The sequence below is a fragment of the Phocoena sinus genome, chromosome 19 (assembly GCF_008692025.1).
Source record: "Phocoena sinus isolate mPhoSin1 chromosome 19, mPhoSin1.pri, whole genome shotgun sequence".
In the NCBI taxonomy this organism is placed as follows: Eukaryota; Metazoa; Chordata; class Mammalia; order Artiodactyla; family Phocoenidae; genus Phocoena; species Phocoena sinus.
This window is the reverse complement of record NC_045781.1, coordinates 7,836,799-8,091,528: the sequence shown is the minus strand read 5'-3', so window position 1 is coordinate 8,091,528 and position 254,730 is coordinate 7,836,799. Positions and strand designations below refer to the sequence as shown.

The 254,730-nt window shown below is 51.2% G+C and overlaps 6 protein-coding genes and 1 non-coding gene across 16 annotated transcripts; 5 read left to right on the top strand and 2 right to left on the bottom strand.

Moving 5' to 3' along the window:
• Positions 1-1,985: 1,985 nt before the first annotated feature.
• On the bottom strand, positions 1,986-28,155 carry NAPA (NSF attachment protein alpha). Its single transcript, XM_032613595.1, has 11 exons — positions 27,896-28,155; positions 17,107-17,186; positions 13,995-14,111; positions 8,598-8,644; positions 7,050-7,127; positions 6,800-6,855; positions 6,628-6,712; positions 5,681-5,785; positions 4,410-4,478; positions 3,922-3,972; positions 1,986-2,747 (listed from the first exon to the last, which is right to left on the bottom strand). Exons 1-11 carry the CDS (start codon positions 27,991-27,993, stop codon positions 2,646-2,648), a joined length of 888 nt encoding a protein of 295 aa, XP_032469486.1. The 5' UTR covers positions 27,994-28,155; the 3' UTR covers positions 1,986-2,645.
• A 5,737-nt stretch (positions 28,156-33,892) lies between these two features.
• On the bottom strand, positions 33,893-59,100 carry ZNF541 (zinc finger protein 541). The gene is made up of 15 exons (XM_032613392.1): positions 58,794-59,100; positions 54,009-54,252; positions 50,488-52,348; positions 48,687-48,745; positions 48,321-48,480; positions 47,990-48,163; positions 46,799-47,123; positions 41,146-41,209; positions 40,388-40,530; positions 39,881-39,984; positions 38,571-38,646; positions 37,929-38,017; positions 34,537-34,677; positions 34,173-34,354; positions 33,893-34,055 (listed from the first exon to the last, which is right to left on the bottom strand). The coding sequence occupies exons 1-15, from the start codon at positions 59,098-59,100 to the stop codon at positions 33,893-33,895; spliced, it is 4,092 nt and encodes a 1,363-aa protein (XP_032469283.1).
• A 35,504-nt stretch (positions 59,101-94,604) lies between these two features.
• On the top strand, positions 94,605-171,116 carry BICRA (BRD4 interacting chromatin remodeling complex associated protein). 7 transcript variants are annotated; one of them, XM_032613836.1, is made up of 16 exons: positions 94,605-94,993; positions 121,106-121,214; positions 147,142-147,242; positions 149,320-149,365; positions 149,467-149,509; positions 151,504-151,569; positions 154,176-156,137; positions 156,692-156,868; positions 164,240-164,845; positions 165,005-165,185; positions 165,499-165,608; positions 166,564-166,625; positions 167,812-167,960; positions 168,149-168,243; positions 168,438-168,540; positions 169,089-171,116. In XM_032613836.1, exons 4-16 carry the CDS (start codon positions 149,325-149,327, stop codon positions 170,195-170,197), a joined length of 4,704 nt encoding a protein of 1,567 aa, XP_032469727.1. In that variant the 5' UTR covers positions 94,605-94,993; positions 121,106-121,214; positions 147,142-147,242; positions 149,320-149,324; the 3' UTR covers positions 170,198-171,116. The 7 variants fall into 7 exon arrangements, with proteins under 7 accessions (XP_032469727.1, XP_032469732.1, XP_032469733.1 ...); XM_032613837.1 differs by lacking the exon at positions 94,605-94,993 and adding an exon at positions 95,702-95,866; XM_032613838.1 differs by lacking the exon at positions 94,605-94,993 and adding an exon at positions 119,720-119,738.
• Positions 171,117-175,816: 4,700 nt separating this feature from the next.
• EHD2 (EH domain containing 2) lies at positions 175,817-193,588 on the top strand. 2 transcript variants are annotated; one of them, XM_032612443.1, is made up of 6 exons: positions 175,817-175,955; positions 177,981-178,441; positions 178,799-178,896; positions 182,753-183,165; positions 188,974-189,138; positions 191,793-193,588. In XM_032612443.1, exons 2-6 carry the CDS (start codon positions 178,038-178,040, stop codon positions 192,342-192,344), a joined length of 1,632 nt encoding a protein of 543 aa, XP_032468334.1. In that variant the 5' UTR covers positions 175,817-175,955; positions 177,981-178,037; the 3' UTR covers positions 192,345-193,588. The 2 variants fall into 2 exon arrangements, with proteins under 2 accessions (XP_032468334.1, XP_032468336.1); XM_032612445.1 differs by lacking the exon at positions 177,981-178,441 and having other exon boundaries at positions 175,828-175,955.
• Positions 193,589-195,170: 1,582 nt separating this feature from the next.
• On the top strand, positions 195,171-206,148 carry NOP53 (NOP53 ribosome biogenesis factor). 3 transcript variants are annotated; one of them, XM_032612440.1, is made up of 14 exons: positions 195,177-195,415; positions 195,872-195,936; positions 197,757-197,865; positions 198,490-198,689; positions 199,041-199,111; positions 200,270-200,365; positions 201,660-201,764; positions 201,838-202,041; positions 202,792-202,967; positions 203,209-203,275; positions 204,041-204,117; positions 204,225-204,281; positions 204,666-204,792; positions 206,017-206,148. In XM_032612440.1, the coding sequence occupies exons 1-14, from the start codon at positions 195,192-195,194 to the stop codon at positions 206,131-206,133; spliced, it is 1,695 nt and encodes a 564-aa protein (XP_032468331.1). In that variant the 5' UTR covers positions 195,177-195,191; the 3' UTR covers positions 206,134-206,148. The 3 variants fall into 3 exon arrangements, with proteins under 3 accessions (XP_032468333.1, XP_032468331.1, XP_032468332.1); XM_032612441.1 differs by lacking the exon at positions 206,017-206,148 and adding an exon at positions 205,384-205,428; XM_032612442.1 differs by lacking the exons at positions 204,666-204,792; positions 206,017-206,148 and adding an exon at positions 204,544-204,604 and having other exon boundaries at positions 195,171-195,415.
• Positions 203,322-203,432, top strand: LOC116744835. Its single transcript, XR_004347165.1, has one exon. It is a non-coding gene; the product is annotated as a small nucleolar RNA SNORD23 (small nucleolar RNA).
• A 21,421-nt stretch (positions 206,149-227,569) lies between the features above and the next one.
• Positions 227,570-231,337, top strand: SELENOW (selenoprotein W). The gene is made up of 6 exons (XM_032614360.1): positions 227,570-227,708; positions 229,181-229,205; positions 229,310-229,363; positions 229,543-229,617; positions 229,724-229,822; positions 230,933-231,337. The coding sequence occupies exons 1-5, from the start codon at positions 227,680-227,682 to the stop codon at positions 229,802-229,804; spliced, it is 264 nt and encodes an 87-aa protein (XP_032470251.1). The 5' UTR covers positions 227,570-227,679; the 3' UTR covers positions 229,805-229,822; positions 230,933-231,337.
• Positions 231,338-254,730: the final 23,393 nt, after the last annotated feature.

The following is a 254,730-nucleotide window of genomic DNA, read 5'->3' as shown; positions in this document are numbered from 1 at the left end:
TCAGCATTTATTGACCACTGTATGAATTTATCTCCATAAACTGTTGCAACAACTTTGGAAAGAGGTTTATTATCCCAGTTTCTGGAGAATGAAACTGAGGCTCGGGGAGAATAAGTCCCTTGACTGATAGGATAGTAAGTGGTGGAGACAGGATGAGGTCTTCTGGGATTCCTGTATATACTTTTTTGTCTCCTGAAGGGCATCAAGGGTTTGGGGACTCTATGTATACCTGTATGTTATTTCCAGAAGACATGAGTTGGCCAGCTGTCCTGGCTACCTTGAGTAATCTTCTGTCACCCCCTTCCATGCAGAAAGAAAACACACACACACACTGCAAGATCTGTGAAGGTGGTGACTGGATCTCCCTTGGTCACAGTCAAATCCCCGACGCCTGGCCCACAAGGCCTGACATGGAACGAGCATTTAGTAAATATGTTAAGAACCCAAAACTATGTACCAGGCCCTTTGCCAAGCACCTGGGACACTGTTGCATAAAAGCCCTGAGAGGAGAGTTCTCAAAGGCAGACTGGATCTGGAGGGTGGTGAAAAGAAAGGAGTTTGTGTCCACTCCAGATCTGGTTATGCTATTTAGTGCTGTAATCCCAGGGTTTGAGCCAGGGCACGGCACACAGTAGGTGCTGAGTAGATACTTGCTGAGTAAATGGGGGTGGGGTCTGGTTCTGCTGCTTCCGAACAATGTTTTCTTCAGGCTTCTTCTACCTCCCTTGGTAACCGCGAAACCACATTCCCTTCATATTTGAGTGAATGAATCAACAAACGGGTTGGAAAGGAAAGAACTGTCCTGTTCAGTGGTTTCCAACCCTAAGTACACATTTGGATCACCTATGGAAAAAAACTCTCCAAAACCAAAAGGGTGGGGAACCTCAATCAAATCACAATTTATCAGAGTGCAACCTAAGCTTGAGCACTTTTAATATGATTTTAAAGCACAGCCAGGGTTGAGAATCACTATTTAGGTCATGGGTGGCACAAACAGATTCTCACACTACTTACTCTTCAGCCTGTGCCAAGGCAGACACTGGTAATCAATCTGAGATCTCAGGAGTCTTAACTGAGCTCTAGGCAGCCATTATCAATCGATTAGAGCTGTGGGAAAAGCTGAAGGGGACAGAGGGGCAGGACAGGGTGTCATATAGAGGCCACTCTTGACACACACTGAGCCTGAACCTTTCCTGAATTCCTTCCAGGCTCTAGGCTGCAGCAGTTCTCAGAGGAGCTTGCCCTGGTTTCCCTGGCAGCACCTCCTCTGCAGCCCCTGTTCACTTCCTGACGTCATGCCACATACTATGACACTGAGTCTGCAACTGGGCACTGACCCTCCTCCAGCTGTTCCCCTACTCCAAAGTGGGGAGCGCCCAGCCCAGCCCAGTGCCGGGTGGAAGCACAGGCACATCAGACTGTCCACCTGACAGGCAGGCCCACGTGCTGGAGTGTGGAGGAGGTGGCTGATTCTTGCCCTCCTTTCCTGGGCAAAGGGCTCCTGCTGTTTCCTCTCCCACTCACCATACCCGCTCGGTCCTCCTTGTACTCTGCCCGCCAAAGCCGCTCCCTCCCCCCACTTCAACAGATGGAACAGTGCCACTGGGGCTTTCAGCCCTCCCTGCAGGGAAATATGGACGTGGGGTGTGAGGCTGGAAGACTTGGTGGGCCTCCTCCAACCCTTCTTATCACCGGTGATGCATCCATCCTCCCGCCAGCTCTGGGGGAGGGGCACTGGCACCCATCATCCCAGCTGAGGAAACGAAGGACCAGAAAGCCCAGAGCTCAAAGATCCCAAGCCCATGGCTCCCAAACCCACCAGCCCTGGGCCTCCCTTCTCTAGGCTTTGACCCAGCCCATCCTCCTGGTTAAGCCTGCCCTCTTCTTTCCCAGGAAGCACACCCAGAGCCCACGGTGGGAGGGCCAGGGAGAGGGGACACAGGCCCTGAAGGGTGAGGAGGGAGCAGAGGTGAGGAGGAAGAGACTCATGCACAAGTGTTGTCTTTTATTTCCTTCCTCAGGCAGCTGCAGCTTCCCACCAACACCTCGAAGCGCAGGGTGGAGATGGAGGGGTGGGCATGGGGATGACCCTCGGAGCTCCAGGGCCTGGGACTACCCTGAGAGGTGAGGGCTGCAGGAGGCTGGGAGGCTCCCGTGCTGGGTGGGGGAGGAGCCCACCCCCAGCAGTGACAGCAAATCACGGTGGCTACGTGGGCTCAGAGCTCGGCTGGGGGACAAAGGTGGAGAGACAGACACCAACCTCACGACTCAGCTGGTTGGGAGATGGGGGGCCAGATGCTGACCCTGACCCCTGGCAGCACCCACAGCAAATAGGTCTGCATCAATGATTCTGCGTGTCGGGGGGGAGAAGGGTACCTCCGGGGGCTTAAATAAAGGGGCAGGGGGCAAGGGATGCGGCGGGAACAGAGTATGACCGTCTGGCCAGCGGGCCTAGCCTCAAGGGCCCCCGAAGCAGTGCGGAGCCTGCGCTGTGGCTTGCGAGACTCCTTGGTGGGGAGGAGGGAAGGTCTCACAGCCAACGTCTCAGGTCCCACCTCTCTGGGCTCTTCGCGATCCTCACTGGAGGGCCAGGCTGGGGGAGAGCGGACAGGGCAGGGAGATGGGTGCCAGGGGGCCAGGCGGGCCTAGCGCAGGTCCTCCTCGTCGCCCTGGATCGTCTTCTTGATGCGCAGCAGCATGGTGGTGAGCCACTGGTCCAGCCGGGAGATGGCGTCGTACTCCTTCACCTGTGTGCGCCGGGGGGCCGCTGTCAGGAGGGGCGGCCCACCCCGCGCCTGGCCTCGGCTCCCGCCCTGTCACCAATCCTAGCCCACGGTCTCTGTTCCCAAGAGCCTCCAGCCATGTCCCTGTCAGCCTCAGTCCCTGAGGAGGAGCAAGGGGAGGCATGGGCCCCGACCCAAGCCGGGGCGGCTCCCTTCTGTGTCTTTACTGGCCTGGGCGTGAGGCTTCCCTTGGGGGGAAGAAAGATTTTATGGCTGAAAAAAAAAAGTCCAGTTTTCTTGTTTTATGGATGGGAAATTGAGGCCTGGAGACATGACGAAGCGGCGGGATGGACCTGATGAGTTTCGTCTCTGTCATCATTCAGAGGCCTACGATTGGTGATGGGCACCCAGGGAGAGACATGCTTGACAGATACAGTCTGGAGAACCTAATGTGGGCCTAAGCTGGATGTAACTGAGTTCCAGAAAGCTCAGAACAGGGTAAGGAAAGGGAGGAACATCTCCATGGGGCGGTTCTATCGGGAAAGCTGCCGGAAAGGGGGACCCTCCCAATGCTGCCTCTCCAGCACCCTTTGCTCCTCCTCCCTCCTGCTGTCGGGGAGGGGAGAGGGAATGATGCGACTCATTCCCTCCCTCCTTGCACATCCAGGACCACCCGAAGTGCCCGATGTGAGACAGCCTCAACTGCTCACCCAGGGGGACTCTGAGTGGTGCAAAGACCTTGGCCTTCAGGAGCATACAGATACGGGCTCCAACCCCAGCTCTGGCCCCGAGAGGCCTCAGTGCCATCATCTCTAAAAAGGGGAGAACACTCCCCGCACCTCTTGGAGCTACTTGTGAGGATTCTGCAGCGACTGGAGAAAGGAGTTCATGGCCAGGCGCTGGGACTGGAGATAAAAACGGGTGAAATTGGGCTTCCCTGGTGGCGCAGTGGTTGAGAGTCCACCTGCCGATGCTAGGGGACACGGGTTCGTACCCCGGTCCGGGAAGATCCCACATGCCGCGGAGCGGCTGGGCCCGTGAGCCATGGCCACTGAGCCTGCTATCTGGAGCCTGTGCTCCGCAACGGGAGAGGCCACAACAGTGAGAGGCCCGCGTACGGCAAAAAAAAAAAAAAAAAAAAGTGTGAAATTCATGGGACCACATCTGACAAGGGCAGCCACCCCTGCCAGCCACTCACCGCCTCGGTGTAGCTGTCCACGTTCTGTTCCTCGTGGGCGTCTAACAATTTCTGCAAGAGAACGGCAGGCGGGGCTCAGGGGCCCAGGCTGGCCTGAGGCCTGACCTGGATGAGATTCACACACACACTATCTGGGTGAGTGAAAGTCGGGGGGACTCCCATGCTGACAGGAAGGAAGGGGCTGTGTTTCAGCCCTGCCCTCCGCATCACTAACACAGAACATCACGTGTGCACGCGTGCCCGTGTGCGTGTGAGATCCCACAGCCTCCCAGCTCTGCCCCCAGCTCCATCGTTGACTGAATCTTACTTGTCTCATCCAGAAACTGGTGACCCAAATGGCAGACGAGAGGGAAACAAAAGACCCTTGAAAAGTACTGTACAAATCTCGGTGATCGTGCTAACCAGAGCCAAGCCTCCAGACTCCCATCCACACGCCCTGCTCCAAGCGCAGATGCAGGAAAGCGGTGGCCTGAGCCCCTGGCACTCACTTTCATCAGCTTGCACTCCCGGGAGTCGGAGAACGCAGGGAATAGCTCCTCATACTTCTGGACAGCGAGCTGAGTGTCGGCGAGGGTGGAGGGGAGGTCGAAGGGGACAAGTTAATAAAGAAGGGCCCTCGGAGCAGCTGGCCCGGCAGCCGAGGGGATCAGGGGCCGCTCTGGCCCCGAGTCAGCTGTCTGCGCCACCCCCCAGCCTCCAGTGACCCTGGGCTCTGTGCTTGGTGGCAGCTTCACGGAGCTGAGCTCAGTGCAAGGCTGGCTGCAGAGACAGCTGCAGGGGACGGGGGGGTGGGGGACGGGGGGCGGCGGGGGCCTGAGGGAGGGAGGAGGGTTCCCCAGGCCCGTGCTCAGTGCCTCTCCTGCACCCGATCCACCCAGGGTAGGGGCAATGGCAACAACTGCCTGGTACTGCCTCGTAACAGCACGTCCTATGTGTCGGGCCTGACGCCGGGCACTTCTCACGTTTAACCCTCACGAGGACCCGGGGAGGGTCAAACGATGGTGACCCTATTTTGAAAGTAGAAAACAGATCCAGAGACGGTAGTGACCTGCTCAGGGCACAGGGGACGTGTTGGGGATCTGAACTGGCCTGACCCCAAAGCCCAAGCTCTCACCTGCCCTGCCGGATGCCGGCAAAGGGAACAAGGGTGGGGCTCAGACACACCATGTGGCTTGAGGATGGGGCAGCTGGAGACGCCAAGAAATCCCAGACGCCAGGAGAACCCAGCTCCTCTCCCTGGCCATTCTCCAACCCCTCACCCAGCCCGGACCCCTCTCTTGCTAAGAAGCCCTGAGAACAAGCGCATCTGGCATTTAGGCTCTGGTTCAAATCATGACACTGGGAGTCAGAAAGATCTGGAATCCTGGGGCTGCAGTTTACTAGCCATGTGCTTTGAACAAGGGACTCTGGTTTCAGCCTCAGTGTCTTCAGCTGTAAAATGGGGCGACCATGGTATCAACCTCATGGGGTGCGGTAAGGACTCAAAAAGTGCTCCCACAAAAGAAAAAGCCTGGCACTGAGCAAGTCGGGAGTTGGAAACTCAAAGGCTACAGGGACTGAGCGAGTAAAATCAGGGATAGAAACAAGCATTTCCTGCTCAAAGGCCGAATGCCAGGGGCCAGACGTGAGTGAGGGGCTTACCCTCCGAAGGGGTTAAGAGGTGACTTGGCCTAGTGACAGACACTGTGTTCCAAGGGCAGTCACCCTGTGTGTGTGGGGGTGGGGCAAGCTCTGGGTGGGCCCCTGGGCCTGGGCTCACCTTGGCGTTGAGCATGTCGATGCAGAAGTGGCAGAGAGCCGCCTTGAAGAAGTAGTCCTTGGCGCTGTACTTGAGCAGCGGGCTGTCCATGGCATTTGTCCCCACCTGCAGGTACGAGGAGGCGGGCAGCCAGAGGGCCAGGGTCACTGCCAGGCACTTGGGGGCCAGCTGGGAAGTGGGTTTGTTCCCCAGTGGGGCCCTGTTAACCCAGGACCCCGAGGGCAGGGAGAAGAGAGACCAGCCCTGGGGAAGTCAGCAACCGGTCTGTGAGTGACCGAGGACCAGGGCATGATGGGGAGTGGGGGTGTGGCCACAGGGCTGAGGCCAGGTGTCCGTGGGCTTCCCAAGACACCCGTGATGGTGGAGGGAGAGGCGGCCCTGCTGTCAGGCCCGACAGGAGGCTGGCACATCGGTGGGCAGAGGGGTGGCAGGCTGCGGGAACATGAGAGGCGGCGCCCGCCCCGCTCTCCTCCGAGGCCAGCTGCCTGCCTTTCTCCTGGCCAGGCTGAGCCCACCAGGGCGGTCGGGCCCCCCCCACCCCAGCCCTCCCCGCCCAGCAGAGGGGAGCCTGCATACCCAGGGGACACCCCCTCGCAGGCCCCTTCTAGCAGGCTCCTCAGCTGCCTCTGGCTACCCCGGGCCTCGCAATTCTTCCCACCCTCTCCCTGACTCTGGTTCTTCAGAGTTGGCCTCACTCTGGGGCCGCCTGGGAAGCGCCCTGTGAGGAGTGTGGGAAGGGCCCGTCTAGGAAGAGGGCGGTGACACCGCATGGGGTCGTGGGTGGAGAGAGTGTTCAGCCAGGCAGAGCACAGGGTGAGGGCGTGGGGATGACCAAGGGAAGTGCAGAGAATGCGGGGGGGAGGGCAGGGCACTGGAGAGGATGAGAGACAGGACGAGGGGCACTGGCAGGCAGGATGGGGCGCCATGCCCGCCCCGCCTGCCCCCACCTGTTCGTAGATGTCAATGGCCTTCTGATACTGCTCCAGCTGCGCCGCGTAACCAGCCACCTTCAGCAGACACTTGTTGGCAGAGCTGAATGGGGCAGAGAGAGGGGAGGGAGGTCGGTGGTAGCAGGGTCTGGGGCCCTCACCGAGGGGCTGGGGCGGGCAGGAGGGGTACCTGTTGGACTCCTCGCCTTTGTAGTAGTCTGCAGACTGCTCATAGTGGGCGATGGCCTGGGGAGACACAGGCGGTGGGGGGAGGGCGAGGGGCCAATGCAGCCTTCATCACCTTTGGGCGCAATATGGCCTGGGACTCACCGGAGCCCTTTACCCAGGCTCTGCCGGTGCCCCATGCTCCTGTCCTGGTCTCAGAGGACTGGCCTAGGCAGCCCTCCCCGGCCACTGGCCTGGCCCCACCTGCCACTGACCTTCTCGATGTCCACCAGCTCCGTCTCATAGATCTCAGCGATGGAGATGTGGTGCTTGGCCGCGATGGTGAACCGGCCCTGGGTGAGACGTGGGAAGGAGCCCTCAGGACGAAGGGCATCCTGAGTGCCCCGTCCCAGCTCAACCACACCCCTCCGGGTCCCCGAAGCTGGATCCTCAGCCCTCAGCCGCCCCTGGGAGGGGAGGTGTGCAGAAGAAGGTCCCAAGAGACAGAGGGGCACGGGGCTTAAAAGGGAGGCTCTAGCATGAGCGGTCTGGGTCCGAGTGCTGCCCTGACTGGGTGACAGTGGGCATGTCCCTCCACATCCAGTCTCCATGGGGACACAGGCAGATGGAGCAACACCGAGGTAACGTTTGCACAGGGACTTGCCAGAAGCTCTGGCCCAAGGAGGCATGTGACAGATGGTCCAGAGAGGCGGAAGGACCAACCCAGAGCCACCTGGTACAGGCTCCCCGCTGCCTAAGAGACAGCCTCCCTCCCAGCCTCCCTGTCCCGTGTGGCCACACAGCCCTTCTCACAGGTCAACCCCTGCTCCAGCTTCCCCTGCAGGCACCCAGGGCTTTCCCCAAGGATGCCTTCCAGCTCCCAGAGGGGCTGAGCACCTCCTACCTGCCTCGACCCGGTGGGGGTCCAGATGCCTGGCCCGCCACTCACACACGAGCCTGGTCCATGGCTACCTCCTTGCTGAGGGCAGCAGGAAGGGGCAAGGCCCTGGGCTCAGCCAGGACTAGTTTTGGGTCTCAGCGACTCCTGCTGGTAGGTGTGGGGCCCTGAGCGAGTCACGTCTCTTGTCTGGGACCCTCTTTCCTGACTGTCAAACGGGATGACAACAGTGCCCACCTCACGGGGCTGCTGTAGGGGAGACTAAACCACCCAGCTCAGAGCATCTGCTTCAATACATGGCAGCTGCTACCACTGCTATAACGACACTACTACAGCACGGCCCTGGACCCGGCAGGAGGCAGGGCCCACGCTCCTGCCCAAGGGAGGGGTCTGACAAAGGTAGAGTGCGAAGGGGCAAAAAGTGGAGTTGACAGGAGCCAGGGCCTGGCTTTGGTCCACTGTCCTGGCTCCCTGGCCTCAGGCCAGCAGCCGCCTCTCTGGACCTCATCTGTCGATGGGGATGCTCCCTGGGGCAGGGCAGGGGCTGAGCTGACTCTGGGCCCTGCCTACCCTCCCCAAATCAAATGGGACGCTGGCGGTGGGTGTCTGGGTAAAGGGAAACGCACCGGATACGCGAGGACCCCAACAGCAGTGACGTCTACGAGTGAGGACAACGACGGCCTGTGGGGGGCCAGAGGCAGGACCTGGGGAGGGGCCGCCAGCCCCTGTGACGTGCTGGGAGCTGCCACCAGGAGCCAGGCTGGTGAGGAGCTGCGTGAGGACCCAGCCAGCCCAGCCCGGCTCCGGTGACATCCCTCACCCTGCCAGTCTCCCGCCTGCTCTCAGGGCCGGAGGAGGAGAGGGGAAGCTGGGGCAATATGGTAGGACTTGGAATGGGGTGGACAGGACACGCAGTGACCCTTACCATGTCTGTGTATATCTCAATTGCTCTCATCAAGCAGTTAATGGCCTCTGGGGAGAGAAAAAGGAAGGCAGGGAGGAGAAATGAGAAGGTGAAGTCATTTCAGCAGAGGCCGAGGAGAGGAGGAAGGTGCAGGGCTGCACTGGGAGAGGCCAGGGCTACGCACCTGAGCAGGGAGGGAAGGTGAGGGGATCCCCGAGATGCAGGAAACCTGGTCAGGCTAATTTATTCTGCTGTGACTTGCCGGGCACATGCTTCCAGGGGAGCCCTGCTGATACAGCTGCCCTCTCCCTCGGGCCAACATGACGCCACCACCTTCCCAGCAACCCCTGGGACAGGGCATAGCCAGCTGGTGGCCAGACTCCCATGGGTGTTTTGGGCCAGACCTGCCAAGGCCCTGCCCTTGAGGATGAGCTGCCGGCAGAGGCGGCAAAGGCTGACATCGGAGGAACGGCCAGGTCCCGCCTGGGCTCTGCCACCCTTTCACGGTGGGACCCTGAACCAGCTGCATCCCCTGGCCTCCGTCTGCGGCAGGAGGCGGCTGGGTGCTGTGATGCTGAGGCCCCTGCGGTTGGGGTCTCCACTATCCTGCCCACATCCCAGCCTGCAGCAGAGCCCTCTGCACCCTTCTCCGCCTGGCACTGCTGCCTGCTGGCTCCTCAAGCCACAGGTTTCACCGACAAAACACACACACTGGGGTGGCACCTGGGAGGAAGAATTGGGGTACCTTTGTTGTACCACCTTTTGCAAGTTTTTAAATTTGGGAAAGGCATTTTTTTTTTTTGACAAGTTATTTGGAGGATAGAGAGAAGCATGAGTGGGTGGCATTTTCTAGCAGATAGAGATGAGCTCTCGGGTGGATTTTTTTTTAACACCGTTTTAATGCATCTCAGGAGGAAAGGGTGTTGGGGGAGATGGAGGGAGACGGACAGAGAACCTGGACAGACCACAGCAGGTGGGCTCTGAGCTGGGGCAAGGTTGAAAATTCACCCCACAGTCCAGCATTTGTAAGCCCCCTGGTCTGCCGCTGGGGTCTCCAAAGTCAGCAGGGCCCACTGGGCTGAGATGCTGCAAAGAAATTGCAGGCCCAGTGTCTGCTCTCAAGGGGCTAATGGTCTCATCACGCAGGGAGACATGTGAACAGAGGCTCTTAGGCCCAGACCTGTGGCTGGCCCTTCAGGGAGTCCACAAGCGCCCTCCCCAAATTTACAGCCCACAAGGGGGTGTCTGTGAGCACTACTCTGGGGGAGGGAGGATTGGTAGGTCGGGTCCAATTCTGAGAGCCCCCTCGGGACCCCTAAAATATTCAGAGAGCGTACACCACTGGGTCAAGGTTCTGAGGCTGATGGGGGAAGCCTGAGGCAGCAGGGAAGAGAGAAAGAAAGCAAAAAGGGGCAGAGAAGGAGAAAAGGGAGAGAACACCACAAACAAATACAGCCTGAAGCAGTGTTACTTTAAAACACACACACAGATTTTGTGACAGAGCATTTCTGGAAGTAACTGACGAGCTGGCAACCCAGTGGTAAGGAGGATAAAGAACCAGGGGTAGGGCTACAATGCGTGAGCTGTGCACACCCCACCCTGCTCCATTCTCCACCCAGGGGGGCGGATACGCCCAGCAGGTCCCCCCTGCAAGCGACTCACAGGATCCCTCTCCTGGAACGATGGGACGCACAAGCGGGCACCTACGGGCAGAGTGGCAAAGGTTGCCCGGGTGAGGTTAGCAGCCCTGGCGGGGGAGGCCGGAAGCTCCCCTGGCAGGACAGGCTCCCCTGCAACGGCCGCCCCGGGCCTGCTGGCACTGGCCTGGAGTGTCGTCAGCAAGACGGCCCTTGCGGTAGCAGTAGGGGAAGAAGGCTTACCCGCAGGCAGCAGCATGGATTCACAAGGTTGAGTCCCCTCGCTCCAGGACAGCTGTCTCTGAAAGCAGCAGGCTGCCAGCTGCCACCCCAGCCAGAGCACTAGCGGATTACCTGCTAACATACTGGCTAAACCAGCTTATCTCCGGTCACCAGGACCCCGGGGGCGAACAGCCCGCGCACCCCGGCACACCTGCCCCCGACCAGCCACCTGCAGAAACCAGGAGCCAGAAAGGGGCTCTGGGAATGATCCAGCCCCAGAAGGTGGGCAGGGAGGGCTGAGGCCCAGAGAGGGGAAGGTGCTGGCTTAGGGAGACAGGTCTCCTCAGTACAAGGGGGCAAATCGCAGAACCCCAAGAAGAAGTGGAATGGGTAGAAGGAAGACGCCACGTGTCTGGTACACAGCAGGTACCCAGTGAGGCTGGCAGTGAGGTTGGGGGAGCACATGGGGGAGGGCAAGTGGGGGTCTGGCCACTGCCCTGCCCTGGGTGCACGTGTGCGCACACACGCACCCCTGGGCCCAGCTATCAGGCGGGCAGGGTAAGAGGCCTCCCTGGCCTGAGTCTACCCATAGCAGCCGGCAGTGGCTGAGAACCAATGACAGCTGTGGTCATCACCTCCCCCCTCTGCCCTCAGCCACCAAGGAGGCAGCAGGCCATCCTCGGCCCACACTCAGGGCAGACTCGCAGAGGGAGAGCGGTGACAGGCGCCTAATCGCTTCCTTCCACCCTGGCAGTCCCAGGCACAGGCTCAGCTGCCTGTCGGTGGTGGGGAGGGGGGCGTTTCCAGGACTCCTGTACGAAGTGCTGACACAGGGCGAGGCCTCTGAGGCAGGTGAGGCAAGCAGCGAGGCCCCAGGGAGCTGGCCACCTGCCTGGGGAAACAGGGCAGTGATCCACATGGGCCCTCTGGCTCTGCTTCACACGGCAAGCGGCCAGGGGTGGAGGCAGGGGGTGTCCAGGCCAGGCTCCCATCTGATGGGAGCCGAGGGCTGCCCCTTACTGGATGTTTATCACACGCAAGGGGCTGTGCTGGGCACGTCTGTGCTTTATCTCACATGTGGTCTCTGCTTTACCAGACCAGGAAATGGAGACTCAAAAGATTAGGTGTCTCCCCGAGGTCACAGGGGAGCAGGCTCCCCCGGCCCTCAGAGACCACAGTGAGCCCCACCCTCCTTGACTGGGGTGGGCAGTTGAGATGCAGTGGTGCGGGGATGCTGCTGCTCCAACACCGCTCCCGGCTCAGCACCAAGAAGCTGGAGCTCCAGACGGCACCGCTCCGGGCTTTGCCCACACTAGGCTCTCCCCTGTGCCACAGTGCCTCCTGTTCCCTGAGAGCCACCGCCAGTACCAAATCCACCCCTTCCCACCCTCAGCATCCAGGGCAGAGAACCAGGCTTGCTGATCTGATCCCTAGAGAAACCAAGTTGGCCTCTGAGCCCCAAGATGGGCACGTCACCACACCTAACCACTGCTGCCTTCCCACCGACGCCTCAGCCACTCTCCACGCTTCCAGAGGCTAGGCACCGGGCCACACCCCAGACCCGGGCCCTAGCACCCCCCCCACACACCCTGCAGAGCATCGCTGCTAGCTGAAAAGGCTCAGGTCAAAAGCTGGGGAAGGACGCGACATCACGGTGCCAGGTGGGGCCTGTCCCCCGGAAGCACCGGGGCTTGTTTGAAGAGCAAGTGGCGCTGTGCACATGCCACGAAGCCTGGCCTCAGCTCCCGCCCCAGACATCAGTCCTTCCAGTCACTCTGGAGCAGCAGCTGAACGTCACAGATGCTAGGGCAGCATCTGCAGGTCGACCAGTTTCCCAGAGAGAAGGCAGGCTGGAGGTGGGGGCCCTCTGCAGGGGACGCACAGACTTCCCTGGGTGATTTGAGCTGAAAACAAACCCAAGGTCACCCTGGGTCATCATCACATCACCACATGGCCTGCTGTGGCCCAGCGCTGCCAGCCAGGTGCACTTAGCTTTGTGCAGAGCGACGACGGCCCACCCAGTCACAAGGCCTCCCCTTGGTGCTTGCTGAGCCTGAGCTCACACGTGTGAGACACCCGGCTACACAGGAACCACCCGTCAAGTCTGGGAACAGAGAACAGCTACTTGGTCCACACAGACGTCAAATCCTCCACTGGGAACTAGATGTCCCGATGGCGATAACGAATCCACCACCAATTCCCCAGTGCTGGTGTGTGAACCAGTGCTCACAGATCCTTGGAGAGACCCCCGGGCACTGGTGACAACTGCCCTCTCTTGGGAAGGATAGGCCTTTATCCCAAGGTGATGCATCTCCTTTCTTTTAAAAAAATTAATATTCATATATTTCCCATTCTCTTATGAGTGAATAGTGATAGTAGATGGTCATTTAAAAAAATGAGATTGTTGGGCTTCCCTGGTGGTGCAGTGGTTGAGAGTCCACCTGCCGATGCAGAGGATACGGGTTCGTGCCCCGGTCCGGGAAGATCCCACGTGCCGCGGAGCGGCTGGGCCTGTGAGCCACGGCCGCTGAGCCTGCGTGTCCGGAGCCTGTGCTCCGCAACGGGAGAGGCCACAGCAGTGAGAGGCCCATGTACCGCAAAAAAAAAAAAAAATGAGCTTGTTGAAATTAAAAGTTGGCAACCGATGTCTGGCACCATGATTAAAAAATAAAATTCCGGGGAGACGCAAGCGGGAAATAAATAAATAAATAAAAATAAAATAAAATTCCGGGCTTCCCTGGTGGCACAGTGGTTGAGAGTCCGCCTGCCGATGCAGGGGACACAGGTTCATGCCCCGGTCTGGGAAGATCCCACATGCCGTGGAGCGGCTGGGCCCGTGAGCCATGGCCGCTGAGCCTGTGTGTCTGGAGCCTGTGCTCCGCAACGGGAGAGGCCACAACACTGAAAGGCCCGCGTACCACAAAAAAAATAAATAAAATTCCAGCTCCACGAAATCCAGAAGTCTGGTACCCACTGGGTTGCGCTTCTACTTAAAAATGAGCCCGGGGGACAAAAATGGTTTCCTCACAGTGAGTCAGTCCCAAACTGGGCTTCTGTCCCCAGCACGCTCTCATTTTAAGGAACTTATTCTCTGCAGCTACATCTCGGATCGGTTCTCTCTGACCCCATCCCCACCCCCCAGGGGGTAGGGAAGCCAGGTTAGGATAATTTCCGCTCCTTTTTCGGCAGCAACTCCTACCTGGCTGGTCTCTGAACCCCCTCCCACCCCCTCTCGCATGTTAATTCTGACAACAGAACAGACTTTCCTCTCTCCTTGGCATGCGGTGGGTCTGAAATGTAACTCCCACTCCCAAATGCTCCCAGGCTCCAGGAGGGGAGGGGAGCGATCAGCTGCAGGCACAGAGCAGAAGGGGAGGCGGAGGCTTGGAGCGCGATGCCAACGCCAGCCGGAAGGGAGCCAATTCTGAAGTTAGAGCGCCAGCGCCTCCAGGCCAGCCTATTGCCTACTATCTTGGGTCGGAAACCTGAGGCCTCCTCTGGGTTGGGGCTCAGCTGGCGCTCTGGGCTGCCAGCTCCAGCAGCCCACAGAGGCCCTCACCTTGGGGGTCGGCTTTCTTGAACGCGTTGCCGGCGTCCACAAAGCAGGTGGCCGCGTCGTGCTTGCTCTGGAGCTGCAGGTGCAGCTGGGCTGCCTGGCAGAAGGCGTTTCCGGCAGCTGGAACAGAAAAAGGGGATCCCCGTCTTAGGGGGGGCTCCACGCTTTAGGTTGCTCTGACAGGGCCCGGAGAGGTGGTCGAGCTCTCCAGGGGCAGACAGAGTCCCCGAGAGAGGAAGAGCCTGGTCGGGGTGAGCTGAGGTGCAGGCCTAGACCTCGGGCCTCCTGACCCCAGAGCTGCTGCCCGCACCCCCGGCCCAGGGGAGCCTGGAAACAGCATCCCAGGCAGAGTGCCGGCTGAACCGTGGGATGGGGCTGCTCGGGGGTGCTGGGGAAGAGAGTGGCAATCAGGATACAGCTACCCCAGACCCCCCACTGCCTCTCCCCTTCCAAGACTGACTTCTCCCCGCACGGCCCCCAGCCCTTTCAATCTAACTCCCCAGCTCCCCTGCCTCTGTCCACATGCCAGTCCCTCGTCCAGAGTCGCGGCAGGTTGAGTGGCAAGGAGGCCTCACGATGTCCACTCCCCCAGGGGCTTCACGTCCAGAAAGGGAAACAGGACGGAGATGCCACGAACTTGAGAGCATGGGGACCAATGCCCATGGGTGCAGGGAGGCGGAGACCACACCTGAAGCCCAGGCTGTCCTGTACTCAGCTGCGAACTGCCACCTTCCAGGCGCCCCAAGCCATCCTGTTCCCACGTCTCCGGCTCCTAACCTATCTGACTTGTGGGAGACAGCGGGACCCCTCCTCCTCAAGGGTTAGGGGCTGTGCTAACTGGGAGCTCCAATGGCCAATGCCAGCTCAGTCCTGAGGCCCCTGCCTTTCGTCCTCCTCCAGCTGAGTCCGAATCACAGAATTCCTGAGCTGGAAGAGGACAAGAGGGCCTGGCCCCCATCCTGTACCTATAGAGCAGGAAGCTAGACAAAGCCACCCAGGTTTTCACTATGCATGATTTCTTTCTTGTTTTTAAGGGTTCCAAACTTGAGTGCAGAATTTCCAGAGAAGTAGTATCATTGGGGGAAAAGTTAAAAATAAAAAAAAGGCCTAAGACTTTTGTTTGAACATTTGGGGGAAGGAGGGAGGTGACAAATTTTAGGAGAGAAGCACCATCTATGCGAGTGAAAAAGAAATATTCTTTCTCTAATGGTATTGTTACCTTAGGAGCATATAAAAATACACATAGGATCTGGCTCTAGGCATAATACATGCTATGAAAGCTTAGGAAAAAGCTCTTCTAATTTTCAGGACACCAAAAATATTCTCAGAAAACGACAGTCCATTCTGCCCTGTGCCTCCACACCCCGCCTTCACAGCCCCATCCCAGGTTTCGTTTCCTTTGTATTCGGAAAGTTCCTCCCTGGGTTTCAACACTGTCTTTGCTTGATATTCTTGATCCAATCTTGCTGATGTCTGAAGCCATGTTATGAAGTCAGCCCCCAAAGGGCTCGAGCGCTGGCTTTTTGAACCTCTCTTCCAGGCCTGCAGGTAGCTCCCAAACAGATCTTTGGCCCCTTGGACCTCCAGGAGCTCCTCCTTGGACTTTCCTGGCGGTCCAGTGGTTAAGACTCTGAGCTTCCACTGCAGGGGGCACAGGTTCAATCCCTGGTCTGGGAACTGAGATCCCGCATACCGCACCGAGCAGCCAAAAGATTAAAAAAAGAGCCCCTCCCTGCCCACCCACCTCTCCTTGGCGGACGCCGCCCAAGCTCCAGCCTTGCCAGGGTCTGACCATACCCCTCCTGGCCAAGTCAGAAGGGCCACTCCGCCCACCGACACAGCCTGTGAGAGTCTCAGGAGGCACGTGACCTGGGATGCCCTCTTCCGGGAAGAGGCCCTTCCAGTATACTATGATACTGTCTGTGTGTGTGTGTCTTGCCCCAACTGGAGTGAGAGCACACAGATGGCTGGGGACCTTGTAAGTGCTCCTGAAGTCTGCCAGTCTGTTGACTGGAGTCCTCTAAGGGCTTCCCCTCCCACTCTAGAGGGAGGGGTGCTGCTAATAGGAGTGGGAAATGGAGCTCGCAGCTGCCACCGTGCTGGGCTGACTGCTCTGCGTGGGGACGACTGATCTCAATGAACCCACATGACAGCCCCGCAGGGTCAGGACCGTTCCTCTCCCTGTTGCCGTGCTAAGGAGGAAACAGTTTTGGAGAGGCCAGGTAACCTCCCTGGGGTCACGTGGCCAGCCTGAGCTGTGACACAGATCCAAGTCACTCTGGCTCCAAAGGTCAGGAAGCCACATGGGGCAGGTTAAGCCCTCCAGCTCCAGAGTCAGAGTTCTGGTTTCTGAATTCTGCTTCAGTCACTCACTAGTCGTGGCGTGTTGGGCAAAGGGCTGGGCCAAGCCTCAGTTTCCAAATCCGTGAAATGGGGATGTTAATGGTACTGACGCTCATGGTGTTGCTGTGATGATTCGGTTAAATAATGCAAGCTTGGTGCTTAGGCGAGTACTCAATAAATGCAGCCATGATTAATGTTATTACTGGAACCACCTCAGTGATCCCCAGCCCAGAATTCAGACTCTGATGGAAGTATTAGGGAACTGCTTCCACAGAAACCTGAGATTCTTTCTTTCTTTTTTTTTAGTAGAAGTATAGGTGATTTACAATATTGTGTTAGTTTCAGGTGTACAGCACAGTGATTCAATTTTACATATATATCTATTCTTTTTTCCGATTCTTTTCCATTATAGGTTATTACAAGATATTGAATACAGTTCCCTGTGCTATATAGTAGGTCCTTGTTGGAAACCTGAAATTCTGAATTTAAGGAAAAACCCCTCAAAGAGCTCATAATCTACATGGGTCTACCTGAATTCAATAATCTATTTAGCCTTATCCTCTAAGTTCTCATTCCAAGGCCCTGTGACCCAAGTTGTAAAATAACCCAGTGGGCTCGGAATGACCAGATGGCAGGCCAGCGGGTTTGTAAAGCTGGAGATGGCGTTGGTGGGGGAACTGCAAGGCTGAGGCCTCAGCCAGGCCTCTGGGACTGGAAGCTGAGGGGAACGAGGAGAAAGAGCCATGGAGGCGCTCTAGCAGGGATCACATACCACTCCAGTTTTTGGCCATCTTGAACATGTTTGCTGCTCTGGCGTAGATTTCACATGCTTCCTCTATTTTGGACGAGCCTCTGGGAAAAGGGAAAGGAAAAACAGGTAAGAGAAAGATCTAATCTGGTATCAAAGAGAAAGCAAGCCAGGACTTCCCTGGGGGTCTGGCAGTTCACTAAGACTGAGCTTCCAATACAGGGGGCACTGGTTTGATCCCTGGTCAGGGAACTAAGATCCCACATGCTGCCCAGTGAGGCCCCCCCAAAAAAGGAAAAAGCAAGCCTTCTGCCCCAGCGACAGTGGAGATGTGTCCTTACATTGCCCGCTGGATGGTGGCCCCAGCCCCAGCATGTCCCCGTGAAGCCAGCTTCCCAAGTCCAGCTACAGCTCAGGCCTCTGCCCGGGCTCAAGGGAGATGGAGCTGGTGGCCCCCAGCCCCCACGCAAAGGCTGGCTAGGCCCTCGTTGGGCAGGTCTGGGCTGGACCCCTCATTGTGTGTGTGGGGGCCCTTCCCAACCACCCCAGGAGCCCTGCCTCTGACAGTCTCCTCCACTTCCTGCTCAGATGCTCGGTGCTGACCACTGGATCCCAGGCTCTCTGCAAATCCCTTTTCCCCACGAGACTGCAAAGCATTCCGGGGAAGAGGTCCATCCTTGGACACCTTGTCCTTTCCTCAATGCCCTAACCCTGTCCCTTGCACACTGCAGCTGTCCAACGAAGACGTCTCAACCCTAAAAGCGTGTTGCTGCCAATTCATGACTAGGCAGCTATATAATGATACAGACATATGAAGAAATACTGTTTTTAAATATGTACACCGAAAGTTCCCATTTGTGTTAAAACAAAACAGAAAAAGAGGGTGAGAACAGAAACATACATGTAAACATAGAAGATTTCTGGAAAAATACACACACAAAAAATAGTTAAGAGTATTCTTCTCTAAGGTGGGGTCTGTAGGACTGGGTGCCAGGTGTGGGAGACAGACTCATATCCCTCGTTAGGACTGTCTGGATTTTAAAATCGTCTGCATATTTCCTATTCGAGAAAAAAAATATGTATATATTTTAAATATTAGCATTTACATTGGGTTCTGTGATCCAGCAATGAATTACATTCCTAGCAATTTATCCTAAGAAACTAAGCAGAGGGACTTCCCTGGTGGCGCAGTAGTTAAGAATCCGCCTGCCAATGCAGGGGACACAGGTTCGAGCCCTGGTCCGGGAAGATCCCACATGCCGTGGAGCAACTAAGCCCGTGCGCCACAACTACTGAGCCTGCACACCTAGAGCCTGTGCTCTGCAACAAAGAGAAGCCCACGCGCAGCAACGAAGACCCAACGCGGCCAAAAATAAAAATATATAAATAAACTAAAAGAAGAAAAAAAGAAGGAAAGAAAAAACAAAGAAACTAAGCAGAGAAGCTACAAGGATGTTCAGCACAAGATTATTTTAAATGGCAAAATAATGGGAATTCCCTGGTGGTCCAGTGGTTAGGACTCGGCGCTTTCACTGCCGGGGCCCAGGTTCAACCCAGGTTGGGGAACTAAGATCCCGCAAGCTGTGAGGCTGCCCACCGGCCACCGCCCCCCCACAAAAAAAAATAAAGCCACACAAATAAATCATCTTCACTGTCCTAGCCCTCAGCCCTGTGTCAACCGGCCCTGGAACCTTGCCGACACCAGCCACAGAGGGTGAGGGCCTCCGACATAATTCTGGACGCAGTATGGGAAGCACCCCTGCCCTCTGCACTGCTGGTGAGGTAGGGCCAGCGTGCCCACGCTTTGGATGCACATCAGATGTTTGTTATAATAATCAAACCAGAGCCCCGGAGCCACCCTCCCTGGAGATCTCACTTGGCGGGTCTGGGTGGGGCCTGCAATCAAGATTGGTAACAATGGCCTCAGATGATTCGGATGATCAGGCGAGTCTGGGAGGGAAAAAGCTGACCTAGACTGACCTCTTGGGAAGCAGCCACCAGTGACTTGTCCCATGTCAGGTAACATCGGAAGGCAATACCCCAGGGCGGGCTGGCAGGGTGGCTGGGACCTGGAATCCTGGCTTCCTGAATCCAAATCGCAGCAGGTAAGCTGCTTTAGATGAAAAGTCTCCCCTCTGCCTTCTGGGGCTGTGCTGACACTGCACCCACCCTCTGCTGTCCCCGGAAAGCAGTCCTGAGGGATGTGGTGACACACACCTCCCACACTCCACCCTGCTGGGTTCCCCCATCTTCCCACCACAGCTGCACAAGACGCCTTGGGCCTGGGGCCCCTGTTTGGAGTGAACCACTCCCGGCCCTGGAGAGGTGAGGAACTTCCACAAGTTTTGGGCAGAAGAGATTTCAGAAGGGTCCCTGGGGGCCAGGCTACAAAACCCCCTGGGGGATCTTCTCTGGAAGGAGTCAGGTGCACTCACAGGCCGAACCACAGATCTGCCCACCCCATGGATCCCCTAGCGCATCCTTCCCTTCCTTGTGGGTGCAATTAAACCCTCTCCAGACCCAGACATTCTCTGAAAAAGCTCAGGTTCCCGGAGGAGCAGAAATGGCCCGTCCCACCACGGAGAGGCCCAAAGCCCGGTGATAACAATGAGCAGAGTCAGCCTCAGCTGGCTTGTCAGACTCAGAACACAAGGCCTGTCAGCTGCTGGGCTGAAATTCTATGATCCCAGACTAAGCTGGGCCAACCCCGTGCTGGCTCACTGATTCTAACTGCGGGTGGAAAAGCCAGAGGGATTAACATCTGCTCAGGCCTCCAGGCCTGCCTTCTCCTTCCCCTCAAAGCTTGGGTCCTGGCCACTCCCATGACCAGGCGACGACAGGAGAATCTCTGGAGCTCCAGCCTCTTGCTTTAGAGACGGAAGTGGAGTCATCAAAGGGGAAAGTAATATGGCTCGGGTCCCTGGCAAATCCTGAAGGAGAAACCATTCACATAGCCATTTATTCAATTGGGGAGCAAATATCTGAGCATTTATTATGTGCCAGGCACTGCAGGTAACAGTAGCAAACAAAGGAGAAGGGCCTGACCCTCAGTGAACAGGACATCAGCAAGACAACTGCAGAGGGACCGGGGGACGAGGGGCTTCTCTGAATGGGCAGGTCAGGGCAAGCTGCTGTGACTATGTGAGATTTAAGCTTAGTCCCCAGAGATGACGAAGGAGCCATCCATGTGAAGCGGGAAGCACATTCTAGGCAGCAGTCACAGCACGTGCAAAGGCCCTGAGGCAGAAACAAACTTGGCCAGTTCAAGGAAGAGAAGGGGACCAGGATGGCTATGGTCCAGGGAGTGGCAGGCATTGAGGCTGGAGAGGTGGACGGGGGACCCCATGCTGGAAACAAGGACAAGGGTTTAGGCCCTATAATAAGGAGCGTTCTGCAAGGAAAGAATGGGCAGAAGGAAGAAGAGCCCAGTTACTCTGCTTTTCCAAGCTGTCTCTGCATGTGATAAACCTGCATTGTTTACTACAGGATTTCTCTCCTTGGTCAGGTCACTTCAGGTCACTTATCTAAGAGTGGCCTCCCCAACAAAACCCACAAACTCGCTGAGGGAAAGAAACCAGGCCTCCCTCGGACCCCTGCACAAGGGCCAGAGGGGCTAGCTGGCCCTGCATCTTCTGAAGAGCCCAGGTGGCAGCGCCTGTGACAGCTGACTGTCCCTCCCCCCACCGATCCCCCCAAGCTGCCTGGCTCCGTCCTTCCCATCACACAGCTCCGAGCCACACTGGGAATAGAGGGAACTGGTTTGGGCCAGGCTGGTGCAGGGCTGTCTATAATTACCCCACTCAGCTTTGCTTTCTCCCCTCCACAAGGCGGAGGAAGCAGTCTCAGGTCTCCCAGGCACAGCCACCATCCTCCAGCGGCTGCCATATGGAGGGAAGGGTGCGGTGCCAGGCATGCACAGATAGCCCGCTGGGACCCGGGCCAGGGGGTCCGCAGGGCAGAGTCTCAGCCTCCCTCCTTCCTTTCTCCATCCCCTGGGCACTTCCCGGCTCCCAGAAACAAGCCACCCACCCAACCTGCAGTCTCCTGAGGGCCTCAGAAGGCAAGGCAGGTGGAGTAACTCCCATGTTAGGTCCCCGACACTCCCTGTCCTTCTGCGGCGCCCTCTGAGGGCAACCTGCCCTCAGCCCCCTCCTCGGCCTGAAGGCCCCCGGGAAGAATGGACCCAAGGGCCGGTCCGGCCCCAACCTCCTCTCCTTTGCTGTGCATCCTCACGACTCATTACAGTGTTCTGCCAGGTGCCACCTGAAGCAGCACAGACGACCTCACAGTCACCCTCTAGGTATGACCCTGGCTTACAGAGGAGGAAGCTGGGGCTCACAGTGGCGAAGGGGCTGGCCCACGCCGATGCTGCCGGGAAGCGGCAGGGCCGGGGAACCTGCCCTGCCTCTTGCTCACCCTGTGATCCAGGAAGCTTCCTTCCCTGTGTCCGAGAGTCTTCTGTAAAAGGAGGGGGCGCACAAGCTCCCTGCCTGCTCCAGCCTCTCCTGTCGATTAAACAGCCAGCGCTGCTCAGGTTTCCCTCATCTGAGGAGTAAATGCTGCTCTCAGCTGGAGCCAGCCTGAGCAGCCTCGAGGCCCCGAGGGTGTCATTAAGCCAGCTCCCCGCTGAGCCCTACCCCACCTCACGGAGTGGCAGGCTGAAGGTACATCAGAAAACAGAGAGGCCCCTGGCACCGGGAGCAGCGGCCCCCCCAGCCTCGCCCCTCTGCCGACTGCACCGGGGCTGGCAGAGCCAGAGCCGCGGGGTCTCTGGGCATCTCTCGGCCTCTCCTCCTACATCGCCCACGAGCGCTAAGCCCCTTGCTGCCCCTCTGGCTCTGCGGTGCATCGAGCTCCCGTAGGGCCCCAGGAACGACAGAAGAATCCAGTATTACACACTAACTGCCCAGCTCTGAAATGCCTGGACGGGCAATGGGGAGAGAGAGAATGCACTTGGGGGCCGAGAGACCTGGGCTGAGGTCAGCCTTGGGCACTTTGCTAGCTGTGTGGCCTTGGGCTAGTGATCCCTGAGCCTTGGTTTCTTTATCTGTAACACAGAGACAATGAGCCTGACCTGGGAGGCGTCTCGTGAGGACGAGAAGGCGCAGTACCTGGCACACAGCACAGTGAGGCCCGGAGCAGGCGCTCAAACAGCTGCTATTATATGAAGGAGGAGAAGTACACCCCAAGGGCTGCCGGCCACCCAGCAATGGGAATTCTAGAGTCACTTGGGGTAGGTGGAAAAATCGAGGACCACAGTCAGGCAGGCCTGGACTCCGGTGCTGGCTCGTGGTGCCCCAGCCTCTGCTTCCTCAGCTGTAAGTGGGGATAAGACACCACAGCCGGCAGGCCTGCTGGAGGCACAAGGAACACCCCCTGCCCCCGCAGGCAGCAGCCCGGAGAGCGCCTGCCACACAGCAGGTGCTCAGCCAACGAGAGCATCACTCGCATCAGGCTGGCGGAGAGAGCAGGTTCTGGAAATGTTCTCCTTTCGCATCGCAGTGTGGGCTTCATCGCCTTACCTCCAGATTAGCTAAGTGGCGCCCCTTCCCTGGCTTCCAGAGCCGGGGGCCTCCCACCTACCCCACCCACTGAACACCACACTGATGGGGCTGGTTCCCGGGCCACCACCCTCCTGCCCGTGAGCTCAGAGGCAGCGGCCACGCCTCCCACACGGCCCAGCAGGCCTTCCCATGGTTCTTATACGGATGCCCTCTGCAACCCGACAGGATTCCTTCATCCCAGCCGGAGGGCCCAATGGTGCCTATTCTTAAAAGATGTTTTGGAAAGACCCTTGCCTCTCAGTAGCCCCACTCCAAACAGGAGTGTCGAAACCTGTGTGAGCAGACAGCAGGGTCCCATCCATCAAGAGAGGTAGAACCCTCAGACTGCAGGGAAATGACAGCCGGCTTCCCTGGAAGCCTTGTGTCCCCTCAGGAAAGCCTCCACTCTGAGCCCGGGCAGGAGAGGCTGAGTTTGAAGTTGTGGATCTAGGCAGCTGGCAGGGGACAGCGAGTCACCTCAGTGCCCAGCTCACCGGCACCCCGGGGTCCTGTGTGCTCTGCAGGTGGAGGGTGGTCTGGAAGCCGGCACTCCTCAGCCAAGGGCCCAGGGGGGTCCTGGATGGGGGACACCTACCCGGAGGACCTTGGCCACAATCTCTGCCTCAGGAAAGCCAGCCTCCGGGCTCCCAGGGGTTGCTGGTGCCCAAGAGCGGTTCAAGCAGGAACTGTGTCAACATTTGATCTGCAGGCTGCTGTTTGTGCACAGAAAGCACCCCGTTATCTCTAGTTCTCCAGCGCCTTGGGCTCAACTTCCAATCACAATACACAATACTAATACTGTTGATAATAGTAAGCACTTAATAAGCACTCACCAGGGTCAGGCACCATGCTCCCAGCGCTTCACATGCATAACCTCATTCTCTCCTTAGGACAATCCTACGAAGTAGGTATTACTATGATCTTCAGTTCAAAGAAGAAGAAACTTAGCTAAACACACTGGTATCTGAGTGGAAAGAAGTTTTTATTTTGGATTTGGGGGAAGGGGTCACGGGGAGATGTCAGGGACGAGAAAAAGCACCGGGAACAGAACCACTGTTTGGAATCTGCGCAATCCCGAAGGGGTACAGCAAGAAGTCTGGATCCCTCGGGAGACAGGCAGCAGGAAGGAAGAAAAAGCGCATCTTGCATCTCCCCTCTCCTTTTCCACAACTGCATCGTCTTTGGGAAATCGCCACCTTTCTGCTTCCAGAGCAGAAGTCTGGGCTGCTCTCCCATCTCCTGAGCCCTGGCTGGGGAGCTGAGGAGGGGAGGGAAGGTACAGAAGCAGCTTAGATCTGTGAGCCGGCTGGTACAGCCTCCCTCCCAGGCTGCTGGTGCACCAAAGCCCCCTAGTGTCTGGCAGCCCAGAAACAACGAAGAGCAAAGAAGGCCTTAACAGCCAAGGTGACGGGGCTGCCCTCCTTGGCCCTTTTGACATGAGCAGAGACCTCTCAGTTTGGGCTGCTGTCATCGCTGAGGTTCCTGAAAGGGGAAGGAGGAGCAAGAGGGACAAGCTGAGCCCCAACACTCCCCGCTCCAGTCCTCGGAAGCCACAGCGGGTTGTGAAACGCTGAACCCCAGCAACCCCAGCTCCAGAGGGAAGGTGTCAGGAGTGGTTCCCGCCCATGAGGCAAGTCCTCTCGGGCTGGCCCCTCCGGCAGACAGGCTCTGGTCAGGCGGGTCTCGGTCTCCGTCTGCATCCCTGTCCTGTGCGCTAGCCTTGCACCATGGCAACCGCTCTTGGAGTTGAAGGGTCTGGGATGAATACACCTGCTCTTTCTTTCAGATGTTTGGAGAAAACTGCCACGTGAGTGGGGAAGATGGGGGAATCAGAGGAAGGAAAGCTCCCTAAGACGCCTAGTTAGCCAACATCCTCCCTAAACGGAGTGCCCAGAAATGGGCCCGAGCATCAAGGACAAACTTCGTGTGGCAGCAAGAGGGCTTTGGGATCAGACAGGACAGTGTGTTAACGTGATCTCCCACTCACCAGAGGACTGGGCAAATATACCAATATCTCTAAGCCCCCATTTGTCCACCTCCACGGGGACGTTGTGAGGACTACATGTGAGGACGCAGGTAAAGCACCTGGCCCAGGCCGGACTCAGACTCAGAGTGAGCACTTAATAAACGTTATCAGCTATTATTACTGTCACTGTCTTCACTCTCCCCAACACCAGCTGCTGCAGTCCTTTCTACAAGGCAAATGCGAACCCTCCAGCACTGGCCCTACTATGGATTGAATGCTTGGGTCCCCCACCAAAATTCATGTGTTGAAACCTTAACCTCCAAGGTGATGGTATGAGGAGATGGGGCCTTTGTGAGGAGATTAGGTCATGAGGGTGGAGCCCTCATGATTGGGATTAGTGCCCTTATTAAAGAGACCCCAGAGAACTAGTTCACCCTTTCCACCGCCCTTTCCACAATGTGAGAACACAGTGAAACAATAGCTGTCTATGAGGAAGCAGGTCTTCATCAGACACCAAATCTGTCAGCACCAAAATCTTGAACTTCTCAGCCTCCAGAACCGTGAGAAATAAATTTCTGTTGGTTATCAGCCACCAAGCCTATGGTATTTTGTTACAGCAGCCTGAACAGGCTAAGACAGGCCCCCATTAAAATCCTCAATACTCTCCAACACCTCCTCAAATCCAAGCCCTTTGTCAGAAGACCCTCCAGGACTGGGCCTGGTTCTTGTTCAGTCTCACCCCCTTCTGCCCATTCTACCTTTATGGGCTAACACGGAAGCCCCTGCATTAAACCTTCATCTGGGCCTTGCTCAAACTGTATCCTTTGCCTGAAGCAGTGCTCCCCCGCCAGAGGGTACCCCTGGAACTCCTGTTCATCCTCCCAGATGGAGGTCTCTCCTCTGGGGAGCCATCCCTGTTCCCTTTAGATTTTGGTTCCCCATCATTTCGGGCAGAACCTCCCTTCACACTAGACCTCTGTTCACACAATTCCCTCTGCCTAGAACACCTTCCCCAGGCCCCACTCCCTTAGCATGACCTAGGGTTCCTTGGGGCCCAGCTCACACCTCACGAGAACCTTCCTTCAGCTCATGCAGCTTCCTCTCAGGTCAGGAACCTCCCACAGCTCATGCAGCTTCCTCTCAGGTCAGGAACCTCCCACAAACGACAGAATCTAGCCCTTAGTCACATTTGACAATTTTGCTTTACTAGTGTTTTAGCAAGCGTTCATCTTGCCTTCCCAACCAGGTGGCAGGTGTTTCAGGGTCTCACTCAGCTGCTCCCTCCAAGCACGGCCCAACAGTACACTAACCCCCAGTCCAAAGGGACCAGACACCAAAAGCCACCCAGGAAAACCATTACCGAAAACTGAGCTCTTAGCCCCACCCCAGAACACTGCACTTGAATTTCTCCCCTTGTGAAGGAAGCAGAAACACACATACCCTCTCCCCACTCTTAGCCTCCAAAATAAAACATTTCTCACCTAATCAATACAGGCCATCAGCCCCGGATGTTTCTCCACACCAGGCAATTCTCAGCCAGGTTACTCAAGTTCTTTCACTAAACATAAACCACCCTCAAATAACAACGAGCGGCTCCCATCTCCTTTCCTGGAAAGAACCCTCCCCCACTTCATTTCTTACCAACCTCCTAACACCATCTCTCCCAATCCCTGGTCCTCCCCGCAAGCCCCTTCCCCAGCCTTCTGGATGACTCTCCCAGCCTCACAGCCCTCCCCAACCTCTGCCTGTCTCTGCTGCCAGGCTCCATGAGGCCCCCTCCTCACAGTTCCTCCTAACTCACTACAAACTCACCCGGCCTACTGCAGCTCTCCTCCCAGGCCGATGAGCAACACAACCCTCCTCAGTCCTCCGCGGCCTTCTTCTCCCTCCACCCGGGGCCTCAAGCCCCCCCCCTCACCCTATTAAGTCTCCACGGCCCGGAGTTCTGTTCCCAACCTCTTTCATCTCCTCTCTCATTACACCGTTTCTCCCTGCTCTGACCCTCCCATCCCCACTTCTCCCATCAGACCCCTACCTTGATCCCCACCAGCCCTGTACAGGCTCCACACCTGTTTCCTTCCTGGAAGTAACACTAATGGTAGCTAGCACTCCCAGAGTGATAACCACATCCCAGGCTCAATTCTAAGCACTTTACTTGCATTCTTATTCTATACTAGTAACAAACCTGAGATAGATTTCACTAAGCTCCCCTGTAACAGGGAAATTAAAACAGCTTACCCAAGATCAGGAAATGGCAGATACCACTTCAAACCACGGCTTTTGACACTCCTAAGCCGCTAAAATTCCTCAAAGGATGGCCAGCCAAACAACTTTTACGAGCCAACGTGAACTTTATGTGAAATGTCTGCCGCGCTGCAGGTGTTGGTTCTGTCTCCCAGACCCCTTCAGCGGTATCCTGGGCACGCCACTCTCATCCTACTCACAATGCCCACCCAATCCTTACTCAAGGATCACACAGCAGGCCTTCGGCCCCTTTTGGTTTTCTCATCTCCCTCATCTCTCCCTTTTAACCCTCCAGTTCCTAAATCAAGCCTCACCCCACCTTAGTCTCCAGCCTCCCAGTCCAGGCTTCTTCAGAAGCCGTAACTCCATCACCCCAGGGGTTCCTCTGCTCAGATCTCAGGGTGTCAGGTCCCCTTACACTCAGCCGTGACCAAGGCCATACCCATCCCAGACACCTCACACATCTCAGACTTGGGCTCATCATCCCAGGATCACCTTAGCCCTGAGCCCTGAGCCTGCGTTCACACAAATCCACCGCCCCAGGCCTTGGAAAGGTGAAGCCCTCGGGCAGGGGTCCTCAGTCCCAGGAACCCAAGACGCTCGTCTGGGATCCTTCAAATAGGTTCTCCTAGAGCTCCAAAAGGCTTCTTAACCTGGTTGCCCTCCCAGGTTCCCTCAGTCCCGGCAGGCCAGGTCCCCTTCAAGGCCTGAGACCATACTCCCTCGGCCCAGGTTCTCCACCAGCCCCTTGGCCCATCTTCAACCTGGGTCCCCTTCCTGCCTCCAGATGGTGTCGCCTCGGCCTGGGTGTCCTCAGCCCAGGGCCCTTCTACCATCTGGGACAGACTCTCCTCAAACTATTCTGCCAATGCCACAACCCGGGCACCCTGGCCCTCGGCCGGTGTCACCTCTGCTGCCTTAGACCATGTCACGTAACCCCGCAAGCCGCCCCCACCCCGTCCTCTAGGTTCGAGCCCTTCGTCTCTATCGCCGCCCCAGTCTATGACTCCTCTGTCCTCTCAGTCTAGGTCCCGGCCGGACCCCTCGGCGCGGTTCTTACCCAAAGAGGCCCGAGAAGAAGGACTGTGAGTTCTTCACTTTGCGCTCCGCCTCGGCCAGCAGCGCCATCGCCTCCGCTTCCTTCCCGGAGTTGTCCATGGCGGCCGCAAAGGTACTAATCAAACCGCCCGACCCGGGCCCTCGGAGGACTCAGCTGCGGCCGGGCGGCGGTACACAGGTCAGGAGAGCTTAGCAGTCTGCGTTGACGTCGCACCGGCGCGCGCCTCAATGCGGCCCAGAACCACGTGATTCGCACTGGCCAACCAGCGGCGTCGTAGCGCGGCGCGCGCCCCGTCGGCCACGCCCTCGCCAGCCGCCGCGCACCGCCCCGTGACTCACGGCCTCCAATTGGCGACCCGATGCTTTAACGCATGCGTATGCGTCCGCGTACGGCACCCTACTCTCTTCCTGGTGCTACCAGAACAGACCACGTGACTCTGCGTAAGCCAATCGTAGTCCTCACCGCCAAGGACCCGCCTTGAGGTGCTACCTTTCTGGATCCTCCTCCACCAATCAACATCAGCTCTTGGCTCCGTCTGCACTTCCCGGCGGAATTTGGACCGTAGTCAGCTGACCATTGATCCTCACGTGACAGCTCCATGCCGGAAGACACGGCCAATCCACGCCTGGGTTTGACAGTTCCCTTGCGCAGAGTTTAGTCCCCGCCTTCGCTCTTTACCTCCTGACGTTCTCCTTCACTTGGAAAGGCGTGAGTGGTAAGACGGAAAATGGTATCCCTTTTCCTGCGCCCTCTGTCGACCTACGCTGAAATTGGTTTGGGAAGGCCAGTGAAGTAGGCGAACCTCATTTTATCGTGCTTTGCTTTCTTGCCTTTCGCAGAAATTACGGTTTTCACAAATTGAAGGTTTGTGGCAACCTTGTGTTGAGCAAGTCTGTCCAAGCTGCGCCATTTCCCAAACAGCGTCGGCTCACTTAATGTCTCACTGTCACGTTTTGGTAATTCTTGCAATACTTTAAAGTTTTTTATTACTATATTTGTTAGGGTGACCTGTGATCGGTGATCTTTGATGTTACTGTTACGACTGGCTAAAGGATCAGATGATGGTTAGCATTTTTTAGCAGTTTTTATAATTTCATTTTTGATTTTTTTCTTTGACCCATGAGTTATTTAGAAGAGTGTTATTTAGTTTCCAAATACTTGGCGACTTTTTTCTCTTATTTCTTTTATTTATTTGTTTTTGGCTGCATTGGGTCTTCATTGCTGCGTGGGCTTTCTCTAGTTGTGGCGAGTGGGGCCTACTCTTTGTTGCGGTGCGTGGGCTTCTCATTGCAGTGGCTTCTCTTATTGCGGAGCATGGGCTCTAGGCTCGCGGGCTTCAGTACTTGTGGCATGCGGGCTCAGTACTTGTGGCTTGCGGGCTCTAGAGCGCAGGCTCAGTAGTTGGGGTGCATGAGCTTAGTTGCTCTGTGGCATGTGGGAGCTTCCTGGACCAGGGCTCGAACCTGTGTCCCCCGCATTGATAGGCGGATTCTTAATCACTGCGCCACCAGGGAAGTCTGCAATAAAGTATTATTAAATTAAGATATGTACTTTTTTTTTTTACACATAATGCTACCCCACACTGAATAGACTATAGTATAGTGTAAACATAACTTATGTGCGCTGGGAAAGAAACAAACAAAACTCCTATGACTGGCCTTATTGTGGTGATCTGGAACCGGACCTGCAGTACCTTTGAGGTATGCTGATACTTGAGCGACGGGAGTCAAAACTGAGAGCAGAGGTTCTCTAACTCTGGTTTCAATAAGAAATAGCTGGTGAGACTGTGTTAAAAATTCAGGTTCAAACACACCTAGTGCCCAGATCTTAGTTTTTAATACTGTTCTCCAATAAAAGTAACCAGGGCTCCTTGGATAAATGGCTGGTTCTAGGACTGGGCAGGAAATTATACAGGATGTGCTTAGAGCATCTTGTAGTTCCAGAACAGAAGTCTCTCAGCCTCCATCTCGTTGTCTCTCTCTCTCTCTCTCTGTCTCTCTCTCTGTCTCTCTCTCTTTCTCTCATACACACACACACACACACACACACGCGCGCGCGCGCGCGCCCACACACACACAAATGGGGTATGTCAGAGAGACACAAGAGCCAACTGAAAGAGCTCCCAATAGTCAAAGCTGGAACAATTTGAGCAACAAAGTAGCACTGGATAATAACCCAGTCTATAAAATCTCCATGAGCCCATGCTGATGTAAATGAATGACTGAACAAGTAAATAAATGGCCGTGCATAATTCCAAATAATTTATGTGGCTATTCTGCCCTCAAGAAGTTGAAGCATGACTCTTCACACCTTACGCATGAACTGTGCACAGTGACTTCCTTCCACAGATGAGAGTATTGTGGGTGGGGACTAAGTTTACAGTGTAGAAACATGACAAACATTGTCAGCCAGGTGGTGGAGTTTAACATCAACAGTGATAAGTCACACTGATACTGTGTACCCTTAATAACATGTGATGACAGTGGCACTTCACTTCTGCGGTCTTCCTCACCCTCTGATCATGAGAAACATAAGACAAACCCCAGTTGAGGCACATTCTCTAAAATACCTGACCACGACTTCTCATAACTGTCATCAAAAACAAGGAAAGTCTGAGAAACTGTCACAGCCATGAGGAGCCTAAGGAGATGTGACAACTAAATGTAATGTGGTGTCCTGGGAGGATCCTGGCACAGAAGAGGGACATGAGGTAAAAATTAATGAAATCTGAATGAAGGATGGACTTTAGTTAATAATAATATGGCAATATTGGTTCATTAATTGTAACAAATGTACCATACTAATGTAAGATAATAATAGGGGAAACTGAGTGTGGGGTATATGGAAATTCTCTATACCATCTTCCCAACTTTTATGCATATCTATAAACTATTCTTCTAAGAAAGTTTCTGTAAAAAAATTTAAGTTCCAGGGCCCTACCTCCAATAATTCAGATTAGGAAAGTCTGTGGTGGGGTACAGGAATTTGCATTTTTTACAGGACCCCTACATGATTACGACGCAGATAATTTGGGGTTGAGAAAACACTGTTTTCTGGGGGTGGAGTTTGGCTGGGGGGAGGCAATTCACGAGAAACCTTTGCCCAACTCTCTTCTTACCTTCAGAGAGTCTTCTGGACCACCCACTTGTGGTTGCCACTGTATTCTGACCGCAGATAAGATGGGGGTGAGTTTGGATAACCACGAACAGTTTGGGTTCCCTGCCCCTCTAAGCAGCACTATTGTAAAAGTTTCCATTTGTTTAAAGCTGTTAAGTTTCAGCTTAATTTGTTACGCAGCAATAGATAACTAATATACCACCCGACCATGAAGCCAGAGACTTTCATTTCCAGTGTCTCGGGCTTCACTTGTTATGGAGGGCGGGACCCACACGGTGACAGCAACAGCATGAGTGCTTGTTAAGTGGCTCAACAGCATGAGTGCTCAGGTCATACGGGGCACCTGCCAATATCCGATTTACATTTTTCTCATCAACAGATATATGGGGGGGGCTTCCCTGGTGGCGCAGTGGTTGAGAATCTGCCTGCCAATGCAGGGGACATGGGTTCGAGCCCTGGTCTGGGAAGATCCCACACGCCACGGAGCAACTGGGCCCCCGTGAGCCACAACTACTGAGCCTGCGCATCTGGAGCTTGTGCTCCGCAACAAGAGAGGCCGCGACAGTGAGAGGCCCGCACACCGTAATGAAGAGCAGTCCCCGCTCGCCGCAACTGGAGAAAGCCCTCGCACAGAAATGAAGACCCAACACAGCAAAAATTAAAAAAATAAAAAAAGTTAAAGGCATTAAAAAAACAAAACAAAACAGATATATGGGGGTAGGCGTTTTCCATCCCAGTTACAGGATGAGAAAACTGAGACTCAAACAGGGAAAATGACTTGCCCAAGGTGGCAAAGAAGGAAGAGCCAGGCCGTAAATTCTGGTTCATCTGATGCCAGAGTCCTTTCCCCAACCACAATGCCCGCACCACTTCAAACTCAACTTCCTCCTCTGCTCCTCCCTCCCCATCTTTTCAGATTTACTGAGCTGAAAGCTGGCCCTTCTGTGAAGCCTCCTGACACCACCGTTTACCCTGCTCCCCTAGCCAGTCCCTCCAAAGGCAGCACACAGCTATAGACACAATCACGCCTTTAAGCCATCAATCCTCTGATGTGTCCCTCTTCCTCATCTCAGTCAATAGCATCTACTCAGTTGCTCAAATCCCAACCTGCCATGCCAACCTCGATCTGTCCTTTTCCTTACCAGCTCTCCCTGTGACGTGTGACCCATCAGCAAGTCTGAATCTACTTCTAACGTGATCCCTAATCCTTGCGCTTCTGGCCTCTTCACTGCTACTCCAGCCCCGGCCACCGTCTCCGCTGAGAGCCTTCCACCTACTCTCCAGGCTTCCCGTCTCGCCGCCCACGGCCCCCACACAGCAGCTAGAGCTTTGAACAGCCTCCCCTGGTTCCCGTGGCAGAGTCTGCGCTTTGCCACACCGTGGCCTGGAAGCGGGTCTCAGCCTCAGCAGCCTCCTCAGTGTGGCTTCCCACCCCCGCGCCATCCACCTACCAGCGTCTGCCACTCCCTGTCACTCCCTCGAACTTGGCCCCCCTGCTGTACTTTCCTCATGTCGCTTTGTGGTGGACACAAGGTCTGACTCCCCAGTGGCTATTTCTGCTTCCTCTTCTTTTCCTGGCAAATGGGATTCCAGTTTTGATCGGGTGACAACAAATTTCAGGGAACACACTGGTTCTCCCCAGTCCTGGAACTGGGGAGAACCAGGGGGGAACACAACTTGTGCTTTTGTCCTGGAGACAAATCTTGAAGGTCCGGGATAACGGTGGCCACTTCCCTTTCCACTGCCAGGGATCAGTTTAGAAAGAGCACGGGCTACAGTTCTGGCCGAGGAGACGTGAGGGGCGTTCTGTTGGGCACTGCTACAAGCTTTCCTCACTCTTAAAAAGGGGAACAAGGAAGGGAGGGAGCTGCTCTCTGCCCTGCACCCTCTGAAGGTTTGGGTGCTCGGCGTAGAAGAGGGGATTCTTGCTGCTGCTGCAGCCAACTTGCTGACGCTGGCCACTGCTGGCAGGCCTTGACTTCACCGTGGAGCCACTGGCACCACCACGTGTCCTGAGAGCTTAAACCTACACTGACGACTCTGTTATTACGGCCAAAAGCACACACACTATAGACATCTAAACTCGCCTTTTTGCTGATTTATCACTGCTACCTTCCTGCTCCTAAAATGTAAGCTCTGTGAGGGGAGGGGCCTTGTCCCTCCATCACTATGTCCCCATCACGCGGACTGGGCGTTGTCTGGCACAGCTGCAGTAGGTGCTTGATAAATGCTGGCTGCATTAATGTATGAGGCTCCTCCAGGGCAGGGACTCAGTTTACTCGTCACTGTGGCTTCTGGGAGGGGCAGGGGCTCAAAAGCCTTTGCTGGATCAACAGGCAGGGAAGCCATAAGACAGCTGCTTAAGAACCCAATTTAATAAGATTTACAAGTCGACAGTACAAAAAAAACAATGTACAAGTCATGGCAAGACTAGGGACAGAATTCGAAGGCACAGAAACCCCCGGTAAGGGGCCCCAACACGGTGAAGATCTGAAGGTATTTCCCACTGATTCTCTACATCTTGGCCTTATCTAACAAATGTAACCAAAGCCTGAAACTGAGGCTAAGATTGAAGAACTACCCAGATCTAACCTTTCCCTCCCCAAGCCTCTCTGCTCTGGAAGGAGTGGAACTGAAAGAAGGTGAGAGACTATTAACCTAAAGAGAACAGAGCCTCTGGCACAGCTGACAGGGCCTTCACAGCGGTCAGATGACTGTGCGTCCCCTGCCTGCTCGTGGCCTAATGGCTTTCATGTCTGCAAGCTGGGCTGCCCGGTGGGGACAGTGACGGGGCCAGGGAGGCAGAGGGGTGCCTTGGAGTGGCTGAAGGAGACGTGACAGGGCTGGAGGTGCCCGTCCCAACTGGCTGCCCGCGCAGAATCACCGCTGCAGAGGGCTGATGCCAGCCCCTAGCTCGCCCTCCTCCCCCTCCTCCAGCTGGAAGGGCTCCACGGGCCACTTTGCCCTGACGATGGGCTCCACGTGGTCCTGAAGCCGGTGCCGCTTCATGTGGGCATTTCGACTCTTGATCTTGTCAAACACCCTGAGGAGGCACCAGAGGACACAGGGGTCAGAGCAGGGGGAGGCGGGTAGCCCTGAGGGGGGGACCCCAGCGGGCTGAGGGCAGGCAGCGTGGGAGCATCTAGGGAAAGGGCGGTACCTCTCACACTCCCGGCAGGGAAAGAAGCCTTGGCCCTCCCTGCTCCCCGGCAGCTCAGGGGTCCGTTTCGAGCTGGCATTTGGGCTGGAGTTGAGGGTGGACTCCCTCCTGCAACTCTCAGTCTTTGTCTTTAATTCGGGGATTGGACGGTGGCGGGGTCTATCCCGAGGGCTACGAGTGACCTGCAGAGGGGGCAGACATGATGAAAGGGTGCTGACCGCCCTGCCGCCCTTCTAAGGGAGAAGCAGGTGTCCAGAGCACAAACGTCGTGGGGTGCAACCCCCCCACCCCCGCCCATCTTGGATGGGCACTGGGCATCCAGATCCGCACTGAACTCCAGAAGCCCTACCCCGAGACCCTCTACCTTCGCTTCGGTCCTGTCTGCTTCATCCGGCTCTCTCTTGGCCCTCTTTTCCGGCACTGGGGCTCGGCCGCAGTCAGACTTCATCATTTTTTTCCAGATGTAGTAATATTCAACACACTGGGCTACAGTTTTTGTCTGGACCTAGTGGAGGAAGACAGAAGCCGGCTAAGGACAGTGCCTCAGGAGCAGCAGTGAGTATGGCCTTGACGCCCTAAATCCCCTCCCCATGGGGCCAGCTGCCACGTTTTGAAAGCCCTCCTGAAACATCTCTCCCCTACGGCTTGGTATGCTCCTCTGCTACAGGGGACAGAGAATCACAAAGTCCTCCCGGGGATGAAGGAGTTCAGAGAGAAGCCACCAGAGTCAACACCACCTAAGCTCTGCACGCTCTGAGCAACAAGGCTGGCCCAGGAGCGCTTCTCTCCAGGAACACGCACACAGAGGTCCACGCGAGGACGCCCACTGTGACATCATGTGGAGCCACATGTCTGCCGACTGGGACTAATTAAAGCAGAGTGTCCTTACGTGGTGGATACCTCATAGCCTTACGCGACAGCTGGGCAGAGCCCTCCAAAAAACTGAAGAGGAAGGAATACTTCGCAACTCATTCCTTAAGTTCAGCATTTCTCTGACACCAAAGCCAGACAAAGATATTACAAGGAAAGAAAGCTACAGACCAATGTCCCTCATGAACATAGATGAAAAATTTTAAACAAAACTTTAGCGAATAGAATCCAACTCTCTCTCTCTATATATAAAGGACAATATACCATGACTAAGTGGAGCTCATCCCAGAAATGTGAGGTTGGTTTAACAATCTAAAATCAATGTAATTCATCATATTAAACTTAAAAAAGAGAAATCATATGAGCATCTTGACAGGTGCAGAAAAAGCATTTGATACAATCCAATGTCCATTGCTGATGTAAAATCTCAGCAAAATAGGAATAGAAGGAACTTCTCTTCAACCTGATAAATGATACCTACAAAATCCCTACAGCTAACGGTGGAGTGGTTTTCCCTCAAATATCATGAACAAGACAAGGATTTCCACTCTTACCACTTCTACTCAATACTGTACTGGTGGTTCTAGAGTGCAACAAGGCAAGAAAAAAAGTAAAGGCATCCAGGTTGGAAAGGAAGAAATAAAAGTGTCTTTATTTGCAGATGATATGACTGTCTCTGTAGAAAATCCAGTGGAATCCACAAAAAAGTTACCAAAACTAGTAAGTTAGCTTGGCAACACTTCAGAACACAAGATCCATATAAAAATCAATTTTATTTCTATACATACTAGCAACAAACCATTGGAAACTGAAATAAAAAAGAACTCTTTATAACATCATAAAAAACAGAAGTACTTAGGAATAAATCTGACAAAAAATATGCAACAACTGTACACTATAAACTTTAAAACATTGCTGAAAAATTAAAGATTTAGATAGAGAGATATACCGTGTCCACGAGTCAGAAGACTCAATATTGTTAAGATATCAACTCTCCCCAGTTGACCTATAGAGTCAAAAACAGTACCAATCAAGTTCCTGGCAGGAATTTTAATTTTGAAATTGACAAGTTATTTCTAAAATTCATAGGGAAATAAAAAGGATCTAGAGTACAAAAAATAACTTTGAAAAAGAATAACAAAGTGGAAGGACTAACATTTTCTGATTTCAAGACTTAGAATAAAGCTACAGTAATAAAGACAGTATGGGAAGAACTTAATAAAAGACAAACAGATCAATGGAACAGAATACAGAGCCCAGAAGTAGATGCATATATATGTGGCCAACTGATATTTAACAAAGGTACAAAAGCAACTGAGTGGAGAAAGTATGATCTTTCCAACAAAAGGTATTGGAACAATAAATATCCATATGCAAAAAATGAACTCACCTCGTACCCCATACAAAAATAAACTTAAAATGGATCATAAATCTAGAAATAAAACCTAAAACTATAAAACCTCCAGAAGAAAACATAGGGGAAAATCTTTGTGACTTTGGGTTAGGCAAAGATTTCTTAGATACAACACGAGAAGCACAGTCTATAAAAGAGAAACTAATAAGTTATCCTTAATCAAAATTAAAAACTTTTCTTCAAAAGACACTGTTAGGAGACTGACAAATTGCATATTGGGAGAAAATATTTCCAAAGCATATATCTGGATAAAGGACTGGTGTTCAGAACAAAATAAGAACTCCTACAACTCAATAAAAACAGTCACTCCAATAAAAACATAGGCAAAAGATATGAACACACAGCTCACCAGAGAAGGTGCACATATAGCAAAAAAACACAAAGATGCTCAGCATCATTAGTCATTAGAAAAATGGGAGTCAGATGCTACTGTACACTCATTAGAATGGCTAAAATTAAAGAGACTGAGCATACCAAGTGTTGACGAGGGTGTGGAGCAACTGAACCTTTCACAACCTGCTGGTGGGAATGGGAAGTGGTATAGCCACTTTGGAAAACAGTTTGGCAGTTTCTTAAAAAGTTAAACATACATCTACTATAAGTTACCCTCATTACCCTCCTAGGTATTTATAATCCCACCCTCATCCCCGCAAAAAAAAAAAGAACCCAGTACATGTCTGTACAAAGACTTGTACGTGAATGTTCAGAGCAACTTTATGTGTAGTCATCAGTAACTGGAAACCGCCAACAGGTGGATGGTTAAATGAACGGTGGTCCGTCCATACAATGGTATACTCCTCAGCAATAAAGGGATGAACTATGGGTACACACGACAACATGGATGAATCTCAAAATCATTATGTTGAGTGTAAGAAGCCAGACAAAGAAGATCACATGCTGTATGATTATTGCATTTATATAAACCTCTAGAAAATGCAAACTAATTTATAGTGACAGAAAGTAGACAAGAGTTGACTAGGGACCCGGGTGGCAGGAAGGAAGGGTTGCAAAGGGGCAGGAGGGAACTTTTGGGGGTGACAGATATTTTCATTATCTTGATCATGGTGATGGTCTTACAAGTGTATAAATATGTCAAAAACATTAAATCTTACACTTTATGTGCAATTTTGCGTACATCAAGTTAAAAAAAAGAGCAAAATAATCGGCAGGATATTAAATATATGATCTCATCCTTTTTTGAGAAAGTGCATACAGGTGTGTAAAATCCATATGGGCAGTAAATGCCTGTCAGGTTATCAATCAGAAGTAGGATTGTGGGGAGGGGCCTGGAGGGCTTTATTTTGAACATGGGATTCATTTCTGTACTGTTTGGGGTTGTTCAAAGCAATGGCATTTTAGTTGTCAACTGTTTACAGCATGAGCAGAGTATCGCCCCTGACAGGCCCTGCAGTTTTAGCGCCTCGGCCGTGTGAGGGAGCCTTGTCTACACCAGCCTGCCATGTTCGCCTTACCGTCTTGTGTATCAAGTAGAAGTCCTTCTTGTGGGCACAGAACGCCTTCTTAAAGAGCCTCTTCTCTGTGGAGGTCCAGATGTCCGAACCTATTGGAGAAACAGCCAAGAGGAGGAAGGATGTTTCTCCTTCTGGGACCGCAGCCACGGCTGAAGTGCAGACTCCCCTCCTTTTTCAGGCCACCGAGCGCCAATTATATGCCAAGATTTCTGCTAAGCCCCTTACTTGCTTTACCTCACACAATCCTCACAAAAACCGTAGCAGGTAGGGGCTATGACCTTCCCCACTTGACGGGTGCAGCAACTTGAGGCTTCCGCTGGTTAAGAGACTTGCCAAGTGCAGGCGTGGGCCCCAGATTGCCTGACTCCAGGGCTGGCGTGCTCAGCTGCGGAACCTGAGCCGCCCCAACCTGGCACCCCCCTTCTGGCCAGGCAGAGCTCATGAGGGAACCAGTGGAAAGGGGAAGGTTGGATCCAACTAGAGAACAGCACCCACCGAGTCCCCCAGAGAGGATGGGCCCTTCTGGGAGGGCAGGTGCAGGCCCCAAGAGAACTCCTGGAGGCAGAGCTTGCCATGGAAACTGACTGGCTCGCAGGGGCCTCAGCCAGGCCAAAACCACGCGGGCAGCCACGCTCCAGTTACCTGTGTAGTGATAGTCGGCGAGAGGGTGAGTCGGTGGCTTCTGGGGTCCTTTCAGTAAGAGGGTCTCCAGGGCAACCTGGAACGAGAGGAGTGGCGGGCAACTCTCTGAGGGAGGGAAGGTGAGGTAGATGCCCGCCTTCATTCTTTCATTCATTCAGAAAATATGTGCAGCTCTCCCCAAAGCCACCCCTACCCCAGGGCGACTCAAAGTGTGGTCGGTCTGTGGACTGGCCACCAGCTGTGAACCACTTGGGACACATTGCCTACAGCACTAAGCGTACTGTTGTGTGCAGCGGACGTTACCTTTTTCATAGCAAGATTTACTTGAAGGAAACAGTGTGTGGACTTATTCTGGCACAAGCTCCTTATTTCTTCAAGGAGCAGCATTTGGAGTGGCACTGCCCCTGCCCTACCCCATTTTATGGTCCTCATAGCACTAAGCATTATCTATCACTTTTAAAAAATGTATTTCATGTGTTCACTCTCCTAAAATGTAAGCCCTGCAAAGAGAGGGCATCTGTCTTGCTCAACAGCATAACCCCGGTCAGGACCAGCTATGCAATTTGCAGCACCCAGCGCGAAGTGGAGACACGGGGCCCTGTGTTCAAAAACGATTAAGAATTTCAAGATGGAGGCAGCAGAGCATTACACGCAGAACGGGCCCCTGAGCTGGCCCCAGCCTGATACCATGACACCACCAGGTATCAGGAGGACCCAGTAAATATGTGCTGATTGCTCTGCTGAGCACCCACCACGTGCCAGCCACTGCATCTCAGCTTGAGAAAAAGCACCATAGAGCCCTGACTCTTGGGTCTCCAACTCGGGTGACGTGACTTCTTCTCCCACTACACAGAGTTGGACTTCTTTCTTTGCTAAACTTCAGGATCGTGAGGAGGGTCCTTGGAGGAGGCAGAGGCATTTCTGTTGCATCAGAGGTTTTCATACACCATTTTTAATCAAAAAGTTAAAGTTCAGTAAATAAACCAGATTAATGCAGGCCCTGAGTTGCTTCTGCTAGGCACCCCGTCCCCAGTGCCGCTGAGATGAGCTAACGCTGGAGGAACCCTGGTGCTCTGCTGTCACCCCAGATAAACAACTGATTGAGCCCGTGTGTGTGCATTTCCCCTACATTCACAAGGACACCACCAGTCCCAAAGCGACCAGGGAGAAGGGTGGGTGGCCAGCCTTTGGTTCTCGTGAGCTGCAAAGCCCCAAGTAGAAGGCACGTGTCTTGCGCCTAGAGCCCCTGGCCCTAAGAGAGCAGGGAGCTTCCCACAGCTCCTCTGAGCCCACCCTCGCCTACACCTCACCTGGATGTTGCCCTGGGCTTCATGCAGGCAGTGCAGAGCGAGCTCCAGGTTGGTGCCCCCGCCCGGCATCACGCTGGAGCAGGCCACGTTGCAGAGCTCGGTCACTGTTTCCAGCAGGCAGCCCGGCAGCGGGAAGGACAGGAGACACAGAGGGTCAGCAAGTGCCAGAGAGGAAACCTCCCCGACAGCACAGAGGGCGCGGGGGGCCCTGTCACCATCTCCCTCACCTCTCTGTTAAAAGCAGGCTGAGGGAAGGAGGGACAAGGAGGACGGGCAGAAACCCTGCTCCTGGCACCTGCTCTCGATGGCCTGGCCAGCTACTGGGTGAGAGGAGAGGTGGCGCAAGGGACTGCAGCACAGCAAAGCAGTACTGCACCGAAGGCCAGCTCTGCCCACCCCACCGCCGCCCGGGGGTCACTGCTTCTTGGTCAAGGTGAGAACTGGGAGGAGAAACCCCTTGGAGATGGAGGAGGGCCCTTGGGAACCTGGCCTGGAAGTCTCAGCCACCTCTATCCTGCGTTTCTGGGTTGGTCATCACATCTCCCCATGGCTTCCAGACCAGAGAAGCTACATGCTCGTCACTTGCAGCCAATGATCTGTCCTGGAGCTCTGGGATCTCAGCCTGAAACCGGCTTCCAATGTTGATGTGTCTGAAATGAGGCCACACACACGGACATACAAGACATATGTGTGTGACCAAGATGGGAAATAAAAGAGAGATGTGCGGTGAGCCCTGCTCTCAGGCCACAGCCCTGCTCTGTGGAACGCTTCGGCCATCTCTCAGACACCGGGAGTGCCCATCACCCCAATAGACGCGCACAGGTATTCCACAGACCTCTTGCGGGATACTCTCTTCCTTCCTCCAGTTCGCTTCATTGCCAGATTTCTGGCCTCAGGCGTTTGGGGTAGGACAGAGGAGGTATGTGCTGATACCTGGTCTGCTTCTACATCCAAGGTAACATCCATCTAGCCACAGTACATGGCTATAAAAGAGTATCTCATTGTGACATCACCAATGCTACCTAGAACCCCAGGGTGCTGGGCATTCTGTCCACAGAGATCCAACTATGGTATGTCTGGACAGAAGGAATATTGGAGAAACACCTGGAAAAATCCACCACTTCTCTCCTAGAGAGGCTCTGGATGTAGACCTGACTTTCCCGTGATGAAGGCTCCCTTGGGAAAAACCGACGCTGGAATGCAAGGAGGGTAAAAGCATCCCCACTTTGGAAGGACCCTCAGGTTCTAAGTCTGTTCCAACTCACGGTTCAGTGCTGATCTTGGTGTTGTCCTTCACCACACAGATGCCAAAAGAGCCGTCCACGTGATCTGGAAAACACCCAAAGAAGAGCCTCAAGAGGACTGGCTAGAACTGCCCCACGAGGCCCTTTCTGCCTGCCTTTCCAGAGCAGCTAAAAGCAGGCTCTTCAAGATTGCATGGTATACACATACTACTGTATATAGAATAGATCATCAACAAGGACCTACTGTATAGCACAGGGAACTCTACTCAATGCTCTGTAAGAACCTATATGGGAAAAGAATCTAAAAAAGAATAGATATGTGACTATGTATAACGAAATCACTTTGCTGTATACCTGAAACTAACACAACATTGTAAATCAACTATACTCCAATATAAAATTAAAAATTAGGAAAAAATAGATTGCATGGTATGGAGTTTCCTCAAAAGTTAAAAGTAGAACCAGCATATCCTGCAGCAAACCCACTTCTGGGTATTCATCCAAGAGAACCACAGTCAAGACCTCAGAAGGATATCTGCACTCCCATGTTCACTCCAGCACTATTCACAATAGCCAAGATGTGGAGACAACCTAAATGTCCATTGACAGATGAGCACGTAAAGGAAATGTGACATAAACATACAATGAAATACCAATTAGCCTTAAAAAAAGGAAATTCTGCAATATGCAACAACATGGATGACCACTGAGGACATTATACTAAGGGAAACAAGCCAGTCACAGAAAGAGAAATACTGCGTGACTCCACTTATATAACGTATCTAAAGTAGTTGAATTCACATCGATATAATCAAAGAGTGGAATAGGGGTAACCAGGGGTTGGGGGAGTGGGAAATGGGAGGTTACTCATCAATGGGCATAAAGTTTCAATTAAGCAAGCTCTAGAAATCTGCTGTATAACATTGTACCTATAGTCAACAATACTGTACTGCACACTTAAATATTTGTTAAAAGGGTAGATCTCAGGTTAACTGTTCACATCACAATAAAATAAAATAAAAAGATTGCATGGAAGGGGGATAAGACTTCTGAAAAAGTAGAGTAAGGAACTCGGCAAGACAACAAATTTACTGATGAAAATCATTAAAAAAAAAAAAAAAAGAACAGTAAGCTAAAGTCTCTGCAAGTTGTCCTAAAGGCATACAGCATTTTAAGAAATACTCATTCAGGAAAATCTACTAAACCTTGGTAAGATCAGTGAGAGTCTGTGTCACTGGAGCCATGGCCCACTCCCTCACCCACCTAGCCCCCAGCTCTTTGTAATGGAAGTTCTACCCAGGTAGGTGCAGCCAAGGAGATGGGGGCTTCTTCTTCCCCCGGCTCCCATGCTTAAAGAATTAAAGTAAGATAAAATAAAAATTTCTCATCAAAGAGAAAATGCCATTAAGAGATGGAAATTATTTTTTAAAAAGAAACAAACGTGGACTTCCCTGGCGGTCCAGTGGTTAAGACTCCACGCTTCCACGGCAGGGGGCACGGGTTCGATCCCTAGTCGAGGAACTAAGATCCTGAATGCTGTGCGATGCAGCCAAAAAAAAAAAAAGAACCAAATGGAAATAATTCTGGGATTAAAAAAGTACAATAACCAAAATAAGGCTCAAGAGTAGATCTGAGCTGGCAGAAGAAACGAACAGCAAACCTGAAGCTAGAACAATGGAGACTATGAAATCTGAAGAACAGAGAGAAAAAAATGTAGGAAAGTGAAGAGAGCCTCAGAGAAATGTGAGATGTCATTAAATGCAACAATATATATGTAGTGGGAGTACCAGAAAGAGGGGAGAAAGGGACAGAATATTTAAAGTATTAATGGCTGAAAATTTCCCAAATTTGATGAAAAACAGTATGTATATCCAGCAAACTCTATAAACTCCAAGAAAGATTAAACACAAAGAGCTCTACATCCAGACATAACATAGGCAAAATGTTGAAAGCAAAAATAAAGACAAGATCTTGAAAGTAAAAAGGGAAAAACAATTTGTTACATACAAGGGCACTACAGTAAGATTAACAGCTAACTTCTTAACAGAAACGATGTAGGTCACAAGGCAATGGGATAATATATTCAAATTACTGAAAGTAAAAAAGGGTCAACCAAGTATCTTATATTCAGCAAATTATCTTTCAAAAATGAAGGTAAAATAAAGACAGTCCCAGATAAATAAAAACTGAGAATATCTGTTGCCGGCAGACCTGTCTTACAAGAAATATTAAAGGTGAAATATTATTCAGCCGCAAAAAGGAACAAAGTACTGATACATACTGCAACATGGATGAAACCTAAAAACATCATGCTAACTAAAAGGAGGCATTCATAAAGGACCACATACTGTATGATTCCACTCATATGAAATATGCAAAATAGCCAAATCGATAGAGACAAAGTAGATTAGTCGTTACCCACGGCTGGGGGTGAGGAGGATGGAAAGGAGGGACTGCTAATAAGTACAGGGCTTCTTTTGGGGATGATGAAAATTTCTGAAAACTGATGGTAGTGATGGTTGCACAGCTCTGTGAATATACTAAAAACCATTAAATTATATACTTTAAAGGGATGAATTGTATGGTATGTGAATTATATATCCCTAATAAAAATAAATACTAAAGAAAGTTCTTCAGATTGAAAGCAAATGACATCAGATGGTAACTTGAATTCAAACCAAAAAAAAAAAAAAGCGAAGCGCTAGTAAATCTGGGTAACTATAAAAATCAGTATGATTGCATATTTCTTTTCTTAAGTGCCTTAAAAAACAACTGCATAAAACAATATGTATTGTGGGCCTGTAACATATAGAAATATAATATATGTGACAGTAACTGCACAAGGAGCACAGCTGCATTGGAGTAAAGGAATATCACCTCAGACAGTAACTCCACAAGAATAAATGAAGAGATCAGAAATGGTAAATAAGAAGGTTAATATAACAACCTCTATAAATCATGCTTGCTTTCCTTTATTCTCTCAGGTTTTTACACGAAATAAAATTATATAAAGTAGTAAACATGACCAGTAAGGTATTACTGGGTCTCTCACATATATAATAGCAAAAGAGTTAGAAGGAATAGAGCTAGATAGGAGCAGTGTTTCTATATTTCATTGTTAATGAGTTATTACACATCCTAACAGATTCTGATAAGACATATATTTTAAGTCCTAGAGCAACCACTAAGAAATGACTAAGAAAAAGTGAAAAATTAAGGAATTAAAATATTACACTAGAAAATACTCACTTAATACCAAAGAAAGCAGGAAAGGAGGAACAGAGGGAGAAAAAGACATGTAACATATAGAAAATAAAAAGCAAAATGGCAGATGTAAATCCAACCATATCAATATAACATTAAACAAGAATGGATTAAACAAACCAATCAAAACGCAGAGTTTGTAAGACTGGATAAAAAAAACACATGATCCAACTAATGGTGTCTATAGGTAACATGCTTTATTTTCAAAGACACAGATAGGCTGAAAGTAAAAGAAGAGAAAAATATATACCAAGCAAACAACAACCATAAAAGAGAATGGAATGGCTATACTAATGTCAGGCACACTAGACTTTAAAACAAAAAATATTACTAGAGATAATGATAAAATTATTGTAATAATGTCAAATGATATCACAATCACATCATAATAATAAAAGGTAAAGCCATAAGGAAGATGTGACAATTACAAACATATACACACCTAAAAACAGAGCCCCAAAATACACGAAGCAACAAACGACAGAACTGAAGGATGAAATAAACCATTAAAAAATAATAGTTGGAGATTTCAATACTTTCAACAGTGGATAGGGCAACTAGGCAGAAGATGAACAAGGAAATTGAAACTAACTAGACAAAACAGACAAAATACAGCATTCCACCAAACATCAGTAGAATACATTCTTCTCAAATTCACATGGAACATTCTTCAAGACAGACCGTATTCTAGCCCATATAACATGCCTCAATAAATTTTAGATTTTAAAATAAATTTAAGGGAATTCCCTGGCGGTCCAGTCGTTAGGACTCCATGCTTCCACTGCAGGGGGCATGGGTTTGGTCCCTGGTGGGGGAACGGAAATCCTGCAAACCGCACAGCACAGCCAAAAAAATAAAAATAAATTGAATAAATTAAATTTAAAAAGAAACAAAGTATGTTCTCTGACCACAAGAGAATTAGATTACAAATCAATAAAAGGCAGCAATTTGGAAAATTCACAAATATGTGAAAATTAAGCAATACATTCCTTAATAATCAGTGTATTAAACAAGAAGTGGAATGATAAATTAGAAAAGACTTTAGCTGAATGAATATAAAAACACAACATACTAAAACTTACAAAATGTAGCTAAAGCAATGTTCAGAAGGAAATCTATAGCTGTAAAATGTCTGTATTAAAAAAGAAGAAAAATCTCAAATCATTTATGGTCAACTGATTTTCCATAAAGGTACCAAGACAGGGTTTCCCTGGTGGTGCAGTGGTTGAGAGTCTGCCTGCCGATGTAGGGGACGCGGGTTCGTGCCCTGGTCCGGGAAGATCCCACATGCCGCGGAGCGGCTGCGCCCGTGAGCCATGGCCGCTGAGCCTGCGCCTCTGGAGCCTGTGCTCCGCAACGGGAGAGGCCACAACAGTGAGAGGCCCGCGTACCGCAAAACAAACAAACAAACAAAATAAAACCCCACAATGAGCTACCACTTTACACCCACTAGGATGGTTATAATAAAAAAGACAGATAAGAAGTGTTAGCAAGGATGTGGAGAAACTGGAACTTTCATACAATGCTGGTGGAAATTTAAAATGACCCGGCCATTTTGGAAAACAGTCTGGCAGTTCCTTAAACGGTTAAACATAGTTACCCTTTGACCCAGCAATTCCACTCTGAGGTATATACCCAAGAGAAATGAGGACTTATGTCCAACAAAAACTTATACATAAATGTTCTTGACAGCACTATTTGCAATAGCCAAGGGACGAAAACAACCCAAATGCTCGTCAACTGATGAATGGATAAATAAAATGTCGTCTATCCAGAGAATGGAATATCATTCATCCATGAAAAGAAATGAAGCACTGATGCATACTACAACATGGATGAACCTTGAAAACATTATTCTAAGTGAACAAACTAGACACAGAATATCACATATTGTACGATTCCAATTATATGAAATGTCCAGAATAGGGAGACCCATAGAAAAAGTAGGTTGGTAGACTGGTGGTTGCCCAGGGCTGAGGAGTTGGGGGCTACAGGGCCTGTGTGTAACCGTTCGTGGATATAATCTTCTGGGGTGATGAAAATGCTCTAGAATTAGGTTGTGGGATGGGTGTACAATCCTAAGAATACACTAAAAAAAAACACTGTACACTTTAAATGGGTGATTCATATCGCGTGTGAATTATATCTCAATAAAGCTGTTTAAAAAATTACTCGAAAGGGCAGGCAGAAGGGTGGTTAGGCTAAATGGCGTCTATTTTCTTTCTGGCTACAAAATTATAAGCACCTAGAAGGCTGCTGGTCCCAGATGGTCCTGGGATAGTTCCGAACAGCAACGGGACCCCCAGACCAGACCCAGGCGTAGGCCAGAAAGAATGGCTGGACCAAATTCTACAGGGGGCGGGGGTCTGGCCCCCCGCAGGCCCGTCGTGGGGCGATCAACCTCACTCACCAAGCATGGCGCTGATGAGCCTGTCGGGACGGGCCTGAGCAGATGTGGAACAGAGAGTGTTGAAATACAGCCCAGAGCCCTCCCGGATGGGGCTGAGCATTGGGGGCGGCGTGTAGGGAGGGCACTGGGACAGTCCCTTCAGGAGGCGGTCCACCAGGAACACGGGTGAGCGCAGGCAGCTCTGGTGGCATCCTCCCGGGCCCGGCTCCCCAGACGTGGAGGGCGGAGGAGGGATAAGCAGTGCCTTGGGCCGGGGGAGCTTCTTCCGCTTCCTGTGTTGCCTGCTCTCCTTGCTGTCTCTCTCTTCCCCGTCCTTCTCCTGTCCCTGGAGAAGAAGAAACTTCAGAACCACAGGGGTCACCTGAGGCCACCGGCCCCAGAGCTCAGTCCTCAAGATGGCCTGAGAGTGGGAAAGGGTACTGACCAGCCAGACGCACACCCAGCATGGCCGTGCCCAGAGTCCTCAGCGCAGGAAGCCGGGCAGGGCCACCACGCCTGAGCCAGACTCCAGACCCTAAGCCGGGCGACATCTGACGCTGGAGCCTTCTCAGGCACCCACACCCCCCAAGGAGAGGCCCTCACTCAGACCATTTTGGAAACTCATGTCCGTTGTTAAAAGTGACTGGCACTTAAAGTGTGGGGGCCAGACGGATGCAACAGCATGACAAAAGGAAAACCTGTTCTCCTGAAAATGACAGCAGCTCCTGCGAGACAAACAGTGGGCTCCATGCACCCCGTCCCCGAGTCCAGCATGAACTTCTCCAGGTGGGGTCTTCCAGCACAGGCTGAAGAGACGATGGCTTGAGCTTGCTACACTCTCTCTTACCTCCACGCAATCTCCCCTCCTCTCTGCCCATCTTACCCCTCCTCATCCTCCAGCTCTCAGCTGCAACACCCGCTTCCTCAGGCAGGGTCTCTGGTGCCCCCGGGGCTCCCAAAGCTCCCTCTCCCAGCCCAGCCCGTTCTGGGTCGTCAGTGTCCGGGGATGGGTCTCTCTACTCCGCTGGGCTGGGAGCCCCAGGAGACGGGGGCAAGCCTGTTGTGGTCACTGCAGTGTCCCCAGCCCTGCCCAGCACAGGGCCAGACACAAAGGAAGTTCACTGGAGGTTGAATGGATGAATGAACACGCAAACCAAGCTCTTCTGGAGTCAGGATTTGGGGGCTTTTCTCACAACAGCTGGAAGGAAGTGCACCCACCTTGCTCCCCGGGGGATGGTTCGCTGGAGCCACAGGCACCGACACAGGGACCACCAAAGGGGCTGCGGTCATGTTGTCCAAGGACTTCCTGGCTCCCGGGGGACTCTGCCTGTCCCCCTCCGGCCTCAGCACCTGTCTTGGTGGCTTGCAAAACTCCATGCCACACACCTACACACAGAGAAGAGCCAGCCCTTTAAGAGACACAATAGGTAGGGAGCAAGGGGCCCCTCCAGAGCAGCAGAGCCCTGACTCCTGGCCCCCAGCCAGGCTCCCCGCAGGAGGACGGCTCCATCCTGAGATGAATGGCAGCTTCGCGCCCCTTTACCTGTGGCTCCTGCTTCCCTCGAGGTGACGGCCACTGGTCGCTGTGAAAACACATGTGGCTGCTCAGCCCTTTCTCTGTATAAAACATCTGGCTGCAATTCTTGCAGACGTAAGTGCTCCTTGGCTCTGCCCAGTCTGTGGGACCGCCATTGTGCTGGTTACTGTGGGGAAAAAAGGGAGAATGGGACTCCGTCCCCAAACACTGATCCTCTGACAGCTCTGGACGAACCCTAAGAAATGGAGATGATGCTCCCGATTCTCCGTGGCCTGGTGCTCGCCCCTTCAGGAGTGAAGCATCCAGAGCTCGCTCCCCCAGAGCCAGCACATCAAAGCCACCAGAGGACTCCCGAGGGGCTTCTGAACTTACCAGCCACCTGCCATGTTCTCCTCCTTCATCGGGTCGGGGAGCCGGTAGATATTTCCACCCTGAAGATGAAAATATATCTGAGCCAACATATCAGAAATGAGATGCAAGAGTGAAAACTATAAGACTTGGAAGAAAACACAGGTGTAATTCTTGGTGACCCTGGAGTAGGCAGTGGTTTCTTGGATGACTCCAAAACCAAACAAAAGACAGAACGTATTGGACTTCATCAAAACTTACAACTTCTGTGCTTCAAAGGACATCATCAAGAAGTGAAAAGACAGAATAAGAGAAAAAAGTTGCAAATCATGTATCTGATAAGGGATTATGTATATTTATGTATCTATAATACGTAATGAACTCTCACAGCTCAATAATAAAAACACAACCCAATTTAAAAATGGGCAAAGACTCTGAATAGACACTTATCCAAAGAGGATATACAAATGGCCAATAAACAAATTAAAAGATGCTCAGGATTATTAGCCATCGGGGAAATGCAAATTAAACCATAATAAGATTATCATTTCCCTCCCACTAAGGTGGCTGTAATAAAAAGAACCAACTGGACAATAACAAGTGTTGGTGAGGATGCAGAGAAACTGGAGGCCTCATACACTCTGGGTAGGAATATAAAACAGCACAGCTTTTTGAAAAGTCTGGCACTTCCTCAAATAGAATTACCCTATAGCCCAGCAATTCCCCTCCTCGGTATTTCCCAAGAGAAATGAAAACATATGTCTAAACAATAATCTTATCACAATGGACAAGAAGTGAAAACAACCCAAATATCTATCAGCTGATGAATGGATAAATAAAATATGGTGTATCCATACAATGGACAAATTACTTAGCAATAAAAAGGAATGAAGTTCTGATCCATGCTTCAACACAGATGAACTTTGAGACCATCCTGTTAAGTGAAAGAAGCAAAAGACACAAAAGGCCATGTAGCGTTATGATTCCAATCACGTGAAGGGTCCAGAATAGGCAAATCCATGGAGACAGAAGGTAGATTCATGCTTGCCAGGGGCTGGGAGGGATGGAGAGATTGCGGGTGACAACCAAGGGTGTGGGGTTTCTTTTTGCGGTGATGAAAGCGTTTTGGCAAAGAGTGGCGATGGGTGCATGGCCTTGTAAACATACTAAAAACCATTGGATGGTACACTTCAAAATGGTGAATTAGATGGTACGTGAATATTAAAGCTGTTAAAAAAAAAAAAAAAGAGGAGGAGGTAGCTGTGGTGTGACAGGAAGGATGCTGGACCTCGGAACATCACGAAGAGAAGTGGCCGAGCTCTCTGTGCCCAGGACCTCATGGGCACGATGTGGGAGGACCCAAGCTGCTCCACAAGGGCAGACTGGCGCCAGGCCTGCAGCAGGGGCCAAGTCGGACTTGTGGACCTGTGATTCACAACCAGAAAAGACACAGCATTTCACGTATGAATATCAAGGGCAAAGGAGCTCTGCCTTTACATTCTCAGAAGAAGTGAAGGAGGCAAATCCAAAAGGAAGCGAAAGGCAGAAAGAAAGCAAATAGAAAAAGTTTAGTGAAGAAACATGACACAAAGTGTCTCTGACAACTCTAAAGCCCTGTTCTGTTTTGTGTGTGTATGTTGCAGGGCGGAGGGTGATGGGAGGAACCATCACTTCTCTGGACCTTCATTCCCCCCTCTGTAAACAAACTGCATCTGAGGATTTTCTGAGGTCAAATACAGTGCCTGGACAAGTTAGAAACGCGGAAACAGGTAAGGACGAGACTCTGCCTCCTGCATGGTCAGGTCCCGTGAGAGGGCCCTGGTACCTGGATCCTGTTGAATATCGTCAGCTTGGACTTGGAGTCCCAGGGGGGATCCGTTGGAGGCCCGGCCGACGACGAGAAGGAAGCCATGGCTACCTGGCTTGGAGAAGCCGCACAGCGCATATCCATTTTCACCTTCTCCTTCCGGAAGCCTGAAAACCGCTGGGCCCTGGAGTTGCCAGAGGAGAGCCTGTAGCCTCCGCCCCGCGAGCAGGCTGGGCCCTTTTCACCTTTCGTGGCCCCGGAAGCCATGCCACTCTCAGCCTGGGCCTGCTTCCCTGGGAGGCGGGCTCTGGATGGCTCCTCCCCTCCTAACTGGGTCTGACGCAGGCCCCCGGGGGAGAAGATGTCCCCCAGGTCCAAGGTCCCTTTCGAGGATCTCAACTGCTTGGCCAGAGAGGAGATGTCTGGGTCCCCAGGGGGGTCCAGGGACGACGCTGTGAGGGCAGGTGGAGCGGCAGCCACTTTTGGTCTTCCCTTTGTATCCTGGCTCACGCTGCTGGGGGAGGCCTCTGTGGGGAAAGCGGGTGTGGATTTTCTCCTGCAGGCTAGGGATCCCTCTGGCTCAGGGTTCACGGGGCCAGCATGGAGAGAGTCAACAGTGGGCGCCATAGGTGGGGGCTGCTGTGGCCATGGCCCCTGCAGTGACTTCAGGGCAACTTGCTTGCCGTCGGGCGTGGGAAGCTGGGAGGAGGCGGCGGTCACCTGGGTGTGGGAGAAGATCCGCTGGGACTTGGTGATCATCTGGAACACCTGCATCTGCTCGTGGCTCACCAGAGACTCCTGAGACTTCAGGAACAGCTGCCGCAAGAGCGGTGTGGCATCCGACGGGAGGCCGCTGGACTTCGGGCCGTCCTGGGGGCCAGACTCACCAGGGTTCTGCCACGAGAAGGAGTTGCAGTCAAACTTGCTCTTCTTGGAAGCCGAGGAGTCGTCTTCCCCGCTGGTGCTGGCATATCTGGGGTCACCCGAGGCTTCCTCCGGTGCCTTCAGGAGCGTGTGAGGGAAGGGTGGCGTGTCCTCCGGACTGGGTGAGGGTTCCCCCGCAGGGGAGTCACTGCTGAGCCTGGGGCCAGGCTCGGAGCCCTCCTGGGACAGCACTGCAGAGGGCTTGTGGACAACAAACATACTGTTTCCTTTGCTCTTAGGGCAGCCCGACAGGTTTCGGAGCCACTGGAAACTGTGGCTTAATGGCTGGGAACTGGTGGGGACAGTCTGGCCACGGAACAGAGGCAGGCAGGTGGGCAGGGGAGCGCCCTCGGGCCAGCCCTCCAGGGATGATGGGGGCTCGAGCAGCGGCAGCTCCGGCTCGGCTGGGTCAGGGCCGCTGTTCTCCGCTGCCCGCGAGTGGACGGCTGTTAACACGTCCGTCGCAGGCTCCTTCCGTGGGGGCCGGGGCTCCTCGGGAACCTCAGTGCCCAGGGCTCCTGGGGCCGCCGGGGTGCTGGCTGGGCCGCAGAAGGAGGACCCTGACGAGGGCAGGCAGGAACAGGCCGCGTTCCTCCCTTCGCCGCTGTCTGCAGGCCCTCCCGGGGCTGGCCCGGAAGGAGGGATCTTCTGCTGGACGATGCTGCTCATGATACAGCGCAGGAGGTCTCGGTTGGGCAACAGGGAGCTGGCGGATGGGGCTTCCGGGGGCACCAGGGACCACAGGCTTGCGGGTGCGGGCTGGCTGGCCACCTCGTGCGCGTGGGGTGAGTTCCTGCAGGCCTCCTCCTCCGGGGGGGCCTCCTTGAGGATGCACAGGCCGTGCTGGACCTCGTAGTGCCGGCGCAGGGAGCGGTAGTCGCAGTAGCTCTTGCTGCAGCCCTGCTCAGTGCACACAAAGGGCTTGGTCTTCTGGTGGGTGAGCATGTGCCCCGTCCTGGAATCACATGAGGAGGAAGTTAGCGGGTGTCTCGGCGTGGGTCACCCACTGCAGGAACCCAGGCGTGTCCCCAGGGGGCAGCAGCATCGCAACTCAGAAACTGTGCTCAGACCCCATGAGGAAAGACCCCTGCTACAGTCAAAGCCATCTGGAAGGGGGAGCTCTTTACCTCACCCTTAAGCAAACCCCTAATCTGAGATTTAAAAAAATCAGTGGGAGCCAAGTCAGAGTTCCCCAAAGTGGGTTCCTAAGGAACACTAGTCTCCAGAGTTGCTCCCTGAGGACTTGGGCTCAGCTGGCAAATAAGTTTTGAAAAAACACTGTTTACTTCTTGTAGGTTCATAGTAGCAAACTGAAAAGCCACAGAGTAGATAAAGAGATATCTGTTTAAATTTCCATGTCTCTCAAACTTATTTGCCCACAAAACCATCTTTTTAAATAGCCCCTTTTAGCATCCCCAAGAACCAGAGAACCAGAGTTCTGAGAACGCACTTGAGGAAATGCTAACTTGGGGATGATCCTTCCTTGAACAAAGGAGTCTTTGCCTTCCCATAGGATTCCTCTAGACAGCTACCTGGGAGCCCCACAGCAAAAAAAAAAAAAAAAAAAAAAAGCCAAATTTGCCTATAATTTCTGCAAATATAAAAGAATGCAAGTATGTTATTATATTTACATCATACTTATATCTACATTAATATATTATAAATATAAACAAATGGGTAAGTCACCCTCTGGGTTCCCAACAATCCTACTCCGGATGGTTCTAATCAACATGGCCCAATAAATAATAAAACCCTTTCCCAAATGTGGACCGTTGGCCTCCACCTGAGGGAAGCAGCAGAGAGGGGATCCGGAGACCCACTTCCTAGCCCCAACTGTTACCAGCTTGTGACAGGAGTAAATCATTTCCCATCCTTAATGGGGAGAGGGGAGAGGATAAAATGAAAGCAGGATTCATCGAAGCCCTCAGTAAAGGCTGAGCGACCTGTAAAAATGCAAGGGATCGTCCTCTCCCACTTACAAGTCTCTTGGTTTGAAAGTCTGTCTCTCTTCCCTCAGCAGCAAGGAAAGCTTATCATTTTTAAGACATGAAGAACAAACAGAATTCTGCTCCTAACTCTTATACTGAGCTTGCTTTTTAAAGTCAAGTTAAAAAAAAAAATCGAGTTAAAAAAAGGGGGAATTAAAAAAGGAAAAGAAAGAGTGAACACTCCATTGCCATGTTCTAGAAACAGGCATTTCAGAACCCCTCATGCCCTGGTGTTCTCCCAACATATATTCCTCATGGAGTGCATATCTGTCCTGCTCAGACACCTACCAGGGACTCTGAAAATTTCTCTACAGAGTTAGCCCAACTCCCTCCGTGACAAAATTGCCTCTGGAGTGTGTTTTTAAAGCACAAGAGTCCTGTCTGCAAATCGCAGCAGCGCTCTCCTCACTGGAGTGAATTTGGAGGCTGGGGAGGGCGGGCTGTCCGGGGCGGTGTAGGCCCTGCCCCCCCAAACACTGGCCGTGGGAGGAGCACAGGTCGCACACACCTGGGACACCCGACGGTGGGGGGCGGTGCAGGTGGATGGGAGGGGATGCAAAAGAACCAGGAACACGCCCAGCCCCCAGCAGCCCCCTAAAGAGACGTCCTGACCAGACTCCTACATACAGGTGGTCCTGACGCTTAAAGGCCTTGCTGCAGATTTTGCACACGTGTCTCCTTTCCTGGCTGTGCGTCAGGTAGTGCTTGCTGAGAGAACTGGCACTGCTGAACACCTTCCCACAGAGGCTGCATTCCAGGAGTGGGTTCTGAGGGGAACTGTGCTGCCGCTTTCCTTTCCTTGTGCTCCCAGACGTGGCCCTGCCTCCTTTGTCAGCCTCTTTGGGCACCTTGAGCACGCCTAGCCCCAGGTCTAGACAGAGGGAGAAAGCACAGGTTATGACATCCGGGGACATCGGAGTCCGGGTGGAAGCACTCTACCACCCTCGGACCAACTTCAGAAGCTGAGTCCAACTCAGGGAATTGGCCAAGAACCCCAACTTCAGCAGCTTCACTCGCAGAGACGACCAGGTTTAGCACCAGGTATGGGGGAGAAGGGACCCTGGTCAGGCCACCCCTCCAGGGCAGCACCCAATCTTGAAGCCACACTTGGGGCTAAGGGAAGGGACAGCAACAGTCTGAGCGCTTCCAGGACAGAGTGACACGACGGGCAGGGCTTCATGACGGTAACATCAACAGCACACTTGCAAGTGCAATCCAGAAATGTACAATGCAAAATCTTAGAAAAGTTTAAGTCTTTTTTCCCAGCCAATTCCACTCTGGGTTTTTTAATTAAGGAAATTAACGCAGATCTGTACAAATTAACGGAGATCTTGCAGTTAACTGCAAGTGAGTTAACTGCAGCATTGTTTTTCCTGGTGAAATGTGAGAAACCACCTAATAACTGACAGAAGGGCAGGTGGGTGACTGCATTCTGGTCTCAATGGTCTATGGCGCAGGCATTTAAGATAAAACTGTAGGAAAATATCCAATGACGTGAAAGGATGTTCACGCTGTACCACTAAGTGCTGTGCCACTAACAAGAGGACTGTTGAAAAACAGAATGATCTAGTCTTTAAAAGGGAAAAATAAATTTGAATAGAAACAAACAGAATGGGATTGATTGGTAGGATCATGGATCAACTTAATTTTCCTTTTCCTGTATATCTGAATTTTCCATGTTTCTGTACTCCTTGGGTAAATGATAAAAGGTATTTCCACGAATCACGTCATCAGAGGAACAGGTGAAGGGGCTGGGAATGTCCATGTGGGAGAGGGAGATGTCTTCAAGTAGCTGAAGGGCCAGGATGTGGAGGAGGGAGCAGATTGCTTCTGTCTTGCTACAAGGGGCAGAGCTAGATTTGATGAATAAAAGGTAAAGGGAGGGACTTCCCTGGTGGCGCAGTGATTAAGAGTCCGCCTGCCAATGCAAGGGACATGGGTTCGAGCCCTGGTCCAGGAAGATCCCAACGTGCCGCGGAGCAACTAAGCCCATGCGCCACAAGTACTGAGCCCGCGTGCCGCATCTACTGAAGCCAACGCGCCCAGAGCCCGTGCTCCGCAACAAGAGAAGCCACCTCAATGAGAAGTCCATGAACCGGAACGAAGAGTAGTCCCCGCTTGCTGCAACTAGAGAAAGCCCACATGCAGCAACGAAGACCAAACGCAGCCAAAAATAAATAAATTTATATTAAAAAGATGTACAAAAAGAAAAGTATAGGGAAGCTGATTTTAAATCACTAGAAACGTAAGGACAGTGGATACAAGAACTAAGAACTCTGCAGGCTTGCTGCTGTGTTCCCAGCTCCTGGGATTCCCATTCTTGTACTCGTAGGCACGCAGTAACTGTTGGATGGATGAATCATGGAAGATTTTTCTACCCCTTAAGATGGATTAGACTGCCTCACGCGATAGCAAGTTTAGAAACTGCCCTTCATCTAGGATGCAGCAGAGGCTGGACCCAAGAATCCAACAGGTCAGGGCGTGGATATTGCACCAAAGGACCCCAAATGCTAATTCTCTGTGGCTGAGATGTAGCTTGAGAGACACAGCAGAAAGGAACTTCGACTCTCATCCCAACTCTGTCTCTGGCCATTTGTCACTTAACCTGCCTGGTCTACATCTTCTTCATATGAAAAACTGCTGGGTCGAGGGGTCGAACGATTCTAACAATTTAAATGAGGGAAAATAGGACTCCCATGTGGGAAAGTCCTTGCCTTGCTAACTTACTTTTAAAATGCTCATTAGAGGACTTCCCTGGTGGCACAGTGGATAAGACTCCGCGCTCCCAATGCAGGGGGCCCGGGTTCGATCCCTGGTCAGGGAACTAGATCCCATATGCATGTGGCAACTAAGAGTTCGCATGCCACAACTAAGGAGCCCGCCTGCCGCAACTAACACCCAGTGCAACTAAATAAATAATTAATTCTTAAAAAAAAAAAAAGATGAGTATTTAAAATAAATTAAAAAAATAAAATAAAATGCTCATTAGGACTTCCCTGGTGGCGCAGTGGTTAAGAATCCGCCTGCCAATGCAGGGGACACGGGTTCGAGCCCTGGTCTGGGAAGATCCCACATGCCGTGAAGCAACTAAGCCCGTGCGCCACAACTACTGAGCCTGCGCTCTAGAGCCTGCGAGCCACAACTACTGAGCCTGTGTGCCACAACTACTGAAGCCCGTGCGCCTAGAGCCTGTGCTCTGCAACGAGAAGCCACCGCGATGAAGAGCCCGCGCACCGCAACAAAGAGTAGCCCCCGCTCGCCACAAATAGAGAAAGCCCGTGTGCAGCAGCGAAGACCCAATGCAGCCTAATAAATAAACAGAAGTTTTTCTCTAAAAATAAATAAATAAATAAAATGCTCATTAAAGCAACTGTTAAACTAGAGAACAAAATGTGGCTTCAAAAAAATTGGCAGGGGGCTTCCCTGGTGGCACAGTGGTTGGGAGTCCGCCTGCCCATGCAGGGGATGCGGGTTCGTGCCCCGGTCCGGGAAGATCCCACATGCCGCGGAGCGGCTGGGCCCGTGAGCCATGGCCGCTGAGCCTGCGCGTCCGGAGCCTGTGCTCCGCAGCGGGAGAGGCCACAACAGTGAGACGCCCGCGTACCGCAAAAAAAGGAAAAAAAAAAAATTGGCAGGGACACTGAAAAACAGGCACACTGAGTCACTGGCCCGGGAAGCCACTTGCTCTTCCCAGAAAGCGTGTGCACAAGCTCTAAAACTGTGTGAGTTCTCCGACCAGCAAGCCTACAGGGAGGAATATGTGCGAAGAACTCATCCAAGAGAAAACTTAATGGAAAAGTTATTCACAGATCCACTATAACAGTCTATCAGGCAAGAATATGGTCCGACAATACAATGGAATAACCATTACAATGACAACCGAATAGTCTACCTTCATATAAGAAAGCAGACACACTAAGTTTTAGAAACTTCAAATGAATTAGACACTTAATACATCTCTGCAAAACCATGTGTACCCTAGTGGCTTCACCTACGTTTTTTAAAAATCCACGTGTGGGAGCCATGGTGGGGATTTTTCTTGTTATCACTTTTCTTTATTTTCTAAGTTTTCTATATAAATATGTATTACTTTTCTAATTAAAAAATATATGCATATCCATTTGTATGAATCTGAATTTAAGTTAGAGAAGTGTAAAGAGTTAAAATTTAACGTTCAGTGGATTTTTTAAAATAAGGTAACCAAAAAAAAAAAATCCTCAAGTTTAAAACAAATTAGGAAAAATTGAACTAGATTAATGTTTTGTAACATTCGCTGGGGGGCACAGACCCATATGAAAATCTGGTGAAAAATCACACTTTCTCTGCCCAGCAAAACGCACACGTACTCACCCTAGCAGCATTTTTAGGTAATTTCTGTGGTTCAGGTTGAGAACCTTAATTACTGTAGCCAGGCCTCGCCCAGCATCTGCGATACCAAGGATGTCCTTGGTTTCTAGGATTTCACAGTTAGCCATGGTTCCAACACGGGGACAAGGCTAATGGCTTGTCTACATTGTGTGGAGTGCGGGCGTCAGTAGTTTTTCATTCTAGCGAGTATGCAGGACATTTCTTGAGCTGCTGATCCCAATTAACATTGACATTTGTTCTGCAGGGCTGTTCCGGATGTGGCCTTCCAAGCATGTGGTGTGATTATAAATATTAAAAAGCTCTTAGTCAACTCGTCTAAGCAACTTACCCAAGAACCCATGAAGTGGGTTAAAAACAAAAATCAAATTTATCCTATGGCGGAAGTCTTAAGGTAAACCAAAAGGTGATTTAACCAAGGTCTTTGAGTATTTCATTAGTTCTCCCTTTGCTCCTCCGCTGTGGAAGAGAAAGACTTAGAACTGCATCAATGGACTGTCGGAAGGTATTCTAACAGTGTTGGTAAAAACCACTACCATCTGTCCAGTGCTTCACAGCCTGCAAAGTGCTTTTACTTTCATTTCTTCTTTTGCTTCTTACTGCTGTCACTCTGGGGGGGAAGCAGAGTGGGTATTATTGTCCCCCACTTTACAGATGGAGACAGTGAGGCTTAGGTAGGTTAGACAACCAAGGAGCAGGTGGACAGGATACTGGGTCATCCTGGACATCTCAGAGGCGAAAGGAGCCTCTGAGATGTGGTGATGGATGGGAAAGTGTCCCATCAACTCAAAGGTCTGCCCACACCACACACGAGATTAGGATACCCCCAAACATCCAAGTTTCTCAACGTTATTCCCCAGGATCAGTGTTCAGTTTCCTTGACTAGGAAGTTGGGAACAATTTCCAAGTAGGAAAAAAGTGACTGTTCCCTATTCGCCCGTGGAAGAGAAAAATGTTCTTAACCATTCCGGGTACACGCAACCCCTCACCAGCCACAGGAACTCTCAAACAGCCCGCCAGGCCAGGGACCCGGGTGGACAGCCTCACCTTGTAGGGAAGTCTGCGATTCTGGATCTGCATACTCCTGCAGCAGCTTCGTGGAGTCACTGTCCTTCCCTGAATACACGGACGCGGCACCCAAGTTGTCCTCCAGCATCTCGCTGGGCGCGTCGGGCATCGGGAGGCTGGGGTCTAGGTCCAAGCAGCTCAGGCCGTCGTACAGCAGGTCTCGTGAGCCGGGCCCCAGATCCTGGTTGAGGGTGTCACTGCATTTGAGCGCCTGGCCCTCGGGAAACAAAGGGAGGTGCATCTCAGATGGAAGGGTGCCCTTGTCCCCCAGGCTGCACGGGTCCATGGCTCTCTGCTACCAGGTCTCGGCCAAGAGCTACTCTCTAGACAAGCAAGGCCGTGTAAGGAGTCAAGGAGGAGAGAGCTCTTGGTGGTGTTTAATTCCTGAGAATGAACAAGGAGAAATCACAATTATGAGATGGCAACATGCATGGTGGATAGAGCGTGGACTTGGAATTCAAACACACCTGTATGGGGGTTTGTTCTCGGCCACTTAATAGCCACATGACCTTGGGCAAGTCACTTAAGCTCCATGAGCCCTAGTTTCCTCATCTGTAAATTGAGCGTAAGAGTACCTCCATCATAAGATTGTTGTAAGGAAAAAGCAACCTAAATGTCCATCAACGGAGGAATGGATAAAGAAGATGTGGTACATATATACAATGGAATATTACTCAGCAATAAAAAAGAACAAAATAATGCCATTTGCAGCAACATGGATGGACCTAGAGATTGTCATACTGAGTGAAGTAAGTCAGAAACAGAAAGACAAATATCATATGCTATCACTTATATGTGGAATCTAAAAAAAAGGGGGGGTACAAATGAACTTATTTATAAAATGGAAGTAGAATCATGGATGTAGAAAACAAATTTATGGTTACCAGGGGATGGTGTGGGGGAAGGATAAATTGTGAGATTGGGATTGACATACACACTACTATATATAAAACAGATAACTAATAAGAACCTACTGTATGGCACAGGGGACTCTACTCAATAGTCTGTAATGGCCTATATGAGAAAAGAATCTCAAAAAAGAGTTGATATATGTATATGTATAACTGATTCACTTTGCTGTACACCCGAAACTAACACAACCTTGTAAATCAACTATACTCCAATACAAATTTTAAAAAAAAGAAGAAAAAAATAGATTGTTGTAAGGAATAAATGAAAGGATTTTGGCAACATGGTGGACTAAATTGACCTCTTTCTCCAACTATAAACACACAGAGATATGAGAAAAGACCATTTTTAATACAGAGTCAAGCTCAAGAGACAGGTAAGACCCCAAGTGCCAGCAACAATGAGGAAACTCAAAGCCACAGGTGCGAGCACAAGTTGGCCCAAGGGGAAAGTCAGACTCCAATACAGGGCCTGGAACTGTCATCCAATATGGCGGCCACCAGTCACATGTGGCGATGACACACTTGAAATGTGGCCCCAAATTGAGACCTGCTGTGAGTGTCAAATACGCTGGATTTGGAAGACTTAGTACCCCAAGTAATTCATTTTCATATTGATTACATGTTTAAGTGATAATATTTTGGATCTACTGGCTTAAATGTAATACATTATTAAAATTAATTTCATCTACCTCTTTATTTTTTAATGTGGCTATTTGCAAATTTTAAATTATATACATGGCTCATATTATATTTCTCTTAAAGAGCACTACCCTGGAGGCTGGGACCTGAGGTTGTAACAAACACTTGGAAAAGGAAACAGGGACTTGAGTTCACAGGAAAGGGAGACCTGGGACCCTGGAAGAGCCAAGCCATCCACAGGAAAACTAAATAAATGAAAGAAAAACACTGCACACAAGCCTTGAAAAGCATCACAAGAACTAGTTAAAAATAGGATGAGAGAAAACAAAACCTAGCAGAGAAAAGAAGAGGACACAAGGGGCAAGGACATGTTTTAAAAGAAACAAATGAAACTTCTAGAAATGAAAGCCTTTTAAATTTAAAACTCACTGGGAGGGTTAAACAGCAGATTAAACAGTGCTGAAGAGACAAATAATGAACGGGCAGAGCAATCTGAAGATAATTCCCCCCCGCCCCAGAATTCAGTGCAGAGAGAGAAACAAATGGAAAATACAAATGAAGAAGCAAATGCAAAAGTCCAACATATGCCTAAAAGGGGTCCTGAAAGGGAAGAGGAGAGGATGCCATTTGCAGCAACATGGATGGACTTTGAAGTAGACATGGTATCTTAGAGAGAATGGTGGAGGGATTTCCAGAACTGCGGAAACACAGGACTCCAGACTTAAAGATATGATTCTTGAAGGTATATGGTTAATCATGAACAAGCACTGCAAGGCCAGAGCAGGACAAATAAAAATGAATTCACTCCTCGACACACAAGCAGAACTGCAGAACCCTAAAGACCAAGAGAAAACCCTAAAGACTACCAGGAAGACGAGGCAGGTCATTTACAACTTCTCAACAGAAGCGAGGCTAGAAGACAAGGTCTACCACCACCTGCAGACTGAGGAAAGGCAGGAGTCAGCGCAGAACTCAACGTGCAGGAAAAGCAGTATTCAAGAGTCCACACAGACTTTTCCAGACAAGCCATAAGACTGTACCTTGTAGACTTTGGCTCAAAGACTACCACAGGTTTTGAATCATTTAGTAAAAACAAAAAGAAAGATGAAGATTAACTTCATACTTTAAGTATTCACACTAAAAGAATCTAACCGTAACCGCAAGAGAAGAGGAATAAACTATGTAACATGTAAACTAGTAGAATTTATCCTAAAAAGAAAAAGAGAGAAAAGATTCAAAATATTAAAATCAGAAATTAAAGAAGGGACATCACTCATGATCTTACAAAATTAAAAGGATTGTAAAGGAATACTATAAACAACTGCATGCCAACAAATTAGGCAACTCAGAGAAAAACGGACAGATTTCTAGAAAGATATAAATTACCAAAACTGACTCGAGGAAACAGACTACCTGAAAAGACCTATAAGGGTAAAAAGCTTGAATTACTAATTTAAAAACTTCCCATCCATGCCAGCATAGAAACAGTGAAAAAAATCTACCTTGCCTGAACTGTGGAAAATAGTAAGGTTTACAGCAACCAAGCAAACACTTATCAAGAGAAAGGTGAAGGAACCACCCCCCACCACTTCCCCACTCCAGCTCAGCAGTGATTCTGAAGACAGCACCCACCTTCTCTTGTGGGTTCCTGGTGTGGGAGGGAGCAGACAGGACCTTGTTCTCAAAGAACTGAGGCTGTCTGTCCTGACCTGTCAAATAGCTTCTGAAGGTCTAATGAAAAGGTGTTGCCTTTGTGAGTTGCCTTCTGAGTTGTGTCTAACTCAGAACTTGCTCAGAGCAGAGAGTGGCCATGGGGAAGGCATTTGTCAAAAACATTCAAGGCAGTCAACCAGTCACTGCAGCCTGGGGCAAAGGATATTAATTGAGGCTGACAACAGACAGCACTGAAAGCCAGGGAGAAAAGCTGGAGAGTGAGATGCTTTGGGGAACAAGGGCTCTGAAAGGGCTCCACATTGGCACTTTCTTACAAAGCTAAACATAAACAGGGCCTTACCATACTATCCAGCCATCGCACTTCTACGTATCCACCCCAATGAGCTGAAAACTTATGTCCATACAAATGTTTATAGCAGCTTTATTCATAACTGCCAAAAACTGGAAGCAACCAAGATGCTTCTCAATTGAAGAATGGATAAACAAACTGCAGTACATCATACAATGGGATATTATCCAGCAATAAAAAGCAAAGAGCTATTGGACTTCCCTGGTGGCGCAGTGGTTAGGAGTCCGCCTGCGAATGCAGGGGACACGGGTTCGATCCCTGGTCCGGGAAGATCTCACATGTCGCGGAGCCACTAAGCCCGTGCGCCACAACTACTGAGCCCGCGTGCCACAACTACTGAAGCCCGCGTGCCTGGAGCCCACACTCTGCAACAAGAGAAGCCACCGCAATGAGAAGCCCGTGCACCGCAACGAAGGGTAGCCCCCGCTCGCCGCAACTAGAGAAAGCCTGTGCACAGCAGTGAAGACCCAACGTAAGCTGTAAGCTGCCTGCTGAATGTTGAATGCCTGTCCCAACACTCACCCAGATCTCAACTGCAGAGACTGTGAGTTGTTTGACGTGGGGTTGGTTTGTTTGTTTTGCTTTGGACATTTAAGGAAATCTCTGTCAAATGTCTCTTTGGACACTTAAGGAAATCTCTGTCAAATCTCAGAAGAGAGACTTCACTGACCACGCATGACAAAAAATACAATCTTTATAAAAATAGCCTAGAGAAGTCACTAAACGAACAAACAATTACAACCCACAGTGGACAACAGCAAAGCCTGGGGTGGAGATGCAGGGGAGAATCTGATTCCCAGAGTTACCATATTATAATATTCAAAATGTCCAGTTTTTCAACAAAAAATTATGACGTATGCAAGGTATGGAGAGGGCCATCCATTTCATATAAATGGCATCAAACAATATGCAGCCTTTTCTGTCTCGCTGCTTTCACTAAGCATAGCATTTTCGAGTTTGATCCCCCCCTTGGGGCACATACCATCACTTTATTCCCTTTTATGGGTGAACACTATTCCACTGTGTGGATAGAACACATTTTCTTCATCCATTCATCTGCTGATGAGTATCTGGGTTGTTTCCATTCTGGGCTATCACGCGTAATTCTGTCCATAGCTAGACATTTAATAAACGCTTGACGACTCACTGATAAATCGAGTGGATCCTAGAATAACTGGAGTTTGGGCTAGTTTCCTAGGCCATAGGTTTCGATTGTTTTTAAACCTTTCATGTTGCAATGTAACAGACTAGCTGCAAGCGCAATGTCTGAGGGTCACATCATGTGTCCACCTGTGTGTCTGTGTAAGTAGCCTACCGAGGGCGCTCAAATTAAAGTTCAGTGCAGGTCTGAAATCCTGTACCAGAACTCCGGGACCCAAGGGAGTTTCAGAATTCAGAATCTGAGGGATTCAGAAAGGTAAATCAATGCATACGCCACACGGTAAGTAACCGGCAGTGGGTCCAGGGCAGCACCTGGTGACCAAATCATTCTTTCTGCATCGAAACCCTGACAACTCAGAGTAAACAGAATAAATAAAGACAGTAAAGCGCAATATGTGAGTTCAGGTGTGAAGGTAAATCATTTGTCCAGAGTCACACACCTAACGGGTAGTTGAACCAGATCTTAAACCCAGATATTTTGACTTTAGAGCTTGTGTTCTTACCCACTGCACAATACTGATTCCCTATAAATTAATCTGTAGATTGGACTGCACCAATCATACTAGAAAACACAAAAGGTGCCAGTGGGGGCGGGGTGGGAGACAGGGTTACGTCTCGGGATTTCCCCAATGCCGAATCGCCTTCCTTCCAACATACTCCTACAGTCCATAGAACAAACCGGTCCAGTTACAACCTCAGGCAGGCACGCCAAAAGTCCAAAGGCTGGGCTTTCATATTTACATCCTTTTCCAGATAGTAAAGCAACCCCCCCACCACCCCCGCTCAACCAATATTGAACTTGCTCTTGTTCTGTCAACAGATAAATTCAATTCAACAAGTTTTAGCAACTTTTATGCACAGAGCTCCCCGCCAGTCTCTGTAGGGCAGGGTTTCTGGTCCCCCGGAGACATTCCCAAGCGTCCAACTACTCTTGACGAGAATTTTGTAATGTTGTGCTTTCATTTTGAGAACAATCTAAAACAAGAAAATCTGTATATCTGGATTATTGGCTTACCACTTTATAACCCAGTAATACTACCATTTGGTTTCAATGCCCGGGGTTTGTTTATAATTGCTCTAACGCCACTAACGCTGACTAGGGCTACTTTAATTGCTGCAGGCTAATGAGAAGAGGATAGAGGTGGATTTAGCTCATGATAATGCTTTTGGGCTCAACTAAAGCCAGCGGACAATCATGGTACAAGTGGAGGTTTTGCTGCAGTTCAAACTGAAAAAAGGGATGAGAGATCTGAGACACCGCAGAGCCTGCTAAACCCAAAAGGGCCCGGTGTGGCAGTCTGCAAAGTATTTGTTTCAAGGAAGCAGTTAAATTCCAGTAAAATAGCATCCCTCCCATTAAATTAATGTTTGTAATTTGAGTTACATTAGTTTGGTTGCTTTGTTTCTACTCGATTGGCAAATTGACTTTGGCTTTATGGTGGCACGAGAGCTGTAAGCTTTAGGAACTTGTGCCTCATTTTATCATCATTTAGGCCTTGTTTAATAGTTTAAAAAACAATTTAAGTCGACACTGGGGATCCAAAGCAATTTTAATTTTTTTTTCTTTTAAAAAAGGCCTATCGGGGATTCCCTGGTGGCGCAGTGGTTGAGAGTCCGCCTGCCGATGCAGGGGACATGGGTTCGTGCCCTGGTCCGGGAGGATCCCACATGCTGCGGAGCGGCTGGGCCCGTGAGCCATGGCCGCTGAGCCTGCGCGTCTGGAGCCTGTGCTCCACAACGGGAGAGGCCACAGCAGTGAGAGGCCCACGTACTGCAAAAGAAACAAAAAATAAAAATAAAAAATTAAAAATACAAATAAAAAAGGCCTATCATTCCACGACTGGTGGGGTAGGAGGAGAAACAGATTCTCCTGCGAAATGCTACAACCTCTTGGGAAAGTAACCCACCATAGATTCTAGACCACAGCCATAAATCCACAATTAGGTAAATAATATTTACTGAGGCCTTGTTTGGAGGGAAGGGAGAGAACAATTTCAATATCTACCTGTTCTATAAAAATGTTTTACTCAGCCTGCGGTAAATTTCAATATTTTTCAATTAGTTATCAAGTTGAAAAGTCTGTCAGAGTTTTTTTGGACAGAGTATCACTGTCCAAAAGAACTTTCTGCGCTGCTGGAAATGTTCTAAATCTGCATTGTCCAATGATAGCCACTCAGCACATGCAGTTAATGAGCAGCTAGAAATGCAGCTAGTGCAACTGACACAGTAAGTTCTTTATTTTATTTAATTGTAATTAAGTTAGCTACAAGTGGCTTGTGGCTACCACCTGGGACACTGCATTGAAAATAAGGTTGTCCAACTTCTATTTAAAAACCTGGGGGAAAATATCTGATGCCCTGTCAACACTGAGTCCACAAAGCAACAACTGGCTGGAGCTGAGAAGCCACAGCTGCCTTTAGACACAGCATGCACGCTCCAGTTTGCCACAGTCCTCACCACTCCCTAACCTCTCACACCTGCCCATCCCACTCATCTATATGCCCTGCCCAAGACGTCCGAATTTATGACACTGATTTGTGCCGTTTCCCTTGACCACCTTCTCTTTACTCGGCTTTACCAAATGAAACGCTTCCAAATCAGACCGAAACGCCCCCTCTACTGCAGAGAATACTCCCAACATAACTAAGTCCGAGATTATTTCCCCCTCCTCTGAACTCTGATAAGCACTTGTCTGACAATCCACGTAACACTCATCCTGAATGGCTTCAAAATTTAATTATCTTTCAGGTTCTTCTATTTTCCCCCGGACTATAAGCTCTAGGATGACTTTGACTCTGCCTTATGTGTCTATACTTCTTATAGCATCTTGCTGGTCACAGAACTCTGATAAAAGAAGGCTCTCTGCATCTCTTTCCTTATGAGTGACAGGATTCCATTGGGCAACCTCTCTTCCTCTTTGAGCAGCCCTAACCTGTTGGTGTGTCAGCTTTTTTTTTTTTTTTTTTTTTTGGTGTGTCAGCTTTGCCACCTCTCCCTCCCCACCTAGAGCCACCTTCTCTTCCTCTCTCTGCATCAGTGTTACCAGGGAGACAGTGATCATGTCTCAGTAACAGCAGGTTGTTGGGAGCTGGGAGGTAGGAGAGACTTGCAGCTTTTACCCCGCCGACGCCAATTCTTTCCTTATTTTCCCACTCCAAACATTGTTGTAAACTACAGGCTTGTTTTGTTTAACCTACAGTGTTTTTAAAAACTGGATCAAAAAAAAGAAAAAAAAATTGGATCAGATTTCCTGAATACCCAAAAAAAAAAAAAAAACTGGATCAGTCACCAACATTTTTTTTAATGGGGAGATTACACCTAGAGATATGAATTTCTGGCTTCTCTTGAAAATGATTAGATTTGATATTCCCGGAATAGGATAGAGTGAGGGACAACGGCCATCCCTGGATGGGGCAATGGCCTCCAGGTCCCACAGTCCCCACTTACTTCCAGCCTGGCCCCCATAATAACCACCATCATAATACTAAGAATAGCAGCAAACATTTACCAAAGGTTTATCATGTTCCAAGCATTACTGCAATCACTTATGTATCACTTCATTTAATTCCCACAACATCCCTTTGAGGCATAAACTATATTATTAACCCTATTTTATGGATGAGGTGAATAAAGTCCACAGAAGTTAAGTAACTTGTCCCAAATCAAGGTTAGCATTCAACCCTGGGAAGTCTGACTTCAAAGCCCTCACCCTTAACCACTCACTGTGCTGTGATTCCACGCTTGACGCTGGGATTCCTGCCCTATACTCTGCACTTACATCCTTCAGTTGAACAACCCAGGAAAACTCCTCCTCTAGCCATGTAACCAATATATAATTTTAACCATAAGTTTAACTCATTTCCTCTGATCGCTCATTTAAAAAGCAGCTATAAAGCTTATGCTGGAAAACAGAACGACATAGAGGAATCAGAAGGCTATGATTGCACTTGCCAGAGAGACTTCTTACATAGAATTAACTAAACGAGGAAAAGAGACATCAAAGTTTCTCACTCCACAAGCTCTTCCTACCAGAAAATGCAGATAATCGTTAAAATCTAGAATAGACATTTTCATAGTGAGGACAATGAGAGGACCCCTGGGGTCCTCGAGAGTCTTTCAGGGAGTGTGTGAGGTCAAAATTATTTTCATAACAATATTCAGATGTTATCTGCCCTTCCTATTCAGTGAAACTTTCCAGGGGCTACAGGACTTATCTCAAAAGGCTGAATGCAGAAGCAGATATAAGACTCCAGATGACTCTAAAAATGTAAAACGGGACTTCCCTGGTGGTTCAGTGGTTAAGAATCCGCCTAACAACGCAGGGGACATGGGTTCGAGCCCTGGTCGGGGATGATCCCACATGCCGCAGAGCAATTAAACCCATGAGCCGCAACTACTGAAGCCCATGTGCCTAGAGCCCGTGTTCTGCAACAAGAGAAGCCACTGCAATGAGAAGCCTGTTCATTGCAATGAAGAGTAGCCCCCGCTCACCGTAACTAGAGAAAAGCCCGCGTACAGCAGCAAAGACCCAACGCAGCCCCCCACAAAAGTAAGACGATGCCACTATTCTTGCTAAATTTTTACCTTCTGAAATATAGTTTTTTAATAAAAATGTCAATTATGTTAATATATAATGGGTTTACTATTGCTATTTTTAAATGAATTAATTTTTAAAAATTTGTTTAAACTTTTAATACAGCAAATATCAGTAGATACAGTTCACAAGCACAAAAATACCCTGAGGTCTTCAATAAGTTTTAAGCGTAAAGAGGTCCCAAGATAAAAAAGTCTGAGAACTGCTGCTCTGAAGAGAAAAAGTCCAGCATGTATGCATGGGTCCAAATAGGTGTGTATATGTGTCTAACCTAAACCCCAAATTCCAAACTGGTGGCCAGTAACACGTTTTGCAAGGTCCCACACCCTGGTGTGGTCTTTAAATACTTTAATAATTTAAATTTTAAATATTTAATTTAAAAATTAAATATTTAATTAAAATTTAAATATTTACTATTTTTAATAAATATATTAAATACTTATATTTAAATAAAGGTCTTTAAATACCTATTAAATTGGTTGTCAACATTTAAAGATCAAAAAGCTTCACATAAAGACAGTGTTCTGGTTTCTTCTGGAAAAAAAAAAAAAAGAAAGTAAAAGTTCTGGCAACACTGCCCTGACATTTCCACTTGGCCATTTCCACTGGCTGGCATCACTCAGATGGGGAACACAATCTTAGGTTCGCCACAGTCTGGGCCTTTACCTGCCCATCCCCTGTAGGTATCTAAGTTTCTGAGCTAGAGGGGAAAAAAAGGGTTTCTTTGCAATAAATGATAAAACATACACCAATCTAATAAATGTCTGCATTCCTACAGAGCAGTCAACATGTACACTAAATAACCCTTTTCCTCATCTGACCTCCCAAAGCAGCAACCTCTAATGGTTTCACCATTGGTACAGAGACCCTTGGATTGACGAGAAACCCTTCTGAGAAAGAAAGGAATCCATCTGACAAAGTGGATGTCCTCGGACAAGTGCAAAGGGAGGAAACTCACCAGGAGAAGTGCGAGTGAATGAAAGAATCTCGAGGGAACAGGAGGGCCCAGTTTAGGTCCCACAGGGAAGGGGGTTCAGGTGACAGACCATTAGATATTTCCTCCTGGAATGCTGGATAATAAATTTGGGACACTCATCCAACTTCTTTTGCCCTGAAAGCAGGTGGTGGAAAGGCAGGTGCAGTCAGAACTTGGGTCCCCAAAGAAGCAAGGGCACAGGTGTGAAATTGAGGGAGATTGGCAATTTTTGGAAGAAAGAAGAAAGCAATACTGAACTGGGGAGATCTAGGTAGGAAAAGGGATTTTGTTGTTAAAGGAGTTATTTTTTTCTTTCTTTCCTTATTTGTCCTCCCTTGGAAAGGAACCTGGAGAGCTTTGCTGGGAGAAGCCTAATTGGGGTGGAACTGGTGATGAAAAGGGGTTTTCGATGGTGAGTTGGGGAAGAGGGTTGGAAAAATAAATATTATACGAGAGAGAAAAATGGAAGGACTGAGTTGGTTTGTTATCAGTGGAAAGATTTTCCAAACAGGGGGACTCTTGGTGGGAAGAAAGAATTTTTGCTGGAAAGTGATCCTCAATGGAGGAGAAATCTGGGAAAGAAAAAATAATTTTTTTGCTAGAGGAAGCTCCTAAAAGGAGGGGGAGGGGCGTAATCAAGGAGTCTGGGAGGGCTTTTTGGTTTTGCTGGAAGATCCTAAAAGGAAACAAATCTGGGTCCCCTAAAGGCGGGGGGGGGGGGGGTCTCTTCAGGAGGAAAGGAGATTTTAGCACCAGGGGCCTAGAAAGCCGAGGGCGAATGCAAAGTGCGAAGGTCGGGTAGGGCCCGAGGCGCGAGCTGGGGAGCTGTGAGGGGGCAGTTGGGGCCTGGGGGGACGGGGTAGGAAAGAAAAGTCGGCCAGGGGCCTCTGAAGAGAGTCTTCTCCAAGGGGGAAGGGGCTGCGGGGATGCAGAAGATGCGTGCGTGACGCGGTGCGAGGGGCACCCGCCGCGCCTGCTGCGCCCCTCGAAAGGGAGATTGGGCCCCCCTGAAGAAGAAATATAAACGAATTAAATTTTAAAAGGGGGGAGGGGTTGAAGAATGAGGAAGGGGAGGGAAAGGACGGGGTAGGAAGGAAGGGGAGCGGGGCAAGGGCAGCAGCAACCGGGTTTTACCCGCCCCCGGGGGCTCGCGCGCCGGGCCTCGCGCCTTGCGGGCCTCCCAGCGGCCCCCGCCTCCCCCGCGCAGCCAGCTGGCCGGCTGGGCGCGCACGCGCAGCCGGGCCCGCTCCCGGGGCGCCCCGCATCCGCAGCGCGGGCGTGCGTGGCCGCGGGCCGCCTCGCACCGCCCGGGCTTCCGGCGCGTGCCGCCCGGCCGCGCATTCTCTGAGGCTATTAGGCCGCCGCCGAAGGGCGGGGCCACATGAGGGGGCGGGGCTTGGGTGGTCAGGTGACCAGTGGCGGGCGGGAAAGGAGGCGGTTGGTCGCCATTTTGGGAGGAGGGCGGTTGAAGGCGGGAGAGTGTGAAGGCGCAGCAGGAAAGGAGCTGCGGGGGGAGGGGCCGGCCCCCCACGACCCACACACCGAGGCCGAGAGTCGGGCAGCTCCGGCCATTGTTCCTTGAGAGCGTCGTTCTGACGCAGCATGGGGAGCTCCGGCTCCCCGGGGGCCGCTCTGAGCTGCAGCCTCCCGCGATGGGGCGGGGGGGGGGGGGGGGGGGGGGTTTGAGAGCAGGGGCCGCCCTCGCAACATCGTGGGGCCCAGCGAGGCAGTCCCCCGTGCTCCCGAGGGGCCACCGAGGCCTGCCTGGCAGTGGGTTGGGAAGATGTGGGGCTGCAGAAGCACGAAGCGTGACGCGATCTGCTCTGCCTTTCTTTAAGCAAACCCTGAACCATCTGTGGATCAGGCTATGTCCTGAGCTGTGCTGCCGGACAGAAGGAAACCGGGAGGAGCAATGGCCAGGGGTGGAAGGGGGTGGGGGTTAGGCCAAGAAGTCTGAACTGTGGAACGACTTAGAAGGGGAATTCATTCCTTAGAAATTGCGCACTGAAAACCTGTGGAGACAGCAGATTCGTGGTTGCCTGGGGGCGGGAATGGGTATCGACTAGTAAACAAACTCGAGGGGAACTGATTGGGGTGATGGAAATATTCTGAAAGTGGGTTGTAGCAATGGCTGCACAACGTGGTGACTTTACTAAAAATCGTTGTATTTTACACTTAAAATGGGTGACTTTCATGTAAATTATATCCCAATAAAGTTTTGTGGGTTTGTTTGTTTGTTTTTGCGGTATGTGGGCCTCTCACGGTTGTGGCCTCTCCCGTTGCGGAGCACAGGCTCCGGACGCTCAGGCTCAACGGGCATGGCTCATGGGCCCAGCTGCCCTGCGGCATGTGGGATCTTCCCGGACTGGGGCACGAACCCGTGACCCCTGCATTGGAGGGCGGACTCTCAACCACTGCGCCACCAGGGAAGACCCCCAATAAAGTTTTGATGTTTTAAAATATTGATCCCTGGGGTAGGTAGAGCAGAGAGGAGAGGCAAAGGACTGGCATAACACTTTTGGATTCCTTCATTCAACAAATATTGTTTATTGAGTTTCCGTTTTGTTCTGAAATACCGCAGTATATGAGTCAAACATCCCTGCTCTGGTTTATGTTCTAGAGCAACACTCTCTGGTAGAAATATAATACAAGTCCCAAGTGCCAGTCACATAATTTTATATTTCCTAGTAGGCATATTTTTTAAAGGTTAAAAAAAAAAAGGTGAAATTAACTTTAATAATACAATTTAACCCTAAATGTCATTTCAACAGGTAATCAATACAAAATTTTTTAATGAGATAATTTACTTTGGGGGAGACTTTAAAATTTGGTGTATATTTTACATTTACAGTACATCTCAGTTCAGACCAGCCACATTTCAAAGGCTTCATAGCCCAATGCAGCTAACGGCTTTGGTACTGAACAGCAAGCAGACCTTTAGTGGGGGACAGGCAAATACATTTAGAATGCAATGTGGTTATCCTTTTTGAAAATTGTAAGGAAAGAAGGTAGAGACTGTCAGAGGATGCTACTTTATATAGATCAATAAAAGCCTCTCTGGCAAAGTTACACTGAGCAGAGACTGGAAGGCCATGAGGAAGGGAGCTATAAAAATATCTGGGGGAGGAGCAAGTGCAAAGGCCCTGAGGCAGGAAGATGTGGGATCCATTTGAACAGCAGTGACCAGTGTGGTTAGAACGACGTGAGTAAAGGAAAGCGTAAACTAGGGGCAGATTATGTAGGGCCTTGTAGGTTATGCAAAGACAGGGATTAAAAACCTGCCTTCGTTTTAGGAGGGATTCTTTATATAGCAAACACTAAAAGATACTGAGTTTCAGCAGTGTGATCTCTTGGGTGGAAGAAATGAGGACCCTGGCCAATGGGTAGATGAGAGTTTAAAGAACAGGACTTAAGCTCCTGAAGGAAACTGACATTTTCCTGTCCTTTGACAAACATTGATCACTTTATGGACAGAGACAAGATCCTTGCAACACATAACACAAAGAAGTAGCATTCAGAAATTATTTTAGAAGACTACAAGTTAATGCGACAGCCCAATAAACAAATAAAAGATATGAAGAGGCACTTCATACAAGAGGAAACATAGGAAAAGGGGCCTAATTATAGCAAGATTTTAATGCAAATTAAAACCACATATATTAGGTCACACCCACCAGTTTGGCAAATTTTTACAGTTTTTTCTATCACGCAGAGCAAGGGGAACTCACAGTACTGGTCATGGGTAAACTTGGTACAATCACAGTGGACTACAAGTTGAAGATATTGAATAAAATTAAAGATGTGATGTGTCCCATGCCCCAGCAATCCAGGGATTGACGGTAGAGAAACTTGCTCATATGCACTAGGAGATGTGCACAAGAATAGTCATAAGCAGCAAGGTTTGTAATAAAAACAAACAAAAACACCAACTTGGATGATTCTGGAACAGAAAAAGGACATTAGTGGAAAAACTAGTGAAATCTTAAAGACTGAAATTCAATGCAGGGGACACAGGTTTGAGCCCTGGCCTGGGAGGATCCCACATGCCGCGGAGCAACTAAGCCCATGTGCCACAACTACTGAGCCTGCGCTCTAGAGCCCGCGAGCCACAACTACTGAGCCCACGCGCCACAACTACTGAAGCCCATGCACCTAGAGACTGTGCTCCGCAACAAGAGAAGCCACCGCAATGAGAAGCCTGTGCGCCGCAACCAAGAGTAGTCCCCGCTCGCTACAACTAGAGAAGAGTCCGCGTGCAGCAACGAAGATTCAACGCAGCCAAAAAAAAAAAAAAAAAAATTAAATTCTTGATGAAAGTTAAATTAAAATTCAGTAGTCACATCAAACTTAAATGTTAGTGATTCGATTATACTTTTTTACTAAATTTTGATTAAAAGGTAGTAAATAAAAGTAAACAGTGAATTTAAATTATTCAATTACATTTTCTGCAGATGATGTTCTACAATTTTAATTCTACAATGAAAGGAATTCATGCAACATGTGTGTGAAGGTACCAAACGCAGGGCCTGGTGCATGGGAGATGCTCTGATGGGTGAGTTTCAACGTAGGATGTGAGCTCAGGCTTAGAAGCTGGGGACGCTAACCTCTTGCCAGAGACCACATGCCGTAGTGGAAGGAGCATGAGCTCTGGAATCAAATATTTATCAGCAGCAGTGGCATCCCTGCCATGTGCCAGGCACTGTTTGAAGCCTTTTACATATATGAACTCACTTGAATCCTTAAAAGCACCCTATGAGGCAGATACTATTCTTATCCCCATTTTCCAGATCAGTAAACTGAGGCACAGAGACACTCACCGAATCAATGGAGGAGTCAGGATCCAAAGACCTGGATTTGAACCCAGCCTAACCCACAAACTATATGGCCTCAGTCGAACCTCAGTTTCTGACCCACAGATTGAGGACAGTGACCCACTGCGTGGGAGGTCACAAAGAGAAAATGGGAATACTTGGAAGAAAGCCCTCACTGAATCATAACGTATGCTGAACATATGTGAATGATTAAAAAGCCAGGAGGGAGGCTGGCAGTCCTGGCAGGGAAAAAGGCAGGTGCAAAGGTACTGAGGCCTCACCTTGAAGGCCGGGCCAGTATGGCTGTGCTGGAAGTTGCTATAGGAGATGGGGAGTGAGGTGTGTTTGTGCCTGAATCCTGGATGCCTCCTGGAGCAGCCTTTTTCCTTCTGGTGCTTAGTGAATGTGCCACTTGGTGGCCACAGGGCAAGGCACTCTTCTGGTAATGCTGGTTCCCATGGGCGGGGGCAGTGTGACTCTGAGGGGGTCAGCTCCTTGGGTCAGGGCCTCCCACCCTGAAGACATGTCCCATTATCTCCGGTGGAGTCTCAGAATTCCCCCCAAACCCCCAGAGAAAACTCACCTCAATTTAGGAAAATGAAATAGGTTGTAGAACTGGAAAGGACCAGAGATGTCATCTGGTCCAACCCTTTCAATATACGCAGATCAGGAGATTGAGGCCCAGAGAGGGCAAGCGACTTGCCTAAAGTTACACAGCAAGTCAGTGGCAGAAACAGGGCCAGATGCAGCTATCTTGACTCCTGGACCTGTGCTTTTTCCTCTCCCACAGGTTTGTATATGGGATTATCTGGGTATTCACATGAATTGAACAGATGAGAGCAGGGGAGGGGAGCTGCCAGCCATATTGCACTAAAGGAGAATTGGGTGGTGCTTGCCTTGACAATGAACAACAACCACCATGCTATTAAATTTTTTTTAAGTTTGACATTCAGCCATTTTACTGAATAAATGATTCAACCAAGTATTTCCTAAGTCTCTACTATATCTCCAGTAAGATAAGCACCAAAGGAGATTATAGACAAAGACCCAAGAAATTGTCCCACCTCGTTAGGTCTTAATGTTTGTGTCCCCCTAAATTCATATGCTGAAACCTAAACCCCAGTGTGATGGTATTAGGAGGTGGGCCTTTGAGATTTGATTAGATCATGGGGGTAGAGCCCTCATGAATGGGATTAGTGCCCTTTTCATTTATTTTCTATTAAAAAATTGTTTTATTGAAGTATAGTTGATTTACAATGTTGTGTTAGTTTCAGGTGTACAACAAAATGATTCATATATATATATTTTTTTTTTCTTCTTCCGATTCTTTTCCCTTGTAGGTTATTACAAAATATTGAGTATAGCTCCCTGTGCTATACAGTAGGTCCTTTTTCATTATCTATTTTATATATAGTAGTGTGTATACGTTAATCCCAAACTCCTGATTTATCCCTCTCCTTTCCCCTCTGGTAACCATAAGTTTGTTTTCTATGTCTGTGGGTCTCTTTCTGTTTTGTATATAAGTTCATTTGTATCTTTTTTTGTTTTTTTTGATTCCACATATAAGCAGTATCGTATATTTGTCTTTCCCTGTCTGGCTTACTTCACTTAGTATGATAATCTCTAGGCTCATCCATGTTTGGATGCGATTAGATCATGGGGGTGGAGCCCTCATGAATGGGATTAGTGCCCTTTTAAGAGACCCTAGAGAGCTCCCTCACCTCTTCCGCCATGCGATGTTATAGCAAAAAAAAACCCCAGCTGTCTATGAGGAAGCAATATCACCAGACATTGAATCTGCCGGCACCATGATCTTGGACTTTCCAGCCTCTAGAACAATGAGAAATACATGTTTATTGTTTATAAGCCACCAGTTTATTGTATATTTGCTATAGCAGCCTGAATGGACTAAGACACACCCTTACCAACTTCACAATTGTCGTCAGATAAGGTTGGAGAAGTAAAAAGAGACACATAAAATAATAAAGAACAATAATCAAGGTTAGGATTGGCCATGATTAAAAATAACCCTAGGCAAGGCTTTGCTGTACTCTGCCACACCTCCATCATCTTATAGGTGCATTTTCCCTTCAGTATCTTCTAGATGGACACCATCTCTCTTTATCTTTGAGTCTCCTGCAGTCAAACATTTAACAAATATTGAACACCTGCTCTGTGCCAGAATACCGCAGTAAACAAGCAGACAATCTTCCTGGTCTCATGGAATTTACGTTCTTGTGCAGAAGACAAGCAATAAACAAGGAAAGAGATAACAAGTTAACTCCAAAATGAGATGAGAGTTATGAAAGAAATGAACACGACAGTGTGATAGAAAGGGTCTGGGTGCTTTAGAACCTGGCTATTCAAAGCATGGTACCCAGACCAGCAGCGTCAACAGCTTGTTAGAAATGCAGAAGCTCAGGCCCTATCCCAGACCTCCTAAGGCAGGAGATCTTGCATTTTAGCAAAATTCCCATGGGATTCATGTGTACCTTGAATTTTGAGAAGAACCGCCTTAGACGCATGATCCACGAAGACTTTTCGGAGGAGGTGGCATTTGAATTGAGACTTGAAGGTTAAGAGTCAGGTTGTCAAGCAGAGGTCTGGAGCAAGAATTCCAGGCAAAGGGAACTTCAAGTACAAAGGTCATGATACCAAGTAGAGGTCTGAGGAGCTCAAAGAGGACCCGTGTGGCTATGGCAAGCGAGTTGGGGATACTGATGAGGTTAAAGAAGTGGATGAGGGCCAACCAAAGCCTGGTGGGCCCTGGGAAGGAGTTTGGATAGCATGTGAAATCAACAGAATCCATTGAAGAGCTATATGGAAGAGAGACACCATCTGATGGGCATTTACAACAATGTCCCTCTGGGCCTGAGGGACTTCATACTGTGACAACTTAGCTAAGCTGGAACCACATTTCTCAGAATTCCCTTCCATATATGGTCTGGGTTAGGCTTGGCCAGAGGAGAAATCCACACAACATTAAGATTCATTCAGTGATCTTTATCTAATGTTAATCCATATTCAGATTTCCCAATCATCATCCAAATATCTCACCTTAATAATATTAATAGGAATAATATTCCAGGTGACGATTAGAGCTGTCCTAAGGTTGATCATACATAATGGCAAAAAAAATAAAATCTGTAAGGGGTGGCAAACAGCATCTTCCAATAGTTTCTCCCCTTGGAGTGACCAAATTTTACACAACCAGCGCTAAACGGAAAGGTGTGATGGGAAATGCACGTCTCACGCCTGGAGATTGTGAATGAATTGACGAGCCCGTGACCAGGGCATTGTTTGGTTTGAAAGCTTCCCCAGGTGATCACAGTGTGCAAACTGGTTTGGGAATCACTGCTGTGGCTGCAGGAAAACCTGCCTGTCTCAGAAGTCAAATCCTCACCGTGCTCTCCCTGGGATGCTGGTGGATAAAGCTGCTGCCGTTGTCCTCTCCGCCTCCCACCACTGCCTGACCTGCATGCAGACCACCTGCTCTTTTCAACAGGTCATGACAGTGCTTCTGATACTGGGATCAGGAAGGTTATCTGGTCACTGAAACTTTGGAAGGCGTGAGAATGCTTAGGAAGCCCAGGCAGAAAGGGAGAGTCAAGGGGTGGGGGGTGGGGGGGTGGAGAGGGTGGCGTGCCCAGATTTGCACTCGGAAAAGTGCAGGCATTTGAGGAGAAGTCAATCGGTGAGGACACTGAAAAAGAAGAACCAGAGAAGTGGAAGGAAAACCATGAAGAATTAAGCCCCGGTGAAGCGAAGGAAAAAGTTGCTCTCCAGAAGGAGTGAGGGGTCCACCCTGGCCACCGGTTTCTCCTCTCCACCCCACTTTCCTGTCCTCACATTCATCCCTTGAATCACTTCCTTCAAGCATCCTCAAAGCCCATGCCCCTCACAATCTGCAGTGGGCACGTGGCCAAACTCTGCCATCTGCCTCTCCAAGCCAGCTGAACGCAGCGAGAGGAAACCACCCAGCCAGCCTGGCATGTTTTACCTGACTCACAGAAATCACAGACCTCAGGGGGGCACAGGGCACTCTCTCTGTGTCTCTGGGGAGCTTGCTTTCGCTCCATCACAATAGGACTGTTTCCTTCCAGGCCTCCCACCCACCCACCCCTGCCATCCACCTGATGGCCATGTCCCATGCTTCTCTGTGCAAACTGAAGCCGTCAGTCGGGAACCCCCTCATTGCCTAGCCCGAGCCCCCTCATTTTCCCATTGGTTACCAGTCCCCCAACCCTTGGGTTCCAGCCTGTTTCTCAAGGACTGAGGTTGTTTCCTTTCTTCTTTCTTTTTCACCTTCTTTCCTTCCTTCCCCATTTTCCCCCAACCCTTGGGTTCCAGCCTGTTTCTCAAGGACTGAGGTTATTTCTTTTTCACCTTCTTTCCTTCCTTCCCCATTTCCTCTTCTGCTGCTGCTTCTACTTCTCCTCCTTCTAATTATCCTCCTCCTCCCTGCTTCCTGTACAATCTGGCCCCATACCAGCTGCTGCAATCCTTTCTAAAAGGCAGATGGGGACCCTCCACCTCTTGGTGAGAAGGGTCATAGTACTGCAGACAGATTTAGCTGCTACTGTCTTGTCTAAAGGTGTTTAGGTGGTAACTGTTAGCTCCCTCCGTAGTAAAGGAAACTCTTCTCCTCTGTGAACAGCAATCTGAGACGTGATGCTTTGAGACCGTGTGAGCATCCTGCACCCCACCAACCTTTCCCCAGGGATGTTGGCACCTGGTTCTGCCCTTCGCCTGGAACAACGTTTCCCAGCAGTTGACAATGTCAGAGATGATAGCAGCCTGAACTCAAGTAGTTGGAATGGAGATGATCAAAGATGATGACTCTGGGTTTAATTGTAATGAAATCAATCCCTCACTGTGTAACTAATGACTAAGTACGCGTCTACTTTGCTCGTTCCGTGAGGATGGGGGCAATGCAGGTCTTGGTCACTGTGTCTCCAGTACCTAAGAGGACCTTCCAGTAACAATAATATAAAAGCACCAGATAGTGTTCTAGCACTTCACATCCACTCCCTCATTGAGCAAGGAGGGTTGCTGCTATGCCCATTGTACAGATGAGGAAACTAAGGCACAGAGAGGAGACTAACTTGCTCAAGGCACAGAGCCAGTAGGTGGCAGAGCTGGGATATGAACCTGGAGACCTCATTCCAGAGCCTGTACTCTTCAATATCATACTCTCTGGCTTCAGAATGAAGCTGCAGGGCTTCCCTGGTGGCACAGTGGTTAGGAATCTGCCTGCTAATGCAGAGGACACGGGTTCGAGCCCTGGTCTGGGAAGATCCCACATACTGCGGAGCAACTAAGCCTGTGCGCCACAACTGCGGGGCCTGTGCTCTACCGCCCATGAGCCACAACTACTGAAGACCACATGCTTAGAGCCCGTGCTCTGCAACAAGAGAAGCCACCACAGTGAGAAACCTGTGCACCGCAACGAGGAGTAGCCCCTGCTCGCTGCAACTAGAGAAAACCCGCGCACAGCAACAAAGACCCAAAGCAGCCAAAAAAATATAAATAAAATAAATAAATTCAAAAAGAAAGAAAGAAAGAAGCTGCAGTGCCACTATGGAAAACAGTATGGAGGTTCCTCAAAAAACTAAAAATAGAATTGCCATATATTCCTGCAATCTCTTTCCTGGGCATATATTTGGAGAAAACCATAATTGAGAAGATACATGCACCCCAATGTTCATAGCAGCACTATTTACAATAGCCAAGACGTGGAAGCAACCTAAATGTCCATCCACAGATGAATGGATAAAGAAGAGGTGGTATCAATACATATACATGATGGAATACTACTCAGCCATAAAAAGAATAGAATGAAATAATGCCATTTGCAGCAACATGGATGGACCTAAAGGTTATCATACCAAATGAAGTCAGACAGAGAAAGGCAAATACCATAAGATATCACTTATATGTGGAATCTAAAATATGACACAAATGAACCTATCAACAAAACAGAAACAGATGCACAGACATAGAGAACAGACTTGTGGTCACCAAGGGGGAAGGGGGGTGGGGGACGGAAGGATTGGGAGTTTGGAATTAGCAGATGCAAACTATTATATATGGGATGGATAAACAACAAGGCCCTACTGTAGAGCACAGGGAGCTATAGTCAATATCCTGTGATAAACCATAAGAGTTTATCACAAAAGAATATGAAAAAGAATGTATATATGACTGAATCACTTTGCTGTACAGCAGAAATTAACACAATGTTGTAAATCAACTATACTTCAATTTAAAAAAGAAATCCTTTGAGACTATAAGAATAAAGATATTCTCCTTAAACAAAACAAAACAGAAGAAGCTGAAGGAAAAATTTATTGAATGAGTTAACACTGCAGGGTGTGGAGAGGATGGGGGGTGGGGAGTTTGGGAAATGTGTTCCAGGTCATTTCGGCTCCCTCTACTTAAAATCCTTTTAAGGGGGATTTTTGTCTTGTTTGGTGGTTTTTTTTCAATGATGGGAAATGTCCAGCCTTCACAGAATGCATTTTCTGAGCACGAGTCGTACTGGGCCAGCCTGGCAGATGGGTCCCTGCTCTGCCATGCCAGGTCCTTTAGGGCACAAGGCTCCAAGATTCCAAAGTGCAGCTCCTTCCATGAAGAAAAAAAATTCAAGTGTGTCCTACGTCTGAAGCCACCCAGGATATTCATTTTCCTAACAGAAAAATCCAGATTCACAGGTACTGTCCCTTCCTTGCCAAAGTCGTTGAAGTTTCCCTGTGTGGGGTCCAGAAAAGAAGAAAGGGTGTGACAAAGGCAATTTGGCCAAAGTCATCTTTGCGCAGGTGACGTGGGTGGCTGAGGAACTGTGCTTCTCTCCCTTCCACTAGTACCTCTCACCTTATTTCCTGAGATTCAGCAAGATCATCAACTGCTCTGAAATTAAGACCATTGTTCCTTGATTTCAATGATAATAATAGCTCTCAGATAACACATGGTCCAAGTTTCAAAGCTGTTATTCTTTGGCCATGCCGTTCTCTCTTTCTTGAAATGTTAATTCAGCATCCCTGGAAGAGGCATATTTTGTATTATTAGCAGCAAGCTACAAGCTGAATATAGGAATAAGAGTTTCAAGAGGAAGTTGTTGAGGGAAAGGTGAGAGATAATTTTGGATTTCTTTTGTCATTCAATAAATACTAAAATACTGGGTATTGGGGATGCCCACACGTTTATCCTAGCGCTTAGCCTCTCCTTTGTATCAGTTAGCTACAGCTGTGTAAGAAACCATCTTGAAATTTAGTAGCTTAAAACAACAACTTTTTCTTTTTTTCTCATGTGTATTTGGGTCGTCTAGACAGTTCTGCTAATCTGGGCCAGGCTTGGCTGACCTTGGCTGGTTTCACTCGTGAATCTGCCACCATCCTCTGGCAGGTTAACTAGAGGCTGGCTGGTTTTGAATTACTTCAGCTGGGATGACTCAATTCTTCTTTACCTCTCCCTCACATCCCTCCAGCAAGCTAGCCCAGGCAGGTTCTCATGGCAAAGGTGGAGAAGAAGAGAGAGAAGTGAAATACTCTGAGTCTCTTAAGGCTTAGCCTTGGAATTTGTACACTCCTGCTGTATTCTAGTGGCTAAAGCAAGTTGTAAATTTCAGTTCAGGGGGTGGGAAAAGAGACTCCATCTCTCTTTTTTTTAATTTTTAAAAAATATTTATTTATTTATTTTGGCCCTGCTGGGTCTTAATTGCGGCATGCAGGATCTTTGCTGCAGCATGCAGGATCTTTAGTTGTGGCATGCATTTGGGATCTAGTTCCCCCATCAGGGATCGGACCCGGGCCCCCTGCATTGGGAACACGAAGCCCTACCCACTGAACCTCAAGGGAAGTCCCAAGAGACTCCATGTCTTGATGGGAGGAGCTGTGAAAGCACACCGCAAAGCGCCCGGATAAAGGGAGGGGTGGAGAAGGGCAGCCTCAAGGCAGGGAAGAGAGGTCTTTCTTATTTCTGCTTCTCCCATGAGCCAACGAAAGTCTGATTCCCATTGTCCACAGTTGCACAGTCCTGTCTTCTGACTTTAACCTTCACTTCTTTCTGTGAGTCCCTTAGGTCTCTTTTGGGGCAGCTCTATCCCATTCCTTACTCTCCAAGCCCCCAACCCCACCTCCACCCATCATTGGAGGCTGATGAATCCCCCTCCTACTTCAGGATAAGGCTGATTCCAGCTTCCCTGCCTTTTGTTTATTTCTTCCATCTCCTGTGAGGAAGTGTTTGTTCTCGAATGCTCATGAGGGAAGGGTTCAACCTGGACTCCTCCCACTTTCTCAGGTCCACCCCCACCCCCACCCCGAGTTAGTCACCCTTCTACCTCCCTCTGCGTCAGTCCTCTTGTTTCCATCCCCACATTTCCACCCCAGTCCAGGCCCCACCATTATTTCTTGCCCTAGACTAACAACCACCATACACACAGGCATGGTGGGGGATGGTGTCTGGTTTTTAATCCTGGCTCTGCTGTTGATCAGCTGGGTGACCTCAGGGAACTGACTTTGCCTCTCTGTGCTTCAGTTTCCTCCTGCTGTAGACTGAATGTATATTTCCCCCCAGCCCTCAAACTCTATATGTTGAAACCTAATCCCCAATGTGATGGTATTTGTAGATGGGGCCTTTAAGAGATGATTAGGTCATGAGGGTGGCGTTCTCATGTATGAGATTAGCTCCCTTAGAAGAGAGACCCCAGAGGGCTCCCTCACCCTTTCTGCCATGCAAGGACGTGCAAGAAGATGGCTGTCTGTGAAGCAGGAAGCATCTTGATCTTGGACTTCCCAGCCTCTAGAACAGTAAGAAATAAATTTCTGTTGTTTATAAGCCACCCAGCCTACGGTATTGTGTTCCAGCAGCCTGAACAGACTAAAATACCTCTTCTATAAGACACCTCACTTCTATAGATTAGTGATGATAATAGTATAGTGATGATAATAGTATCTGCTTATAAGGTTGTTTGCTGTAAGGATCCGAAAGGCAACCTCATCTGAAGCACTTGGGACTGTTCTGGTCCTGGAAATTGACAGGGATAAATGGCGATGATAGGATGGGGGTGGGGGGATTGATTCCATCCGATGTGCTAGGTCTGTGCTCAGTATGTCACTGGTCCTTCCAGTGAGCCTAGGGGTTAATTCCATTTTCCCGATGAGACAACTGAGGCTCAAAGAGCCTCAAGGTCACGGTTGCCCAAGGTCACGGTTACTGAATAATTGGGCCACGATTTGAATTGAGATCCATCTGATTCCTAAGTTTCTCTTTCTGACTGTGAGCACCGGCTTCTCCCTTGTCTCCCCGCTTCCCCTCTGACCCCCCCAGTCTCTGCTCCTCAGTCAGCCAAAGGGAGGCAAGGAAGGGGTAAAGCTAATCAAGTCTGCTGAAGGTTTTTCAGCAACATGAATCAGTCCAATGCATGATCCAAGACTGGATCCTATACTGGCGAAAACATGGCTATAAAGGACATTACTGAAGGGAAGTGAGAGATTTGAAGTTGTGGATTAAACAACAGTATTACTGTATCAGTGTTACATTTCCTGATTTTGATAACTGTCCTGGGGTTTTTGAAGAGAATGTCTTTGTTCTGTAGCTCCATGCTGAAGTATTTATAGGGATCAAGGGACAGGATGTCTGCCGCTGCCTCTCAAATGTTCAGAAAAGAGTGAGATAAAACACATGTGGTTAAATATTATTGGCTGATGAACCTAGGAGAATGGAGTTCTTTTTACTCTTCTTGTTTGAGAAGAGTAAACTGTAAAAGAGTTTTCTGCAGTTTGATCTTATTTCAGGTGAAAAACAAATCAGCAAAAACACACTCTTCATTCTGCTTCTCAGTAGGTGCCATGAGAAAGGAAAATCTATGTCCACGCAGACACTTGTACACGAAGGTTCAAAGCAGCAGTATTCATAGCAACCAAAAAGCAGAAACAACCCAAATGTCTGTCAACTGATGAATGGATAAACCCAATGTGGTGTATCCCAACAGTAGAAATATTTTTTTATGGAAGTATAGTTGATTTACAATGTTGTGTCAGTTCCAGGTGCACAGCAAAGTGATTCAGTTATCTACCTATCTATCTATCTATCTCCTTTTCCATCATAGGTTATTACAAGATATTGAATATAGTTCCCTGTGCTATACAGTAGGACCTTGTTATTTATCTATTTTATGTTTAAAAAATTTTTTATTGCAGTATAGTTGATTTACAATATTATGTTACTTTCTGCTGGACAGCAAAGTGAATCAGTTATACATATACATACATCCACTCTTTTTAAGATTCTTTTCCCATATAGGTCATTACAGAGTACTGAGTAGAGTCCCCTGTGCTATACAGTAGGCCTTTATTGGTTATCTATTTTATATATAGTAGTGTGTATATATCAATCCCAATCTCCCGATTTATCCCTCCCCCCTTGTAACCATAAGATTGTTTTCTACATCTGCGACCCTATTTGTGTTTCGTGAATAAGTTCATTTGTACCAGTTTTTTAGATTCCACATATAAGCAATATCATATGATATTTGTCCTTCTCTGTCTGACCTAATTCACTCAGTATGACAATCTCTAGGTCCATCCATGTTGCTGCAAATGGCGTTATTTCATTCTTTTTTTATGGCTGAGTAATATTCCATTGTATATATGTACCACATCTTCTTTATCCATTGCTCTGTCAATGGACATTTACGTTGCTTCCATGTCCTGGCTATTGTAAACAGTGCTGCGATGAACATTGTGGTGTATGTATCTTTTCGAATTACAGTTTTCTCTGGACATATGCCCAGGAGTGGGATTGCTGGATCATATGGTAGCTCTATTTTTAGTTTTTTATGGAACTGCCATACTGTTCTCCATAGTGGTTGTACCAATTTACATTTCCACCAAGAGGGTAGAAGGATTCCCTTTTCTCCACACCCTCTCCAACATTTATTATTTGTAGACTTTTTAATGTCAGCCATTCTGACCAGTGTGAAGTGATACCTCATTGTAGTTGTTTTTTTTCTATTTTTGGCTGCACCATGCGGCATGTAAGATCTTAATTCCCCAACCAGGGATCGAAACTACGCCCCCTGCATTGGAAGTGTGGAGTCTTAACCACTGGACTGCCAGGAAAGTCCCCTACCTCACTGTAGTTATGATTTGTATTTCGCTAATAACAAGCAATGTAGAGCATCATTTCATGTGCCTCTTGGCCATATGTATGTCTTCTTTGGAGAAATGTCTATTTAGGCCTTCTGTCCATTTTTTGATTGGGTTGTTTGTTTTTTTGGTTATCAAGCTGTGTGAGCTATTTGTATATTTTGGAAATTAAATCCTTGTCAGTTGCATCATTTACAAATATTTTCTCCCGACCCATAGCTTGTCTTTTTGTTTTGTTTATCGTTTCCTTTGCTGTGCAAAAGCTCATAAGTGTGATTAGGTTCCATTTGTTTATTTTTGCTTTTATTTCTATTGCCTTGGGAGACCCAACAGTGGAATATTATTCAGCCATAAAAAGGAATGAAGTTCTGATTCATGCTACAGCATGGGTGAACTTTGAAAACATTATGCTGGGAATTCCCTGGCAATCCAATAGTTAGGACTCTGCGCTCTCACTGCCAAGGGCCTGGGATCAATCCCTGGTTGGGGAACTAAGATCCCACAAGCCATGAGGGGTGGCCAAAAAGAAAACATTATGCTAAGTGAAAGAAGCCAGACACAGAGGCCGTGTATTGTAGGATTCCATTTATATGAAATGTCCGGAATAGACAAATCCATAGAGATAGGGTCGGTGGGGAGGGAGAAATAGGAAGGACTGCTAATGGCACAGGGTTTCTTGTTGGGGTAATGAAAATGTTCTGGAACTAGATAGTGGTGATGGTTGCACAGCCTTGCGAATATACATTAAACCGTGGAATGGTCCACCTTACATGAACAAGTTTTATGGTATGTGAACTGCATAGCAATTAAAAGTAATAACGACAGTGACAATAAAACCTTCAATGACTGTGTATGGCTTTTGGGATCAAACCCCAAATCCCTGGTGTAAGGTCACCCAGTCCCTAAGCCTCTCTCAGCCAAGCTCTCAAGACTCCAGCAGCCCAACCTGCCTTCCTTCCCTGCCGCTGCCACCTCTGGGGCTTTGCACCTGCCCTTCCCCTCCACCCTTGTCTGACTAACTCGATTTATCTTGCAAGTCTTAGCTTACAATTGACTTCCTTCAGGAAGGTGTCCCTTAATCCCCAGAGTCTGAGTCACCGGGTTCCCAAAGTAGCATTTGGGATGATTTCCAGGTGACATTTTAATTGTTATGCATTTATTTTAAAGCACGTTGGGGGAAAAAGGAACTGGCCCTTCACACCTGTGATTTCATGACTATTGCTCCTTGGGATCAGCCTAAGGTAGCCCCAGGGGGACCCATCAAAGAAAGAAAAAGAGTTGGTTGAAAGAACAAATTTTATTTTATTTTATTGAAGTATAGTTGATTTACAATGTTGTGTTGATTTCTACTGTACAGCAAAGTGATTTGGTGATACATATATATTTTTTCATATTCTTTTCCATTATGGTTTATCACAGGATACTGAATATAGCTCCCTGTGCTATACAGGAGGACCTTGTTGTTTATGAGAGAACACATTTTCAAGGTACAGACAATAGAGGCAGTACTCGGCAAAAGTTGTGAAATAGACTTTTAGGAATAATAGAAGTGGGGAAACCCCAGGGGGCTGAGTTAACTCCACCTGACCTCCCATAGCAGCCGTCAGGCTAATATCTGTCACACTGCGAAATGATTTGTTTTATGTCTGTCTCCCGCACTAGGGTGTGAGTCCCAAGAAGGCAGGGTTGGGCCTGGCTCTTCCCCACTGTGTCCCCAGCACTGCCCATGCAGGGCGGGGCACAGAACAGGTGCTCAGAGAGGGTGTGCTGAATAAACTGAGGCCAAGCTGTTCTGGACTGTGGACTACCCGCAAGGGCACTAGGGAGCCTTAGGAGGGCTTCAATCAGGGGAGTGTCAAGGTTGATCTGTGCTTTAGAAATTCCAGGCTCCCTTTCTACTTTGGACCCGGAAAATCCACATTCCTCCCCGTCTGACCTTTCCTATCAGACTCCTCTTTACCCTTCTCCTCCTCCAGGAAGCCTTCCTGAACTGCAGGCTGGGTCAGGTGCCTGCTCTGGGCTTCCACAACCCCCCACTTCCCCCATCCCAGCCCTGTCTACCCTGGGGGTGGGTCTGTATCCTCCAGAGACTTGTGAGATCTCCACACGTTCTGCCCTAGGCTCTCAGGAACCACTCCAGAGTAGGTGCGTTGACTGGACCTCTCTCCACTGCCATCTCCCCAGATCTCGCTCCATTCCTTTCCTCCACCAGCCCCTCCCTAGCTGTTTTCGGATCCTCTCCTCATATACACGCCATGTGTATTATTTTTAAACTCGTGTGCTTAACACCACTGCTTTCTCACCATTTAAAATTAAAAAACAATTTTTGTGTCATGAAATTGACTGTTGTCACCATTTAAAATGTACAATTCAGTGGCATTAAGTACATTCACAGTGTTGTACCACCATCACCACTATCTAATTCTCGAAATTTCCCATCACCCCCAAAGGAAACCCTATGCCCATATAGCAGTCACTAGCCATTCCCCCCTCCCCCCAGGCCCTGGCCACCTCTGCTTTCTGTCTCTATGGATTTGCCTTTTCTGGACAGTTCGTATAATGGACTCGCCCAATATGTGGCCTTTTGGATCTAGCTTCTTACACTTAGCATCATGTTTTCAAGGTTCCATGTCATAGCATGGATCCGTTCCTTTTTGTGGCTGAATAATATTCCATTGTGTGGATAGACCGCATTTTGTTGATTCATTCATCTGCCGGTGGACATTTGGGTTGTTTCCACCTTCTGGCTATTGTGAATAATGCTGCTGGGAACATTCATGTACACGTTATTGTTTGAACACCTGTTTTCAACTATTCTGGGTATACACATAGGTGTGGCCATGTAGTAATTCCAGGTGCAACTTATGGAGGAAACAGCGAACTGTTGTCCATATTGGTGGCCCCTTTACCCACCAGCAGTGTGTGAGGATTCTGATTTCCCCACATCCTTCCTAACACTTGGTATTGTCCCTTTTTTGGATTATGGCCATTCTAGCGAGGGCGAAGTGGCCTCTCATGGTTTTGACTTGCATTTCCCTAATGACTAATAACCTTGAACATCTTTTTATGTGCTTCTTGGTCATTTTCTCACTACCTTTTGCAAACTGACCTCAGCTCCTACCACCTTGCTAAAGCCATTTTCCCCATATTCACCAGTCCACTGGCTTCCCTTTTTAAAAATTTTTTAAAAATTTGTTTTATTGAAGAATAGTTGATTTACAATGTTGTATTAATTTCTGCTGTACAGCAAGGTGATAAAGTGATTCAGTTATATATATATATATATATATATATATATATATATATATATACACTCTTTTTCATATTTGTTTCCATTATGGTTTATTACAGAATATTGAATATAGTTCCTTCAGCTATACAGTAGGACCTTGTTGTTTATCCACTGGTTTATCTTAATTCCCATTTTTTCCTGTCTCTCAGCAACTCTGGATGCCTTCCTCTCTCTCCCACCATGACCTACCCATTCTTGGTCTTCCTCTTCTTTTTCTGGAGAGAGATGTGGGACCTTGGGCCAGTTATTTAACTTCTCTGTGCCTCGGTTTTTTCATCTGTGAAATGAGACCGTTAACTATTTCGACTTCTTGGTTGTTGTAACAATTCAATGAGCTTAGAACTGTGCCTGATGATTACACAGTAATGATCAGGGAAGTATCAAATGGTGAGAGGAGTCGGAGGGCTGAGGGCAGAACATTTCCTCGTGAAAGGTACTTTAAAAAATTTAAAAGCTGGAGGGTGAAAAAATAAAATAAAATTTAAAAGCTTGCCCTGATACAGAATTTTAGGAAAAACCATCAGAAATTCTTTTATTAAAAAAAAAAAACCCACAAGATTACTCAGCCATAAAAAAGAATGAAATAATGCCATTTGCAGCAACATGGATGGACCTGGAGATTATCATACTAAGTGAAGTAAGTCAGACAAAGACAAATACCATATGATATCGCTTATATGTGGAATCTAAAAAGAAAAAAAGAAATACAAATGAACTTATTTACAAAACAGAAAGAGATTCATGGACATAGAAAACAAACTTATGGTTACCAAAGGAGAAAGGGGAAGAGGGTAGGGATAAATTAGGAGTCTGGGATTAACATATACATCTACTATATATAAGATAGATAACCAACAAGGACCTACTGTATAGCACAGGGAGCTATACTCAATATTTTGTAATAGCCTACAAGGGAAAAGAATCTGAAAAAGAATATATATATATATATAATATATATATATATATGGACTGGATCACTTTGCTGTACACCTGAAACTAACATGACATTGCAAGTCAACTATACTTCAATTTAAAAAAGTAAAAAAAAAACCCACAAAACTCCTCTACGACAGAAAGCATACAAAATAGTTCACCTTCATTAAGAATCTGCATTAAGAAATAGAGACACAGATGTAGAGAACAAACGTATGGACACCAAGGGGGGAAAGAGGCTCGGGGCGGGGGCGGTGATGAACTGGGAGATTGGGATTGACATATATACACTAATATGTATAAGATAGATAACTAATAACCTGCTGTATAAAATATAAATAAAATTCAAAGATTCAAAAAAAATCTGCATTAAGCTTCTTATAGCTTTTAAAACAATGCATCAAAAGACAAAAACGTTTTTAGGGGCAAGTGTAATATGGTGGTTACAAGTATGAATTTTGGAGAAGGGCTGCCTGGGTCCGAATCCCTGTGACGCCTGATGTGGGCAATTCTATAACTCTCTGTGACTCAGTTTCCACATGCGTAAAACGGGATGCTGTTAGAACCTGCTAGGATCTTTAAGGGCATTCACCGAGTTTATCTATGTACTTGGGCCGGCAGCGCCAGCTCTGGCAGGCGTTAACTTAGAACTACATCATCTCGTAGCCGGTCAAGTTTTCACTCCAGGCCTGGGTGACTTTCCCAGCCATCTAAACAATGTTTCACAAACCCTGTTGCGAACTTATACAGAGGAAGTCTTGACAAGTAAGATCCATAACAGGTCAAATCTCAGCTGCAGGAAGTCGTTCTCATTCTCTGCTCCAGATCTCCCGGAACAGAGAGTTATAATAAAAGTCAAAACCCGGACAACTCTCCCTTCTGCAGGTCAATTCCGCCAGCGTCGTTTTCCGGAGGAGGCAGGCTTCCGTTCTTAAAGGGGCCTCTCCTAGTTTTGACTTTCTCTTCTCTCTCCTAAGAGGGCCTGGCTGGTTTCTCCTTCTCATCCCCCACTTAGCATCTCTCAGGAAGCGGCCCCTCCCTCTCCGTTGGGATGTTAAATCCTGCAGTGATTACTATTAAATAAAGCCACTCTTCATTGAATCTGGATTTCTGTTGGTCCTGGGTACGTGAAGCAGCTCAATTCCCCAAATACCACTGTGGGTTGTAGGGGGCGCAGGTCGGGGGTCCATGGCCTCTATAGCCAAGTCAAGAAGTTTCCTAGGGGCCGTTGCTTCGAGGTACGTGGATGAAAAGGGAGAGTTCTCAGAACTTAATATTTGTTTACAAGCTTCTAACTTTACAAAATTCCAAATAGATCTACCCTCCACGCACCCCGGTCTCCCTCTCCACAGACGCTGCAGTTACCAGTTTGTTTCTGCTTTCGAAGATATTCTGTGCATTTAACAAGCAGAAGCTTATATTTTCTCACCTCCCCCTTAAATTATTATACTCTTCTTCCTTCATTGCCTTTCCCCCTTAACTGAATTCATAGCTTATTCCGCGTCGGTTCATGTATTACTTCCTCATTTTACGGTTATTTCATGTCCCCCTGTGGGCCAGACCACAGCTTATTTAATGAGTCCCCTATCCATGGACAGCTAGGTTGTTTGCGGGTTTGTTTATCCTTACTACTTTTTATGAAAACAAAAACAATGTTCCCTACTCCCTTGGTTAGCATTTATCAAGAAACCTGCAGAAGCCTCAACCTGCCCGCTCCCGCTGCCAGTCTCCACTTACAGTATCCCCACCTCCAGGGTTGCCAGTGCTTTGGCGGCTCATCTTATGTGGGTTGCCTAGCTGAAGCTGTCAGGCGCAGGCCGGGGACCTCTGGCGCCCCGCCCCGCGGCCGGCCCGCAGTCGGGCCGATTCAAATCCAGCCAATGGCAGCGTGTAAACAAACCCAGGCCCCGCCCCACGATGAATAATTCCCCGGGCCGGCGCGAAGCCTATTTAACTAGGCGGGGGATGGGGGGCGGGACGGAGATGTGGCCCCGCCCCCAAACTTGGGCCAATGGGCGACTAGGCCCCGCCCCCCGCACTTGCCGCTCTGAGGACCCAAGGTCGGGGTGGGCTTGTAGCTGCCTGATTTGCCGCCGCTCGCTGGCGCTTCAAGCGAGCCAGCGTAGCTGCGTGCTGGGGTAGCACTGGCCCGCTGTACGAGCCATATTTAAAGGGCGCGGTCAGAGGGCGCAGGTCGCTCCGGAGTCAGTTCCCTCCTAGTCCTCTTATTTTTCCCCTCCTGGCGGCTAGAATTCGGATCCTGGAGAGGTCTTTGATGAAAACTTTCCCCTGAAGTCGGATTGAACGAGAAGTGGAGGGACTGCAGGGGTGTTTTGGGCAAAGTTTTTTCTTGCTTTGTTCCTTCTTGTTATTGAAGTGTTACATGCCTCCAGAAAAGTGCACGGATCCTAAGCGTGCTGCTCAACTGAAAACGAAAAACACCCGTGGAAACATCTTGCCAGATCAAGAAACAGAACTTGGGCTGGCCAAGTTTTAGACTTTGCAGTTGCGGGTGCGAGGGAGGAGCCGCGATGGCCTTTCTTTTGACTTTCAGAGGCACAAACAACTTGTTAAAAAAAAAAGAAAGAAAGAAAGAAAAAGGAAAACCACGCCTCTGTAGAGAAACGGGAATCAGGCCAGACTCTGGTCAGGCTCCCTCAGGGTAGGAACTGGGCTGTTGGACGGGTAGGAGGTGTAGGACTCAGAGATAAAGGGCATTAGGATCTGGTTGGGAGATCTGAGGGTGGGGTGGGGAAGGACTAGAAATTTGAGGGGACTAGAAATTTGAGGGGATAGAAAATGCGCTTGTACTGGGGGTGGGAGAGGGGAGGTTTCTGGGCTGGAGGGTTGGGAGGACCAGGGGGACTTGGAGCCGGTGGGCTAAAAGTGGAACAAGGCATCACAGCCCTTGGGAGAGGGCAGGTTAATTCTCCAGTGTCCTGGACTTTCCACAGCAAATGCGTTTCCTGCTGTTCCTTTTCAGCTGCACAGTTATAATTAAAACAGTCCATGAAACGTTGGGATGAGGGGCCCAGGAATCCAAGCTCATTCAGCAAATATTTGTGAGGTGTCTGTCTCCTGCCCAGACCTATGTTAGGAGAGAGGAAATATCATGACCTATATGGGATTAAGTTCCATATTGGCAGGCAAGTACCTGTGTTCAGAGCCCAGCTGAGCACAGAGGTGTAGCGTATTTAGTAGATGAGAAAAGGTGGGTGCATCTTCTCCCGTCCTAATTTCTCACATCTGGATGCTGCTCTTTCCCTGTCCCATAAGAGCTTCTATGTGCCTCGTCCCATTTCATCCTTTCCATAGCCTTCATAACGTCTGGACTCTGGGGACAAACAGAGCTGGGTTTGACTCCCTGGCTGTGTGACATTGATCCGGTTTCTTACCCTCTCTGAACTGGTTTCTCCACACAAAAAAGTTAGAATTGAGGTATAAATGAGAGTCAGCGCCTGGCCCCGGGGGTTGGTATTAACAGTTGTCAGAGTGTTTATCAAAACGAGGAGTTAGTTAGGATTACCAGCTTAATGATGTGTTCGGGGGAGATAAACAGATGTCTGCAATGCATCAAAAACTGAGATGGATTTGATGGATGGATAGATGCACAGATGTGTGATTAAGCTAGTAGAGTAGGATGCTGATGGTTGAATCTAGGTGGTGGGTATTTATCCTATTTCTTCCACTTTTCCATATTTGGAAATGTTCAGAATAAAATGTTGGGGGGCAATGGATTTTGGTGTCTGACTATACAGTCCCATTTTACAGATGAGAAAATGGAGGAGCTGGAGAAGTGACTTGCCCCAGGTTCATCTGGTGACTCATAACAGAACATCTGGGATTAGTCCCTCCCCTGGCTGGGTATCCCTGGGGCAAGTTGCTGAACCTATCTGGGTCTCACCGCCAACCCGATTCTGAACCTGGAACTTATAACTTGCATCTGATTTTCAAAGGGCAGGGGTGTGTCACCCCCTAAAGAATAGCAGGTCTCTTCCCATTTGGGTGCATATAGACCCCTCCTCTGGCCTTGGACATTTGACCTCCCAGGGCTTTGCCAGCGATGGCTAGACTGGGGGCTTCTTTCACACCCATGCCCATTCCAGGCCACCTGGCCTCAAGACCATCTTCCTAAGAGGTCAGGTATGCCTGTGGAAGGGTGGGTATTATCTCATTGCTCAGCAGATCTTTCTTGAGCACTTATTAAGTGCCAGGCACTGTTCTGGGGTGTGTGTTGGGGGGGTGGTAGATACCATAATGCACCTAAGAAGCCTGGAACCGGCTACAGAGGGCAGGGGAAACTGAGGCTAAGTGACTTATTTGCTTACTTGCTCATTGTCTGTGTCCCCTAATAGACTGTGAGCTGCAGAATGGGGGTAGGGGGTAGCGATGGGGCAGGAACCAGGGTGTTCTTGGTCACTGCTATATTCCTGGTACACACTAGATACCCATAAACAATACTTCCTGTATGAATGAATAAACTTGGACAGCCACCCCCCGCAATGCCTCAGGTCTGCTACCTTTGAACCCCAGTCAGTTCCCTAGTTCCGAGTCCCCCAGGGTTGGCAGCTGTAACAAGAGACACCAGTGCCACCCAGCTCAGATCAGGTCCCACTTCCCGGTTGTGTGACCTTGGGCAAAACGCTTCACCTCTCTGAGCCAATTTAGTTTTCTACACTGCAAGGTGGGAATAACTAAAGGTCTCTAGATGGGAGTTCCTGGAGATCTCTTCTTGGTGAAGACTGGAAAAATGGCACCCAGGTAAATGAATACTCAAGGTGTAGCCCAGTGGCTCAATCTTAGCAAATGGAAGGGCAACCTGCACAAAAATAATGTCCTTGTATGTTGCTGTTCCTGGAAGGGTCACATACCTCAGTGGGCCATGGATTACTACAACTATATGAGTTATAGATTGACCACTGTCTTATATTTGAGGCAACACGTGTTCACTTCTAGAATTGATAAAGTTTCCTTTTACTATAATAGTAAATAATAACAGCACTTATCTGGCACTTCCTGTCAGATGCTGCTCTCCATGAGAACATTTTCTTCTAATGACTTATGAAATGAGGCCTATTAATTATTTCCTCTTGGAAATGGAGGCACGGAGAGGTGAAGTAATTTGTCCAAGGTCACACAGCAAAGGAAGCGGCAGGATGTGAAGCACAGGCTCACTGGTTTGAGTCAGCGCGCTTAACCTCAGTGGTCTCTTAAATAATACGCGTAGTGCCACCAAGATGCCAGGATCAATTCTAAAGCTTAAAACATTGGTCTCAATCACTCATTTATTCAACACACATTTATTGAACTGCTTCGGTATACACATGGCTTTTCCAGGGCATCGGGGAAACAGAAGGTAAGAAGAGACCAGAATATAAGTCACGTTGGCCCGTGCGCCCCGGCAGGGTAGCTCCGAGCTGTCTGGGCGCTCGATGGGCCCCGAGCAAGGCGCAGGGCACACAGCAGGCGCTCAGCAAGCGTTCCCTGAACGAACGCGCGAATCGAAGTGTCACGCCCGCAAGGCGTACACGGCCCCGCGGGGCGGAAACAGACCCAACACCACCGAGGCGTCCCGGGGCTTCTGGGAGTCCCATCTGCGCGGCCCGAGAGGCCTCGAGGAGACTCTAAGACAGGTCGGACCCACGTCCCCGGCGCCCTCCCCGGGGCGTAGCAGCTCAAAAGACCGATTGAGGTGAGTGAGCGAGCCGCGTTCGGGGTCCCGGCCAGTAGCCCCAAAGCACCCCCCGCCCCCGCGCCTTCCACCCTTTTGGCTCCGACTCCCGGCTCCTTCGCGATTCCACCTGCGGGGGCTCCCCTCTCCTCCAGCCGCGACTCCCGCTACCTTTTCGAACCTTCGGCGCTCCCCCAGGTCGCGTCCTCCCGCCCGGCGACCATCCCCCGCGTCGGGGCGCGCCCAGGGCGCACCGCGCCCGCTCCCCAGACGGGCTGGGCGCCCGGGATACGGGAGGGCGAATCCCTTTAGCCTTTTCCCCTAATCCGGAGCATCGCTCGATGCAGTCGGCGGACTCCACCGTAGCCTGGGAAGGCGCGCCCCTGAACCCCCGGGACTAGGGCTGGGGAAGGGGCGGCGCCGGTGCGGAGGTCACCCTCCCGGGGCGTTCGCAGCCTCCCATTCGTTCGCGGGCCCGCAGCTCGGCGCCCAGAGCCGAAGCTGGTTTGCTGAGTCGCGGGGCGGGGCCTCCCCCAAGCCCGTCCCTCGGCGAGGGCGGAGGGAGGAGGAGGAGGAGGAGGAGGAGGAAAGGGGGGGGCGGAACACAAAACCTGCAAGGTTTTTTTTTCTTTTGCATGTAATTAAAAAATAATTTTTTTTTTTTTTTTTTTTTTGCAAACCCGAGGGGTCCCGCCCGGAGCGGGCGCGGGTCCGGGGTGCCCGGGCCGCGGCGCGGGGCGGCGGCAGGGGCCTGGCGGAGGCTGCCGGGCGGCCGCCATGCGATCAGGCAGTGCGCTGACCGGCCCGGCCGGTCGGCCCCTTCTGGGTCCTCCCTTTGCAGCCCGTGCGGGGCCGTCTCGGAGACCCCGCGCCGACGGCTGCTCAAACATCAGGGTGAGTTTCTCACAATGTAGCAATTTCTCTTTAAATCTCTTAACTCTCTCTACCTGCGAGTCGGGGCTGTGACAGGGCGCAAAAGCGAGGGGGGAGTGGGGGTTGGCGGCGAGGGTGTGTGTGGGGGGAGCCGGAGCCGGGGCCGAACCCACCCCCCCGACACTCACACACTTAGCCCCCCAACCGGGGCGCATCGCCCGCTGCCTCTTTTTCTGTTCGGCGCCCACTACCCCCGGCAGCCCCCCCTCACCCCCCGCGTCTCTCCATCACCGCCGCCCCGATTCTGCGGGGACCCCCCCCTCCACCCACCCTGGGCTCCCCTGCCCAAACCCGGCGCCCGGTGCCTCCCCGGCCCTCCCGCCGGCTGCCGGGGATACAATGGAGCGGCGGAAAAACGAGACCTAACGTTCCACGGGGGGAGGGGTGGGGAGACCCCCTCCCCCGGCCCGGGCCCCCCCCCTCCCCTCACCCTGCTCCCTGCCTTTTGGGGAAGAAGAGGGCAATGGGGGCAGCGGATGGTGGTTTCCCGGCCGGAGCTGGCGAGCCTTCATCTCCCCCTCTCGCCCGTCCCCTGCGCTCCCTCCTCAGATCCCTCCGGGGGTGCCGGAGAGAAACGGGGCCTCCGGCATGCTGGGGAGGGATGGATGCGGAAGGAAGCCACTGGGTCTCCTCCTCCCCACCGCCCCGAAACAATGAAAGGAGTTGACTTGGTCCCCCACCCCCCAGCAATGAAAGGAGTTGACCCCCGCCCCCGCTAGCTGGTTGTTCCCGGAGGGGGCCGTTACGGGGGGTGGGGGGAGGAGGGAGGTGAGCCTTACCCCTGTCACCTCCGAGATTTGGGGCGGCCCCCCATCTCCACCCCGTCGGCCTAGCAATGGGAGGCACCAGGCCCAGCCCGGGCACCGCGCTCGGGTGGTGACCTTTAGACAAAGGCAGCCCTTTCCCTGTGGTGAGCCCGGACTAGCCGGGCCCGAGGCCTCCCCTAGCCCCTGCGGAGGGCGGCCGGGCCGCGGGCACCCGGAGGGAGGGATGGAGCAGGAGGGAGGAGGGATGGAGCCATCTGGTTTTCCCATCCCTCGCTGCCCCTCGGCTGCTTCTCCGGCTCCTGTCACGGGCGGCCGCGGGGAGACCAGAGACCGCGGGCTGCCCAGGCCTTGGTCCGCGGCCAACGGCGAGCGGGGCGAGCAGCCGCGGGCGGGCTCGGGAGGCAGCGGTGATTGGAAGGCACGGCGGCTCCTTCCTCTCCGCACCCCTTTGTTTTGCTTTGTGGTTCTGAGCAGCTGAACTTCCCGGGAGGTGGGGTCAGAGGCCGCTGTGTCAGCTCTCCCCGGAGGCCAGGGTGACAGGTCCCAGCCCTCTGGTGTACCTGGACCGGGGCTCCTGCCCGTGCTCGGCCTTCTGTCCGGACAGGCAGCCCCTTTTGTCACACAGCCCTCCGATAGTATAGATCTGGGGATGTATTGAAGGTTTGCTTTTCCCTCACACCTGCTTTCCGGGGGCGCTTGTCAGGGAAACAGTTTTTAGAAACACCCCCAGACTTCACGGCCTGAGACTTCTGAGAAGTGCTCTGTGCTTTCACACCTCTCCCCTCACCTGGGGTGGGGATGGGGGCCTCAGTCAACGCCGACCTGCTAGGGTGGTGGGAGAACAGGGGAGGAGGACAGCTGAGGAGCCACCCCCTTCCCATGTGCCAGCGTCCAGTGAGACTTAAGGGGTGTGCTTAGCTACACCCCCCTCCCCCAGAGCTCCCCCACTCCTGGAAGGCGGAAATAACATCTCCTACCCAGAGAGCATTAGGGATTGGCTACTGTTAGGTGCGCTACCCACTGGCCACCACCCGAGGAGGAATTTGGGTCAGTTATGTGATTCCCATTTTGCAGACAGGCTAACGGAGGCTCAGAGAAGCTAAGTGACTTGCCCGGGGTCACACAGCCCCAATCTGTAACCGTCTCAGGTTTTTCCAACTCAGCTCAAAACTCTTAGGTTCTCCTGTACCCCTCTTTGGCAATTTGTCCCTTTGACTTCAGTTGAGTCTCAAATGTAGATAATACCAGGAAGGAGCGGCAGAATTCACCCCGCCCCCCCCACCCCCCCACCGAGTGCTCGTTTGGGGAAGGGGTAAGGAGCATCTGGAAGCTGGGCTGAGGGCAGGATGCTTTCACCTGTGGCTGGAGCAGAGTGTTTGCCTGCAGGAGCTGAGGATTGGAGGTGTGGAGTCAGGAGCGGGGGGGCCCTGGGCCTCGCTGGCTGGGGTTTGGGGGGCACTTGGTTGGTGGCCCCTCTGTCATCCTCTTCCTGTTCCACCTGAGCTGGGACTCGGCCCCGCTGGGAGGGAATCTGAGCTGCCGGGGACCTTCGTCGTCGCTCTGCCCTGTGACCCTCCGTGGCTCCGTGATGTAGCTGGCAGAGAACTCCCCTGCCCGTTCTCCTCTCAGCCTGGGTGGCAGACTCCCTGTCCCACTCTGTAACCTCAGTCACTGGTCCTCAGTTTCCTCATCTGCAGGTGGGGATCAGTAGAGCTTCCTTAACTGACCTTGCGGTGACTGAAAGTTTTATCCAAACGTGTTATTTTTATTTCTCCTTCAGCATACGGGGATATGGCAGGCCTGTAGGAGTGGGGAGGAAAGTTGGGTGCTGGGTATTTTAGGGTGAATGGCAAAAGGCATCTACCCTGGAGGAATTCCCTGTGGTGGTGGGTGAGGGCAGGCAGTAAGGAGTTCCACTTTGGTGACTCTCCATCTCCAGCTCTCTGGGACCCCACCCCTTCAGCAGCCTCCAGCTCTCTGGGACCCCACCCCTTCAGCACTTACTGGTGCCGAATACACATTTGGCCGGTGGGCTGTGGGGGGGGGGAGGAAGGGGAAGGGCTGGGGAGGGCCCAGCTTACCCAGTGAGGGGGGCAATATGGGGCGATCTTGCCATTTTACAGATGAGGAAACCGAGTCCAGCGGAAACCTGTTCCATGGCTGAGAGGGGACTCCAGCCCAGACTTCAGGGACGGGGGTGTGATTGGAGAGGGGCTAACACTTTGAGGGACACCCTGCAAATACCTTCCTGAGGTGACAGGCTTCATAAGTAATCATAATTCCTGTGGGGTGGGGGCAGGAGGGGAGGGGCTGTAGGTCTCTCTAGGGTGAGTGCTTCCTGAAAGTTGGAACTGATTTTTGGGGGGGCAGGGTGGCGGTGGAAAAGGGGGGAAGTGTGAGGCCCAAGAGTGACAGGCCTATGCCCCGCCCCCCTTTTTTGCCCGCTTCCTTCCCAGAGGCCTCAGGGGCCTTCCCCAACCTTCCCTGGGGATGTGGGGTCTTCCCCCTCTCCCCTGTGAGAGTCTGTGAAAGGGTCCAGGGGTCAGCACTAAGCCCAGGGGGCCTGGCAGGAGGGTCCTGGGGTGTGTGTGGGTACCCCGGGGTCCTGGGGGGGTCACCTGTGAGCTCCAGGCCCAGCCACCATCAGAGTTCCCTCCCGCCCTCCCAGCTCTCCCCCGTGGCTGTCTTGACTCCTGGTCTGAAGAATGCAGAGGGCTGCTGGTGGGGGGAAGTTAATTGGAAACAGGAAAACATGGCATTCCTTTCTAGCCGGCCTGGGCCTGGAAAGCAGTGAGGGGCTGCCTTTCTCCCTCTCCCGCCCTGCAGGGGAGAGGTTGGGGGGGCATGGTTCTCTTGCCTCTGTCTCTTCGGGGTCTTTCCCCCACCAGGCTCCCTGACTCTTAGTGGAAACAGCAAGTTGCCTGTTTTACATCCATGATATAAAATGCTCTCCCCCCAATCCTAATGACTTGCCCCCCTTTTTCACCGGGTCATATCCAAGTTTGTCCCCGTTCTGTGAGGGTGGAGGGCCTGTCTCAGTTGGCTCCCCAGCGTAGGATGTGTCACACTAGAGACACATGGGAAATGTTTGGTTGACTGGTCCCCAAGGATTCCCTCCTCCTTCCTTCCCTAGACTTCTCCCCTGCCTGGGGTACCACCAATAGAGTTTTATCCCCATTGACTGAAGCCTTTGTGTCTCAGTGGCATGCAAGAGCCCCCGACGGGAAAAGAGAAGGTTTTCTAAGACATTTCTAGTTTGGCGACAGTTTTTGTGTCCTGAGTTTGCAGGTATTCATGGTGGCGGGGGATCTGTTGGCAGGAGAAGCTGGAGAGAGGGCCTGTCTGTCTTTAATTGTTCCCGATTAAACTTCCTGAGGGCCTACTGTGTGCCATGACGCTGGGGCCCAGTTATGATATTGGGACCCAATCGGGAGGAGGCTAGAGAGAAGTGTTGTCTTCAAGGCCGCTGGGGGACTTTGATGCCTTTTGTCTGGGTGGTTTGCAAAGGCTCCAAGGGGGAAGCAGCTTCTTTCTCTCTTTCTCTTTTTTTCTAACTGATACATCCACGTGGGACAAATTCAAAATCTCAAACATAGTAAGTCTCCCCCTTTACCCTCTGGGGCATCCCTGGTCCCCCAACTCGCCTCCCCAGAGCACCGCCTCAATCCTGATGTTCTGTGCGCACACATTTATATACATGTGTATGTCTTAAAAAATATTTATTTTACACAGATGGTAGTACCCTCTTCCCATCGTTCTGCACGTTGCTTCTTTCACTTCATCTCCCTGGGAGATGTGCACAATACGTGGAGGGGTTTCTTTGGCTTTTTCTCAGCTGTGTTGTATTCCTCAGTGTGGGCAAATCCTCCTAGACTCAGCACGGATATGGAGGTGTTTCCTAAAGTTTCAGCGTGCAGAGCCAGAGGGCATGCATCCATTTGTCTTACTGGGAAGTGGGTATGCCAGTGGGATAAACTCCTGGAGGCGGGGTTGCTGGGTCAAGAGCCTGCGATTTGTCATTCGGTCACTCTTAGGAGGCACCTGTGGAGCTGTAGCTTGAAGGAAATCGTTTCCGCTCCTGTTCAAGTCATCCCACCCATCCATCGTCTTTGCCTCTTGTGACCTCCTTGCCCCTTCCTTCCTGCCTGTGGCCTGCACCCTGAGCTTGCCACTTGGTGTAGAGGTCAAGGATGGGGGCGCTGTTGATTCGATTGCTGGCTGAATGGATGCAGGCAGGGGGCTTGCTGGCTCTGGGCCTCAGTTGTCCCCTCTGTTAAATGGGTTCACCTCAGTACCTACTTTTGGAAAGGTTGTCGTGAGGATTAAATAATACCCATCAAGGTGCATGGGTAGCCTAGCTGAGCCATTCAGTGGAGGTGTCATCTGTCATTCTATGGCAGTTCTGTCTCCTGGGGTCAGGAACCCCTCAATTCTGGGCTGTGAGCCACCTTACCGGCAGGCAGGGGAGGGAATGCTGGCTTTTCCACTTCCCTGCAGCGTGACCTTGGGCAAGCGATCCTTTTCTGGGTCTCGATTTCCTTGTCTGTAAAATGGGCCCATGACAGCTCCCTGGCAGGTGGGCTGTGAGGACCGACGGAAGCACTGCCTTCCCCAGCCGGGCGTGCAGTAGCCGTTCAGGAAGGAGCATCTGATGTTACTGTTATCTTCACTATGATTACTGTTCTCCTGTGGGCCCCACGCTGACTTCGCCACTCTGAAAGCTCTCCATTGTCTTCCTGAAAGGCACATAGGGAACATTGTTGGCATTCTAAACCGCACAGCAGCGGAGGGCACAGGGCAGGCTGCTGCGGCGGCCTGGCCCTGGGGACAGACAGGGCTGTCCTGCTCTGGGTCTCGCTTTCCTCATCTGGAAGAACGGCTGTGATGGGAGACCTACCTGTGTGCTCATGGGTGTTCAGCGCTTAATACAGTGCCCGACATATCACAAGTGCTCAGAAAATGTCAGTGGCTGTGATGGTGTTGGTGGTGATGGTGTTGGTGGTGATGATGGTAATGATGGTGGTGATGATGATGGAGAGAAATCTCCCGTGGAATTAAGATACCTGCGTCCTTGCCTCCTTCCCCTAAAACCCCGTGCAGTCAATGTTGGCATTTTAATCAGAGGGAAGGTTCCAAGGCAATCAAATACCCTTTGGGCCTCAGTTTCCTCATCTGTAACAGAACTCATGGGGTCTTCGTGAAGCTTAAATGAGTGAAGATGTAGAAAGCTTTTAAGACAGGCCCTGGCTTGCAGGAGTGCGGTGAAAATTCACTTTGCTTGTTATTATTTTAATTTTTTATCATGGAAATTTTAAAGTACCCACCAAGAGTTGAGAGAATAAAATAATCAACCCCTGTGTACCCATCGCCAGCTTCACCAATTTTCTACTGATCCCTCCCCCCACCCCCACCCTCCGCGCCACCCTGCGCTTTCTTTTCCCTTTTCTACTGGAGTACGTTTAAGCAGATTCCAGATATCATATCAGTTCAACTGTATCATTCTCATTACTAATGGTGTTATTATTTTTGGTATCCAGAATCTGTTTCATCACCTCCGGGATCTATCCTGTTCTGTGATGGAAGAGACATTAGGCCCATTTCATAGATTGGGGAAATCGAGGCCGCGGGTAGTAAACTTTGGTCAGGTTGTCCTTGATCTGTGTTCCCATCCTGTCTTGGCCACCCCAGGCTTTGCACCTTGGTCGCTGTTTCTGATCACACGGGCTTGGGGATTTATGCCTGGAAGTGCGTTCTGATATTCTGGGCAGAAATCACAGTCAGAGAAGGTGGGCCAGTGGCAGGGGGATGGACAGATGACCCTGGCAATGAGGGGTTACTAGGTCAGCTGCCCGGGTTCGAGTCCTCTTTCTGCCCCTTCTAACCTTGTGACTTGGCGGCAAGTTACTTCCTTTCTCTAATTCCAGATTAGAGAACCAGAAGTACAGGAATAATAAATCGATGCTTCTTTCAAGAGCTTTTGCATCAGTTAAATCAGGTCCTGAGTGGAAAAGTGTTTTGCAAGTGCCTGGCTCAGAGTAAGCGCTCTGCAGAAGGTAGCAGTCACCATTGTCACTGTAGTTAGTTATCACTTCCGTGGAGGCTGTAACCAAACGCTCCTTCCAGGGTTAAGAGGGTCAGAGGAAGGGTTATATCCCTGGAGCCCCTGACCAGGCCTGGCTGCCTTAATCCCCTCCTTTTGCTCACTCCATTCTCTATAATTCTCCTTCAAAGTGTTTCTTGTCCTTCGAGGGGCTGGAGGGGGCTGTTGACTTCTAGGTAACCACCCCCCCACCCAGCCTCCTGTGTCCCCTATGTCCCATCCTGGCAGCCTTGGGTGCGGAGTGAGGAAGGAACATCTCTATGGCTGTGGGACCCTCCTTAATGACCCCTGGGGCCCTGGAGGGAGCCCCGGTGGCCTCCGCAGCTTGGAGGTAAAAGTGGTCCGTTCCTCCAGGACACCTGCAGATCGAAGGTCCCTGGAGCCCCCTTTCCAGAGGATGGATGCCTCCCTGCCTCTCATCCACTATGTGGTACTGGGCAGGCTGTTGCTCACAGATGCTCACGGGATGATTGTGGCAGTTGGCTAGACTGTAACCTCCCTCCTGTCCTTCAAGGCACCTCACCCATCTTCGAGCACCAAGCCCTCCAGGCTAGGTGACGGGGTCAGGCCAGGCTCCCCTCGGCCTAGCAGGCTCTGGCCACGGTGACCTCACTTCTGTCCCCAGAGCATGCCCAGTGCCCTCCCGCTTTTGTGGACACGCATCCCCCTTTTTTTTTTGGCGGTACGCAGGCCTCTCACTGCTGTGGCCTCTCCCGTTGCGGACGCGCAGGCTCAGCGGCCATGGCTCACAGGCCCAGCCGCTCCACAGTACATGGGATCCTCGCGGACCGGGGCACGAACCCGCGTCCCCTGCATCGGCAGGCGGACTCTCTCAACCACTGCACCACCAGGGAAGCCCCCACGCACCCCCTTTCACAGAAAGTTTTTTTTCTTTGTGTGTGTGTGTGTGTGTGTGTGTGTGTATGTATGTATGTATGTATGTATTTCTCCCCCATCCTCTCATTGAGTGTAATTGGCATACAATGAAATACACAGAGGTTAAGGGTGCTTCTCCATGAGTCTTGCCAAACCCTAGCAGCCTGTGTAATCCACACCCCATAGATATCCAGAGCGTTCACATCGCAGCCAAAAAGTTGCTTTGTGCCCCTTCACAGTCAACACCCCCTCCCAGAGCAGCGGGTCACTGGCCCGCTGCTCGTTTATCCTGTTGTGGATCTGCCTTGCCTCTTCTTGAATCTCGCAGACTTGTGTGGTCCTTTGGGTTGAGCACCTCAGCTCAGCATCACTGTTTTGAGATTTAGCCTTTTTATCACTGAGCAGGAGTCCTTGGGAAGGCTTTACCTCCTTTCTCTTGGGAGAGAGAAATCTGCCCCCCCAGCCCCGCCTTGAAGTCTCATCATCCCATTCACCCCTCCCCTGGGTGCCCTTCCCAGCCTCAGCCTCTGGCCTAGGGATGCTCTCCCATTTCACTGTTCCACCCCTCGTAGCCCCATTGGGATGTAGGTATCCCGTGAGCTTTTCTTCAGGCCTGGCTTTCTCACTAGATTCTATAAACTACAGGAGGGAAATGATGTGCCCCGTGTTCTCAGCTCCTGGTGTGCAGTAGGAATCCTGTAATGTTTGTTGACTGACTCACTGACTGACTGAAGGATGGACATGTCACAGGCATGGAGAAAGGGAGGAGAGAGCCTGTGCTTGCAGTCGCTATTGTGTTTCTTAAAAAGTGTGACCCACCTGCTTCCAAAGCACCAAAAATGCCAATCTCGGGGTGCCACGCATCTCCTGGGAGTCCTGGTGGGTGGGGCCCGAGAGGCCCCCAGCCAGGCTCAGCTGCCTTCATTGCCCCCACCGGCCCATCCCCCCACCACTTTTATCAAGCCTGGCCCCTGCATGGTTCCTTGGCTCAGGAAGCCCAGCCCTCAAAGCTGCAGGGCTCTGCCTGCAGTGGCAAAGCTCCACCGGCAGGCCCCTCACCCAGGACAGGCAGCCATGGGTCTCCCAACTGCACTTGACACTTGGTCCATGGACATTGCCCATCCTACCCTAGCCACCTCCCCACTGCCCAGTACTCGCTCCCTAAGTGTCTTCAGAGAGGGAGTGAATCAGGGCCCAGGGGGCAGGTCAGGACTGCCCACTGCTCAGCAGGGAGACTGAGGCTGGAGGGGGGCACTCAGGTGCTGCCCTCCTCAGTTCAACCAGGACTGGAAGCCACACATGCTGTGTTCACGCGAGCCATTTGTTGTAAGTTACGCCGCCTTTTACAGAGATGCTAAAATGGGGAAAGACTCAGGTCTCGAAGTTGATAAAAATGTCCGGGAAACTTCTGCCTCCGTCTTTGCCTTCTGGTTTCTGGGGCCCTCCCGGGCTGCCTGTGCTTTGCCACCTAAAGTCTCAAAGCTGTTTCGTGAGGAGCTGCTTTTCTTTGTCAGATTTCTGTCTCCTTAGCTGGACCAGCAGAATTCCCTGACATCTGCCCAGCCCTTGCCCCTCCCCGAGCCCGTCCCCCTTCCACAGTCCTATTTTTTCTTTGCGACCTTTAAGGGGCAGGAAGCTGTGTCTGCATTGGTCACAGGGAACACTGAGCCAGCTTCTGGGCCTGAAGAGCCCCCGGCCAGACTCTGTAGCAGAATAGGGAGATTTATTTAAGGGAGTTCCTGATGGAAGTCTGCTTTAAGCAAATGAACGGTAAAATATATATACCCACACACATACATTAATATATGTTACATATTATTATACTTTATGTAATAATTTAGTGGTAAATTTAAACTTAGCAGTATAATAGGCATATAGTAAATGTATATATTGTATACACATGTATGCAAGTGCATATATATATATATGTATAAGATTCCCTTGTATTCCCGTTCCCTTCCCTGGCCCAATGCCCTGGCAAATTGTTCTGTGCCCTGGCGAATTGTTTGCTTTGTGTGGTGGATTTTTGCTTTCTACAGAGGATCCTGCTGTATTTCTCCTTCTGAGTCTTTTTCGCCCAGCACCCATTTTCAGGCCTCCTGTGTTGTTACTTGTCCATCTTGTCTGTTGCTTCTCCTGGCCGTGGGACTCCGTGCGGTGCAGTTTTCGTGGTTTGCTTAGAATTCTCCCCAGGGCCAGACCCCCGGGTTGCCTTCCTCTCCCTGTTACAGCGAGAGGTGAAGTGCCTTGTCCAAGGTTACACAGCTAGCTGCTGGCAGAGCAGGGATTTGAAATCCAGGCGCGTCGTACTGGTTAATTCAGACCCACATAGCAGGCCTCCCTTGTGCCGGGCCTCAGAGCTCTGCACTCGGGACAGGGGAGTGGGGTAAGCCCAAAACACACCCATCCTCCCTGCAAGGTGAGATCAGTGTCTCAGGAGTGTCAGCTGGGCTGGTGGAGGCCAGGAGGAGGCATTGCTTCTGGGGTATGTTGATGCATCAGGGCAGGCTTCCTGGAGGAGAGGGCTTCTGGGGGCAGGCTTTGGGCTCCACGCCATTTCTAGCAGAGAGAAACCTGGCATGCTTTGCACAAAGGCCAGTTGAAGCTTCACGGGGAAAGAGGGCCCAGGACACTGGGGCTGAGATCTGGGGTGCTTTGGTTTTGTTGATGGCAGGTAAGAGAAAGAGGGAGTCCAGGATGATCCAAAGTCACTGGCCTGAGCAACTGAGTGGATGCAGGTGCCCTTTCTTGAGATGCTGTAGTGGTGTCTGTAGTTTGGGGAACACAAACCCCAGAGAGTAAAGCTCCAGCACCCTCTCGGCTGGTGGTGAGGTGCAGACGGAATGAATGAATGAACTGGAGGCATGATGAGTGAGAGACGGTGACACGGAGTGATCACTGAAGTCCCAGGGATGGGGATGATTCCCGGGGAGAGGACCAGAGAGGGTGGAGAGTCAACTTAGGCGGCCACCCACATGTAGGGAGGGGTGGGAGCTTCTCTGGCCAAAACAGAGAAAGGGAGGAGCAGGATAAGGCACAATCAGTGTCTCAGGAACAAAGTGGGAGAGTTTTTAGAGAGGTTTAACTTCCATGGACCTGAGGACAGGCCTCCTGGGTTGGATGAAGCTGTTCTGGAAGCAAAGATTTCCTGGGTTTGATGGGTATGTAGGGGCGGAAGCCAGACTGGAATATGGTGAGAAGTCATGAGAGAAGGATGGCTTCGTGGATGGATGGATGGACGGACGGACGGAAGGCAGGCAGGCAGATGGAGCTCTTGGCAGCCAGAGATTGAAAAAAAAAAATCTTGCTACCCTTTATGGCTCCCTAGTGCCCTCAGGTGAAAGTCTAACCCTCACCTCCCCCCACAGAGCCCCATTAGTCTGGCCTGGGCTTATCTCCCTGACCTCATCTCCTGCCCTTTCACCTTGCTTTCTTCCCGCACCCAGCTTGTTCCTGCCTCCCCACCTTTGCCCTTGCCTCTACTTGCCGTGATCTTCTCCCATTCCTTCCTGTCTCTGGGCTCCTCGTCCTGTCCTGCAGGCCTCTGCTTAAATACCGCCTCCTCTGGGAAGCCTTCCTGGACTACCCTGTCCAAATTCCTCCATGTCACACGGTTTATTTCTGTATGAGGATTCTTCCCCCGGACCTGACTGGGAATGCGTCCAGACTCAGTATTCACTGCATGAATGAGGGACCAGGCTTAGAGAGTTTTAGGATCTGAGCAGGCTTAGAGAAAAGGAAAGGAGCGAAGGAAGATTCTAGGAGAAGAGGGAGGAGGGGCAGTGCTGGGTTGGGCTCAAGAGTGAAGCTCCTTACAGGTCAGGAGGCGAGGAAGAGAGGGGTGTGAAGGCAGAAGAAAGATGTTTGTGCAGTTGGGAAGGAGTTCAGGAGGCCAGTGCAAACCTGCTTGGAGACAGGAGAGGGTGGCAGGAGCTGGGGGGCAGGAGAGGGGGAGGCCGGTGGTATTGCCAGCTGTTGGGAGGGCGAGAGCTTTGGCCGTCCTGCCCCAGCTGGGAGAGGCAGCCGCCTTTTATCTTTTCCAGGGCAAGGTCTTAAGAGCACGAGGTAGTCCTTAGTGTGGGGGAAGGAGGGCTCAGGTCCTTTGGGGAACCTGCTCGGAGGCCTCCGACGTTTCCCCCAGAGAAACGCATGCTTGACTCAACATCGCAACCTTTGGCGGAGGATTTGAGGGGTGTTGTGGATCCAGTTAGGAGCTTTCCACAGCTCATGACTGTAGCAACAATAATAATAACAGCCCACACGGCCATGGGCACCAGTCTAGGGCCCTCACAAGTCCTGACTCAGTTACTCACGTTAGGACCTTAGGAGGTAGGTGCAGTGAGCATCCCCATTTTACAGATGAGGAAACTGAGGCACTGGGCGGTTAAGTGACTTGCCCAGCGTCACACATCTGCTAAAGGGTAGACTGGGGATCCCCCACCCCACCCTGGGGGGCGCAGTCTGGCCCCAAAGCCCAGGCTTTTAGCCATAAAGCCTCACTGTTTGCTTGTTACAGGGACCAGGACTGAAAGCCCACAGTCAGGAAGTTGCCTTTGCCCCGCCCCCCTCCACTCCACTTTTTGCCCTGGGATCCAGCTTGGGTCTCAGCTTAGCCAGTGGAGGCCCCGGCTCAGCAAGGTGCCGTCCCACCCTCCTCTTTCCCTTTTTACCCTCTGTGGTGTCTTCATTAACATAACTGTGGCGCCCCCAGCTTCCTCGGATGTGTTTGTGAGTTTGTGAGCCCGGGTGGGTGACTAATGGTGAGACCTGCATGGAAGGGGTCAGGACCCTGGAGGCAGATCTGGCCTGGAGGCAGCTGCGGAACTTGGAGCAGGGGCCCACCACCTCTCGCAGCCTCAGTTTCCCCATCAGCGAGGGGGAGCCTGATGCCTTCCTCTCGGAGTTTTCATAGGTGATGTCACATGTCAACAGATGTGCTGCAAATTTATGGCAGTAACCAGCTTCCGAGGTATGTCAACATTCAGAATATTTCAGACCACAGTGCAGGCTGGAATGAGGTGAAACGGCCCTCAGCCAGGCAGGGCAGCTCCCCTTCCCCAGATAGGCTAAAGATTTCTGCAGCAAATACTATTCCTGCTGCTAATATATCTGTGGCTGTTTTACACTCAGAAGGATACATAAGGATAGTCATTGCAGGTTAGCTTTTGCCCCACAGTGAGTAAAGGGGAAAACAAAGGGATGGCTTTTAGAGATTTTTGGAGGTTGGAATTGCAGATGTGGGGTTGTAGATCGAGATGATCTGCGACATGGTGGGATGTCTGTGGAGTTTCATTGAGATAAGGTACCGCCTGGCACTTAATAAGCCCGTTGAAAGTGCTGGTTGCTGTTACTATCACAGTGGTTGCTATTATCATCACTGACCAGCCTTTAGTCTGTACCTGCTAAATCTGTGCAGACAGATCGGGCTGTGTTGCCGATCAACAGTTTCTCAAACTTGACCGTGCACACGAATCCCTTGGGGAGCCTGTTCAAATGGGGGGTCTGATTCAGCGGGTCTGCGGTGGGCCTGAGACTCTGCATTTCTAGCAGGCTCCCAGGGGACACTGAGGCTGCTCCTTTGAGTAGCAAGGGGTAGAGTGGTTTCCGGACAATTTCCGACTTGCTTCAAGGGCCCTGCACTGGATGCCGAGGCTAAGATCAGATTCCTTAACTCTTTGGGGTTTGCCAATTTGAGGGCAGAGCTGTATGAATTAATTAGACACGGAAAAAAGTCATATATAACACTACGAAAGTCTTTTCACTGTCCCCTTGTCCTGCCCTCTCCAGAGGAGAGGGTGCATTCTTTCTACCCCTCTATTCTGTGCATACATTTTTATCCTCTTGGTCACACGTACCATATGAATTATTCTACACCTTGCTTTTGCTTTTTTTTTTTTTTTTTAACATCTTTATTGGGGTATAATTGCTTTACAATGGTGTGTTAGTTTCTGCTTTATAACAAAGTGAATCAGTTATACATATACATATGTTCCCACATGTCTTCCCTCTTGCGTCTCCCTCCCTCCCACTCTCCCTATCCCACCCCTCCAGGCTGTCACAAAGCACCGAGCTAATATCCCCGTGCCATGCGGCTGCTTCCCACTAGCTATCTACCTTACTACGTTTGTTAGTGTGTGTATGTCCATGACTCTCTCTCGCCCTGTCAGAGCTCACCCTTCCCCCTCCCCATATCCTCAAGTCCGTTCTCCAGTAGGTCTGCGTCTTTATTCCTGTCTTACCCCTATACGCCTTGCTTTTTAACTTGAACAAATGTCTTAGAATTATTTCCATGGCAGCAATCTAGAGCTCCACTCTTTTTAATTGAAGTATAGTTGATTTACAATGTTGTGTTAATTTCTGCTGTACAGCAAAGTGATTCAGTTATACATATATATTTACATTCTTTTTCATAGTCTTTTCCATTGTGGTTTATTACAGAACATTGAATACAGTTCCCTGTGCTATACAGTAGGACCTTGTTTTTTTTTAATATTTATTTAATTAATTAATTTATTTTTGGCTTTGTCGGATCTTAGTTGTAGCACACAGGATCTTCACTGCGGTGCATGGGCAAGTGGGCTCCAGAGCACGTGGGCTCAGTAGTTGGGGCGTGCACGGGCTTAGGTGTGGTGTGAGGGCTTAGTTGCCCCGAGGCATGTGGGATCCTAGCTCCCTGACCAGCGATCAAACCCACGTCCTCTGCGTTGGACGGCAGATTCTTAACCACTGGACCACTAGGGAAGTCCCCAAGACATTGTTTTTTTTGTTGTTGTTGTTTTTGTTTGTTTGTTCGTTTGTTTTTTAAGTTTTTTTTTGGCTGCACTGTGCTGCATGTGGGATCGTAGTTCCCCAACCCGGGATCAAACCCTGCATTGGAAGCGCAGAGTCTTAACCACTGGACCGCCGGGGAAGTCCCAGGACCTTGTTGTTTATCCATTCTGTATATAATAGTTTGCATCTGCTAATCCCAGACTCTCAATTCATCCGTCCCCCACCCCTCCCCCCAGAACCCATTCTTTTAGCAAACTAAAGGAGTAGTATTCTGTAATTTATTTAACCTCTACCCTATGGATTTGTTTTTTTTTTTTTGGTTCCAATTTTTACTGTGAGCCTATATATGTCTTTATATTTAAAGTGTGCTTACATTTAAAGTGTGTCTCTTGCAGACAGCAAATAGTCTCTATCCTTTTGATGATTGGAATGTCGAGACCAGTGCTGTCCAGTAAGAAAATCCTAGCCACTTATACGTTACTTAAAATTTTCTGGTAGCCACAGGAGAAAGAAATAGGGAAAATTAATGTGAATATATATATTTTTTGTTTGTTTGTTTTTTTGGGGTTTTTTTTTGCGTTACGCGGGCCTCTCACTGCTGTGGCCTCTCCCGTTGCAGAGCACAGGCTCCGGACGCGCAGGCTCAGCAGCCATGGCAATGTGAATATATTTTATGCAACCTGTTATATACAGAATACTATTATTTCAACATGTAATCAGTCTAGGAGTCACTAATGAGATATTTTACAGTCTTTTTTATTGTGGTAAAATGCACGTGACATAAAATTTCCCATTTTCACCATTTTTAAGTGCACAATTCAGTGGCATTAAGTATGTTTGCAATGTTGTGTAACCATCACCGCTATCCATTTCCAGAACTTGTTCATCCTTCCAAACAGAAACTCTGTGCCCCTTAAACAATAATTCCCCATCCCCCTCTCCCACCACCTACTGGTAACCTCCATTCTACTTTCTTTCTCTATGAATTTGACCACTTCTTCCTCATATAAGTGGACTCATACAGTATTTATCCTTCTGTGTCTGGCTTATTTCACTTACCATAATGTCTTCAAGGATAGTCATCACATTCGTAGCATCTATCAGAATTTCCTTCCTTTTTAAGGCCGAATACTATTCCATTGTCTGAATAGACCACACTGTGTTTATCCATCCAATAACAGACAGACACTTGGGTTACTTCCACCTTTTGGATATTGCGAATAGCGCTGCTATAAACATTGGCATACAAGTATCTGAGTCTGCGTTCAATGCTTTTGGATATATACCTAGGAATGGAGTCGCTTGGTCATCTGGTAATTCTCTTTTTAACTTTTTGAGGAATCACTATTGTCCACGGTGGCTGCACCATTTCACATTCCCGCCAGTAACGCACAAGGGTTCCGATTTCTCCACGTCCTCGCCAACACGTGTTGTACAGTGTTTCCCCCCTTCCGCCCCGCACTGAGCTTTTGAAATCCAGTGTGCATTTTCCACTCAGAACATCTTGTTGGACTAGCTCTGTTCCCAGGGCCGGGCAGTCACATGAGGCCTCTCTGAGTGGACAGTGCAGGGTTAGACCGTTCGTATTTGCCCTCGTTACTGATGCGGCTGCGTTGAAATCTTCTATCTTACTATTCATTTTTGGTTTATCTCTGGTGTTCTTTGTTCCTTATTCTCTCGTTTCCTGCCTCCTTTAGATTAACTGAGTAATGTGGCCTTCCAACTTATCTCCATTAGGAGATGATTCATGCTACCTCTTTATTACCTTAGAGTTTCCATTCTGCGTCTTTGACCAGGACCTGGGCTCTGATCCTGAGTGAGATGGGAGCCATGGCAGGCTTTTGAGCAGGGGAGTGACCCGACCTGACATTTTTGTATCCACACCTGCAGTTGCTTGTGCAAGAGCGTTTCTACTGGCCAGATTCCTGGAAGAGGACTTGCTAAGGCAAAGGGAAGCGTGTGCTGAGGTTTGAGGAGGCCCTGGCAAACGGCATTCCAGAAAGGCCTCACTATTCTCATCCCTTGCAAACAGCAACCAGAATTTACTGAGTGACTGCTTCGTGCCAGGCCCTAGAGATGCTGGCGAGAATCAGCCCAAGTCCTGCTACTTAAATAACTCTTGGTCCTGGAAACGCGGGGCAGCCTCTGGAGCGGCCTCTGAGCTCAAAGGAAGGTGAAGCTTTCAGAGGAACCAAAAAAGGAGAGGCCAGAGGCTATTCTAGGTGCCAGAAGGAGGCCTGGTACAGCCCTGGTGTGAGCTCTGGCTGGACCAAGAAGTGGCCTGTATTGGCCTGGAGACTGCATGTGTGGGCACTCCATGCATGTGGGACATATCGAGGTACAGCTAAGGAGTAAAGTAATAGTACCTACCTCCCCCTTGGGGCTTGTTTGGGAGGGTTCAGCAGGAAGCAGACAGCACACGGGTGGTTGTTTGGCTAACTTATCCCCACTGGGAGGGGATCAGCGTCAGGGACGGGGCGGCCTGACCTAGGGACAGGCATGATCCATGCTTTGGACATGCTTAGGCCCTGTGGCAGATAGACTTGGACTTGGAGCCCCCGCTGTCTCCTTCTTCAGGCCAGCTGCGCCAGGCCTCTGTTAAAAGAGGATAAATAACAGTAGAAGCTGCTTCTCAGAAGAGGGATGAGGGTCAGGCAATGAGACAGTGGCCACATGGAGCTCAGGGCCCTCCTGGACCAGAGTAGGGTTCCATAAAGGTCAGCCACTATTATTATTATTGCTGCTGCTGCTGTCATTGTTGTTGATTTAAGGCTTATAGGCAACAGCCAGATCCTTCCAGACCCGCCCCCCACCCAGGACAGAGACCCCTGGAGAAATGAGGTCGGTTGCTCAGGGTCAGGAAATTGCAGAGCGGGGATTTGAAGCCAGGTTTGTCTGACCTGAGCTCAGGGGCTCCCCGCTTCCAGGCCTTGGGGGAGCCTTGGGCTTAGCACAAAGACTCTTCCCTTCTTAGATCAACCAGCGAGCAAGGCGTGCTTTCACAGTAACACCACCTCCATCAGTAAGGATAACGGCAGCTCGCCTGCAGTGACTCAACAGGCAGCAGGACCTGACCCGAAGCCAAGCTGTTTGTGGTCTGTCTTTGCTCTCCATGTGAATATTCATACATTTGGCTGCAGAAATATTAGTGTTTGATTACTGGGTGGCGTCTCAGAGCTGGTTGTGGGTGTTCCGTCATAGACAGGTGCGCATCCCAGCACCTGGCAAAGTCTGAGAAAGAATCTGCTTTTTGGAAAGCATCTCCCCTCAAAGGTTTTGAATAAAGGCTCTTGGACCTCTTAGAATATATATTCTGTCTCGCGCTTGCCCACCCCCCAGGGTGCATGTTGCCTGTACTGTTTGGCGACGTTGGATGGTGTTTACTATTCGGATTCCGCGCTCCTCGCTAGACGACGCAGAATGGGTGGGTGGGTGGTAGGAGTGTTGATGGGCTCCAAAGGCGGGGAAGCCGGGTGGGTGGTAGGAGCCTTGATGGGCTCCAAAGGCGGGGAAGCCGGGTGGGTGGTAGGAGTGGGCAGGGAGGCTTCTGGAAGCCTGTTCCCCAAAAGCTGGGAGCCTGGAGGCTGTGTTGGGCTGTGACTGGTGATGAGGGAGGAAGGGGGAACGTGATGATGGGCCAGGCTGGGGCCTGCCCTGTGATAGGATGCTCCTCGCGCGGCTGGACACGGTGTCAAGGGAACCAAGACAGAAGCCATGCCCTGGAAATGGGCAGGAGAGGAATTAAGGGCAGATTTTATTCACTTCTGTCTCCAGCCCGTCCCGCTCTGCCAAGCCCTCCACTGGGTTGTCTCAGAGGCACCTCAAACTTAACACGTCGGACCCCTCACCCCCACCCCCCAAGCAAATGAACAAAAGTAAAGTCTGCCCCCTCCAGTTCGTCACCATCTCGGTCCATCCTCCCCGTGGCCTGGGTCAGGTACTTTGGCACCATCCTTGACTCTTTTTTGTCTCTCTTTTTAAATTTTATTTATTTATTTATGGCTGCTGCTCGGCTTGCGGGCTCTTAATTCCCCAACCTGGGATCAGACCCAGGCTGCAGCAGTGAAAACGCTGAGCCCTGACCACTGGACCGCCAGGGAACTCCCAAGTTTAATTTTTCTTATTGTGATAAACAACGCATGACATAAAGCTTACCATCTTAAGCCCTTTTTAGTCACACTGTTGTGTGGGTGCCCCTTATCCTTCTGTCTTCTGCACCCCGTCAGTCCAGCAATGTAGCCTGTGAGCTCTGCCTGTGGAAGATCTCCACGGTCCGGCCTGTCTCCCCACCCCCGCTGCGCCCACCCTGGTCCAGCCACCATCACCTCCCGCCTGGACCATCTCAGTCTCTTACCCCTGGGGCTCCCTCCATCCCCTGCCCCCCACCGGCTATTTCCCTCACTCAGCCAACCAGACCCTGTTGTAACCTGAGTCAGCTCACGGCCCTTCTCTGCTCAGAGCCCTCCCGAGCTCGCCCAAGAACTCTGCTCACCAATGCACTAACCACTGGGTGAGCTGTGAGTGTTAAAAATTTCAAAGACTTCGAAGGAAGGGGGAAAAAAGTCAGTCCCCCATTAATACTATTTTTATATTGATGACACGTTGAAATGATCATGTTTGTATATATCATATTACATAAAATGTATTCTTGAAATTAACATACGTTCAATTCACCTCTTCTTTCCACTAGAAAATTTAGAATCACATATGTGGCCTGCATCGCCTTTCTGGGGGGCAGCGCTGCTTTAGAAGGCACCTCCCCTATTGGGTTGTCGGAGGGGTAAATGAATGAACATAGTGAAGCTTTGAGGGCAGTGCCTGATGCATCTAATGCAACATGTTAGCTGTTATTGCTTTTCAATTGTGGGAAAATGTGCATACCATAAAATTTACCATTTTCACCATTTTTAAGTGTCCAGTTCAGTGGCACTAAGTACATTTATGGTGTTATGCAACCATCACCTGTATCCATTTCCAGAACTTTTTCGTCATTCCAAACAGAAACTCAGTACCCATTAAACAATGACTCCCTGTTCTCCCCTCCCACCAGCCCCTCGTAACCTCTCATCTACTTTCTGTTTCTATGAATTTGCCTATTTTATGCATCTCATTTTAAAATTTATTTTATCTTTTGGCTGCGCCCTGCGGCTTGTGGGATCTTAGCTCCCCAACCAGGGATGGAACCCGTGCCCCCTGCAGTGGAAGCGCAGAGTCTTATCCACTGGACCGCCAGGGAGGTCCCATATGGTCTCATTTAAATGGAATCATACCATATTTGTCCTTTTGAGTCTGAGTTATTTCACTTAGCATAACGTTGCCAAGGTTCATCGATCATGTATCAGAATTTCATTCCTTTCCAAGACTGAATAATATTCCAGTGTGTGGCTGTACCGCATTTTGTTTCTATCTACATCCCTCAGGTGATGGGCACGTGGGTTGTTTCTGCCTTTTAGCTGATGATATTTTTAGTTCATGATCTGACCCCTGGCTTTCTATCTATCTATCTAACCTCATCTCCCACTAACTACTCTCCCCCTTACTTACTCCACTTCAGCCTCACTAGCCTCCTTCCTTGACTCAGACACGCATCCACCTCAGGGCCTTTGCGCTTGCTATTCCTCTGCTCCATGATTCCCTCCCTCCCCTCCTCAATCAAGCCTGCCTTTATGACTCTAGTTAAAATTACAAATACCTTGTCCTTCTTTTTCATTGCTTTTCCTCCACAGCACTTAGCAACTTCTGACATAATATTTATTTTACATTTATATTGATTTTACATGTCATAATCTTTTGTAACATTTGTATTTTAAATATTGATAAATAATTCTATACATGACATATATATTCTAATATCTATTAGATATTTATTCAATAAATAAAAGCTAAATACATGTAAATTAAATATTTGTAAATACTTAGTATAATCTGTTATATTGTACTTTCTTTGTTTCCCTCCTTACCCTCCTCAAAAATGTAAGCTCCACGTGAACAGGGATCTTTGTTTTGTTCACAGCCGTCCCTCCAGCTTCTAGGCAGAGCCTGGCACACAGCACATATCCCATGCCTTAATTGCTGAATGGATGAATATTTCGTGAATGAGGAACCTGGGAGGATGTGAATGAGCCAAAAGAAAGTGTGTTAATTGGGGAGAGGAGAGGAAGTTGGGAAGAGCAGAAAAAGGGCCCCGAGGCTTAAAAGCTGGTGTGATCAGGCCCTGGGTGAGTGTGAGGGACACTAGGGAACAGGCTGGCAGAAGAGACACAGTGAGTGCTTTGCGGGGTGCGGGGGGGGTCTGAACTTTACCTGAAATGTGGTTCCGTCATTTGCTGGGTAACCTTGAGTCAGTGACTTGCCCTCTCTGGGCCTCATTGCCTCATCTGTAAAAAGTGAGAAGAGCAGCTGTTTGTTCGTGAATGCAACATGGACATACATATTTTCTGCATTTCTGCCATGTGCCGGGCACTGTGGTAGATGAGGCAGGCAGCGTCCTCACCCTCATTGATCTATTCCAGGCCCCCACCTCCAGGGTCATGTAGAATTAAGCACTGTGGTGGCCTGTGGTGAACCGCAGTTCCTGTCGTCAGGTTAGCTGTAGGCTTCAGCTTTTCTCATCGGAAAGGTAGGGATAGAGGTACCCACCGTGCATGGTTGTCATGGAAGCCCGGTACCCCGTTTATGGTAATGGCGATTTCTAAATGGGGGCTTTGTTATTGGTGTGGTCTTGGGCTCGAGATGCAACTTGGACCCTTCATCATTGAGCTTATGTTTCTTTTCTTTTCTTTCTTTTTTTTGTTTTTTTTGACCATACCACGCAGCTTGCGGGATTTTAGTTCCTCGACCAGGGGTTGAACCTGGGCCCCCCAGGTAGTGAAAGCGCTGAGTCCTAACCACTGGACCGCCAGGGAATTCCCATGGAGCTTATGCTTCTTTTCAAAATATGAACTTGACGTGGCTTAGAACGCATTTTGTGGATGCTAAATCTCTGGCCTTGGATGTAGCCTTGATGCTTCACTAGGCTTTTCTGAGTTTGGCACACCTGTTGTACTGTGAGGCATCCAGAGACTCAGTTTCCTCTCCTCTCCTCTCTGGAACTTCAGCAAAAGATTCTTTGTTCAGCAGGCTGCTGAGTTAACCAACCTTCATTTGGGGGGTGTGTAAGTTAGCACAGGTCATGCTAGCTGCTGTAACAAATAAGACCTTTATTCTCAGTGGCTTCAGTGTACTAAGGGGCTTCAAAGCATTTTTCTCACACATGTTATAGACCAGTGAGGGTGTTTCTGGTGGGGCAGCCTCATGTGAACTCATTGAGAGAATCAGACTCCTTCCCTAGAGTGGCTTTGCCCTCCCCTAAGCCTGTGGAGTCCACTGTAGATGAAGAAGTCTGGAGGGATGTCTTTTGTGGCAGGCCTGGAAAGTACGAATGTCACTTTAACTTATGTTCTGTTGGCCAGAATTCAGTCATGTGACCACACCCAGCTACAAGGGATGCTGGGAAATGTAGTCCAGGGAAAGAAAATGGTTGGGGGAAACATACAGCAGTCTTCACCATAGTGGGTGTGTATTTGTAGATGCCTGGGTGGCCAGTGGAATGAGTGGGAAGGTCTCAGTCAATGGGAGGGGGCATCTGGATTAGCTGTTTTCCTGACCTTTGGACCTGCAGTCTCTGATAAGACATATATTTCACACCATGATCCAGGAGGGATACACACACACACACACCTGAAACAAAGTTTTGTGGAACACTTAGCTGAACCACCTTTGAGTCATTCAATATGTTTTTTCAATTTTCCTTCATTTGTTTCAGTGATGGTTGAGACTCACTATACTGATTTCATCATTGCTCAAATTTTCCAACTCACAATTTGAAAAGCGCTGAAAATGAAAGTAGAAATGTGAGGAACCGTATGGGCAACTTCTACACTCCTGAGAGAGTACCACCTCAATTACCCATGTGTCCCAGGCCCAGTTCCAGAAGCGCGTTGGAGGCATTGGGGCAATTCTGGAAGGTTAGAACACTTAGAACAAAATCTACTCGCTTCCCATGCTTACTGCCCCCCCACCCCAGCTACTTCTCTGACATCCTTTCCAGTGCCCTCCACCCACCTCACAATGATCTAGTTGTTCTTGGTACCTATCAGGCACATTCCTGCCTTAGGGCCTTTGCACTCACTGTTCCCTCAGCCTGGGATGCTTTGCCCCCATCTATTTGCATGGCTCCCTTCATTTCAGTCTCTGCTTCAGTGTCACATGTATTGACCACCCTGTTTTAAAACTAAAGCCTCCCCTTCCCCATCATTCCCTTATCCTGCCTTTTGAGCTCCTCCTGGCCACTTGTCACTAGCCAATATCACGTAGATGACTTTTTTTTTTTTTTACCAATTTATGGTTTGCTTCTTCCAGGAGAATTTAGCTCTATGAGGGGTCTCCCAGGGCCTGGGGCATACTAGGTGTTCACTGAATATTTGTTGAGTGAATGAATGCAAATGTTTTGGTTTTGTGTTTTTTTTCTCCCTGCCCAGTGGGAAAGCAGCTTCCTCTCATCAGCATTTTGGGAAGGTGAATTGTCCACAGGGTGTTGTAAGAGAGGGTCTGCGTGGGGGTGGGGTGAGAGGGAGAGAACCGAGCTGGGAAAGCTGTTCCCAGGAATTCTGTGGAATCAATAGCTTGGTTGCTTGCCATGAGAACATATGTCTATAGATTATTATTTCATAAAAGAATCGCTTAGGAACTGTGTGTGTTTTTCTGTCCCCCCTGCTGAAATAACAGTCCTAAATCTCACCTCCTAACCAACTTAACCTCCCAAGGCACCGCAGAGCGTGGCGGGGCAGAGGGGGGTTCCCTCAGGTCCCTCTGGCCTGATTTGCTCTGTGTGTGTGTGTTTTCACTTTTTGTTGAAGTCTAAAGGTTTCTGTGTTTGCTTGGTTTTGTGTTTTGAAGTATAAAGGTATTTCTGCCTCTGAAATCAGCACTTTACACACTTAGAAAATTCTACAAACCCAGCACATTTCACATGCCTTTGTGGTTTCTGTGTTTTCTTGCCCATTTTTGGCTTTGGTGGGGTTGGGGGGTGGGGTGTGGTGGATGGAATGAGAGGCTAAAGCTTCATACTCACCTCTCACACGTGGCGCCCCCATCCCAGGGCCAGTAGTGGGTACAGAGGGAAGTGACCCAGGGACGTGCTGGGGGTGTCCCACCTGGGTCATGGAGGGCACCCAGGAAATTCAGCTAGGGCTGGAGGCGGGGGTCTGGGCGCTGCCACGTGCGTTTGGGGGATGGGGGCCGTGCTGAGGGAACATGTTCTGGGAGGATGTGCAGCCTGGTAAGTGCAGGTTGGGAGTCATGGTACCGGTGGGGGTGGGGGTGGGGGTGGGGATGGGCCATGTGACCGGTTCCTTCCTCCCTCTCTGCCTCCCTCCTTCCCTCCCTTCCTCCCTTCCTTCCGGTTTTTCCTTGCTTAAAATTTTGAGCAGCTTTATTGAGGTATAATTCACATAACCATAATTCCCCCATTTAAAGCATACAGTTCAGTGGTTTTCTGGTACATTCCCAGAGTTGTGCAGCCATCCCCACAACCTAGTTCCAGAACATTTTCATCCCCCCAAATGGAAACCCCGTATCCTTAACAATTGCTCCCCATTCCCCCTTCCATCCAGCCCCTGGCAAGTCCTAACTTGCTTTCTGTCTCATGAATTTGCCTGTTCTGGACATTTGCTATAAATAGAGCCCTACACTATGCGACCTTTTGGGTCTGGCTTTCATGCAGTGTGTTTTCAAGGTTCATCCACGTTGTAGCATGGATCAGTGCTTCATTCCTTTTTTTTTTTTCTTTTTAAACATTGAGATATTTGCATACCATGAATTTCTCCCCTTTAAGTGTACAATTCAGCGGGTTTTAGTACATTTACAGAGTTGCAACCATCCTCACAATCTAGTTCGAGAACAATTTCATCACCCAAAAGGAAACCCTGTATATTTTCCCCTAATCCCTGGCAACCATTCATTTACTTTATCTTTGGGGATTTACCTTTTCTGAACATTCGTACAAATGGAATCACGCAAGATGTGGTCTTTTCTGTCTGGCTGCTTTCATTTCACGTATTGTTTCCAAGGTTCATCCACGTTGTAGCATGGATCAGTGCTTCATTCCTTTTTATGGCTGAATAATATTCTGTTGTACAAAGGTACCACATCTGCTTTATCCACTTGTCAGTTGGTGGACATTTGGGTGGTTTTCACTTTTTGTCAACTGTGAATAAAGCTACTTGGCTATTTCTTCAGCTGAGGTGGAAGATGGCATTTCCAGCCACCCCCTGCCCAGGCCTGTGCTTCCTTTGCGTGCTGACAGGTACACAGGCTTCCCCTTCCCTCTCTCCCTCCCCGCCCTTCCCCTTTTCCTTTCTCTTCCTCGTCTTCCTGTGTTGTATCTCCCCCTCCCCCAGCCTCAGCCGAGGGCTTAGGAGTCTGGAAATCATTTCCAGGGAGCCCTGGGCAGTCCCACAGGGCGGTTCTGCTCTCCCAGCAGGGAAGCCTCAGCCCTGCCTGGCCTCCCACCCCTGGGAGGGAACAGAGGGGACAACCAGATCCTTCTAATCCAGCCCCAGGGGAGATGTGTGGGGACGGGGCCACGTGTAGGAAACAGCTCTTCTTTGGGGCTTAAAAAACTTTTTTTTTCTTTTTTTTAAATAGGAACAACGCACCCAAGTAGAAAACTCGAATAATATCAGAGATTTCTAGTGAAAAGTCTCCCTCCCTCTCCCAGCTCCCAGCTATCGGTACCCGCATCCTCTTCCCAGAGGTAAATGGTTATAGTTTGGGGCCCTCTTTTCAAACAGACATTTTGAGCATGTGTAAGCATCTCTCCCTCTCTCTCTCTCTCTTCTCCTTCTCCCTCCTTCCTTCCCTCCCTCTCTCTTCATGCCCCACCCCCCCATTTTTTAAGGCACTAATGACAAGTTATTCTAACACTGTTCTGGCCTTTGCCTTTAGCTTTTAATGATATATCCTGGGGGTTCTAACTTGTCAAGTTCTGTGTCTTTCTCAGCTGCACGGTATTTATTCCATTGGAGGGCCCTAACTTGCTGAACCAGTCCCCATCTGCTGGAAACTTAGGTTAGTTCTAGGCTATCACAAACAAGACCACAGTGAGGTACCGTGTGAACACCTGTTGATTTGCATGAATGTGAGTAATGTGAGCACCGTGTAAGTTAAAAAGCCCAGAGGTGGAATTGCTGGGACGAAGGGTGTGCAGAAGAAAAAAAAATTTATTAATGAAAATTTCCAACTGTATACAAAATTAGAGAGAACTGCATAATGAACCCTCCTTACTTATCCCCAGGTTCCATAGATCGAGATCTGGCCACACTTGCTTGTATCGGTATCTTTTTTGTTGCTGTTGAAGTATCAGTATTTTAAAGCAAATCCCAGATCTCCTGTCATTTTAATTCTACAAACTCAAGTGTGTATTTAAAAAGCAAAACTAGGCATTTTCTTACATAGCCACAATGACTTGTCAAACCTAGTAAAAATTATGGTCATTTGGTATCATCAAGGGATGTGCTTTTTTTTTTTGGCGGTATGCGGGCCCCTCACTGCTGTGGCCTCTCCCGTTGCGGAGCACAGGCTCCGGACGCGCAGGCTCAGCGGCCATGGCTCACGGGCCCAGCCGCTCCGTGGCATGTGGGATCTTCCCGGACCGGGGCACGAACCCGCGTCCCCTGCATCGGCAGGCGGACTCTCAAGCACTGCGCCACCAGGGAAGCCCCGGGATGTGCTTTTTTTAATTACTTCTTTTTATGGAGATGTGATTCACATACCATAAAATTTACTGTTTGAAAGTACACAGTTCAGTGGGTTTTAGTATATTTACAGGGTTGTACAACCATCACCGTTTTCTGATTCTGGAATATTTTCATCACCCTCAAAAGAAATCCCATTTCCATGAGACGTCTCCTCATTTCCCCCAGCCCTCCTTCCCCATTACAAGCCCGTGATCACCATTAATCTACTTTCTGTTTCTATAGATTTGTCTGTCTGGACATTTCACATGAATGGAATCATACAGTATGTGTGTGGTCTTTTGTACTTGGCATCTTTCACTGATTTCAAGGTTCGTCCATGTCGTAGCATGGATCAGTGCTTCATTCTTTTTTCTGGCTGCTTAATGTTCTATTATATGAATATACCAGGTTTTATTTATCCACTGATAGACATTTGGGTTGTTGCCACTTTTTTGTCTCTTGTGAATATGCTGGTATGGGCATTTGTACACAAGTCTCTGTGTGGTTGTATGTTAATTCTCTTGGGTCTATACCTAGGAGTGGAATTCCTGGGTTAAATGGTAACTCCGTGTTCAGTTATCGAGGTACTGCCAGACTTTTTCCCCCAGCGGCTGCACCAGTTTACTTTCCCACCAGTAATGCATGAGGATTCCAATTTCTCTCTTCTAACATAACCATCCTACTGGGTGTGAGGCGGTATCCCATTATGTTTTGTTTTTTAAAAAATTTTTTATTTATTTTTGGCTGCATTGGGTCTTTGTCGCTGCGCGTGGGCTTTCTCTAGTTGCAGCGAGCGGGGGCTACTCTTCGTCGCGGTGCGCAGGCTTCTCATTGCCGTGGCTTCTATTGTTGCAGAGCACGGGCTCTAGGCGCGTGGGCTTCAGTAGTTGTGGCACGTGGGCTCTAGAGCGCAAACTCAGTAGTTGTGGCGCACAGGCTCAGTAGCTCCGCAGCATGTGGGATCTTCCCGGACCAGGGCTCGAACCCATGTCCCCTGCATTGGCAGGCAGATTCTTAACCACCGCGCCACCAGGAAAGCCCCCCATTATGGTTTTGACTTGCATTTCTCTAATGGCTAATGATGTTGAACATCTTTAAATGGGGTGGGGGTGTGCATCTAAATTCTCATCTCTGTTTCCACTTGGTGGATGGGACCACTGTTTTTCACTGCCTTGTCTTTAATTTTCCCCCAAACACTCTCCTTCCCTCTTCCCTGCCTGTTTTCTCTGCCCCTGCTTTCTGTGTCTTGACTGAGTAGTCTTTGTGTACAGAGACCTCCAATCCTTCTTGCTGCCTGTCATTCAGGGGATGAAATCTGGGCTTCATGGTGGTCTGGGCTCATGCCCTTCTCTGGGGCAGCATGCAGTGTGCAGTGTAGGTGGTTGGTGGTGTCAGCCTGCCCAGTGGGGACCCAAGCTCCACCCCTTACTTGCTGTGTGACTTGGGGCCAGTGCCTTCGCCTCTCTGAGCTTCAGATCCTTGAGGTTAGTGGTGAAGCCCATTTCTTTCCATCTTCCCTTGTGCTTTCTCCTTCTTTTCTTTACTAGATACTTATTGAGCATTTTGCAATTCACATCCCCAAATGGGAGTAACATGTATCCCTTAGCTCACTTATTCAGCAGTTATTTACGAACTGCCTATTGTGTGCCAGGCACTATTCTAGGAGGGGGGATATAGCATGAACAAGACTAAAATCCCCGCTGTCTGGGGACTGACTGGCTGGTGGGGGAGACCCATGATAGGACTCATCAGAAGGTACTGAATGCAGTGGAGAAAAAGGGAAAGTGGGTGGAGAGGACTGGTGGTGCGAGTGGTCGTTTTAACCTGCCCTCGCTGAAAATGTGACATTTGAGCAAAGACCTGAAGAAGGTGAGGTGGAAGCCCCGTAGCTATCTGCAGGAAGGGTGTTCCTGACAGAGAACAGCAAGTGCAGAGGTCCTGAGGCAGGGAAGTGAAGATACGTGCCCCAATTCACAGCTGGTAACTTGTGGAGTCACAGTTTGAACCAGGCAGTCTGGAGTTAGAGTTTGTTTTTGTTTTGTAATGAACTTCATTAAGGTATAATTTATATTTAATGTGATACATCCGTTTAAAAATGTTTTTAATTTTTTTAATTGAAGTGTAGTTGATTTACCATGTTTCAGGTGTACAGCAAAGTGATTCAATTATACATATATATATTCTTTCATTTATTTATTTTTGGCTGCATTGGGTCTTCGTTGCTGCGTGCGGGCTTCTCATTGTGGTGACTTCTCTTGTTGCGGAGCACAGGCTCTAGGTGCATGGGCTTCAGTAGTTGTGCCTTGCGGGCTCTAGACCACAGGCTCAGAAGTTGTGCCACACGGGCTTAGTTGCTTCGTGGCATGTGGGATCTTCCCAGACCAGGGCTCGACCTGTGTCCCCTGCATTGGCAGGCGGATTCTTAACCACTGCGCCACCAGGGAAGCCCCATATATATATTCTTTTTCAGATTCTTTTCCATTATAGATTATTACAAGATATTGAGTGTAGTTCCCTGTGCTATACGGGTAGGTCCTTCTTGTGTATCTATTTTATATATAGTAGTTTGTATCTGTTAATCCCAGATTTCTAATTTATCCCTCCCCCCAAGTGATACATCCATTTTAAGGGTACTTATTGGATGCATTTTGACAAATCAGTACTATTGTGTAACCGCCTTCCCAGTCAAGGCACAGAACATTTGCTAGCATTTGATGTAAGTAGAATCACACAGCCTGTATTCTTTGGTGTCTGGCTCCTGCCACCCAGCACAGTGATTTTGAGGTTCATCTATGTTGCGTATCTTAGTGGTTCGTTTCCTTTTGTTGCTGTGCAGTAATTCCATTGTGCAGATATAATACATTGCGATCTGTTTATCCCTTCGGCTGTGGGTGCACCTTTGGGCTGTTGCCAGTGTTTGGCCATTACACACGAAGCTGCTGTGAACATTCGGGTACTAATCATTGTGTGACATATGCCATCCTTTCTCTTGGGTAAATACCTAGGCGTGGAATGGCTGGGTTGGATGAGGATATGTTTAACTTTATTAGAAACTGTCAAGCCATTTTACAAAGTGGCCGGAACATTTAACATTACCCCATCCGTGCATAAGAGTTCCAGTTGCTCCACATCCTCACCACCACTTGCTGTTATCAGTCTTATAAATTTTCAAATGGGTATGTAGTGGTGTCTCATTATGGTCTTAATTGAAATTTCCCTCATGACTAAAGATGTCGAATATCTCATTGGCTTCTGCGCCATTTGTAGGTCTCCTTTCGCTCGTTTTAAAATTGGGTTGTTGGTCTTCTTATTGTATTGTGGTATTTCTTTATATATTCTGAATATATGTCCTGGTCTGATATATGTGTTGTGAACATTTTCTCGCAACATGTGAGTCCATTCTTGTTATTTGCAGTAGGTGTGTTCTGTAAAGTTGACAAAGTCACCACATTGGGGTCTTTTCAGAGATCCTGCTGGCTTTCCAAGTGGCGGGTAGCTAACCGAGGCCCCAGCTGATGCGCCGCTGTGGTGATTCCCCCCACCAGCTTACATCCCAATCCAGATACCTCTCAAGACCACCCTGTCTCTTCTGCAAGCGCCCTGGCATCCCTGTTCCCAGCTGATGCCTCCTGTGGTGCTTCTCTTTAAATGGCTTTATGGGATGTAATTCGCATACCCTCCAATTCACCAGTGGCTCCTCGTATATTCACAGAGTTGTACAACCATCACCACAATCAATTTTTGAACATTTTCATTCCCCCCTAAAAGAAACTGGGAACAGTCCCCTGCCAGGTGGCCCTGGACAGACAGGCAAGGGAGAAGAAGGTTGAGGAGGCCCATGTCGCTGGAGCTGAGTGGTAAAAGGAGGGAGGGAGGAGGGCAGGGAATGAGGGCAGTGGGAACAGGGCCAGTTCCTATGTGGCCTGGTGGGCCTCAGTGAGAACTTTGCTTTGACTCCGAGTGAGACAAGAACTCTGCTCGGATTCAGGGCAGAGGACGGACAGGAGGTGACTCAGGGTCAAACCAGATCCCTAGACTGGGAGTGGGGGTGGGGAGATCCCTAAACTGGGAGTGGGGGTGGGGAGACTGTTGAGGCTGCTGAAGAAATTCAGGCATAATGGGGGTTCGGGAAATATTTATTGATTTTTGAATTGAATGAAGGAATGACTTCAGCAAAGCAGTAGGAGGCATTTGCTGAAGCAAATGTGCAGGGAAGAGGGCTAGAAGGTCAGTCCCAGCCACACTCCAAAACCAGCCTCTCATGCTTCTGCCCCCTAGAACAAGCAGGGTATCGGGAGGACCCAGCCACTTAACAACCAAAAGCCCGGCTTCCAGGCAGACCTACTTTGTGACCTGGGGCACGCTCAGGGGGGTGTTGCCTCAATTTTCATTCTGTAAAATGGGAATAATCAAGTGCCTGGGTGTGGTTAGTACATGTTTGGTAGTTTTCTTTTCTTTTTAATTTTGAAATAGAGTGTTCATACAGAAGAGTAGAAAATGTGTCTTCCACCTAGCAATGATCAACTAACACTCTCACGGTTACTTTTTTTTAAAACAGCTTTATTGAGCTTCAATTCACGTATCATACACATTCAATTCACATATCATACCCATTCGCAGAGATGTGTAACCATCACCATTTCAATTTAAAACATTTTCATCACCCCCAAAATAAACACTGTGCCCCTGAGCCATCACCCTCCCCCGCCACTCCCATCCATCCCAGGCCTGGCAGCCGCTGATCTACTTTCTCTATGGATTTGTCTATTCTGGACATTTCATATAAACAGAATCATATAATATGTGGTCTTTTGTGCCGGGCTTCTTTCACTTGGCATGATGGTTTCTCTGTTCATCCATGCTGTAGCATGTGTCAGTGCTTCATTCCTTTTCGTGGCTGAGTAATATTCCATTGTATGGATGGACCACATTTTGTTTCTCCATCCATCAGTTAATGGGCATTTGGATTGCTTTTACCTTTTGGCCATTATGAATAATGCTGCTGTGAACATTTGTGTACATGTTTTTCAGTGCATACATATTTTCATGTTTCCTGGGTAATGTAGCCAGGAGTGGAATTGCCGGGTCACAGGGTAACTCTGTTTAATCCTTCGAGGAGCTGCCAGACTGTTTCCCACGTGATCACACCATGTTACATTCTACCAGTAGCTGATGAGGGAGACAGTTATTCTTTTGTATTCTTCTGTCTTCTCCCCCTTTGGGGGAACTTTCTGTTGAATTACAACATGGAGAAAAGAGCACACATCATAAATGTCCAGTTGGATGGATTTTTTGCACATTGGACACACCCATGTAACTGGCTCCCAGATTTAAAAACAAAAACCCCCCAGAACATGACCCCCTCCCAAAAGATGCCCCGACCCTTTCTGGCCCCTCCATATACCCCCCACCCCTCCAACCCCCAGGGAACCACCATCCTGATTCTAACTCCATAGTTAAAAGTGGGTGTGTACTTTACACATGAAACCATACAGTGGTGTTTTCTTTCACTCAACATGACGTTTGTGAGATGATTCCATGTTGTATATACCAGTAGGCTTTTCCTTTTTCATTGCTGTGTAGTATTCCATTATGTGATGGACTGCAGTGTATTCATGCATTCTTCCGTTGATGGGCATCTGGGTTGTTTCCAGTTCAAGGGTGCTGTGAACGTTCTAGAAGGTTCTACATCTGCCCCATTATTCATAAGGGTGGAATTAGAGTAGCCCCAGGCTCTGTGTGATGCCAGGTAGAAATTATCTGTAGGCTCCCCTCCCTTCTTGACGGAGGTGTGCCCCCCATCGCATGTTCTAGAACCCTCCTTTCTGAGTGAGGGATGAAAGCCATCCTGGCAGTCCCTGCTGCTGGTGTTGGTTATTTAACCCTTGCTCTGTGGACTTGAGAGATGTTGTCTTCCACAGTGCCTGTGAACGAGCCGTCCACAATGTCAGTGGGGATGCGGGCGTTGTCTGGGGGTCCTGCCCCTGTGGAGGGTTCCAAACCAGCTTGACAGGGTTCATCGGGGTGGTGTCTGTACACATTCTGCACACTTGCTTGGAGTTTTTATTGTCTTCCATATTGGGGTGGCTCCTGGCATTTGGGGCAGGAGCCACTGGTGTAGACTGACTGGATTAATTTGCCTCCTGGGTTGGTGTGCAGGGTGGGGCGGCTGGTAAGTCCTGTGGAGCATCCCCCCACTGTCCTGGGAAGATGTGCCCACCTCCTCTCTCTCTCCGTGTCTGACTGTCTCTGAGACGTTCTCTATGGCATCGGCCCCATCGGCACCTCTGCTCAGTTCTCCCTTCTCTGAGCAGCTTTCTGTGGTGAGGCCCAATTTCACCCCTCCCCCACCTGTGACCTTTCACCTCCTCTCCCATCTGCCCCTGACAGGTTCCCTCTGGGCCCCTGGGCCTTGCTCTCATCCCAGTGGCCGGTCCCCCGTTGTGAGCCCTGCCCTATGGGTCCCTGGTCAGCCTGTGATGTGTCCCCCCTGCCCACCATGCTCTCCCCCAAACCTGGTCACACACCTACTCTGTTCAGAATCAGCTGTGACCACTGAGGATGGTGCCCCTCTGTCATTCAGTCCATGTTTACACAGAGGGAACACAACAGACCAAAACCTGGGCTCACCCGCTCCTCCTTGCAGAGTCAGGCAATAGATAAGATAAATCAGAGTCACGCGTGAGATAGTAATCAGAGCTTTGAAGTAAAGCAAAGCAGGAGAGGGAGGTGGAAGTGCTGGGTGAGGGGGTGGGGATCGTGACTGCCAGCAGAATCAGGTTGAACCTCACCGATCTGGTGCAAAGGTCCTGAGGCAGGTGTGTGCCTGGGGCATTGGAGGAATATGGAGCAGGCTGGTGTGGGTGGAGGGGAGTGAAGGAGGGAGAGAGGGTGAGAGGTGAGGACAGAGGTGGGATGGGGGCAGATGGTCACAGTAAGAACTTGGACTTTGATTCTGAGTGAGGCAGGAGCCATGGGAGAGCTCCGAGCAGAGGAGGGACGTGAGCGGACTTGCATTCTAACATGATCCCTTTGGTCACCATGTGGGGATGAGATTGTAGGAGAACCAGGGCAGAATCAGGGGGACAGAGGGGACAGAACCTGGTTGATGTTTGTCACAGCCAAAACCCAACGTCACTGTGAACCCAACTCCAGAATTGATTCAGATTTCCTTAGTTTCCCCCTAATATCCTTTTTCTGTTCCAGGACTCCACCTAGCACACCACCTTATACGTTGCGTCGTCATGTCTCCTTAGACCTCTCTTGGCTGTGACAGTTTCTCAGACTTTCCTTACTTTTGATGACCTCGACATTTTGGGGGACTACTGGCCAGGGATTTTGGAGAATGTGCCTCTCTCGGGATTTGTCTGATGTCTTCCTCGTGATTAGACAAGGGCTTAGGGGTTTGGGAGGAAGACCACAGAGATAAAGTGCCCTTCCCATCTTATCACATCAAAGGTACATACTATCCACTTGACTTATGATGGCCGACGCTGACCTCGATCGCCTGGCAGAGGCCACAATACTTTTGATTCTACACTCCTGGCAGTAAAAATGGTAAGCGTGTGCCTAATGCATATCTATTTACATGCATCCATTCATTTTAATCCTCACAACCCTCTGAGGTGGGCGCTACTTTTAATCCCATTTTATAGAGAAAGAAACTGTAGGAAAAGGGAGGCTGAAGTGACTACCCTGAGGTCACACATCAGTTAAGTGGCATTTGAGCCCAGAGGTCTGGTTCCAAAGTCCAGGCCTTAACCGTCACCTGTTTTTTATAAACTGTATACGTACATGACTCCACTTTGGTACATTATTAAAAAAATACATTAAAATGTCCATTAAAAACAGGTGAGGAAGATTTTTAAAAAATCAAACATTTTAAATAGCATTATATTTATCAATAGTCATTACTAATGATAAAACCTAAAGTCTCTATTTTGAATGATGTTCTTGATAATTAAAGTTTCAGTCAACTTTTTGCCAGTTCTGCTGAAAACATCACTGATTTTACTTTTTTTTTTTTTTTGGCTGCGTTGGGTCTTTGTTGCTGCGCGGGCTTTCTCTAGTTGTGGCGAGCGGGCTTTCTCTAGTTGTGGCGAGCGGGGGCTACTCTTCCTTGCGGTGCGCGGGCTTCTCATTGCAGTGGCTTCTCTTGCTCCGGAGCACGGGCTCTAGGCACACGGGCTTCAGTAGTTGTGGCACATGGGCTCAGTAGTTGCGGCTTGCAGGCTCTAGATCGCAGGCTCAGTAGTTGTGGCACACAGGCTTAGTTGCTCCATGGCACGTGGGATCTTCCCAGACCAGGGCTCAAACCCGAGTCCCCTGCATTGGCAGGCAGATTCTTAACCACTGTGCCACCAGGGAAGTCCCTGATTTTACTTTCTAATGTGGCTTAAAAAGAGCTTACAATAGGAACAGCTTACAATAGGAATGGGACCATCGTCTTTATTTTCTGCTTACATTAACTGTGTTTTCTTTTTTTTTGCGGTACACGGGCCTCTCACTGTTGTGCCTCTCCCGGAGAACAGGCTCTGGACGCGCAGGCTCAGCGACCATGGCTCACGGGCCTAGCTGCTCTGTGGCATGTGGGATCCTCCCGAACCGGGGCACGAACCCGTGTCCCCTGCATCGGCAGGTGGACTGTCAACCACTGTGCCACCAGGGAAGCCCTGTGTTTTCTTTTTTTGAGATAACATTCACATAGCATAAAAATTAACCATTTTGAGGGGGAAGGGATAAATTAGGAGTTTGGGATTAACAGATACACACTGCTATACATAAAAGAGATAAACAACAAGGACCTGCTGTGTAGCATAGGGAACTCTACTCAATATTTTGTAATAACCTATAAGGGAAAAAGCAACTGAAAATTTATATATATATATATCTGAATCACTTTGCTGTACACCTGAAACTAACACAACATTGTAAATCACCTCTACTTCAATTTTAAAAAGTTAACCATTTTAAAATGCACAGTTCAGTGGCTTTTAGTACGCTAATAACGGTATGCAACCATCACCTCTATCTAGTTTCCTGCCAACCCACCTATCTAGGATAATTTCGTTTGCCCAAAAGGAAACCCTGTACCCATTAAGCAGTTTCTCTTCATTTCCCCTCCCCCAGCCCCTGGCAACCCCTAATTTGCTTTCTGTCTCTATGGATTTACCTTTTCTGGACATTTCTTAGAAATGGAGTCATACGATAGGTGACCTTTTGTGTCTGTAGCTTATGATTTTTAATCTTTTGGTTTCTTTGTGAGTCCTTTCTTATGCCCTCTGTCTCTTTTTGTGAGGATGGTTTCATTAAAAGTTGATAACGTGATCTATAAGTCAAGTTATTTGAGAATGTATCGTCAAGCAAAGGGACATCACGGTCTCTGCTTTCGGGACCTTGTACCCTTCTGAGGCACCTTGCTGCCTGGACTGTCCATCACCTTCTGCCCAGCATCAATCCATCTATTGATTACCTGTCCAGCTGAATATGTTTTATCTCGGAGATTAGGGAATTAATAGAAATTGACATTTTACCAATGGAAACGAACAGAGAGCCCAGGATGAGTGTGGACATCTGGTCTGAGGCCAGAGTGGCCAGTGGTCACATTGATGGGGAAGGGAGAGACTTAATAATCCAAGCTGGGGACCAAAAACTAGTCATTCATTTGGAAAGAGATGAAATGGGATCCCTACCTTACACCATATACCCCCAGATGGTTTAAGGATTCAAAGTCAGATGTAAACCGCCAATCTCAGTTTAGACTTTGGGGAAAGGCCAGGTTCTGAAACAAGACACACAAAGAGCTGCTGGGTGAGGAAGATTTGAAGGCCTTGCATATCTCAGCTATTTTTCTCTGTCTCTGAGCAGCAGCCCTCCCTGCATGGTCCTGGGCGGGAGGCCAACCCCTCTCCTAATACGATAATTAGTAGCTTTGGGACCATCAGAATACCTTAGCGAGGAATGGCCTTAGCTGGAGCAGCTGCTTTATCAACCAAGAGAGCTGGTGTAAGGGTGCGTGTGCACTTCACATCCTGCCTGGCCGCCCACTTTTAGCTGCTCTGCCCTGCTGTCCGGCTCAAATTCCAGCGGGCCCTTGATGCTGCTCTTTCCCCTACACCTCCTGGTCAGTCCGCCTGCAGACCCTGTTGCTTTGCCATCAAATCCAGACTCCAACCACTTTTCGCCTCTTCCCCTGCCACCATTGCCTCCTCTCTGGGCTCCCTGCTCCCATCCTCGCCTCCTGCAATTCGTTCTCCACTCAGCAGCCGGAGGGATCCTGTGAAAACCCAAGTCAGGTCACGTCCCCGGACTCACCCAGAATAAAAGCCCGAGTCCTCACCACGGCCCACCAGGCCCTCTGTGGCTGACCCTCATCGTCTCCTCAACCCCGCTTCACCTCCTTGCTGTTGCTCAAGCATCCCCAGCATGTTTCTGCCACAGGACCTTTGCATCTGCTGTTCCTTCTTCCTGGACCACCCTTCCCTGGGTGTCTGAATCGCTCCTTCCCTTCCCTCCTGCACATCAGCTCAGACTCCCCTTTCTCTGTGAGGCCGCCCCAACCACTTTCGCTAAAAATGCACCCGCAGCCCTCCCCGCCCCCTCCCCACAGCACCTTTCTCCCGCCTCCTTGCTTTCCTCCTCTCGGCGCCATGTCTTTGTTCGTGGTCTGACTCCTGTCCTAGAACGTCATCAGGAGAGTAGGGATGTCCGTTGTCCTTGCCGCTGTCTCCCCAGCAGTGTTTTGTTGAATGGGGCAGTGGAGAGTCCTGGGGAGGGGAAACCACGTGACCTCAAATCAAATGGATCTCTTTGGCCCGAGTGGGGAGCTGAGTTTAGAAGGGACCCGAGAGGAAGCCGGAGGCTGGTTAGCGACTCCCCTGCAGCCCTCCAGGCGGTGAGCACAGACAGAGTTAGACGGACGATGCTGCTTGTAAGTACGCCCTGGAGGAGGGTGGGGGGCATCTGTTAAGAAACAGGATGAAGTGTGGCATCTTGAAACCAGGACCACAAACCCATGGCTGGCTCAGGACCTGCCCACCCAACTCCCTGGCCCTCGTGGGGTAGACCTCAGGCTCCCACTTCTCAGAACTCCCCAGTGGTTCTGCCTCAAGCATCATGTGAGAGAAATCGGGCCATGACTAGGGAAGGCTCCTGAATTTCCGCCGGGGAAGGGTAGAGGGAAGGGAGGTCATGCCAGCAGATGCCCAGTTTCGCAGCATTTTCCTGGACACTGGAAATGAGGCAGTGGGGTGTCCTGGAAGGCAGTCCAAGGATTTGGTGTCCCGAAGTCTGGGTTCAAATCCCAGTGCTTCCTTTTACCACTGAATAGCTTTTTAATTTGTGTGCATTCGGCTGCAAGTAGCAGTTTACGCTGATGAGTGATGGCGGAAACTGTCCTCTTATTTTTTTTAACACATTTTATAAAATGTACTTTTTGGGGAATTCCCTGGTGGTCCAGTGGTTAGGACTTGGAGTCTTCACTGCTGTGGCCCGTGTTCAATCCCTGGTCAGGGAACAAAGATCCTGCAAGCCTCGGGGCATGGCCAAAAAACAAAAAAAACAAATTAAAAAAAAACTTTTGCTTTTTGGAATGGTTAGGACATTGGCTGAAAAACCAAAAACTATTTTTGAAAAATTTGCAGTGGAGTGTCTCCGTCCCATCTTTGTCCCATCTGCTGGGTCCCCCTCCTAGTTCATAAGTGGGTTTAGTGCTGTAGAGATCCTTCTGGAAGTTCTTTAGACCTAGAAAGGCATGTAGGATATATAGTCTTTTTTTTTTTTTTAAATGGATATGTAGTTGATTTACTAGAATATATATTCTTGTATCTCCTCCCCCACTGTCTTTAAGCAGATGGTAACGTTTTATACACACTTCTGCATTTTACTTTCTGCACAGAACAATAGTCGTGGAGAACTTTCTCTGTCAGTACATGGAGAACATCCTTGTTCCTTTTTTAAAAATAACGTCTTTGGGGCTTCCCTGGTGGCGCAGTGGTTGAGAGTCCGCCTGCCGATGCAGGGGACACGGGTTCGTGCCCCGGTCCGGGAAGATCCCACATGCCGCGGAGCGGCTGGGCCCGTGAGCCATGCATGGCCGTTGAGCCTGCACGTCCGGAGCCTGTGCTCTGCAACGGGAGAGGCCACAACAGTGAGAGGCCCGCGTACTGCAGAAAAATAAAAATAAAAATAACGTCTTTATTAACATATAATTCACATACCATGAAATTCACCTATCTAAAGTATGCAATTCAGCACTTTCTAGTATATTCACAGGTTATATATTCAAGATTATATAATGTGCAACCATCACCACTGTCTAGTTTCAGAACATTTTTATCACCTCCCCCCACCAAAAAAAATTTTGTGCCCAAGAACAGCCACTTCAAATTCCTCTCTCTCCACAGCCTCTGGCAACCACTAATCTTTCCGTCTCTGTGGATTTGTCTATTCTGAACAGTTCATAAAATGGGATCATACAATATATGGTCCTTTGTGTCTGGCTTCTTCCACTCCATGATGCTTTCAAGGATCGTCCATGTTGTACTGTGGTATATCAGTACCTCATTCCTTTTGATGTCTGAGTAATATCCCACCATACCGAGAGACCACGTTTTGTGGATCCATGCATCCATTGGTGGACATCTGGGTTATTTCAACCTTTCGGCTATTATGAATAATGCTGCTATGGACATTTGTGTACAAGTTTTTGTGTGAATGCATGTATTCATTTCTCTTGGGTGTATATGTAGGAGTGAAATTGCTGGGTCACATGGTAACGGTGTTTAACTGTTTGGGGAGTTTCCCAGACTACTTTCCACTGAGGCCCCACCATTTTCCATTCCCACCAGCGGTGTCTGAGGGTTCTGCTTTCTACACATCCTCACCAGCACTCATTACTGTCTGTCTTTTTGATTGTAGCCATCCTAGTGGATGAAGCGGTCTCCACTTGTGGTTTTGATTTGCATTTCCCTGGTGGCTAATGATGTTGAGCATCTCTTCATGGGCTTGTTGGCCATTTGTATTCTTTAAAAAAATTTTTTTTTAAATTTTACGTCGGAGTATAGTTGATTTGCAATGTTGTGTTAATTTCAGGTATACAGCAAAGTGACTCAGTTATAGATATACATATGTCTATTCTTTTTCAGGTTCTTTTCCCATATAGGTGGCCATTTGCATTCTTCATTCTTTTTTACAGCTGCATGGTATTCCCATTTAGATGGACCCAGTTTATTTAACCTGTTTTCCACTGATGGCCAGTGGATTACTTCCAATATCTCGCTGGTAGACACACACCTTGCCCTAAAAACCTCCTAAATGTATAATTTTGGATGTGTCAGGTTGTACCTGTAGGATCAGGCCCATGAGTGAAATCTCCGGGTAAAGGGTAAATAAATGTGCTATAATCTTGACCAATATTTCCCCGTACAGTTGATTCTCGTTCCCACATGCCATATTTGTGAATTCATCTACCTGCTAAAATTTCTTTGTAACCCCCAGATCAGCACACCGGGTGCTTTCCCAGTCATTTACAGACATGTGCAGAGCAAGTGAAAAATTTGAGTTGTCCTGTGTGCCTGTTCCCAGCTGAGATCGACCAGGGCGACCCTCTGTCTTCTTGTTTCAGCTCTTACACTGTAGCCGAGTGGCTTTTTCTTGGTCTGTTTAGTGCCACGTTTTTCACATTTTGGGGCTTTTTGTTGCTGATTTAGCTGTTTAAAATGCCCCCCAAACATTGTGCTGAAGTGTTGGCTAGTGTTCCTAAGCACAGAAGGCTGTGATGTGTCTCAGATGAGCTTCGTTCAGGTGTGAGTTACAGCGCCGTTGGTTATGGGTTCGCTGCGAATGAATCAGCCGTATATATTAAATCAGGTGTCTTTAAACAGAAACACACGTTAAAAACAAGGTTATGTACTGATCGGTTGATGAAAATGTTGGGACCAGAGGCTCATGAGAAGCTGTATTTCTCCCAGGAGCAATAGTTCCTTATTCTCTAATTCAGTGTTTGTGGCAACTTTGTAGAACATAACTACCACGAATCACAAGAATCGGTTGTGTAGGTTTTTTTTGTTTTTTGTTTTTTTAAGCTGTGCTTTACCGGGATACAAATTAAGTATAATAAAAGGCACAAACCTTAAGTGTGCTGCTTGATGAATTTTGGCAAATATTACCTATGTAACCATCACCCAGATCTAGCTACAGACCATTTCCATCATCACAGAAGATTTCCTCGTGGACCTTCCTAGTCAGTACTTAGCCCTCTTAAGGCAATCACACCTCCGATTTTTTTTCCCCATCAGTTTCACTAGGACTTTACTTCAAGGGGATCGCACAGTGAATGGTCTTCTGTGTCTGGCTTCCTTTCCTCAGCATGGTGGATTTGAGATTCATCCATGACCTTGCCTGTATCAGTCGTTTATTCCCTTTCATTATTAAGCTGTATTCAAGCGCGTGGATATAACGTAGTTTGTTTCTCCATCTACCAGTCGATGGACACTGTGCTGTTTCCAATTTGGGGCTTTTGTGAATAATGCTGCTATGAAAATTTCTGTACAAATGTTTCTGTAGACATACTTTTCACATCCGTTAAGTCAATACCTTGGAGTGGAATTTCTGGGTCATAGAGTAGGTATATGTTTAACCTTAGTAATTCAGGCTTTTAGTTCTCTTCTGGAACAAAACACCTAGTTGAAGGCCATTCCAGGGATATTTGGCAGCTCAGTGTTTCTAGGACGCTGGGTCTGTCTCTGATCCGCTGGGCCTTCCCCCTCAGGAGTGCAAAACGGCTGCTGTAGCACTGGCCATTGTCACCATGCTTCACATCATTCTCTCGAGCAGGAAAGAGTAGGGGCAAATAATCTTCCCAATGTAAGGCTCTGTCTTTTTTATCCAAATGTAAAAATCTTCCCGTGTCCACACTTGGCTGCAAAGGAGGCTGAGAAAGGAAGTTTCTGGCAAAGGGGCAAAAAGCCTATACTCACCGTGAGTCATCCTCTTAGGAGGGTGCATTGCTGAATGGAACCAAATCCAAGTTCTGTTTAAAAGGATATGAGACTGAGACTGGATGTTGGACCCTCCTGAGCCTCGGAGAGGACCCTGTGAGGCCACATTGTCAGGGGCCTGGACACTGGCTAGGAACTGGTGGCTTGTGTTCTATACAAGAGCAAGAGCCCCAGAAGGAAAACTAAAGAGACAAAAGCTTCTAGAGCAGTGGTCCTTGGACCAGAAGCATCAGCATCACCTGGGAACTTGTTAGAAATGCAAATTTTCAGCACACACACACCCCCACCCCCCCCACCCCCCCCCCCACCCCCGCCACCCCTGCCCCCAACCTGCTGATTCTGAAATCCATTCTTTTCATTCTTTATTTTAAAAGCCTTCCAGGTGATTCTGCCTGCCCACGTTTAGGAACAAGTGGTCTAAAGCATGTGTGGAATGTTGTAGGGGCTTTTCGTTCCCCTTCACTTCTCTTAACTACATTTTTTCCTGAACTTGAAGTGTTCTCTTTTGCTTGATGCCCTGGGCAGCCCTGTGTCCGGTCAGTGTAATCCCTGCTTTTGTTCCCTTCACCCCACCCCGTTACCTGTTTCACTCCTCAGAATTTCCCCCTGTTTTTTATACACTAGTATTAAGAAAAAATTCAAAAACCTTTTCAGATGCCTGATTTTCTTGGCAAGTCTGTGGCTTTGTAGCTTCACTTAGGAGAGCAGTGAATGGCAAAAAGGGAAAAGAGAGAACATACCAAACATTTCTAATGTGTGACTACCTGTGTAAACAAGGCTTTTAGGAGCTAGACACCAGTTGTTTTATGAGCAATCCAAGTTTTATAGGGCACGCTTTTATGTTGTTAAACTAATTCAGTGATTTTAGAACTCTAAAGGTCACTGAACATAAAGGTGGTGTCGATTTTAATTGCTCTCCAAATAGCTCTTTCTTTCTCTCTCCCCAAAAGTCTGGCTGGATGGATAGATGAAAAGAGAGATGGTGAGGCCTGGATCTGGGCAGGAATAGTGGTCATGGAGAGGAGGAGATAAAGTGGAGAGATTTGGGAGGTGGAATGGGTAAGACTTGGGTGAGGGACTTCCCTGGTGGCACAGTGGTTAAGAATCCACCTGCCAATGCAGGGAACATGGGTTCAATCCCTGGTCCGGGAAGATCCCACATGCTGCGGAGCAGCTAAGCCCGTGCACCACAACTAATGAGCCTGTGCTCTACAGCCCGTGAGCCACAACTACTGAGCCCGCGTGCCACAACTACTGAAGCCCGTGCACCTAGAGCCCGTGCCCCGCAACAAGAGAAGCCACCTCAGTGAGAAGCACGTGCACCACAACGAAGAATAGCCCCTGTCACTGCAACTAGAGAAAGCTTGCATGCAGCAATGAAGACCCAATGCAGCCAAAAATAAATGAATTAATTTTAAAAAAAAAAGAAAGAGTTGGGTGAGTCAGAGGTGTGAGGTCAAAGTTGGTACTTAGTCTCTAGAGAGGGCTGTATCAGCTAGCTGCTGCCACGTAACAAATAACCCCCAACTTTAGAGGCTGTTCTGGTTACTGTTGCTGTTTAACAAGTTACCCCAAAATGTAGCAGCTTAATGGAACAATTGTATTATGCTCACAGGTTTTATGGGCCAAGAATTTGACACAGTGGGTCTCTGCTCCATGATGTCTGCGGTCTTGGCTGGGCAGATTCGCAGGCTGGGGGCTGAGGGCTTGTTCATATGCCATGCGTGGCACCTGGGCTGGGATGACTTGAAGATAAGACCATCAACCAGAGCATCTACTCATGGTCTCTCCATGTGTCTAGCTTAGGCTTCACCATAGCATGGTGGCCTCAGAGCGGTCAGAATTCTATTAAGGTGGCTTAGGGCTTCTAGGGTAAATGTCCTGGTGGACATGGCAGAAACTGAATTGACTTTTATGACCTAGCTTCAGAAGTCACATAGTAGCACTTCTGTTGCACTGTCGTAGTTGAAGTGGTCACAAATTTTCCTCAATTCAAGAGGACTGGCAAGATCGCACTTTGGCAGATCATGGGAGGTTGGAGACGTTATTTCAGCCATCTTTGGAAAACACAATGCGCCACAGTGGATTAAAAAAAACAGTGATTCTAATGGTTGGAATTTGGCCTTGGGTACCTCTGGCTACTTCTGTCTTACCTGGGTGTGTACAGCTGTAGGTCAGCTAGGCGGCTCTGCTTCTAGGGCTTGGCTGGCTGTGAGCTGGGATGATAGAGGTGATGGGCATGTGTCTCTTGTCCTCCAAAAGGCTAGCCTGGACTTTGTCACATGGCAGCTGGGCAAAGAGTAGGCTCAGAAACACACACCATCACTTCCACCACATTCTGTTGGCCAAGGCAAGTCAAAAGGCCAGCCCAAGTTCAAGGGTTGGATAATAAATAGGAGGAGCTCTAAACAGTGGGACTAGGGAGAAGAAGAGTTTTTGGCCCCAGTGGTCTTTTTTTCAGATCCCCTTACCATCAGCCCTCTCTCATTTTGCTGGGCCTCTCTTCTCAATCAGTGGATTCACAGACTACAGTCCTTGACCCACGGAAGGCTTTGAGAGTCCTTGTGATGGGCTGCAAAGATGTCTAGAAATGCCAACTCATTTGTGTCAGGTTGTGTTTGACTGCAAATAACGGAAAACCTAACAGTGGCTTAAACTGTAAGGATTAAGAAGTCTGGAGGCAGGCAACCCATGAGGAGTTGTTAAGAACCTAGTCTTTTTCTCTCCTCTCAGCAGTTATCCTCCGTAGGTAGGCTTATCAGCCTCCGATTTATTGCCTCATGATTGCAAAATAGCTGCCACAGCTCCAGTCTTCTCAACTGTATTCAAAGCTGGAAGCAGGAAGCAAAAGACTTTCTCCCTAGAGAAGCTCTGTCTTTATATTCTGGAAGAAAAACTTTCCCAGATTCTGTCTTCCCCAGAAGATTCATTGAGCAGAACCCTGTATACTTTGGCTTTTACTTATTTGCAAAACGATGGCTAGCCTAGCTGCTAGGAAGCCTGGGAAAGTGAATGGCTGATAAAGGGGATAGCAGTGCCCCTGGCCTCGTCCAATTATTTTAAAGCTATTTTGGCCACAACCCACAGTAGGAAATATGGACACACAGAGACACACATAATTGAAACCAGTATCACAAACTGCTTACCCTGTGTGATGCTTTTTAGTATTTTCTATTCTATCCCATTCCACTTGACCCTATACTCTTTAACTTAAAAAAAAAAAATTCCTTGTCGCAACCTGCTAATTTGATTTCACAACCCTCAAAGGCATGACCCATAGTTTGAAAAAGACTGACTGACTCAGAACAGCGTTTGTTTACATCTTGGAATTGGCAGGGGTTACCCCTTGCAGCACCAGGCTTCTGTGAGCAAGGCGAGGAGGGGTGGGGAAATGGTGTTTGGAAAAGCAACAGCTAGACTTTGCCACATCCTCTTCTCCACCTATCACTTCCCATCAGCAAATGGTAGAGTTCCGTCGACTTTCATTTTTATGACTTGCAAATAACCCGAGGGTTACTAGCATTAAATTAAATCTAAATTAAAATTAGCCTGTTTCTGGAGCTTCGCGGGGACTTTTAATTCTGTATCCTGCTCAGCAGCCTGGCTTCTGCACAACTCCTGATGACAACGCAAAACTCCAATGGCATTCCAAGTGCCGGAGGAATTCACACGATTTTCTGGAAGGACACTTTGTCATTGTTGCATCATGGCTGTTCTCTTGAGCTGGTTGTGGTTTCGCAAGCCCAGCTTTTCCTGCTTTTTATAGCCCAGTGGTGGAGAATGAGGTTCTTCAGAATCACAGGGTCTGAGTTCAAATTCTGGCCTCACAGTGTGGTTTGGGGCAAGTGTCCTGACCCCTGGGAGCCTCAGTTTCCTGCGCTGTGGGAAACGTTCCTCCTGCCTCCCCGGGGACTGGGAGGAATCAATAGGTGTGGGGTTAGCCCAGGGCCTGATACCAAGGAAGCACTGGGGCAGGGTGGGCTCTTCCGAGATGTATCAGTCAGCTTCGGCTGAGTGATTTGCAGTAATGAGTGAGCCCTAGATCTCAGTGGCTGACAACAGCAAAGGCTCCTCTCTCGCTCATGTGTCTGAGCTTCGTGCATTGGCTGTGGCTCTGTCCATGTATCCATGTCATGCCAGGACTTGGGCAGAACCATGCGATGGCTTTTAAAGCTTTTGCTCTGAAGGAACGCAAGACGTCCACTCCCCTGTGCGTAATTTGGGGTTGCAGCTTTGCATGCTAATTGTGTGTCCCCCGCCTGCCCTGGTCACTTTTTCAAAAGCTTTTTGAGTATGTGTGTGTCGAGGAAGGAGAGGGACGTCTAATGTCACCCCTGGTTGAGAACCACTAGTCATGATCTTCTCCAAAGTCAAGGACTGGGTCTGCTTTTGTTCATTATGGTATCCTCAGCTCTCACCCATGCTGGACACAGAGCCAGAGATTAGCAAACGCCTTTCTCACCAGGCTGCTCTTTGAACGAATGATTGGGTTTGTTTAACCCCCTGTGCAAATTCATTTGTTCACCCCACAAATATTTAGTGACCCCCTACCATGTGCCATGCTCTGTGCAGGCTCTGGGTGTCCCACAGGGAACAAAACAGACAAAAATCCCTGTCCTTGGGGGGGGGGGTTGACATTTTGGTGGGGGAGACAGACAATAAAAACTCAGAGAGACGTATGATTTTTTGATGTTCAAGTATTTTCAAAGTAAAAAATTTTCATTTTGGAAAACCGCAGATGTGCACAAAGTAGAATAAGTAAAACATGGACCCCATCAACCAACTCTTTGCCAATTTTCAGTTTTCCGCCACTCTGACAGACCAGCGCTGTCCAAGAGAGCTTTCTGCCACCATGGGAATGTTCTAGATCTGCGGTGTCCTGTGTGGTAGCCACCAGCCACGTGTGGCTGTCAAGCCCACGAAATGCCGCCCCCGTGACCGCGAACTAAATGTTTAATTTCCTTTACACTTTTAAGGTAAATCTTTCTGATTTAAAACTTTCGTATTCCTCATTGTTCCCCTTTTTTCCCATTTGCTTACTGCGGTAAAACGTACCATCTCAGCCATCTCGAAGTGTGCGATTCAGCGACACTAAGTGCGTTTGCATAGCTGTGCGACCTTCACCCCCATCCTTCTCCAGAACTTGTAGCATCTTGCAGAACCGAAAGTCTGCACCCACGAAACAATAACTCCCGGTTTCTCCTCCCCTGCCCCCAGTCCCTGGCAACTGCCACTCTACTTCCTGTCTCTCCGTCATAAGTGGAATCAGATGGTATCTTTGTCTTTTTGTCACTGACTCACTTCACCTAGCTTAAGGTCATCCATGCCGTTGCCTGTATCAGAATTTCCTCCCTGAATGATATTCCATTGTAAATAGACACCACATTTGGCTTACCCATTCATCTGTGGATGGACACTTGGGTTGTTTCTACCTTTTGGCTCTCGTCAATAGTGTTGCTGTGAACGTGGGTGTATAAATATGTCTTCAAGACCCTGCTTTCAATTCTTTTGTGTATGTATCCAGAAGTGGACTTGCTGGGTCATATGCTAATTCTATTTTTAATTTTTTGAGGAACCGCCAAAGTGTTTTTCACAGCAGCTGCAACATTTTACGTTCCCGCTAACAGAGCACCAGGGTTCCAGTTTCTCCAGGTCCTCGGCAAGACTTGTTAAGTTTTGGTTTTTTGATAGTAGCCATTCTGATGGGGGTGAGGCAGCATCTGTGGTTTTGATTGCATTTCCCTAATGATTGGTGGTGCCGATCATCTTTTCCTGTGCTTATGGCCATTTGTATATCTTCTTTGGACAGATAACTACTCAAGTCATTTCATTAGCTTGAACTTAAATGCGCGTAGTCACACATGGCTAGTGGCTTCCGTATTGTACAGCGCAGGTCAGTATGCCCCTGAACTCCCAGAACTGGATCACAGACATTTTATCATTTCGCCCCTACGTATTTTAGGATGTATTTCTAAAAGGTAAGGACTCTAAAGGAAAAAAAGCAGAAAAACAAAAACACGATGCCATCGTTATACCTAGAATCTTAATCACAATTTCTTAGTATCATCAAGTATCCAGACAGCATTCAAATTCTGTCTTTCCACTCTTAGTGGGTTCATTTGCGTCTTTCAAGGCTCCCTCTGTCTGCCAGGTTGAGAGCTGCAGGATCCTGGGTAGCCCTGTGCATGAGTGGGCAGGGGGCACGTATCACTGGTTGTGTGTGGCCCATGGTTTCCCATTCAACACTCTATTTAGCCTCGTTTATCTCACCTGACAAATAGGGTAACGACAGGGGTTTGGAAGGACCCGAGGAGACCTGGTACCTGGCAGTTTAAGTCGGACCACGTGCATAATCAAATGATATGTAAACCCTTCCATAGGGTAACTCCATTTTTAGTTTTTTTAAGGAGCCTCCAATACTGTTCTCCATAGTGGCTGCACCAATGTCCATTCCCACCAACAGTGTAGGAAGGTTCCATTTTCTCCACACCGTCTCCAGCATTTATTATTTGTAGACTTTTTAATGATGGCCATTCTGACTGGTGTGAGGTGATACCTCATTGTAGTTTTGATTTGCATTTCTCTAATAATTAGCAGTGTTGAGCATCTTTTCATGTGCCTGTTGGCCATTTGTATGTCTTCTTTGGAGAAATGACTATTTAGCTGTTCTGCCCACTTTTTGATTGGGTTGTTTGTTGTTATTGAGTTGTACGAGCTGTTTGTATATTTTGGAAATTAAGCCCTTGTCAGTCATATCATTTGCAAGCATCTTCTCCCAGGCTATAGGTTGTCTTTTCCATTTGTTTATGGTTTCCTTTACTGTGCAAAAGCGTATAAGTTTGATTAGGTCCCATTTGTTTATTTTTGCTTGTATTTCTGTTGCCTTGGGTGTAAACCCTTCAAAATGTGCTCAAGGGCCAAATGTGGCAAAAGGCACCAGGTGGAAAAGCTGGGGCCTGGGGACTTTTGTCCAACCTGACTGTGCTGTGGCCAGAAAGCTTTGGGGGTTGCCACGCTAGGTAAGATTCACATGGCAGCTAAAATGATTGTGTAACAGGATCTGTCGCTTACGAAATACTCTACTACACCTGAGGATTAAAGGCCTAAGAGCCTCTCCACTGCCGTACGCGAAAGTAAGGACTGTGATTGTGCCCATTTTACAGATGAGGACACTGAAGCCTAGAGCGGTGAAGTCACTTGCCCGACTTCAGCCCGTGTGTGGGGAAGTGGGGATTTGAACTGCTGACTCCACCCCCAGACTGTCACCCCATGCTGGGCCTCTTGGCATCAACCTGATAGCGACATAGATGCCAACCCTGGCGCCTGAACGGGGGACCCATCTCAGAGGAACCCCGGACCTGCTGATCATTGACAAATGGTTTTCTTTTTATTATGGAAACTTTCAAGAAGACGTCAATTAACTAGAATGGTGTACTGAAGCCCCCAGGTAGCCATCATCCAGCTCTCACAGTTACCAAAATTTGCCATGTCTGTTAGCTCTCCTCCCCCACTACAACTCTGCTGATTATTTATTTTGTACAGTTTTTTAAAGGTAAAATTAACATGCGTTGAATTGACATGTGTTGACATACACAAATCTGAGCTGTGAATTTTTAAACCCCCATGTAACGGACACCCCATCACCATGCAGAGCCTTGCCCTCTCCCCGCAAAGTCCCCCTCATCCATTGCTCTGCTGTGACCATCTGAATGAAAACACATGGATAACAGATTCTCACAGGCTGGAGCCTCCCACTGGACATTCACCCGCAGATCCCGTTTGGAGAGCCCTGTTCAGGAGACACCCACCTCCTGGCTCTACTTCTGGTCCGGCGTTTACAGAACTTGGGCCACACCCAAAGCTTGGGGCAGGGAGGAGGGGAGGACCCACATGCAGCTGGCGGCTCTCACAAAGCCGCCTTGAGCGCTTGTGATCACCCTGGTCCAGGGCAGTGCACCTGGAATCTAGATGGGCCAGGATCCCGTGTTCCAGGGTCTTGTGACAGATGCTTTCTAGATCTTTCTGGGGCCTGGGGCTCTCCATAAAAAGGAGAAGCGGCTCCCGTTCCTCCTCTCTCTTCCATCTGCTCTCGCTTTATCACTTTTTTGGATCTGAGCTATCCCAGGCATTCACAAAATGCTAACAAAGGCTGTCACCCAGCTTGGTCTTATCTTGACGCTGTGGCCATGTTGGCTTCACATTTAAAAGAGAAACAATATGGGGCTTCCCTGGTGGCGCAGTGGTTGAGAGTCCGCCTGCCGATGCAAGGGACGCGGGTTTGTGCCCCGGTCCGGGAGGATCCCACGTGCCGCGGAGCGGCTGGGCCTGTGAGCCATAGCCGCTGAGCCTGCGCATCCGGAGCCTGTGCTCCGCAACGGGAGAGGCCACAGCAGTGAGAGGCCCGTGTACCGCAAAAAAAAAAAAAAAAAAAAAAACAATATGATGAGAGGACCGTCTGTGGGATAGTGGTTAAGGGTGGGGACTCTGGAGTCAGCCTACCTTGGCTCAGACCCCAGCCTGACCACTGACTACTGGAGGGATCTCGGGCACATGTCTCACCGTTCTGAGCCTCGCCTTCCTCATCTGTGGAATGGGGCTGCGAAAAGCACCTGCTTCATAGGGATTCAAAGATGGTGAACAGGCTAATACGTGCAGAGTACTTAAAACCAGCAGCCACCATCATCATCATCACAGCCACCATCATTATTGTCACCAGGTCAATCCTTGTTATTCGTGGATTCCATATTTGTGAATCCGCCGATTTGCTAACATTGATAACCCCCGAGTCAATACTCACGGCGCTTTCCTGGTCACGTGTGGACGTGTGCAGAGCCATGAGTCTATTTGAGTCTCCCGACGCACGTGCTCCCAGCTGAGGTTGAACACGGCGACCCTCTGCCTCTCTGTTCAGCTCGAGAGCTATAAACAAGCATCCTCTTTAGTGCCCTGTTGTTTTGCACTTTTGTGCTTTTTGTTGGTGGTTTTGCTCTTAAAGACGGCCCCTCCCGTGTAGGGCTGAAGGGCTGCCCAGTGTTCGAAAGCACAGGAAGGCTGCTGCGATGTGCTCTGGAGAAATCGCGCGTGTGAGATGGCCTGCCCTCAGGCATGAGTTATAGCGCTGTTGGCCTTGAGCTCAGTATGAGCGAATCAACGATTTATATTAAATCAGGTGTCTTTATTGTTTTATTATTTTTTTAAAAAATTATTTATTATTTATGGCTGAGTTGGGTCTTCGTTGCCGTGCGCGGGATTTCTCTATTTGCGGCGAGTAGCGGCTACTCTCATTGCGGTGTACGGGCTTCTCATTGTGGTGGCTTCTCCTGTTGCGGAGCACGGGCTCTAGGCGCATGGGCTCAGTAGTTGTAGCACACGGGCCCTGTTGCTCCGCGGCATATGGGATCTTCCCGGACCAGGGCTCAAACCCGTGTCCCCTGCATTGGCAGGTGGATTCTTAACCACTGCGCCACCAGGGAAGTCCCAAACAAGGTGTCTTTAAACAGAAACACACATAAACCAAGGGGATATATTGATGGGTTGATGAGAATGGGACCAGAGGCTGGCAGGAAGCTAACCCCGTCTTTCCCCAGGGGCGGCAACTCAGTGGCCATAATCCCAAATTCACAGTGACCTTATGGGACATAAGCACCTCAGATGACAAGACCTGACTGTATTTTGCTAGATTGAAGTGCTGATGGATTATATCATATAATGTTATATGCTATTGCATGATGTGTGTGTGTGTGTGTGTGTGTGTATACACACACACACACACACACACAGTATATGTAGATATAGTGCGGTGTGTCTGCATATATATATGTGATAATATACAGTGTTGTTTCCTATAGTTTTAAACTTGTATTTGACCTCTCGTCTCTCTGGCTACATCCTTCTCCTTTTCACTGACTGTCCCACTCACAGCCTCTCTCTCATTCTCTCTCCACAGCTGGCCCCCGAAAGGACGCTCCCCACGTCCCCAGCTGGGGGCCCTGCGTAGACCTGGAGTGGACACCCCCTCCTTCCCTTCATGATTCGTTTGTAGCGCAGGTAACCAGCCAAGCATCCCGCTCATTCCCGGAGGGGCCGTGGTCCCCTGTCCACTTGCCCGGAAGGGACGTTCCTTCTTGGAAGAGCCTGGCTCAGCCACATCCTTCAGCCCCGCCCTCTCCAGCCTGGGCCCCCTGGGTCATTCGGGCCATTCCCCCAACCTCTATGCCATCTGCAGCCAGGATCTCCCGCCCCGCTTTCCGGCTTCTCCAGATTCTCTGCAGATCCTGCCTTGTCATTCCCTAGCCAGGCCTTGCCCACCTTAGGCTGGTTGGGAAGGCAGGGGCTCGTAGGCCACAGAGCTGGTGACATGGGAAGACAGTGGGTGTGGGCGGAGATATGAAGCCGGAGAGAGTATGTTATCTTGCTGCACCAATGCAGCAAGAGCCTTGGAAGGGCCTCTCTGGGGCAGTCCCCGGGGCCAGCTCTAGAGGCGAGGGTGATTGGTGTGTGAGGCTCCAGGGCCGTGTGTTTCTGTTCCAGACTGGGCTTGTTAACCCAGGGCCCATGAAGTGTGTGCGTGTGTGCATATGTATGTGTGTGTCCCGTGACACACTTCCCCCTGGGAAAGAACGTGTAACATTTCTGGCCCACGTGCATGTTTCTGGCAAGAGGGTCTTTTGCTTTCATCAGACTCTCCAAGGTACTGTTCAGAGAAGACCCTGAACTAACCATGTGGGGTCCCTCCCTGAGATTCTTTGTGTCACAGAGCCGTCGAGGGTAATAGGGGCTGTAGTGGCGATCAGGAAGTTCAGAGAATGCTATTGGGGGTTAGGGGTTGTGACCCAGCTGAGAGCACAAGTAAGATTTTGTGTGTGTTTGGCGGGGGAGAGGGGGGCGGGGCACGACAGTCACCATGTCCTCACCATCCCCCTCCCCCTACCAAGAAGAAAAAGAGAGGCTAAGAACTCCACAGCCCTGGACTGGGATTGTGTGTGATTTCTCGTGTTCTGTCTGCGCGGTTGGGAGGGAAGGATGTGTGGGCTGATGGAAGGATAGGCGGATGGGGACTTCCCTGGTGGTCCAGGGGTTAGGGCTCAGTGCTTTCCCTGCCCGGGCCCGGGTTCAGTCCCTGATTGGAGAACTGAGATCCCGCAAGCCTCTCAGTGTGGCCCAAAAAAGTAAAAAGGAGGAGTGGGTGGAAGGACGGGTCAGTTTGTGTGTTTGGAAGACAAGGAAGATGGGTGGTTGGGTGGAAGTTTGGAAAGATGGGTGCGTGGAAGCTTGGTGGGATGTCCGGAGCAGTGGTGGTTGGCGCAGGGGTGGATGGGCAAACACAGAGAACTTGTTTTCTCACTTGTAAAATGGGGCACACGGCATCCCTTTCCCATGGGGGCTGAACAAGCTAACATTTGTGAAACGCTTGGGACAGTGCCTGGCATTTGGTAAGCAGGAGACAAATGTTAGCCGTCCTCATCATTCCAACAGGCTCAGCCCGGCTCCGGCGGTTCCTCTGCCTCAGAGCACCCGCCCTCCTGGTCCCTATCCCTCTCTCTTCCCTTCCTTGAGAACCACGCTGCATGTGTCTTCCAGGGGGACCCAGAACCCAGGCCCCTTCATGCCGCCTCCCCTCCCTCCCTCCTTCACCCAGTCACATGTAGGACAGGAGCACAGGCTTGGGGCCAGACTTCTGGGTTCAGACCTGGCTCTGCCACCTGCTAGCTGGGAGGCAGAGAACCATGGTCTCAGCTCTTCCTTTTACTCATCTGCAAAGCGGGGGTGGCAGGACTCACCTCGAGGGATACTGTGGGGATTAAATGAGTTACATGTGTGTGAAGCACTTAGCACGGGGCCTGCATGTGATCAGGACTCAGTCTGGGTTGATGTCATCACCACCGTCATCAGATGCTGGGGAGAGAGAGGGAGGAGGAAGAGGCAGCTGTCTGTCTCTGATCAGGAGGTTCTGGTACAGAGGGCACCTGCCCAACCCCTACCCATGCCCCTAGACTGAAGGGGACAGAAACCTGACCCCTCCAGGGGTCTTGGCCCCAGGGAATGGTCCTTGCAGGGAGGGTCCTGGCACGCTGCCGACATCTAACTTGTCTCCCTTGCCCTCTTCCCGCCCCGCCCCGTCCAGTGGCGATGGATGATGAGGATGGGAGATGCTTACTAGACGTGATTTGGTGAGTAATGGGCTCCCCACCCCACCCCACCCTCCCCCACCCTCTCCCTCCCCTCCCCTGTCCCTCATCTCCTCGAATGTCTCTCCTCTTCTCTCTTTCAGTGACCCTCAGGCCCTCAATGACTTCTTACATGGATCTGAGAAGGTGAGTGCTGGGGCAGGGAGAAGCATCCCCAGGGCAGGGGCCTGTGGAATTGGGAGTCGAGAGACACTCCCCCCTGATTCAGTAGACATCTGCCCCTTGCCTTCCATGAGCCAGGCCCCAGGGTTATGGCAGAGAGTGAACGAGATGGCAAATCCCTGCCCTCACTCCATACACATTTCCTTGGTAAAACAAAGCAACCAGAGAGCTAATAAAGGTGATGGTGGAAAGCACCATGCAGAGCAGCATAAGAAATAATAATGTCACTTGCACAACAAAAGAGGTTTAAAAGAAAATGAATGGGAGGCAGAAGCAGGGGCTTCTCTAGCTGGTGTGAACCTGAGGGATCAAAGGGAGGTGCCCATGGCACTCTGGGCAGGGGAAGGACAGGAAGGTTGGAAAGTTTGAGAAAGAAGGCCTGTGGGGCTGGAATGAAGGGGAAACTAGAAGATGGTAAGACTGGAGTGGACAAAAGTCAGCAGGTCATGAAGGGCTTGGAGGACCTTGATTGAGGAGTTCAGACTTTATTCTGAATGTGACAGGCAGTTCTGACGGGTTATTAAGCAGGAGAATGCCACATTCTGTTTGCACTCCAGAGAATGGAACAAAGTGGGGGAGAGTGGATGTCTGTTGAGCCATGAGGAGCTGTATCAGTCACCTACAGCTGCATAACAAGTTATCCCATCACTTAGTGACTTAAAACAACATTTGTTAGAGCTCTCAGTTTCTGAGGGTCAGGAACTGGGGAGTGGCTTAGCTGGGTGTCTAGCTCAGTGTCTACCCTGAGTAGCAGTCAGGGTGTTGCCTGGAGCCACTGTCATCTGAGGGCTTGTCTGGGGCTGGAGGATGTGCTTCCACAATGACTCTGCCATGGCCGTTGGCTGAAGGCCTCAGCTCCTCACCATGTGGGCGTCCCCATAGGATTGCTTGAGTGTCCTCACAGCATGGCAGCTGGTTCCCCCAGAGCAAGTGACGCAAGGGAGAGAGCCAGGAGGAAGCTCAGTGCCTTTTATGACCTAGTCTCCAAAGTCACACACTGTCACTTCCGTCATACTGCATTTACTAGAAGCGAGTCACTAAGCCCGCCCACACTCACAGGAAGGGAACGGAGCTCTGCTCCTTGACAGGGGATGTATCAAATAATTTGTGGAGCGGAGGCGAGTGTGGAGTGGAGGTTGGTGGCCTGGGCCCCAGGGCAGGCACAGGACGAGGTGCCAGGCGCTGGCTCTGGGATCTGTCTGGGAGGCAGAATCACTAGACTTGCTGGTGGATTAGATGGTGAGGAAGAAAGAAGATCCAGGATGCCTCTTGGACTTGACCTGAGCAGCTGAGTGGGTGGTGGTACTGTTCTCTGAGACTGGGAGTTCGAGGTGGATTGTAGAAGTCCAAGGGTGGCTATTGGATATACCAGTCTGGGGTTCTGGAAGAAGATCAGCTGGACAGAGAAACTGGGGAGGCTTGGCTGTGGACAGACATTCATTGGGTGCTTAGGGCCTGTTCTAGGCATTGCCCATGTCTGCGGGAACGAGACAGGTCCCTGTGCTCCTAGACACGGGAACAGCACACACATTAGGTGCCCGGGTGGCAGGGCGTGCCGGGTGCTTGGGCTGGGCAGTTTAAGGAGTGACTTAGTAGGAAGGGACTGACAGTTGTCGGGACGACGTGACAAAGGTGACAGGCCCTGCCAGATGTGTTACCAAAGACGCTTGAGCAAAGCCACGGAGGCAGGATTTAGAGTTCAAGGCAGGCGTGTCGGGAGAGGCTCGGACTCAGTGCTGGGGTTGCCTCGCATTTTAATCTCGCAGCCAAGCCCCTTTCTTTGGGGCATCTTTTCTGGAGGCGGAGTTTCCTGTACCCCTCGAATCTCCCCCTCAACCCCCCCACCTCGTCTTTGTCTTTTTGTCCCATGTAACCCCAAATTGGTTTTTGTTCTAGAGGTGGGCCGGCCCACTGCCCAGCTGACCTTTGACCTTGGGTGGGGGCGGGTCTTGTTGCAGCTTGACAGTGATGACCTCCTGGATAATCCCGGGGAGGCCCAAAGTGCCTTCTATGAAGGTCCTGGGGTAAGTGGCCCGGGGGCTCGGGGCCTGTGGTGGCAGCCAGTGGGGGAGGGGAGAAGGGGGTCACACTCGTCCCCTGAGGCACTTTGCCGAGAGGGGGTCAGGGGGCAGTCACTGAGAAGCAGTGTGGGGTGGAGGTGAGGCCGGAGTTGCTGGACCCCCAGCTGTGCCCTCAGGCCCCTCAGAGAAGGAGGTGTGGTCCTCAGTCCCTGGCCTTGGAGGGCAGCTGCTACAGAGCTGGTACAGAGGGAGAGACTGGCTGTGGAGTTCACAGTGGGCAGGGCGGGGTGGCGCTCCTGAGGGGCAGTGCGGGGTGGGGGGGGGGTGGCGCTGGGGGGTCCTGTCCCGGCCCAGCCATGGGTGGGGTATGTGACCCGGGGGAAGGGGATCGACTGTCGTGGATCTCAGTCTCCACCTGGAAGATGAAGGCTGGGGTGATGAGCGAAGCCCCGAGCGGGGAACACAGTGGACTTTATTGAGCACCTACTGTGCGACGGGCCCACTACTCAGTGCCAGCCGTCCCTCCCTCTTCTTCCTCTTCTGTGGCCTCTCCCCTCCCCCTCCTTTTTCCTCCTCCCCCCTCTTCTCTCTCCCTCCTCCCTCTTCATCAACATAACTATCAGTTACCGAATACCTATCATATACCAGGCCCTTTACAGGAATTTTCATTTAGTCCTCACAACAACCACAGTAACTCCAAATAATTTATCCGGCGTAATATAAATGACTAAATCCAGAACCCAACAAATAAACCTCATGTTCATGTTATTACATTTACATGTTATTTACATTACATTACAGTAACAATATGCATTATTCGTACCCGTGCCATCCTCTTTTAATACCCATAACGTCCCTGGTCAGGTTCTCAGTACCTCCTGTATGTGACGTCAGTGAATGTCACGACTGTCCTAGGAGGCGGGTTTGGTTATGGCCATTTAGCTGTTAGGAACTCAGAACTGCCTGGTCCTTGGTTGGGGGCTGAGCCGGAGCCCCATCCTGCCAGGCACTGCCCTCCACTCAGCAGCAGGGTGACCCCTTTCCCCGGTCTGGGAGGCAAGGAGGGAGCAGTGCCCACCTCACTGGGCTGTTATTAACACCAACATGGACAGTAATAATGACAGTAAAAACGCTAGATGTTTCCCGCGTGCCAGCCAAGAGCCAGGTACTGCTCTGAGTCCTCCACTTGGATTAACTCAGAATCTTTCAAACTACAGGTGGTGGTGGTCTTTATTTTTAATTTTGTTAATTTTATTAATTTATTTTTGGCTGCGTTGGATCTTCATTGCTGTGCGTGGGCTTTCTCTAGTTGCGGCGAGCGGGGGCTAATCTTCGTTGCTGTGTGCGGGCTTCTCATTGCAGTGGCTTCTCTTGTTGCAGAGCATGGGCTCTAGGCGTGCGGGCTTCAGTAATTGTGGCTTGCGGGGTCTAGAGCGCAGGCTCACTAGTGGCGCATGGGCTTAGTTGCTCCACGACATGTGGGATCTTCCCAGACCAGGGCTCGAACCCGTGTCCCCTGCATTGGCAGGCGGATTCTTAACCACTGCGCCACCAGGGAAGCCCCCGAACTACAGGTTTTGATCCATTACCTGGTCAAGTATCAGTGGGTTTTCCATGCCGTTGGCATGATTATTACTTGTGGAATATTTGCTCAAAAATGCATGCATGTATCGATTACACACTCGTGTCCTGGATTGCCATCCCAGAAAGCATTTAAGAAACATCAGGTTCGGGACCTCCTTGGTGGCGCAGTGGTTGGGAGTCTGCCTGCCGATGCAGGGGACATGGGTTCGGGCCCTGGTCTGGGAAGATCCCACGTGCCACGGAGCGGCTGGTCCCGTACACCACAACTGCTGAGCCTGTGTGCCACAGCTGCTGGAGCCCGCCCATCTAGAGCCTGCGCTCCGCAACAGGAGAAGCCACTGCAATGAGAAGCCCGCGCACTGCAACGAAAACCCAACGCAGCAAGCAATCAAGCAATCAGTCAGTCAGTCAGGCTCACATCGCGCTGGGCACCAAGTGAGGCTCCCGTCCGGTAGCTGCTGCCGCTGCTGCCTTTAACAGGACCGCACGATCTTTTATCTGAAACCTTTGGGGCCAGGCTTGTTTTGGAATTCAGGGTTTTTCAGATACTGGAAAGGTGGTGCAGAATATGTGTGTGCTGCATGTAACATAACACACTGGCTTTTCTGTGGTCAGACTTAAGGCGAGTCACGTTACGTGGATGAATTATGCCTTTCCCTCAGAGCATCACCTGAGTTCCGTTCAGGATTTACAGCCTACAGTTAGCAAAACATTTGCGGTTTTCAGAGCCTTTCGGGTTTTGGAATTGCAGATGAGTATTACGGGCCTGTATGGCTGTTTAGAAAATGGTTTTTACTACATTCTGCTGACGTGCGCAGATGGGGAAACAGGCTGGATTAAGCAAGCACCAGGTTGCCCAGCCCAGCCCTGGCAAAGCTGGCATTTGAACCCGGGTCCAGCCACTTCTAGGTGGAAGGTTCTTCCTATCCCTGCCGCCCTGACTCCGAGTGCCCTTTGCTTCCGCGGTGCCGAGCCCGGCCCCTTGCTAACCTCGGCTCTCTCCTTCACACCTTACCTGCCTCCAGCTCCACGTGCAAGAAGCTTCTGGCAACCACTTGAACCCAGAGCCCAGCCAGCCGGCCCCGAGCGTGGACCTCGACTTCCTGGAAGATGATATCCTGGGCTCACCGGCGGCGGGGGGCGGGGGCGGCGGGGGCGCCGACCAGCCCTGTGACATCCTCCAGCAGAGCCTCCAGGAGGCCAACATCACCGAGCAGACACTCGAAGCCGAGGCCGAGCTGGACCTGGGCCCCTTCCAGCTGCCCACGCTGCAGCCTGCGGATAGCGGGGCTGGCCCAGCGGGGACCGGAGGGGCTGCCGCCGTGGCCACGGGGCCCCAGGCCCTCTTCCCGGGTGGGGCTGACCTGCTGGGGCTGCAGGCCCCGCCCACCGTGCTGACCCACCAGGCCCTGGTGCCGCCCCAGGACGTGGTCAGCAAAGCCCTCAGTGTCCAGCCCTTCCTGCAGCCCGTGGGCCTGGGCAACGTGACCCTGCAGCCCATCCCAGGCCTTCAGGGCCTGCCCAACGGCAGCCCCGGGGGCGCCGCGGCGGCTACTCTCGGCCTGGCTCCCATCCAGGTGGTGGGCCAGCCCGTCATGGCACTCAACCCGCCCACCTCCCAGCTCCTGGCCAAGCAGGTGCCCGTCAGCGGTTATCTGGCCTCGGCAGCTGGCCCTTCAGAGCCAGTGACCCTGGCGTCGGCCGGCGTCTCGCCGCAGGGGGCTGGCCTGGTCATCCAGAAGAACCTCCCTGCCGCCGTGGCCACCACGCTCAATGGGAACTCGGTGTTCGGAGGGGCGGGAGCCGCCACGGCCGCGGCCAGCGGGGCGCCCTCGGGACAGCCGCTGGCGGTGGCCCCGGGCCTCGGCACGTCGCCACTGGTTCCGGCGCCCAACGTGATCCTGCACCGCACGCCCACACCCATCCAGCCCAAGCCTGCCGGCGTGCTGCCCCCCAAGCTCTACCAGCTGACACCCAAGCCGTTCGCCCCCGCGGGCGCCACGCTCACCATCCAGGGCGAGGCAGGGGGCCTCCCACAGCAGCCCAAGGCCCCCCAGAATCTGACTTTCATGGCGGCGGGCAAGGCCGGCCAGAACGTGGTGCTGTCGGGCTTCCCGGCGCCCGCCCTGCAGGCGAACGTCTTCAAGCAGCCTCCCGCCACCACCACGGGCGGGGCCCCGCCGCAACCCCCCGGGGCCCTGAGCAAGCCCATGAGCGTGCACCTCCTGAATCAAGGCAGCAGCATCGTCATCCCCGCCCAGCACATGCTGCCGGGCCAGAACCAGTTCTTGCTGCCCGGCACGTCCGCAGTCCAGCTCCCCCAGCCGCTCTCGGCCCTGCCGGCCAACGTGGGCGGGCAGATCCTGGCGGCCGCAGCCCCCCACGCGGGCGGACAGCTCATCGCCAACCCCATCCTCACCAACCAGAACCTGGCGGGCCCGCTGAGCCTGGGCCCTGTGCTGGCCCCCCACTCCGGGGCCCACAGCGCAGCCCACATCCTCTCGGCGGCCCCCATCCAGGTGGGCCAGCCAGCGCTCTTCCAGATGCCCGTGTCGCTGGCCGCGGGCAGCCTGCCCACACAGAGCCAGCCGGCACCCACCGGCCCCGCCGCCACTACCGTCCTCCAGGGGGTCACTCTGCCCCCCAGCGCCGTGGCTATGCTCAACGCCCCCGACGGTCTGGTGCAGCCCGCCACCCCTGCCGCCGCCGCCGCTGGGGAGGCCGCGCCTGTCCTCGCAGTGCAGACGGCGCCCCAGGCGTCCCCCGCGGTCAGCACGCCGCTGCCTCTGGGCCTCCAGCAGCCACAGGCACAGCAACAGCAGCAGCCCGCACAGGGCCCCGCCCCGCAGGCCGCCCCGGCTCAGGCCTCCACCCCCCAGCCCAGCCCAGGCCTGGCGTCCAGCCCGGAGAAGATTGTCCTGGGGCAGCCGCCCGCCGCCGCCACGGCCATCCTCACTCAGGACTCCCTGCAGATGTTCCTGCCCCAGGTAACCAGGGCTGCCGGGCAGGGGAGGGGACGGCAAAGGCAGGGGCGGGGGGTCTGCGTGGAGAGGGGCCAAGAGCTGGAACCGGGTGTGGTTGAAGCAGCGGGTGGGAGGGTCCTGTGGGTTAGGGAGAGCATCTCAGACATGCCCCCCCTGCTCCAGGTCCCCAAGGAGGAGGCCTGAGGGTGACAGGGCCAACTGACTGACACAGAGACAGACAGACAAGGAGAGTGACTGGCTGACAGACTGCCCACTTGCTGGAGGGTTGGAGAGGGGTCACACAGAGAGAGTGGCTGAGACATGGACGGACAGATGGGGCAGGAGAGATGCACATTGGGGTGGAGCTGGAAGACGACTCACGGGACTGAGGGTTCAGAGCTGCCCCGGGTTGTGGCCTCCTGGACCCTGGGGCTCCCTCCCAGCCCCCGGCCTTGGTGCCCCCCAGCCGGTTCGCACCACCCGCTTCTCTGGTGCATCAGTGGGGGCGGGGTGTCAGGGTGGGGAGGCCGCGGGTCCGTGGGGATGGCCTCTGACCCTGTGCGGGCTGCCTGTTTCAGGAGAGGAGCCAGCAGCCCCTCTCCACAGAGGGCCCCCACCTCTCCGTGCCCGCCTCGGTCATAGTCAGCGCCCCGCCTCCCGCCCAAGACCCAGCCCTGACCACCCCCGTCACCAAAGGAGCTGGCCTTGGCCCTCAGGCCCCCGACAGCCAGGCCTCCCCGGCGCCGGCCCCCCAGGTAGACGAACCCCAGCAGCCTCTGTCCCAGCGCAGACCAGCCCTGCCCCTCGGCCCCCTTCCCCGTTCCCTCCGCTCGCTCCCTGGCTGCCCTGCCTGCCTCTCTATCTCGCTGGCTTGGGAAACGGTGCTCTCCTTGGCTCCCCAGATGTTTCCTGAGGGTCTCCGGACAGTCATGGATGCTTGAGCCCACACTCTAGTCAGGGACGCAAGATCCACACAGCAGGAAATGGATTAGGTCCTCGAATGATCATTTTCCTATCTGGGTAACTAATATTCAGGTAGCTCACATTTTAAGGAAGATACCAAGAGGTCTAGATCAAAGCCCCCTCTCCTGCTTTCCCTCCCAAGGCAGTTTCTTGCACTCCTTCCCCACGCGTAGACGAGCAAAATGACAACTGGATTCCTTCCCTTCCATTTTTACCAAAGTGATAGTGTACTCTGCGTGCATTCTGCACCTCTTATTATTTAAAAGTTCATCTTGGAGACTGTACTTCATTCTTGTACAGTGTTCCGTTGTGTGGAGGTACTATTATTTATCTAATCAGTTGTTGGGAATTTAGATCACTTTTGGTCTTTAGCTGTGGTTGAGCGAGGTTGCAAAGAAGAACTGTACCTATGTCTCTTTGTAGGATAAGTTCTTGAAAAGGAAATTGCTAGGTCTAAGAGCAAATGTATTTGTAGTTTTGACAGATATTGCCAGATTGCTCTGGAGTGTAAATTGGTTTAACAGATTATCAGCAATATATGATCTGTGCCTTTTTGCCCCCACCCTCAGCAATATTGAACTTGGCCGATCAGATAGGTGAAAATAGTATCTTGTTTTGTTTTAATACGCATTTTGTTTTACGGTAAATGAGGCGGGGCAGGTTTTTATAGATTTAGAGCTATTTGTGTTTTCCTTTCTACGGAATTGTCTGTTCATATCCTTGGCCGTTTTCAAATTTGGGGTAACGGTCATTTTCTTGTTGATTTGTAGAAACTCTTTACACATTAGAGAAATTAGCCGTTGTCTCATATAAGTCATTAGCACATCAGCATTTGAGAGGATGGATGTTGTACTCCTTTGAAAAGGACCAGTGGATAGGTGGATTAGGGTAGGCAGGAAGAGGAGGGAATAACATAAGCGAGGTCCAGGAAGGCAGAAATCAGCTGGGCCTTGGCCTTAAACAGCCATGATTTCATTCTCAGGCTCTGCTACTCACCATGTGACTTGAAGCAACTAGTTTCTTCATTCCATCAACAGTTGTTTAGGGAAAGGGGTGCACTACGTATGTGTCAGGCCTTGTGCTAACCCTGGGCGAGTCCCTGTAACTGCCGAGCCTTGATTTCCTCATCTGGAAAATGGGAATAATAGTTTCTTTATAGGTCTGTTAGGACAAATAAACCAGTTAATATGTGCTTTGCACAGGGTAAGCACTCCATAAATATTTGCTATTATTATTATTATCTTAGCTATTGTGTTTATGGGTCAGTCCAGAGGGACACGGGGCCAGGATGTCCTCAGGTCATCTCTACCCAGAGAGGAAAACCAGGCAGGAGTAGGGGAGGGGCGAGGGGCCGCCTGGCCCATGAGAGACTCAGGTTGGAAGCATCGTCTCTAGAGTGGTCGGACCGGGCCTGGGTCCCTGGGGCCAAGGGCAGTCCCCTCTCCGAGCCTCACGAGCTCCTGTCCTCAGCTGGAACGTGGGGCCGGTAGGAGCCCTTTTTCTGGGTGCTGTGGTTGAGAGCCAGGCCAGGGCACACGTGTACTCTGCCACTTTAATGTTGCACACACCCTGCGGGTACTTGTCTAGACTCGCTCCTTGGGTGGCCAACCAACCCAGTTTACCCAGTACCGAGGAGGATCTCGGGAGACGGGACTTGCAGTTTTAAAACTGAGACGGTCCCAGACAGACCAGGACAAGTTGGTCACCTTCCTGACTCCTCCCGGCCCTCCCTTGCCACCTTCCCTGCTTTGCATTTCTCCGTAGCACTGACCACCCTCTGACCAGGCTGCCTGTTTTCCCTGTTAACTGTCTTCACTATAACGTAAATGCCTCTCCGAAACGTATATGCTTCACTATAACGTAAAGTCCACGAGGCAGAGAGCTGTGTGCGTTCAGGCCCTGCTGTCTCCCCAGCGCCAACAGTGCCTGGCCTACAGCAGATGCTTGGTGAGCATTTGTAGAATAAATGAATGGAGGAAGGAACCCAGCCACACATACGAGCACCCACCCGGCGCCGAGCAGCCCACCGCGAGAGCAAAGGGAGAGCCGTTACCGATGGGCACTAGGTGTGCCTTGAAAACCACTGTCCCGGAGAATTGTTGTTAGGGGAAGTTAGGAACAGGGACAAACCCTATTTATGGGCGCTGAAATTTGAATCCCCTGTCAGTGTCCCAAGTCAGAAAATATTCTTCTTCTTTTGACTTCTTTTCAACCGTTTAAAAATGTATAAAAACTATTCTTAGCTTGCGGGCCATACAAAATGGTCAGCTAAGCGGGTGGCAGGCCAGATTTGGCCTCTGGGCCATAGTCTGCCAACCCTTTTGATGTCTTTATTTCATTACGTAGACACTCAGGACTTCATTTATTCAGTCCCCTATTCATGAATACTTAAGGTGGTTTCCCGTGGAATTGGTAACAAACCACACTCCCCTACATATTCTTGTATCAGGCTTTGCACGTGCATGAGAATACCCGTAGGGGTAAATTTCTAGAAGTAGAATTGCTGGACCAGAGGGTATACAGTCGGCCCTCCATACCCACAGGTTCTGCATCCCCGGATTCTGCCAACTGCGGATCAGAAATACTCGGGGAAAAATATTCCAGAAAAAGCAACATTGAATTTGCTGCGCTCAGACAGCTATTTACATAGCATTTACATTATATTAGATATTATAAGCAATCTAGAGATGATTTAAAATATACGAGAGGATGTGCATAGGTTATATGCACACACTGTGCCATTTATATAAGGGACTCGAGCATCCTTGGATTTTGGTATCCGAGGGAGTCCTGGAATCAGTCCCCGTGGATACAGAGGATTGACTGTAAGTGCTTCCCAAGCATGTTATGGACCAAACCGGTTGCTCCTCTGTGAGGTCTGTGCCGGTGAAGGCCTTCTCCCACAGCTTCCTCAACCCCAGATCAGCAGCCGACTCACTGCTGGCCAGGGAGGAAAATGCACTCCTCCTCCTTCGCTTCTCTCTCATTCTCTGCGTCAATCGAGCATCTTCCCATCTCCTCACGGGCAGTTGGAATCTCTCAGTAAACAGTCCACTCATGTGGGAGCTTAAAAAAAAAGTGATTATAAAAATAATTTCATGCTTCTTTAGAGAATTTAGAAAATACAGAAAAGAAACAAGAAGAAAAACAAATCACCCGTAATACCAGCATGCAGAAGCCACTGGTAACATTTTTGGTATGACGTTTCCTTTCAGCCTTGCATTTTTTCCTTCCCATCCATTTAAAACATTTGTGCTTTTGACATTAGGTATTATAGTCACATGGTTCGATCATGAAAAAGCATTTTTAAAGTACGGGGAAAAGCATCCCACCCCATGCCTGCATTCCCAGTCCCCGGCCCTTCCCCACAGCCTCAGCACTTTTTGTATCTCCTTCCAGCTCTGTGTATATACAGCCTCGTACAAATACGGGTTTACATTTCTCTCTCTCCAGCAGGTAGCACGTTATCCACTTACTTGGGCAGCACATGGGGAGTTTCCTTGGTCCTTTGTTACAGCGGAGAAGTATTCCTCTGTACAGATAGGGATGGATGAGCATTCATCCCCGGAAGTGCTGTCCTGATGCACGATAGACCACGTCCAGGCTTTGGTCCTCCACACAGAGCTGCAGTAAACAACTCATCCACCTGTCATTTCCCACATGTGCAGGCGTATCTCTCTGGTCACTTCCTGGAAGCCTGTTTGCTGGTTCAAAGCACAGGTGCACTTAGAATTTGCACAGCTGCTGCTGAATTGCATTCCTCTGAGGCTGTAGCAAATGGTGCCAGTTTAGACCCCCAAAGGCAATGCACGAGTGTCTTTATGAGACATACGGCTTATTCCTAATGCGATGCCTGAACATGGTTCCACAGGGTGTTTTGATGTGCGTCTCTCTTATTACAAGTGAGGTTGAACATCTCTTGATATATTTCAGCCTTTTGTGTTTCTTTTTCTGCACACTATCTGATCATCTCCTTTTTTCTCACTGCTTGTTATTGTTTGTGATTTCTAGAGGCTCTTTGTATATGAGGGAGATGAGCTTTGTCTAGGCTGTGAGTTGCAACTGTTTCCCCCAGTATGTCATTTGGTTTTTGACTTGGTTTGGGGGGAGTGTGTGAGTATTTATCTCTGTATTTTTAATGAGGATGAGATTCTTTTCTTAATTTTTAAACTTTTTTGGTTACTTTTTTTTTTGGTTACTTTTTAACTTTTCTCTTCTTTCTTTCTTTTTTTCTTTTTTTTTGGCTGCACCATGCGGCTTGTGGGATCTTAGTTTGCTGACCAGGGATTGAACCCGTGCCCTTGGCAGTGAAAGCACGGAGTCTTAACCACTGGACCTCCAGGGAATTCACCAAACTTTTCATTTTAAAATCATTTCAAACATACAGCAAATGTATAAGACTAGTACATGGGAATAATACTCACGAGAGTTCTTTACTCTCTGACCAGATGTATTGGTTGTCTATCGCTGTGTAACAAATCGCCAACCCCCCCCAAATGTCGCAGCTTGAAACAACAGACATTAACTTATCTCACATGGTTTCTAAGGATCAGGAATCGCAAGCAGATTAACTGGATGGTTCTGGCTCGTGATCTCTTAGGAGATTATAGTCAAGATATCAACCAGGACTGCAGTGATATGACGGCTTGACCCGGCTGGAGAATCTGCTTCCAAGATGGTGCACTCGTGCAACTGCTGGCAGGAGGGAGGGCCTGTGTAGAGACGAACTGAGGCTGAGGCCTCTCCGAAGGGCAGCTCGTAACATGCTCTACAGTTGGCTTCTCCCAAGTGCCTGATCCAACAGAAAGAGAGCACCCAGGATAGCAGCCACAGTCTTTTTTATAGTATAACCTAATCTGGGAAGTGACGTGTGGTCACTTCTCCTGAGTTCTCTTGGCCGCTTTCGACCAGAGACCAACCCTGATACCATGTGGGAGACTGGATACGAGGAGGCGGGGGTCGCCGGGGGCCGCCTCAGAAGCCGGCTGCCCCGCCACGTTTACCCACTGTAAATATCTGGCTGCATTCGCTTTAGCTGTAGCCCTCTCAGCATGTATACTTTTCTTTCTTTTCCCTGACTCATTTGAGAGCAAATTGCAGACATCGTGCTTCTTTACCCCTTAATATCTTAGCATAGTGTTTCAGCCCTGGAGAATAAGAGCGTTCTCTTATTGGATCACAGCAGAGTTACCAGATTCCGCAGATCTGGCCGTGAGACAGTACAGTTAGCAAATCCACTGTCCGTAATGCAGTCTAGCCAGTTGTCCGGTGATCGCGTCGTGGATCATTCTCCTTGTCTCACTTACCATCTGGCACGGCTGTGTTGCCACTTCACCAAGCCCTCGGAAGCCTGTGCTTGGGGGGGTGGGGGGAAGTGTCGAGTGGGCCGGCTCCCTTCACCCTTACTCACTTTAGCTACTCACCTGCTGCCGCCATTGGGTTTCTTCTCCTATTTTCTCTATTGTAAATAGTCCCACAGTGGCCAGCCCTGTGAACATTCGCCTGAATGCCCCTTATCACAGATTCCTGGAGGGGGGATTACCAGGTCAACTCGAGGGTCTTTCAAAACCACCAGATCAAACCGCCTTCCAGAGGGTTGTCCAGGTGACAATCTCACCAGCCCCTTGAGAGCCAAGGTCCAAGCTTCTGATACCTCCTTAGAGGTGGCAAGCCTTTGGGGACATAGAGAGTGGTGGATAGGTTAGTTGGTTTTTTAACTTTGAAGTTATTCAGGGCCAAGCTTGGAGGCTTAAAAAGCAAGCCGTAACTCCGGAATTGTCATTTGGCCCACTTTGGAGGCTTGAAGCAAAGAGCCCGAGCTTTGGAGCGTGGCAGCCATGGGTGGCCTCGGGCAAGTCCCCTGAGCCCTCTGAGCATGAGTCCTCCTTGCTCAGCTTGGAAGTCACTCACTGGGTGGCGTAGATAAGCCAGGGAGATGATGAGCACCTGTCCAAGGCTCGACCAGTACTTTTGGCTCCCTGGCCTCAATTTCTCATCTGTGAAATGGGTCCAATGTCATCACAGCTCTCGGGACCGTGGAGAGACCACACGAGTGGGTACAAGTTCCCAGCCGTACGCGCTGGATCAGTGTGCACCGTCACTGGGGTACGGTGAGCAGAAAGGCGCCACCAGCACGGTGTCAGGTACCCGGTGGTGCTCGCTGCTTCAACAGTAGCTGCCGAGGCTATGGTTCTTGGGGAGGTGACCTCTGAGGGAAAAGAGTGCAGAGGGCTAAGGCGCTCCGGCTGAGGTGTGTTGTAGGCGAGGTCGCTGTACGTGTTACAGAACGAGTGCCCGGATCGCGTGTGCACGTCTGACACACGAGTGTGCACACGCGCGCACACACACATGCACGCCCATACCTGCAGGCTCACGTGGCTCCCAGGTAGGCATGCAGCCACGGCCACACAGGCACACGGAGGCAGCGGCCACGGACACTTAGAAGGGGACCCGTAACTCACGGGCTGGTGTCCAGAGGGGCTGACCCTGACCCTCAGTTTCAGTCCTTACCCCTGCCTCCCTGGATCCCCTAGTCCCCAGCCACGCGCTCCTCGGCCATCAGCCCCCCGCCCCAGTACGCAGCCACAGTGTCTGCGCTGCTGTCTGTTTTCCTGGGTTAGCTGGCCGGTCGGGCCGGGGCCGGCGGCTGGAACGCTGCCCCCGCCTGGCCACCTCCCCCCCCTTGCTGCTGTGCTCCTGCTCCCCGGCCCCCCGCCTATCCGCTGGGCAGCTGGCGTAGTGCCCCCGCCGCCGCCACTGCTTCCTACGCTGCTACCCCCAAAGCCTGCAGAGCTCGCCTTCATCTGGGGGGACTGGGGGGGGCACATGGGGTGGGGTGTGAGATCGGAGGGCAGAGGTGTCGGGGGATGGGGGGATGGATGGAAGGCGGAGGTGGGGACAGACAGTGTGGGGGAAGGTGGGGGGCGGATTGAGGGAGTGAGGTAGGTGGACGTGTGCAGGGCTTGAGGGGGGCGGGTGGAGCGGTGAGGTGGGGAGTTCGGAAGTGAGAGGCGGGAAGGGTGGTGGGGTCCTTCAGGACAAGGGGTGGCTAAGAAGCGGGGGTTTCTGGTGGGAGCGGCCGGGGTCCCCAGTGTCTTGGGGCAACGGGAGCCAAGGCTGGTTCTGACCCCGCCCCCTCCGCTCTCCCTCCCTCCCCTGCCCAGATCCCAGCGGCGGCTCCGCTGAAGGGCCCAGGCCCCTCGTCATCCCCATCACTACCTCACCAGGCCCCGCTGGGAGACAGCCCTCACCTGCCCTCCCCGCACCCTCCGCGGCCCCCTTCCCGCCCGCCCTCCCGACCCCACTCCCGCCCACCTTCGCAACCCCAGAGCTTGTCCCGGCCACCCTCAGAGCCCGCCCTGCACCCTTGCCCTCCGCCCCAGGCCCCCCCCACTCTGCCTAGCATCTTTGTCATCCAGAACCAGCTGGGCGTCCCCCCACCTGCGAGCACGCCGGCCCCCAGTGCCCCAGGCCCACCGCAGCCCCCTCTGCGACCCCCCTCCCAGCCCTTGGAGGGGCCACTGGCCCCAGCCTCCACCTCCTCTGTCGTGGCCTCCTCCTCCGAGACGTCCTCCAGGCTGCCAGCCCCCACGCCGCCCGACTTCCAGCTCCAGTTCCCCCCTGGCCAGGGGCCCCACAAGTCCCCCACGCCCCCTCCGACCCTCCACCTGGTCCCCGAGCCCGCCCCGCCTCCTCGGACCTTCCAGATGGTGGCCACCCCCTTCCCGGCGCTGCCCCAGCCGAAGGCTCTTCTCGAGAGATTTCACCAGGTAATCGGAGGCAGGGACCGGCCCTCCGCCCGTCCCGCCCTCCCCTTCAGTCCCATTGGAGCCCCTGGCACTTCATGGCTTTGTCTTCGCCCCCAGCCCTGGTTCCTGGCCGCCCCCACTCCTAGCATGTGCCCCCCAGCCACCTGTCGCCCTCCTCAGGTGCCGTCCGGAATCATTCTCCAGAGCAAGGCTGTGGGCGCTGCCGCCGCCCCGCAGACCTCCGCCAGCCTGGGGCCCCTCGGCAGCCCCACCGCCTCCGGGCTGGTCAGTGGGCAGGCCCCATCTGGGACCTCCACCGCCCCCAGCCATGCCCCGGCCCCGGCGCCCGTGGCCACTGCAGGTAGGGGAGAGGTGGCCCACGCACGAGGGCTGGGGGGCCCGAAGGTGGGTGGATGGGGGGCTGGGGGCCGGGGAGGACGGGCTAGGGCAGAGCCTGGGGGCGTGAGCCCGAGGGGTGGCCCAGACCTCCCAGGACAGGGAAGGTGGAGGAGGAAGGGCCTTCTCTCCAGATGTCCCTCCGGGGGCGCTCCCTCCAGGGCTGACACAGCCACTGAGGCCAAAGAAGCAGAGAAGTGAGGGGTGCAGGGTCGCGTCTTTGGAGGCACCTTCGCGCCAGTGACCCCTGAGTCCTGTCTGCCCCACCTCGCCCCCAGGCCTCCCTCCTCTGCTTCCCGCCGAGAGCAAAGCCTTTGCCAGCAATCTCCCCACCCTGACTGTGGCCAAGGCCGCTGCATCTGGGCCAGGGAAGTCCTCCGGGCTGCAGGTAAGGGGCCGCCAGAGTGGAGGGCTAGGGCCCGAGCGACATCGCCAGGAAACCGGGACGGGGACCGGAGGGGGGCAGGGGGTGCTGACCGGTAGACAGAGACGAGCAGATGAGACACAGCCTGGCGATGGGTGAGACACCAGGACGGTCTGGTTTGGGGGGGGGGGACACACGGGAGACCGAGATAGTTGGACAGAGACCCCTCTCGGACACCAAAATGACAGGGTGATGGTAGGAGAGTTGGCTTGAGTGAGAACCCCGACGGTCACTGGGGACTGGAGCAGGTGAGAGGTTGACTGTAGGAGGAGGGGCTGCATGGGCTCGGGACAGGTGGGGTGAGACCCTAGACGGAAGGGCAGGGCGGGGTGGGCAGTGAGACACTGAGTCAAACGGAGACGGAGGGGGGAGGTTGGGGGGAGAACTAGGATAGTGGTACCCAGGCTGGAGGGGCGAGACAGGGAGTGTGCGGGGTCTGGGGGAGACGGAGGCGGAGACCAAGATTCGAAAGAGCTTGAGAGGGAAGACCGGGCATGAGCAAGGGAAGTCAAGAGAGAGATTTAGGCAAAATGAGAAGAGTCTGCAAATCAGACGCCGGACAAGGACGAGGGATTCGAGGGCCATTTGGTGGGCGGGGAGGGAGACACCAGGCGGAGGCCGAGAGACCCAGGCCGGATAAGGGGCTGGAGGGGACCCAGGCGGAGGGCGCCGAGGGCTCGAGCCTGCCTGTCACCTCTCCTCGCCCTGTCCAGCCCGGGTCTTCCCCGCAGGTTGAATGTGATGGGCAGAGCGTCCCGCAGCTGGGACCAGGACCCCATCTCGGGCGACGTCGGCCCCCTCCCATCTTTGTCCCGGGCTGGGGGGTAGAGAGGGTCAGGCTGCCAAGGGAAGGCTCCTCCGTCGCAGTACCTCTCATTGGCCTCTTCACCCCCCCCACCCCCACCCCCCACCCCCGCAGTATGAGTGCAAGTTGAGCAGCCTGAAGAAGCCACCTACCCTTCAGCCCAGCAAAGAAGCCTGGTGAGTTCAGTGCCTGGTCCTCGTGCCTTCCCTCCACCTATCATCAGCCCTGTGGTCTGGGCAGCGCCATTTCCCTGAAGACCCTCAGCTTCCCCCTCTAGAAAGTGGGGTGGGAATAGGCATTCCCTCCACCTCTCATTAGCCCTGTGGTTTGGGCAGCGCCATTTCCCTGAAGACCCTCAGCTTCCCCCTCTAGAAAGTGGGGTGGGAATAGTAGTGATAATAGGGTGATGGGTGAGGATTCAGTGAGGCTGTATTAGGAGCGTTCATGAGACAGCTAGGCTGCTGGCTTCAAGAGGGAGCGATTGGGCATGGCTTGGTCTCCTCTGCACCCCCAGCATCTCAGACAGGCCTGGGTCAGGCAGTGCTTCGTATCAGGGGATGGGCGATGAGCATTTGGGCGGGTGGAAGGATGAATGGGGGCCTGGGTGAATAGATGGACGGATGGTAATGAGACTGGTGCGTGGCTGATCCGATGTTTGGGTGGATGGGCAGCTTGCCTGCGGTCTGTCCCTCTCTTCTGCCCTCCTTCCACCGAGAGTGTTAGTCGTGTCCTCATACGGTGCCCAGTCCTGTGCTAGATTCTGGAAACACCAGCCAGACCAGGTCCTGCCCCCGTGATGTGTAGGGGCTGCTGGTCTAGAGCACAGGGTACAGCCAAGCATGTCTGGTGGGACATTATGTCTGGTGTATGGTGTACATTCGTACATGTTTACGTGCTGGGCTAGAAAACAGCCCATTGAGAGAACAGGATCTTATCAACCAACCAACCAGGGGCCCAACCTCCCTGCCCGCCTCCCCAAGCCTGCTGCTGGGTCAGAGGCAGAGCGGGGACATGCTGACCCCAGGTGGCAGGAGACGGTATTGCATGGAAGCCGAGTCTCAAGCTCCGGCCTCTGACTCCCAGCACTGCCTCTTCCTCGCTGTAGGTGCTTTGGGTCAGGGACTTCACCTTTGTGGACCCGTTTCCTCATCTGTAAAAGGGGCATAATGAGCACCCATTAACACACACTCCCCCAGCGCTCCTTTCCCTGTCCCGTCGTTTTCTGTCTTGTGGCCTGGGGCTCAGGGTCCAGGATCTGCTGTCTCCTGGCCTCACCACCAGCTCTGTGTGTGTGTGTGTGTGCGCGTGTGCGCGTGTGTGTGTGTGGGTGTGTGGGTGTGTGGTATCCTCCCCAACCCCCAGCTTCCTGGAGCATTTGCACAAACATCAGGGCTCCGTCCTGCACCCTGACTACAAGACGGCCTTCCCCTCCTTTGAGGATGCCCTCCATCGCCTCCTGCCCTACCACGTCTACCAGGGTGCCCTCCCCTCCCCCAACGACTACCACAAAGGTGAGGCCTCCCCTGGGATTCTCCCCACCCTGTCCCCCGCGTGTGGAGGCGGGTGGCGAGGAGCGGGTGCTAGTGCAACTCTGCACGCGCCCTTGACTGTGGGTCAGGATGCGCCCAGCTCCGTGCGCATCTGCGGGTCCCTAGGTCCCCAACATCTGGGCCTCCGGACCCCTTCTCTTCCTCCACAGTGGACGAGGAGTTTGAGACAGTCTCCACGCAGCTGCTGAAACGCACCCAGGCCATGCTCAATAAATACCGCCTCCTGCTCTTGGAGGAGTCCCGGGTAGGGTGGCCGTCACCTTCTTCCCCGGGGGACCCTGCCCTTTCCCCTCACCCCCTCTGGACAAGAAGGAGGGAGGGGGGCTGGGTGGGATCACAAGGACAGTTTGGAATGTGTTCCCATCCATGCCGGTTGCTCGCGTCCCCTCCCCCACCTCACCTCTTCACTTGCCCATCTTCTCTTCTCTCCCCCCTCAGAGGGTGAGCCCCTCGGCGGAGATGGTAATGATCGACCGAATGTTCATTCAGGAGGAAAAGACCACGCTGGCCTTGGACAAGCAGCTGGCCAAGGAGAAGCCTGGTGAGAGGGGAGAGAGGCGGAGTCCCCCACTCCTGCCCGCGTAGTGCCCAGTGCCAGAGCCGCCGAATTAGACTTGGGGCGGGAGCAGGGTGCGTGGCCTCACCTCACCCCACCACTGGGCGGCGCCCGAGCCCCGCCTTCCTGCCGCGTGCTCCCGGCTCTGAAACCACAGAAAGCTGAGCTCACCTTCCTCCTCCTCCATCACCAAGTGTCCATTTCACCTCCCCGATCCCGGCCTGGATGGAGGGAACATTCTGCCACCCCCAGGGGATAGAAAAGCAGGGGAGCAGAGCCAGGGCTGGGGTGCAGAAGTGAAGGGGGCGTCCCCTCTCCAGTGCTGACCTGTGCTTGCACACTGGGGGGACTTGGGAATTGGGGAAAGGGTCCTGCCTAGCATTATGTCCTCAGGACTCGGTGAGTCAAGGGCTTAGCCCCGGGCCTGGCAGGGAGTAGGCGCTCAGCGTACGCCGGCTCCTCTCAGCTCTGCTCTGCAGGCGCCTCGTGCTTTCCCTAAGCCCCTGGGTTTTCTTGGCCCCCTTCTCCTGCAGACGAGTATGTGTCTTCCTCGCGCTCTCTCGGCCTCCCCCTCGCCTTCTCTTCCGAGGGACACCGGCTCCCCAGCCACGGCCCATCACCGTCCTCAGCGTCTGGGGCCCCGACCCAGCCCCCTCTGCACCTGCCCACCAAGCTGGTGATCCGGCACGGTGGGGCGGGCGGCTCCCCTTCCGTGAGCTGGGCCCGGGCGTCCTCCTCCTCCCTGTCCTCGTCCGCCTTGTCCTCCGCTGCCTCCTCCCTGGACGCCGACGAGGACGGCCCGATGCCCTCCCGTAACCGCCCGCCCATCAAGACCTATGAGGCCCGGAGCCGCATTGGCCTCAAGCTCAAGATCAAACAGGAAGCCGGACTCAGCAAGGTCGTCCACAACACAGCCCTGGACCCGGTGCACCAGACCCCGCCGCCGCCCCCCGCCGCCCTCAAGGCGGCCGAGCCCCCACCCCGGCCCCCGCCGCCGCCCCCCACCACCGGCCAGATGAACGGCACAGTGGACCACCCGCCGCCGCCGGCCGCTGCCGACCGCAAGCCACCGGCGCCGGCCCCCCACTGCCCCCGCCTGCCCCTCCGCAAGACCTACCGCGAGAACGTGGAGGCCTCGGGCGGCGGGGCGGCCGAGGGGGCGGCGGCGGGCAGAGCCCGGGGTGGCAGCCCGGCCCCGCTGCCCACCAAAGTGGACGAGGCCACCAGCGGGCTCATCCGCGAGCTGGCGGCGGTGGAGGACGAGCTGTACCAGCGCATGCTGAAGGGCGCCCCGGCCGAACCCGCGGCCGGCGCCGGGCAGGGCAGCGGCAGCCGGGAGCCCGGCTGGGAGGCGCCCTCGCTGCCCCCGGCCAAGCGGCGCAAGTCCGAGTCGCCCGACGTGGACCAGGCCAGCTTCTCCAGCGACAGCCCGCAGGACGACACGCTCACGGAACACCTCCAGAGCGCCATCGACAGCATCCTGAACCTCCAACAGGCCCCCGGCCGGACGCCCGCTCCCCCGTACCCACACGCCGCCCCGGCGGCGGTCACGCCTGCCTCTCCGACGCCCCTGCACAGGCCGGAGGCCTACCCGCCCTCCAGTCACAACGGTGGCCTCGGCGCCAGGACGTTGAACAGATAACACCGGGCTGGTCTTCCCTTCCCTGTCCCCTCGCTCCGCAGGGACGCCGCGGGGAGGGGGGAGGGGGGCAGCCGGGCGTCCGACCTCAGCCTCCTGGGGGACACGAGCCGGGGACCCCTTGAGTTTTTCTTGCCTAAGTTATTTGAGTCACAAAGGCCTCGTCCCCCACCTCCTGCTTCAGCTGGGTTGTTGGGTGGGGGTCGTGGATTTCGGGGAGGGGCTGTAATGTAAACTGCCCCCCTGCCAAAGGAGGGGGTAATCCTGGTGTGTCATTTCCTATTTCTTCCCATTTCCTGCACACTCCGCCCCCCCACCGGGGGACACGTGCGCTTTTGCCAGGGATGAGGGCTTCCTGGCTGTCCCCACTGCTCACGCGTCTCCGGGTACCGGGCCTGTCCGTGTGGCTTCACGGATCCCTTCGTGGAGGGCCCTCAGAGCCGGCAGGTCCTTGCGAGCTGCGCTCAGCCTCTCCCCACCGCCCCCCACAGGCCGAGAAAGGAAACGCACGGGAGGGGCGGCGTGAGCCTGCATGCGGGGACCCCCAGCTGGGAGCGCTGTGCCCGCGGGCAGCTGTGTCCCATCCATGTGTGTGCGTCCCGCTCCGTGTCCTATGTCCCTCTGTGTGCGCTCGAATGAGAACGAGAGATTGAGAAGCCTCCAGTCCCTCGACTGAAATCCGAGCACCTCCAAAACAGGAAACCGGGGTCTTCCTCCCACCCCATCCCCAGCCAGTCTTCCCTCTGTTCTTCCTGCCGCCAGCCACCCACGCCAGATTTCGAAATCTTGGAGACAAAACTAGTACTGTAAGATAAATTTTTTTGTACTGTATTTATTGTGTATAACGATTTTTTTAAAGGAGAATTCTGTACATTTAGAACTCTTGTAAATTAAAAATCGATCCTTTTTTTTTAAAACTGTACTGACGGCCCCCCCCCCCCGGCCCCCTTTGCTTTCGGGTCTCTGGGGACTTGTTTGGAGTCCGGGGGTAGGGGCGACAGGTGGGTGGGGAGGGGGATTGCGAGGGCTTAGTCCACATACACATGTGAGCCCCTACTGGGCGCCAGGCCCTGTTCCAGGCACAGGGGTGCAGCTGAACAAGACAAGTGCCTGTCCTGGGAGGGCCAGCTTGGTAGTGGAGAAGGCAGACGGTGAAAAAGTTCAGCCAAACGCAGGCGATTCGTATCATTCCTGCTAAGGTTCTGTGGTCTCTGGGAACACGGAATTAGCAAATACTGAACCATCGCTCCTGGGGGGAAATACAGGGTTAGCTTCCTGCCAGCCTCTGGTCACGTTTTTGTCAAGCCCTCAAGACATCGCCTTGTTTTGTGTGTGTTTCTGTTTAAAGACACCTCACCTAATGCATAGTGCTGATTCGTTAACATTGAACTCACGGCCAACGGCACTATAACTCGTGCCTGAGTGAAACTTCTCTAACCCGTGTTTTCTCCGTGAGGCACATCCCAGCCTTCTTGTGCTCAAGCACTTGAGACAGCACAAAGCACTACACCTGGGGGCCACTTAAAACAGAGAAATCAGGACTTCCCTGGTGGCGCGGTGGTTAAGAATCCACCTGCCAATGCAGGGCACACGGTTCGGTAAGATCCCACATGCTGCGGAGCGACTAAGCCCACGCGCCACAACTACTGAGCCTGCGCTCTAGAGCCCGTGCTCCGCAACAAGAGAAGCCATGGCAATAAGCCCGCGCGCTGCAAGGAAGAGTAGCCCCGGCTCGCCACAGCTAGAGAAAGCCCGCGCGCAGCAAGGAAGACCCAACACAGCCAAAAATTAAATTAAAAAATATATATATGAAAAATAAAACAGTGAAATCAACAGAAGCACAAAACATGTGAGACACGTGGCACTAAATAGACCCCCAAAAGGATACTTCATTTCCAGTACGAGGGCGCCGCCTTGGCGACTCAACGTTTTTGCCACTCTGTGCGTGTCCATGGAAGTGCTGCGAGTTTGTGGCATCACAGACATCTTAACAAGTGGACTCAATCACAGATAGGGCACCTGCTCACAGTGAGGATTGACTGTAAACGTGTACAGTGTCAGAGATGTGGGGAAAATCAAGCAGGGTGTGTTAGTTTCCCATGGCTGGCATAACAAAGTACCACCAATTGGGTGGGTGGCTTAAAAGAAAGAAATGTATTCTCTCAGTTCCGGAGGCTAGAAGTCTCAAATCAAAGTGTGAGCAGGGCCACAGTCCCTCTAGAGACTCTAGGGGAGGATCGATCCTTCCTTACCTTTTCCAGTCTCTGGCCCTCCCAGGTGTTCCTTGGTTTGTGTCCACATCACTCCAGTCTCTCCTTCCAAGCCATCTTCCCTGTACATCAGTGTGTCTTATAAGGACACCAGTCATATTGGCTTAGAGCCTATCCTACTCCAGTATGAGCTCATCTTAACTTGATTCCATCTGCAAAGACCCTATTTCCAAATAAGATCACATTCATACCTGATTCACTAGGGGTTAGGATATTGACGTATCTTTTGGGGAGCCACAACTCAATCCATGAAACAGAGTGAAGGAGTGGACAAAGCAGCTGCTATCCCCTAGAACCCCTTTGTGTGAACTAGAAAACGGCACCCCTTTCTCCTAGAGTTTGGAGAGCAGCATGTGACCTGGAGTCCAGCCCCCTTCATACAAGCGAGTGCTTTGTGTAGTGAACAACCCGCCCAACTGCACATGACGGCCCTCAGGATCAGGGAGGAGCGGAAGACTTCTTTGAGGAGGTGACATTTGAGCAGAGAGCTGCATGAAATAAGGGAGGGAACCACGGGGAGATCTAGGGATAGAGCACCCAAGGCAGTGAGAACAGGCAGTGCAAAGGCCCTGAAGCAGGAGCGTGGGTGGAATGTTAAACAGCGAGGAGGCCCTGTGACTGGAACCTAGGGAAGAAGGGGGTGCAGACAAGAGGTAAGGTCAGAGAGAACAAACGGGGCCTATCCTGAAGGATCTTGAGCCCCACGGTGATGACAGCTTTGACCGTGAGTGAGGCGGGAGCCCCAGGAGGGTTCCGAGCAGAGAGCTGAGCTGTTTTAGGTTTCCCGGGCGCCCTCTGGCGGCCGTGTGGGGAACCGACATGGCGAGGAGGCGACTTGCCATAGCCAGTGGGAGTGACGGCGGCTGAACTAGGATGATGCTCCCCGTTCCTCTTCAGGCCCCTGGGGGTGTTTGAGGGGGAGGAGCATATACATGGGATCTCCAGGAGAGGGACCGCCCCCCTTCCTAGCTCTAGACCTACTTCCCCCGCGTACGTAATAAAGCACTGAAGGAGAATGGCAGTTCTTAACATCCTCTAATCCCCTGCAAGCTCCCGGAAGACCTCACGTGGCCTGGCCGCGTAAAGAAGTTTGCCAGTGATTTCCACCTGCTCACGGCCTCAGTTCTGAAAGGCTGGCTGCATGCAGCCCGAGCAGAGGAACACGATGACTAACGTTTTCAGAACACTTACCAAGGCACTGCTCCGAGCCCTTCACCTGGGGTATCTCACAGAAGCCCCCGTGTGGGAATTGATAGTCCCACCTCGCAGGTGAGGAAACCGAGGCCCCGAGGGATGCAGTAAGTGTCAGACTGGGCTGCAAGCCCGGCGGTCTGGCTGGGAGCCTGCGACCTTCCCCTGTGCACACCCAGCTTGGGGGGAGGGGTGTATATAACAGCAAGCCTTGGCCCGCTGTGCAGGAGCCAGAGACGCTCCCCGTCCCGGGCCCCTGGGCAGGAGACCAAAACTGATCTCAACTCCTACGGTTAGTCCTTGGGACCAAACTTCTTTTTTCCATGTGGACCATTTTTAAAGTCTTTATTGAATTTGTTAACAATATTGCTTCTGTTTTATGTTTTGGTTTTTTGGCCGCAAGGCAATGTGGGATCTTAGCTCCCCCATCAGGGATCCGGCCCGCACCCTTTACACTGGAAGGCGAAGTCTTAACCACTGGACCGCCAGGGAAGTCCTGGGACCAAACTTCTTAGATACTTGCTCTTAGACGCTAGGGGCAGCAGAGTGGGCATCTGGGGGGTCCCTTTTCTACAGCTGAGCCATCTGGAAAAAGAGGCCAGGAATGGCTACCTCAGGGCCCAGATCACCTGGACACAGAGCAGGATTGGAACCCAAGATTGACAGTGTCCGAACTACAAGCTCACTGGCTGCCTTCTTCCACCTTTTTTTTTTTTAGTTTATTTATTTATATTTATTTATTTATTTTGGGCTGCGTTGGGTCTTCATTGCTGCTCGCGGGCTTTCTCTAGTTGCGGTGAGCAGGGGCTACTCTTCGTTGAGGAGCACAGGCTCTAGGCGCGCGGGCGTCAGTAGTTGTGGTGCATGGGCTTCAGTAGTTGTGACGTGCGGGCTTCAGTAGTTGTGGCACACGGGCTTCAGTAGTTGTGGCTCACGGGCGCTAGAGTACAGCAGGCTCAGTAGTTGTGGCACAGGGGCTGAGTTGCTCTGTGGCATGTGGGATCTTCCCGGACCAGGGCTCGAACCCGTGTCCCCTGCATTGGCAGGTGGATTCTTAACTACCGCTTCACCAGGGAAGTCCCTGAAGGCATATTCCTAACCACTGTGCCACCAGGGAAGTCCCATCCGTATATTTTGAAAAATCCACAAGTCTGGTACTTTCCTGGCGGTCCAGTGGTTAAGACTCCACGCTTCCACTGCAGGGGGCCCCGGTTCGATCCCTGGTTGGGGGACTAAGATCCCACATGACGCACGGCCAAATAAAAAAAAATTTTTTTTTTTTAATCCACAAGTTTGTGACATGGTAATAGGGGCTGGTGTATCAGCTCACGATTAGCTGTGGGTCTAATCAGCGATGAGTGAACAATCCCTAGAAATTCCAAAACAACCGAAGTTGTGAGAACATCAGCGATTCCTCTTGCTGACAGTCTAAAATCCCTGCTCTCATGGAGCTCATGTTCTCGTGAGGGAGATCATCGCTGAAGCAGAGAAATGTAAAATATGTAGAGTGGTGATAAAGATAGCAGAGAAGAATAAAGCAGCGATAATGGATAAATCGTGGGAGATCAGGGAGGGCTTCCCAGAGGAGGTGACATTTGGGTGGAGACCTGAAGGAGGGGAGGGAGGGAGCCACTTGGATCCCTGGGGGAGACAGCATTCCAGATGGAGGAACAAGAAGTGCAAAGGCCCTGAAGTTGGAAGGTTGTATGAGGAACAGCGAAGAGGCCAGTGTGGCTGGAGCTGAGCGAGCGAAGGGGAGAGAGAAGGAGGTGAGGGCAAAGGGAGCCCGCAGATCGTTCAGGGTCTTGTGGGCCACTCTGAGGGCTTTGGCTTCTACTTGGAGTGAGAGAAGAACCAAGGAGGGTTGTGAGCAGAGGAGTTTCATGAAGTCGTTTAAGTTTTAAAATTATTATTACTGATAATAAATTATTAGTAGTATTGGTGTTATTGTTTTATTATTACTATTCCCATGTTAGGAAGGGAGACAGGGATGGAGTTTGAACCCGGGACCGGGAGCCCGCGCACTCACCCATCTCGCAAAGGCGCCCTGTCACTCCCCACCGGGGGGCGCCAGAGGCCCGGCGCCCGGTTTCGTGGGGGGTGCGGGGGGGTGGTGGCGGGGGCGCCTTGTCCCGCCCCCCCCCCCGCCCCTCCCGTCCCTCCTCCCTGCTCTCGGCCCCACCCGGCTCAGACGGCTCCGGACTGGACCGCGAGCACAGGCCGATCCGCGGGCGCCTTGAATCCCCGCGGGACCCCCGCCCAGCTCGTCCGCCCGGTCCAGCCGCCTGCGCGCCCCATCGGTGAGTGGTCCCCGACCGCAGCTGTCGCCTTCCAGCCTCCGCCCGCGGAGCCCCCGAGTCTGCCTTGGCTCTGAGTTATTTCCCTGCTCGCCAAAGACCCTCAGTTCCCACCCCAGTCACTGTGTAACGGTTTCCCGGGTCTCCCCACTCCCTTCCGAAACCTCCCTGTCTCCCCCACTCCCCCCAGCCCCTTCCAGTCTTAACAGCGTCCCCCACTCTCCTCCTCCCTCCCAGTGTCTCCCACTCCCTCATTCTCTCAGCCAGAGGGGATCCCCTCCTTGGGGTCTCCCTCCACCGCCCTCATCCATCTCTGTCCTATTTGGTCCCTCCTCCCACCCACAAGCTCCTCTCCTATCTCACCAACCCGATCGCCTGTCCAGTCAACCCCAAAGCGTCCTCCCCAAGATGTCCCCCAGGTCCCTCCCTGCATAGGGCACCACCCAGGGCTCCCTCCCTCTGCCAACATCCCAGGTCCCGGCTCCAGCCTCTCCTTTACCTCTCTGGCATACCTTCCCCGAATTCTTTTCCTTTTTTTTTTTTTTTTTTTTTAAGTATCATTATGATTTTATGTATTTTAACATATTTGATTTGCAGTTATTTTTGATGTTCAAACTGTCCCATCTTTGGCCAGTGGGAGTCCTGTCAAGCTGAGTCTGTGTCCCTGTGACATGCCCCATCTATGTCTGAGCACTTCCCCACTGTCTGACCCAGGCTCACTTGTTCTTTCCCCACCTCAGCCCCAGAATCAGCCATTTCTCCAAGAAGCCTCAGTTTCCCTTTTAGTGGAAAATGGTATTTAGAGACTCCAATCTGACGAAAAGTTGGTTCTGTGAAAAGATCAGTGCAATTATAAACATCCAATTAGACTGATCAAGGGGGAAAAAAAGGAAAAAGCAGACACAAACGACTGATATCAGGAATGAAAGAGGGGACATCACTACAGATCCTACAGAGCATGAAAGGATAGTAAGGAAATGTAGAGAACACGGTCTGGGTGCTGCAAGTGCTCACTGCTGCTGGGTTGGTAATTATTTCTCTCCCTAACTCCTTAGACCTATGATAGGAGTGCAGGATCTGCGGTCAGGTTGCCTGGAGTCCCAGCTTGAGCACTTTCTAGCAAAGTGATCTCGGGCAAGTTATTGCTATCTTCTTGAACCTACATTCCCTTGTCAGAAAAGTGGGGATAATAATAGCCCTACCTGACAAGGTTTTTGTGAAGATTAAATGAGTTAGAGCAGTGTCTGGCATGCATTGATCATAAATGTTACATTCTTGTGAATGCCCAAGCCCCATCATGATCTGGGGGGACCCAGGCAGTAGTTCAGACTCGTTTCTCATCCTTGTGCCCATGTGTCCAGCCACTCTGTCCATCCGTTCCACAGCTCCAGGTCATGATATCCCCCACCCTCTCTGCCTAAATGCCCTTGTCATGCCCACTCTTTAGGGAGCAGCTCAAAAGTCAGCCCAGCCAGAGCTTTCCCAATCCTGTGGTTGGCTCACCACGTCCCCCTCTGGTGCCTACGAGTCCACTTGCCCGGCATTTCCCAAGCATCATTGACTGCTTGGTGCCCAGGTTCTGTCCTCACTGGAGGCTCTGACTGTGTGGGGGGAGGGGGGGGCTGGTCTCTGAAGTATTTTTGCATCCATAGCTCTTGACACATGGTGTGATTTCAGTGAAAATGTGCAAAATAATGGGAGGGGTGGAGGAGAAAGAAAAAGATGAAGGAATACGCTTCTTCCAATCGGCTTCTGCATCGTTCCCTTTGTTTATCTCTTGGTCTTCCACCATCAATCCCCCTTCTTCAATCATGCCATTGTTACTCTGTTTCTCTTCCTCCAGCTGGAATAATCACCTTCTTCCTCCTTCAGCCATCAACTCCTGCCATCCACCAACAGTGCTCTAAGAAGCTCCTCTTCCCTACCCATTCCACCACCGTCTTTCTCCATCTATTCGACCTCCTGGCTCCCTTTCTTCTCCACCTCTTCCTCCAGGCAGTCCCCCATCAACATCCTCTCCTCCCACAGGTAGCTCTCCCCCCGTGCATCTCCATCAGCGAGCTCAGCAGGCAGTGTGCAGCCACCATGTTCAGCTGGCTGAAGCGGGGCGGGGCTCGGGGTCAGCAGCCCGAGGCCATCCGCACGGTGACCTCAGCCCTCAAGGAGCTGTACCGTGAAAAGCTGCTGCCTCTCGAGGAGCACTACCGCTTCGGGGCCTTCCATTCACCAGCCCTGGAGGATGCTGACTTTGACGGCAAGCCCATGGTGCTGGTGGCCGGCCAGTACAGCACGGGCAAGACCAGCTTCATCCAGTACCTGCTGGAGCAGGAGGTGCCCGGCTCCCGGGTCGGGCCCGAGCCCACCACCGACTGCTTCGTGGCCGTCATGCATGGTGACACCGAGGGCACCGTGCCTGGCAACGCCCTCGTCGTTGACCCAGACAAACCCTTCCGCAAACTCAACCCCTTTGGGAACACCTTCCTCAACAGGTGTGCAGCCAAGAGCCAGGAGTGCATCTTCCTGTCCCTGGCCCCCCAACCCTGCCCCATCCCTGCCTGTGTTTCTCTCCTTTTCAGCCCCAATTCCCTTCTCTCTACTAGATCCTTCCTCTTCCTGCCTTCTCTAGGGGAGCAGTTAAGCCAGGGACGCATGGGTTCAACCGCTGTCTAGCTGGGTGGCCTTGGGCAAGTGACTTAACCTCTCTGTTTCTCTCCTATCCTCATCTGGAAAATGGGGATAACCATCCCTGAACCTGATTCTCCTCGGTGCAGTCCCGGGTTCCCTTCTTATGTGTCCTCTCCTCCCGCCCCTCCCTGCACTGACCCCTGACCTTCCCTCTACCCCAGGTTCATGTGCGCCCAGCTCCCCAATCAGGTCCTGGAGAGCATTAGTATCATCGACACCCCAGGCATCCTGTCGGGGGCCAAACAGAGAGTGAGCCGCGGTGAGTGAGGCCCGGATCTCTGGGTCTGAGGGGGGAGGGGCTGGGGGCCTGGACTTTTGGGTCTGAGCGGGGAGGGTCCCAGGGTCTCTGCTAGGACTTGGGCCTGTGTCCGCGGGCCCTGAGCTGGTGGGGTAGCAGAAGGGAGCTGGTGGAAGGCTGTGATTCCTCCATGTTGGCACACGTTGAAGGGTGGGGGAGGCGTGTGGGTGAACACGTGCGAACGGGCTGCAGTTGCATATCTGGGTGGGTCTGGAGGATGGAGGGGGAGAGATCAAGAGAGACAGAGAGAGATACACAAAGTCAAAGATGGACAGAGATTCAGAGGGCGAGGCAGAGATACAGAGAGACAGGAGACCCAGCGAGGAGGCCGAGCCGGGCAGGCAGGCCCTGGGCCCGTGTGAGCTCCTGGCTCTGTGTCTGGGCCCCAGATGGGGCTGAGGAGGACCTGGGAAGGGGAATCTGGGCGGGCGCCAAGGGCGGCCTGGAATTTGTAAACAGCTGTGCAGGGGGAGCGTAGAGGGGTGGGGGTGAATTCCAGCGGGGCCTCCGAGGGAGCCCGGCCCCCACCCTCATTCCACCCAGCATTTCTGTCCCCTTCCACCCCTGTCCCACAAGGCCTCGGAGGCCAGAAACTGGGGCAAAGGAGGCTGCAGTGTGGGGCAGAGGGGAGTGGGAGGCCACTGCAGGGAGGCAAGGAGGCTGGGCCCCGGGGGGAGGGCGCGGACGGTTCCGGGAGGCCCTGGCTGCTGCCCAGGAGGCGCCTGTTCCCCGGAAGAGAGGCAGGAGGCAGCTGCAGAAGCGATGGTGGGCGGGGGTGGTGGGGGGAGCTTGGGGCGTGGGCCTGGGAGAGTCGGAGGGGAGGGAGGCCTCCAAGCCAGGGCAGGGGTGCAGGGTGGGAGCCCAAAGGAAGTGGGGAAGAACAGAGAACAGGGTCTCCTTCCCTTTCAGCAGAGGTAGGGGAAGAGGAGAGTCCGTCCATCTGTCTGTAAGGATGTGTGTGCGTGTGCGTGGGTGTCTGGGAGTTTGTGCCCGCGATTGTGGCAGGGTGTGACTTTGTGTGCAGCTCTGAGGGACTCCGGGGGGCTTTGTGGGATTGTGTGGGACAGTGACTGGTGGTGTCTCCATAGGTGGTTGTATTGTGAAATGTGTGTGTGAGCGTGTTGGGCAAGGGAACTTTTCTGTGACTGTGCGGATCATGTAGTGTGTGTCTGGGAAAGTGTGTAATTGTGGGTGTGACTCTGAGGTGTCAGGGCTGTGCTTGGGACGGTACCTGTGTGCGGCTGCGCCCTTGTGTGTGTGTGCATGCACGAGTGTATCTTTTGTGTAACTATACGTGACTGTGTCTCTACTTTGGTGCGTGTGCTTGCGTGTGCCTGCCGCTGTTTCTCTGTGCGGGTCTCACAACGTCTCTGCGGTCGCGTGGCCACGGATATCTGTGTCGGTTCCAGACTGTGAGCGGGGCTGCGTTTGGGAGTGTGCTTCTTGTAGTGTGCGGCTCTGATGGTGTCCAGGTGTACGCTCCGGAGTGCACGCGTGTGTGCACTGGTGGAGCATACGGCCTCTGCCTGGGATATCTGTGAAGGCCACACGTGTGTGATTGCAGCATAGTGGAGCCTTCTGGCGGGGTTCACATCTGGCCTCTGCTCCTTCTAAACTGTGGGACCTTGGCTGAGCCACTTAACCTCTCATGCCTCAGTTTTCTCATCTGTAAAGCGGGAACGTGATAGTATCAGCCTCATAGGTTGCCCTGAGGGTTCAATTTAAATGTCGAAATGTGTGAAGCACTTAGAGCAGTATTTGGCACACACTAGGTGCTATGGAAGTGCCCACGATGACTGCTTTTCCTCCGCAAGGCTGTCGTTGTGTGCCCCCGGGTGCCTCTCTGCCACGTCTCCCGTTCCCGCGCTGACTCAACCTCCCTCCCTCTGTCCCTCCCTGCATGAGACACACTTTCCAAAGCCGGGCCGCTGTGTGTGTTTGTGTAGACATTGGGGAGGGAGGGGGGGCCCCAGCTGCTGTCTCTCTGGTGACCCGGCCCTTTCTCCCCGCAAAACAGTGTCACCCACGCCCACCCCATCCCATCCAGTCCCCAGTGGCTGCAGGAGGCTGCTTCCTCCCATGCAGGATTGGCCTGGCACCAGCTCCCCAGCAGAGCGTGGAGGCCCACGGGGCTGCTGCTCTGTTGCTTCCTACCTGCGTATCTGGAGTAAATCCCTTAACCTCTCTGTTCCTCAGTTTCCCCTTTTGGAAAATAGGGGTAATAAGGGTGCCTGTCTCCTGGGGTCGTTTTGAAGATTCAATAAGTTGAATCGGGAAGGGCATGAGGTGACTTCAGGTGAATCAGCGATGGCTCCCTGTTCTGCCAGTTAACTCCTCATCCCCCAGGTTGCCACTCTGTTCCCTCCTCCTGGAAGCCCTCCCTGACCACCCAGGCTGGGTCAGGCGCTCCCCTCTGGGCTGCTGCACCCCAGCCTGACCACTCTGGACTGTGAGCCCAGTAAGGACGGACCTGGGGCTGCCTGAGCCACACTGTGTCCCCAGCACAGAGCAGGCGGCTCTGGGCATGGCTCCTGGATGACACCCCCAGCGGTGTCTCACAGGCGTCATGAGAAGTGTTTGTTGAGTGCTTACCATGCGCCTAGCACCATTTTTTTAATAAGAGTTTTATTGTGGTATAATTTACATGCCTAAAGCTCACTCATTTTAAGTGTATAGTTCAGTGCCAGGCACTGTTTAAGCTCTTTATATATCTTAGCTCATGTGTATTACTTAAATTTTTTTTTTAAATTTTACTTATTTATTTGGCCGTGCGGCATGTGGGATCTTAGTTCCCCCACCAGGGATCGAACCCGCGCCACCTGCATTGGAAGCAAGGAGTCTTAACCACTGGGCCACCAGGGAAGTCCCCTCGTGTGTATTCTTTTAATCTTCACACAGTTCTAGGAGGTAGGTCCTATGATGATTTCCATTTTACTGAGGAGGAAACAGAGGTTCAGAGAGGTTACCTGCTTGCTTAAGGTCACCTAGCTGATGGGGGCAGAGCCGGGATTCAAACGTGGGTCTTCCCAACTGCCAGGTCGGGGGGTCTCAACTGCTCCTCTCTCCCAAGCGTCACTTGTTGATGAATGAATGAGCGAACAAGCAAAAAAGCAAACAGCGTGAATGAATGAGTGAGTGAGGAAATGAAAGGTGAAAGGGATGAATGAATGGACCCAGGAGCCAGCTGTTGGGATGGGTGCCCCACGAAGGCAAGGACCTTGTCTGAGTGTTCTCTGTGGGACCCCCAGTGCCCAGGACAGGGCCTGGCACGCAGAAGACTCAGTAAATGTTGTGAATAAATGTAAAATATTTAACATCTGCTATGGCAAGAGCATAACCAGGGCCCGAGTGAAATCTTTAGTTGCTGGATGGTGGGGAGATCTGACGGATCCTGGGGAGGGGCTGGGGTGATGGAGGCACTCGGGGGCCTTGCGGGGGGTAGGGGTGGTGGGTTGTCCATAGAAGCACAGGGAGTCTATTAGGAACACTTGAGTGTTTCAATAACTGGGCCAATGCCCGCTGCTAATATCTGCCCAAAGAATGAATGAAAAAGGGGAGGGTGTGATTGTCGCCTGTAGTAGATGGCTTGAGAGACAGGGGCCAGAGTGATGGGGGAAATTCTGAAGGCTGTGGAGACAGAGCGGTGGGGCACTCTTGGGGCCTCAGCTGTTTCTCATAGACAAAAATTTCGAAGGTTAACAACCTGAACATCCGGTACAGTCTAACTTGAGTCCAAAGGAATGGCTGCATCCCAGTGGCTGGAGGCTCGGGTGCTGACCTCTGCCCCTGGCGCCCATGTACCACCCCCTCCCCCTAGGCTACGACTTCCCGGCAGTGCTGCGCTGGTTCGCCGAGCGCGTGGACCTCATCATCCTACTCTTCGATGCTCACAAGCTGGAGATCTCAGACGAGTTCTCGGAGGCCATCGGCGCCCTGCGAGGCCATGAGGACAAGATCCGTGTGGTGCTCAACAAGGCCGACATGGTGGAGACGCAGCAGCTGATGCGCGTCTACGGGGCGCTCATGTGGGCGCTGGGCAAGGTGGTGGGCACGCCCGAGGTGCTGCGCGTCTACATCGGTTCCTTCTGGTCCCAGCCCCTCCTGGTACCTGACAACCGGCGCCTCTTCGAGCTGGAGGAGCAGGACCTCTTCCGCGACATCCAGGGCCTGCCGCGCCACGCCGCATTACGCAAGCTCAACGATCTGGTGAAGAGGGCCCGGCTGGTGCGGGTGAGCAGTAATGGGGGGCTGGCTGAGCAGTAACCGGGGCTGGGGAGGCAGCGGCAGCTCTTGCCTTTCCTCTGATCCTCCTCTACGTGACTGCTGGTCCCTGGCATCAACTCTCTGATTGGTTAAGTTCTCTAATCTGAGAAAGTTCTCCTGCTGTGCCTGGCCCTGTGCCGGGTGGTGCTGGGAATACAGCAGTGACCAAGGCAGTCCAGGGGAGAAGACCACCCCATCCGCAGACAGTGACCATCCAACGTGGTCAGGGCTGAGACTGGGGAGCCCAGGGGAAATCCAGGAGGGCTTCTTGGAGGAGAGGGCATCTGAGCTGCAAACTGGAGGATGAGGAGGACAAAGAGGGGAAGAGATTCTAGAAAGCAGGACCAGCAAGTGCGTGGACTGGAGATGAGAACATGGCCAGCTCAAGGAAGAGGAAAAAATGTCAGTGTTGAAGCCAGTGTAGACAGTGGGAGTAACTGAATCTGAGGCTAGGGGCAGGGGTGGGGTGGGGTGGGTGAGAGATCACCCAGGGCTGTGGCCTGGAACTTGTGCTTTGTCCTGAGGGCACCGGGGAGCCATGGAAGGTTTCAGAGCAGGGGAGGGACAGGGTCAAACTCTAGCTGCCTTCTGGAGGGTGGATGCAAGGGCAGTGAGACTCGGCTCCCAGACCAGGGAGGAGGCTGGGGATTGAGGATCAAGGGGGGGAGCCTGGATCAGGACAGGGCCTCCGGGACTGGGAGGGCAGAGCACTGGTTTAAGAGCGTTTTGGAGGACGAATGGAACATTCACAGGGGAGGCTGCCTGCCAGGGTGGAGGTGGGGCAGGAAGCTGGGCAGGCAGAGAGGCCTGGAAGGTTATGGGGGATGGAGGAGCCTGAGGTGTTGGTTTAAGGAGCTGCAGAGAGGGGGTGAGTCAGAGCCCCACCCCCACCCCAGGAATCCTTGGGAGGGAGCCGCCCAGTGTGGTCGGCTCCTGAGGGCTCCAGAATCCACCTTTCTCTCGTCCTCTGCCCAGGCCCTGGACTGTTTCCGTCTGTCTTTCTGTCTCTCTCTGTGTGTGTCTCTCTCTACATCTCATTTCTACCTCTTTCTCAGTTTCTCTCTCTCCCTTATTGTCTCTCTTTTTTTCCTCTTCTCTTCCCTCATTCATTCTCTTTTCTCTCTCTCTTTCTCCATTCTCCCTCTCTCAGTCCTCCCTCCCTCAGTCTCCCCCTGGGTCACCCTCTTCCCCTACGGACCCCGGTCCCCCAGATCCCTCGGGGAAGCAGACAGCAGCGGGAGGGGGAGCCCAGGGTCCGTGGGACCCGGGGGTGGGGTGGGGCCGGACACCTGGTGCCCCCGCCACGCAGGAGGTGGCTCCGGAAACCCAGACAAACCCCGGAGTCCGGGACCCGCGCCCCGGCCCACCCCGCCCACCCACGTTATCTCTTCCTGGCACCTTCCGCGGCTTCCTCTCTGGAAAAGCCATTAGTGCCTGGCCTCCTCCTGTCTTCTGGGTTCCCGAGGAGCCGCCCTTAGGCCCCGTCCCCTCTCCCCGTTGGCCCGCTCTCGCAGGCCCCACCCACCGGCCTGGCCACACCCCTGCCCTGATTGGCCTTCTCAGACCTGCAGACCACTCCTTCCCCTTCCTCCTGCAAATCCATCTATGGCTCCCCAGTGCCAATCAAGACACAGGGTCTACAATGACCAAGCCTTGTTGCTTCTCCCCTGCCCCGTGTCACCCGCTCATCCCCCACGTGTGATTCTGCCACACTTGGTCCAGCCATCAAACAACAGCACACACCGTTTACCTCCCCATATGCTCTCCCCCAACAGTACAAGGCCTTTCCGCACTCTTGGTAACTACCCCTCTGTGCCTCAGTTTCCCTGTCTGTCCCAGTGTCCGATGTGGATGAGTCCTCTGGCTCTGCCCTTTGGTTGAAATGGTAGCTGCTGCTAGAAAGGGCGATTTCACTGTGCTGTGACACTTGAGGCCAGGGTCTTGGGAGGTTCTGATTCTAAGGAGACCAGGATGCCGTGAACCTTCATACCGAGCTCGCTGAGGTGACTCGATAGCATTAATTCAACAAACAATTATTGAGCACCTACAATGTGCTCCTGCACTGTTCTAGGTCCTGGGGATAGAGCAGGGAACGAAACCAGATAAAGTTTCTTTTCTTGTAGAATTGCTTTTTAATTGGGAAGTGGTTGTTAAACAAATTGATCTCTAATATTATATTGTATGTAATAAGGATTATGAAGAAAAATGAAGCAGAGAGAATGGTGAGAGGCTATTTTAGGGTCACTGGGGAGGGTCTCCTGGAGTAGGCGATATTTGAGCAGAGGCCTGAAGGAGGGGAAGGGGTGAGCAGAGTGGAGATCTGGGGGAGACCATACCCAGGCAGAGGGAACAGCAAGCGCAAAGGCCCTGAGGCCGGGACGTGCTTGAACAAGGAGCCCAGGGTGGTGGAGATGGGAGATGAGGATTCAGAGCCAGCCAAGGTGCCACCAAAATGTTTAGCATTCTAAACCTATGACTCATTAAAAGGACTTTTTTTTTAACATCTTTATTGGAGTATAATTGCTTTACAATGGTGTGCTAGTTTATGCTTTATAACAAAGTGAATCAGCTATACATATACATATGTTCCCATATCTCATCCTTCTTGCGTCTCCCTCCCACCCTCCCTATCCCACCCCTCTAGGTGGTCACACGGCACCGAGCTGATCTCCCTGTGCGATGCAGCCGCTCCCCACTAGCTCTCTATTTTACATTTGGTAGTGTATATATGTCCATGCCACTGTCTCACTTCATCCCAGCTTACCCTTTCCCCCTCCCCGTGTCCTCAAGTCCTACGTCTTCATATCTGCGTCTTTATTCCTATCCTGCATCTAGGTTCTTCACTAAAAGGACTTTTTAACGAGTGCTTTTAATTGAACATTTAAGACCATCTCATGGGAAAGCACTCATGTTCTGTCAAACGTGCCCCCTCCCACCTCTGACCCCAATGGCTCTCAGGTCCTCTTCCTTGCAGGCAACCCCCGTGAGTAGTTTCTTGTGTCTTTTTCCAGATATATTCTATTTTTATTTAAGCCTATCCATTTAATTATTGAGCTTCTTATTAAAAATAGGACATATGAATGCTCTTTTCTTTCTCTCCTTTCTTTTTTTTATAAAAATATTTATTTATTTATTTGGCTGCGGCGGGTCTTAGTTGCGGCGTGAGGGATCTTCGTTGCGGCGTGCGGGATCTTCAGATGCGGCGCGTGGGATCTTTTAGTTGCAGCATGTGGGCTCTAGTTCCCTGACCAAGGATCGAACCCGGGCACCCTGCATTGGGAGTGCAGAGTCTCAGCCCCTGGACCACCAGGGAAGTCCCCTCCTTGTTTGCTTTTCGATAACTTATGAGATCGTGGCTCAAAGGTTCTCAAGTTCATTGGTTTATTCCACAAATATTTCTTGAGTCTTTTCTCTGCACACTGTACCGACGCTGGGGACAGAGCGAACAGACAAGGTCCCAGCCCTCCTGAAGCTCACATTCTGATGGAAGGAGACAGAATAAGTAAACTCACAGATAAATGAAATAATGATGAATTGTGATAAGTGCTGTGAATGAAACAATAAAAGTAAAGGTAGAAAGGAATTGGATGGTGGTGCTTGTGGCACCTGCTTCCCATAGGATGGCCTCTGTGAGGAGGTGACATCAAAAGGAAGCTGAAGGAGCCAGTTGTTGGGAGACTAGGGCAGAGTTCCAGGTGGGGAGTAGCACGTGCAAAGGCCCTGAGGTAGGAAAGTGGTTGGCATGCTGATTAAAAAAAGGACAGCAGGTGAGGAAGCTGGAGCAGATGGAGGGAGATAAAGTTGCATGAAGTGGGAGGAGCCAAGTCGTGTAGAGCAGTTTCAGGCCCTCATTACACTCTTAAAAATTATTGAGGCCCCCCAAGAGTTTGTATGTACACGGATTAAATCTTTCTATATTAACCATATTAGAAGTTAAAACTGAGGGTATTCCCTGGCGGTCCAGTGACTAGGACTCAGCACTTTCACTGCCATGGCCTGGATTCAACCCCTTATCGGGGAACTAAGATCCCACAAGCTTCGCGTTACATCCAAAAACAAAAAACAAAAAACAAAAAAAACCAGTAAGTTAATACTGAGAAAACGTTTCATATTCATTTCTCTCATAATATTAATTAACCAACAATACTTATATAATTTTTTTTTTCGGCCGTGCCGCGTGGCTTGTGAGATCTTAGTTCCCCGACCAGGGATCAGACCTGTGCCCTCAGCAGTGAGAGCACAGAGTCCTAACCACTGTACCGCCAGGGAATTCCCAAACAATACTTATATCCTTATTAATAAGTAACACTTATTATAAATGTTACCTATACATTTTGATCATGTCGAAGTATACTAGTGAACAGATATTGATAATAATTAACATTGTAAGATCATTTAAAATAGCAAGAAAAAATCTACTACCTGTTAACCTAAGTAACAGATGTTGTATGAAAATTAACTGTTTTCCAAACCCCAAAAAAAACCCAACTTAGGGAGGACAGTGGCCCTGTTTTACATGTTTGCAAATCTCCTTAATGTCTGGCTTCAGAGGAGACCTCTGGATTTGTGCATTTGTTTCTGCAGTCAATTGCGATATCTTTTAGCCTTTAAAAACTCGACTGTCGGGCTTCCCTGGTGGCGCAGTGGTTGAGAGTCCGCCTGCTGATGCAGGGGACACGGGTTCGTGCCCCGTTCTGGGAAGATCCCACATGCCGTGGAGCGGCTGGGCCCGTGAGCCATGGCCGCTGAGCCTGCGCGTCCGCAGCCTGTGCTCCGCAACGGGAGAGGCCACAACAGTGAGAGGCCCGCGTACCGCAAAAAAAAAAAAAAAAAAACTCGACTGTCCACTGGGGAGGAAATGAGAGTAAAAAGACACACAACACCTTAATATTCTTATGAAAATAGTTTTGAGTCTGAAAACCCCTGAAAGGGTCTCGGGGACCCCGGGCCACGCTTTGAGAATTGCTGCAGTAGGGCCTTATCAGCTGTGGGAGGAATTTTGCACTTGGATAAGAAACAAATTGATACATAGTAGCAGTGTCTCATGGTGCCGCACTTGTTCCTTAAAACAGCAAAACAAAACGAAACAAAAACGACCCTCCAGCTGCTACTTCATGGGGGAAGGATTGGAGGGGCTGGAGGGGCCAGAGGAAAAGCCAGGAGTCCAGTGGGGTGACTGGTGTGTCCCCCCAGGCAAAAGATGGGATTGCTGGGATTGGGGGTGCAGCAACTGAGGTGCAGAGAAATGGAAAAGTAGAAGAGAGATTTAGGAGTTAAAACGGCTCGCTGATGAAATAGATGTGGCCAGTGAGGAGAGAGAATCAAATCAGGAATGATTTTCAGATTCCTGGGCTCCACTGGGTAGGGAGAGGTGGAGGTGCCGTTTGTCTCCCGAGATGGGCACAGCTGAGAGTGGCACGGCTCTGGGAGCTGGACCTGAATTCCATTGCGGGCGTCCTAAGACGGAGCTGTCCAGGAATGTTGACAAGGCAATCAGCTCTGAGTCTTGAGCTCCAGGGAGAGGGCAGGGCTGGTATGTAGATTTGGCAGTGGACATGGAGGGATGTTTATGCCACGGGAGGGGCTGAGAGTACCTAGAAGAGATGGGAAGCCCTTGTACCCACGGCAGCAGCAGCTCACCTGTAATTGTTAGAAATGCATATTCTCAGGCCCCACCCCAGACCTAGTGAATCAGAAACTCCGGGCAACCCATGTTTTAACGAGCCCTGCAGGTGACCGTGAGGCAGGCTTAGGTGAGAACTCTCCTCCCCACAGGTTCACACCTACATCATCAGCTACCTGAAGAAGGAGATGCCCTCTGTGTTTGGGAAGGAGAACAAGAAGAAGCAGCTGATCCTCAAGTTGCCTGTCATCTTTGCCAAGATTCAGCTGGAGCATCACATATCTCCCGGCGACTTCCCGGACTGCCAGAAGATGCAGGTGGGAGGCCGCCCAGGAGCAAGGCATCAGGGGTGATGTGATGGGAAGGTTGGCTTCCATGGGCTCCGGGATGGGACCTTGAAAATTAGAGGGATGGATGGCAGGTTCCTGAAAGCACTTCCCACAAATGATTCTGTGGGAGCGTGGTTTTGTGAATTAAGGGAGTGAACAGCAAACCCAAAGCAACTGTGGCTTCGTTAGGATAGAAGTTTATTTCTCTCCTTCATAAATGTCCTGGAATATGGTCCAGGGCTGGTTTGGTGCTTTACAGAGCCAGGGACCCAGTCTCCTTCTGTCTTAATTCTCCTCCAAGTCTGGCCTCCAGTCCCAAGAACCCCAGCATGGTACAAAATGGCTGTGGAAACCCCAGCCATTGTGTCTGCATTCCAGCCAGAAAGAAGAGGGGGAGGAGCGGTGCGGGAGGGGAAGCTAATGGTACAGTCTCTCTCTTTAAAAACACTTACTAGAACAGTGCTGTCCAATAGTACTTTCTATGGTGACTTTCTATGCCGTGCTGTCCAATGTGGTAGCCATTAGCCACATTAAAACTGAAAGTTTAGGTTTTAGTTTTAACTAATTTAAATTTAAATAACCACATGTGGCTACTGCATTGAACAGGGCAATTCTAGAGTTGCATGTGCAACTCGTGCTGACATCCAATTGGCTAGAACTTAGTCACATGGCCACAGCTGCTGCAAGGGAAGCTGGGAAGTGTAGTCTTTTCTCTAGGTGGCCAGATACCCAGGTAACGTTCAGGGATTCCATACTGAGGAAGAAAGGAAGATGGATATTAGGGGATAACCGGAGGCTCCTCACATGTCCAGGCCTAGGATTAACCAGTGTCAGGGGAAGCACTGAGTCTGGGTGTGGCAGTGTGGGGTAAATGAAGAGCCGCAGGAGGTGGGCAGGGCAGGAGTGACAAATGGACGTGGGGACAGAGGTCCAGGCTCAGGCATGGAGGCAAGGACTAGCGCCCCTGGCCCAGGCTCTGTTTTGAGGTTGTGTTAGGCTGATACTGAAAGCCTGTGACCTTTAGGTCTTAGATATTTCTAGTTCAATACTGAACAATTATAACAGAGTGAATTTCCCCTTGGTCACTGACTAGCTCTGTGAACCTGGTCAAGTCACTTAACTTTTCTGAGCCTCAGTTTCTTCAGCTGGAAAATCGGCATCCTGATAGTATCTACCTTGGATGCTTAATTGGCCAGTGTTCGCGATGTCCTTAGACAGTGTCTGGCACAGAGTTTGGGCCGAATCAAGGTTTCTCAGCCTCCACACTCCTGACATTTGGGCCCAGATAATTCTTCCTTGTAGGGGGTGTCCTGTGCATTGCAGGCTGTTTAGCAGTATCCCTGGCCTCTGTTCACTAGATGCCAGTAGCACCCCCGAGTTGTGACAATCAAAAATGTCTCCAGGGGCTTCCCTGGTGGCGCAGTGGTTAACAGTCCGCCTGCCAATGCAGGGGACACGGGTTCGTGCCCCGGTCCGGGAAGATTCCACATGCCGCGGAGTGGCTGGGCCCGTGAGCCATGGCCGCTGAGTCTGCGCATCCGGAGCCTGTGCTCCGCAACGGGAGAGGCCACAACAGTGAGAGGCCCGCGTACCGCAAAAAAAAAAAAAAATGTCTCCAGATATTGCCCACTGTCCCCCGGGGGACACCGTCATCCCTGGTTGAGAGCCACTGGGCTAGATAAAGAGCAGCTGTGAATATTACACTGACATTTATTGAGCACTTCATCCAGATGAATTCATTTTGCCTTTCCCACCTTCCAGTGACGGGAGTGCTAGTTCTCAACCTGTTTTACACATCTGGAAACTGACAGGGAAACCAGAGAGGTCAAGTCACTTGACTGAGGACACACAGCTCCCAAGTGGCAGAGCTGGGTTGGAACCTGGGCAGCCTGGCCCTGGAGTCCTCCCTACTCATCACCATTAATCACACCCCCATCTCTTTATGGTCATGATCAGTGGAGCTCTCTGCCTTGGCTCTGGAAATTAATGTGGTGCTGCGATATGGATTGGTCTTTGCTGCAACTCTTCTGGGGCAATCGCTTTAACAGCTGCACGTGTGAGAAGCAGCGTGACCACAAACCCAGCCCTGCAGCGGCTCTAGTACCAGATGACTTCTTGCCCCGGGGGTGGGGGGTAGTCCCAGGATCTCCTGATGACCTGTCCATCCCAAACCTAACCTCCAAATATGGAGCAAGCCGCTTAGCCCTTTCTGTGTGGTGGGGTAACAGAGCCAGCAGGATGGCAGGAATTGCATTTTCTCAACTTGCATAATGGTGGGGATGCTGACTGGGCAGCTGGGGTACCGTAGAGGGTGGGCAGGACTGAGGGCTGATGGGTGTGCTCTGGTAAAGCCGTGGGCTGATGTCAAAATGTTGAAATCCTTCTCTACCAGCTGGTGAAAGGCCCCTGCTCTCCCTACTGTCCAGGGATTCTGGGGTCATGCCCGGCACTGGGTGGGGTGGGGGGCACCGTGGGACCTTGCTGCCCAAGTCTCTTCTGAGTGGTGGGTACCCAAGTGGATTGGGGTGTTCAGATAATCAAATACTTCTGCACCTCTCTGTCAAGAGCTGCCCGGAGCCAGCACGGGGCTGGGGGGCTTCGGGATGGTGCCCCCTGACTTCTCTGTGTTCCCCTCCCCACAGGAGCTGCTGATGGCTCACGACTTCACCAAGTTCCACTCGTTGAAGCCGAAGCTGCTGGAGGCGCTGGATGAGATGCTGACCCACAACATCGCCAAGCTCATGCCCCTGCTCCGGCAGGAGGAGCTGGAAAGCACAGATGTGGGCGTGCAGGGGGGCGCTTTCGAGGGCACCCACATGGGCCCCTTCATAGAGCGGGGGCCTGACGAGGCCCTGGAGGACGGTGAGGAGGGCTCGGATGATGAGGCTGAGTGGGTGGTGACCAAGGACAAGTCCAAATATGATGAGATCTTCTACAACCTGGCACCGTCCGATGGCAAGCTGAGCGGCACCAAGGCCAAGACCTGGATGGTGGGTACCAAGCTCCCCAACTCTGTGCTGGGCCGCATCTGGAAGCTGAGCGATGTTGACCGAGATGGCATGCTGGACGACGAGGAGTTCGCCCTGGCCAGCCACCTCATCGAGGCCAAGCTCGAGGGCCACGGGCTGCCCACCAACCTGCCCCGCCGCCTGGTGCCACCTTCCAAGCGGCGCCACAAGGGCTCCGCTGAGTGAGCCAGCCGCTGCCTGCCGGCCCTTCCTCCCTCTTGCCCTGCTGTGGCTCCCCAGCTCTGGATGGCTGCACGCACATTCCCACCCTGGCCCGTGCACCCTGCCTGCCCACTCTCCCAGCTGCAAGGATGGGGGTCCCTCTGCCCCCCACTGCCAGACAGTGGGGACCAGGGGAGGGGCAAGGCTTCTCTGCCCGCCCTTCACACCTCTACCCTCACGTACACTTAGCACATCATTCGACACTAATACACACACACACACACACAGAAGCATCCATCCATGCATCATTCATTCAAAAATTTGTTTGAGCACCTACTATGTTCAGGGCTCCTTCTAGGCACTGGGGATTACAGCAGAGAGCAAAACAGACACCTCTATATGCCCTCATGGAGCTGACATTCTCAGAAGAGACCACCTACAGAATCACTCAAACACACAGAGACACACCCCCAGGCCTAACCCGTCTGATCCGTGATTCTGAGCAGGACCCCTCATAAGTGAGCGGCCACTTGGTTGAAATGACTAACAGTCATTTCCTTGCCCTGCTTCCTCTTGCCCAGCCAGGCGGGGACCCTCCACCCCATGGTGTCCTCAGGTCTTGGCACCACTGGGGGCTCAGGGGGGAGACACACCTCCTACTTCCTCAGCTGGACCCCCTCAGCCCCTCCCCCCAGTTCCTGCCACACCCCTTTCTTTAAGAAGGATCCTCTGCAGACCAAAAACCGCCTTGCATCCCTGCTTCTCCCAGAAGGCGTCCACTCCGAGGCCTTTCTGTCCTCCACTCACCTGCCCTGGATTGAAAGCCCAGCCTGCTCCCCCCACCTCAGGCTCCCCGCAGCTGGTGGTCCGAATTTTAGACTGCTGGGGCACAGCCTCTCGGCCCACCATCAGTCCATATTTAAGTGGAACCCCTGCCAGATAGGCCCCAGGATGTTATTTTAGTCCCCTTTTCAGGGACGTCGTGGGGGGAGGGGCTCTTGGTGCTACAACCCTCCCTTCCCTCCCCTAAAGGGAACTCTCACCCCCCCTACACACACACCTTTTCCTGCCTTCACTACGTATTAGTGCTTGACCCTGGTGGGGGACCACACGGAAAAGATGGGGAAGCACGAAACAGATGGGGACGATGCCCCCTCCAAGGTGTTTGCTGGGATTCCCACGCCCATCACCCCTCACCCCGTGCCTGGGAGGGGATTGTGAACGTAATAGCGTTCCCACAGTGCAAATAAAGCCATGGCTTCTTTCCCTGTGGGAGTCAGGCTGTCTTGGGACGGATTAGAGGTGGGGATCGCTCTCCCCACCAAACCCTCTGGGGAAGGAGAGCCCTGGGCAGAACTTCAGGGGGGTACCCTCCAAGCTCTCAGGGGCAGAGGTGGAGGCCGTGACTCAATGCTGCGGGAGCCTGATGACTCAGGCCTGGGCTGGGGACCAGACCGACATATTTTCCGAAGAAAAGTTACTCTGAGGCCCTCCCTCCGGGACATCCCTCCCTCAAACCTCCTGCCGCGGGGGCCTGGGAACCAAGCCCTGGGCCGTGGGGTTGTGTGTATGTGTGTGTGTGCCAACTTGGTTACAAGGTGCCCCCGTCCTCCTCCCTGCCCGCCGACGTCCACCCACACAACCTGGGTACATAGCTTCTGACACGAAACACCGAGGACAAGCGGGCTCCCGGAGGGGTAGGAGGTGATGCTGCCCATTAGGACCACCAAAGTGTGCGCACGCGCTCGCTCACGCCCAGGGGGGATCCCGCTCGTGGTCTCGCCGACTCACACCCGAGGCCACACCCACGGCCCCCGGGACACTCTGGCCTCGCGCCCTCCCCGCCCACGCGCGCCCGGTGGCGCGGCTCCTGGCGCCCCCTGGTGGACACACGAGAGCTAGGCTGGCCGGTCGCTGAACCCCCGGCCCCAGGTGGTGGGTGATCAGGTCTCCAGGGCCAAATCCCGGGCCTGTCACCTTCCCCAGGCCGAGTTCCGCTGTGTAACCCCCCGCGTGGCGCCTTCCTTCTCTGTGCCTTTTTTCTTTTCGAGTGGAGAACGGCCTTATGAGGCTCTGGAGCCCTACGGATGGTTGCCAGGGCCCAAGGGCATCTGAGCTCCTTTCCTTATTTGTAAACAGCATAGATTAATTGGTTCTAAGATAAAGTCTCAGGGGGCGAGGTAATAACAATAGTTAACATTTAGATCCCGGCACAATCTTAAGGGTTTTGTATATATTACTTTGTTTAATCTCCAGAATAACCTATGAGGCAGATGAACCATTATCGCCCCCATTTTACGGATGAAGCAACTGAGGCACAACTATGTAGCTTACCCAAGATTAATGATTCTGAGCCTGTGCTTCTAGGGTTCTAATAATGTATGCTTCTAACATTTCTCGCACGTAAATGTTCTGTGCTGCCAACCTCGACATTCCGAAAACTCTTGATTTCCAAGATTCTAGGGTTGGAACATTGACAGGTCAAACGTTCTGAGATTGGAAAGTCTTGTGTGCCGAATCTGTCACTGACGGGTATAACTTTTCTTTTTTAAGAAAACTAGATTTTTAAAAAATACAACAAATTAAAAATGATACTCAGATTTTAAAAGAATTCCTAGGCGACCAGGAAAGGTATTTTGCCTAGGGCTAGGGCCCCAAACCTACAACCTGGGGGGAACCGGAATCTGCAGAAGAGGGAGGAGCCATTTATCCTTTACCAAGATACTAGCCTCCCCGCCCCTTTGCGTCTCCAGCCACCCTACCAAGATGGCGGACGCCGGAAGTAGGTCACGGGAAGGGGCGGGATTTCGGCGCGCGCATGCCCCAAACCGGATTTCCGGGCGCCAGAGAAGAAGTTCTTCCTTTAACAAGATGGCGGTGGGAAGTGGTGGTGGTGGTGGTGGGCAGTGCTCGAAAAGCGAGGCCAATTCCGGCTTTCTGGGGCTGCGGCCCACTTCGGTGGACCCGGCGCTGAGGCGGCGGCGGCGAGGCCCAAGAAATAAGAAGCGGGGCTGGCGGCGGCTAGCTCAGGAGCCGCTGGGATTGGAGGTCGATCAGTTCCTGGAGGACGTACGGCTGCAGGAGCGCACGAGCGGGTGAGTGGGGCGGGACTGCGGACAGGTGGGCCAAGTTCTCTGTGGCGGGGTGTGAGGCCGAGCTGCCTGGGGGGACTTCCGGGGGCCTGGGAGCCCCTGTCTGGCACCGCTGGGGAAGCCGAGGGGTTAGACTGGGAACTCCGGGTGACGGCCTGTGGGACTTGATAGGGTCACCGGGTACAAGACGCCCAGTTAAATTAGAATCTAGGTAAACCACAAACACTTTTCTGATATCAGTACGTACCACGCACCCAGCCTAGTTGAGTGCGTTTTACGTAGTAAATTCTGCAAACTGGAGGGAGGAGCTCTGGCCTGGAGGGGTCCCAGGCGGGAAGCTTGTACTTGAATGAGCATAACAGGAAAGCTGAGCCCGGAGAGGTTAAACCTGTTCCTTTCTTAGTTTCGTGCTCCTCTCCCCAATATGTATGGCTGACATTCTGAATTTCTATTTTCCAGTGGCTTGATATCAGAGGCCCCCGATGAAAAACTCTTCTTCGTGGACACTGGCTCCAAGAATGAAGGTGAGAAAGGGTTTTTGTGGCGGGTGTATGGCGATGATTAGTCCTTATTGAGGCTCCCTCAGCCTGTAAAAGGATCTGTGTTAATGACGTGGCTTGGGTGGAAAATGCCTGCAAAAAAAAAAAAGGTATTTACTATATAAACAAGAGGACCTGGAATGAACAGAAAGCAAGTTAGGGACTAACCTAAAGAACTCACTTTTTCTTCTGAGGTTTCAGAGAGGTCTCAATGCCCAGAGAATCCAGTCGGGGTCTGCCTTGTTGAGTAGATAATCATAAATCAGGAGGTCTCCGTTAATTTGCAGAAAACCAAGTCAGGGACTTGCTGTAAGGAATCGTACCTGTTTTTCCTTTAATGAGAACAAAAGGATCAACTTGAATAAGAGACCCATCTTGACCCGCTTGCTTTAATTTGCCAAAATGCAGGGTCGGGACCTTCTAAAACAAGTGGAGGAGGAGCAAGTTAGGGTTTGCTTCAGTGAGTAATAAGGTTAACTGTCAATACCTGGAGAAACAGATGAAGGATAAGCGACTTGTTTTAAGGAGGGGCTAGAAAAGCTGAGGGGTCCGTTTGAACGGGAAAGCCGATAGTTTTAATGAGCAAAACGTCAGGCTGCTGTAGCAGCAGGATGGCCTTGATGAGCACGTATGAGGTCAGTCAAGGGGTCTGGTCTAAGGGAAGTGAAAGGACCTCTTGGGGGAGAGCAGTCTTTGAGCAGGTAAGGAAGGGGTATTAAAGAGGTCGACTTTCACAGGAGTGAGGAGATCTGCTCTGTGAACAGAAGAGTAAAGGCAGGGAGCTGCCCTGGTGAACAGGCGAGGAAGTAGTTACAGATTCTGCTTTAGATTTAAAAAAAAAAAAAAAAAAGCAGAAGGATAATAGCGATTGCGCGCTTTCACGGGTGATCCCTGTGCTGTGGAGTCGAAACACTGCGGACCCTTGAACGATGCAGGGGTCAGGGGTGCTGACGTTCCATGGGGTCGAAGATCCACGTGTAATTTGTAGTCGGCCCTCTGTACCTTGGTTCCACATCTGTGGATTCAACTAACTGCAGAGTGTGTGTTCCTGCAGTATTTGCTGTTGAAACAAAGCTTGGTATATAAGTGGACTCGCAGTTCAAACCCATGTTGTTCAGTGGTCAGCTGCAATTATTGGGTTGGCCAAAAAGTTTGTTTGGGTTTTTCCGTAAGATGTTATGGCAAACCGCGAATGACGTTTTTGGTCAGCCCAGTACATCTCCGCCTGATCCCGTGAGGTAGGCATTAAACCTCATTTTGGCAGCACAGAGGAGGAAAGTCACTTTCATGAGGTCCCTTAGCAAATGGAAGGATGCGGATTCCATCCTAGTATGTTTTATTCTAGAGTCCTTTTTACTATTAGGCTTTAGAAGTAAAAGCAGAAAATTCTCTTGTGCTGAGAATCGGCTGTCTTGGGTCCTGAGTCCAGCACCCTGGGCCTCATGTCACCTGACCACCTGCTTTCTTCCTTGTTAGCGTTAGTGGTTCTGTGGCCTCTTCCCTGTTGCCTCTGGAAGCCCCTTGTCTGCAGGGCTGTGGGTCTGACTCCTCTGTGTCCCCAGCACAGGGCTACCTCCAGCTGGCCCAGGAAATGGATGTGGTGTGGGGAGTCACAGCTTGGGCACCCTGGGCCCTGCCCTTGCGGGGGCCTCTTTCCTCAGGTGGGAGCCTGGGGTCAGCCTGGGCCCTCCAGGTCTGTACTGGGATGCAGGTCTCCAGGGGAGCCGGAATGAGGGGAGTGGGAAGTTGGTCTTGGGTAGTGAGGAGGCCTGAGGCCTTAATTCTTTCCTTTCTTCCACCCCCAGAGCCGAACAAGAAGAGGACCAAAGGTCAGAAGAGGTCGCTGCTTCTCAAGAAACCCCTTCGGATCGACCTCATTCTAGAGAACACGTCCAAGGTCCCTGCACCCAAAGAGTGAGTGTCCCACCAGCCCCAGACCCTCCTTCCCTTTTGGTTCTGGCCTCACGCCCTTCTGTGCAGGCCCTGTTCACTTCCTGACCCTAAAGGAATTCTGGGGAGGGAGGGTGATAGGTGAAGGGCACTGGAGGGGAGGACGGGGTCGGATTTGCGCTTTGGAGAGCGGATTGGAGGCAGTGAGGCTGGGGCCAGGGTGCTGTGGCTGGGCAGGCGAGGATGGGCCTGGACGTGGCCGAGGGCTCTGGGGATGGAAGGGAGGGCTGGGTGGGCAGCCACGGCCAGGGGATGGGTTAGGCAGGGCTTAGTGACTGACCCCTGAAGTGGGGGTGGGGCGTGGATGGCTGATGGGGCGGACAGTGGAGCGATGCTGAGGTTGGTTGTGAAATGGTGTGTGAGGTCCCTGGGAGACATCCAGGGCAAGGGCCCCAGGGGCTGTTGTGTTGTTAGGTCTGGGGCTCAGGAGAGAGGCCTGGGCTGGGGGCAGACATGGGGAGGTGGTCTCTGAAGCTGCTGGATCGAGTGAGGAGGCCCCCTGTGGAGGGAGGAGGTGCTGGGATGCCTGGCCGGGGCAGGGGGAGCCCGCCTCACCCGCTGAGCCTGTGCCGCTTCTCCCCCGCCCAGCATCCGTGCCCACCAGGTCCCCAACGCCAGGAAGCTCAAGCGGAAGGAGCAGCTATGGGAGAGGCTGGCAGAGCAGGGCGAGTTGCCCCGGGAGGTGCGCAGGGCTCAGGCCCGGCTCCTCCACCCTCCTGTGGCCAAAGCCAAGCCGGGGCCACAGGACACGGTTGAGCGGCCCTTCTATGACCTTTGGGTCAAAGACAGTGAGTGTCCCAGCTGCGGCGTGCCGTGTCTAAGGGGGGGCGCCCTGCGGGGGGCGCTTTGAGGGTCTTAGGCAGAGTCAGGAGTCTTGAGGTGGCCCCGTTTTCCTGCTCGTGCTCCCCTTTTGCAAGTGGGCCGGCTCCTGCCCCTCCGCCTGGGGTCTCCTCTGCTTTCTGCACCCCGTCCACATGCTCTTTTGCTTGGCGTTCGAAGCCCTCTGGGGTCTGAGAGTCAGTCCTTCCCGGGCCATCTTGCAGTCAGTGCTTCGGTGCCATCTTAAGGGAGGAGGGCTGGGAGGGAGGCCCTCGGGGTCCCGATGTTCCCCCAGCAGCAGCCCCTCGCTGCCTCCGCAGACCCTCTGGACCGGCCCTTGGAGTACCAGGACTCTTTTTTCCTGGAGCAGACCAAGAAGAAAGGTGTGAAGGTGAGAATTCGTCAGAAGGGCGTCCTGGGGGATAGGGGTCAGAGCGCGGCGTTGGGGAGCGTTCAGGCCGTAGAGCCTCAGCGTCAGAGCCCGACCGTCCTGTGACCGGGAGCCCACTTGCTGGAGCTAGGCAGGCAGTGCCACCTCCAGGGCACAGAGCAGAGTGGTGGCAGGTCGGTGGGACGTGCTTCAGGGAGATGAGGGAAACCTTCCCTGGAAAGTAAGATGGTACTAAGGGGCAGGAGACCTGGTGTAGTGAGCGAGCCTGCAGAGATGGGGGGGCGGAGCCTCCAGCGAGGGCGCGACTGTAGGGTGCGGAGGCCCGCTGATCGGGGGTGGGAGAAGGCTGCGGGAGCCCGCTTGGGGCTGTGGGCTTTTATCCTAAGTGCTTTTGCACACGGGAGCGGTGGGATTGTGGGCCGCTCTGAGGAGGTGGGACAGGTGGGGCCGGGCACCCCAGTGCGGGGGTGAAGGGGGTGACCCAAGGCAAGTCCTCGGGCAGAAGCACCCAGCCTGGCGGGCAGTTGGCTGTGGGGAGGGGCAGGGGGCGTCAGGGGCGACCCCCAGGCTTCTGCTGTAGACGGGGAGCCTTTGCTGGGGTGGAGGCCAGCCGAGCAGGGACGTGGCACGTCCAGACGGGGAGATGCTGCTCAGAGCTGAGCGTGCACTCGGGTCGCCTGGGGGTTTGTTAAAGTGCAGGTTCTGGTTAGCTGGTTTCAGGTGAGCCCGTGGCCCTGCGTTTCTCCCAAGCTCCCGGGGGCACAGGGCTACACTCTTAAGTGTCTGTCAGCCCTTGTCTGCGGTGTCCTGCACTGACAGACACAGAACCTCATGCCCTCTGCCAGGCACAGCTGCCGATCTCAGTGATGGTCTGATGACCGTACCATACGGTTTTGCAAGTGTCACCCTCCCCACCGCTCTGGCGACAGGAACCCTACTCAGGAAAGACAAGCGGGGTCCCTGCGTGCTCGTCCTGGGGTTGCCGCGCCTGCGGTACCAGCTGTCCATTGTTCCAGCTGCCGCAGGCACCTCCCAGCTTGAAGGCCGTGCGCCGTGCTGAGGCCTCTGCCGCCTCCCGGGCCCGGGTCCCAGCACTTGTGGGAGCTTGAGTCATGGCGCTCCCGGGCCTTAGCCTGCCATGGTCTTGTCCTCCTCCAGCGGCCGCAGCGTCTCCACACCAAGCCCTCCAAGGCGCCTGCCGTGGAGGTGATGCCCGCGGGAGCTTCCTACAACCCGACCTTTGAGGACCACCAGGTACGCCGCCCCGCCGGGCCTCTCACTCGCTGCTTGGCCATTTGGTCAGCATGCCCTCCCACGGCTCGTGGTCCAGTTGGGGAGACAGACCTGTTCCCGCACAGTGATGACCCAGAGTGGGCAGGGCTGGGATGGAAGGGCACAGGGGGGCATCAGACCCAGCCTTGGGAGTCACGGAGGGCTTGCTGGAGAATGGGGTATCAGAGCTGAGACTGGGGGCAGTTTGTTATGGTAAGAGAGGAAGGAGTGGGGGTGTTCCAGTCGGAGGGAACAGCATGTGCAAAGGCCCAGAGATGGGTGAGACTGTGGCACGTTTCAGGAACTCTGTGGGACATAATGCAAAAGGCTTTCAACTAAAAAAAAAAATATAAGACTTTCAGCTGTTGGCAACAAAACGTGTGACCTAGTAAGCTTTGTGCAAGGGTGAAGGTAGTTTAGCAACAGGAAAAGCCGGTGGCAAGAGTCAGTGTTTATCTCACAGACATCTGTCGGGTACAGGTGTCACGAACAGAGAGGGGACAAACCCCCGCCCTCTGGGAGCTCAGGTTCCTGGAGAGAAATCGAGGTCACTGAGTAGACGCAGGTGCTCCTGTGAATGCTGTTCAGCGTTGTTCCCCGTGAGACAGACTCTTAGCTGACCAGGGGCAGGGGGCCGTGTCCCTCTCCCGGGGAACAGCGTCTACGGGACAAACAGCGCCGCGCGAAACATTGAGAGGATGAGGTCGGCCACAGGCAGAGGCTGTCGCTCACGGGGAGACGTTGTCGTTTTCTTTTTCTCTCTTTTTTAATATAATCGCTTTATCAGGATATAATTTCCATGCGTGTGATTCACTCACCTGCAGGACACAATTCAGTGGTGTTTAGTATATGCAGAGTTGTGTGGCCATCACTACAGTCCAATTTAGAACATTTTCATCACCCCAGAAAGAAAGCTAATGCCCATCAGCCGTCACCCCCCAGTTCCCCATTTCCCCTGGTCTCGGGCAGCCACCACTTCTTCCTGTCTGTGTGTGTGTGCCTGTTCAGGGCACTTCCTAGAAGTGGAACCCTGCAGTGTGTAGAGACCAGACTGTCCTTTAAGAGGACGGGCAGAGCAGATGTGAGATTAGGGGTTAGAAGCCCCCTTTGGCCGGTGCAGGGAGGCCAGGGAGAAGAGGGGGCGCCTGGGCCATCGACGGGGGTGGGCTGAGCCCTGGGGTGGAGGTGCAGGTGGGAGGTAAGAGGGCCGGGTCTGTAACTCCCAGGAGAGGCGTCCAGGGCCTGGGTCCTCACCTGCATCCCTGCCCCCTCCCAGACCCTGCTCCGGGCGGCTCATGAGGTGGAGCTGCTGCGGCAGAAGGCAGCAGAGAAGCTGGAGCGGCAGCTGGCCCCGCCGGCCTCGGAGCAGGCCGCCACCCAGGTGAGCCCAGGCCCACTCACCCACCCTTCCCGCCCGCTCTCTGCCTTGCGCCTGACCTGCTCCCTCTCCCCAGGAGTCTGCCTTCCAGGAGATGTGCCAGGGGCTGCTGGAGGAGTCGGATGGGGAAGGGGAGCCCGGCAAGGGCCAGGACGAGGGTCCCGAGGTTGGAGGAGACCAGGCCACGGGAGCAGAGGCCTCTCCCACAGCCGTCCGCCCGGCCTCCGCGGAGAAGAAGACGGAGCAGCAGCGGCGGCGGGAGAAGGCTGCCCGGATGCTGGTGAGCACCCTGGGCTCCAGTCTGCTCTGCCCAGTCCCGCAGCCTGGTTTCTCCTGCCTGCAGCCTGCTTTTTTTGGGCTGTTTGGCATCCTTGAAGCTCCTTTGTCAGCTGAGACCTAGGTCCTGGCATCCTCCAGATGCCTCTCTGGGCTCAGAGGATGCAGCAGGGAACACGCCAGGTCAGGCCCTGCTGCCCTGGTGATGATGTTTGGGGGTGGGGGCTGGGGAGGGTTTATGAACCACAGACAGAGAAAAACGGATAAGGAAGGTCAGTTCACGAAACAAGCACTGGGCTTCCCTGGTGGCGCAGTGGTTAAGAATCCGCCTGCCAGTGCAGGGGACACGGGTTCGAGCCCTGGTCCGGGAAGATCCCACATACCACACAGCAACTAAGCCCGTGCGCCACAACTACTGAGCCTGTGCTCTAGAGCCTGTGAGCCACAACTACTGAGCCCGCGTGCCACGTCTAATGAAGCCCACGTGCCTTGAGCCCGTACTCTGCAACAAGAGAAGCCACCACAACGAGAAGCCCACACGCTGCAGTGAAGAGTAGCCCCCGCTTGCGGCAACTAGAGAAAGCCCAGGCACGGCAGTGAAGACCCAATGCAGCCAAAAACAAATAAATAAAATGTTTAAAAAAGGAAAGCAAGCGCTGTGGAGAAACAGCTGCTGTGACCTGGGAGCAGGTGGAGGAAAGGCCCGGGGCGAGGTGGTGCTCGACCTGGCCCCTGACCTCGCCCGTCCCCGCAGAGGGTTCAGCAGGCTGCGGTGCGGGCTGCCCGGCTTCGGCACCAGGAGGTCTTCAGGCTGCGCGGGATCAAGGCGCAGGTGGCACAGCGGCTGGCGGAGCTGGCTCGACAGCGGGAGCGGCGGCAGGCACAGCGGCTGGCAGAGGCGGACAGACCCCGCCGGCTGGGGCGGCTCAAGTGAGGCCTGGGCTGGGGGCTCCCTGGGAGTCTGGGAGGGGTCCAAATCCCCTATCTGGTGCCTTCCTATCTTTGCTCAGCCTGGGCCTCTCCTGGGAGACCATCTCTTTCCCCCAGAGTTCCGTGTTCTCAACCCCACTGCCCGGCCTCTTGTTCCCAAGAGGGGTCTTTGGCCCTGTGTCCTGGGCCAGGCTCACCTCACCCCGCCCCCCACCCACACCGGACGCCCCGCATTCCCCAGGTATCAGGACCCCGACATTGACGTGCAGCTCAGCTCGGAGCTGTCTGACTCACTCAGGACCCTGAAGGTACTTGTCTGGCTGGGGGGTTGGGGGGCTGTAGGGGAGACACCCGTGCCTGGTGATGATACCCATCCTTGCTCCCCGTGTCCCCCAGGGACTATGGGCGACATCATGGCTGCCCCCAGGCTGGGCTGGTTGGGCTGATGCCTGGGGGCTGAGGGCACGGGGTCCCTGGGGGTGAGGGGCCGAGTGATGGATAGTTGGAACCTGGGGCCCTCAGAAGACTGTTCCTCCTGGCCAGGTCCCATTGTAGCCCCTGGTCTGCGGGCCCCACTCTCAGCGTCTTCAGTCCCAGAGGGGTCTTTCTAAAGCTCAAAATAGACCCTGTTCCTCCCCCACTCGGAGCCTGCTGTGGCTCCCCAGTGCCCCCGGGAGGAAGCCCAGCTCACACAGCCACAGACCCTGTGTGGTCTGACGTGCCTTGGGGCTCCAGCCAGCTGTACTTGTAGTGGGCCGACCGTGCACCCTTCTTCTGACCCCACCTCTGCCCCTGCTCTCCCCTGCCGGCCACACCCATTCCCCTTTCTCCAGCCTCCTTCGTGTTGCTTCCTCCAAGCCCAGCTCAGGGCCGGCCCATGGGTCAGTACCTATCACCCCATGAGCTCAGGGCCAGGCTGAGCCCCTGGTGTACGTGAGGCCAGACTCGGGGCCTTGGCTAATGGGGGGACTGCGGGGCGGACTCCCCCCGCCTCCACTGGACCCTGTGGAGCGCTCAGGGCCCTGGGGTTTCTGCCTAGCACCAGCTGAGGTCTCCCTGTCCGTGTCTCGCAGCCTGAGGGCAACATCCTCCGTGACCGGTTCAAGAGCTTCCAGAGAAGAAACATGATCGAGCCTCGGGAGCGAGCCAAGTGAGAGCCGGGACCTGCCATGTGGGGCGGACATCGGGAACCTTCCCCCACCGGATGGGCGCCGGATGGGCTTGAGGTCGCCGACTGCTCTCTTCTCCCTCCCCCAGGTTCAAGCGCAAGTACAAAGTGAAGCTGGTGGAGAAGCGGGCGTTCCGCGAGATCCAGTGAGTGGCGCTCCCCTTCTCCCCAGTGGTCTCCAGCGGTCCCGGGGCCCCTCCCAGACCCGGTTGCTGTAGCCAGTGATGGAGCGATGCTCCCTCGGCCAGGCCTGGGACAGGGTCAGCCTGCCAGAGCCACCTGACCCCAGAGTCAGGCCAGGGAGGGTCCCCGAGGGGAAATGGAAGGGCCCAAACCAGAAGAGGGGGTGTCACGTGGAGGAGGATGTGGCCCCCCCCCATCCACCCTCAGCCTCCCCTCTGTCCCCAGGTTGTAGCTGCCACGAGATGTTGGAGCCCCCGCCCTTCAATAAAGCACCTTCTGACCAACACCTCAGGCCTCGCGTGTGACTTGTCTCCCTCCTGAGGGCAGCTCTGCCTGTTCCCCTCTAGCACACAGGGATGTGGGTACCAGGACCTTCGTCTCCACCAAAGGCTGGTGGGAAGCCAGGGCGTGGCAGAGGGCTTGTCCGGCAGAGGCAGGGGCAGCCATCCCGGGAGCGAGCAGCGTCTTACAGAAGTAGGCGGAGGGGACGGGCCAGCTGCTGTTGGGTGTGGGAGAGGGGAGGGCTGCACTTGGGTTTCTGGTCGGGGGAGGTGGCCCATTGCACTGCAGTGACGAGGGAGGCGGACCTTGACCGCAGGCACCTTGACTACAGGCATGTCACATTGTTTAGAGCAGTAGCTGACGTTCGCTGCCCTCCTATCCTTTCTATTCAAGCCCTGACAGCCAGTTTAGGAGGGCTGGAATTACCTATCCCCGCCCCGCCCCCTTTTTCTTATGCCACACCATGTGGCATGTGGCATCTGTTACCTGACCGGGGATTGAACCTGCGCCCCCTGCAGTGGAAGCGCAGAGTCTTAACCACTGGGCCACCAGGGTAGTCCCCTGTCCCTATCCCCTTTTTAAAGGTGAGGAAACTGAAGTCCATGAAAGGTTGATCCTCCCCCCACCATCCCCACTATAAAGGACTTTTAAAAACACTTATTCTGCAAGTAATAAAGGACTGGTCTCACTATAAGTCATTGACACGGTTCATACACATACCAAACAGACGTGAACATCACCCTTGACCTTTGCCCTTTTTTTCCCCACCCCCCCTTTCTATAGAAGGGGAAACTGAGGCTCCTGAAGAAGTAATTCCCTCAGTGTTACAGGAGGAAGGAGAGACCCAGGGCAGAGAGAGGGGAGAGAGGTGTTTGGGTTTTTGTTTTGTTTTCTAATATAAATTTATTTATTTATTTTTGGCTGCGTTGGGTCTTCGTTGCCACGTGTGGGCTTTCTCTAGTTGCGTTGAGCAGGGGCTGCTCTTTGTTGCGGAGCACGAGCTCTAGGCATGCGAGCTTCAGTAGTTGTGGCTCGCGGGCTCTAGAGCACAGGCTCAGTAGTTGTGGCGCATGGGCTTAGTAGCTCTGTGGCACGTGGGATCTTCCTGGACCAGGGCTCGAACCCGTGTCCCCCGCATTGGCAGGTGGATTCTTAACCACTGCGCCGCCAGGGAAGCCCTGCCCTCCATTCTAATCCTCTGCAGAGGTAGCCGGCCCTGCAGTTTGCTCTGAAGGGTTCCGTCATGTTCCACGTGTGACTCTGTTAAATTACATACGTATACATTGGAAAATAGAAGTGTTTTGACTTTTCTGTGTCTGGGATAGGATCATACCATATGTGGTTCTGTAACTTGCCATTTAGTGCATGTTGAGGAATTTATGTCTGTGTAGGGTGCATCCTCATTCTTTTTCACAGCTGCAGAGAATTCCACTGTACGACCGTGCTGTGATTCCACTCACCCAGGCCCATATTGCTCCTGGTGAAGCTGGAGGGGATACCTGTGTACCTGTGCCATTTCACATGTGTCTGTAGGACAAGTACCTGCAAGTGAATCTCTGGGCTATAGGGAAAGTGTATCTAAAAGGTCATTTGGATCCAGCCAAAATGCTCTCTGCTTACAGGAGCCCCCCCACCCCTTGTTTGCTCATAGCTTTACTACGGTATGGTCTCACTATTTTTGTTTTATCGTGCATGGTTACCAGTAAGGTTGAGCACCTTTTCATATGATCACTGGTGGTATTTTCCATGCTGGTTCAAACCTTTGGCCCATTTTCCTCCTGGGCTGTTTTCTTGTTTGTTTATAGTAGCTCTTTATTTATTATGGATCCGAAGACTGTCATACATGTCACAGACATTTCTTCCAGGCTCTTCCTTTGACTTTGTGCATGGTATCTTGTCAGGAGTGTCCACTGCTTTTAGTTTTCTGTTAGTCTTCCTCTATTTTTTATCATGGCCTATAGGCAGGTTGCTCCAGGACAAAATGTTTATAAAAATGGAGCAGGCAATTTATAAAACAAATGGCTGAAGGGAGAAACTAACGTCAGAGCCTCCTCCTTCCCCCAACATCACAATTTAAGGAACTGTTCCTGCTGTTCCTCCCCCTCTCCCATCTTAAAAAGGACTGTTGTACAGACAAGAAAACTGCAGTGTGCGTGTGTGTATAGGGGAGGGGGCAGAGGATGGTAAGTTGAGGTGCAAATGGAAGCCATTTAGTGTCTGCTAAAGCCTTAAGCCCCAGCCTTTGACCCAGTAGCTTCATCCTGGGAAGGGAGTCTGAAGGAAGCTGCTGGAAAAAGGGAGGAAACTCTTAATGTCCAGAGATGGCGAGCAGAGCATCTGTCAAATGCTGGGATACCCGGGGGATGGAGTGGTCCCAGCTACCCGAGGGCAGATTCTGCCAGCCGGGGCATTAGGCAGTGTCCTCAGGAAGTTCTCACTGTTTAATGTCCTGGGGAAATGCGTCTGTTCCTCTGTGTGCAAAAAACACGGGGTCGCAGCAAAGACAGGTTTGTGGGTTTCCCTGCATGTCAATTATATTTCACTTCTGATTTTTACATTAAAAGAAAAAAATTAAAAATGCTGAACTCTAGGTAAAGGTTTGCAAGCTGCAGTGGTGCCCTGATGTCGGCAACTTCTTTTTGAAATGCATAAAATAAAGGGGATGAACGGACAAACAAGTTCAGGGAAATGTTAACGGTAGAATCTGGGTGCTGGTGCATGTGGGTGCTCCCAGGAAAACTCGCTTGCCTTTACTGTTTGAAAATCTTGCTAGTAATTATTGGGAAAAAGCACATTGGGATTTAGCGTGATGCTGATGGAGGCTTAAGGTTCAAAGTCAATTAACTTGCACTGGTCCCTTCCAAGGTCCTACACCTCCTTTCGAACTTGTAACTTACAATTTTTCCTGTAGTGGGTCCCCCAAATTGTAAAAGCTTCATACACCACAAAACCTGAATCTTCCCAATTGTGGTATTAAAAAAAGTGATTACCCACCAGTTGAGTGATGCCTGAATAAATGATAGTGCATCTATACTGCGGAGGGAGCTAGAGTTGGTCATTTAAAGGATGGAGGCCATCTGTAGGCAGCAGCCTTAAATTGTGGTTAAGAGCATGGACTTGGGAGCTAGAGTCTTGATTTCAAATCCCAGCTCCGAAAAAAAAAAAAAAAAAAAAAAAAACCCAGCTCCGTTACATTACTAGCTGTGTGACCTCGTGAAGGTTACTTCACCTCTCTGTGCCCCAGAGTCTCCATCTGCAAAATGGACATAATGATAGTGCCTACTTCATTGGGTTATTCCGGGGGTGGATTCTGCACACACAAGTGCTCAGGACAGGGTCCTGGCACAGAGTAAGCCCTAGATGAGTGTATTATTATGTTAGGGAAAAACAAAAATGGGGAAAAAAAAAAGTGTGGAAACTTGCAATCTGTGCCAAAGACTCCTCACACATGCTCTTTTGACCCACTGATTGCACTCTTGGGAACATGCCTGAAGGAAATGGCCGGAAACTTGGGGAAAAGCATAATGCAGAGGCAGGTCGGTCAGAGTGCTGTGTAGAATGGAAGGAAGCGTGGTAATGGCCGTGGACTGGGCCTGGCCACTCGGGGGAGGGAGGCCTCTGCGGCTACTAACCCAGGGGTCGGAAGCACGTGTAATAACTGGAATGTGTTTATGTTCTGCTCTTTTGTGGAATAAAGCAAACAGGATCTGCCTCCATCCATGCTGGGGTTCATTGAACTAACCCTGTGCCCAGAGTCTCTTGGGTGGGGGATTCCAGGGGATGCTTTTTCCATCTTCAGCCTTTTTCCAGCTTTTCCAAACTTTTTTAAAAATAGGAATTCAAAATGTGGACATAGATGCCTTGATGTGCTGTTTGGAAGATTAGAAACAGAAACAGTCCAAATATAGACAGTGGGAAATGGGTTTTTATAAGTGAGACGTCTACACAATGGATATTTCATCACCATTTAAGGAAAAAAACAGCTTTGGGGAGAATATTTTTTGGGCGGACGGGGAGGAATTTTTAATGATCGGCGGAAATACTTATGGTCTGTCTCAGAGAACTGTTAAATGGGGAAAGAATTATGACTCTAGTTTAAAAATGTAAATAAACATAGGCAGAGAAAGGCATTTCGGAAGATGTACACCAGGGTTACCAGGGACTACGCTCGGATGGTGAATGATGCTAGATTTGTATCTTCCTCCTTAAATCTGCTTTTATGTATCTTCTCCACTTCACTGGGGCAAACCCTGGGTGGGCTTTGCCAACCTCCATCCACCCTCCTTACAGCAGGGGCTGGAGGCAGCAACTGCATTTCCCAGACGCCCTTGCAGCTGGATTCTAGGTGTAGAACAGGCCCCAGCAGTTAGAGTCCTTCCAGAGACATGGACGGCAGAAGTGACCCCAGGGTCACAGCCAGTACCGGGCGTTCTTGAAGCCCAGAGGTTCCCTGGAAGCAGGTGGGTTCTGTGCAGCCATCCTGGGCATTATCCCTGGGGCCCAGCCTAGAGCCTGCTGCCCCAGACTCCCTTGGTTTTGTAAGCACCTGATTCCCTGTATTAAATCCCTTCCTGTTTAAAACACCTGGAGTGGTTTCTAGTTAGGCTCTGATCCCTGCCCAAGATGCATTGTTTTTACGCTCAGGAAAGTAATTTTTAAAATTCTAAGAGCTTTCCGAGGTCTGCAAGAAACTAAACCATTTCTGTGACGTTTTTGCTGTGTTCATTTGCCATCCAAAGAGATGTTGGCCCAGAGAGGGCAAGGGGCTTACCCAAGACCACACAGTTGCTAAGAGTCAGGGGCCAGGCAGAACTTTGTCCATTCCACTTAGAGAGCCCAGCCTTCCATGAATGAGGCAGGAGCACAGATAGATAGATGGCTGAGGACACCTCCAACCCTTTGTGCTCACCTGCCCTACAAGTTCATGGCGGGGGGAGTGGGGGAATTGACCTATGGTCTAAAATCCTCCTGTGACCCAAACTCTAGAGTGACACATTAAGTCCCCCAGGCCAAAAGCCTGGCAACATCATGGATTCCTCCCTTTCCTTTAATGATAATGTCACTTAAACAATTTATAATTGTTCCATAATTAGAAGGCTGTCTCTGTCGCATGTCCTTGTTCTGGTCCCAGTGTGACAGGCGTTATTGTGCTCCCCCCACCTCATTTTTTCTTTACCATTGAGGAATCTGAAGCACAGACAAGGGAAGTGACTTGTCCAGATTTGAGATTCTACCCGGGTCATGTCCATTCTCCCTTTGAAAGAGCTCTTGCATTTGTCCCCACCCCCACTTACCAACCCAGGTACTAACTCCAAAATACCGAGTCCTCTCCTAGTAATTGACATTTGAGCAGAGACTGGAATAAAACAAGGGAGGCAGCAATGAAGATATGACAGGAAAAATTGTTTCCAGGTGGAGAGAACAGACAGTGCAAAGACCCTGGGGTTGGGAGCCTCAGGAAGGGCAAAGAGACCTGGGCGCCTGCAACCAAGTGAACCAAAGAGAATGTGGGATGTGAGGCCCGTGATGCAACCTGAGACGACATCATGCAGTGCCATTCAGACCATGTGAGGAGAGAGAGTCCCTCTGGCCGTGGTTGGGGAACAGACTGTTGGGGGCAAGAGATGAAGCGAGAAAGCAGCTGCAGTAGTCCAGGTGGGAGATGACGGTGCTGGACTAGGGTGGAATCAGTGGAGGGGAGAAGCAGTCAGATTCTGGATCCATTTTGAAGGTGGAACGCCCAGATTGGCTGAGAGGTTGCACGCCCAGATTGGCTGAGAGACCAAGGATGACACCGAGGATATTCTGGGTGGAACATTTGGATGGAGCGGGATGCTCGATGAGGAGATGGGACATAGATGGTTTGGGGAACACAGGTTCCAGGAAGTAAAGCACTAACCCGTTCCTGGCTGGTGAGGAGAGGCAGAGGGAGACAGAGAATGAGTGAGAACTGAACGGATGGAGGAGGAATAGTAAAAAGCTGGACAACTGAGATGGGGACAACTCAAGTAAAAGGGGGTTTGGGGCAGAGAAATTCGTATTGAATTTTGACCAGATCAAGCCTGAGTTGCCTATCAGGCTTGTAAAACGCAAAGTGGCGGAAGTGGCCGGACCCAGGAGTTCAGAGGCCCGGTCTGGGAGAGACTGGGGCGGTCAGCAAGTGGGTATTGGTGGCATTTGAGGCAGTGGGAGCTAAGTAAACAAAAGCAGGAGGAGAGGAGAGAGGGGGTGGGAGAGGAAGGGAAGGAGGCGTGGAAGCGGGCGGGGATCCGCAAAAGGGACCCAGCAAAAGCGGCCAGAGAAGTGGGAGGGAATCTGGACTGCAGAGGAACCACTCCCACGAGGCTGGACGTGCCCCAGCAGGGAGGAGGGTTGGCCAGGAGGTCGGGTCCGGGATGGATCGCTGAGAACTGTCCTGGGGATCCAGGGCAGAGACGCCCCTGGTGACCATACCTGGAGCGGTCTTGTGGCGCCGCCCGTGGTCCTACGTGAACATTAACGTGCCCCTCTCCCAGAGTGTCGGGTGCGGACCGTCAGATGCAGGATCTCGGAAGTTCTAGACCCTAGCGAGTAGAGATGCTGGAGAGACGGTGGCTGCCAGGGGGGCGCCGAAAGCCCACACCCGGAACCGGCTGGCCTGGAGGTTCCCAGGCGACCCTAACTCCCCCTCACCCTTACTCAAGACCCCGCCAAGGACCACATTGCAGCAGGCGGGATAAAAGCTAGACCCCACCCCCCAGGCGAGGGGCAACGCTTTCTGAATGGGTGGAGCAGATCGGAGGTGGGGGTCGGCAGAGGTCCTCGACGTGGAGAGGTGATGGAAGGGCGAGGGCCAGAGGGACCATAGGAGAGACAGGGATCCTGCCATGAAGGGCGTGTGTAGATCCCGGTGGGGGCGAGGGCAGGAGGGGCCGAGACAGTTACTCAAAGGTTCTTGTCACTTTGCTGTAGGCAAGGCGTGTCAGGCCTCACCTCTGACTACTCCTGTCCTGTACCTTCCCTGTCCTGTACCTTCCCCATTTGCCAGGCAGAGACCTTACCCAGAACCCCTAGGGGCTGGCAGGCATCATTTCAGCCCATCCATCCATCACTGGATCCATCTATCAGTCCATCCATTTCCATCCACTTATCTGTCCATTGGTCCATCCATTTATCCATGCAACCAAACATAAAGAGTGCATGCTGAACGGAGCCCGCGTTTCCGCAGAGCTGGAACTCCCGGCTCGGGGTCTCTTCCCTCCACCGTCAGGGAACTGCCCCGGAGCCCGAGGGGAGGGCGGCCTCACTGAGGCTACCGGCTCCGGAGGGGCCCCGGCGGCCGAAGCCGCGACAGTCCTGCAGACGGCGGGCCGGTTGTTTCAACAAGTAACTTAAAGACAAAATGGAAAAACAAGGAGGTTTGTGCCTGAGATCATGTTGATGTGAAACCAGGGATGGCCACCTTGTGCCAGCCGTGTGGATAAAAGGCTCTAGATGCTGCAGCCAGGAGTCAGTGCTGAGCCTCTGAGGTGGGAGAGCCAACTTCAGGACACTGGTCCACAAGAGACCTCCCAGCTCCACGTAATATCAAACGGCAAAAATCTCCCAGAGATCTCCATCTCAACACCAGCACCCAGCTTCACTCAACGACCAGCAAGCTACAGTGCTGGACACCCTATGCCAAACAACTAGCAAGACAGGAACACAACCCCATCCATTAGCAGAGGGGCTGCCTAAAATCATAATAAGGCCACAGACACCCCAAAACACACCACCAGACGTGGACCTGCCCACCAGAAAGACAAGATCCAGCTTCATCCACCAGAACACAGGCACCAGTCCCCTCCACCAGGAAGCCTACACAACCCACTGAACCAACCTTAGCCACTGGGGACAGACACCAAAAACAACGGGAACTACGAACCTGCAGCCTGCGAAAGGGGACCCCAAACACAGTAAGATAAGCAAAATGAGAAGACAGAAAAACACACAGCAGATGAAGGAGCAAGATAAAAACCCACCAGACCTAACAAATGAAGAGGAAATAGGCAGTCTACCTGAAAAAGAATTCAGATTAATGATAGTAAAGATGATCCAAAATCTTGGAAATAGAATAGACAAAATGCAAGAAACACTTAACAAGGACCTAGAAGAACTAAAGAGGAAACAAGCAACGATGAACAACACAATAAATGAAATTTAAAATCCTCTAGAAGGGATCAATAGCAGAATAACTGAGGCAGAAGAACGGATCAGTGACCTGGAAGATAAAATAGTGGAAATAACTACTGCAGAGCAGAATAAAGAAAAAAGAATGAAAAGAACTGAGGACAGTCTCAGAGACCTCTGGGACAACATTAAACACACCAACATTCGAAGTACAGAGGTCCCAGAAGAAAAGAAAAACAAATGGACTGAGAAAATATTTGAAGAGATTATAGTTGAAAACTTCCCTAATATGGGAAAGGAAATAGTTAATCAAGTCCAGGAAGCACAGAGAGTCCCATACAGGATAAATCCAAGGAGAAACACGCCAAGACACATATTAATCAAACTATCAAAAATTAAATACAAAGAAAACATATTAAAAGCACCAAGGGAAAAACAACACACAAGGGAATCCCCATAAGGTTAACACCTGATCTTTCAGCAGAAACTCTGCAAGCCAGAAGGGAGTGGCAGGACATATTTAAAGTGATGAAGGAGAAAAACCTACAACCAAGATTACTCTACCCAGCAAGGATCTCATTCAGATTTGATGGAGAAATTAAAACCTTTACAGACAAGCAAAAGCTGAGAGAGTTCAGCACCACCAAACCAGCTTTACAACAAATGCTAAAGGACTTTCTCTAGGCAAGAAACACAAGAGAAGGGAAAGACCTAACAATAACAAACCCAAAACAATTAAGAAAATGGGAATAGGAACATACATATTGATAATTACCTTAAATGTAAATGAATTAAATGCTCCCACCAAAAGACACAGACTGGCTGAATGGATACAAAAACAAGACCCATATAATGCTGTCTACAAGAGACCCACTTCAGACGTAGAGACACGTACAGACTGAAAGTGAGGGGATGGAAAAAGATATTCCATGCAAATGGAAACCAAAAGAAAGCTGGAGTAGCAATTCTCATATCAGACAAAATAGACTTTAAAATAAAGACTATTAGAAGAGACAAAGAAGGACACTACATAATGATCAAGGGATCAATCCAAGAAGAAGATATAACAATTGTAAATATTTATGCACCCAACATAGGAGCACCTCGATACATAAGGCAAATACTAACAGCCATAAAAGGGGAGATCGACAGTAACACATTCATAGTAGGGGACTGCAACACCCCACTTTCACCAATGGACAGATCATCCAAAATGAAAATAAATAAGGAAACACAAGCTTTAAATGATACTTTAAACAAGATGGACTTAATTGATATTTATAGGACATTCCATCCAAAAAAAATAGAATACACATTTTTCTCAAGTGCTCATGGAACATTCTCCAGGATAGATCATATCTTGGGTCACAAATCAAGCCTTGGTAAATTTAATAAAATTGAGATTGTATCAAGTATCTTTTACGACCACAACGCTATGAGACTAGATATCAATTACAGGAAAAGATCTGTAAAAAATACAAACACATGGAGGCTAAACAATACACTACTTAATAACAAAGTGATCACTGAAGAAATCAAAGAGGAAATCAAAAACTACCTAGAAACAAATAACAATGGAGACACGACGACCCAAAAACTATGGGATGCAGCAAAAGCAGTTCTAAGAGGGAAGTTTATAGCAATACAATCCTACCTTAAGAAACAGGAAACATCTCGAATAAACAACCTAACTATGCACCCAAAGCAATTAGAGAAAGAAGAACAAAAAAACCCCAAAGTTAGCAGAAGGAAAGAAATCGTAAAGATCAGATCAGAAATAAATGAAAAAGAAATGAAGGAAACGATAGCAAAGATCAATAAAACTAAAAGCTGGTTCTTTGAGAAGATAAACAAAATTGATAAACCATTAGCCAGACTCATCAAGAAAAAAGGGGGAAAAAAAAAGAAAAAAAGGGAGAAGTCTCAAATCAATAGAATTAGAAATGAAAAAGGAGAAGTAACAACTGACACTGCAGAAATACAAAAGATCATGAGAGATTACTACAAACAACTCTATGCCAATAAAATGGACAACCTGGAAGAAATGGACAAATTCTTAGAAATGCACAACCTGCCAAGACTGAATCAGGAAGAAATAGAAAATGTGAACAGACCAATCACAAGCACTGAAATTGAAACTGTGATTAAAAATCTTCCAACAAACAAAAGCCCAGGACCAGATGGCTTCACAGGCGAATTCTATCAAACATTTAGAGAAGAGCTAACACCTATCCTTCTCAAACTCTTCCAAAATATAGCAGAGGGAGGAACACTCCCAAACTCATTCTACGAGGCCACCATCACCCTGATACCAAAACCAGACAAGGATGTCACAAAGAAAGAAAACTACAGGCCAATATCACTGATGAACATAGATGCAAAAATCCTCAACAAAATACTAGCAAACAGAATCCAACAGCACATTAAAAGGATCATACACCATGATCAAGTGGGGTTTATTCCAGGAATGCAAGGATTCTTCAATATATGCAAATCAATCAACGTGATACACCATATTAACAAATTTAAGGAGAAAAACCATATGATCATCTCAATAGATGCAGAGAAAGCTTTCAACACCCATTTATGATAAAAATCCTGCAGAAAGTAGGCATAGAGGGAACTTTCCTCAACATAATAAAGGCCATATATGATAAACCCACAGCCAACATCATCCTCAATGGTGAAAAACTGAAAGCATTTCTACGGAACAAGACAAGGTTGCCCACTCTCACCACTCTTATTCAACATAGTTTTGGAAGTTTTAGCCACAGCAGTCAGAGAAGAAAAGGAAATAAAAGGAATCCAAATCGGAAAAGAAGAAGTAAAGCTGTCACTGTTTGCAGATGACATGATACTATACATAGAGAATCCTAAAGGTGCTACCAGAAAACTACTAGAGCTAATCAATGAATTTGGTAAAGTAGCAGGATACAAAATTAATGCACAGAAATTTCTGGCATTCCTATACACTAATGATGAAAAATCTGAAAGTGAAATCAAGAAAACACTCCCATTTACCATTGCAACAAAAAGAATAAAATATCTAGGAATAAACCTACCTAAGGAGACAAAAGACCTGTATGCAGAAAATTATAAGATACTGATGAAAGAAATTAAAGATGATACAGATAGATGGAGAGATATACCATGTTCTTGGATTGGAAGAATCAACATTGTGAAAGTGATTCTACTACCCAGAGCAATCTACAGATTCAACGCAATCCCTATCAAACTACCACTGGCATTTTTCACAGAACTAGAACAGAAAATTTCACAATTTGTATGGAAACACAAAAGACCCCGAATAGCCAAAGCAATCTTAAGAACGAAAAACGGAGCTGGAGGAATCAGGCTCCCTGACTTCAGACTTTACTACAAAGCTACAGTAATCAAGACAGTATGGTACTGGCACAAAAACAGAAAGATAGATCAATGGAACAGGATAGAAAGCCCAGAGATAAACCCACGCACATATGGTCACCTTATCTTTGATAAAGGAGGCAGGAATGTACAGTGGAGAAAGGACAGCCTCTTCAATAAGTGGTGCTGGGAAAACTGGACAGGTACATGTAAAAGTATAAGATTAGATCACTCCCTAACACCATACACAAAAATAAGTTCAAAATGGATTAAAGACCTAAGTGTAAGGCCAGAAACTATCAAACTCTTAGAGGAAAACATAGGCAGAACACTCTATGACATAAATCACAGCAAGATCCTTTTTGACCCACCTCCCAGAGAAATGGAAATAAAACCAAACATAAACAAATGGGACCTAATGAAACTTCAAACCTTTTGCACAGCAAAGGAAACCATAAACAAGACCAAAAGACAACCCTCAGAATGGGAGAAAATACTGCAAATGAAGCAACTGACAAAATTAATCTCCAAAATTTACAAGCAGCTCATGCAGCTCAATAACAAAAAAACAAACAACCCAATCCAAAAATGGGCAGAAGACCTAAATAGACATTTCTCCAAAGAAGATATACAGACGGCCAACAAACACATGAAAGAATGCTCAACATCATTAATCATTAGAGAAATGCAAATCAAAACTACAATGAGATATCATCTCACACCAGTCAGAATGGCCATCATCAAAAAATCTAGAAACAATAAATGCTGGAGAGGGTGTGGAGAAAAGGGAACACTCTTGCACTGCTGGTGGGAATGTGAATTGGTACAGCCACTATGGAGAACAGTATCAAGACAGTATGGTACTGGCACAAAAACAGAAAGGGCCTCCAGGATCCAGGGAAGCCCTGAGCTGTAACTTTAATATTTGTGCACTATACTGTGTTAAAAAGGTAATTTAAAAAAAAGAGGATGGGGCTTTCCTGGTGGCGCAGTGGTTGAGAGTCCGCCTGCCGATGCAGGGGACGCGGGTTCGTGCCCCGGTCCAGGAAGATCCCACATGCCGCGGAGCGGCTGCGCCCGTGAGCCATGGCCGCTGAGCCTGCGCGTCCGGAGCCTGTGCTCCGCAACGGGAGAGGCCACGGCAGTGAGAGGCCCGCGTACCGCAAAAAAAAAGAGGATGGTCAGGGAAGGCCTCGCCTAGGAGGTGACATTTGAATAAACACTCCTGTCACCAGCACCAAGGAAAGTTCCGAGGCTTCTGCAGGTACCGTATTCCTCAGTGTAGCCCGCACCAAAATACTTGCCCTAGTTCCTTTGGGTACCATATTCACCAGAATATGTCACACAAGATTCCTGCCTCCTACCGTTTGCACCTGTGTCGGTGGCTCAGTATGCCCCATGTGAATGACAGAGGCCTGATGAAAACTCGGTGGGACTTTGGACAAATCTGCCTCCAGTGGAAGAAGAGCCTATAAGCACCTACTTTACAACATTTAAAATTGGAAATATGCCCTTTCCCTTTAAGGATGTAAATTGGCTTCTGATCAGCCAAGGTCCAGTCTGCAAGGAAGTGAACCCCCTGCCCCCACTCTCCCCCCTCCAACTTGCCTGAATTCTAAGCGCCTGGTACTCGCCTAGAAAGAGATAAGAATTATCACAGGGAGAGTCAGATAAGAATTCTCCTGGTGTTAACAAATGACCTAGTTTGCATTCCTGTTTCACAGATATTAAAAAAATAATAAATTTATTTATTATTTTTGGCTGTGTTGGGTCTTTGTTGCTGCGCGCGGGCTTTCTCTAGTTGCAGTGAGAGGGGGCTACTCTTCGTTGCGGTGCACGGGCTTCTCATTGCGGTGGCTTCTCTTGTTGCAGAGCACGGGCTCTAGAGCGCACGGGCTTCAGTAGATGCGGCGCGTGGGCTCAGTAGTTGTGGCTTGTGGGCTCTAGAGAGGCAGGCTCAGTAGTTGTGGCTCACGGGCTTAGTTGCCACGCGTCATGTGGGATCTTCCCGGACCAGGGCTCGAACCCGTGTCCCCTTCATTGGCAGGCGGATTCTTACATTTTTTATACCATTCAATTTTATCCATTAATATAAGAGACTCTCTAATAAGCTTACTAAATATTTTCTTAAAGATACGTTTATCGGGCTTCCCTGGTGGCGCAGTGATTGAGAGTCTGCCTGCTAATGCAGGGGACATGGGTTCGTGCCCCGGTCCAGGAAGATCCCACATGCCGCGGAGCGGCTGGGCCCGTGAGCCATGGCTGCTGAGCCTGTGCGTCTGGAGAGACCACAGCAGTAAGAGGCCTGCGTACCGCAAAAAAAAAAAAAAAAAAAAAAGATACGTTTATCTGACAAGTATTTACTAAGTGCTTGCCACGTGCCACTCACCACTTTAGATGCTGGACACATACCAGGAGGGAAGAAAAAACAGAAAAACACGGAGTGCACATTCTAGGCGGAGGAGACGGCTAACAGCTTAAAAAAAAAAACTAAAGTAAGATACATAGAATGTCAAGGGCGTAAGTGCCATGAGAAAAGGGGGGTACAGAGGGCTGGAGGAGGTGTTGCAATTTTAAAGAGGGTGTCAGGGAAGAAATGACATTTGAGCAAAGATCTGAAGGAATTAAGGAAAGAGCCCTGTGACTGTCTGAAGGAAAAGTGTTCTAGTCAGTGGGAACAGTAAATGCAAAAGTCTCTGAGGTAGGGACTTCCCTGGTGGGCCTGTTGTTAAGAATCCGCCTTCCAGTGTTGGGGAACTAAGACCCCACATGCCGTGGGGCAACTAAGCCTGCGTGCAGCAACTACTGAGCCTGCGCGCTCTGGATCCCATGCACCACAACTACAGAGAAGCTCACGCGCTGCAACAAAGATCCTGCGTGCCTCCACTAAGACCCAACGCAGCTAAATAAATAAAAAGATAAAACAAAACCCAGAATCTCTGAGGTGGATACATGCTAAAATGCAGACGAACCTCGAAAAAGTTATGCTAAGTCAGACACAGAAGACCATGGAGGGACTTCCCTGGAGGTCCAGTGGTTAAGACTTCGCCTTCCAGTGAAAGGGTGAAGGTTCATTCCCTGGTCAAGGAGCTATATGATCCCACATGCCTGCCGGCAAAAAAAAAAAAAAAAAAAAAAAAAAAGCATAAAGCAGAAACAATATTGTAATAAATTCAATAAAGACTTTAAAAATGGTCCACATCAAAAAAAAAAAAATCACGTATTGTATGATTCCATTTACACGAAATGTCCAGAACAGGCAAATCCATAGAGACAGAAGGTAAATTAGTGGTTTCCCGTGGCTGGGGGGAGGGGGGGAGTGGGGAGTGACTGCTTAATGGATACAGGCCTCCTTTTGGGGTGATGAAAATGTCTTGGAACTAGATAGAGGTGCCGGTTGCGCAACACTGTGACTGTACCAAATGCTTCAAATGTTAAGTGTTAGATTAGGTGTATTTTACCACAATTAAAACACACACAACTCCCATCTCCCATCGCCACCATTTCCTATAAGAAGTGACCACAAGACCATTTTTTAAAAATACAGGATGTACTCTGTGAATGTACCAAATGCCACTGAATCGTACATTCTAAGATGGTTAATTTTATGTGATGTGAATTTAACCTCAATTTTTAAAAAAGGAAAAAACTCCACAAAACCCCAAAAACCACTGAAGAGGCGTGTCAGTTTTGTTCCGGGAAGAGCAAGGAGGCCAGAGTAGTTGGAGCGTAGTGAGGAGGGCATAAGATCAGAGAGGTAAAGAGGGGGTCAGAAAGAACATCTGGGCCTGTGGTCCACAGTGACTTTGGGTGATGAAGCCGGGAGTGAGCAGACGCTGGTGGGGACCGGCGCCCCCTGGCGGCCGCATAGGGAACAGACTGTGAGGGAAAGTAGGGCAGGGTAGGAGCTCCCTGAGTCCTTCCCGGAGGTGGTAGGGTCTCCAACACCGCCCGCAGGTGGAGGTGCAGAGGGGTGGGTACATCCGGGATACATTGTGAAAGTAAATCCACCATCACTGACTGATCTACAAAGAAAGAAGCCAATGGACTCCAAGGGTTTTTTTTGCCTGGTCTGGAGTTGCCATTTCGAGATGGGGAAGACCGGAGAAGGAGGGGCCCAGAGGTGGGGTGGGCGAATCAGGACCTCAGGTTGCTGGTGCCCGTTAGACGCCCAATTGTCGGTGGCAAGTAGGCAGTTGGATGTAAAAACCTGGCATTCAGGAGTGGAAGTATGCATTTGGAATTTGCATTAATTATATCCCAAATCCATGAAAAAATGCCCATTCTCTCCGTACCTAGTGCAGTAGAGTAGAAATTTCATAAAGCGATTCCTGGCAGCCCCCTCAAGCCCACACACAATGGGACAGCGAACAACGTGGCGTGGTTTGTGTTTTAGACTTTTTCTTTTGCGTACCCTCCTCCCTCTGGGTCTGACCAGGGTTACCAGTTGTGTCAGGGTCCCCAAACCAGCCCCGTGTTCAGGGATTTGCTAGAAGGTCCTAGAGGAGTCTGTATAGAGTTGATGGATTGATTTCTTTTGGCCGCGCCATGCGGTTTGCGGGATCTCAGTTCCCCGACAGGGATTGAACCCGGGCCACAGCAGAGAAAGCCGGGAATCCTAACTGCTAGGCCACCAGGGAACTCCCTAGAGTTGATTTATTATAGTGACATAGTAGGACACGCAGCAGATCATAATGGGAGAGTCTGGAGAAATCCGCGTGCAAGATTCCTTATGTTCACTCCCTCCCACGAGGGCTCACCCTGAGCACGTTTCCCCAGCAATGAAAATGCGGCAATGTGTATGCAACGTTTCTGCACAGAGAAGCCCATTAGAGGGACTTCCCTGGTGGCACAGTGGATAGCACTCTGCGCTCCCAATGCAGGGGGCCCAGGTTCTGTCCCTGGTTGGGGAACTAGATCCCACATGCATGCCGCAACTAAGAGTTCGCATGCCACAACGAAGGAGCCCATGTGCCGCAACTAAGACTCGGTGCAACTAAATAAATATTAAAAAAAAAAGAGAAGAAGTCCATTAGAGACTCAGGACCCAAGCGTTTTGGGGAGGCTATTCACGTAGGTACCCTCTACCCAGCATGTACCCAAATTCCAGACTTCCAGAAAGCAAGCAGACATCAGCAACATAAACCATGTTGTTTCATACAGTCTAGGCAGACTGAGCATTCTTATCTTTAGGAAAGTTTCATATCCGTGGAGGAAAATGTTTATCAGCCAATTTCCCCAATGCTAGGCGAGGGCCAACCTTGCATGCAGACTTTTCTAAGGCTAGCAGACCCAAGACTGCTATAGTAACTGCTTCTGACACTCTAGCTCCCTCACCCCCTTGATGCCTGCAGCTTGAATCTTTCTCTCTCCAAGAGGCCAAGTGACAGTGATGGATTTGAACAAGATGAGAAGCCAGATAAGAAAAAAAAAAAAAGCATAAGCTCTAAAAGAAGATATAAAACCCTTCAACTTCTCTAAGAAAATAGAGGAAGAAATTTTAGTGACACCCAAAATCATGAAGTATAATTAAAGGAAAAAATACACTGAACTTATCAAAATGAAAGTCTTGCTCTTCAGAAGACACTGTTGCAGAAAGGAAAAGGCAAGGCACAGACTGGGAAAACATTTGCAAAACAGATATCTGACAAAAGACATATCTAGAATATATAAAGAGCTCTTACAATGTAATAAGAAGAAGACAACTCAATAAAAAATGGGCGAAAGATCTGAGGAAATAGACACTTCATCAGAGAAGACATAGGACTGGGAAATAAGGGCATGAAAAGACTTCATTAGGGCTTCCCTGGTGGCGCAGTGGTTGAGAGCCCGCCTGCCGAGGCAGGGGACACGGGTTCGTGCCCCGGTCCGGGAGGATCCCACATGCCGCGGAGCGGCTGGGCCCGTGAGCCATGGCCGCTGAGCCTGCGCGTCCGGAGCCTGTGCTCCGCAACGGGAGAGGCCACGGCAGTGAGAGGCCCGCGTACCGCCAAAAAAAAAAATTAATTAAAATAAATTAAAAAAAAGACTGATTCTCCCAAGTGCTGGCGAGGATGAGGATGGAGCAACTGGAACTCTGGCGCCCCTGCTGGTGGGAATATGAACTGTTACAACCGCTGTGGACAACAGTTCGGCAGTTTCTTGAAAAGTTAACCATACACCCACCCTCTGATCCAGGGCTTCTACACCTAGGTACCTACAAGACAGAGGAAAGCAGGTGGCCGTGCAAAGACGTATGTGCATGAAGGTACAGAGCAGCTTTGTGAAAAGCTGAGGCAGCCCCCCAGGCAGGACCAAGCCCTGAAGTTCACGGGGCTCCCGGGACGGGTCTCCTGGCAGGCGCTGCTCTAATTGCTAAAACCTCAGGCCTTGGGACGGGCTCGGGGCTCGGGGCAGCCAGCACCTCATGGGGAGGGCGAGGCTCAGCAAGGGGTGCACTTGCCAAGGCCACCCAGCCAGGTCTGGCTCTTGGGACCTGCAGGTCCCACGTCAGAAGCCCCAGCGAAGGCAGAGTGTGGGGAGGAGCGAGGGGGTAACCCCAGACGGCGAGCGGCACCCTGAGGTCACTGTCCTGCCCCTCACGTCCCCGATGGAGGGCTTCCCCCAACCCCCGCCTGGGCTCACGGTACCTCGGCTCCCATCGCCGCCCCTGGCCTCCTGCTCCTGCGTGTGCAGTACCTCGGGGCTGTTGGCGAAGATGCAGGTGGGGTGCAGCACGGCGCCCTGCTTGGTCTCGGTGTGGAAGATCTGGAGAAGCCGAAGGCGGGCGCTGGGTAACAGAGGCCCTCAGACTTGCTCTTCCCGCTGCCAGGTTCCCTCCTCCTCATCTCAACTCCGAAGGCTCCTCCTCCAGGAAGCCCTCCCTGACCTCCTCCCAGGCTGGTCAGATGCCCCCTTTGGATGCCTCCAAACTTAGCCCCGCCCGCTCTGGGTCTTCTCCGTCTGGGGACAACATATATCAGGGTCTCGGTGAATGTTTGTTGAATGAACGAATGAAAGAATGAATAGTACTAAACAGTTTGGACCTGTCTAGAGGGCACTGGGGGGCCCACAGAGAGGAGTGACAAGGTCAGGTCAGTGCTTCAGGACACGCTCCAGGCTCCCTCTCAGGCGGGGGCCTCTGCACGTGCTGGTCCCATGAATGGTGGAGTCAGGGTCCTCCCCAGACAGGCCCGGTCTGCGGAGGGCTCAGTGGTCGTCCCTGGGGTGGGGGTGGGGCGCACAAGGAGGAGCCAACAGCCTCAGGGAGGCCCTAGCCCCGTGTAGAACGACAGTCAGATGGGGTGCCCCGCCGCTAGCCTTACCTGCATCAAGGTGTTGAAGACATTGAAAGCGTGATGGGGTTCCAGGTCACTCTCCAGGGCCACCAGATTAGACAGAGTCTCGGGCAGCGTCTTCCCTGGGGCAGGGGTGGGGCAGAGGCTGGACCTGCTGGCTTCTCGGAAGTCCAGGCCTCCTTCACCCCTTGGAGCTTTCAGGGTCCCTGACAACTCCCCATCCCACCTGGCCCACCCCACCTGCCCACCCCCCTTTTCTCCGTCTTGCCGACAGGAAGGTGGTTCAGAGCACAGGCTCCACAGCCAGACAGAGGGGTCATAACCATGCTCTGTGCCTGGTGTGACCTCCTCCAAGTAACTCAGTTTGCCCATCTGTAAAATGGGATAACACATTTCCTGCCATTTAGGCCCGAAGGAGGCTTTTGTTTCATCGTGTGTTTAATAACAGAGCTGCCTTCCCTGATCTATTTACACAACTCCCCAGCCCCGCACTCCCTGCCATCCTTCCTGGCTTTATTTTTCTTCCCAGCACTCACTATGCTGTAAATAAATAGGAATCCTTATTTATTTATGATTTCCCGTGTCCGTCTCCCTGACCGTGACATGAGCCCCAGGAGGCAGGGACCATGTCTGTTTGCTGCGTGTGCCCGAGCCTGGGCGTGGGCCACTGTGAGGCTGTGAGTGGGAGTCTGCCTGTGCTGTGTGATTGGGCTGCAGTGTCTCTGCCTGGGTGTGTCCCTGGGGTGGTGTGGGGCTGTGCAATGGTGTTCATGCCCAGATGCATCCAAGTGAGAGTCTGTCTGGGTTATTGGTAGGTTAATGTTGTGTGTGTGTGTCCGTGGGCATTACTGATCATGTCTCTGTGTGCAGCTGTGCGGTTGTGTATCAATGTCCGTGGCCAAATTCAGCAGTGTGTGCTCTGTATACAATTGTGTGTCCCAGTGAGTGGGATCTCTGGGTGAGCTGTTGTGTCTCTGTCCGGATACATGTGTGTTGTGTTATTGTCCAGGGTACAGTTGTGTGTTCTACCACGTGGCCGGGTAGAGGCGGCAGCCATAGCGCGTGAGTTGTGCATTTGGAGGTGTAGTTGTTGTGACCCTGGCTGGGTAGGGGCTGGGCTGTTGTATAGGGAGAGCCTGGTGTGTTTTTGTGTCATTGTGTAGCAGAATAGAGGTTTGTGCTGTTGCGTTGTGTCTCTGGCTGGGCTGTGGTTTGTCTGGATGTGCAATTGTATAGCCAGGTAAGGGGGAGAGCTGTGTGTTACCATTTGTGTGTGTGTGTGTGAGAGAGAGAGTGAGCAAGGGATGCATTCCCAACCCCAGAAGCATGACTACTGCCTCCAGCCTCCTCCACTCCTGGGCAACAGAGACCTCTTTGTTCTCAGTGGCAGAAGGGGGGCGTCTCTCACTCTTCAGTCAACAAAACAGCCTCTGAGCATCTGCCCTGTGCCCAGCCACTTGCTGGGTGTGCTGAGAAAACGTCAGACCTGGGACAACCAGAGTGGTTGGGGCAGTGATGGGGGAGCCCCACGCGGACCCTGGCCAGCCTGCGGGGTTTGGGTGGCCTTCCTTGAGGACAGCATTGTTAGAAGATAATTTTGGGGAAAAAAAGGGAAAATCATGACTCATACAGATCTAAAAGCGAAAACATGTTAAAGATTTCACTTAACACAGGTGTTATGACTGGTTCAAAGGAAAATCAACAAACAGACGCATTTATAGATCAGGAGTATTTAAACAAAAATGCAAATAGAGGCAAAACATTTGGGGGGGTCTTACGGTCTGAATGTTTGCGTTCCCCTGAAGATGATGGTATTAGGAGGTGGGGCCTTTGGGAGGTGCTCAGGTCATGAGAGCGGAGCTCTCGTGAATGAGGTTAGTGCCCTTATAAAAGAGACTCCAGAGACATCCCCTGCCTCTTCCATCAGGTGAGGACACAGCGAGAAGGTGGCAGCTATGAACCAGGAAGAAGGCCCTCACTCAACCATGCTGGCATCTTGATCTTGGACTTTGAAGCCTCCAGAGCTGGGAGCAATACATTTCCATTGTGTATAAGCTATAAACTGTAGTATTTTGTTATGGCAGCCCAAACAGACTAAGGGAGAGAGGGTTGTCCCTCCACCAGACAGAATTCATTTGCACGCCTGTACAGAAGAATTATTTTGTAATGTCACTTATCAACAATTTATGGAGTTGCAAAACAGAACCCCACAGAATCAGATAACTCTGAATGGCTTGTTACAGGCTGAATTATGTCCCACCAGGATTCACACGTGAAGTCCTAGCCCCAGTACCTCATAACGTGACCTTATTTGGAAACAAGGTTGTTACAGATGCAATTACTTAAGATGAGGTCATACTGGCCTAGGGTGGGCCCTAATCTAAAATGACTGGGTCCTGGCAATTCCCTGGTGGTAAGACTCCGCACTTCCACTGCAGGGGGCATGGGTTCGATCCCTGGTCAGGGAACTAAGATCCCATATGCGACGTGGCATGGCCAATAAATAAAGATAAAATAAGAAAATAAAGTAAATAGGGAAATTTGGACACAGACATGCACACAGGGAGAGTGCCACGTGGAGTTGAAGGCAGATATTGGGTGGTGCTCTTAGGAGCCAAGGAACACCAAAGGTTGCCAGCGAAACACCAGAAGCTAGGTTCTCACAGACTTTAGAGGGAACCAACCCTGCTGACACCTTGATCTCTGCCTCCTGGCCTCTAGAACCGTGAAATAAATTTCTGGGGTTTAAGCCACTCAGTTTGTGGTGTTTTGTGATGACAGCCCTAGCAAACTAATACAGATGTAATATGGAGAAGGTATAGTTTATCACGACACAAAATTTTCCCTACGATATGTTGGAGCTGATTTCTGGAGGATGAACAGGGTCAGGCAGTAGGAGAGGGCAGAAAGAGCATGGGTGAAGTCCCAGAGGCAGGTGATTGGGTGAGGTCCCCGATTCCACGTGGCTAAGGCACTAAGAGAGGGGCAAGAAGGGAACAATGGGACCAGTCAGGGGAAGAGCATGCTAAGGCTTGAGGTTCTTTTGCTTCTTTTCTTGGCCAAGCCGGGCAGCTTGCGAGATTTCAGTTCCCCCACCAGGGACTGAACCCCGGCCACAGTAGTGAAAGCCCGGAATCCTAACCACTAGGCCACCAGGGAACTCCCAAGGCTTGGGTTTTTGTTCTGAGGACCCTGGAAGCCTGAAAAAGACCTCTATTTATGGGACACTGACTAGCCCAGCCACATGTTATCTGCTCTACATCAGAGGCTCATTGTATCTTCCCAAGGCCACTGAGATCAGAGGACACACAGCCAGCAAAAGAGGTGGGGTGGAACTTGAACCATGTCTGCCAAGTGCCCCGAGACGTCAGGGTCACAGCAGGTGAGAACCAGCAGATCAAAGACAGAAGCTGCGGTGGGAAGACCTCGGGCAGAGCTAAGAGCAGGGACTTTGTCTATTTTTTCACTGCTGTATCTTCAGAACCTATGACTGCAGGTAGGTACCCAGTACATATTTGTTAGATGGGTAAATATTCTCTGAAGGCGATTATACCCATCTTCCGGAGGAGGAAACTGAGGCTCAGAGAAAGGCATCGCGCCCTAAGCCTTTAACTCAGCTGCCAGCTTCCAGCTTCCAGCACTCTCTTGCCACAGAGAGGACTGGAAGGCGCAAAAGGGGGGGTTGCCAAGCTGATCAGGGCGCCCGGGTGCGGATGCCAGGCTTTAATAAGGCAGCGGGGGCCCTGGAGCGCTCACTGGAAACCCCAGCTTCAGGAGCTGCCCTGAGTACCCCAAATCCTTTCGGACTCAGCCCTCTCGTCCTCGCTGCCGCCCTCGGCCTCCCCCCGGCCCCGCCCGCGGCCCCGCCCCCCAGGTCCTCGCTGCAAAACCACCTCCTTCGCTTGTACTTCCGTTTCCTCCTAGTAGCAGTCGGCCCTGAACCCCCGCCCCGCGAGGCCATACCATTCCAGGCCGGAGGGGGAGATCCGGGAGAGGGCGCCCAAAGGCTTCTCCCGGGACTCCCTCTGCCGGTATGCTCCCTGGCCTCACAGGGCGAGAGGAGGGAGATTTGCGTCGGGGCCCTCAGGGTGGTGGTGGGCCGTAGAGCCCCCTTCGTCCCCGCTGTGGGGCCTTTCTCCCCTCATCCCCCCCCGCGGCGTTGGTCCGCTCTGTGGAACGCCCAGTACCAGGCCTCTCTGCGCATGCTCCGCCTCGGGGCTCCCACCTCGCCTTTTCTCGCCGGAGTGCTGATCGGGTGTTCGGACTGTAGCGGATTCTCCGGTCCGGAATCATGGCTATTCCCGTTCGAGTCGTTTATTGGTGAGCACGAGGGCCGGAGGTCCCCTCTTCGAATCCCGCCCGGGCCCCGCCCTGTCCTAGCGGAGCTGGGCGCTGGGGACGTCGGGGGCAGGACCCATGGGGATCCTTCCACTGGGAAAAGGATTCCGTAGGGGTGGGAAACAGAGGGCGCTGATTTCTCTGCCCTCCCCGCCCCCAGTTTGTAACATTCTAGATGTCTCAGGTCACAAAAGGTAGAACTGCGACACGTGTGTGTTGTTTTAACCCCCCCGGTTCCGGGACTCAGTGTGGGGAGCAGGTGGGGGTCAGTGTGTAATGGGAGAGGAGGTTCCGTCAGCGCCTCGGTTTCCCCTCCCCCAGTACCTGGAACAGTCGTGGGGTGGGGCCGGCCAGAGTCGAGAAGGTTCGAGAAGTTTCCGGCGTGCGTTTGGCAAGGACTTGAATGCCTACAGTGGATGCCTTTCGCTACTAACCCTAGTCTTTTTCTGACCTCGCTTTTCCCGTCTGTAGAGGGAGTGATCTTAACGTTACCGCGGAGGGAATACTGTGTGTTGGGTGTTAAACATTTGATCTGATTGTTCCGTTCAGAGTGAAAAAGTGCCAGGTCGGCAGGGAATGTTCTGTCCTGTAGACTGCTTGATCGCCCTGGCCCCTAGGACCGTGCTGGCATGCACAGGCATGCTGGCCTGTAGGCGCTGAATAAATACATGTTAAGTGAATTTCCTCTCCCGGAAACCCCTTGAGTGGGGGTGGGGGAGGGTGTGTGTCTAGCTCCATTTTACAGGTGAGGAAACTGAGGCTGGGAGTGGGGCAGTGGCAGGGCGGTAGCTCGAGGTTCAGGCTGCAGATCACAGATTACCCGAATCTGGGTCCACTGGCTGTCATGTCTGTGAGATGTCCAGAGGGGGTTATGAAAGGCTCAGATCTGTCACAGCATTAGTGGTGTCCCTGGCCGCTCGGTCACGCAGTGGGGGTGAAGTGAAATTTTGAGGCCCGGGGTGGGGTGGGGGGGCCTGTGCACCAGACTCCAGTTCCAAAATAGCCTCCCGTGGGGGGTTGGGGAGGCGTTTAAATTTCATCCTCGGGCCTGGCAGGGCCTTGGGGATCCAGGAATAATGGTTTCCCTTGGACGGGCGGGGGTGGAGCTGTTATTTCAGCAGTTGTCCTAACCCAGTTCTCTCCATTGCCTCCGCCTCTGCTCGGCCTCATGCTGTGACCTCTCTTTGTCACCCCTTGTTTGAATTTCCTCACGTGGGTGGCTCTCTCCTTCCTGTGCCCCTGCCTCCCCATCTGTGTGCTGCCCCCCAACACTCGGGTGTGTCTCTCCTCTCTCTTGAGGGTGTCTGTGCCTCGCTTGGTTTTGTCATCTGTGTCCCTCTTCATCCCTTCCTGCCCCCCCCCATTTCCCTCCATCTCTGCTCCTGCCTCTCCCTGGATACCCACCGTCTCCCTCTCTCTCCCGGGACCCACTCTCTTGGACACTCTCCCACCAGTGGCGCTTGAGGCTACAAGTCCAAGGTAAGCAGAGTGGTCCCAAGAGGCACCCCTGGAAGATGGGGGAGGGGGGCTAGCTGGCGTGGCTCCTGTGGACCCCTGTTGTGACCTCCCACCCCCTTTTGCAGTATCTTCAGCTTAAGAAGAAGTTAGAAGATGAGTTTCCTGGACACCTGGACATCGTGGGTCCTGGGGATGGGGAAGGAGTCAAACATGGGTCATGTCCGTCCTTCAGCCCTGGATGGCAGTGGGGGTGGTGTGGGTCAGCCCCACCCTTCGCCCCCATTCTCCATTCCTTGGGCAACGGCGGGTGTCCCCAAGAGGGCATCTCAGCCCTGCCAACACCTCTCCCTCTCCCCAGTGCGGCGAGGGGACGCCCCAGGTCACCGGTTTCTTTGAAGTGTTGGTAGCGGGGAAGTTGGTTCACTCCAAGAAGGTATGTCTGTCTGTCCATTCTGCCCCATTTGGGGCTAGTGGGGTTTTGGGACTGGGGTTGGCATCTTGGTCCCAGCTCATCCCTCGCCTCTTCCTCCCTTCTCCAGGGAGGCGATGGCTACGTGGACACGGAGAGCAAGTTTCTGAAGCTGGTGGCTGCCATCAAAGCCGCTTTGGCTCAGGCCTAATGGGCCCTGAGGGCAGAGGTGAGGGGGACCCGGCGCCTAGACGACAGTTGACGACTCCTGTTCCTAACGTGCTCCAGACCCAAGCACTAGTGTCCAGCCCAATACCAGAACAAGTAGCGGTTTCCATGTGGTTCTCTGGACCATACAACTGCTTTTCAGCACTTTCTGAGCCTGCTTTTCAATTTTCAAGCCTGTACGTTCTAGATGAAACCCAAACCCAACCTGTCCTGGAACTGGGCCCTGGTTACTAACCTAGGCCATAACCAAGCTCTGGCTCCTGGCTTTTGAGAGCCTAGAAGCACTTTCTGCCCCCCTCTAGGCTTGAGTGCCCGTTCCCACCCCACGGTGTGCTAGCACTGAGTGTCCTGTGCCAGGATACTGTGGACCCAGGTACCTGCCCCCAGCATGCTTTGCACCAGGAGCCTGGTTCTCAAACGCTTTGAACTCAAGTTCCATTTCTTATCGTCCTCACTAGAGCAGAGCGAGGTTGCTTTCAGTGGGAATTTGGACCCGCAAATTTGAATTAAAGCAGTACAAAAATATGAATGTCTTGCCTCCTGTGCAGGTCTGAAAAGAAGTGAGTCTCCCCAGATTAAAAAAAGAAAATCAAGAATTTCATAATTCCAAAGCTGCATGAGCTGGCGATGTGTGGGCTGTTGCTGTGGGGGGGGGGGGTGGGGGGTGGAGGGGGGGTGCCACCTTTGTGGGGTTTGAACTCCTAAAGACAAACGGCGCATCCCTTGCATAAACACACCATTTGCCGCCTCCAGACTGTCAGTAACTCAAGGCATTTGCTTAAATCAGCACAGGGTTTGCTTGGATTCCAGAGGAGTCCACCAATGGGTGATTTCATCTAAAATAAGCAAAAATGGGACTTATGTAAGAAAAGAAAGGGGGAAGAATGATTCTTGTTCGCATGGTTTTTGAGGGCAGTTTCAGGAGTCTCGAGACCACCGTCAAGCTCAGCGATTCTCTTGAAGGACTCACAGAGCTCAGCAGAGCTGTTTTACTCATGGTTGCAGTTTATTACAGGGAAAGCTTAGAGATTAAAGTCAGTGAAGTGACTCCCTTTAATCTGGCCTCTCTCCCTGTAGTCTGAAGCCCCCTCTCCCCCTTCTCTCTGTGCAGTCCAGTGACCTTGGCCCAGCCCCTCTCGGCAGACGCTTCATGACAGGAAGGACTGAAATGTCTCGTGGACGCCTGGTCCTTCCCTGATGTTCTCACGGCTGCCGGCTGGGGTAGAGATGGACACCCCTGCTCTTTGCCTGCGTGTGTGGGAGTGTGCGTGTGTCCCCAGGAGTCTAACTTTGCACGCTGGTCCTGCTTCTTTCTCCCCCCCCCCCCCCCCCCCCCCGTCCCTCATCTCCGTGCACCCCGCCATGTCTTCCTTCTACCCTCTGGTGTTTGGGACGGTCCTGCTCCAGGCTTCCTTTTCAAGGGGAAGCTGAGAGCGGATGAGGATGGGTGAGTCTCACATTTCAGCAGTGATTGCAACGGTTCACAGCTCAATAAATGTTGATGAAGTTAACAAAACGTGCCTGTGTCTGCGTGTGTCCATTTTACCCTGGAACCTCCTCCCCCTGGTCTCCAGTCCAGGAAATGAGTGATTTGATATGTACAGAACTGTAACTAACTTCAGGGTTGACCTTTCAGTGGTCCCCAGAGCCAAGGTTACGGTGGTCTCTGGATGCCACCTGGAGTTGCGTGTAACCATCACTGGTGTGAGTCCTCCAGGGTGAAGTGGGTCCCCGGTTGCTGTGTTCAGGAGAAAGCTGGCAGTGATTGGAAGAAAGGTGCTGGGTGGTGTCATAGATTGTGTTCTGGGGCCCTGTATTTATCCCCTCCTCGCGTGTATGCCTTACCCCCTTTACCGTCCTCACACTAGAGATGAGCTGTGCGTCCTTGCCTCCTAACTTTGGGTTTGATCACATGACTTGCTTTGGCCAATGGAATGAGGCAGAAGTAACGGGGGTCAGGTCTGAGCCTGGGTCTCAAGATGCCTTGTTCTGCCAGTGTTGAGAACACTGGGAAGTGCCTGGAGGTCTCACGGGCCCACTTCCTAGTATTTCACGTGACAAGACTAAGCGTTAGGGGCGACCGGCCAGTTTTGCACAAACCACAGTTAGTTCATGTTTTAAAAACTCCGTCTCGACGTTATCCCAGCTGGTTACAGTTACGGAGCCTGAAGATGTGTGCGAGTCGCTGAGGTTTTAAAAACTACCTTTAGGATCCATTTTGTAAAGGGTACGTCCTGGCGGGTATTAATAAGTAAAGGTTTCAAAATTTAAAATAGGTTCTTTCAGAAGTCCTTTCACTGAGGGCCATTATATCTTACATGCATCTGCGTATCCTGAAAAGTTGATTCAAAGCATTAGGACATACGAACAAAATTTAGTCTGTATAGAATCCACTAGAATATTTATAAAAGGTGCCCCAAACAGGAGGGTGGTATTTTTGTTCTGACGGCTCTCACCTTCATCGTGGGCTGACACATCGGGAGCTCTAACAGTTCTCCTACAAAAACTCTGGAAAATACTGTAGCAAATGAACCATGCCTGGTTACGCCTCCGTTCACCCTCTCTGAGCCAGGCCGTTGGGTGGCCTGGGTGAGGTGAGGAGATGCACTAGACACTACAAAGAATCACCTGGAAGCAAAAGTCCCATCTCGAAGCTTTCTAAGTTGGAGATGTCTAAGAAACCACAGCTGGAAGAGACCAGTGATTGGGCAAAAGATAGGATAAGTGTCTGAAAATTAGAAAAAATCACAGCCTCAGAAATAACTTTTTCCTTTAAAAATAGCTTTACCGAGACATTACATACCATGCAATTTACCCATTTAAAGTGTACAGTGTTCTTGAGTATTTTCACGGATATTTGCAACCGTCACCACAGTCAACTTCAGAACATTTCATTACCTCAGAGAGAAACCCCCGCATGCTTTAGCACCCCTCCAATCCCCAGCCCCGAGCGACCACCAATCTACTTTCTGTTTCTATAGATTTCCCTGTTAAAATGGATCCATACAATATGTGGTCTTATGTGTCCGGCTTCTTTCACTCGGCATAATGTTTTCAAGGTTCATCCATGTCATGGTGACGTAGTTGGCATCAGAACTTCGTTCCTTTTTATGGCTGAATAATATTCCACTAAATGGATAGACCACATTTTGTTTTTTATCATTTCATCAGTTGATGGGCATTTAGGTTGTTTCTACTTTTTAGCTACCATGAATAGTGCCTTTATGAACGTTCGTGTACAAGTTTTTGTTTGAACACCCGTTTTCAGTTCCTTTGGGCATACGCCTAGGAGTGGAACAGCTGGGTCAACAGCAATGATTTTTTTTTATAACCTTCCTGGCAGAAGGTCACATGAAGACCGTTAGATTCCCTCAGAATTGAGGAACTCTTAATGCTTTTGATGGTCATGAAGTCCACACTTACCTCAAATATAATACAATTCTAACCCGATGAACTCTCAAACCTTGAGCCGCTCGTTCTGCGAGGACAGAAATTGTTTCTCCCCTAAGACAAATGCTGATGACCCATGAGACTGTGCCTGTACTCCATGGGTCCATTCCCAGTGACACCTGGGAAAACTCCCATGACAACCAAAAATAATAGCGACGAGAAACAAAGACCCCACACGTCTTCATTTCTAATGATTCTGACAGGTCTCGTAGTAAAACAGTTCTTTGGAGGTTTAGATCTAAACCGGGTAGGCGGAGACAGACCGCAGAGAGAGGCTGGTGAGCAGCTAAGCCTCGATGGAGCTTGATCTTAACCCCGCTGGAGTCTGCATGGTGTTATCTTCAGCTCTCCATTTGGTTTAGCCAAGTCACATTATGCCACCATTTGATAATTTAAATGACAGGGCTTCCCTGGGGGCGCAGTTGTTGAGAGTCTGCCTGCCGAGGCGGGGGACACGGCTTCGTGCCCCGGTCCGGGAGGATCCCACGTGCCGCGGAGCGGCTGGGCCCGTGAGCCATGGCCGCTGAACCTGCGCGTCCGGAGCCTGTGCTCCGCAACGGGAGAGGCCACAACAGTGAGAGGCCCGCGTACCACAAAAAAAAAAAAAAAAAAGGAAGTAGATGACATAAGGCTCTCAAATCCTTTGTTTAAGCAAGAAATCTGGTGGGTCAGGCTAGGCTGGGTTATGCTTCAGTGGAAATACACAAAACCAAACCCAAATCTCAATGGATTAATGCAACACATGCAAAGGCTTCTCCAGGGCAACTGTCCTCCCTGCACCCATTCAGTGGCCTAGAGAAGTACTGTCCAATAGAACTTTCTGTGGTGATGGAATTTTCCTGTATCTGCTCTAACACCATGGCCACTGGGCACATGCTACATAGTGCTTTCGAGAGCTGGAAAGGTGGTGGATGTGACTGAGGCACTGAATTTTCATTTTACTTTATTTAAACACATTCAAATTCATGGCAACTGTGGCTAGTGGCTATCTTATTGGATAGTGCAGATCTAGACAGATGGACACTGTTCTCCTGTTGCTGCACCTGGACCCACAGCATCCTTAGTCCGCGTGGCTGGAAAAGAGCACAAAGAGACACGTGCTAGCTCTTAAAGACATCAGCCGGGAAGTGACGCCGGTCACCTCTAGTTGCAGCCCATTGGCCAGAACAGTCACACAGCCCTGCCTACCTGTAGAACGTGCCTGGGGACTGTAGTCAGGAAGAGGAAGAGAGCTGGAAAAAATGGTAAGCGCTAAAAGTATCTACCACAGTCCTTTTATTTTAATTTTACCTTATGCATGGAGGAGAAAGAGAAAATGCTATGATCCCGTTTTGGCTTAACAGTTTTGGCTAAGACAATTCACATCTTCAAGAAAAGGAGGGGACTTCCCTAGTGGCGCAGTGGTTAAGAATCTGCCTGCCAATGCCGGGGAAACGGGTTCGAGCCCGGGTCCGGGAAGATCCCACACGCCGCGGAGCAACTAAGCCCGTGCACCACGACTACTGAGCCTGCGCTCTAGAGCCCTCGAGCCACAACTACTGAGCCCACGTGCCACAACTACTGAAGCCCGCGTGTCTAGAGCCCATGCTCAGCAACAAAAGAAGCCACCGCAATGAGAAGCCCTCGCACCGCAACGAAGAGTAGACCCCGCTCGCCGCAACTAGAGAAAGCCCGCGCGCGGCAGCGAAGACCCAACGCAGCCAAAAATTAAATAAGAAAAAATTCAGCAAGCGCATCCCTGGAAGCCTGAAGCGGGAGAAACAGTGATTTCTTTTCCGACAGCGACACCGTGTGACCAATTCGGAGAACTGCACCTTCCTCACACCACCTTGGATCACTAGGAATCAATATGGGACCATGGAATCACTTCCGCTCATTGAGATTTAGTGTAAAGAAAATCACCAATTCCCTGACATGACACTTTTCAAAGAAGTCAGGAAGAGGGAAAAATACATCTTCTGTCTTTTCAAACCCTTTCTCTCTCTGGACCCCTACCTGTCCCAGCTTCACCACTTGCTGGCTGTGGGACCTCAGACAAGTGACCTCACATCTCTGGGTGAAGGTTTGGTAGAGGGAGGAAGCAAGGGAAAAGGGAGTGGGGGATCAAGGCAACCCCAGGCTGGGATTGGGCATGACTAAGGTCATGTGCAAAGTGATAGATTTTACCCTCAGTGCCTCTGTTGCCTCCTTCTTCCCTCCTTGACTCAGAACTGCTTCTTATGGCTCCCTGCCTTTCCTCACTTCTCTCCATCCAGGGAAAAGACTGAGTCCTCCTGTCCTCTTAGCTTAACCCTTCGGCCGACTCCACTTTGTAGCACCTCATGACAGGCAGCTCCACCCCCCCCACACCCTTTTTTTAAAACTTCAAGGATATTTATTGTTAAGAAGTCTTAAGGTTGGTAGTCAGCTCAACAATGTAATCAAGGTTTCAGAATTTTTCTATGTTTTCACGCTCTCCTTTCTTTAGCTTGTTGGGTTTTCAACCACTTGGTTTTTGCCTCGTGGTGGCAAGATGACCATTGCAGCTCCAGGCATCACATCTGCGTTCAAAGCAGGAAGAAAGAGGAAGGCACCCTGCCAGCGCACTTTCCTGTTGTGCCTGTCCTCCTGCCATTTAAAAAAATTGAAGTAAAATACACATAACATAAAACTTACCATTTGAAAGAAGCCAGACACAAAAGAACACATATTGCATGCTTCCATTTGTATGAAATATTCAGAGTAGGCAAATCTATAGAGACAGAGAGTGGATTCATGGTTACCAGGGGCTGGCTTCTTTCACTTGACATAATGTTTTCAAGATTTGTCCATGTTGTAGCATGTGTCAGTGCTTCATTCCTTTCTATGGTGGAATAATATTCTGTTGTATGAATGTACCATATTTTGTTCATCCATTCATCCTTTGATGGACACCTGGGATGATTCCATCTTTTGGTTATGGTGACTAATACTGCTATGAACATTCATGTACAAATTTTTGTTTGAACACCCGTTTTCCATTCTTTTGGGTTAATTTTTGTTTTTACAGGACGACAAGGCCATCATTGCATCTAACAAAATTAGCAGTAATTCCTGAATATCACATAATCAATCCCTGGTCCATTTTAAAATTTCCCTGATTATGACAAAGATGCCTTTTTACAGTTGGTTTGTTTGAATATGATTCCCAAATAAGATAGACACATTGTGTTTGTCCCATATGTTCCTTGGATATCTTTTTACTCCAAACCTGTTCTCTGTTTCCCCCTTGTTTTTATTCTATTATTTAATAATGCCCGTCTTAGGAGGTTGTTACTCTCCCTGGTTATGAAGCTCTCCATCAGCCCTTTACCTAAATGAGGTGCTTCCTAACCTTGGCTGCTCACAGGAATCACCTGGGGAGAGATTTGAACACTCTCCGTGCTCAGCCCGCACCCAGACTAATTCAGAACCCCCAGGTGTGGGGTCAACGTCCCTATTTTTAGAATTTTTATTTTTTAATTGAAGTATAGTTGATTTGCAATGATTCAGATGTACAGCATAGTGATTCTATATATATATATATATATATATATATATATTCTTTTTCAGATTCTTTTCCCTTATCGGTTATTACAAGACATTGAATATAGTTCCCTGTGCTAACAGTAGGTCCTTGTTCTTTATTTTATATATAGTAGTGTGTATCTGTTAATCCCAAATTCCCAATTTATCCCTCCCCCGTTCCCCCTTTGGTAACCATAAGTTTGATTTTTATGTCTGTGAGTCTATTTCTGTTCTGTAAATAAGTTCATTTGTATCATTTTTTTAGAGTCCACATATAAACGATAACATATACTATTTGTCTTTCTCTGACTTACTTCACTTAGTATGATAATCTCTAGGTCCATCCATGTTGCTGCAAATGACATTATTTCATTCTTTTTTAGGGCTGGGTGATATTCGATTGTATATATAAATATACATACCACATCTTCTTTATCCATTCATCTGTTGATGGACATTTAGTTTGTTTCCACGTCTTAGCTATTGTAAACAGTGCTGCTATGGACATCGGGGTGCATGTATCTTTTCAAATTAGAGGTTTCATCTCCAGATATATGCCTAGGAATGGGATTGCTGGGTCATATGGTAACTCTATTTTTAGTTTTTTGAGGCAGCATCTGTATTTTAAATTTTAAACAGCCTTTATTTTTTTAAGAGCAGTTTTAGGTTTGCAGCAAAATTGAGCTGAAAGTCCAGAGATTTCCCTTACACCCCTCCCCACCACACATGCACAGGCTCCCCGCACTACCAACATCCCCAGAGTGGTGCGTTTGTTACAATGGATGGAGCTACACTGACACGTTCTATCACCCAAAGTCCGTAATTTCCATTAGTGTTCACTCTTGGTGTTGTATATTCTGTGGGTTTTGACAGATATATAATGACGTGTATTCATTATAGTATCATACAGAACAGTTTCCCTGCCCTAAAAGTCCTCTGTGTTCCTCCTATTCACCCCTCCCGCCCCTCTAACCCTTGGCATCCACTGATCTTTTTACTATCTCCATAGTTTTGCCATTTCCAGAATGTCATATAGTTAAATCACACAACATGTAGCCTTTTCAGATTGGCTTCTTTCACTTAGCAATATGCATTAAGTTTTCCTCCGTATTTTTTCATGGCTTGGTACCTCATTTCTTTATCGTGCTGAATAAAAGTCCATTATCTGAATGTACCACAGTTTATGTATTCATTCATCTATTGAAGGATATATTGGTTGCTTCCAAGTTTTGGCCAGGATGAATAAAACTGATATAAACATCTGTGAGCATCTCTATTTTTAAAGCCCCCCCCCCCCATTCCATTGTGTATCCAGGTTTGAGAATCATAGGGCAGATGGTTTGGTGTCCATCATCCACTGATGACCGTTTACTTTCATCATCCTGTATGGTAGCCCAGAGCTACCTGTGGCTATTTAAATTAATTAATATGATATAAAATTAAAAATTCAGTCCTTCAACCACAGTGGTCACATCTCAGGTGCCCACTAGTCACTTGTGGCCAGTGGCTACTGGATTGGACAGTGCAGATATAGAATATTTCCATCATTCCAGAAAGTTCTATTAGGCAACACTGGCCTAAACCCGTTATTTCACAGGAGATGCAAAAAGAGATTTCCTGATTCCATAATTTCTTCTTTATTTGTTGGCTGTAACTCTTCTACAAGGAAGAAACCTCTGTTTAGCTGTTTGTTTACTCTGAATTACAATTTTCGCAGGAAAGGCAGGAGACACACACGATCCTGCTTGCTTTAGCAATGTTTAAATCAGAGCCTCAACGGATTTCTCTTTTTTTTTTTTTTTTTGCGGTACGCGGGCCTCTCACTGTTGTGGCCTCTCCCATTGCGGAGCACAGGCTCCGGACGCGCAGGCTCAGTGGCCATGGCTCACGGGCCCAGCCGCTCCGCGGCATGTGGGATCTTCCCGGACCGGGGCACGAACCCGTGTCCCCTGCATCGGCAGGCGGACTCTCAACCACTGCGCCACCAGGGAAGCCCTTTTCTTTCTGTTTTGAGGACCATTATGAACCTGTGGGTTTTTACGTATTTGATGTCTTTCAATCTGCTGCTAATGTTCTTCTTCTTCTTTATTTTTTTAAAAAAATATTTATCTATTTTGGGCTGTGCCGGGTCTTTGTTGTGGCATGCGGGATCTTCAGTTGCGGCATGCGGACTTCTTAGTTGTGGGATGCATGCGGAATCTAGTTCTCTGATGAGGGATCGAACCCAGGCCCCCTGCATGGGGAGTGCGGAGTCTTACCCACTGGACCACCAGGGAAGTCCCTGACATTCTTCTTTTGAAGCTCAAATAATTCCAACTTTGGCTTCTTCAAGTTGGCCCCCAAGTCTCTGGACAGCACCCCAGTCATCCTGGAGAGCTTCATATTTTCAGTGCGACAAGATGTTCTAGGCTTGCCTTGATTTTTCCTGCCTCTGACCTGGAGCCAGCCTTTACGCCAAAACTCGGGTTACTTCCCAGAGGGAAATAATATTTTAGAGACAATAATCTGTACTCTTAGCAATCTAGATGAGAGAGAACAAAATCTCCAGGCTCTCAGGGGTCAAGACGCCCAACACTGCCCACCTGTCTTTGAGTGGGAGAGACTCATTCTAATTGGTCAGTGCCTCTGCCTCTCGGTGTCCCTTCTCCGCTCCTGTTTCCTCAGTGCGCTTCTGTATTTATCCCTAACAGGGTCTGTTAGACAAGCAGGAGAAGCTTCTGTTATATCCTGGTAGCCGCCAGGGCTGTCCGCCCTGTTATGTCTGTCCACCCCCTCTTCCCAACCTCTGTAAATAACCTGTCACATGACTCCCTTCCCTCTCTCCAATCCGATCTAATTCTCTCCCTGCTCTCTTGAGCCCTCTAATGCTCTCTCCTATGCCGGCCTGGCCTAAGAGGATTGGAGAATTTGCTAAATGGGACCAGGACAGGGTCAGAGGACCGGCTGTGGGGAGACTCAGGGGCCAGGATGGCCACAGGAGGGCGGTAGAGGAATGGGGAGACAGAGAGACAGTGGGGCAGAGAGGAGTGAGTGATGCCCCCACCTGAGACGGGGCGGGGGGACACGGACGACAGGGGGAGGGGGAGGGGACACGCTCCCTGGCCGTGAAGGTTAGCAGTATTTGCATGGTCGCTGGATACATATTTATTCTATTTTATTTATCTATTTTTAAGATTTAATTTTATTTATTTTTGGCTCCGTTGGATCTTCGTTGCTGCGTGCAGGCTTTCTCTAGTTGTGGCGAGCGGGGGCTTCGTTGCGGTCCCCGGGCTTCTCATTTCAGTGGCTTCTCTTGCGGAGCACGGGCTCTAGGCGTGCAGGCTCAGTAGTTGTGGCGCACGGGCTTAGTTGCTCCGCAGCATGTGGGATCTTCCCGGACCAGGGCTTGAACCCGTGTCCCCTGCATTGGCAGGCGGATTCTTAACCACTGCGCCACCAGGGAAGTCCTGGATGCATATTTAAAAAATAAAATAAGGTAAAATATAAATGAAGAGGGTGTGAGAAAAAAAGGGATGGAGGAACCAAGAGACAGAAGAAACAGTGTCTGGAGTTTCCAGTGGTATGTGCTAGGCATTGTGCAAAGAACTAGGATTCCATCAACTCCTCATATACCTCTTTTATATTAAATATATACAAAAACTGTATATATTTAATGTACACAACTTATTGAGTTTGGAGATAAGTGTCATGAAGTTTTGATTAAAAATGCAAATGCAACCGAGTGTGTCTCTGAATATCAACAACATGTTCCATCCACTACTCAGGTCATCACAGATGAATCAGGGAAAGGAGATTCTGCAGCTTCATCTCTTCCTGAGAGCATCTCCCCAGGACTTATGTTGGGAAGGGCATTCCAGAGACCCTGACAGCACCAACTGCTGAAATGTCAGTCTCATGGCCACCAAGGAAGCGGGGGTTTGAGAAAGGTTTGGACATCATCTGCCAATATGTCCCATGTCCCCTTGAGCTCTCCTCTGACCACACTGAGATTCTGCAGGTGCTGGCCTGGCCTGGCCTAAGAGGTTGGGCCACGTGGTGAGTCAGACTAGGTCATGGCCAAAGAAACCTGCTGGGGAGAAGCCCAGGGACTGTGGGGGAGGGAGAGAGACCAGAGAGGAAGAGGAGAGGGGAAGCATGGGTCTCCGCAGGGCAGAGAGGTGGAAGACGGGTGAGTCAGAGGAGGGAAGAGTTGGAAGTGGGGGTGGGCGGTTGTTTACATGGCAGAAGAGTAAGGCTGCCCATTTCCTCAGCGCTTCCTGTGTATCAGGCTCCGTGCCCAGTGTGTAAATGACACACTCTGTGTAATTCACACCCACCCCCAGGTGGTTGTTACCCAAAGCGTCATGGATGTCCCGCTGTCCACATGGCTTTCTCTGAATGGTCCAAGAAGCAGATAGACTTGGTAAAACTCGAGAGAGCAGAGGGGTTAAGGGCTGTGGTCTCCGGCTGGGCAGCCTTGTTCACGCTCAGCTCAGATGCCTGAGGTCTTCTCAGAAAGGCACTTGAGTGCTGTGATATTTGGTGTGACCTCCTGTAGGCAAGGGATTAGGCTGCTGGCCTTAAAGGACCTTTTGTAAGGGTATTAGAGTATAAAGGGCAGCAGCTGTCACATGGGGAGTGACACAGGCTGTGGGGACCTTGCCAGTTTGGGTTTTGAAAGCAAGACTCGGCTGCCTCAGTTTCCTCTCCTTTCTGCCCCGCCTCCATCTCCCCCTCTCTGCCCTGCTGTGTCCCCTCTCTCTGCCTCTGATCTGTCTCCTTCTCTGCCCCTCAGTCTCCTGGAGGGGTCTTTGTATTTTTTCTGTCTCCATTCCTACCGGGGTCTCTCTGATAAGCACAAAGGGTCTCATTCTATCCTGGCAATTGTCTCTCCACCTCCAAACCACAGACTGTCATGTGGACCTTTAAATCCCTGTTAATTCTCACTATATTTTGCTGAGGCCGGCCTGGCCTAAGAGGATTGGAGCATTTGCTAAATGGGACCAGGACGGGGCCAGAAAACTGGCTGTGGGGAGACCCAGGGGTCAGGATGGCCACAGAGAGCAGCAGAGAAACCGGAGACAGAGGGAACATGAAATTGGTGCAAGGTTATAAGGACCATGGACCCCAAATAAAGACTTTGTAGATATCTATCCATCTATGATTGGACCCTTGACTTATGACAAATCACCCAGCCTCTCCATAAACTGACCATTGGAAATCCATGAGGAAAAACCAAAAAGAAATCCCTATCTCACACTATACATCCACAATCAATTCTAGATGTTTTAAGACCAAAATATGGGAGTTAAAACTGTAAAGATTTTAGAGAAGAAGACAATATCTTTATATGTGATAATGAAATGTCTTAAACAAGAGAAAAGAAAAAGCATTAATGCTAGAAGGGAAAAGAACAACTCCACCCGCCCCCCCCAAAGCCCTGAGCTATATTGAAAACAGTAGCCTGGGGATCTCAGACCGATGTTATCTGTAAACCGTTTTCAGTGTGTGACAAGGCAAGTAGACCTTGAACTTCAGCTTTTATAAACTTATATGTCAACCTGAAAGTGGGGGCATATCTTGTGAAAATCATTTTAAATTTTTTAAAAATAAATTTACTGTTTTACAGCATATCAGCTTGCCACTGATGGAAAGGAAAGAAAAACACTGGTTCATCACAAAAGATAATGAGAGGCACTGAAATACACAACATTAAAATAAAGAAATTCTACTTATAGAAGAAATACACATCGGAAAAATGTTTGCAACACTTTAACCACCAAAAGGGATAGACACATAAATCCAAACAAATTAAGAAAAATGGGGGGAAAGGACAATTTACAAGTATTCCTAGTGTCCGACTAACACGTGAGACGATCTTGCTTAACTTGTCCATCATTGGAGACATCAATATTAAAACTACAAAGGAGCCACAAGACGGCAGATCGGAAAACATTAAAAAGTCTCGGGCTTCCCTGGTGGCGCAGTGGTTGAGAGTCCGCCTGCCGATGCGGGGGACACGGGTTCGTGCCCCTGTCCGGGAAGATCCCACATGCCGCGGAGCGGTTGGGCCCATGAGCCATGGCCGCTGAGCCTGCGCATCTGGAGCCTGTGCTCCGCAGCGGGAGAGGCCACAACTGTGAGAGGCCCGCGTACCGCAAAAAAACTTTGTGGTTAAAAAAAAAAAAAAAAAAAAAGTCTCAAATCCTAAACGGCCGACAGGCTGGGCTGGAGCGCTGAGCTAATGATGTTGGTTCAGGTCGCATAGGAAGTTCTCCGGCAGCGTCCGCGAAACCGGAACATACACCGCGAGCAGCAATTCCACAGCTCACTTAGGCATTGACAGAAATGCCCACGGGCGCCCCGAATAACGGCGCGGGGGCAGGGACATTCAGAGCTGCGCGACCGGTGACACAAAAATGTCTCCTCCCAAAAAAAAAAAAAATGTCTCCTCCCCAGGCTGGATCAAGGGAGGTGCAGTCACGCTGCGGAGAGTAACCGGCTGTGAACCCCAAGCAGCCATATCTTCCCGCACCGCGTGGGCGCCAAGCGCAGGCCCCCAACGCCCTAGTCCCCTCTGACCCCGCGGGGTCTGCAGGGCTTTGCGGGAACAGATGACCCTATAAGTTCAGTAACCGCTTGGGGTCTAAGTCGTTCTCATCCACAGACTCATCTCTCTTTCGGGACCCAGACATCAAGGGAGAGGGGGATCCGGGAGAGGGGTCTTGGGGTGAAAATACCACTGTAAAATCTGGAATTGGAAAAGGATCTGGGCCAAAGTTGGGGGCGTAGGGGTCCAGAGGCCAGACTGGGGCCGGGGCCGGGGCTGAAGCAGCCTGGACGGGCGCCTGGGCGCCTTGTGCCGGGGCCCACATGGCCCGGCCGTGGCTGGAGATGCTGGGCTCTGGCTCTGGGAGCATCCCCGCGGGGCTGCGCGGAGGCAGGCTGCGGAATCCCGGGCAGTCTGGGAATGCGGGGCTGGCAACTGCGGCGGCAGAGGCAATGACAGGGGCAGGCGCGGGCCCGGGGGCGCAGGGGATCCCGGGGTCCGTGGGAGCATCGCGGGCCCTCTGGCTTCGGCCCTTGGTCAGTCGCACCAGCCGGGAGCGTTGGGCCCGGCGGTTCTTGAACCACATCTGGGGAGACAGGGGACCGGGAGGAGGCGTAAGAGGCGAGAGGCTGCGCGCATTCTCCTCTGCCCCGGGTATGAGGCTGCCCCGCCCGGGTGAGAAGCCGGCCTCCCCTCTCCCTCGGCCCCCCAGACACAATTAGAGGCCCCTGGGGTTCAGGAGGCCGCCGGGGAGGGGTGCAGAGGGCAGGAGGGGCAGGGCTTGGGCACCCAGGGGCCTGGGGGCCAGGAACGGGTCTGCCCGAGAGGTTCGCGGGTTCAGAGGCCCTGAGGTCTGGGCACGGGGAGACCACGGGGGGCGTCAGTCCCGGCCGGGTGGGGTTGGAGGGCTTGTATGGCACAGGGTTGAGGCGGACTCGGGGTCCAGCCCTGGGTCCGCACCCGGGAGACCCCTTGCTTGCTGCGTGACCCAGGGCAGCACCGGACCGCTTTGGCCTTGCTGATCCCCTCCTGCAGAGCGGAGAGGGCGGAAAGGTGGCCCAGGGGCAGGGCACTTGATAGGCGGCGAGGTGGGAGCGCGTCTTGCGGGGGGCGGGGAAGGGCGGGGCCTGGTGGGGGGCGCGTCAGACCTGCAGTTTGTGCTCCTCTAGGCTGAGCCTGGTCGCCAGGCGCAGGCGGTCCTGGTAGCAGGGGTACTCATTCTTCTGGAAGTATTCCTTGAGCACGTCCAGTTGCTCTTTGGTGTACACCGTGCGCTCCTGCCGCTTCCTCTTTGGGGGTCCTGAACTCCGTGTGGGGCCTGGCCAAGGGGGAAGCAGGGTCACATAAGCCCCAGCAACAGCCCCCAGCCCGCCTGGCACCCTCTCCCTACCTGCGCCAGGCCCTTGTGAGCAGCTGGAGGGAGGAGGGGGCTCAGGCCTGAGGGCGGCAGGCAGTGCGTGGAGAAGCCTGAGGCATCGGGACCAGATGTTCTTGGTCAGACTCAAGCTCTCCGTACTTCAGCCCCAGCCCCCGTACCTCTCTGGGCCTCAGTGAACACAGCTTTGAAATGGGCCTAATCACAGTTCCTGGAGTACTCCAGGTCCCCCAGCCTGGGAAGGCACGCAGGACAGGCTCCTTAGGGCTCCCCTCTCCCATCCAAGGGCTGGAGCCACCCTGACGTTTACAGGGGACCACTGCGTGCCAGGCTCTCTGCTCATCTCACCCCAGTAATGTAATTCCATTCCCCAGACTCCGCTAAGCCCTCCCCACAGCACAGCGCAAGAAGCGCTCTCAGACAGCTGAGCCCTTCTCTGGATGCCCAGGAGGCCTCCCAGCCTTGGCCCTAGGACACCCCTTGCACAACCCCACCGCCGGCCCAGAGCCCTCCTGGCGGCCCAGACTCACCCATGAGCGACTTGGGTTCTCGCTTCCTCCTCACTGCTGCTCTGCGTCTGCATCTGAGGCTCTGCTCACAGGGCCTGGGGCTTGCATCCCAGCTTTATGCTGTGCCCACCTGGGCACACCCTAAGGGTCCTGGAACCCACCCTGTCTTGCCCCACCCTCAGACTCACTCCCTTGCAGGAGATGCAATCATTGATTAATCCTTTCTTTATTGAGCAGCTACTACTCGCTGGGCCTTTCCTGGGAGCTGCTAATAGCCCTGTGTGTTAAGACAGCCTGGGTCCTGCCCTCTTCCCTTTTGGGATGAATGAACTGGGTCTGGATTGCCTGTGTGACTCAGGATCTTGGGTCTCAGGAGCCCAGCTTTCTGCCTCTCCCGGCTGCATAGACCTGGAGCTAAACATCAGACTGAACTCCTGGGTCGTGCCACGGTCTCCTGGGGTCAGGGGGGGACACAGCTTAATATGCTCATCCCCAGGGGACTTTTCTTATCATCAGTGGGAGATGACAATGAAACAAGTGATCAAGTACAACGTGAAACAAAGCAGAGAGAACTTGTTATTCGATTTACGTCACTCTCTGTTGCTCACGTGGGCGTCCTGCCATTTACCCTGCTCCTTTTTGACAACATTCAGCCATAATTGTACATCTTTTCTGCTTCTTGGGCAGCTGGGAACACATTGGTCACCAGGACAGTCGATGGCGCTGCTGTCGACAGGGGAGAATCTAGTAATGTCCTTGATCTGTAAGACGTGACTCGAGGCCGCCTTCTCCCTACTTTTTATTTTATTTATTTATTTTTTTTGTGGTACGCGGGCCTCTCACTGTTGTGGCCTCTCCCGTCGCGGAGCACAGGCTCCGGACGCGCAGGCTCAGCGGCCATGGCTCACGGGCCCAGCCGCTCCACAGCATGTGGGATCTTCCCGGACCAGGGCACGAACCCCTGACCCCTGCATTGGCAGGTGGACTCTCAACCACTGCGCCACCAGGGAAGCCCCCCCTTTGGTTTTTATCAAGAAGAGGTTTGTGCTGGGAGGATTCTTGACCACTGTGAGCATCTACGAATATATTGATATTTTCTTGAACTACCAATCAGCTGAGTTAATGGGATCAATCTGTGTCCTTGAATAAGAGAAAGAATCAATAATTCTTGGTCACTTCAGACTGTGGAATGCTAATTAACAATTAAAAGGACTGAGGGGTAGAACCTTCAGTAACGATTGATTTCCGGTGTAGTCTTTGCGTTGTTTGCCTGGTGTATCTTTTTGCCAAAATAAATGTGTCCAGGACAGAGTTCTTGTTAGGTTTTTTTTTTTTTCTCCCGAATCTCCTAGAATGAGAAAAACTCAAAGTTGATGACTAATGGTGTGTGATTGGATGGGTGTGCAGTTGTTGACATGGAGTAATGTCTCAGACACACTGTTCATTTCTGAGAGTGTATACAGTCAATAAGCACATACTATACACACACACACACACACACACACACCACAACATATATCCATAATATATCTGCATTGACAACAGCAACAAAACACCCAGTAAAAATGAATTACCCAGGGGCTATGGAGAATGATGTACGCTCACTTTCTCTCTTTCCTACTGCTTAACTATTATTATTTTTTCATTTGCAAGCAGGAAAACAAGGCCAATTTCTGTCTCTGGATGCCGCCTGGGGCCACGTGGTTGTCTTGCCTTCTGTTCTGACCTCATTCATCCCAGGGCTGGATGGAAATCCAGAGGGCAGAGCCCACCCAGGGACAGCTGGGGGAGCAGGGGTTCCTGAGGGTTCCTCCTTGGGTTTCCCAGACTGCCGTCCCATTCCCAGATTCAGATGGATGGGGAGGGTCGTCTACGGCCCAGAATCCCCTTGGGCAAAAGAGACAGAGATGGGAAAGGAGTCGGTAAAAATATGTGCTAAGAGGAGGAAAAAAGTAGTTCTTTTATTTTTGATTCAATCAGAACAGAAACAATGGCTCTCTCCCTATCTATCAATTACTTGATCTCCTCTGCAGCCGCTTCCCGGGCAAGCCCTGCATCTGGCCCTCCCCGTTTGGTTGATCTATCTCTGCCTCCTGCCTGGGAGATGCCCACAGATGGCAAGACCTCTCCCGCTCTCTGCAACAGAGAGGCATCACTAAAAGAGCAAGCTGAGCTTTGAAGACAATGCTGGGGAGATGGAGAGAAGATGGGGGAGGGGGATTTGATCTCTGCCTTCTAGAACTTCCTGGCCTGTCTTTCCATCATTGGGGCTCTTCTCTAGGTCTCTAGACATTGCTCTCTGCCTCTTCTTTCATTCTTGAAATATAGTCTATTTGCAGATTCCCTATTTGCCAATTTGCCTACTCGGTAAAATTTCTTCGTAACACCCAAAGGAAGACTCCTTTTCTCGTTATTTGCAGACGTGTGCAGAGCTGTGAAAAGTTCGAGGGGCCAACCTCGTGTGCTCGCAGCCGACCTGGAACACAGGGACACTCTGCCTTGTTGTTTCAGCCCTTATAGTATAAACAGGTACCCTTTTCGAGGTCTATTTGGGGCCGCATTTTGGAGGTATTTTTGTGCTTTGAAAATTGTGAGATTTTATAATATTAATATCGTTTTAACCATTCATAAGTATACAATTCAGTGGCAGTAACTACATTCACGGTATTGTGTAACCATCACCACTCTCTATACCTAAAACCTTTTCATCATCCCCAACAGAAACTCTGTACCCCTTAAACATAACCTCCTTTTCCACCCTCCCCCCAGCCCCTGGTAACCTTTGCACTATTTTGTGTCTCTGTGAACTTGACCACTCTGATTAACTCCTATAAGTGGAATCGGACAGTATTTTTTCCTTCTGTGTCTGGCTCATTTCACTAAGCAGAATGTCTTCAAGGTTCTGCCATGCTGTAGTGTGTGTCGGAACTTTATCCCTTTTTATGGCTGGAGAATATTCCATTATGTATGTATATACCACATTTTGTTTCTCCATTCATCTGTTGATGGACACTTGGGTTGTTTCCATCTCTTGGCTATTGTGAACAGTGCTTGAACAAATATTGGTTCAAGTCCCTGCTTTACAATTCTTTGGGATATATACCTAGGAGTGGAATTGCTGGGTGGTGTGCTATTTTTTTTTTTTTTTTTTTTTTTTTTTGGTACGTGGGCCTCTCACTGCCGTGGCCTCTCCCGTTGCGGAGCACAGGCTCCAGACGCGCAGGCTCAGCGGCCATGGCTCACGGTCCCAGCCGCTCCGCGGCATGTGGGATCTTCCCGGACCGGGGCGCGAACCCGCGTCCCCTGCATCGGCAGGCGGACTCGCAACCACTGCGCCACCCGGGAAGCCCGTCGTGTGCTATTTTTGTTGGCGATTTCGCTGTTTAAAATGCCGCTAAGCATAGTACTGAAGCGCTGTCTTCTGTTCCTTCCCAGAAGGCAGTGATGTGTCTTACAGAGAAAATATGTGTTCGAGATAAGCTTCCTTCAGGCACGAACGACAATGCTGCTTGGCCACATGTTCAACATGAAAGAATAAACAATATATGGTAAATATAGTGTCTTTAAACAGAAACGCACATAAAACAAGGTGACCTATTGATTGGCTGATGAAAAGGCAACTAGGGGCTCCCAGAAACATAGGAGCAGAAACGAATTCGAGAATTCCATGTTTGAAGTATCTTTATAGAACGTAGCTACTCAAAGAACCACAGCAAAAGATGTCACAAGTGAACTCAGAGCTTGGAAAGGAGGGACCCCTCGGGGGCGTAACAAGCTCTGGGGTCTAATCTGGTGGGGGAGGAGTTGCGAAAATTCCCAGCAAAGTGCCAAGTGCCCGGGAAGAGTTGAACCTAACAATGACTCCCTGACCAGACAGCTTTCTGCCTCCACAAGTTCCTCTTGATGTCTCATCCCTGCCCTATTCAGAAGGTTCTGGAAAGAACATGGTATGTGGCATCTGTGAATTCCTGAGGCTCTCTGCAGAAGAGGAGCCTGCAGACGGGGAGGTAGGGAGGTGAAAGTGGGGGCGGGGGAATGGGGGTAGGGCTTGGGGGCGCTCCTGAGGGCAGCCCAAAGGCTGCCAACATCTGTCCCATAAAAACACACATGCCAACAATGAATAATTCTAGAGGAGGAAATGGGGTCCCTAAAGACAGGAGAGATGGTCTGAAGCCGCAGGCAGAAGTGTCAGGCTCTTGGGTAACCACAGGGTGACAGCCAAAGGTGGGAAAACTCCCAGGATGAGGAGTAAGACATCTCGGCTCCCAGGTGCCCTCCCTGCCCCTCGGCGCCCCCCTTCCATCCCCCCCCCAGCCCCGCCTCTTCCTAGGGGTCTCAGTGTGTGAGAAGCCTCACACCCCCTCGTCGTGGGGTTTCACTAAGCAGGAGTTTTCATTCTGTCCCGACGGTCTGTCCCTTCCCCTCCCCCACAGTCCGTCACATGACTGTCCCCCTCCCAAATCTGATCTAATTCTCTCCCTGCTCTGCTGAGGCCGGCCTGGCCTAAGAGGATTGGATCATTTGCTAAATGGGACCAGGACAGGGTCAGAGGACCGGCTGTGTGGAGACGCAGGGGCCAGAGTGGCCGCAGGAGGGCGTCAGAGGAGACGAGGGGAGGGAGGACCAGAAAGCAGGGGAGGCCGGGGGTGGGGGGTGGGGGGCAGAGGGGCACATGCTCACTCCCTGGCTGTTAAGGAAACATTTAAAGGGAAAGGAGGGTTCCAACGTGGTTGATTTCAAAAAATGTATCCCGAGCCTGTATCCTGATTTCCTACCCACTCTCCCCTCTCTGTCCCTTTGGGAGTAACAGGGAGTTCTGGAGGCAGGGAGAGGGGTTACATGTGTGGGAGTCTGGGGGTGTCTGACCACGGCTCTGAGAGATGACCTGAGGTTTCTGGCCAGGGAATGTTCTGGAAGGGTCTGACCTGCCAGCAATCTTCTGCAGAGCCCCGAGGTCTAGCTCAGCTTTGGAGTGTTCAAGGAAAGCATTCGTTTTTTAAAAAAATACAGTATTTAAAATATATTTTGGAACTTCCCTGGCAATGCAGGGGACACAGGTTCGAGCCCTGGTCCAGGAAGATCCCACATGCCCTGGAGCAGCTAAGCCCGTGCGCCACAACTACTGAGCCTGTGCTCTGGAGCCCGAGAGCCACAACTACTGAGCCCACATGCCACAATTACTGAAGCCCGGGCGCCTAGAGCCTGTGCCCCGCAACAAAAAGAAGCCACCGCAATGAGAAGCCGTGCACTGCAACAAAGAGTAGCCCTCACTCGCCACAACTAGAGAAAGCCCGCGCACAGCAACAAAGACCCAACGCAGCCAAAAAATAATAATAATAAATTTTAAAAATTAAAAAATACATTTTTAATAAATTTAAAAATATTTTTCAAATGCCTCCGTTTTAACTTTGAATATAGTAAATAGCGATTGATATAACCAATCTCCACCAGGCTCCCTGGGTCCTCAGTAAATTTCAAAGGCTGGAGAGGCCCTGGGCTGGGTGTGTACGTCCCGGTGAAAGTCCCCTTAAGACTCTGAATTGCATGTAGCAGGGCTGTCGAGGACATTGGTTTCAATGGGCAAAGAAGCCATGGCCCAAATATCCTTTCTTTTCACCACTGTGTGTCTCTGTGCAAGGCGTGTGTTTCTGTGTGTCTTCTTTGTTTGCGTCTCAGTTTTCCTCCTCTGAAGACCTGAGCGGATAATCCTCATCGCTGAAGCTGACAGTTCGTCCAGTATACACACCAGTATGGAGGTTCTAGCTGTTCTACCCAAATAAACTCCTGAGTTTGGTCAATATCCCCTCCCCAAAATAGGGGAGCAATCCTCCCTACTTGACTGGGTTCAGGGGTTCTCAGAATGTGGGACTTTCAGTGCTAAAATGGGACAGTCCCAAGAAAACTGGGTTGGTTGGAGACCTTATCCCTATGTCCCTCTGGAGCCCCTCTGTGTCCTTATGGTCCATTCACTACAGGGTTAATATCATTATGGCCTGGTCCAGCACCACAGGCTCTGCCATCGCTATTGGGCCCAAAGAATATTTTGTAAGTATAGACATACACATACACCTGCATACACCATATATCTGCATACACAGATATAAATGCAAATATATTAATGTAATATATATAATATGTCATATGATCTATAATGTAATTATGATATATATAACATTACACACATATATTTCTGTTTATCTACCTAATACATGGTATTGTCAGCCTTCCATTTTAGGCATTCTGGTGTGGTATAGAGACATCACAGTGAGGTCTTAATTTCCGTTTCTCTGATGATTGATGAAACTGCATCCTGTATCGTGAGTTGATGGACAATTTACTATCCTCACTTTTAAAAAAAATTTATTTATTTTTGGCTGCATTGGGTCTTTGTTGCTGCACGCGGGCTTTCCCTGGTTGCAGTGAGCAGGGGCTACTCATTGCGGCGGCTTTTCTTGTTGTAGAGCACGGGCTCCAGGCGCTCGGGCTTCAGTAATTGTGGCACGTGGGCTCAGTAGTTGTGGCTCGTGGGCTCTAGAGCGCAGGCTCAGTAGTTGTAGCGCACGGGCTGAGTTGCTCCGCAGCATGTGGGAATCTTCCCGGACCAGGGATCGAACCCGTGTCCCCTGCATTGGCAGGCAGATTCTCAAACACTGCGCCACCAGGGAAGCCCTATACTCACTTTTGAAATGTCTGTTTAAGTCTTCTGCAACCTGGGTGAATTTCAAGGCAATGGTGTTTCCTAATCCCAAATGGTGGAGCCAGGGAAATCACCATCCGTGCCCTGGGGACCAACCAGTGCGGTTGGTGCCCTGGGGTCGAGGAGCTGTGGGGTCCAGGCTCCCACCTGAGCAGGTGCTCGGACAGGTGAGGCCTGAAGGCTCACATCCATTTTGTGGGTGGTCCTGGAGATAATCTACAGTTGGAGAAAGCAAGCCTTGGGGGAGGAAGGTGCCTGCCCCAGGTCAGGCAGGATGTTCTCCATCCATAAGGACCCACCAGTTGGAATCCCCATCTGCTCAGACACGGCATCCAGGCCCTAGGGAATAATATCTCGGGGAACAATAATCCAGTGAAAACTTCCCACGAGGTAGGTCTTATTGTCATCTCCACTCCACGGAGGAGGAAACTGAGGCTCGGAGAAGCAGAGTCCCAGGTCCCATCACACACACAAGTGACAGAGCCACGGCTGAGCCAGCACCAGCCCCCCAAGCCTGAACCCTCCTGACCACCAAACTACATGGCCTCTTAAGATGCTCACCACAGCCCCATGGATGTCAGATGTCCATTTCTCAGCCGAGAGAGGTTCTGTCAATTCCCAAGGACACACAGGGGTGAGTGGCACAGCCAAGAATAGAACCCAGATATCTTGGGTCCCAGAGCCCTGCCCTTGACTCCTCAAATCTACCTGGAATCCCCCCAAATAGGATGAGGCCGGTCCCCTCCCCGGCACTCACAGCAGCTCAGGCCTGTGACATGGGCTTCTCTTGGCTCATCTGACTGGATTATGGTGGTAACTTGTTATTGTCCCCACTTTACAGATGAGGAAACCGAGGTCCAGAGAGGTTATGTGAATGGCCCAAGGCCATACAGTGAGTAAAGGGTAGGCTTCACATCAGCCCTTGGCAAGACTCCCCCAACTTGGCTGGTTCACCCTCTCTCTGCAGGCCTGGGTGGCTCCCTTGTCCACTGGGGACAAGGAGCTGGGATGGATGCCCTCACTTCCTAACATGGGAGGTGGGGGAAACCTGGATTCATGGGCTAGTTAGAACCCAAAGTAATCAGCTCAGCGATAATGTGATCCCTGAAGCATCCGGCATCCCAATCTCACTCCCTTCTTCTGCAACCATGAGTCCCTGGTCCTTTTGGTAAAACCACACCACAACTTCCCTGTGTGCGTCTCTACCTGCCTCTGCCCCTCTGCCATTCATTCCACCACTAATCCATCCCATCCAAATTTCTTGAGCATTTACTATGCATCTGGGACTGTCCCAGGCGCTGGGAATACAGCTGAGAACAAGGTGAATATGATCCCAGCCCTCCTGGAGCCCACGTTCCCATGAGAGGGGCAGACAAGAGACAAGGCAGTGATAAGAATTTTACAGAAAATAAAATTGAGTGAATGTGTTAGGCAGCTATGGGGGTGCAGGTGTGAGGGGCCCTCAGTCTTGCGGTAGAGCTGAGACTGAAACTCATCTGTGACCTGATGCAAGTGTCCTCCAGCATCTCACACTACCTGGGGCCACCCCCGCAGTCTAACCCCATTCCCTCCTGCTGCAATCATGGGCCCTTGACAAACACCAAGATTCTTTCTCTTTTGTACCTTTCCGTCTTGGTCATTCCGTCGTTGAACAAATGAATATTTATTCTGTCTTTGTACCTCTCCTCTATCTCACTATATCTCTCAGTCCTTTTATCTCCCTCAGTGTCCCTGATTTTCTCTTGCTGTCCACCCGCAGCTGCTCTGGGACCCTGTCTTGTGGGCCATGATGGGCTCCTTCCTTGTGCTTGGCTAGTTTTGGGGACAGAAAGAAGCCAGGGCGACAGAAGGGGAGTGAGTGGTTAGAAGCCAGGTCACAGAGAGCTGGGCACAGGGTGGATTGTCTTCTAATTGTGGGAGGAGTTAATGTTCCGATCCTGAGCAGAGAACTGACGAAGATTGAGGCTATGGCGGCGGGGAAGAGAAGCTTCTGCCATCCTCCTGGTCTAGGCTACACGCAGTCAAGGTGGTGAGGAAAAAGTTAGATTGGAGATGATATTTTCCTCCAACACCTTTAAAAAAAATAAAGGCATAATTTACATACATTAAAATGCATATATTTTAAGTGATGAGCTTGGTGGATTTTGACAAATGCTTACCCTTCTCAGACCTATCAAGATGCAGGACATTTGCACCACCCCAAAATTCCCTCATGCCCCTTTGCAGTCAATGCTCCTTCTGCACTCCAGGCAACTTGCTTCTTCTGATTTCTTTTTTTAATTGAGATCTAATTCATATACCATAAAATTCACCATTGAAAGTGTACAACTCAGTGGTGTTTATATAGTATATTTCCAAGATTGTGCAACCATCACCACTATCTAATTCCACAGCATTTTCATCACCCCAAAAAGAAATCCTGTCTGTATCCACTAAGCAGTCAAACTCCATTATCTATCCACAACCAACCAACCCCTGCCCCAGTCCCTGACAATGATTTTCTGATTAAAAACAATGTGCTTCGTCCTTGAACTTTGGAATTATACAGTTCAATGGGTGTTTTCCAACACTACCAACCAATTAACACGATTCTGACACTACCTACCTGGACACAGCATCAGATTCCACAGGCTAAGTCTTGAGCTCACAACACTGTCCCCCTCATCCCCTTTAGGCACCAATCTCAAGTCCAGAGCGTCCCCTGTGCTCCTGACCTACCAGCCATAAATCGGACGTTCCCATCATCCCCTCGTTGGGTTTCATTAATTTGCTAGGGAGGGCCCACAGAACTCAGGAAAACATTTACTCACTAGATTCTTTTATT

Coding starts and splice junctions, on each gene's coding strand:
- EHD2 (XM_032612443.1), top strand. CDS start 178,038: ATGTTCAGCTGGCTGAAGCGGGGCGGGGCTCGGGGTCAGCAGCCCGAG. Junction 178,897..182,752: donor CAAACAGAGAGTGAGCCGCG/GTGAGTGAGGCC, acceptor CCCTCCCCCTAG/GCTACGACTTCCCGGCAGTG. Junction 183,166..188,973: donor AGAGGGCCCGGCTGGTGCGG/GTGAGCAGTAAT, acceptor TCCTCCCCACAG/GTTCACACCTACATCATCAG.
- ZNF541 (XM_032613392.1), bottom strand. CDS start 59,100: ATGGACCCGTGCAGCCTGGGGGACAAGGGCACCCTTCCATCTGAGATG. Junction 38,647..39,880: donor AAGCCCAGGGCAACATCCAG/GTGAGGTGTAGG, acceptor CTCTCGTTCCAG/GTTGCCCTGGAGACCCTCTT. Junction 34,355..34,536: donor CAGACAGGACCGAAGCGAAG/GTAGAGGGTCTC, acceptor CCCCCTCTGCAG/GTCACTCGTAGCCCTCGGGA.
- BICRA (XM_032613841.1), top strand. CDS start 149,325: ATGGATGATGAGGATGGGAGATGCTTACTAGACGTGATTTG. Junction 156,138..156,691: donor TGCAGATGTTCCTGCCCCAG/GTAACCAGGGCT, acceptor TGCCTGTTTCAG/GAGAGGAGCCAGCAGCCCCT. Junction 165,186..165,498: donor GGCGCCCGTGGCCACTGCAG/GTAGGGGAGAGG, acceptor CCTCGCCCCCAG/GCCTCCCTCCTCTGCTTCCC.
- NAPA (XM_032613595.1), bottom strand. CDS start 27,993: ATGGACAACTCCGGGAAGGAAGCGGAGGCGATGGCGCTGCTGGCCGAG. Junction 17,187..27,895: donor TTCTTCTCGGGCCTCTTTGG/GTAAGAACCGCG, acceptor CCCTTTTCCCAG/AGGCTCGTCCAAAATAGAGG. Junction 6,856..7,049: donor AGCTGGTGGACATCGAGAAG/GTCAGTGGCAGG, acceptor GTGTCTCCCCAG/GCCATCGCCCACTATGAGCA.
- NOP53 (XM_032612440.1), top strand. CDS start 195,192: ATGGCGGTGGGAAGTGGTGGTGGTGGTGGTGGGCAGTGCTCGAAAAGC. Junction 199,112..200,269: donor CCAAGAAGAAAGGTGTGAAG/GTGAGAATTCGT, acceptor GTCCTCCTCCAG/CGGCCGCAGCGTCTCCACAC. Junction 204,793..206,016: donor GCGAGCAGCGTCTTACAGAA/GTAGGCGGAGGG, acceptor TCTTTTTCACAG/CTGCAGAGAATTCCACTGTA.